General features: G+C 41.5%; 16 protein-coding genes across 30 annotated transcripts in view; 10 read left to right on the top strand and 6 right to left on the bottom strand.

The window, feature by feature from the left end:
- Positions 1 to 264: 264 nt before the first annotated feature.
- Positions 265 to 8,084, top strand: mrpl45 (mitochondrial ribosomal protein L45). Its single transcript, XM_047577805.1, has 8 exons — positions 265 to 365; positions 1,367 to 1,562; positions 2,538 to 2,655; positions 2,838 to 2,936; positions 3,815 to 3,863; positions 3,960 to 4,109; positions 4,701 to 4,874; positions 7,478 to 8,084. The coding sequence occupies exons 1-8, from the start codon at positions 303 to 305 to the stop codon at positions 7,574 to 7,576; spliced, it is 948 nt and encodes a 315-aa protein (XP_047433761.1). The 5' UTR covers positions 265 to 302; the 3' UTR covers positions 7,577 to 8,084.
- On the bottom strand, positions 7,910 to 29,816 carry gpr179 (G protein-coupled receptor 179). Of its 2 annotated transcripts, none has more exons than XM_047577766.1 (11): positions 28,282 to 29,816; positions 27,405 to 27,513; positions 22,114 to 22,213; positions 20,620 to 20,840; positions 18,793 to 18,861; positions 16,585 to 16,694; positions 15,559 to 15,797; positions 14,402 to 14,540; positions 14,205 to 14,307; positions 13,601 to 13,747; positions 7,910 to 13,236 (listed from the first exon to the last, which is right to left on the bottom strand). In XM_047577766.1, exons 1-11 carry the CDS (start codon positions 29,202 to 29,204, stop codon positions 9,775 to 9,777), a joined length of 5,622 nt encoding a protein of 1,873 aa, XP_047433722.1. In that variant the 5' UTR covers positions 29,205 to 29,816; the 3' UTR covers positions 7,910 to 9,774. The 2 variants fall into 2 exon arrangements, with proteins under 2 accessions (XP_047433722.1, XP_047433721.1); XM_047577765.1 differs by having other exon boundaries at positions 20,620 to 20,843.
- A 7,162-nt stretch (positions 29,817 to 36,978) lies between these two features.
- socs7 (suppressor of cytokine signaling 7) lies at positions 36,979 to 53,542 on the top strand. Of its 3 annotated transcripts, XM_047577776.1 has the most exons (10): positions 36,979 to 38,999; positions 39,788 to 39,867; positions 44,429 to 44,533; positions 46,329 to 46,463; positions 46,590 to 46,735; positions 47,654 to 47,822; positions 49,704 to 49,832; positions 51,135 to 51,270; positions 52,240 to 52,383; positions 52,621 to 53,542. In XM_047577776.1, exons 1-9 carry the CDS (start codon positions 37,438 to 37,440, stop codon positions 52,358 to 52,360), a joined length of 2,583 nt encoding a protein of 860 aa, XP_047433732.1. In that variant the 5' UTR covers positions 36,979 to 37,437; the 3' UTR covers positions 52,361 to 52,383; positions 52,621 to 53,542. The 3 variants fall into 3 exon arrangements, with proteins under 3 accessions (XP_047433732.1, XP_047433733.1, XP_047433734.1); XM_047577777.1 differs by lacking the exon at positions 46,329 to 46,463; XM_047577778.1 differs by lacking the exons at positions 44,429 to 44,533; positions 46,329 to 46,463.
- A 5,549-nt stretch (positions 53,543 to 59,091) lies between these two features.
- On the top strand, positions 59,092 to 76,980 carry sp2 (sp2 transcription factor). Of its 2 annotated transcripts, XM_047577785.1 has the most exons (8): positions 59,092 to 59,156; positions 64,346 to 64,422; positions 65,736 to 66,503; positions 67,826 to 68,038; positions 69,793 to 70,117; positions 71,292 to 71,469; positions 71,575 to 71,768; positions 73,321 to 76,980. In XM_047577785.1, the coding sequence occupies exons 1-8, from the start codon at positions 59,150 to 59,152 to the stop codon at positions 73,419 to 73,421; spliced, it is 1,863 nt and encodes a 620-aa protein (XP_047433741.1). In that variant the 5' UTR covers positions 59,092 to 59,149; the 3' UTR covers positions 73,422 to 76,980. The 2 variants fall into 2 exon arrangements, with proteins under 2 accessions (XP_047433741.1, XP_047433740.1); XM_047577784.1 differs by lacking the exon at positions 59,092 to 59,156 and having other exon boundaries at positions 59,163 to 64,422.
- An 826-nt stretch (positions 76,981 to 77,806) lies between these two features.
- abcc10 (ATP-binding cassette, sub-family C (CFTR/MRP), member 10) lies at positions 77,807 to 98,320 on the top strand. The gene is made up of 22 exons (XM_047577768.1): positions 77,807 to 78,075; positions 78,777 to 78,990; positions 79,301 to 80,666; positions 81,148 to 81,375; positions 81,572 to 81,728; positions 82,835 to 82,992; positions 83,902 to 83,981; positions 84,753 to 84,924; positions 85,539 to 85,637; positions 86,435 to 86,624; positions 86,857 to 86,934; positions 87,834 to 88,022; positions 88,281 to 88,419; positions 89,573 to 89,765; positions 91,232 to 91,575; positions 93,119 to 93,288; positions 93,370 to 93,530; positions 94,767 to 95,020; positions 95,109 to 95,254; positions 95,599 to 95,696; positions 96,370 to 96,482; positions 97,492 to 98,320. The coding sequence occupies exons 2-22, from the start codon at positions 78,815 to 78,817 to the stop codon at positions 97,625 to 97,627; spliced, it is 4,647 nt and encodes a 1,548-aa protein (XP_047433724.1). The 5' UTR covers positions 77,807 to 78,075; positions 78,777 to 78,814; the 3' UTR covers positions 97,628 to 98,320.
- A 3,020-nt stretch (positions 98,321 to 101,340) lies between these two features.
- On the top strand, positions 101,341 to 112,309 carry si:ch211-69b7.6 (neuroblast differentiation-associated protein AHNAK). Its single transcript, XM_047577867.1, is given in 6 exon segments — positions 101,341 to 101,630; positions 103,168 to 103,201; positions 103,339 to 103,456; positions 104,046 to 104,215; positions 104,415 to 106,439; positions 106,442 to 112,309. Coding segments are annotated over 5 exon segments (7,548 nt in total). The 5' UTR covers positions 101,341 to 101,630; positions 103,168 to 103,198; the 3' UTR covers positions 111,674 to 112,309.
- Positions 112,310 to 112,759: 450 nt separating this feature from the next.
- Positions 112,760 to 115,866, top strand: mrpl4 (mitochondrial ribosomal protein L4). Its single transcript, XM_047577811.1, has 9 exons — positions 112,760 to 112,958; positions 113,831 to 113,912; positions 114,182 to 114,353; positions 114,445 to 114,496; positions 114,588 to 114,705; positions 114,822 to 114,928; positions 115,023 to 115,132; positions 115,275 to 115,348; positions 115,619 to 115,866. The coding sequence occupies exons 1-9, from the start codon at positions 112,911 to 112,913 to the stop codon at positions 115,762 to 115,764; spliced, it is 909 nt and encodes a 302-aa protein (XP_047433767.1). The 5' UTR covers positions 112,760 to 112,910; the 3' UTR covers positions 115,765 to 115,866.
- Positions 115,790 to 123,912, bottom strand: hyls1 (HYLS1 centriolar and ciliogenesis associated). 5 transcript variants are annotated; one of them, XM_047577795.1, is made up of 12 exons: positions 123,736 to 123,911; positions 122,823 to 122,961; positions 122,481 to 122,600; positions 122,278 to 122,351; positions 121,966 to 122,165; positions 121,072 to 121,127; positions 117,990 to 118,162; positions 117,858 to 117,903; positions 117,707 to 117,761; positions 116,410 to 116,491; positions 116,200 to 116,226; positions 115,790 to 116,044 (listed from the first exon to the last, which is right to left on the bottom strand). In XM_047577795.1, the coding sequence occupies exons 2-12, from the start codon at positions 122,920 to 122,922 to the stop codon at positions 115,910 to 115,912; spliced, it is 1,068 nt and encodes a 355-aa protein (XP_047433751.1). In that variant the 5' UTR covers positions 122,923 to 122,961; positions 123,736 to 123,911; the 3' UTR covers positions 115,790 to 115,909. The 5 variants fall into 5 exon arrangements, with proteins under 5 accessions (XP_047433751.1, XP_047433750.1, XP_047433748.1 ...); XM_047577794.1 differs by having other exon boundaries at positions 122,823 to 122,944; positions 123,735 to 123,910; XM_047577796.1 differs by having other exon boundaries at positions 115,893 to 116,044; positions 117,990 to 118,208; positions 122,823 to 122,944; positions 123,735 to 123,912.
- Positions 123,913 to 124,952: 1,040 nt separating this feature from the next.
- col9a1a (collagen, type IX, alpha 1a) lies at positions 124,953 to 148,753 on the top strand. Its single transcript, XM_047577865.1, has 32 exons — positions 124,953 to 125,154; positions 125,897 to 125,980; positions 126,735 to 126,773; positions 126,896 to 126,958; positions 128,724 to 128,777; positions 128,951 to 128,986; positions 129,083 to 129,106; positions 131,024 to 131,077; positions 131,188 to 131,241; positions 131,463 to 131,495; positions 132,121 to 132,177; positions 132,258 to 132,311; positions 132,397 to 132,450; positions 132,561 to 132,614; positions 133,886 to 133,939; positions 134,035 to 134,088; positions 134,592 to 134,645; positions 135,982 to 136,035; positions 136,176 to 136,229; positions 136,356 to 136,400; positions 136,511 to 136,564; positions 136,678 to 136,731; positions 137,619 to 137,672; positions 140,116 to 140,187; positions 143,831 to 143,866; positions 143,968 to 144,012; positions 144,210 to 144,242; positions 144,353 to 144,499; positions 144,694 to 144,748; positions 145,706 to 145,894; positions 147,329 to 147,406; positions 147,903 to 148,753. The coding sequence occupies exons 1-32, from the start codon at positions 125,080 to 125,082 to the stop codon at positions 148,106 to 148,108; spliced, it is 2,073 nt and encodes a 690-aa protein (XP_047433821.1). The 5' UTR covers positions 124,953 to 125,079; the 3' UTR covers positions 148,109 to 148,753.
- Positions 148,754 to 150,631: 1,878 nt separating this feature from the next.
- ptp4a1 (protein tyrosine phosphatase 4A1) lies at positions 150,632 to 161,208 on the bottom strand. 3 transcript variants are annotated; one of them, XM_047577862.1, is made up of 6 exons: positions 161,040 to 161,208; positions 156,360 to 157,068; positions 156,006 to 156,098; positions 154,321 to 154,451; positions 153,301 to 153,375; positions 150,632 to 151,984 (listed from the first exon to the last, which is right to left on the bottom strand). In XM_047577862.1, the coding sequence occupies exons 2-6, from the start codon at positions 156,462 to 156,464 to the stop codon at positions 151,867 to 151,869; spliced, it is 522 nt and encodes a 173-aa protein (XP_047433818.1). In that variant the 5' UTR covers positions 156,465 to 157,068; positions 161,040 to 161,208; the 3' UTR covers positions 150,632 to 151,866. The 3 variants fall into 3 exon arrangements, with proteins under 3 accessions (XP_047433818.1, XP_047433819.1, XP_047433820.1); XM_047577863.1 differs by having other exon boundaries at positions 161,054 to 161,202; XM_047577864.1 differs by having other exon boundaries at positions 156,360 to 157,065; positions 161,040 to 161,191.
- Positions 161,209 to 165,047: 3,839 nt separating this feature from the next.
- lgsn (lengsin, lens protein with glutamine synthetase domain) lies at positions 165,048 to 169,118 on the top strand. 3 transcript variants are annotated; one of them, XM_047577782.1, is made up of 5 exons: positions 165,048 to 165,276; positions 165,421 to 165,663; positions 165,706 to 166,072; positions 167,429 to 167,595; positions 167,752 to 169,118. In XM_047577782.1, the coding sequence occupies exons 1-5, from the start codon at positions 165,235 to 165,237 to the stop codon at positions 168,943 to 168,945; spliced, it is 2,013 nt and encodes a 670-aa protein (XP_047433738.1). In that variant the 5' UTR covers positions 165,048 to 165,234; the 3' UTR covers positions 168,946 to 169,118. The 3 variants fall into 3 exon arrangements, with proteins under 3 accessions (XP_047433738.1, XP_047433739.1, XP_047433737.1); XM_047577783.1 differs by having other exon boundaries at positions 165,401 to 166,072; XM_047577781.1 differs by having other exon boundaries at positions 165,421 to 166,072.
- A 479-nt stretch (positions 169,119 to 169,597) lies between these two features.
- LOC125003688 (protein FAM83B-like) lies at positions 169,598 to 186,072 on the bottom strand. The gene is made up of 5 exons (XM_047577772.1): positions 185,735 to 186,072; positions 184,606 to 185,087; positions 180,150 to 180,314; positions 174,521 to 174,645; positions 169,598 to 173,896 (listed from the first exon to the last, which is right to left on the bottom strand). The coding sequence occupies exons 2-5, from the start codon at positions 185,041 to 185,043 to the stop codon at positions 171,799 to 171,801; spliced, it is 2,826 nt and encodes a 941-aa protein (XP_047433728.1). The 5' UTR covers positions 185,044 to 185,087; positions 185,735 to 186,072; the 3' UTR covers positions 169,598 to 171,798.
- Positions 186,073 to 186,202: 130 nt separating this feature from the next.
- Positions 186,203 to 221,647, bottom strand: myom2a (myomesin 2a). Its single transcript, XM_047577471.1, has 39 exons — positions 221,533 to 221,647; positions 220,637 to 220,766; positions 218,523 to 218,615; positions 218,002 to 218,137; positions 216,573 to 216,727; positions 216,157 to 216,249; positions 213,916 to 214,004; positions 213,789 to 213,827; positions 211,473 to 211,559; positions 211,168 to 211,329; positions 210,401 to 210,542; positions 209,362 to 209,561; positions 209,213 to 209,266; positions 207,319 to 207,446; positions 205,772 to 205,955; positions 205,228 to 205,245; positions 204,360 to 204,534; positions 202,948 to 203,069; positions 202,814 to 202,831; positions 202,331 to 202,518; positions 202,128 to 202,254; positions 200,434 to 200,612; positions 200,232 to 200,346; positions 198,924 to 199,083; positions 197,898 to 198,004; positions 197,754 to 197,798; positions 197,532 to 197,668; positions 195,232 to 195,376; positions 195,042 to 195,101; positions 194,893 to 194,960; positions 194,681 to 194,794; positions 193,852 to 193,939; positions 193,704 to 193,742; positions 192,569 to 192,674; positions 190,436 to 190,599; positions 190,294 to 190,330; positions 190,187 to 190,209; positions 189,963 to 190,018; positions 186,203 to 187,851 (listed from the first exon to the last, which is right to left on the bottom strand). Exons 2-39 carry the CDS (start codon positions 220,741 to 220,743, stop codon positions 187,297 to 187,299), a joined length of 4,515 nt encoding a protein of 1,504 aa, XP_047433427.1. The 5' UTR covers positions 220,744 to 220,766; positions 221,533 to 221,647; the 3' UTR covers positions 186,203 to 187,296.
- Positions 221,648 to 225,147: 3,500 nt separating this feature from the next.
- LOC125003687 (NACHT, LRR and PYD domains-containing protein 12-like) lies at positions 225,148 to 240,639 on the bottom strand. The gene is made up of 13 exons (XM_047577771.1): positions 240,322 to 240,639; positions 239,738 to 239,771; positions 238,992 to 239,111; positions 237,903 to 238,025; positions 236,372 to 236,565; positions 234,027 to 235,824; positions 232,168 to 232,341; positions 231,111 to 231,287; positions 229,110 to 229,283; positions 227,201 to 227,374; positions 226,796 to 226,969; positions 226,400 to 226,573; positions 225,148 to 225,658 (listed from the first exon to the last, which is right to left on the bottom strand). The coding sequence occupies exons 1-13, from the start codon at positions 240,425 to 240,427 to the stop codon at positions 225,649 to 225,651; spliced, it is 3,432 nt and encodes a 1,143-aa protein (XP_047433727.1). The 5' UTR covers positions 240,428 to 240,639; the 3' UTR covers positions 225,148 to 225,648.
- Positions 240,640 to 252,068: 11,429 nt separating this feature from the next.
- LOC125003690 (hexokinase-1) lies at positions 252,069 to 275,136 on the top strand. 2 transcript variants are annotated; one of them, XM_047577774.1, is made up of 19 exons: positions 252,069 to 252,527; positions 254,286 to 254,448; positions 259,788 to 259,936; positions 261,864 to 261,983; positions 262,360 to 262,455; positions 262,555 to 262,654; positions 263,040 to 263,223; positions 263,412 to 263,567; positions 263,898 to 264,131; positions 264,946 to 265,250; positions 266,240 to 266,388; positions 266,494 to 266,613; positions 267,422 to 267,517; positions 268,795 to 268,806; positions 269,501 to 269,600; positions 270,485 to 270,668; positions 270,826 to 270,981; positions 272,340 to 272,573; positions 273,875 to 275,136. In XM_047577774.1, the coding sequence occupies exons 1-19, from the start codon at positions 252,465 to 252,467 to the stop codon at positions 274,023 to 274,025; spliced, it is 2,772 nt and encodes a 923-aa protein (XP_047433730.1). In that variant the 5' UTR covers positions 252,069 to 252,464; the 3' UTR covers positions 274,026 to 275,136. The 2 variants fall into 2 exon arrangements, with proteins under 2 accessions (XP_047433730.1, XP_047433731.1); XM_047577775.1 differs by lacking the exon at positions 268,795 to 268,806 and having other exon boundaries at positions 252,072 to 252,527.
- Positions 275,137 to 277,929: 2,793 nt separating this feature from the next.
- Positions 277,930 to 285,592, top strand: part of zbtb45 (zinc finger and BTB domain containing 45) — a 20,247-nt gene continuing 12,584 nt past the window's right edge. The window contains exons 1-3 of one of the 2 annotated variants that reach the window (XM_047577780.1): positions 277,930 to 278,048; positions 280,072 to 281,470; positions 281,848 to 281,982. In XM_047577780.1, coding sequence (XP_047433736.1) covers positions 280,376 to 281,470; positions 281,848 to 281,982 — 1,230 coding nt within the window. In that variant the 5' untranslated portion in view covers positions 277,930 to 278,048; positions 280,072 to 280,375. Of the gene's footprint in view, positions 278,049 to 279,057; positions 279,205 to 280,071; positions 281,471 to 281,847; positions 281,983 to 285,592 lie in introns of those variants that run through there. The other variant, XM_047577779.1, reaches the window with a different exon arrangement.

A 285,592-nucleotide genomic window follows, 5' to 3' on the forward strand; every position in this document is an offset into this window, starting at 1 on the left:
TGTTAGTGAGGTCTGGTCGGTTTACAGCTGATAACCAAGTCATTCTGCATCTCTTGGTTATTTCAGAGACCTGAAATCCCTGGCCTTTTTTTCCAAGTGGGAAAGGAGATTGCGGTCCAGTTTCAAGTTATAAATGAATGAAGTATAGAATAACCAAGATTATTTATTTTGGTCTGAGCAAGCAGAGTTTTGATTTAATCGGTTGTATTCAGTTAAATCTGTTTATTTGACTTTTGACAGTTCAATTTTATTTTGAAACCGGAACTCGCAGATTGACACTGGTGGTAGTGAGTGGAGGCAAGATGGCGGCGCCCATGAGGAGGACGCTGGTGGCCCTTCACAGGACAACATGTATAAATTTAAAGGTACTGTGACATGTAATAACACGATATCACACGAAAAGCGTACAGACAATATGAAGCAGATGCTTCGACGTGTTTGTTGTGATCGCGTATCTACGCACAGAGTCCTCACCGGGGCTAGCTTAGCTAACGTTAGCATGCTGCTAGGACATGAAGAGACACATAAGAGACACACCGAAGACTATTTTCTGTAGGAAAACCGAATATGGTTTACGAAAATGTGCAGAGTGAGTCAAATATGGAAGTTAATTAGACTATTTATAGGATGGGATGACACAATTAGTATGCACTGTTAGCTGTAAATATTCGGACTCTCAGTTAAGTTTTTCTTTTAGCAATGTTATTGTTTATATGTGTGCATTTGTAGACACATCATGAGGCAAATAAATAAATAAAAAATGCTTAGAGTTGACCTCCATTATAGCTGATAGTATAATTTTTCCTGGGACACTTGGAAAACAAACACTACTGGAGAGTCTAATTAGTTCAGCTTTAATATGTCACATTTTTCACCTCCCTGCATTTATTTGATCGCTTTAGTAATTATTTCATTTATAGAATTTTACAGACAAGGACACGAAGCAGGATTCTACACATTAAATTCCTTAAGAGAATATAAAATATTTTAAAATCAGCTTCAACTGCACCACAGTCATATCAGACCGGTATTAATTCTATAATAACAATAATAATAATAATAATATAATAATAACTGTGGATGTAGTCTGCTGTCAGTGAGGTATATTTTTTAGTATCTTTAGCTAAATTCAGCAGCTTCAGGGTTTCTCCGGTTACGCTTTGACTTTACTTCCTTGTGCAACACCAAATCCACAACGTGGAGCCCAATGACATAAGATGAAATGACCTTGAACACAACGTACACGAAGTGACGCCCCCACCAACTCCATATTAACCGTCAAGACAAATCAGCTCATTTATGACGGCGTCTCTTAAAGCTGGTCAGTAAACGCCTCGTTAAACTCTTTTTTTGTCCCCTGTGCCAGAACGCTGAGGCGTCGCTAGACGTGCGACATCCCGTCCCGCTTTACCTGCCGGTCCGGACCAAGAAGCGGTACTTCATCCCTCCAGCTGTTGGGGTGAAGGGGAGGGAGGAAGTGAACCCAGAGGCCAAGGCCAGAGCGGCGGGCACCGTCATGAGGCAGCAGTTCTTTGAGCGGCCCATCAACATCTCCTGCACCGGTAAGGACTGGTCAAGCATTAAGGAGACTAATGGTAGTGTGCTTTCAGTTGGTGTGACATTCAGGGAGTGAGTAAAACTCTTGTAGCTCTTGGATATAAAATTGTATACTTTTCTTTTTTTTGCAGAACTGAAAAATGACCCACAAAGCTGTTGTATTAACTTGATTTCCACAGAGTTGACAACTTTCTTGGTTTTATTCTTGTTCACAGGGCAATCAAGACAGAGTTCTGCAAATAGTTTTATATTTAGTCCAAGTCTAAGTTTGTGGTAAAAGGAAGAAAAAAGCAAGGTTTTCTAATCTAATCAAAGATGCCGCATCAACAGGGAGTGTGTCTAAACCGCCTGTTAGTCCGAATGTGTAGAAAACGTTTGTGTGATGAGAGCGAGCTCTGCCGTAAAGATGCATCATGTAAACGGGCGGTTACACCAGATAGTTGTGTCGCACACACTGTGAACGAACGTCTCCGGGGAGCGATTGTGATCAGGCCGAGCCCACCTGCTCTAACGAGGTCTCATCTCGGTTTTGTTTGTGATTGTTGCGTTCGCGCCGGAAACAAACCGACCGACCCGAGACGTTAACGCCTCCTGTTTTTTCGGCCCGTTTGGGTGCGATGGCGCCTTCGCACATCAGGCCGCTCCCACTGAAACAACCTGCACAGACATGTACACGTGGTTATTTATCCCGGAATAAACACGATTACTGAGCAAAAGCACGAATGCAGTGATGAAAAAAGAATTAAAGAATAATCGGAAATGATGGTGAATCATTTAAGGATGAAATTAACAATAAACATAATGTTTATTTCCTAGTCTGTTTATTTTGTATAAGTGTTAATTCATTTAGAGACATTTCAGTTGCAAAACTGTTTTGCTCGGTTATAAAAGTCTTTCTGGATCCATGTAATTGAGCAGTTGTTGATGGATTTATTTTGGACGGCTCTGATTGATGAGTCGTGTCTGTTTGTCCTCACCAGCTGGAGTCTTGGACCCTTACGTCCCCCCAGAGGGCGATGCTCGTCTGTCCACTCTGTCTAAAGAAGGCCTGAAGCAACGAACCGAGCAGATCCGACAGAGCGCCGCCTCACAGCTGGCGTAAGGGAGTTTTTACTCTGTCGCTCGTCCTGGTCGCACATCTGGGTCTTTCATGTTCATATGAATGGGCACTTAAAAAAAAAAAATGCATGATCTGATGTTCTTTAATGTCTCTGTTTCATCAAACGAGGTTCAGTTTGATTTGCATCTCAGGTTCAGGAGCCACTTTCCTGTCATTTTAGGATTCGTAAAATCAAAGAGCACGACGCGACTTTTTCGACCAAGGACTTCGCGGTGCAGGCTCAGGAAATCTTCATCGAGGCCCACAACGCCCTGACGCAGTAAGAAAAATGAACTCCCGCCTCGCCTCACACATCCGGCTCACACCTCTCGGCCTCACAGTCGGGGGGACGGGCTCTGTTTATGACAGTGAGACATTTGTTGCGGACGTGAGAGAAGGAGTCCCGCTGCCTTCAAATAAACAGTCGTGAGCAAAGTGACAAAACTGTGAGACATTAATAACATGTTATATTATAAAATATTATATTTCAGTGAGAAACTGTGACCAGTGAAGCTGTTTTAATGACTTTGCGACTTAAAGGAGTCACACTAGGTCCTGTTCAGACCTTCCTCTAACGTACGTCTGATCACAAGTGACCGGCTCTGGATTTAAAATGTGTCCCGAGCCGTAACTTTAGATCTGATCTCAGTCTGTGTGAGAATAAAAACCAGCAGTATAATTTGAGATACATGTAATATTCTAATTGCTGCTGTGTCTAATGGATCAGAACAATGACTGGCTCTTTATTGTTGTGCGCCATGACTTGGGGAGGCGATGCATATTTTGGAACAAGTCGATTGCCTAAACTGTTCATCTGATCCTTGGATGGAGTTTGTTCAATTTGTGTAATCTAATAAAAACTAAAATAAGGGAAATATTTTGATAAATGTATTATGTTTTTCACGGTCCTGAAGGTATTTAAGCTCTAACTCATGGAGTCTTTGGTTGCTTACCTTTCTTTTCTAACACAAATTTTCATGAGATTTCTTAAAATCAAACTTATTTAGACATAAGATTTTTATTTGGAGCTTATTTTCCAGAGACATTTCTAGATGAGTCACATGTATTTCAAGGCTGCGTTTAATTTGACTAAACTTTGCATAAGGTTTATTAAAGATCTTAGAGAAGAACGCCAACGTCTCCTGTTTTGATTTACAGGTTCAACAAAGAGAAACTTCACTCCCTGGTGACAGAGAGGTGTTACCCCGTAAGAAGTTCCTCCTCCTCTTCCTCTGAGCGTAGCACAGGTTAACTCCGACCCACCACGTCCTCAGTTTGCACGTTTGTCCTTTCGTTTGAGCAGGAGATGACTCGGGGAAACCGCTACAAGACGATCCGCTGGCGGTTCATCGAGTCCCTGGAGCCTCCCAGAGTGGTCCAGACCCGCTGCCCCGACATGCTGACCAAAGGCAACCTGTACGGTCAGGTGACGGTCCGCATGCACTCCAAGCAGGTACGCGGAGCTGAAGGGAGTCTGGTTTTCACGCTGTTCAGAATGAGTGGATTTGCCCCCGAAGGAGCAGCAGGACGTGCTGCTTTTCAAACGACGCACAGTGGCATAAATGAAAGCTTTTCCAAACCGTCCGTAGATAATCTAAACATGCTGAGATCTTCACAGGAGCTACACGGATGGATAAGAAATGATAATAAATAAAACATTTTCATTTGTCATTCGCAGCCGTACAGCACGAGATGGAGTGAAATTATGCGCTCAGGTCCTGGATTATTTCCCATTCGTAACGATAGTATCTATAAAAACAGTGTAGATTATCATCATTAGTTTATTGAATTGGGACGATGCACATTAATCAGTGTAAATGCTAATTTTTGGCCATAGTCCCAAGGCAGGTATGAAGAATAAAAGATAAATAAAAATGGAAATATAAATAAAAATACGAATGATTTTGTGCAAAACAGCATGAGTTTGTGCAACTCTGACGTTTTCGACTTTAATCCTCTCACACCACCGTGATGTTTGCCCTTGAGATCATTCGTTATGTGTGTGGGTGATTTTTATTTTTATTTTTTTAATGTGCTTCCGTAGACTCTGGCCATCTACGACCGCTTCGGGAGGCTGATGCTGGGCAGCGAGGAGCAGCCGAAGGACGTCTTGGAGTACCTGGTCATGGAACGACACCTCATCAACCCCTACGGCCGCTGGAGGTTACACGGGAAGATAGTGCCGTCCTGGGCTCCTGCCAAGGACGCGATTATTAAGGTGAGAGCGTTTATTTTTCATTAAGGAAAAGAGGAGGGAAGAAGTCCAAGTCTCTCTGTGTCAAAAAGAAATTAGGAAACCTTGATTAACTGGCCAGGGCACCAACACGTTAGATGGGATATGAGCAGCCTTTAAAGATTTTATGAATGATTTCCCAGAATGTTACGCTACGTATGCTTCTACGTGGCCTCAGCTCGTTCTCATAAAATAGAAACATCTAGAGAACTAATCCAGTCAGATCAGGTCTGCAGCAGCTTCAGCTTCAGTTTGAGATGTTTGTGGTTTCCTCTCATCAACTGATGCTACAACATTTCTATTGGATTCAGATCAGGACTTTGACTTGTTCCTAAACATTCATCTGGTTCTTCTCTAGAACCACTGATGTTCTTGGGCTCGTTGTCTTCTTCCATCACCCAGTTTCTCTTCACATTCAGCTCATGGACTCATGTCCTGACATTTTCCTCAGAACTGGTCCAAACCAGGACATTAGCGCCCCCATGTGTCATGGAGGAATGAGGATCTGATGCTAAGAATCCAGTGTTGGTTCATCTTCAAACATGACGTTGCCCAAACATTTAAACCAAACTATTCTACTTCGGTCTCATGTGTCCACTAAACATTGTCCCAATAGTCTTGTAGAAATGTTCTTTGTGGACAGAGAGCAGTGTCTTTATGAACCTAAATTCCTCAACGAATGGCGCGGGATGACTCTGTCCACATATGACATTCAGCCAGAGACTCTCAAACCTTTCTGAGAGTTTTTCCTGATCTCTGAGCTGTGGAGGGAGCGGGCGGACTCGCACCGTGCGTTGCCACGTTTCTGTTTTAATCACCCAGCTCATCTCCAGCACGTATAAATATTTGTGGACACAGAAGGAATGTGACACACGCACACACACTCATAACTGATCTCGGTTACTTGGAAGCAGCAGGAGGAGGTTTGCAGATCATTTACTCGAGTGAAAGTGTTTCTATGGCGATAAGGAGCTGGAATATTATAGTTTTTTATCATTTATCATTTTTGAAATAACAAAAATAGAACCTAATTTCGGGCGAACACACGACTGAACGGTTCTGTTCTGAAAAACTGCCCGAGTGAAGAAACTTCCTGCGAATGTCACCAGCAGCGAGTCGCTTGCGTGCACGTAAGCCGGCGACGCATTCAGATTACCTCCGTGAAGCAAGACCGGAATAGAAAGACTCGTGCAAAAACCCAGAACATAATCACCTTAAATCTGTGAGTCAGCCCCCGCGGTGTCTCAGATATTCCCGACAGATGGAGCGGTGATGATGCCCCGCGAGGCCTTTCTCCCTCCTTCCTGGTGGGATTCAGCCGACAGGCGACACCGTCGGACCAATGTGACGCCGGTTCGCGGCCGGCTCAGTTAATCCCTCATCGTGGCTAATTTGTGATCATTTTTGAGACGGGAACCGCTCATTATAGTGTTTTATTGTATATACGCCCATGTCTCGGGACATTTAAATGTGTTTTATTGGACGGATCCAGTGACATATTATCATTCTTTCCCGAAAGCTCTGTCTTACATTAATCGGTCGACGTGGGATATTACAGATAAAATTCAGTGTCTCAGGTTATTTTTGGCTCCGCCGCCTGTCGGTCACAATCTGTCGAGCCGTCTGACTTTAGAGAGCAGCGCCGTGGGCTGTAGTCCTTGAAAATAAACAAGACAGAGTCTGATTGTTCACAGCTCTCAGCCTTAGACTCTTTAAGTGTTTACTGTTACCTTCGAGACTTTTTATCCTAATGTGTCGGGTGTTTTATGTTTCTTTGTCGGCTACCTGAATAGCTCTTTAAATTAAAAACAAACCCCCACCCTCAAGAATACCTGGTAAATGAATGTGGAGAAATTTTAATTTACTTAATATAAGGTTAAGAGTTTTAGATATTTGGGTTTAGTAGGACATAAGTATAAAAAAGAACAGCATCTTCAAACTGGAAGTAGTTTTTATAATATATTATGCAGACACTGGGATTATTTCACTGTATATTACAGTTTAAGTCCAAAATACGAAACTGTTTAATTTACTGCAAAAGTAGAATTGGAAATGATAAAATCCCAATATGTACTTGTGAATTTGTTAAATTTTTATGTCAAATCAAACTAGAAAAGTTAATAAGCACAAATAATCAAGTGTATTGACCCTTCGCTACCAGGACATGACAGATAAAAGTGTCTCCTTATGAGGACGACAGGTCTAAATGAAGCAGAATGAGCTGCAACAAACCTAAAACATAATGTCCACATATGAGGACGAGGGTCTCAGGAGGTTAACAAAGCAAAAAACTATGATGCTAATCATATATTTGGAGATGTTAAAAATTGAATGGTGTCAAATTGACCCAAAGATAAATAATAGGAGGGTTAAAAACAGATTAAATGTATGTACATCTAGATCTAGAAAATCTAGGGAAACTTTATCAATTAAACAAAAAAAAAAAATGCTCTTTTTGCACACGTGTTGTTTTTAAATGCTGATTTTTTTCCCCCCTATTCTTGCTCCTGAAGATGAATTATCTTAGGAACAAACCATTTGTTGTGTTATCGTGTGCTAACTAATAAATGCCCGTCTCCCTTTTCCAGACGGTGGCGATTCCTGGTCCAGAGCTGGAGCCGTGGGAGGAATTCGACGCCCTCAACTATGAAGTTCCCAAACCGGCAGCAGTACAGTGGTATAAATAGACCACCAGGTGGCACTGTTCTTTACACCAAACCACAGCAGGAGACTTTGTTAGCAGTCATGGAGCCAGAGGCTGTAAAATGTTTAGCTAGTGTGGTTGTAGTTTGTTAACAACAAGCTCTTCACTGTTTGAAAAAGAATATTTGCAGCATCTGATGTTTTAGGATGTTGTCACTGCTTCTTTATGAACAGTAAATCCAATAGCAATGGTCCAATATAATAACAGTTCTCTCTTTTTTTTTTTTTTTTGATTTGTTACACATATTTTTATGTTTTTGTCGAGAGACTAATTTAAATGTGTCCATTTGGGGGAAAAAAATAAAACAAACAAGATCTACAGAAATTGAATGGTTTATTATTATTGTTTCTTTGATGAATATACTGCATGTTGACCTCAGGAAATACAAAAATAAAGTGTCCCAGCTGCTTTTTCTTCACACCAGTACATGTCAGTGCAAATCAAGGTTACAGCAACATCATCGTGTTTTTAGGTGTTTTTTTTTTTTTTTTTTTTCTTAACACAACAGCAATTTACATAACGCTAGACACACAAACATGCAATAATGCTCACAAAACTAGGTCACTCCATTGACAAAAAAAAAAAAAAAAACAACAAACAAACTTGGCGTTGTGTTTTAACAATGAATTCTCTCCATGAAAAGAGCCTGAATGACATGATGGGAATCATCACCACAGCGGCTTTCACAGAATAATAATTGCTGGCGTAGATCAGTGATTTAATTACATCAATTTAAAAAAACAAACAAAAAAAACTATTGATATTATAAGTCTATAAAAAAACAACAACGTTCAAACGTAATACGTGCTTTTTCAAAACTGGGCCGTCTTCATCTCAAGAGATATAAGCATCGGATAATAAAGAAATATCGGAAAAAAATATTATTTCTCATGCACATCTTTGCTCTTTAATGATGGCTGCATTCCAATAAGTGTGGACGTCCTTCTCTTTAAATGTATGTCATGATTAACTGGGACACTTAATGGAACCAAGTCATCACTGACACATGTGCTTTCCCTGCTGTGACAAACCATAATGTGTGCTGTGAAATAGGGCTAATAACATCAATTATAAATAAAAATGGCCACCCTGACAAATCATTTGGGGTTCATTAAGTAGTTGTATAAGAAGTTTCAGCATCCAAAGATATGTTATCCATTGAAAAACAGTTAGTATAGGCTACTCTTTGTCTCTTTGTCTCGTTTAGTGCACTCGTCTACATATAAAGCAACGGCACAATTTTTAAAATGCTCACATATAAATGTTTTATGCATAGTTCGCTGCACTTTATGGGGTGAAATTATAAAGGTGCAAATTTATGTTGTTTTATGCATATTTGTTTTCGTTTTTTTTGGACAGCTGTTTACGTTTTCTAAATGTTTCTTAAAGCGAGATGATTTTATTTTTCCCTAATGAGAGAATAGTAATTAAAATAAGTGACGGCTATGCATAGATTTATCAGTACTTTTGAAATGTAACTTCACATCCACTGTAATCCTGACAACACTGCTTGACACTAGTAAACACTTTAGCTTTGAATATACAATACTGATAATAATAACAGTAATAATAATAATAATAAAAATAGTGGACTGGGATTTATCCTGTGTAGGCTGTTCGAGAGTATAGCTCCTGTGTTGCATTTGCAGTTGTGAACACTGGACATCAGATTTTTTTGAAGCCATGGAACATTCTTTAAGTACAGGGTGTCCCAGAAGTGTGGACCCCACATTTAAGGGACATCCTGTACATGGCAAATATATGATGTGTCACATGAAAACATACAAAGACACACACACACACAAAAAAAAAAACATTTTGATTTAAAATAGGTGGTAGAAGCAGGAAGAAAATGGACCTTGTCTAATTACCCTAGATGTCCTGTTCAGAAACGTCTCTATTTCATAGTTGGACCAATGACGACATAATAATGAGCGCTTCAGTCAAAAGTGAACTTACTTTCACTCAGGTGTGCACAACATCCAGCTTATGGAGTCTCTACTATTGACTTCTTAGTTGGACTGGGGCGTTTTGCCCAACTAGAAATGGCCGCCCTTAGTTTTGCCATCATGAATCTGTTGGTAGCTGGAGACCTTGTACTCCACATCCAACCCCTTAGTCCAGGGTACCGCCCAAATGTTTCTACAGAGTTTTAACGTTCCCAATGATGCTAGGTTTAGGTCACAAGTCAGGAGGGAATACAAGAGCCTCAGCAGCACACTCCGCATCGTCCTCTTCATCTTCCTCTGGTATGTTTTCAGGCTCCCACGTAAAAACGTCTGAGACATTGTCTGTGAACGAGCCGGATCTGTTCCTTGACATTTCCCAAGGACACAAGGCGTCGTGCCGGCCGAGGGCTACGCTTTCTTTAGACTCGTCTGTCTGCTCTGTGGCCAGGTCTAGGGGAGTGTTTTCTACACCGACCGGCCTCTGGTCGTCTGTGAATTCATTGTTGTAACTGTCGGGAATGTCAAGTCTCTCTCCCTCTTCCTGGGCACTGTCTTGTGTTTCAAGAGTTTCTGGTCCCTCTGTGTCCCACGGACACACATCGGCCCGAACACTGTCTTGCTTTTTGAGAGTTTTTGGTTCCTCTGTGTCCCACGGACACACATCGGCCCGAACACTGTCCTGCTTTTTGAGAGTTTTTGGTTCCTCCATGTCCCACGGACAAACATCTGCCCGAGGGCTATCTTGCTTTTTGAGAGTTTTTGGTTCCTCCATGTCCCATGGACAAACATCTGCCTTAATGCTGTCTTGTTTTTTAACAACTTTAGGTTCTTCTGTGTCCCACGGACAAACATCTGCCCGAGGGCTATCTTGCTTTTTGAGAATTTTTGGTTCCTCTGTGTCCCATGGACAAACATCTGCCCGAGGGCTATCTTGCTTTTTGAGAATTTTTGGTTCCTCTGTGTCCCATGGACAAACATCTCCCTTAATGCTGTCTTGTTTTTTAACAACTTTAGGTTCATCTGTATCCCATGGACAAACATCTGCCTGAACGCTGTCTTGCTTTTTGAGAGTTTTTGATTCTTCTGTGTCCCACGGACAAACATTTGCGTTAATGCTGTCTTGTTTTTTAACGACTTTAGGCTCTTCAGTGTCCCATGGACAAACATTTGCGTTAATGCTGTCTTGTTTTTTAACGACTTTAGGCTCTTCAGTGTCCCATGGACAAACATTTCCCCTAGTGCTGTCTTGCTTTTTCAGTACTTTTATAGTGTCCGTTTCCCATGGACAAACATTTTCGAGGGGACTGCTTTGTCTTTGTAGCGTCTCTGCTGCTTTTGACACTACAGTATTGACTGCAGCTGCCTCCCCTGTCTCCCAGGGACAGACATTTGTCTGAACTGTGTCTTGGCTCACAAGGCTCGCTGATGCTTTTGGCAGCTCTGTCTTTCCAGATTCAGGTCCCTCGGTTTCCCATGGACAAACATCGGCTGATTTTTTATGTTCCTGAGACGCCATTGCAGTAGCTGCATTTTCTTCTGGGATCTCACTTTCCCAGGGGCATACGTTGACCCTTGGACCCTCTTTTCCTTCATTCTGAACTGAAGCATTTGTTGAAGGAGAGTCTTCTGGTTTCTCTTTACTTTCCCAGGGACAAACCTCTACCTTCACAGTAATTTGCGAAGTTGAGTCTGTGCTTGTTGGGTTTGTGCTCCCCTCCTCCCATGGACAACTTTCCACCGTCCTGCTCACTTGTTTGCCCCAATTCAGAGAAGGTGACTGGACATGGTACTGTTGCTCTGTGCTTAAAGTGTCTTTTGACGCGCGAGGATAGATTGCGGGTTTAATGACTTCTTTGTGAAGGGGCACCTTGAGCGTTCCCGTGTTCTCCAAAGTATTTACATTTTCATACACAACTTCACTCTTGTCTTGAACATCCCAAGGACAAACATTAACATATCCACTGTCATGTTTTACTGAAGTCTGGGGAGTTTCTGTTGTCTCCCAGGGACATACATCTGCTACATGTTTCAAAGATGGTTGTGCCTGTAAATGTTTGGACAAAGTATTATGAGTAATAACAGGAATATCCTTTGATTCACTGCGCACACTTCCTAGTCTCCGCACGTTGTCTTGCTCTTGAGATTCCCAAGGACAGACATTGGGTCGTTCGGGCGCCTGAGCTTCCCATGGGCAGACATCTGCTTTAATGCTCTGCTGCTTCTTTGGTCCCTCTCCTTGCTGGAAAGCACCAGGTCCCTCCCATGGACACACATCTGAGTGAGAAACGTTGCGGACGGGTGTAATACGATTGCTACCTCTTCTGTGAGTTGAAGGAGTTCTGGAGCTGCTGGCGGTCTCCCAAGAACTTATACTGCTACGTTTGCTGTTCTGTCTCGATAAAAACACATTCTCATAGGTGCCATCTTTCTGCATGTCATCCACATCCCAAGGGTAAACGGCAGATTTCATGATCACAAGCCTTCGTGGACTTCTGTCGGAGGAATCCGCAGAAGACATTCTGATTGCGTTCTGCTTCACAAGGCATGGTTTTCCGTCGGTTGTTGACAAACTTCTTTTCCCGAGAGACCTTTTTTCCATGCTTGGACGTCGACTAGATGATGCTGACCTTGGTGTTGTGGAGACACTTTCTTGACTTATTTGTGAAACAGAATCCTCTCTATTTAAGTTTCCATCCTTGCTGGACTTGCTGCCTGCATCCATGGATCCCATAAACGATTTTACCGAGAGCCACTTATTGGTAGAGCCACGGAAAGAGAAGACGCGCTGATCCTTTGCGATATATGGATTCGGGGAGACTGGTGCACTTGCGGACACGACAGCCAGCGGTTTACAGGGCACATTTTCACTTTGTAGGTCTTTGTCCACAGAAGGAGTCTTTTCCACCGGTGCATGGTCCCAGGGGCAGACAAGAGCAAGTGGAGACGATGGTCTTTTTACTTCTTCATCCTCAGAGTCAGCATACGTGACGTGCTTCTGGTTCTTGTCAGCTGATTGCTCTTGTTCCACCTCCCAAGGACAAACCTCCGCCTTGTCAAATGACTCAGACTGGAGAGCACTTCTGGTTTGGTCACCTATGGACAGGCTCTGTCTAGACCGCACCGTGCTCGATCGGTTAACCTTGGCTATGTTTTCGATGGAATGGGTGTTAGTGGAGGTTAAGCTCCAAGATTTATGAAGCCTGGTGTGATCAGGATGCAGGAGGTTGGTGTCAATTGTCAAATTCTGGGCACTTGCTGACTTACAGACCCCCGGAGGAATATCCAAGGAGTCCGTCTCAGATCGCTGGGAGGATCTCTTCACAGAATTGGCTTTTAACGTGGAGTCGCGCAACGAAGCGTCTCTTTCCCTGACATAGTGATGATCACTTTGGGACTTGCGTATAGAGGGTGATGGCGATGGGGATTTCATTGAACTTTTGTAGCTAATACTGACAGAATCTGGGGTCCTCCTAAACGAGTCAGAATGAATCCCGCTTCTGCTGCGGAAAGATCCGTCTCGGTCCTCGCGGCTGCACTGCCGGCTCATGGATTCAGGGATCTCGGCGATGCGTCTAATAATGGACCTCCCCAGTGCACATCTGGAACTTCGCTTCTTTGACAGATGAGGGTTGTTTGCAGTCATCTTCTTCGTCTTGTGGACTTCTAACTGGGCATATAACTTCTTCAGTTCATCCTGATGTACACGAAGAAGGAATAGAGTCGACGATGGGTTTGAGGAGAGGAAAAGACAAGGAGAGTAACAAGTCAGAGGAGAGGTAAAAGACATTCATGTCAGAACAACAGTTTGGGACAAGAAAAGGATAAAAGGGTGGAGAAAGGTCACACAACATAGGTTCATTCTGCTGTTGATTTACTGTTAATTTATGATTTATATTATAACACATTTAAGTTCTGTTTAAGCGAGTCTAATCATAACTGAAATTAAGGGACATTTATTTTCCATGATTAAATGTGACCTTTGGAATTTCGTCCACATTTTGTAAATTAAGCCCCAGTGCAAAGTGATAGCATCTCTCTGAGGGGACAAAAGAGTTTACCCGAAAGTCATCCGGGTCCACACTGGGCTCACTCCAAGCAGAGTGAAAACTGCTGTTGAGGTACGAGCCAGAGCGTCGCAGGTCCACTTCATCTTCATACACTTCTGCTGCTATCTCCTCTCTCCCGGGCTTGGACACGTAGAGGAACTGTGGAACGCACGCACAAATACCGTAAGAGAAATATCTATGGATGTTAACCTCGCAAATTAAAACAGAAGTTTTTTTTTTAAACTTTTAATAAAAATGTATGCAAGATATAGCCCATGGACTCCAAAAGGCCCTCAAATATACATCGACCCAAATGGCTGCATCAGCATAGGCTACATGCGTAGGTTGTGGGATCTATGTCCCAGAGAGGTATAAAAAGCTGGGATTTATTTGCTAATTTTCGAATAGGAATCACTTACGCCGGAATCACTTATTGCATTTAGGACAACAAAGAAATAGTAGATGTATGAATATTTGCACATAATGTTATTAAATAAACCTGGAACAAGGCCAGGAAGATGTCCCATTAAATGATCTCTTTTAGATTAGTGATGAACTTTTTCCTACTCTGCTTATCCTACGGAAAAATTTACTTTGACATAAATAAGTTGAGTACCTTGGGGATGAAGAGCAGAGCGAGTGTCATGGTGATGGTGACGTGAGTGTGCGCAAAGGAGATCAGCAGCATCCAGTCAGGATGAAGAGATGGAAAGGTGAAACTAAGGGAGGCGAAAAAAAAGAAACAAAAACCAGAATCATTGTGTGTCCTGCGTTGTTAAGGTTCAGACATGCTGATCTTGGTTTGCAGTTTACCGGAGCAGGTGGAACATGGAGGATAGAAGAAGCTCGTTGTGGATGGCGATGCCCATGTACCGAGGTTCGTGGAAGGCCGAGGGGACCGGCCTGACAGCGGTCCACAGGGAGCTCCCCCAGCACAGGAACAGAAGCTCAGCTGAAAGGAAAGTAAGGATGGAGACACAGGTGATCACTCACAAGTTCAAAAATAAAGCATATTTACGAGTTAAATATTGACACTATAGACCCCTTCACGGTTTGTAAACAATGTGAGGGTTTTTTAAAGGGCGGGGCTTAACTGGAGGCAAAACATCTCAAACACTATAGCTTGTAAACGCTGATTAGCATATTACAACGGACTGTTGTTGGGGAGGGGTGAATAGTTTGTAGTTGACACTGACTAGGTTGTTGGTCCTACATACTGTAAAAGACAAAGACAAAGGTCTGACTGTTTATAATAACCTGGAACATTTACTTCACGTTCTCAGCATTTTTCCATGCTGACAATACTATTTATTCAAAAATAATATTGATTTTATCTAAGATGTTCGATAGATTGAAGTATTTAATTATGAATAATTGCAAAATATCCTGTTTTAAATGTACCTAGAAAGAATATTTGATACGTTTCTGATATTGCTGCCAAAAACTGTAATAAGGTTTCTGTTTCCTTCTGTCTTCTGCTTCTTTTGGGGATTTTTGGGACTTGTGAAAACCCCTGCAGCGTAAAGCCATTTAGTACCTCCACACTTCAAACTGTGTTGCTTTCCACATTGTTTGCTTTTCACCACTTCCTGATTTCCTAATCCAGCCTCTTAATTCTGAATACAAAAAGCTAAATGCACTTTTAATACTAGCACTTTTAAAGTTTTAAATTGATGTTATGTGTTTTTAAATTACTAATTTGTGTTTTCTTTTTTAATCTGAATGTGCAATTGTGTGGCCTGTTGTGTTGAGTATGTCCTTTAAGCTGAAGTGATTTTTTTAATTGAACTGAATTAAACTATAGTTTGAACTAAGGTCATTACACTAGAATGTTACAAGGACTTTGCATTAATGCGTTATTATTGTTTTTTTTTTTTTTTTCGTGAATACTCAAGTCAAAAATGTGCATATATAATATATTTTATTTCTAACTCTATTATTGGAGTGACTCTTTGTCCGGTGCCACTCACCCACTGCCATCATGTAGTCCCAGCGGTCCAGGTAACACAGGTTGAAGCCCTGTCCATCTGACGTGGTGGTCGTGACAAACACTGGGATGTTCCTGTCACGGTTCTGCAGGACGCCGACCGTCCACGCGCACAGGAACCAACTAACGGTCATCAGCATCACTCCCAGAATCCTCAGCAGGTGGAGGCTGGACATGTAGGGCACTCTCTGGGCCGTACGCGACAGGAACACCTTGAGGACCCTGCGTGGAGGGAAAGAGTCGACCAGTGTTTGGTTAAATTGAAGAGTATGCAACCACTGTGGCTTAAGGTAGTAACTACTCATATACTATCAAAAGTATCCTGAATGAATTACCTGTAACCTGGACAGAAATAATATCTCTGTAAGTTTATGATTCTGGTGGTACTAATGGGTTAGCCTACTGTGCTACGGTACACGCAGCAAACAAAAAACTAAAATGTAAATGACGCCACTACAGCTAAACACCAGCCTGTTAACAGACGCACTGAAAGCGTCCGTCAGCCAAATAACAGCAGCATGTTTAACATGGTATTAGCATGCTAACTTAGCCCCATGGTTAGCTCCACCGTACAGACACTACCACGTTAGCCCTACTAGCACTAGTGTGGTTGTATTCTGTTCTGTAGCTGTGTGTTCGTGTGTGTGTTTATGTGTACGTCGGTGCGGAGCTCCGTCCATAGTAAAACAGATAGCTCCCCACCACACCCCACCGGGCTCCACCTGCTGCATCCTCTGACTTGCTGCTGGTCGTCTTCACCTCATTAACAAAAATTAGGCTCTCAAGAGTTAGTTATAGGCTATGAATACATGAAACCAGATGGTACCAACCCACCTTCCAATTTATTGCAACTGAATCCACCATGTGGACACGATAAGTGCATTAAAAAATTACTTGACGGCAATAAAATGATTACCAGTAATCAAGTAACGTTTTAATTTTTTATGCCACTAACCACAGTGGTCAATATGGTCATTAAACGTTAAACAAAGTTTCAGTGAGAACTGACCTGTACATCTTCAGAGTGACGGTGCCGTAGACGATGGAGAAGCCGAGCATTCGGACCCAACGGAGCAGGATACACCTGAAGGTGCTCGGCCTGAAGTACAAGATAAAGACCTGCAGAGACGGAGGGAGGCGTTAACTGGGAGTAAAACTACAGAGACAGTGAGAACGTCCGTTGGTGAATGTATGAATGAAACGTGGCTGTAGAATGTAGATTTCTGTACTAGCTCAGCTACACATTTTCCACATCTCTGGTTGATCTGCTGCAGACAGCAGTGTTTAAATGTGGGGAGTGACACCAGTCAGATGTCTAAGAGGGAATTTTAAGTCCTGGTTTTGTGATTCGGCTCCAGATTCGACTTGCTGTGACTAAATGATCTAATGCGTTTAGTGACAATTAATGCATTTTTACTGTCTCCTGAAATTAAGCAATTTTAACTAATAATTAACTGCTAGTGGAACAGTTACAACAGTAACTGTGGCTTTCGACACAATATCCTACTCAATCCTCATGAATAGACTCTCGGCCAATGGCGTCAACTACACAAGTCCTATCTCTCCGTCCGCCCTCGTTACATCAAGGTCAACTCCCACTGCTCCCAACCCTTCCCTGTCACATCTGGTGCTCCCCAAGGCTCTGTCCTGGGACCACTCCTCTTCCTTATCTACATCCTTCCTCTTGGCCACATCCTCAGAAAACACAATATGTCTGTTATGTTTGCTATGCCGATGACACCCAACTGTTATTATTATTATTATTATTATTATTACTACTACTACAATCACCGCTACAACCTACAGTCTCTATTTTATCATCATACCACTGCACAGACACAGTCAACAGGAATCATTTCCACATTGTTTCACTTTCACCGACAGGTTGAACCTCTGCTGCGCTAAAGTGCAGGACTGTAATCCAGGAATTAAAGCCCATTCTGCTGCGCCAGTCAGTGTCACTCTGGATAAGAGCATCAGCTAAAGCCTAAAAATGTGAATGCAAATTTACATCACTGTGTCCGAGCCGTTCACTCACTGCAGAGGATAAACAACTGAGGGAATACATATAGAGTCAGGGAGCACGTGTAGGCAGGAAACACACAGAGGACTGTTTTATTAACAACAAATGACTCGAGAAACAAAACCCCGCAGTTTAATAGATTTTGTGACTTATTGTCTGTCCTGTGCACAGGTTTACTTCTCATTTTCCTCAATTTTAAGTTAAATCTGTCAAATGCAAATCTGAGACTACTGCATTTCCGGGTTAAGGTGAATTTTGGAGAGGACAGAGATTGCCCTTTGCTCTCTTTGATTCTTTTCTTTGTAGATGAAATAGAAACCACACCCATGACGCCCCAGTGAGATGAGAGAGCGAACTCTGACCTTTCATCTGGGACTTTCAGAACTACAGTCGGCCGACGTGGGCTGAGGTTCACCTTTGAATTTTACCAAACGAAACTTCTTCTTTATCATACAATCAGAAGTGTATTCCTCATTTCCAGCTCACCTTGTCCTTTTAAATCCTGCAGACCTATGTTCTGTGACTGTGGAGGTTCTCAGAAGAAGAAACACTGGAAACTAGACTTGGAGACTTTGTATGACTTTGCAGATCATCAATGCAAAACTAATAAACCTAATTCTTTACTGTTGCCAATTCTTTATTTCTGTTTTCAGTGGATCAGATGATCAATGTAATGTGTTCCTCTCCCAAGCAACACATTCCAGTTCCTCACTTTATTTCACATTGTTAGAGATTCTATTCTATTCTATTCTATTCTATTCTATTCTACTCCAGCTCTGTGGAGCTGAGTGGAGCAGAGCTGCTCATTAACATGTTTACACACACGTTAAAAACTAAATCAATGATCATTGACATCTGTTCAGGACCAGCAGCTCTGAACAGACTCTGAGTCGCTCACATCCAGCGACGCTTTCACGTGGATAAAAAAGTCACGGTTGACTTAACGGCTCTTTAATTGGTAAAATGAATCTAAAGATTGATTGATAATCTATGACCGGAACAGAGGGACGTTATGAAAACTGTCGACTACGTACCCACCCCATTACACACACACACACACACACACACACACACACAGGCCCTCACCCTAGTCACCCTCCCACAAATGGTCCATTATGATATAATCCAGGGTGCTGTGCTGTGCGGTGATCTGTAAAGAGCTCTAATCTGTGACACTCTCAGTCACAAACTCACCGGGAAGTAGAGGAGGAGGGAGCCAAACAGGATCGTCTCCAGGAGAAGGAGGCCGGACGCCCGGATCCTCTGAGGGAGGAGTGGCAGAGGGACAGAAATTAAACATTCAAGATGTTTATTGTCATATGCACAGTTCATCAATCAATCAAACTTTATTTATAGAGCACTTTTCATACAAAAGGTGCAGCCCAATGTGCTTTACACATTCAAAAAAGTCATACAAAAAAGGTTAAAACAAGAAAATAAGTTAAAATTCAGACTAAAAAATATAAAATGATAAAATAAATAAAATTCAATTAATAACCCCATTAAAAGATAAAAAAACAAGAAAATTAGTAAAATTCTGTTAAAAGTTAGACTTAAAAAATATAAAATATTAGAATAAATAAAATTCAATAAATAACCAGACTAAAAGGTAAAAGAAATTCAGATGAAAGCAAGACAAGACGATCTTTAGTTTGCTTTTAAAGATCTCCGCATTAGTTTGCAAATGAACCAATAGATTTAAACAGGGAGCAAGAGAAATGGGTTCAATTAAAAGCTTAATTATCCTCCAGGTCCAGTCAGTGGGAGGTGAAGGAACTCTTCAGGAGTCTGAGAGTATGAACTCTTTGTGAGTCATCTTCTTGTGCTTCATTTCCCCCACGGCAGGAGGGTGAAGAGTTTATCTTGGGGCTGTGAACTCTCCTGATAGTCCCTTGTTTGTGCATGTGCAATTTGATATAGACGTGCATGTTTAAACTTTAATCTGCACATTCCTGCTGACTGATCTCCGCTGCGTGATACAAATTTTAGATCCCAAACAATCACGGAGGTCCACGGTCCCTCCTCTCTGGCAGGTTCGGTGTATTTACTCTTTGATCGTTCAGAGAGGAGGAAACAGACGCTGGATCTGACCTCAAAATGCACTTGACTCAAACAGAGAGAAAGCACGAGCGCATCAACTCGACCAATTCATCAAAAAAAATAAAAATAAAAAATCACTGTCAATCATTGCATATTTCCTGCACTCTACACTTCACACGCTTTTTCTCCTGTGGTGGCGATGAACTCAATGACCGCGTGGGACCACAAATGCTCTAGTAGTGCATAATCCACCACTTTCCAGAGCAACGGAAGAAAAATAAATTAAACCTTCCCATGAATATTTAGTTGCTTTTCTGTAGATGTAAGCACAAACTCAAAGCTCAATCTGGGCTTAATATTGTTTGCTAAGATTTAACAGCTCCGATTTAACTGTTATTTATTATATGGACCAGTGGTGGGTTATGTAGTCAGCACCTTAACTCAAATAAAAGTACTAATAACACAATGCAAAAGCCCCGTCAGCTACATTTAATTAAAGCGGATGATCAAAACGATTTATAAGAAAATGAACCCCCTAAGACTGATACAATACATTACATTAAATACAGTTTTTAATGTTTAGGCTGTGGTTGGTAAATGTTTTTATTTGTATTCCGCTACAGAAGGAAAAATATAAAACGGTATAATTGTTTTAAGACATAATGCATATGCTGGTTGATGATGTCAGAGGAGCGGCAAAAAAAAAAGCTTAAGCCAGTTCAAATAATGTCAGTTTGGTCATTACAAGGAAGTGGACACGTGTCGTCCATATTTACATACAGTCTATGGTGCATGTCGTCCATATTTATATACAGTCTATGGTGCATGTCGTCCATATTTATATACAGTCTATGGTACGTGTCGTCCATATTTATATACAGTCTATGGTCACTACCGTAGAATAGTTTTGAACAACTCCACCATCCTTCCACCTCATCTCCAACCATAGAGTCACCACCAACGATCCAAGCGCTGACTCACCCGATTCCGGCGATGTCGGTAGGCGGCCAACATGCTGACGAAGATGAGGAGCATGAAGACCCCCTGGAGGGCCAACACGGCGGTCCTGAGAAGCCAGTCCTCCTGCACCATGCAGGGAGCGCCATCTTGACAGCTCTTACAGCCCGGCCAGCATGGGAGACAGATGGGCATGTTGGGGTAACACGTAGCGCCGCCACGGCTCCCGTTCACCGGCCCTCCATCTGCTTCAAACACAGACACATGCGTCGAGGCAACCTACGCAAAAGCCATGTGAAGGCTCATGTAACCCCCCACACAACCTTAAGCTCTGACAGGAGCGAACAAATTCTGGAAACAAGATAGATAGCATTGTTGCTAACAGTGGTATTAGCCTTAGCGTGAGATTTTATTAATCTCTGCCAACATGAGCTTCAAGGTTTCCCTATTTAAATGCATTTTTGCAACCAAAAATATTATCAAGTCTGAAATAAATCATAAAAAACTAAGGATGGACATTTATTTTTACAAAAAGTAAAAAAAAAAGGACGTCTGGTTAGCTAGGTCTTCAACAGGCGGTCCACGACCCCTAGGGGAGGTCCTGCAGGGTGGGCTGCAAATCTTTGGTTGATCAGACATTTTTATATGTTTTTTTTTCATTTCCCCCACAACAAATTTCTTTATATACACATTAACATGACTACAACATATTTTAGTAGAAGGATAAATGGAGGCAGAAAACATGAGACCTGTCAATCTAAGCCACCTGTAGATGGTAGGCCCCGCCCCTATCACCGCTGAGCCAATCAGAGGCCATATATTACACGCTGACTCTGTCTTCAATCTTTCCATTATTTTCTTTATCTGTCAGTTGTGTACACCAGTCAGGTACGTTTATGTTTACGGCAGTTGCACGGCCACCCTACGGCCAAAAAAAATATTAATATTTGAACCTGTGTATTATTTGAATAACTTTATATTATGAATGCAAGATGATAATAATAATTTATATTTCTAAATAGTACTAGGCTGAGTTTAATAAAGAACACATATAGTAGGTAGGGGGTCCCCACTTAATCTCAAAAAGTTGAAGAGCCCTGATCTACAACTTAGAAAATAATGAAAGAAAAAACATAATGAATGAGTAGTTGTCTGCAAACTTTTGACTGGTACTGCTGTACTTTGTCAAAAAAATACTCAAACAGAAGTGTATTTTCAGCCGTAGATAAATAAATGTTTTTATACTCTTACGACTAATTTTGGCTACAGGCAGAGGAGGTGTTATTTGTTCTTTTGGTGTGTTGAGTCTACAACACCTGGGCTCCCTGCTGCAACATTTCAGGTTCACGGCACTGATGAATAAGATCTGTCGGGTGTTGGCTACACAGGGAAGACTTTACCATAGGAAATACAGAATATCACCATACATCTTGATTTCTTCTTGGTCGTAGCGCTATAATTTCTGCAGTAACATCTAGAGGTGTTCAAGCCGCTGTGGTCGGCTGTTAGTTGACTTACCCACGTCCTCCTCAGGAGATATCTCAGGGTTGTAATATCCCTCTTTACAGCGGCAGCAGTACTGACCCAGTCGAAAGCCCCGGCCTGGAATCGGCATGCACTGCAAGAACCCGACAATGTTTAGTTTTCTATTTCTATTTTCTACATTTTGTTTGTTGCCTGTTCTCTGTGGATAATTTATAACGTCTTTAATATGCATTAGTTTCTAAGGCGTAATACGTGTTGTTATTAATCATTAATTAATAACTTACTAATGCTTTACAAATCTGTTAATCTGTTAAAAATTACACAACATTTGTCATGTTTAATCATGTGTTAATTGATTGTCATTAAAAAAAGTACAATATTTTTGAGTATTGTAAATAAACCACCAATCAACAAATCCTCTTTTGCCACTTCTCCTTTTCTGAAAGGTAAAGGAAATAAATATTAACAATACTGGAAGTTTACAGGTATACACACCTGTAAATAACATTTAAACCATGGTGTATTAATTTCATTGTTCTGCTGGGAAACGTTTGGACCTGGCATTCATCATTCGTGTGCATGTAGCCTGACTGGTATAATGATAATTTAAATGAACAAAGCACTAAACGAGAAGCAAACAAACTCTAGTGAACCAAAACTCCTGCCCCAGACTAAAGTAACGTTGAATCGCTTTCTGCTGACAGCCCCTGAATGAATAAAGGTTAAAAACAGGGTCACATTACTTGTTTTCACTCTATTTCCCTCTGATGCTAGCTTCAATTTAGCCAGCCAGAGACAGAGAGGCACACACTCACACACTGTCGGGCGGCCTGTGTGTTAATCTAAGTTAAAAGCTAAATGGATACATAATGCCTCCACTGAGAGAATTATCCTTTTCTAGAGAAATCCTGTTCCCCAACACACGCACAAACACACCGGCCTCACATTTACCAACACACAACCCCCTTATCAGATGCTCAAAGACCTAATGGCACGGGCAGAACATTAATGCGATATGGATTATACACAGCGGCCAACTTAATTCTCTCCACGCTCGTATCTCGGCCCTTGCAGAGGGTTGTAGTAAACCAGCAGATTCGCTCATCTGCCATGTTTAAGTTGAGGTCGTGAGTCAGCTTTGCCGCCTCAAAGCCTCTCGCTTGTGTCAGTGTTTGTAGTCGCAGCCTTACCCTCCAGCTATTATCGTATATTATAGGACAATGGATCAAAAGTATTTATAGACACTGTGAACAGCAGGGCTGGAAGGTGGGAGGGAAACGTTGAGGAGATGCACGACCGACGATCATTTAAAATCCACGAAACTTAATTAATCTCACCTTTAACTGTCTTTAAATTGGTGCATTTTATTTTTGTGTCTCAGATAATAGAGCAGGGTGTCGACTGAGTCCATGTGCGTCAATACAAGTTCAGCCTATTTCAGATTCCGGTTAGCTATTTGTCTGTGGAGCTATTTGTTTGTGCACCTCCCAGTCCTCAGCGTCAGCTATAAGTATGTCTTAAACCTTTCGCTTAAGTCTATTTGACGTTTTTAAAGCACCTTAACAAAAAAAAAAAACTAGGCCCCTTTTTTCTCTGTATCTCAAGCCCCATCATGAAATTCCATGTGGCTACGACTTGCTATGTTGGACAGTGACTGCCCGCATCCAAATTAGTACCATGTAGCAAATAGATAAATAAATATTACATGAGCAATAGGAGACAGGGCCCTCCATTGTCAAGCTCTGGTTTACATCTCTGAACTCATTCCCTCCTATTCCACCAGCTGCTCACTCAGCTCCACAGACCAGCATCTAATGGAGGTTCACGGGACCAGGATTAAGACAAAAGGAGACAGAGTCTTGGAGGTGGAAGCTCCAAGGCTCCGGATCTGAGAACTAACAGTGTTTAAAAACTAAACTGAAAAGCCTCCTTTTCAGGCAGGATTCTGACTGACCTATAGCTGGTCACCTGTTCACCCTTTTATTTATTTGAATCTATTTATTTATTTTAATGTTATTTGTATTGTATTTATTGCAGATTGTTGCTTTTTACTCTATTGAGATGAGATGAGAGGAGAGGAGAGGAGAGGAGAGGAGAGGAGATGAGATGAGAGAGACAAGGGACAGGTCAGTTGAACCAGAAATGAGGAAAGACTGAGAATGAGATGAAAATATGAGTCAGACAGTTGTTAGAGATAAGATGAGATGAGCTCAGATCAGACAAGATGAGATGAAACCAGATGAGATGAGATGAGATGAGATGAAACCAGATGAGATGAGATGAGATGAGATTAGATGAGATGAGATGAAACCAGATGAGATGGGATGAGATGAGACCACATGAGATGAGACCACATGAGATGAGATGAGATGAGATGAGATGAGATGAGATGAGATGAGATGAGATGAGATGAGACGAGATGAGATGAGATGAGATCAGATGAAACCAGGTGAGATGAGATGAGATGAGATGAAATCAGATGAAACCAGATGAGATGAGATGAGATGAGATGAGATGAGATGAGATCAGATAATAGATAGATAGATCAGATGACAGATAGATAGATAGATAGATCAGATGAGATCAGATGAAACCAGATGAGATGAGATGAGATGAGATCAGATGAGATGAGATGAGATCAGATCAGATGAGATCAGATCAGATCAGATCAGATCAGATCAGATCAGATGAAACCAGATGAGATGAGATGAGATGAGATCAGATCAGATGAAACCAGATGAGATGAGATGAGATGAGATCAGATGAGACCAATGGGAGAGTAGTGAGATCCAGATAGTAGATCAGATCAGAGACAGACTAAGAGACTGATGAGACCAATGAGACAGATAAGACGAGACGAGACGAGACCAAGAGAGCATGTGAAGCTCGGTGAGTCAAGGTGATGAGGAGTGACAGGACAACAGTACCTACGTCCACTCAGTATCAGATGAGACATGACAAGAGCATATAGGACAGCCCCTGTCAAGAAACGAGGCGGGACAGAAGACAGTGGTGTCCCAGTACGTCCCCTCAACTCAGCCACATGGAGTCAGGTAAGGCAGGACGGGATTTTGGGATTTTTATTTTTTTTTACTTTATATTTTCTCCAGCTCTCTGTGAGTGTGGCGCATAAAGGGGAAGTATGTCAGCGGGCTGGATTATCGCCATAATCCATCAGATCATCCCACAGCCCGCCACCCAGCACAGCCATCTTTAAATAGACGGCTGAGATGAGAGGTGGAGGATTGGGACTGGACAGACCGGCGGGGAAAAGGGAAACTGAAGCTGGGGTGGATGGGGATGGAGACAGACAGAGAGAGCTTAAACCTGAGAGGTCGCAAACAGTTTAGAGTATACGTCTGTGATGTAACTGACAGTTCTGAGCGGCTACTCTGGTTTTTAGTTTGAGTTGTGGGTGGTTGTTGAGTTTGGAAGCAGCAGTTGGCGTCAGAGGAGAGTTTGTGTTCAAAGTTTAGACGACTTTATGAACTTTACGTTGGACTTTGCCTTTAGAAGTCGAGGTTGAAAGGTGGACTCTCGACACTAACGTAAAGATATATCACAATAACTATGAGCAGTCGGTAAAGTGTTTCGCCAACGTTTTCCAACTACACTGTAAAACGTCACAAAGGAAGTAAATTGAATCACCTCATGTTTGTCAACTAACGCAAAGTTAACGTTAATCCAATTAATTAATAACTTTTGATTTTTATTCTCAGGCCGCTCCAACATTAGTACAACATATTAAACACAAACGACTTATGACATAAACTCATCACTAGCTGCATTTCCATCACACTTTTTACAGTACAATTGCACTTTGTACTTGTTTCAATTTAAATGTATTTTGCGAATGACTCTAGTGACTCTAGTAAAGTCTTGCTGTCCCATAATTCTCTTAAATTCTCAACTTGAGGAAACGGACTTAAAATGAAGTGGTCACATGACCCCCTGTGTCATCTCCAATGACGTGGAAACGAGGAAAAGGTGTTTCCGTCACACTTTTATATCGAAACGTCTGAAAAACCACCCCATGTGAGCGTTAAAGTGGTTTAGCTTTAGAAGTCCGAGAGGTTTTTAGAAATGTAGGCGTTTCCATTACCAGTTTCTTATTGAGATATTTAGGTTTTGCACATTTCTAGTCTAAGTGTTTTACAGTAAAGACACAAGGGGGCTTTTGAGGGGAGGGGCCTCTGTGGATCATCCCACAGATACTTGATCAGTTTGGGACCTAGTGAGTTTGGAGGCCAGGTCAACACCTTGTGCTGTTCTTCATGTTGGTTTGAGTTGTTCCTGAACCGTCTTTGTGTGTGTGTGTGTGTGTGTGTGTGTGTGTGTGTGTGTGTGTGTGTGTGTGTGTGTCTGTGTGTGTGTGTGTGTGTGTGTGTCAGGCTGCATCCTGCTGGCATCAAGGAGTGTCATCGTTACGACTGAATGCCAAGTCTAAACGTTTCCCACCACGAACAGTAAATCATCAGATGATGGTTTAAATATTAGGATTTTTAGTTGGTTATAATGTTGTGGCTGATCGGTGTATGTAGTTTGTTTTGCTCCAAATGTGAGCAACATTCGACACGACTTGAGGAAATAACTTGGGTGAAGAGCTGCTGTTTTTCCTTTCACTGTTCATCATGGATCTACACATGTGTTGTTTCTCAGACAGGTTAACTATCACGGAACATAACACCAGCCCGACAGCATCTGGATCACTGAGGAAAACGTCGCACGGTGACTCTGTGGCGCAACGGAAGCGCGTCTGACACCAGATCAGAAGGTTCATCACATCAGGGCCATTTTCTTCTGCAATTTCCCCATTGTGGGACAAATAAAGGTTTTCTAATTCTGTTAACATGGAAGGGGAGGAAGGAAAATATTCATCAAAGATGCTGCTAAGTCAGTGCGCCAACTATATGTTTAGTCTCATCTGTACAAGCTGCTGTTTTGTTCTACATGAAGTTATTGCCTTCTGACTTTTTGCTGACACATATTTTTAAACACGTACTTTTAAGAGGGTACAGTAGAGTTTAACGGATTAGCATTTAGCATTTAACTAACAGTGCCCATAAAAGTTGTTCCTGGAATGAATTGCCACAACAATGTAGAATCACCAATTAGTAACCACGCTACTGTGACCACGCTACTGTGATGCCCCATTCTTTAACATCTACACCCATTTTCATTGAAGTCCATCCAACAGTAGAAGTTTTAGCCAGGACCAAAGCAACATCTTGAAATTCGTTACTAATTATTGGTTCTTCTCTTATTTGGCTGTTTGATATTTTTTCAGAGAAGTACCAGAAGTTGACCTTTATTACGTTATTTACCTCCATGGTGGTGCGGTTGCACTGGTGAGTGTCGGCAAACCATCCGTCACCTGTCGCACACTGGTCCAGGTCAATGTCCTGAATGTTGACGTCCACGCGGATCACTCCTCTGACACAGGACACATAAAGGAGGAGTCAAAGACGTAAGCGGCTCCGGAAAGATATCGTCAGACTCACTGGGACGATGCACGTTCCCCTCTGATACAAACACATTTTTACTTCTGATTTCTTATCAAATGTTGGATTCGAGATCACAGGGGCTAAGACACAACTAGAAAATAGAAAAGGAGGGTGAAACACAAATGCTGCAGCTGTCGTGTTTTCGGAGAAAACTAAAGGAGTGTTTTTATGAGACGTCTTCCTGCTTCTGGACACGTTTTACTGGCAGTAAAATCAATACACTCTGTACTTTCAGTGAAGGGCAAGAGATGGCTGTCTCACACTGTCTAACAGGAAGGTCGGGTCCTCAAGTGGGACGAGAGCTCGTTTGGTTTCGTGGAATAAAAAGAACTCCAAAGCTTTGGTAAAGAGCCTGTTGCCACTGCCTCTATAATATTCAGCATTTATTCTCATATTTAATATGTTCTTTGTGCAGATAATGTGCACATTCAGGTAACATTTCACGACTGGTTTCTATCATTTTACATCATGCATCACCACTGGTTTGTCTAATCACCAACGACCTCCTGAGGTTCTTGGTTGTGCAAGTTTGTGTCCCTGTATTTATGTTAGTGTTACTTGTATGCATGTGCGTGTCTTTTGGCTGAGGGTCAAAACCTGTAGCTGGTTCTTGGTTTTAGGGTAAAAGATAAAAGCGTGTTAGTTGTGATTGTCAGGTTCAGTATATGAGTGTGGTGAGTACATGGTCAACCCTAACCTGAACTCTGGCGTCAGATCCGGTTTGAGGCCGTAGAAGGAAGTGGACAGGGTGAGCATCCAGCCAGGGACGAAGCGTCCATCCCTGCAGTCCAGGAAGGGGGCGCTAGCCCAGCTCACCCCGCTGCGATTGGTCACGTAGCTGTCGCCCTGCCCCCACTTGGGCGTGTCCAAGGTGTTGAGGTCGTTGAGGAGCACCCGCTTGGACAGGGCTGCCTTCGGCTGGTTGGACTCTGGGAACTTAAACCTTCTGAACCAGCTGTCGTCCGGGGCCGGGGCAGGGGGGTGCAGGCTCTCCCAGGCCTTGGACAGGTCCTGGAGGATGATGGTCTGCACCTTGGCCGCTGGTTTCCGGCTGGCGCGCAGCACCAGCTGCGGCACCGGGGCAGTGGGGTCGGCGTCGAAGGTGAACAGGGCTCGCTGGATGAGCGCGTCGGCCTCCAGGAGGGCCCGGACCATCGCGTGGTACCACTCCATGTCCTCCTCCACTGTACTCTCCCGCAGGTCGCTGGCCTGGAAGATCATGTTGAGGAAGTTGGCAGTGTTGGCCAGGGCGTCCAAAGCTGGGCGGAGGGGGGCGTTGAAGCTGACGGGCAGTGGCCCCGTCTGCCCGGGAGAGCTGTACGCCCGTGAACAACGGCCCACTTCCAGGGTGGAAGGGTCTCCTGTGTAGAGGAAGGTCTCTGCCGGGGACCAGTCATCTTCCTGCACCGTGGGAGCTTCAGAGGGGGTTCCTGTAAAACCGGACGACTCCGTGGGGCCGGAGGAGGAGGAGTTTTCTGAAGTTCTAATGCCGTTTGTCAGGATGTCAGTGCTGTTGCTCGTCTCCCCCATAGCCCCCGACCTCATGTCTGGAGTAACCTGCGCTCTGAGGAAGGATGTGAGCGGGAGGAGAAGAAGAAGAAGAAACCAAGCAGGACACATCCTGGATCCACTCCGGAGAAGAAAAGGACGCGGGAATAGAGGGGGTCGCGCATAGACAGCACTCACTGGCCCCTTGTAAATTCCTTTGAGGATGTAAACACGTTACATGTTGACAATCCTCTGCAGTATCAGCAGCAGCAGCAGCAGGTGTCCAGGAGGAGCGCTACCACTCGGTCTGCGTCGCTCCCGCTCACACTCGGAGCGCACGGCTCCATCCGTGCGCCGCACGCGCCCACGCACACGGAGATGTCGAACCTGCGTGTCCTCGGTGGCGGTGGAGGGGGGAGATGACTGACGAGGGGAGCGCTCCCCTCCTCATTTCTCCGCAGCCCGTCTTCTCCGCCACAGCGAGGCAAGCGCAGTGTGCGCAAGAGGGTCGGAGGCGGAGGAAGGAAGGGGAAGCCTCAAAGTTGGGGGATCCCCCCGTTCCTGTTGGGAGGGGAAAAAAAGGGGGGGGAGGAGAGCAGCGTGTGCTGGAGATGTAAAGATGGACAGAGGGGAGAGTATTCCCTTGGTCTCTCTCCACTTCTCTCCTCTTCTTCTGTCTCCCTCTCTGCTATCTGTTGCTCCGGAGAGCTCCCGGTCCGTCTGACGAAGGCTTGTGATGCTCGTCCGCGCCACCACGCCGCCCCTCCACTCCCTCCCTCCCCCCTCGCTCACCCCGTGACTCCCTCGTCCGTATCGACTGGGACGCTCCCCAGTGCTGAAAGGTGATGAGAGTGGTACATCTGTTGTGCGTTCGCGGAGGATGATGCAGTCAGTCAGAGATGAGGGTTAAGCTCTGCTGCCTTTGGGCATCCATCAAGAGTCTCCCTGCCGGACGCATTGATGGATTGATGGATTAACCCCTCCCATGGAAAGTGGATGGGGAGGAGGATGCTCTTTTACTGACACACACACACTTATAACCACACACTTATACAAAGAGCAGGAGAGCAGAGTGTTGAGATCTTATCTTTTTTTTGCAATGTCAGTGAATTGTCATCTTGCACATGTGTATGTGTATGCGTGTGCGTTCAGAAGTGTTTCACAAGCATGACACTCCTCCACTGACCGGACTGCGTCTGTGCATGCACGACAAAAATGTCCGGACCTGTGAGTGAGAGATGCAGCATGAGACGCGTGAGGAAAAACGAGGAAAGAAAAGGAGACGGAGAGACGCACGCTGGGAGGAGTGATGCAGGCAAGGATCCTTGTTTTGGTGGCCATGGCAACCGGTTTCTGAGAATCACACCCCCCCCCTCCCCGTCCCTCCCCATCCATCTCTCCCTACCCATGCATACACAACACAAAGACACACCAGCACATATAGTGAGGAACACCGCTCCCGCCCTGGGACTTCACTGCAGAGCAGCAAAGGTGCTGCAGTCGAGCCCGAGGAAGACAACAACATGAGTGTGTGTGTGTGTGTGTGTGTGTGTGTGTGTGTGTGTGTGTGTGTGTGTGTGTGTGTGACCTGTTCTTGCATGTAGTGGTGCAGTGTAATGGTGTTCCTGTCTGTTCTCCTGCAGCCATAAAGAAAAACACACATGCTGCTCCTTCAACGCACCATGAGTCACGTTCTGCTCCGATTCAGATTCTTACTTCCCCCCTTTTTTTCTTTCCTCTACTGGTTTAGTTCTGTCATGCACGGAGTTGTTCACGGATCAGAACCGCATTCGACGTCGCAAGCAATATTCTTTCCATTCATTCTTGAGGACCCTGCAGCTGTCTTTGGTGTCCACCCTGGACAGGTCTCCAGTCTCCATTCAGTCAGTCAACCATTTACGCTCACACCTAAAGGAAATTTAGTATTAACCTAACGCGCATGTCTTTAGACGGTGGAAGGAAACCAACATACGTGCTTTCTATCTAGGAAATTATAGGCTTATATTTACCTCCTGAGACCCGACGTCCTCATATGGGGACGTTGGGTTTTAGGTTTGCTGCGGCTTATTCTGCTTCATTTAGACCTGTTGTCCTCATAAGGAGACACTTTTATCTGTCATGTACTGGTAGTGAAGGGCCAATACACTTGTTTGTTTATGCTAATTAACTTTTCTAGTTTGATTTGACATGAAGATTTAACAAGTTCAAAAAGGACTCGTTTGAGGACGTTGAGGATTTCTTCATTTCCAACTCTGCTTTTGCATTAAAATAAATAAACAGTTTTATATTTTGGTTACACACTGGGGACTTAAATTGTGATATACAGTGAAATAATCCAACATAATTTATTGCAAAAACTACTTCCAGTTCAAAGATGATGCTTATTTGTTATACGTCTTACATCGTACTAATCCCAAAAACATAAAGATCTTAATGTTATCTTAAAGAAATTAAGATTCATTCCAAACAAATGCTTCGCTCTCAGGACATTAATAGATTATATTTTACTTAGGACTAAAGGGTCACAGGTTCGCATCCCCCCATGATTTAGGTGCCTTAAACAAGTATCTCACCCCCAAATTGCTCTGGGAGCTAAACAAGTGGCAGCCCACGTTTTCTGCAATTTCCCCATTGTGGGACAAATAAAGGATATTTAAATATGAATTTAAATACACATGAGCATGACCTAGACCTGTCAATCTAAGGCTCCTGTACACAGTAGGCCCCGCCCCTATTTGCTGTCGAGCCAATCACGCTCTGACTCCCCAAGTGAAATCCCAGATGTATATATATACCAATAAACCACTTCTCTGCAGAGGCGCTGGGGTCGCAAAATCTTTGGTTGATTAGACAGGTTTTGTATATTTTTTTCAATTTCCCCCACGAATTTAAATTTCTTTAAATACACATTATCATGAATCCAACATATTTTAGTAAAAAATATGATAAAAATATATAAATTAAGTAGCTTAATATGGTTTCTTTGAAGACTGCACCGTTTTTTGAGCAAAGACCAAAAACAGAACTGGACATGCAGCTCTGAAGTGTCAGAAAGATCAATAAGCATCAGGAGCCTCGTGAAGTGTCCAGATCAGATAACATAGAACTAAGTGTAATGTTAACGTCGCCCGACCTTTGACCTCCAGGCAGCGTCACATCAGCGTTCAGCTCTGCAGGGAAGGTTGTTAGTTTGATTACTCCCCCCCATAAACCTCAGAGACGAGCAAACGCTGCAGCCTCCTCTCTGCAGCTTACATGACAACACACACACACACACACACACACACACACACACACACGCACACACACTGTGGGACTGCGAGGATTAATGGAGCTTCATCCCTTCTCCCATCCTGATCCGCACTCAGCGGCGGCAGCAGCGTCCTCCAGCGGTGCAGGGACGGCCTGCAGCGCCATCTGCCTGACGCACAGAGTTAACGCAGACTGCGCGACGACTGAAATCAAGTTAAGCTGGAGCTCCGAGGCCCCTGCAGCCAACAGAGGAGCCCTTAAACAGGAGAGGAAATGTTAATCTCATCCTGCTTTACTGCCACACAGAGTGCTGGAGATATTACGTAGAATGCTTCATCTGGTTTATTTTAAATAATAATAATAATAATAAAAAGTTTGTTTTCCCATCAAGCATCATTTGTCAAATAAAAGCTGGAGGCTATTTCTACTGTTTCACCTTATCTCGTGTTTAGGAATCAAATAGTCGTGAATTTTCCTTATACGCCGATCAGCCATAACATTATGACCACCTTCCTAATATTGTGTAGGTTTCCCTTGTGTCTCCAAAACAGTTGTGACTGATTAGAGAATGGACATGGACGTCCTGAGGGGCTTCCTGTGGTGTCGGTGGGAGCCTTTGAGGGGAGGGTCCTCTGTGTCATCATCTCACAGATATTAGTGAGTTTGGAGGCCAGGTCAACACCTTGTACCGTTCTTCACGTGGTTGTTTTTGAGCTGTTCCTAAAGCATCCTGCATCCTGCTGCCGTCAAGGAGCGTCATTGCTACTGACTAGCAAGAGTTGACCAGTGAACTAGCTGCCTTTTATAACCTTTTATACCCTCCTCTCTCCTCCAGGTGATCAACAGAGGAGGGAGGAGAATAGAACAGAATAAGCTGAATACAACATATCAATAATATAAACTCTCAGATCATTTATCTTAATCAACACTACATCGGATTTTGTTGCCTCCTCTTCTTTTAACAATGGTTTGAAAACTTTGAATCTTTTACACCAGGTTAAACCAGGAGGAGGTGAATACTGACCCTGCATAACAATTTAAAACTTAAAACAAAGCTGAACTGAACTCAGTCACCTGTGTCCTCATATGGGGACGTTAAGTTTTAGGTTTGTGGCAGCTCATTCTGCCTCATTAAAGTTTTACCCTCTTAACTAGATGCTAGTTAGTGTAAGAACATGACAGCGGGCGTTTCAGCTGATTCATTCTGCAGTCAATCACTTATAAGTACAATAATGTGCAAAGCCTCATCAAATTTTACAGTTAAAACTTCTTATTCTTAGGACATTGTGATTTCATTAATTGCAATTCTGTTTTTGCACAGCAATCTTCATACATGAAAATGATATAATATATACTATAAATATTATATACACACATTAAAACTACAAAACTACTGAACATGTGTCTGTGTAAAATGCCAAAAAATAAATAATAATAATAATTATGCAAGTTTTGACTGCAAATGAAACATGGTGGTTGTAAAAGAAGAAATAATCAACCAATAAAAACAAGTTAACATGTAAATAAATATATAAATCGTCAGGTTTGATGAGGAAGTGAGATCATTTATGACGAGAAGCTTTTTTTTTCTGTCTTCAGGTAGGTTATAACCTCCTGGAGTTTCAAATATTTCCATAAAAAAGAGAACTAAAGATGACACGTCTGCTTGGAAAATACAGAAAATCTTAATTTTGGAACAAGAGTAAAAATGATAAAAACTCCCCTAAAATGGAGCCCAGCTCATAGATCTGCTTGAGGCTTCAGGTGACGCACTCACCTGATTGAAGACAAGAGACGAAGCTGATGCGTGTTACACGAGAGACAATGAGACGAAATTCAAAACGTTAACTGCAGGAATGAGTGTAGGTTGTAGGGAAAGCACAAGGTTTCATCACGTTACAGGTGAGAGCTCGCTGGCGTAATGTGTATGTAGACGGCAGCGACCACAGGAAGATGGAGGAGAGAAGGGAAGGGGAGGTCTCTAAATGCCTCTTCTGTGACTCGAGAAATAAAAAAAGACTTTTTATCATATGACGGACGTTGGGAGACATGAACTCTGGAGCATGAAGCCTCAGAGCTCCTCAGAGAAAAGTGGATATTATTTATGAAATCAAAAGTTTGGTTGAACTTTATGAAAACTGAACTTAATGTGGAGCCTAGTACAAATAATAAAGTGTCCTCACTCAATCAGAAAACAACTGGTGAGAAAAGACGCACACGTATTGAGTTATGAATTATTATTATTGTTATTTATTTGTATGTATTCATACATATTGTGCTTATATATTTCCTTTCATTTTTTCTCTTTATTTCACTAAATTTATTTATTGTTTATTTACTTTTTTTAATTTTATTGAGGGTAAACCCGGGGGGTATGCACTATACAAATGATGTAAATGTAAAATAATTATCTAAACCAAAGTGGAATTAAAAAAAAAGGAAAAGAGACGGACGCAAAAGAAACAGTAGCTCGACTGTAGTAGCACAAGAATGGACGGACAGACGTGTTTGGAGATTTTAAGTTGTTTTTAAAAGTCATGTTTCAGATTAGAATATTCACTACAGGCCAAACGTTTGGAAGCAACATCAAATTTGTACATATATTTGGAAATTTTTACTATAATTATCAGGTATTTGAGTTTTTCTTTCTTTAAAGTAACCTCCTCTGGTTTATTTGCATATATGCACAGCATGATGTATATCAGAGATATTTCTATGCAGACTCTCAAAGACCAAAGAGTTAAAGGGAATAATTCAAACTGTGATTCGTTTATTTACTTCTGCACTGTTGTGACAAGTTGTGACTCTTGCAAATCTTCTCGACCCTAAAACTAAACCCTTCTTTTCTTTTGCTGACATTTATTCAGCAAATACATAGAACTCATGCTGGTCTATAAGAAAGATGTAGTGAACGGAAACTTGAAGTTGCTTCCAAACATTTGGCCTGTAGTGTTCATCTAATCTAAATAAAATATATATGTATCAGTGTTCATGATTCAGATTCTGGGCGAGTCCTTGTTTATGTCCTGAGTCGAGGGCAACGTCATGAATGTGAGAGATGATACAGGGGGAGGCTGAGTGAGACATATACAACCATGCTTAAGAGCATGGGACGAGCAGAGGGACGTAACCAAGACCAGAAATGTTTTCTTTGGGTCTGGATCAACTTTAGTCCCTAATGGAGGTCTGTCTGTCTGTCTGTCTGTCTTTATCTGTCCTGACTCTGCTTTATTTAATTATTTCTGGATTGTTGTGTTGTTGTAGCAGCCCTCTTACCTGTAGGAACATTACATCAATGTCACGACTTTACATAGTCCAAAATTCAACTGCCAGGCTTTGAACCGGACCAGGACCAGGACCAGGACCAGGACCAGGACCAGGACCAGGACCAGGACCAGGACCAGGACCACGACCAGGACCAGGACCAGGAGAAGGGATCAGATCTCTACTGGCTCCCACTAGATCAGATTCAACTTCATTGTCATTACACATGAGCAGGTTCAGAGCAACAAACTGCAGTTTAGCATCTAATCAGAAGTAAGTGCATGTAGCATATGTAGGTCATGGGTCTTCAACAGAGAGCCGGCGACCCCTAGGGGGTACGCAGAGGTACTGCAGGAGGCGGGGTCGCAAAATCTTTGGTTGATTAGACATTTTTATATACATATATATTATTATTATTATTATTGTGTCCCCCACAAATTTAAATTTAGATAAATACGCATTAATCTGACTCCAACATATTTTAGTAAAAGGATAAGGAACAGCTTAATACTAAATGTAAACTAATAATAATAATGTGTATTTATATATAGCACCAGGCTGATGTAGAACACATATAGTAGGGAGGGGGGAAATGTTGAAAACCCCTGGTATGAGGGGTCTGGTACAGGTGGTTTTTATAGCATATATAGCGTATTATACAGGTGGATTTGTGAACCATGTTTCAGAACTAAACCATTAAGATCTTACTGATACTTTTAATGCTCTTCGTGCCCCTTGGTTTATATATCGTTGAACTTTTAGCACCACACAGGCCGGGACATACCTTAAGATCTACTCTCTGTTCCAGGGGCTGAAAACAAAAGGTGACGGGGGCCTTTGGAGTCAGGGGCCCCGGGTGTCTGGTATGATCTGTCTGAGGAAATCAGGTCACTGCTGAGTTCTAAACTAAGATTTTAATTAATTTCTTAACTGCATTTCTGTCCGGTTTATTGTTTTTCTTTTCTATCTTTTAATTGTTTTATATTCCCGTTTTCAACATTTTTTGAATATTTTTTGAAAAGAGCTATATTATTATTATTATTATTATTATTATGAACCTTATTTCTCAGATCAAGCCCAGTCTATGGTGACGTGATCAGGGTTGGACTCTTAGGTTTTACAAAAGCAGCGGATTATAAAATATCCTCCCAGGCTGACAGAAACAGATCTCATAAGAATAAACTGATTGTCTTGTGTCCAAAAAAAAAAAATAAATAATAATAAAAAAAAAAAATCTATGATGTGCAGCTTTAATACAAAACCCAGTTTAACTATGAATTACACTATGATGCAGTGTAAAACAAACAAACAAACATCAGATATGCTTTATTTTATCGTATTTTATTTTACTTTTGTCGTCTCGTGAGTAAAAGCAGCGCAATGTGAGGCAGAATCAGGTAACCCTGTGATATTAAAATGCCACAGACGGATTTATGGTTCTCATCATCGGGGCTCGTAAAGTGGTATTATGGGCTGAGCGGAGGAGGAGGAGCGGGTGGGGCCTGGCTGGGAACACAGAGGCTGAGACTGTGGTCACTGACCGGAGACTCCACGGGCTTTTATTCCACTAAAACCAGACCGCATGTCTGACCCAGGGGTCCGCCTGCTGCCGGGAGCAAACTGCGCACATCTCCCCAGATATCTGACAGATGGATGCGCTCCTGTCTTAGGGGAGGAGGATGAAAACATCGCCTGATAGAAAATTTCCTCCTTTTCTGTGGCATTTTCGCTCTTAGCCTATTTATGGGAGGCTTGGCCCTTTCTTTATAACGGGAACGAGATCTCCGCGGTTAGCTATGTGAAGAGCAGATCGCCCGTAATTCTCGCTTCGTGATCCTGACTAATAATTATGAACAACGCGCAAGATATGTCGCCCGATTTCGTGTTGATGCGCCTGGTTTCCGCGGCCGAGGATGACCGCTTGGACGCAGAAAACGGGAACCTGCCGCCGGGATCGGTGGTGCCGGGGCTGGGGAAGGAGGTCCTGGCTCACAGCGGCGTCAAAGCGGGCTTGGATATCGGTCGAGACCCGGGCCTGGAGCATCCCAGCGGCCACCTGAACAAAGCCCAGCCGAGCGGCGAGCAGGGCTCGGCTGCACCTGACTCCTCCGCGGGGACGGAGAGCCGAGCGCCGCTGTGCGCGCCTCCGCCGCAGCAGAGCTCCATGGAGGCCCAGGGCTTCGACTTCGCTACCAGCCCCGGCCTACGGCCTCAGCTGCTGGTTTTCTCCAACATAATGCGGAACGGAGAGGGGATTCTAGAGCTGGACCGTCTGAACCAGCCCAGGGATGCTCTGGACCAGAGCCCGGGCTCCGGCTTCTCCGGCCCAGCTGCGAATAACAACACTCTGAGTCCCAGGGACGTTCAGCAGCAGCAGCAAAACCTGCTGGACCGGACATGGGGGGCGCATCCGCCAGTCTCCGTGTCTGCGGAGATGCAGGGAGCTGCGGAGCTGTGCCGCGGGCATCCTCTCATCGCCACCCCGCCCGAATGGCCGGCGTTGTCGGAGAGATCCACTGCCCTCACCGTTATCGACTCTAAATGGGGCTGTGCCACCAGGGACCGCGAGGGCGCCGTGTTTGAGCTGGCCCGGCGGTTCGGGAAGCTGGGTGTCGGTGCGGTGCCCAAGATGCTCTTGAAAGCAGGGGAGCTCCCGCAGTGCTCGTGTCAGGGTGCGCACGGCCCGGTCGGAGTGGGAGTGGAGCCCGGCGATGACCCGACGGAGACTAGCGACGCTTTGTTGGTGCTGGAGGGTCTGGGGAGCGGGGACGTCGACGGCCTGGGCATGGACGAGTGCGCGGAGGACGAGGCAGACGACGAGAGCGGGCGCCGCGAGTTTTTACTCAACAGGAAGAAGGAAATAGTGCAAAAAATGTCGGGGTCTTTCTCCATCAGCAGCTTCCAGCTGGAGCTGAGGAGGCCGGTGGAGGAGGTGGCTCCGGCGGCGACCGAAGCGGCGGCGGCGGCGGCGGTGGCGCACCTCGGCGCGCAGGTGTGCAGCCTCCACGGGAACTTGTCCAGCCGGCTCTCGCAGGTAAGCTCTGGGAACCCGGAGGTCGCCACGCACTTTTCAGTCAAGTCACCGTCTCCCACGCCGGTCCAGAACTCACCGTGGGCGACGAGCCCGAACCCGAGCCAGGCGTCGACCCCCAGGAAGCGGCCGGAGCGGTGCACCAGCGCGCCCCGGACTCCCGCGGGCCGGGCCGCCGGTGGGGAGAAGCCGCTAAAAGTTCCAGGGAAGTCCAAAAAGGGCTCTTTAAAAATCCGACTGAGTAAACTATTCCGGACTAAAAGCTGCAGCGGCTCCAGTCACCTCCTGGACAAGAGGCCCTCCGTGACCTACTCAGTGTCTTCTGCAGGGAGTCTGGTGGACATGGCGAGCACAGCTGGTGCTGAGCAGGACGCAGACAGGTGAGGAGGTTCTCCATGTTTGTGGATTAAGTGAAATCAGGGGTGAATCAAGGTCCAAAATCTGGGTAGATGTAGGCCACAGAGAAAGGTTGTTTGTGATGTAAAATAGAACTGATTTCTGATTTCTTTGTCATGATGTGGAGGTCAGAGGTTAAACAAACCAAAGACAGGCCACATCAGAAACCTAGAAAACAGAATGGTCCAACTTTGAAGTCCTGGATGAAAGAAAACCTTAGCATTCCTCAAAATATAGTGTGAACCAGTCACTGGTTCTGTACTCAGGTCAAAGCATTTTTCAAGTTTTATTCTCTAAGAACTTAGAATAACTCTCACCTGGCAGCTTTTCCTCTTTCCAAACTTTTTTTTTTTTTTTTTTTTTGCCGGTATTACACATCATTAGATGGAGATATTTTCCTCTGTGGCTCGTCCTCCTCTGTCCTCCTCACTGCCTAGTCGTCATTATTCGCGGGAGAACACTGAGGGAAGACTGTGATTAAAAAAACATCGCTTCAGAAGCTTTTTGGAGTGCCACAGCCAAAGAGCATCAAACAGAGGAGGAAAGAAATAAGTTTTCAAAAGAGACTGAGCCGCACACGCCCGCACGATTAAAAAAAAAAGTTTCTGAATGTCTGCAGCTGCTTTACTAATGCTCCTTCTGCACACTAACTCTTCTCTGGTGGTTTTGTCTTTCTTTCTTTCCTTCTTTCTTTCTTTCTTTCTTTCTTTCTTTCTTTCTTTCTTTCTTTCTTTCCTTCTTTCTTCTGTCCGTCTTGACGACTGTCCTGCAGCCACAGCCAGCCCAGACTGACCAGGGCCCACAGTGCCTTCTCCCCTGCCTCCCTTTCTGCCTCCCTCTCTGCTTTCACCGGTAAGGGCTAAGTGTCACCCTTCAACGTGCTCTTAATGACTCAGAAAATAGCACCGTGAGACGTTAAAAATATCTCCACCGTCATTTCGCTCGACGGCCAAGTCAAAATATTCATCTTCATCATCACAGGACGTAGAAAAAGGACAAGTTTGAGTCATTGTTTGACACTTTTCCTTGAATTTTATTACATGTGTAGTGAGTTAGGACATTTGGTCAGCGTTTGAAGCAGCAATTTGGTCAAATTTATGTTCACAAATAAACAACGTTTCTCCAGACAGATGTATAAGCTCCCTAGTTTAACTCTGTCCATTGCATATTCACTTCAATACTGCACTTAGATGCAGCTTGATGGTGCTTGTACGTTACTTGAATATTTCCCTCGACCGCGACCCACGCAAAGGTTTCCACGAGTCTTCTCTGATTTCTCTCATTTCTCTCTGGGGTTCGGTGTCGTCACGTAACTTGTAGCACTGCTCCGTTTCACATCCAGGTCTGAAAATGTACGTGCACGGTCAGAGAACGACAAAGATCCTGCAGGATTATATCCTGTTTCATTCAGAGAAAACGTTAATGCCGAGCCACTGAGTCGCTTTGACCTTTATCATCATGCTGTATGTTTTAAAGTATTAAACGTGTTCAAAGCTGCACAGCAACATCGATTCAAGGCAACGTCTCCCAAAAGCCTCTGGACATTTCCACCACTAATACAGCTCCAATATTAATATTACTTTAGTGTATTTGTTGTTGATTCTTCAGTGGAGAAAATGTCAGAAAACTGTGGAAAATGCCGTTCACTGCTTCCTGAACCGCAGCCGAACATAAACTAATGGAAAACAGGAATGTTTACAGATACATACGGATCAGCCACAACATTATGACCACCGACAGGAGACATAAATGACATTTAAACCATCTTGTGATGATTCAGTGTTCTGCTGGGAAACTTTTGGACCTGGCATTCATCCATGTGGATGTTACTTAGACATGTAGCACCCAGACCAGACCATGGACCACTACCCCATAGCAATGACACTCCTTGATAGTAGCTGCCGTCCCGTAGACAGGTAGACACACAAAAACACCTTACGAACAACTAAAAAGAAATTACGAAGAACAGCACTAGATCCCAAACTGATCCAGTATCTGTGGGATGAGCCACAGACGGAGGAACCTCCCCTCAACCCACAGGACCCAGAACTATGCATCATATAACGAAACTGGCAAAGTTCAGCCATGCTTTTAAAAAGATATGGAAATACACAAAATACTCTGCAACATGCACTTAAAAACAGCCCCATTCACAGACAGAACAGGGGCATGAATATTAAATATACCGGACAAGAATTTAAAATATTAAAGTGGGTTTTATTGTTGCTGAGTGTAATGATAAATAATATATTTATTATAATATTGGCGTGACCCGATTAAGCCTTTTTGCTTTGGGGCTTTGAGTTTCACTAAAATGTTGGGAACAGGTATCCACATATCAGGAAGGATGTGTGTTTGATGTCCTACCCAGACAGCCAAGAAGCTCAACATTTATGACAACGAAACCCTACTAAGTTCTCCAATTAACAATCAAGGTGCAACATCTAGATTAAATAATCATGTACATTAGGTGTCAGGTGTCCCGGTCAAACCTCTGGTCTAAACACAGGATCTGTGCTTTGGTCTTATACAGTACTGCTGATCAGTCGACTACAGCAGCCTGGAGGAATTTAAGCCAGTTCCTCACAGACACTTTTAAAACTGTACTGAATATTTAATGACTTTCATGACAGTGGAAGTGGGCAGAACAAAAGAGGTGGAAGTTAATAGTTTTTGAGTAGAACTGAACACAGAGTTGGACGTAAAGTAGATGTAAAAGCAGAGATGTAAATGCTTCAGCTTTCAAGATTTAACTGATCTTAGCAGTTGCTAAGATTAGCAGCTTGTTACATCCTCCACGAGATTAATTGCTCACCTCAAGAACAAGAACAGAGTTCGTTCTGACCAGGTCATTTACACCACACCTCATAGGCCCCTCCCACTGTAGCATACATGCTAAGCATTGTGGGAAATGTGGCAGACGTCGACTTTTCTAATTATTTTCCGATGTCCAGATCACACACAGTCTGATCTTTACCCAGGACACATTAGTGGTCACACTGTGAATATTAGCATCTGGGAGCTCACAGAGTGACTGCTAGCATTTCTGCTTTTGCGCATTAACCACAACCACTTCCAATTTCACAAGACTGGCGTGTTACGTTTGTACTCAGAAGTAGAATTTTCTGAGTTCGCAGTTGGATTTTTCTACTCAGAAAGTCGCAGAATCCTCACTACCCCCGAGCTGAGTTACCAAGATGGCCGCTCCGTATGTAAACAGTAATTAGAAGCTGATTCTGATTAGTTTTTGTTGCATTAAATCGGCCGTACAGACAGAATTTTCACCCATACATGTGTTGAAATGCTGTTACAGTGTAATTTAAGTTTTTCATGTTATATGGAAACTACAAGCCCATGTCTCACTAACAACGGCTAAAAACATTAGCCTGGTAAAACCAAAACAGATCCAAACACCATTGTGGCAAACTGTGATTAGTTGTGTATTTTTATATTATTCTTATAAATTTTTACCTCGTGTGGTCTTGTGTATTTCATCACTGTAAATAATTCTAGTAAAAACTCACGAGTTGGTTCAAGTAATCTGTTCGATTTACAAGTTGTGTAACTTAAATAGCCTAAATTTAGTTTAACAACATTATACCAATAATATTAGCTAATATCAAGATTTTTTTCATGATTTTTTTTAAACTTTAATTTCACTCAAAAATGTAAATGTTGAACAGACCAAGTTTCCACCAAGTTATATTTGGATAACGCAATTGCTTTCATGGAAGCGGCCATCTTGTTTTCAGACTTCCGTGGAAAGTTGATAACTCAGATGTGACGTCATTCCCAGAGTCGACTTCCGCCCTCGGCGATAAATAGAATCCACCATTAATAACCAGACACCACACGAGGAAAAAAAGTTCTGCCGGGTAAAAGCGAGAACAAATGTCTTGCTTCCTGCAGAGTAGCTTATGTAACAGCTGTAACTGTGGTGAGACAGGGATCAGACGTTTATTCTAGTTTGTCACATTATTCACACATTTATATTTAATTGAAGATTTTTTTTCCCCCTCAAACCTCCAGAAACATTTACCTCCTCAGACCTCAGCTTTTATTTGGCATGAATTTTCAATTTCTCCACGATATTTGGGATTAGTAAAACCTAAGACGTATAAAAACTAAGCATCATCATTGAAAGGGAAGTTTTTGGAAAAAATCAATGTCCTCGTATGTGGACACTGGGATTATTTCATTATTTATGTTATAAAAAAGTCACCAGTGTGTGACAGAACTATTTATTTTTAATACCTGAGCAAAGACAGAATTGCGAACAATGACGTCCCGACGTCTTCAAACGAGTACATGCTAATTATACATTATACGATACATGCTAACGCCGCATTGTATCGAACTAGAAGCGTTAATGAGCATAAATAAATAAGTTTTAACCTTTGCTACCATTAGATGGCAGACTGAAGCGTCCACTAATGAGGACGATGGTCTTAAATCATAGGTTTTCAACAGGGGGTCCACAGAGGTACTGCATGGGAGGGGTCGCAAAATCTTTGGTTGATTAGACATTTTTTATATATTTTTTATATTTCCATCACAAATTTAAGTTTCTTTAAATACACATTAACATGAATCCAACATATTTTAGTAACGGGATAAGGGATAGCTTAATGTTGAATGCAAAATCATAATAATGTATATTTATAAATAGCGCTAGGTAGAGTTTAATATAGAACACATTTAGTAGGTGGGTCCCTATTTAACGTCTCCATCAGTTTGTGGATCCTTTGCCTTAAAAACGTTGAAGACCGATGGTTTAAATGAAGCAGATTAAGCTGCGATAAAACCTAAAAGTTGATGTCTCCATATGAGGATGCGTTGTCTCAGGAGGTTCCCACTGTGTTCTCTATAGGAGGCAGGCTGAGCTGCTTGAAATCATGTGTTCACCATCTGATCTGTGATGTTCCACCACTCAAAGGGAGGCGATAGAGATGAGAGGGAGACGCTTCGGTTTAGTGAGTCCGGCCTTTCAGGAGGAGGTCGGCGGGGGATCCGTCCTCTAATGTTTGATTTCGTGTATTTCGCTGCCAGTAACCGACCCCCTCCCCACCCAACCACCCCGTCACCTCCACCCCCCTCCACCCCTCCCTTCTAACTGCAGAATGTGACTTTGGTAAACAGTGAATCTGCAGCATCTCAATTAGCCTAGAGATGGGACGTTGTTCTTTATTGCGGCGATTAGCCCTGATTAGCTCGGTGTAATTTTCCACAAACATCCTGCCTGGAAGCAGCTGTAATGTCACTCTGCAGAAGAGACAAAACAACATTTGCACAAAAAAACAAAAACAAAACACTTTCCCCCTTTTTTTTCCCTTTTCTTAAACTGTCTGCATATTTACTTCCTCCTTTCTCACTTTGTCTCCTCTGTCCTCCCCATCTGCTGCTCTTCCTCCAGGTGAGACTGTTTCTCTGGTGGATGTGGATATTTCGCAGCGAGGGGCGAGCACGCCTCACCCCCCCACACCTCCTCCTCCTCCACGCCGAAGTCTTAGTCTGTTAGGTACTTCTTCTCCTCCTCCTCCTCCTCCTCCTCCTCTGCTTCCTGTCGCTCTCTGCTTCTGTTTCTCTTCTCACTTACTCAAACACAAGCGCATCCATTTCTCCAGCTTCACCGCAGCGAGTGCAGATGAAAAATACTTATTAATTCAGTTTTCTGACGAGCGTCTCTGGAGCCCGTCCACCAGTTTTTTTTTTTTTTTTTTTTTTGTAATCTGCCCTAATCTGATTGGAGGAGCTTTGAAAGGTCAGCAGCAAACTCCAGATTTAATTTGAAATCCGGATGCTATGACTCAATCGATGGCAAGATAGCAAAGAAGAAACTGATTTCTCCGTCTCCTCACGGGCAAATAGTCTGTAACAGGGGAAATGAACATGTTATGTTCTTGTTTGGGCTTCACAGACCTGACTATTTTTACTTCTAATGGTTTTGTTTGTTTTTTTCTGACGCAACCAAACGGCTAAATTTAAAGTTTTTCCACGTTTAGTTCCTATTTTTTTTAAAATTAAATTTCCCTTTTGGTCAACGTAAACTTAGACCAACCTCTCAGTGAGTCTGTCTCTAAGACTGTCTCCTTTAAATATGCACCAGACTTTAGTTAAACACAAGGTTGGCTTCATTTTCTTTTAATATCAATAAGAATATTTAGTTTAGTAGTAGATTTATCCAACTAAAAGGCACCACAGGAGTTTTATAACTCCTCCTGCTGAGTGCTGGTCGCTCTTAAAGAAGTTGAAGATTCATTTGCTACTTGTAAAATACGGTGAACAAATTCAGCTCTGTCCATCACCACATGAAGCTCAAACGATCTGACTGGATGTTTGCTCCAAACCAGCGTTCTGCCACAAAGTATTTTACAGTATGTGGATGACGCTCTGGCTTCCGAGCTACGCTGCAAAAAGAAAGCAAAAAACCCTTTCATCAAAGAAATACGTCTTATGTTTTGTTCGGAGACAAGAACTTTGTGGTTATTTTAAGGATTTTTGACAAGCAAAAAAAATCTTAACTCAGATTTTTTTTTTTTTTTTTTTTAAATACAAGATGATTTGATTGAATATTTTATACTTTGCTTCTTTCTAGTAATGCTGTAAAGATCTATGGTTAGTCTGTTTGCACCAGAAAATCTAGAAAAAAAAAGAAAAAGGAAAAAAATATGAGAAAAACAAAATGCATAAAAGACAAAAAAAAGAAAAAAAAACACAGACAAACTAAAACTTTGCCACAGCTCATTCCTTAGAGTAGAATATGACACTGAATCACTTCATCCTTATGATAAATTTACTACTTAGTTGCCAGATTTTGTAAAATGATTGTCTCTATTTGCCTTAATGAATCTAATAAGTTAATTAAATAAAGTTAGTTAATCTGCAAATAAGTTATTTTTTAATGCAAATTGTGAATACTTCATTTATTTTTTTTTGTTTTTATTTTTATTTATTTTGTTTTTCTGATTAATTTAAATTTATTTTATTTTTATATTGTTCTTTTTATTTATTTTATCCTATTTTTTCACTTAATTATTATTATTTTATTTTCTAGTTTATTTCATGTTTCAGGCAGTGGGATGGGGCACCTGTATATGTGGATGTTCACAGTAGTAAAGGAAGATAAATAGTTGATTTTGCTAGTGGAGCTTGTTTTTTCCTCTGACACACCATTATTGGTAAAGTCTTAAGAGGTAAAGTTTCTTCCTTCCTTCCCTGACTTCACTCCCCCGTCCCCGTCCTCCCCCACCTCCTCTACCTTGTTGTCCTCCTCCTCTGTCCGACTCTCCTTAACCTTCCTCTCCTTCCTCCAGATGACATAGCCGGGCCTCAGCCTGGGCCCTTTCTAGTCAGCGTCATGGGCGCCTCCCTGCAGTCCCTCCCCCTGCCTCTCCCTCCTCCTCCTCCTCCCTCCCACGCCACCATCCAGCACAGTCTCAGCCTGAATGGTAAGACGTGTCTGGGGGTGGGGGCAGGTGGGGGCAGGTGGGCTCTCATCTCGGTAAACTGAGCGCCGTCGGTTTCCTCAACGTGACCACGTGTGCTAAAAGTGATTCATGTCGTCCCTGCTTTAGACACCTTCCTCCGGGCTCTTCCTCACTCCAACCCGTCGCCGGCTGATGCTCCGCCCACCTCCAGACAGGCTCCTCCCCCGATGCTGTGCGCCCTGCGCAGGTCCGAGGCCAGCAACTTCACCGCCAGCCTGAGGGAGCTGGAGAAGGTACGACATTCTGGGGCTGAGAGGAAGTTAACAAACAAAACTACCATCTTTTCTATTATGTATCCGATTTATCAGTAACTACACTAATCAGGCATAACATTATGACCACCCTCCTAATATTGTGTAAGTCTCCAAAACAGTTGTGACTCATCAGTGAAATGAATGGACATGGGCCTTCTGAGGGTGCTGAATGTTGTTGGTGGTGGGGGGTCTTTAAGGGGAGGGGCCACTGTAGATCATCCCACAGATACTTGATCAGTTTGTGATCTAGAGGATTTGGAGGCCAGGTCTTATGCTGTTCTTCATGTTTATTTTAGTTGTTCTTAAAGTGTTTTTGTGTGTCTGTGTCGTTGCTGTGAGGTTGGGGGGGGCATCCGGTCTGGTCTAGGTGGGTGCTACATGTCTAAGGAACATCAAAATGAATGAATGCCAGGTCCTAAAGTTTCCCGGCAGAACTTTGAACTGTCACAAGAGCGTTTAAATCTTATTTAGTCTACTTCTCCTGTCAGTGGTCATAATGTTGTGGCTGATTCCCAGATAAATCAGCCGTCAGCAAAGAATTAATTTACACCAAGCAAATCTCCCTCCAGCTTCTCCTACGTTGTTTCCGGTCTCATTCTTACCTTCGCCCTCTTCTTTACCCTTTTTTTTTATTATTATTATTCTATTATTTACTCCTGTAACCGGTCATAATGTTGTGGCTGATCGGTATATGTGAATGGATCATTTTGTCAGTTGGAAGTTTAAATTGTTGAAATGTCATTTATTTATCAAACGCCACATGAGTTGAGTTCATCTGTGTAAAGGTTGAGCAGGTTATTTCAATGTCACTTCACCTGAATGACTTTTTTATTTTATTTGTTTTGTTTTGGTTGTTATGGTGATGGTGGTGGTGGTGGGGGCGTCTCTGACCTGCAGTGCGGCTGGTACTGGGGTCCCATGAACTGGGAGGACGCAGAGATGAAGCTGAAGGGCAAACCGGACGGATCCTTCCTGGTCCGGGACAGTTCAGACCCTCGATACATCCTGAGCCTCAGCTTCAGGTCGCAGGGCGTCACGCACCACACGCGCATGGAGCACTACAGGGGTGAGACGCGTTTATTTACTCTATCATCATCATCACACTCTGGTGAATACGCTCACCTGCCACTTTATTAGGTACACCCGCTCGACTGAGCTACTCAGCCAATTTACGTGGCTGCAACGCTGACGCATGAGTACGTCACAAAACCACACACATGCACATTTGCACACGGGCGACAAACGTAACACGGTGCGTTCATGAGTCACCGCCATGAGGCCGCGGAGACAAACATTCATTATGCAGACGTGCCACCGCAGCCTCGGTCCCGTGTGCACGAACGCACCGCGGCCCGAGAGGCTTCCACATCGTGGCCCGAGTGACCGACGCGTCACGTGTTTGTGTTTTAGATTCTGATGAGTTCGGTTCAGTAGCAGAGGCTCGTTCCTCGTGTGTGTGGAGGCAGGAGAGACGGAGCGAGGCCACGTTTAGTCCAGCAAAGCGTAAAAAGACCAGAGGACGGAGCTCAGACCTGATCCTGGAATAAAACCCTTTAAACGTTCAGCTGGACTCAGGGGTCAGAGGTCAAAGGTCACATGTGCCTCAGGCCTCATGATCCGCACTAATTAACGAGCACAGACCGGAAACGAGTTCATGAACGAGAAGACAAGAAATCCTTCCTTCCTTCCTTCCTCCCTCCCTTCCTTCCTTCCTTCCTTCCTTCCTTCCTTTTTACTTCCTCCTTCCCTCTCATCCTTCCTTCCTCCCTCCCTCTCGTCCTTCCTTCCTTCCTTCATTTCTTCCTCCTTCTCGTCCTTCCTTCCTTCCTTCCTTCCTTCCTTCCTTCCTTCCTTCCTTCCTTCCTTCCTCTCGTCCTTCCTTCCTTTCTCGCTCCCTCTCGTCCTTCCTTCCTTCCTTCCTTCCTTGCTCCCTCTTGTCCTTCCTTCCTTTTTACTTCCTCCCTCCCTCTCATCCTCCCTTCCTTCCTTCCTTCCTTCCTCCCTCTCGTCCTTCTTTCCGTCTTTAATTTCTTCCTTCTTTCTTTGCTTCTTTTCTTCCTTCCTTTATTTCTTCCTTTTTACTTCCGCCCTCCCTCTCGTCCTTCCTTCCTTCCTTCCTTCCTTCCTTCCTCCCTCTCGTCCTTCCTTCCGTCTTTAATTTCTTCCTTCTTTCTTTGCTTCTTTTCTTCCTTCCTTCATTTCTTCCTTTTTACTTCCGCCCTCCCTCTCGTCCTTCCTTCCTTCCTTCTTCTCGTCCTTCCCTCCTTTCTCACTCCCTCTTGTCCTTCCTTCTTTCCTTCCTTCCGTCCTTCCTTCATTTCTTCCTTCCTTCCGTCCTTCCTTCCTTCCTTCCTTCCTTCCTTCTTTAAAACTTTAATTAGAAAAATCTAAAGACAAAATTATCAGATAATCATTGTTTATACTATGAGATACTTTATTAATTTAATTTACACAATAAAGTAAAAATACAGTAGATGACTTTACTATCTACAGTTCTATTCTAGTTACTGTGATTTAACCATTTGTCTGCTGTGATTTTCACTGTGATTTTGTCTCATGGACAAAGTATAAATTTACAGCAGTGAACCTGTAAAAAAAAAACACAGAGACGTGACTGTGTTTACTGCAGGACATAACTGTAGGTTCCACAGCCATTAGATCCAGTGCAGCCTGTCCATGCAAGTTAATAAAAGAAAGGAAGAAAAGAAAACTGAGGTTTGTTTGTTTTCCAGCACTTGCTTCATGTTGCAGCTTAGAGCGACAAAAAGAAAAAAAGGTGCAGGTCTAATTTTTGCACAGTTATTATTAAAACCATGAAAGAAGAGAAACAATAATACGAGAAGATGAACGTTTGCTCTCAGCCTTCATACCAGTGTAACATCATCCATATATATATATAATAATATATATAATAAACGTACACACTGACGTTTCTTCCTGGTTCCAGGGACGTTCAGTTTGTGGTGTCACCCGAAGTTCGAGGACCGCTGCCACTCTGTGGTGGAGTTCATCGAACGAGCCATCATGCACTCCAAGAACGGAAAATTCCTCTACTTCCTGCGCTCCAGGGTCCCAGGTGAAACAGAAACGTGTACATATATATTTATATATAGGTCAGGCACGCAATCAAAAATGCATGTGAGCTGCCACTTAGCGAGAAGTGCCTGAGAGACGGAGGAGAGGATGTGAATATGTGCGACCGTCTCTGTGACTGTGAATGATTCATGTTTGTGGGAGTTCATCATGTGTCGTTAACCGTGAAGCTTTTATGACTTGTAGTGGATTCAGTCGTGAAGCGTGTGGAGAAATACCTCAATAATCTCCATTATTTAAGTATAAACATTGTTTTTAGTTGTGGGTAGAAGGATTTGTAGCCGAGTGATGGATTCACTGAGCAAATTATAACAACTGTACGAAGAGTTTATCGGTGCACGTGTCCTGTCTTGGCTAAAGTTGGTTGCGTGGTGTGTTTTTGTGTGTGTTTTTGTGTGTGTTTTGTGCTTGCGTGAGAGTTTAAAAAGATTCTAATCTATATTTTTTTTAAAAAAGTGTCAACATCTTCTATAGTGAGTGTTTGGTTTGACTCTCTCTGCTCTCACAGTGTCATTTTTGTGACTTTTTTCAGATTTTCTTTTAAAGGGACAGATATGTCTCTTCAGAGGAGGTGGAGACCAACACTGAGCTAAAAGAGTTGCTTTGAAGTAGTTGTGGTTTTATGGAAATTGCTGCAGGTTTTTAGACAAATTCTAGCCAATAAGCGAGTAGAGTTCAACTGTTTAATGACGTAATAATCAGTTTTCCTTTGAATTAAAAAAGTGTTAAGATCTTCATCACTAGGTTTAGCTTGTCTTGGTTCCACGACTCTCACTGCTACCATCTGAACGTCCACGGAGGAGACAGATATGTCTCTTCAGAGGAGGTGGAGACCAAAACAGAGCTAATAGAGTTTGTAACCATGATGGTTTTTGATCGTGCCAAGGAGTGTTAACGTGTAGGAGAGTAGCCTGTTGTTCTGTTAAGTTCATGCAAATAAGTTATTGTGTCTGAAATAAATCAGCACAAAGAAATAAAAAGAAGCTAAAGAGACTTTTATTTCTCTCCGGTGGAGTCGGTGGAGACCAAAACAGAACTAAAAGAGTTGCTATTTCAGTTTTTATGGAATTTTTTTTAAACAAGTAATAATAATAAAAAAATTAAAAACATTTTTCAGTCCTTAATGGTCTGTGTTTGAAAGTCACAGAGGAGGAGATGAGGTCCATTAGAGGTTTCCAGCTGTGATTAACGTGTGTCTGTAGCCACTAAAGCTAAATATGATACCAAGACCAAAGTGCACAGGGATGGAAAAGTGTCAGAAAATCACGTTTACTCCTCGTTCCAGGGCTTCCTCCGACTCCAGTCCAGCTGCTGTATCCCGTGTCTCGCTTCAGCAACGTGAAATCACTACAACACCTCTGTCGCTTCTGCATCCGACAAATAGTTCGCATCGACCACATCCAGGAGCTTCCACTGCCCAGGTACGCGGCTCCTGTTAGTTCTTAAAGTCTGGACACATTCACACAACATCCTATATGACGGGTGAAGAAGGACACCTGGACATTTTTATAAAGCTGGCATCTCATTTTAATACCACGTCAGATTGAGTTCAATAAGAACCGATCCACCACTTTCTGTGGACTTTGGTGTCTAATGTTGATTGTGTATCTTTTTCTGTAGCTACGCTGCTCATTCATTCAGTCAAATGTTACAGACAGTTACCTTTATATAATATGAGCCAGATTCACCTCCTAGAAAAATATCTGAGTCCTAGTTGAATAACGGTTTTAGATGTAAGAGTCTATGTGTTTAACAAACTGACATATGATTTCATTAACCTCCTGAGACCTGAGCTTTTGTTTGGTATAAATTTTCAGTTTCTCCATTTCATTAAGAGCTATAAAAACTAAGCATCGCCTTTGAAGTGGAAGTGGTTCTTGGGAAAAAATGTCCTCATGTGTGGACACAGGGATTAATTCACTCAATATTATAATAATTAAGGCAATAAAGGCCATATATATATATGTATATATATAGTGATTGCACAAACTTAAAACTTAATGTCCCCATACGAGGACGCAGGGTCTCAGGAGAATAAAAAAAAAAAGATCCAAAAGGGAACTTTAAAAGTATTAAAAGCCTTTATTTAAGAACGGCAAGAAGCTGGTTAAAAGTACATGGGCCTGATGGGCGGCCATATTGGCAGAGGTTTCATTATTTGAGTGAGATCGAAATAATTAATAATTGGATTTTTCACTGGAAAACAAATAGAAATCTGAAAGTGTGAGCTCAGCTAAGCTTCCCAGAGAGAGTCCCTGTACACGATGAGGACGTGTAGTATCTGTCGAAGGTTTTAATCAGTAATAATAATAATATAAACCTTTCGTCTGGTTTCGGCCTTTGACTTGTAACTGTTGTTTCTCGTGTTTCTATTTCTTTTCCCCCCTCAGGCCGCTGATCTCCTACCTGAGTAAATTTTATTACTACGACCCCGAGGAGGAGATGTACCTGTCAATCAAGAGCATCCGGAGGGTGGTGGGAGCTGTGCAGGAGGCCGAGTCGCAGACGTAGCAGCAGAGGTCTCATCGGCTCAAGTGAGCGAGCGTCACAGCGGCCGTGATGATTGTTGCGCTTCTTGATTTCTGCAAGAAATTTCTTTTTTTTGGGGATATTTTTGTATGAGGAATATGAAGCTTGAACCAAATCCGAAATGGGGACGCTGCTCTATATGAAGGAACAGAGAATGTTGATTAATTGATTGATCTTATGCACTAATTATTAAGCATTATTTGGCATCACATTAATCTAGTTCCACTTCACCTTGTCTGCAGGTTTCTTACGGAGGACTTGTCTGTAGCGGCCTGCCAGTCCTGCAGCATCAGCCGATCAGAGTCCCTGGACGCCTGCGTGTCCAGCTGGACTGAGATGGACCTTCCCCTGTGTTAATGTGGACTAATGAGAGGAGGGATGACTGTTTGCAGCTGGATGGACGGCGGGACAGATGTGCAGATACGGAGGAGGAGGAGGAAGAAGGACTGGGTCGCGTCTGAGGAGGGACTGCAGGGAAGGTCTCGCCTGAAAAGCTGCTGGCAGGAAAAACAAAAAGAGAGAAAGAGGCCGTGCGTGGATTATGAACTCAATTCTCCGGTTTCCTGCTGAGCTGGACTTCTGAAACACAATGCACTGGTCGATTTGTACAACTGCTCTTTGCTGCCATTTCTTTGTTTTTTTTCCCTTCCATTCTGTCAAAATGAGGAGTTTTTGGGTTGAAAGTTGCCCCTCGGGGTAGATAGATGTACGCACAGAGGCAGGGCAACAGAGGCACAACCATCAAACTATTTATTGAGTCCAGCAGCAAAAACGAAAATGAAAACACTTGAGTTCAGCTTTTACTGAGGAAACGGTTTCAGTTCTTTGTTTTTGGAGTTGATCCTCTGACACTTTATTTCCACCGATTAAACAGAGACATATACAGCAACAACCAGATCCCTTTTTGCTTTTTGCATCCACTGGTTTACCAAAAAACATTTCTAGCTGCATCACTTGATTAAATCTATGGAGCGGAATGACACTCGCAGATCGTCAGCTGTTTCTTAAATAATTTAGGTGTTTCCCTCACAACTACACCACAGCTGCTGCTCAGTTTTTGGAGAAAACAAATCAACAATAAGAAAAACAAAGATGTTCACATAGATCAGTCATAACATTATGACCACCTTCCTGATATTGTGCCTCCAAAAGTGGCACAAGGGCACAAAAGTGTTTTTGTGTGTGTGTCAGGCTGCATCCTGCTGTCATTGCTATGGGCTGGGGGGGTCTGGCCTGGTCTGGTCTGGTCTAGGTGGGAGCTACATGTCTAAGTAACATCCACTCGAAGAACACCGAATTGTCACAAGATGGTTTTAAATGTTAATTACGTCTCCTGTCAGTGGTCATAATGTTGTGGCTGATCAGCCCCCCTGGTGCAGCATTGCAAAGTGCAAAGTTCAGAGCTTCAATTTTACTTGAAGTCGATGGTCTTCAACAGTTTCAGGTTCCTGTGGTTTCTTTCCAGATGAACCGATGAACTCGTTGCTTTTGAGGATCCAGTCCGGATATAAGGAGCTCCAACAGCTGGACGCCTACGTTTCAACTCAAGGGAGATAAAGGGTGAACTCACCGCTGCTCTGCAGTAGCTGTTAACATCTGAAATGACACCAAAGAAAAGAAGAAAATCCTCCAAAAAAAAAACAACAAAAAAAACAAAAATCCATTTTACATTACAATGACATGTTTTTTTTGTTTTTCCTGATTTAAGGTTTCATTTTCCATGGTACAGATCATTGGGATTTGACAGCATTAGTAAAAAGACTTATGCAAACAAACATAAAAACTAAAGAAGAACTTGAAGAATCCCGGCTGCTGCTGGAGGAAGGTTACAGCCCGGTGCCTCGTTGTTTCCCTGCCTCTCGGTGTCTTTATCTTTTCCGTGGCTGCTCCTAAACTGTCAGTTTTATTTGTTGAAATGCCCCCAAGGTGTATTTTGCTCACTCTGTTTCTCGGTACTCAGAAGCTGGCTACTGGCTCAGCGTTTTCAGTAAAAACAAAAAAAAACAAAAAAAAAAAAAAAAAAAGGAAGAAAAATAAACTTTGGTGTGTCGCATATTTATTTATTTATTTTATTTTTTTGAGTATTTTTATATTACGATTGAAACTAGTGCTATTTATAAATACACATTATTATTTTGCATTCGATTTTAAGTTATTCAAACAATACACAGGTTCATTTCTGCCACCATTTATCCCTTTACTAGGGCGGGATTAAAAAACAAAACAAATATGACAAATGTCCAATCAACCAAAGATTTTATGACCCCCTCTCCTTCTGCAGTACCACCGCGCACACTCTAGGGGGCGTGGACCCACTGTTGAAGACCTATGTCCTAAACGATGAGATACGATGAAGAGCTTTGTAAAAAAACAAAACAAAAAAGCAAAACAAAAAAAAACAACAACAAAACAAGCTCAACTTTGGGCTTTCTGTTACTCTTCTACTAAAAATAGTATTTATTTTTAGTAGAAGAGTAACTAAAGAGCTAATTTGTGAAATGACGGTTCCTATTTGTTGTGGAACCGAGTCCCAGAACAATACTCCTCTATAATCTATTTTTTTTTTTTTTTTTAATTTTTGATGAGTTAAATGAATGAATGAGCTAAATCCAATGATTGACCAAAAAATATAAAAATAAATAAAATAAAAATAAATAAAATAAAAAAAGAACTCAAAATTCATGACATAAGAAGCCAGGACCATATAGAATAATATTGCACCTAAACATTTAACTTATAGTTTCTTATAAAGCAAAGAAAGACAAGAACTTTCCTAATATCAAATAATCTGGAAACAGATATTTTAGTTAATGTATTTTTCAGTGAACTAAAGCATGATTTGACTGATCGTCTCAGCTGTAGTGACAGTAAACTTGTGTTTATTTTCCAGGCAGCAGTTTACGAATGCAACCCTATTAGGCAGCCACCAGGATTGAAATATAGATGTGACAAAAGCCGCTGAGGAGTTAACTCTGTGAGGATGTTTCACAGCTTCTGGCTTCTCGGCGTAGAAAGTGCTTCATATATATATATATATATTTTTTAATGTCAGTTATTCCCTTTGAAATGTTTAAGGCTGAAAAGTCTCCAGCTTTGGCTCGATGAGGAACTCTGCTCAGTAAAAAAAAAAAAAAAAGTGAGAAATCTGAGTTAAATTATGCAGCTCTCTTTTTCCGAGGAGCCTGGGGAGAAGGTGATAGACAGTATCTGGATCCTCCACCGCCAACTAGCAGCACACTTGAGGTGAAGAGGGAGGAAAGTGCTTCAGCTAAAAGCAGTAGTTGCCCCGGCACTTAAAAATAAAAAAATAAAATAAAAGCCATGCTGTTATGCATGGAGAGGATGAGGACGCATCTGGGACAATCAAGAGATGCCTGTGTGTGAATAAGGTCAAGTGCACTCTCTGGGAAAAGGCTCCGTGAAAAAGCCTCTGCATGCGCCGTGGATGTGAACAGAGTCACGAAGAGCGATCCGCTGAGAAAGAGGGACGGCTCATCGTCTTACATGTCGGCTCGCGGCGCCCGGGGGGCCAAACTGGGCTGATGTTGACGACAGATGGGACTGACAGCCACAGTTTTTCCCAACAGGGTGAAAGGCCTGCCGAGGCAGAGCTGCGGTCACGACGGACGTGCTTGTTGGGTTGTAACAGGAAACCAAAACGTCTATTCCCACCGTAGCTGGACGCCAGACAGAGAATAAACATGATCCTCACCCTGTCACTTCAAAATTTATGGTGTCAACTCATTTTATTGCCTTGCGATTAATAACAAATAACACATAATATACTCAAACTGTAACTTGTATTATGCATAATAATAACAGTAAAAATAATAATAACATACTTTAAAGCTATTTTAATCACTTGCTGCAGGGAAAGATTTTTATTTTGCACCAAAAGTTACATAAACAGTTATCAAAACAATATATTTTCTGCAAGTCACCTTTGACCCCCCCATACAGGAGGCTGACGTCAGATCCGTGCGCTACAGACAGTCTAAACGCATGATAGCATGCACCATTATGAACATGTAATACACCAAAATGACGGGGGGAAACTCATCTAAAAGCCTCTATCAGACATCACCACAAATAAAACCCCAAGCAATTGTATGGGAATGGCCCTGACGATTGCAACGATGTCTGTCTCTTCGCTGTGCCACAAAAACTCAGAGAGCTAGAAGCCAAAGAGTCGCAAAAATAACATTGACAAAATCACAAAATGTCTTACCTTTGCTGTTTTGTGATTAAAAGTTATATTCCAGCTCCAAATAACCCTTCGTCAGTTTGAAATGAATCAAGAAGCTGTTTACATGAAAAGGAAGAGGCTTCTAGGTTCGAGTGTAGGGTCACTGACAATACGCGATCTTTGGGTTTACTTTCGCTCTGGATCGTTATTGGTGGTTGCTACGGTAAATACATGGTGTTTGACTCTCTGGCCTGGGTTTGATCGATAGAGGTGTCAGTCATTAAAATTGACCAATCGGTTGTCGAGATATTCTCCTTTGAGTTTCACCGAAACTGTTGTATCTGTATTTAGTGATATATGAGTGAAACTAAATGAGTTTCTCAGACTGAGAAGGTCAAATGGCACATAAAAAGGCATAATTTGTGGTTCCGCCTGGACATAAATGGGCTAAAACATCTCTAAAATTGTTTAGATTCACCTTTTTACGGTCTTCTTTTACACAGTTACTAACCCACATACAGGGGTGGTTTTTTACCCCAACAGAAATTTATATTTTTTACTTTGTTCCAGGCGACTTTTCTCTGACAGAGTAACATATATCTTTATTCTGACACTTTTGTAGCAATCTCACAGGTGTCCGTGACACAGGTGTCCAAAATTATTCACACAGCCCCTATAATAAGATATAACACATTAATTATTATATGTCATTTTCGCACAGGAGGCAGAAAAATAGACATAGGGGCAAAGAGGTTAATAATTGTATTAGAGCTGTGTGAGTCTGCTGTTGGGTTGATTAATCTACAGGTATTGAATACAAAAATACTCAAAGAGCAACTAAAGATGTAAAAAAAAAAAGTTTTTGTGAAGTAAATTATTAAGTGGGATCAAAACAAAACACTCAAGTCACTAACAAGTGCTTCAAATGTTTTTTGAAATCAAGTAACTCCATGAGAGTGTCACAATCAAAGTGACGTTTAAAAGCATGAAAAATTAAGTTGTCCTTGTTATGTGGTTTTATATACCAGACACAAACTATTTACCTACCTGTCCTAAATGCGTAAAGGCACAGGCCTCCAAAGGTACAGGGCTAGCATATAACACGCCATATATCTGGTTGGAGAAGTCTGTGGTGTGTTTACAGCTTTAAATTAAAAGTATAATCTGCTTACTGGAGCTCGGTGCAGTCTGTGCCAGCCTCTAAAGAGAAACTGTATTGTTTTGAAAGTTGTTTGTGTAATTATCCATGCAAACATACTCCATGTCTGCACTGAGTGGCAAAGATTATAAAGTTCACAATTGTAGTTCAATGCATTTCAGACGGAGGCTGCTGCTGTTTTTACTTCACTACAATAGTTTTACATCCCTGGAAGCTCTTTGTTTGTTTTGCATTGAAAAAAAAGATGCTGATGCTACAGTTGGTTGATATGATATGATGACTTTCAGAAAATCGATTGGTTTGGTAATTTGTTTATGTCACTTTCCATGCAAAGATACAATAGTTTTACATCTTTAGCAGCTCTGTGAGTGTTTTGCATTCAAATCCAATCAGGATGCTGTAAACTACCCAACAGCAAACTCGCACAAGATCTGAAACGAGCGGTTGATTTATTACGTTCACTTGCAGAAAATGTATTGTTTTGATCATTGATTATGTCACTTCCTGCAGGTACAGGGACGCTGCTGTTTTTACTTCACCGCAATAGTTTTACATCTTAAGTAGCTCTTTGTTTGTTTTGCATTGAAAAAAAGGAATGTGATGCTACAAGTTGTTGATTTATTAAGATGCCTTGCAGAAAATTTATTGTTTTGATGATTGCAAAAATACTCTATGCTTTCAGGAAGTGGACTAAAGTTCATAATTTTACCAAACTACGTTTCAGAGGGAGGCTGCTGTTTTTACTTCACTGCAATAGTTTTACATCTTTGGTCGTTCTTTATGTATTTTGCATTCAAAAAGGATGCTTACGCTACAATTTGTTGATTTATTTAGATGACTTGCAGAAAATCTATCGTGTTCATAATCGTTTTCGTATTTTTCCCTGCAGAAATACTCCAAGTCTGCAGGAAGATAATAGTTCCGCATGTTTGGCAGCTCTCCGGGTGTTTTGCATCCAAAACTCGTAAAGGTGGCTCTAGCCGGACCTTATGAAAACAGTCCGCTCCTCACCTGATCCACTGGGACCGTTTCAACAGGTCAGGCAGCGGCGGCTCCGAGCTCATTGATCCTCTCTCCTGTCACTCTCGCTGTGACCGCACTGCCCCCCGCGGATCACATTGGCCGGCCGGGACGTCACTTGAAGCCGCCGGGCCCCTCTCTTGTTCCACGGCTTGTCCTCCGGGAGCCTCCCCCCCGTCGAGCGCCATCTCGACACCCGATTGGTCGACGCGTCCGCCATCGACCGACGTGCGCAAAAGGCGCCCGGGGACTGGCCGCGCGGGCCGTCAGTCACGGACACGACTCCGGCGGATTGGTGCGCTCGGCCGCCGCTCGGCGCTCCATTGTGCGTGGATTGGTGCAGCGGCGCGGGCGGGGACTCCTCCACGGGCTCGGTCTGCAAGGATCACGGAGAGCGAATGTCGTCATGAGCGGTGGGTAGGAATTAAAACATTGGTGTTTATATTACATTCTGCTTCGTAAAACATTATATTTGCGTTGAAGGGGGAAACGCCACGCGTCGCGCGGCGTGGATAACCGTGTTTCGGGGCCCACTCAGGCGGCTGCGTGGACCAAAAATAAGCAGTACACTTCCGGAAAAAGGGGGCTGCGTTTTTTTTCTGTAACGTTATCAAAGAGTTTGACTGGCTAGCCGTGTAGCTGGTGCGTTTACTTGCTTCTCCTGCTCTATACGTGGAGTCCCGACACGCACACGCTTCACGCAGCGCCTAATTGCGTGAAAGGTGCAAGTTGCGGCCACACATTATCCCGCATATAATCTGCACGGATATGAAATGAGCTTAAAACCACTCCAGCCTGCTACTGCCACCTAGCCTGCATGCTAACGTTAGCTCTGCAAGCCAAAAGTATGTGTTTGATGGCGGCGCTAGTTTCAGGCCGCGATGTTTTATTGTTGTTGTTGTTGTTGTTTTAGTTTTTTTGGTGTGCATTATTTGCGGGGCTTGGATACACACCTCCGGTTATCCGTAAAATAAATAAATAAATAAAAAAACAGAGCCCGGAGAGATTAGCGACCAACAACAACATATGTGCAACACTCCTTCCTATTCACAACCGCACTGTTTACTGTGTTTACTGGGAACCACGTATACTTAACCAGCACATACATATTTATACCTGCATTACGCACTGTCTGCATCTTCAATTGCTTTTTTTTCTTTTTTGTTAAGATAAGAAAGGGTTTATGTGTCACATGCACAGTTCTACACAGTGCAATGCACAATGGAATGTATCTGCAGCAAGTAGTAGAAAAGTACGACAGTAGAAACAGTGTTTAAGTCCAGTTAAGGCTCAGAGTTGAGCAGACGGATGATATGAGGATAAAAAAAAACAGTAGAAGCACTAGGGAGAAGAGAAAGTGTCCAGAGTGCCTTGGCCCCAGTGTTTTGTATAAATGTCCTGCAGATCGAGGCGAGGGGGGATCTTATTTGTATTTTGCTTGCTGGTGATATCATCATATTTTTTCCCCCATACATAGTCCTCCTACATGTGTTCTGTTTGTGTGAGCGGTGAATGTTTCTGTACGGCTGCTGCTAATCGGGTGAATTTACCCATTGTGGGGCAAATAAAGGCGTATCTTATCTTATCGGCTCAGTTGCAGGCTGAGATATCCCTGTGTGAGTTCAGGGCATCGAGCTTCACAACCGAGTCTCTCAGCGCGTTTACATGCGCGGCGTAATCGAGCTATTTCACTTTCTGAATGAGGTCCTTGTCCCCGGTTTACATGCAACGGAGAAAAATTGAATAACTCATGGGAACGTGTCCTCCTCCTTTCGCACTAGGTGGCGATATGTGTCTTCTCAGCGGGTTAATACGGCCCCTTTCCAGTTGATCTATTACCTCGTATAATTAACAACAGTTGTTCGTGCGTCAGACCGGCATTTTAAACGACAATTAGGTGGATAATAGTGCAGCTTTTATAATCTCGTATGTAATGTGTGCGCTACTTTTGGTGCGGATAAGATGGTGCTATCCCTCAGGTGGTTCTTCTACTGGCTCTGTTTACCTTCTTCTTCTGCGACCGGCTTTCTTGGATGTTTTAGTTGTGCGCAGCAGTTGTGTTGTCTAGTTTAACTCAGATTAAGGCGTATACGTGCCGGAGAAAAACGATTTCCAAACACAGTATCTGTGTCTTAATCGGATAAGGAGTGACGTGTTCACTGCACTTAAGTTGTCCAGTTAAAGTCTTATTAAGGCAGTAGTTCGTTTTTTTTTTTCATGTGCATGTAAACGTACTGTGTGATACTTGTGTTTGTTTTGTTAAATTGATCAAGTTCAGTGTTGGTGGCACAACTAGACCGTGCGTTTTGTAGAAAAAGGCAATTTCCGACTTTAAGCCTTTTCCTCACAATTAGAAACGTTGTAATGAGACCCACGTCTTACTCAGGAGTTTCTGAGAAGGAAGCACGCGCTTTGAAAAGTGTTAAAACAGCTGCTTGAAACACTGACTTTGCAGTTCCTGACTCGCTTTCTAAGCTGAGAATGTGCTTCGTGTAAGATTACCTTGTGTTTAAACATTCGTACATGGGTGGTATTTATCTACACTGACGTGCCACATAATTAGGTACACTAGTGAAAACAAATGCATCCTAATATAACAGATATCGTCCTTTTGATCTGAGCTTCGTGAAGGTTATCAGAATTTCTACAATAATAGTACAGCTTTTTTAAAATCTCGTACGTAATGTGTGCGCAGCTTCTGGTGCAGATAAGACGGCGCTGTCCCTCAGGCGGTTCTTCTACCGGCTCAGTTTAACTTCTTCTTCTTTTGCGACTGACTTTCTTGGATGTTTTTGTTCGGGGTCACACGCATTCGCACACTCGTTATCCTGTTAGTTTCCCGTTTAAGCGTATACATGCCGGACAAAAAAGAATTCCAATCGCATTATCTGGGTGTCTTAATCGGATAATGAGAACTCCGATTTTAGTGGGAGTAACAGTTTTACATGCACTTAAGTTCTCCTGTCATACGCTGATTAAGACAATAACTGTTTTTTTGTCATGTGTATGTAAACGTACGAGTGTTTAATTCAGTCCAGTTCAACACCACCACAAACTACTTCCTCTAAAATGATCATCCAGTTAAATCACCACATTTCTGACACAGTTTCAACATGAGTTGAACCTAATCACATTCACGAAGGAGGATTTAATGCAAGATTCTTATATTAGAATGTCGTCGTTTTCCGTATTCCTGCTTATTTTGCATCATTTCATTTTTTATACGGAACAACATGCACATTTCATTCATGTCTTATGGAAAACAAGCATTTATATCTGTTTACAGTTGCTCTGTGTCGTGCCTGGTTGTCTTCTTTGTGCCGTGCGTTTATCGCCCGGTGTTTGGTTTTTCAGGTGTTTACCATCTGCGAAGCCTTGAGCTCGACCGATGTACCTGCTCCTGAATGTCAGGAGTGGAACCTAAAAATAAGCAGCGCTGTCGCACAGAATCAGAATCAGAATCAGCCGCGGCAAACGTAGACCAACGCACGGTTAAAATGAAGCGCGCTGGACGTCCTTCGGGCTGTAGCGTCTGATGGAAGAGGTCGCTCGGCGTGAGTGGGAAGTGTGCCGCAGCACCCGGAGCGACTCTGTTTGACAACACATCAGCCTCAACCTATTTCAGCCATTAGGAAGCTTTCCCTCGTCGTCCAGATTTGCCCTGCTCTTAAACTCCCGGGCAGTTTGCCCTAAATGTACTTATGTGCGCCGTCCAACCTGAAATATAATACCCTCGATAAATCTGGTGCCTTTTCCTCACGTAGTGTTTTTAAGTGCCGTCCGATAGTGTGTCTGTGAACCTTGTTGAGAGCATCTGAATCAGCGCCAGTAGCTCGTTATTTGTTTGTTCTTGCGCTCTTTCGGGGCCAAACACAGCAGCTCTCATGGCTGATAGTCATGAAAAGCAGCATACATGATGGCTTTAATTAAAGATGGCAGCTACTTTGCACTCTGAAGAAACTTAAAAACGCTGGATCTGAATGTCACACAGATCATTGTCTTGTCTTTGATTTTTGCTAACTGGTACCTATAGGAGTACTTAAGCTCAGTAAATCTGTATACTCTTAAATACTTCGTATAAATGTACAATGTCCCGATTCAGTTAAATATCAGTTTATTTAGAGATGTTTCGGTTTAAGAGCAAGTTATGGAAGAGATTTTCTCAAAACTGTTGCTGTGATTGGTTCCAGATCGGTTCCTTCAGTGCGTTTACATCCACAGTTTAATGGAGCTATGATTGAAATTCGACTTTCTGACTTGTCCCAGTTTACATCCAAAGAAAAACATCGAACAGCGGGAACATGTCCTCCTCCTCCTCACTAGGGCACAATATATGTCTTTTTATTGTGTTAATACGGCCCCTTTCTGGTCGACCTATGACATCATATAATAAACAGCTGGAGTCGTTCATGTGTCAGACCGAGACTTCAAACAACAACAAGATGGACAATATTTTATAGATTTTTTTAAGATAGACAGATAAAGTGGTTCCTCTATCAACTCTGTTTACCTTCTTCTTCTTCTGTGACCGTCTTTCTCGGATGTTTTTGTTCTGGGGTCATACACCAGAGCTGTGGTTGTGGAACATGTGCACATGCGTTGTCCAGTTAAAGTCTGATTAAGTGTATACATGCTGGAGAAAATTGATTTCCAATCACATTATCTGTGTCTTAATCAGATAAAGAGAACTCCAATTTTAGTCGGAGTAACATGTTTACATGCACATAAGTTGTCCAGTTAAAGTTGGACTAAGGCAATAATTCACTTATGGACTTTAATGTGGTTGAAAGTAGGGAAGTGTGCATTATATTTATTTTTTTTAGAATCGATGCCACTAACCTGGAACTGATACATCTAGAAATATAAAGAACAGTGTAGCCTCTACGTATCACGATACGTATCACGATACTTGAGTGTTTATTATGATATTGCGACATAGTGCAATATTCCACATAGTTCACTGAGAAAGTTTAAATGCTGCTTGAAATACACACTGTATATATGTACATCAGATGACAGTGATAAGTCATTGGACAAATTGAGTCAAAAAAACAGTATTAATTCAAATGATCCATTTCCATTTTATTACATTTATCTATAAAAATGGGTCTTATTAGTTCCTTCTGCTTCCATTTAAACGACGAAGTGCCTCCAGTTCTAGTGCTTTAGGTGCAGAAGTCGTTCATGATTGATCCAAAACACGACTTTTTCTTTTAAAATCAGTATTGTGTTAAAAAGTTTCATGATATATTACCATATCAGTATTTCCCCCCCGCCCTATTAGCCTCATTGGGACGTGTATATATGACTTTTCTATGACTAGTAACTGTAAAACTAAAACTCGACTACTAAATGTCACATTGCATTGTCATAATAACTCCCGCTGAGAGCATGTGTGGGACTTTAAGAGGCGTCAGTCACGCTGGTATCTGGTGAAAAGGCGCCTGTCAACATGTAATTTAACCCAGTAATCAGCACAGTTAATGATCCTCTTCATGTAACTGATGATATTTAATAATCACAAGGCGAATGATTGCGAGACGGTTCTGTGCTCTGTGTTCAACCTGCAGCCTGAATGTGACTCTGCTGTGGTGTTTCCTAGATCAACAGGACAGTATGGCCACCACTGTTGCCGTCAGTCCCAGCGAATACCTCCAGCCCTCCACCGCTTCTGCACAAGTGAGTAAGAGCCAGACCCCCCCCCGGCTTCACTGTTCACCCCATTTTTCAGTGGCATTTTCAGTTGTTTTCACCGGTTTCTACAGAATTAAATCTAAATTCATCACATTCTTAAAGCGATCTGGTTTTACAGTAGAAGACTGATAATAAACAAACTCCCTGAACAACCAACATAAAACGTAGATTTATAGATAAATGTAAAAACGATATTGTGATTTATTCTGATTTGAACATAAATAGCTAATACTCATATATGATTTGATAAATTTCCAGGTCTGGAAAAGTATGGAAAATGCAAAGTAGTGTATGGAAAAATATTCATGTTTCCAAGACTGTTCAATTTTCTAAAACACAAAATTATGAATATCTAAAAATAAAAAAAAACTGCACTGAATTTATCTGGGTTTGAGTTTATTTGTTTGAGCTACATTACCGAGCTGTAATTAGTTGGTGACGTAAAAGCATAAATATTCAGAAAACAATGAAAACAAAAGCCATAAATTCGATTTTGATTTTTTTTTACCAGGAAATTTGGAAATTAGGGTCTGGAAAAGTGTGTAATTATTGAAATTTCATATGTGCAGGAGCCCTGTAGGAGTAAATATCAGTTAAAAGCCCTAGAAAGCTTTGAATTTTTGCTTATTTGCGACGTTATTTGGGTTCAATGTAACTTCAGTCAGCGTCTTCCTTCCTCACACAGACCATTAGCTGAGTGGCTGGAGTTTAGTTTAGTTTGAGCCAAATGAACAATCACTCACTACAATGAACGTCTTAGTGATTAAATCCTCTAAGGAACACTTTGCTCAACAAGAACTTTTTTTTGGGAAGCATTTTGATTTATTTTTTTAGCTCTCGTCATGGTTTATATACCTCAGGCACCTTAAGTCATCCAGTCTATGTAACAGTACGTCATTCACGTATCTGACCAAAAAAACAACTGCAGAAGGAGTTGAATAATTGAATAAAATCAACTGGACTTGTAGAATTTTCTTGAAGAAGTTTCATCCGAGTAGCTTCTTCAGTTCTGAGAGACTGGAGGGAAGTTGAGGTTTTAAATAGGAAAACTTAACGACAGGTAAGTACCCGGCCTTTATGGAAATTAGTGGCACCAGTTTCTGGTCTAGGTGCTGGTGAGTTTCCCTATTTAAACCTCAGCTTCCCACCAGCCTCTCGGATGGTGCCAGTTGCCTTTATTCAACACCTCTTGGGTTTGATTTACCTGAAATAGTTTCACCAGAGAGGTGAGATGTTTGTTGAGGATCTGGATCGATAAAGCTTGGTCCTGAATCTGTCTAATCCTTGACTTCCCGTAGGACACCCAGCCCTCTCCTCTGGCCCTCCTGGCCGCCACCTGCAGTAAAATTGGCCCCCCCGCCGCTCAGGCCCCCGTCACGTCTCCGCCAGCGCAGCCTCAGCCTCGCCGCCTCCTTCCCATAAAGCCCGCCCCCATCGCCCCAGCTCCCCCCAAGAACCTGGGCTTCCTCTCCGCCAAGGGGAATGTGATCCAGCTCCCCGCCGGCCTGGGCTCCACGGCCTCCGGCAGCCCCATCGTCCTCACCATCCAGCAGAGCCCCACCCGCACCGGCGCCTCCGCCCCGGCCAACATCCAGTACCAGATGATGCCGCAGATCCAGGGCGCCCAGACCATCCAGGTGATGCCGCAGGGGGGCCAGATCCAGCTCATACCGGGCACCAACCAGGCCATCATCACCACCCCGATGACGGTGCCGGCCCCGGCCGCCGCCGCCGCCGCCGCCGCCGCCCCCATCACTCCCCAGAAGACGGTCGCCATCAAGCCCTCCCTGAAGCTGAGGAAGCCCAACAGCGCAGCCGCGAACATGGTGCAGCTCCCCGGCGGACTCACGCTGCCCCTCAACGTGGCCACGGGGGAGGTGGGCGGGGCTCAGATCGTCACGGAGACCTCGGCCACGACTCCGAATCCCGGGAAGGGACGACGGGGGAGGAAGAAGAAAATCATCCTGGCGGCCGAACCTCAGCCGCCGTCTTCAACTCAGGCCGCCTCCCCGTCCCCAGAGCAGATGGAAACCATCCTGATAGAAGCCGGAGACAACATCATACAGGTACAGAGCTCTGGTTGGATTAGTCTTTACTGTAGTTCACACAGTTACTGGATCTGGTTTCAGGGAAAGTTGTTTGGTTTTAAGGCAAACACAAGGTTCATCGTTGACGTTCAGGACTCGTACTTTGATAGATTTCTTCCTTATAAACCAGCAGGAGTTCTATGTGTTTTGGTTTGTATTTGCTGCATGATCAGACATTGCTTTTATTATTTTATTGCACCATTTTCCTCAGTTTACCTTTAGGTGTAATGTTACCAGAACACTGCTGTGTAAATGTCAGCAAAAGAAAAGAAGTGTTTAGTTTTCGGTTGCAGGAGATTTGCAAGAGTCAAAACTGTGCAAAATTAAAAAAAAAAAAAAAAAATCACAATTTGAATTATTCACTTTAACTCTTTGGTCTTTGAGAGTTTGCATAGAAATATCCGTCATATTTGCTGTGTTAAAGCCAGAGGAGTTTAGTATGAAGAAAGAAAAACTCAAATACCTGATAATTATGGTAAAAATGTCTTTTGATAAGTTACTCTTTAAATAATAATCATGTTTATTCTGATGTAAACCAATGAAACTCTGATCTTTTATGTACAAATTTGAAGTTTCTTCCAAACCTTTAGTGAGAAGTCAAAGCTTATATGATGTTTGGGTCATTGGATTTTCCGTTCAGAAAAAGATATTAAAAAAACAAAAAAATGAGCGGTTATTTCATTTTTATTTTACAATTCAAAAATAAAAATTTAACTTCAAGGCGTTTTTCTTTATCAGGATCGAGAACGGATCAACAAACCTTAAAAAAAAAAAACAGTTCTATTTTCATTTTCTGTTTCTAAAAATAAAAAGTAAAAAAACATCTACTCTATGTCAAAAGTTTCTCAAATTCGTCTCACTTGTTAACGAGGACTCAAGGACGATTGGATCAGAATTTAAGTGGACGAGAATCCACTAAATATTAGAGACGTCCTGAACTGTATCAAGGCATTTTATTTATTTATTTTTTTACAACACTTGCATCGGTATCAGGCTTCAGCCTAATCTTTTGCATTTGTTTTTACTTTGGTTTGTCTGAAAACCAAAACCACATCCATGTTGTGTTAAAATGTCTTATTCCTCTTCGCTTCCTACAAAAAAAACCTGCAAAACAATGAAGAAGAAAAGACGACTTCTGTTTTAGTGTCAAAGCCAGAGGAATCAAAATCACATGACTAAACACAGCTGAAGTCTGAGTTCACCGTATCTGATCCCTGTCCCTCTCTGGACGCGTCTCTGAAAATCTCCGTGCGTCTCGTACGTCCCAGGATTTACTGACTGCGTCTCCGTGTTTTTTGCAGGCGGGGAACAATTTGCTGATCGTGCAGAGTCCCGGGCAGCCGGCGATGGTGCAGCAGGTGCAGCTGGTCCAGCCCAAGCAGGAGCCTCAGGTGGTCCAGATCCCCCAGCAGGCCCTGAAGGTGGTGCAGGCCGCCTCCGCCACGCTGCCGCCCGTCCCTCAGAGACAGTCGTCCAGCCTGCAGGTCACGCCCACGGAGGCGCCACAGGCGCAGGTATCCGCTCAGACCGCGACCTCTCTCGTCCACGTGGTGTGAGGGAGGTGTTCCTGGGGATAAGATCGCGTCTTTATAGTCTAATTATTTTACCGGGGGACGTTTACTAGACGCTCGGCGACGTAACGGCGCCGGTTTTGTTGGAGTTTTATCTGCTCTTGGGAAATCGTGAGGGTGAATAGATTTGAGAGTCGTATCCTTTTTTGTGTTTGGTCTGAGCCTGTAGTTATGATTAGATCATATGATGATCTCCATCATTCTGATCTCAAGAAATAAAGATTTCCAACGGTGTATGATAGGGATGTGAAAACAACACGTCTTCTATGTTTTCACCTCTTCTCGTATTGAATGGACTGATTTAATGTGTTATTGGCTGAGTTTTGTTTTAATCCTTTTATTTATTTAGTGTAAAGTGACCAGATTTCTGAAATGAAATGAAATGTCATCAAGAAGAACTGAAGAAACAATTAGTTTCATTTATTTTAACATATTTATTCATATTTAAGCTGCTATGTCTCTAATGTCAATAGCAGCCTGACCGGCTACCGTAATACTTGTAGTCCGTGCGCAACATTTTTTCTCATTCCAAAAAAGTTGGGTACATTTTCGGGGACAACTTTAGTCGGGGGACAGATCATCCAACACTGGGACACCTGGTACAGGAGGATGTGTCTCCTTTCTTTCTCCAGGCTCATTAAGTGGGTCTTATCGTTCTCCGGCTTGTGGTTGTAGTTCAGGTGGTGGAATAAATTTGTTGCTATGACTATCATTTTTTTTTTATTTTTTATTTTTTTAACTTTTTCTACCCGGCTGGTTTTCGGCTGATGGTTCCTCCATATGAGCTGGGTTCTGCTCAAGGTTTCTTACTGTTAAAAGGGAGTTTTTCCCTCAGGCTTGCTCTGGAGGTTGCAGGCTGGTTTTTGTGAAGCGTCTTGAGACGATTTGTATTGTTATTGGCGCTATATAAATAAAACTGAATTGAATTGAATTGAATTCTTACAAACCTTGCAGATGGGACAAGTTTGTTCCACCTTATCCACCTTCTGATATTTGAACCAGTTCCATATTATATGTATATTTAATATACCAACATACTGGTGTATTTCATTACACAGCATTCACAAGGATGCGCCGCAAGACACAATTAAGCCGCAGAACGAGGACTTGTGCCAAAAAAAGGTGCCATGTCGGTTGTTTGGGGTTTTTTAGGGGGACTAGACATCCTCGATATTGGATGACCTGTCCCCCGGGTAAAGCTGCCCCCTGAAAATGTCCCCAATTTTAGCTTTTTATGATGTTTTTATGATGATGTTGCGCGCAGACTACAGTTATTACGGTAGCCGGTCGTGCTGCTACTGACATTACAGACATAGTAGGAGTTCTTGATAACATTTTTTCAGCAGACAGTGCTAACACGGGGCCATGCAAACCTGTTTTACTACTCGTGTGGGATTATTCTACAATATTTACTCATCATCACAGTGAAATAGTCCATCCTTAGTCAATCTACTGTATTAATTCCTCTCTCAACCAGTAGAAAATGTTGATTATGCATAAAAAAAGCCGTAACATGCCGTCAGAATTTTGAAAAATACTGTGATATACATTTTTGGTCATACTGTCCATCCCTAGTGTATAGAGCTGAAACAAGATACATCATTTTATCTAAATGGTATAAAATGTGAAACTTGTTGGAAATCAGGAAGATGTATTTTTTTTTTTTAAATATATATTTTGACATCTTCTTTCCTCAGATCCTCTTCAAAACAGCTACGGGCGAGTGGCAGTCCGTCCAGATCCAGGACCCCGTCTCCACGGCGACGACCCTCACCACGTCAGTTCCCGCCATCACCACCACCACCAACAACGCCGTCAACACCACCTCCTCGCCAGCGGCCGGCGCCAAGAGGACGCAGGCGGGGGGGCGGAAGGAACGGACTTTGGCAAAAATTGCCCCCGCCGGTGGAATGATGGCGCTGAACACGCCGCAGCTGTCAACGGCGGCGCAAGCCGTGCAGACGATCAGCATCAACGGGGTCCAGGTCCAGGGAGTCCCCGTTACCATCACCAACGCAGGGGGTGAGCTGATAACGTAGGACTGGTTCTCATGGCTTCATTTAAAAGAAGTTTTCGCTAAACTAATCTCCAGTTTTGTGGTATTTTGACCAACTTCTCCCTCTAGTTTCACTTCTTACATGTGTGTTTGCTTTTGTGCGGCTCTTCTCTGTCGTCATACATTTTTAAATCCAATCAGCTTTCAAGTCTGATGTTGCTCTCAGAGCTGGAGCTTCCGTCATGGTTTGGATCCCCCTCACATCTGGACGAATCTGCATTCGCAGTCTTGTGAAGCAGCAGCGAGATTTCTAATGAGAGAATCCAGGAAGTGGCTCGTAATTAAGAATCTAGAGGATTTTATGAGTCAGTGTCAGAGCTTCCAATTTCTTTTATATATATATATATATATTTTAAACAGCCCTAGTTGCATAGTTTTTAAATAATGAATAAAGAATGTGATGGGTAAAAATAGGATAAAGGTGATATTAAAAACAAGAACCATGACACAGATGGAAACATATTTTACTGTGTATGTAATGACTGATTTTAAGCTGCATTTAAAATTTCTCTGTGAACCACGTAGAATAGTGCAATGTATCGTAGTATCATGACGTCGTGACTGAAGTATCGTGATATGTATCGTATCGTGAACTTATTGCCAGTACCCACAATATCCATCAGTTGATTTACTTCTAATATGTTCAGTTTTCTTATTTAAAATAACCAATTGTCACTAGTTAGAAAAAATTAATATTGCAATATATCGAAATATCGCAATAATGTATCGTATCGTGCCTCAAGTATCGTGATATGCACCCACCCTTAATATCCATCAAGGTGATATCTTTCTGATATGTTTAGTTCTCTCATTTAAAATTATCAGTAGTCAGTGGTTAGAAAAATTTGTATTAGTATTAGTATTGCAATATATCTCATATGACTCAAGTATCGCGATATGTATCGTATCGTGAAGTCCTTGCCAGTACCCACCACTAATATCCATCAAGTTGATCACTCTCTGATATGTTTAATTCTCTTAAATCAACAGTTTATTTACGGTAGAAAAGCTAATATCTTTCATCTGATGCATGTATTTTTTTACCATTAATGAGAATTTTCAGATCAGCTCGACTCGTGTCTGATTTCAGAGGATTGTCAGGTCCTGTCTCTTTACTCTGTGTGTCTTTGTGTCCGTCAGGCCAGCAGCACCTAACGGTACAGGCGGTGCAGGGCGGAGGGCTCCAGCTGGCAGCTACACCGGGCCAACCTGCCATCCAGGTGGACCAGGCCCTCACGCTGGAGCTGCCGGGTCAACCAGGAGAGAAGAAACGACGCATGGCCTGCACCTGCCCCAACTGTAAAGACGCAGACAAGAGGTGAGCGTCTCCAGAGATGGACGAGCACAGATGCACTGTCAGATGACAGGACGCAACGACTCTGAATGTGCTTGTGTTTGTGTGTGTGTGTGTGTGTGTGTGCAGGCCCGGGGAGGTGGGGAAGAGGAAACACATCTGCCACGTCCCCGGCTGTGAGAAGACGTTCAGGAAAACGTCGCTGCTCAGAGCTCACGTCCGGTTGCACACCGGCGAGAGGCCCTTCGTCTGCAACTGGGTTTTCTGTGGGAAACGTTTCACACGCAGCGATGAGCTGCAGCGGCACGCGAGGACGCACACAGGTGCTGCAGACACACACAAAACTCAAAATTCACAATGATATACTTTATGTGATGCACATGCTTAGACCAGGATATGAAGGTAAAGCTAAGTGATAGTAAACTACACGGTTTGGCCTGTTTGGCAGACAGGAAACGATGAATGAAACTTCAAAAGTGAAACTAAAAAAAAGACTTTGAATCAAGCAAGTGTGACGAGAGTTTACCCAGAGAGTTTTAAACATACGATCTAAGAGTGTACTAAGAGTATTGTGATAGTCTGAGAGTGTGAGGTTCTCTTTTATTTAGGTGCAATATTTTTGTAAAATGATGACATCCCTGCATCATTGTGGTGCGTTCAGAAATGCTCTTTTGCTTCTCTGGGTTGTAACAAGTGGATATTTAAGGTTTCCAATCTCTGACATCAATAAGATATTTTTCAGACCGTTCTCCGTGTGGTTCAGGGGAGAAACTCTTGTAAATGTTTCTGAAATACTCAAACCAGCCTGTCTGACAACGAGGCCACGTTCAAAGCCGCTTAAATCTCCTTTCATCCCTGTTCTGATGCTTGGTTTGAACTCTTCCATTTAAATGTAAGATTAGATTAGGGCCGCAACAACTTGTCGAAGTCAATTAAATATGTTGCAGTGTTTACTAAAAAAAAAAAGTCTTTATTCAAAAGTGAAAAATGAGCCAGACGTTTCTCGTTGTTAATTCCTTTATCCAGTAGAGGGCAGTAACGAGACCAGTGCTCCAGAGCCGTATCTTAGAGAGAGTCTGGTCAAGTCAAATCATGGCGCCATGTTTGCTACATCAGAGGTTAGATTCTACAGTGTAACTCTATGGGGCGGATGTTGAAATAAATGTCTTATTTTCTCCATTAACGGGCTTATAAATGTTATAACCAACGTCAGTCAGTATGTAAAAGGCCCCCACTTAAATATCCCAGCATCTACTTACTTTAAACATCTTAAATGAGCCTGTAAAATGCTTTGTAGCCCAATCACCTCATCAGTCATGGAGCTGTGTTTACCTTCTCCTCAGTCTCCTGTGTTCATCCATCACCGTTAAAAGTTTGAAATTACTTTATAATTATATTAATATAATATATTATAAATACTCAGAAATAATATAAAAAAAATTAAGCTAGTCTTAGTGTTATTTAATATTATCATTATAGCATTAGCATGCTAGCCATAATAACTTGGTATTAACTGAGGTAAAGTTACGTGTCAGTTAAATTTGTCTGTCTACATGGACATGAATTACATGAAACACATGGGTTTGACAGTATATATGATGGTAGCTGCTATTATTCTAAACATTTATTCTAGATAACTAGCTAGCATAAGGCTAACCTAAAGCTAGGTTAACTTCAAACGAACTACTTCAACTACTTGCTGCATACATTTAAGAAATAATCCCTAGCTGCAGCCCTAGATAAGATATTTTGTTTAATGAGGAACTGTAAACCAAATGTTGAGTTTTGGACAAACAGTGAAAGATTTAAGATTTTTCCTTTTACTGAATTTTGCATTAAAATTTCACTTACGACTTCTTCTCTTTTTCCTCACAGGAGACAAACGCTTTGAGTGCAGTCAGTGTCAGAAACGCTTCATGAGGAGCGACCACCTGACGAAGCATTACAAGACTCACATAAACGCCAAGAACCTGTGAGCCGACTGTGCGACGAGCTCACGCACAAACAAACAAACTCTCAGAGACTGTGTTACAGGAAGGAGCGGCAGAGGAGACGAGACCAAGGGTGTGTGTTTGTGTGACTTATCCCATAATGGGAATACTCCAAAAATATGCCCCTATATTTCCTGTCGCTCTTCTAGGACACCGTGTAGCGTGGTGTACAAAGAAATCCTTCCCTGGTGGACTTCAAACTTATCCAGCAAGTTCATTAATAATAGTTTATTTTTGTTTTTATTTGATCTGCGCGAAGGCCAGAACTGGCTACAACTGAATTTGTAAGATAACGAGACGCGAGGCTTCACCGACACAAGATGCTAAACTCTTAACGCTTGCTTATTTATTGACTTCTCGGGAAGAAGATTATACACAGAATTATGCACAGACGCCAACGCCCAAGCCTCCTGGACCTCAGTCACGGTTTCCATTTATTTTATTTTGGTTTGTTTTGCCCCCCAAAACTTTTTGTTTTTTTTATTTGATTTTTTTTTTTTTTTTTTTTTTGGAGTTCACAGAAAGTACAAGAAAAATGTCAACACGACTATGTTTTGTAAATTCAACGGCAATTTGTGTTCACTAGGAATTTTCATTGAAGATTTTTGTGTTTCAGCAGGAATCTTCTGCTGATTACTCATCGTTTGTCAGATGATTGCAAAAAAAAAAAAAAAAACAATACTTTGGAGAACTTTTAGAAGTTTACATGGGCTTTTTTAAAAGTGTGTAAATGCGTACTATTCTAAATAATATTAATAATGATAATAAACTATTTATAACATTTTTCCATAAAATTTGTTAGTGATTTGCAACGTATGTTTATAAGGTTATCTTGACACACAAATAAGGACTCGGTCTAAATTAAGAGATGAATTAACAAGGGGTGTTGTGTGAAAGTCTGAATGCAACTTTATGAAGATGTGGCCAAATATTATACTTTTTCTAACAATATTCCAACATTTGTTGACTTTATTTCAAAAGAATCAGAAGAAAAATGAAGGATCGAGAACTGATCCCTGTGGAACGCCAGAGTTAAAATGAGTAAAATTTAAGCTGCTCAACCAAATGTTGCAAAAGATCAAGCATTTTTTATGCATGAAGAGGAGGCAGGATGCCACAAGGAAGAGGTAGTTGTCATTATTAACATCTCAGATGACTGAACAACTAATTACAGATCAACTAATGTTCAATAAAAATGTGAAGAAAACAGATAAGTAACTGCCTTGTCAAAAATTAGATTATATATGGATGTTTTTTTGCCTGAAGAGTTTAAACTGATTCACGTTGTTGTGTTTGTCAAGGAAGTTGTGCAAAAGAAAAGCAGAAACATTTCTGGAAAACGTAGCTTTTGAGTAAAATACGGCTAATGTGATAGCCACCCCCCAAAAAAACGTTTCTCAAAAGGTTTTGGCAATAATGTCAAAAAGGATCTGTAGGAGTAAGAGTTGATTCAGTAATTTAGGGTGGATGATCCTGGTGATTAATCTGTGTAGTTGGTAATTCATCGTGGATCCCACGACAGGTACGCTAACGTCTGCGGCTCGCTGTCAGATTTGAATGCTATTTGGTACTGAAACGTGTCCATAGCACAGAATATCACAGCTGTGATTGATGTTCTTTGATCAGGACCAGTGTGTAGGACTTGTTAGCAGCATATACTATTCATAATTATATTTTGTAATGTAATTATGAATTGCAATTTCATTCGTTTAGATAATATCTACATATGGAGTGCTCCATGTTGTGCCACCATGCCAGACCAAAACACTCGAGAAGGACTTTCATGTTTGACCACCGCAAACTTCCTTCTAGATGCTAGAAATGGGTGGTTAAGGTGTGTTGATGTTTACCACCTCACCACTAGGTGTCACTAAATCCTACACACTGATCCTTTAAGCTGAGTTTCAGAACATATTCTTGTTGAACTTTCTTGGCTGCTTCTCGCTACTCATCATTTAACTGAAAAACTTCTGATTCTTTCATCAACATTTTTTTTTTTTTTTTTACCTGCATAGTTTAAATCATCATTATTTAAAAATACTAAAGAAAACTTGGTACCTGCACCAAACGACACCCACCAGTCCTGCTCATTTCTTGTGCACTCATAGATCAGAGCAACAGGTTTCCAGGGTAACACTTGTATTCTGCTCAACTCGCCGACAAGTTCTGATTTGGTGATACGTTGCCTATGCATTGTTGTAAATATGATCGAATTATTATTTTTTTTTAAACATTTTGGCCTGACTTTGACAATCACGTCACAAGATGCAAAAAAAAAAAAAAACAACAAAAAAAGAAAAAGTAAAAGCTTTCTCAGGCCTCCTATGAGTTAACATGAGTTGTTCCAGCTATGTGATAGCTTTAATTCTTCTTTTAACACTTTTCTGTTCATATACAGATGACCAGCATTAGGCCTACTGTACAGTATTCATGTGTTACTCTTCATAACATTTGTTTTACAGGAAAACAAACAAACAAACAAAAAAAAACAACAAAAAATGCTGTTGCTCATATCAGTTTTGATATAAAGAAGATGTACTGACCTTTTTACTAACACATCATAAGTGAGGTTGAAACCTGACGTTGTACTTTTTATTTAAAGAAATACACAATGACAAACAAGACGTTTGGTCCGATCAGCTTGGTGCCAGCGGACACTGGTGTGCAGCATCACAACAACATCTCTGTACACACACACACAAACACACACACACGAAAAGAAAAAAAAAAAAAAAAACAACAACCAAAAAGTTTATTTTTAAAGCACTTTGAAAGAGATTTCCTTTAAGTGCTACGCAGGAGGTGACAAAGCTTGGGAGACCAGTATTTGGTGTTTTTGTTTTTGTTTTTTTGAGAAGGATGGATGGAGTCTGCTCTTGTTTCTGTTTGTATTTCATGTTTGAAAATGTAAATAACAGTGTGTGTCTGTTGAGACACAGTAAATGTAGGATATTAAACAAATTAAGGTTAAGCTCCGTAGTGATGCGGCTGGCGTAGCCAGCCTCGAAGGACATAGACTTTGTACAGTGTGTTAAGGAACAAAATATAATGTGACATTGTATAACTTCATTCCTGCTTTGTATAAGACTTGTAGATCTTTTTTCTATTGAATTAAGAATGCCTTAGACAGCTGCACCCAGTATTTAAAGATGTGTTTTTCTGTCTTATTCCAGGTAACAACATTACATGTACATGTAAAGTTTCTTTTGTGTTTTTAACTTATGTTACATGCTAATATCATGTGCACTGATTTAAAATTCCGGGTTCCAAAATTTGTAAATTTAATGTTGATTGTAATTAAATATAGCGCTTTTTCTTTCTTTTTTTCTTTTTTTTTCTTTTTTTTCAAAATTAAGACATTTCTGTTACTTGGTTTCTGTGAATTAAATTCTTCTCCCTCTCCAAGGCCACATGTCCCATATGATGTTCTACAGCCGATAGTTGTGTATATTTGGAGAACCCAGAGAACCAGCAATTCATTTTATGAGTTGTTTAAAGGTGCTAAAACATAAAGTCCCTCCCCCCAATAAAGAGCTCAAACTATTGTGACGGCTTATTTATTTTTACTTGTAGTTTAAGCCCCGATGATTAATGGAAAACGCACATAGTAATGTAGTAATCGCACAATCAGACTCGATGAAGGATGGACGGTGATCACTAGATATGTTTCATAAAGGAGAAGAAATAAAAATAAGGCGTAGTGTATTGGAAGAAAGTATACTGCAAACACATAATAATAATTTTATTTATAGGCGCATTTCAAAACTCCCAAGGACACCATAGAAAGTAACACAGTTTAAAATGCATAACGGACATCAAAAGCATTAAAAACTACAAGTATAAGATAAAGGAATAAATAAGATAAAAAGGGGATAGAAGATTGTGTTAAAAAGTATAAGAAATCCAGAGAGAATCACACCCAGTCAGGGTGGGAAAGCTGTAGGAGCAGGTGGGTTTTGAGATGGGAATTAAAAATAGTCAATGTGCCAGTTCAGTCAGGCTTTGAATGAATGAACACACACCATGCAGAAAAATAAAAAATAAATCATATTTAATTATTTTCCCGCTCAATCCCAGGATAAATTATGGCATTAAACACTTTAAATGAATAAAATATGTAAAAATCTGTATTCAACCGCGTGACAACATTAAAATAAACAGGTAATAGATTTGTGATTGATAATCCAAACATTTCTGCTTTTCAAATGACTTTTTTTTTTATCAAAAAACAAAAAGCAATTGCATCTTGTATTATTTCCGTTATTACTCTTAATCCATTCAAATACTGTTTACCTATTTTTTTTTAACTTTATTTGCATTTAACACTTATTTTGAAAAGCTCCCTGTACACGTCATCAACAATCGACAGACGTAGTTCGCAGCTTCTAGTGTCTTGATGGGAACCGGTAATATTTGAAGGCTGCCTTTATTAATTGTGTCGTATTAGCGGTGATGTTGCGTTACGTTTACAAAGGTTTTATTACACAAAGTTTTACATTAGCAGCGACGCATAAACAAGGCTAATACGTTGATAATGCTGGAGCTAAGCTAGTTTGGCTAGCCTCAGCCTCATTTGTTTACATTAGTGTCACCAGCTGAAACCTGTCATTCTGCCTCTGCTCCGGGTCTGATAACAAAGGTCAGTGCTGAAACAGATTTATGTCGGAATATTATCACCAAGAAAGTTCATAATTAACCTGTAATACGGTGCGTTTGTTGTAGAAAGTTGTAAACCTCCTTTCTTCTTCCTCCTCTTCTTCTTCTTCTTCTTTACACTTAAAATATTCTACCATGAAAAACACGTCGTTCAGGAAACGTCTGTTTAAATCGGAGACACAGTAAAGAATGACATAAAATATCCAAACCGCACATTTCCTTGTTAGACAGGTGCAAACTGTTCACTAAAGACAGTTTTTGTGTCTTTTCTTTAAGGCAATAAATAAATAAATAAATAACTTGCAGTGGACTTGATTTTTAAGTTGAACAAGATGTGCATGATGTTTTCAATGCATCGCCGTTTAAATTTGGTGCAGCCATAGTGTATCAGAACATGAGTGGGTAGATACTCCAACAGCAGGCTGTTATATGGCGTGTAATGAAAACCCGCCACTGTGCTACATGCAGGTATACATTGATCAGGCATAACATTATGACCACCCTCCTAATACTGTGTAGGTCTCCCTTGTGCTTCTAAAACAGTGGTTTAAATGTCATTTAGTTGTTATTTACATAATGTTATGGCTGATCGGTATATGGTGAATGGACACTGGGGTATCTGTCTGTTTTCTTAATGCAGGTTCGTAATATAACATCCGTCTGATTTTGTCTTTTGTTCTCCAGACGTCCTCTAGAATGACGGCGGTGAAATAGGAGGAGGGATGAGTGACTTCGGGCCGGCTGAGCTGCTCGCGGGCCTCTGTCACACGGACGAGGAGAATCCTCTCCCTCTGTGGCAGAATGGGAACATCAGCCCCTGTTTCAACCAGCTCCTCCTCGGAGCCCTGCCTCACGCTGGGATGGCGGTTTTCAGCGCCTGCTACCTCGGCATGGCGAGGTAGGTCACGCTTAAAAAAAAATTTTCTCATTCACGGCTCGGTCTGCTCGCTGCTTATGAGATGGTACACCGTCCACATTTCCAGTTTTGTGACGTTGCAGCTTGTTATTAGAGAACAAAACACTGGAAATCTGGAAATTTGAAAAAAGTTATTCAGTTGATAAATAATTATTTCCCTTGTGTCTCAAACTTCATCTGCTTTAGACCAAATGCGTATGTGTAATTAGAAAGATTAGACGGCTCCTGTGTCAAACTGAAGTGGCTACATATGAGAAAAGCATATTTTGATTATTATATTTCCGTAACCCAGACTCAGCTTCCTCCAGACGTCTCCTCCATGTGGCTGGACGCTCAGGCTGGTGTCAGCTGTGCTGGCTGTGGTGCTCTCCACTGTTGACCTCATCCTGGTGAGTGTCCTCCATCTTGGGGACATGTACCTGGACATCCTAGCTAACAGCTGTGCGGTCCTGGCCTGGCTGGTCCACCTCAGCGCCATAGCTGTTCTCCAGAAGACCGCTTACAGGAGGACCAGAGGACCTCTCCTGCTGCTTTTCCTCGTCCTTCTCTTAATCCCCAACCTGGTCGTCACCTTGATGATTTACTGTGAAAACAAGGAATATTTAAACCTTACAGAGCCCCTTAAATTTGCACGATTTATACTTGCCTCAGCGCGGACGCTCCCTGTCCTAGTTTACCTCCTGGCTTTTGTTTTTCCCTGCATCAGCGATGATGGTTACACGTTGTATGTCAACGCTGTGGATGGATCGCCGCTCATCCAAGAGGCCGTCCACCCGGACACAGGGGAGATGGTGGCTGAGGACGGGAGTAGCTGCTTCTCTAGACTCTTCTACCTGTGGTTGAACCCTCTCCTCAGGCGAGGGCAGCGAGGGGAGCTGGACAGACCGGCCGACGTGTACCACCTACCCCGGAAACTCAGGACTACTGTGATCTGTCGACACTTCCACCAGTGCTGGGAAGCCTGTCGACGAGGGGCGGTGGTCAGCGACTGTCAGGATCAGTGGCCTCGGCCGGTCAGCAGGAACCTTGTGAATGGTTCCTGGAGTTCACACTACCAGGAGGGACCTCTGGAGCTGGAGAGGGACGTAGGTCTGCTGCGGGTGTTGCACAAAGCGTTTGGGCTGCGTTACTACATGCTAGGTGTGCTCAAGGTGACGATCAACGTGTCCAGCTTTGCCGGTCCCCTTCTCCTCAGCGGTCTTGTGAACTTCATGGAGGACAAGGACGCCCCGGTCAGCAGGGGTCTGTGGTTTGCCTTTGGCCTCTTTGCCACGACCCTTGTTGCTTCTGTCCTCCGAAACATCTTCGAAATCTCCAAGGTGGCGCTGTCGGCACGCTCTGCCCTTGTGTCGGCCATCTACGGCAAAGCCCTGCGGGTCAGCGGCTGCAGCCTGGCTGGCTTCACGCTGGGGGAGGTGGTGAACCTGATGAGCACCGACACCGACCGCGTCGTCAACTTCTTCAACAGCTTCCACGAGCTGTGGAGCCTGCCCTTCAGGTTTTCCATCACCCTCTACTTGCTGTACCTGCAGGTGGGCGTCGCGTTCCTCGGAGGATTGGTCGTGGCTCTGGTGCTCGTGCCGTTCAACAAGTTTGTTGCGTCGCGCATCCTCGCCAACAACAAAGACATGCTGAGGTTTAAAGATGACCGCGTGAAGGTGAGACCGGATTCCTCCTTCTCTTCCCTGCAAATGCTGTGGTAGAAAAAAAGAGTAACAGTCAGTACGTTTACGTGCATGTGAAAAAAACAAATTATTGCCTTAATCCGACTTAAACCGGACAAGTTCGTTTAAATACGTCTAAATACGTTACTCCGACTAAAATTGGAGTTCTCCTTATCCAATTAAGGCAATCAGATAATTGCCGGTCTGCTACATGAATGACTCTTGTTTGTTATGTGATGTAATATATTAACCCACTGTAAAGACACATATCGCCACCTAGTGTGGAGGAGGAGGACATGTGCAGGTTATTCGATTTTCTTTGTTGCATGTAAACTGGGACAAGAACTGTAGTCAGAAAGTCAAATTTTGAGCATTAAATTGTGCATGTAAACGCGCTGAGTATTGCAGCCATTATAGTATTGTGTCTGGAAAACACAGCTTTATTGGGATTCAGGTTTTTCTTCTCTTCTTCCAGTTAATGACAGAGATCCTCTTTGGGATTCGCGTCATCAAGTTCTACAACTGGGAGCCTCATTTCACCCAGAGGGTGGCTGACTGTCGGAAACAGGAACTGTCACACCTCAGGGCCATCAAGTACCTGGACGCCTTGTGCGTGTACACCTGGGCGGCTCTGCCTGTGGTCATCTCCATCCTCACCTTTGTCACGTATGTGCTGCTCGGACACCAGTTGACTGCAGCCAAGGTCCGTACTCCGAACATCAAATACTAAATTTATTAAACTCTTAGCGTCAGAGTTAAGACAACTGCTATTAAATGTGACATTAAACGTGTAAAACTGATCCCTCAAAGTTGGATCATCTCCTGTGAACTAACAAACATACATTTAAATATGGAAAATGCAGATGTGTGCTCCATGTGATGCCCTCCACCCTTTACAGGTGTTCACCACTCTGGCCCTGGTGGGAATGTTGATCATCCCACTCAATGCATTTCCCTGGGTCCTCAATGGCATCTTGGAGGCCAAAGTGTCTCTGGAGAGAATCCAGCGCTTCTTCAAACTGACCAACCAGGACCTGCAGGCGTACTACGCTCTGGGTAGGCCGCTGCTTGGTTGTTGTATGCTGGTGTGTGTCTGTTTTTGTGTTTAATTAGTGGCAAAAAAACAGGTCAAAGTACACATTTAATCTCATTTGTTCAGTTATATTTAGAACTACTGATAACAGCACTCATGTATTTTAGTTTTAAATGTTTTATATATAGATATATGTTACTGTGTCACAGAAAATTCATCGAGAAGAAAGTAGTAAATATAATTTTTGCCCCCCAAAACACCCACATTATTTAGAGTAAAAACTACCCCTGGTCTGTCGTTCAAAAGTCCAATTCAAATGTGAATTAATAATGTAAAATCTGGTGAGTAACTGTGCAAAAGTAGATGATAAAAAGGTGAATCTGAACAATTTTAGAGATGTTTTAGCCCATTTATGTCCAGGTGGAATCATAAATGATGCCTTTTTGTCACATTAAGGCACAATATGTGCCATTTGTCCTTTCTCAGGTACCACTCTGAAAAACTAATTTAGTTTCACTGATATGTCACTAAATACAAATACTCATTTTAAAAATTCACCTAGACCGTGTGTAAAAGGAGACCTTCAGTGAAATTCAACAACCAGTTGGTCAATTTTAATGATTCTAGAGAATCAAACGCCAAATTTACCGTGGCAACCACCAATGACGATCCAGAGTGAAATAAACTGAAAGTTCGAATATGGTCAGTGACTCTACACTCCAAACTAGAAATGTTTTTGAACCTGGAATGTAACTTTTAATTACAAAACAGCAAAAGTAAAACATACATTATGATTTTGCGAATGTTATTTTTGCAGCTCTTTGGCTTCTAGCTCTCTGAGTTTTAGTCGCACAGTGAAGAGACAGACATTGTTGTTATCAGCAGGATTGTGTGGCTATCTTGAAGTGTTGAGGTTAGTAGAAGCCTTAAATGAGACATTTATCATTTTTGGTGTATTACATGTTCAGAATGGTGCATTCTATCATTTATTTATATCGTCTATAACACACATATCTCACTCATCTCACTTGCTCAGGTCGAACTAAGGATGTTAGCCTTGACTTAGCCATAGAAAACAAAATGAAACTTCTGTATCTTCACTTTCTGTGACATCCAAATGTTTCCACAGTGTCTCCTGAAGACAGTCAGACGTCAGTCCTGTTGAACCAGGGGACATTTTCCTGGGAGGCGCCCAACACTAATGAACCGAATAGAGAGGGACGAACTGAGACTGGTGCTGGGAAAGGAAGTCTACAACTGCACAGTCTCAACCTACATGTAGCTAAGGTACACGTACATTTGTTGAAACATACTCTTGAATTAATTTACTGCCCTTGTGCTCTTTAGTTCTTCATTTATTTAGTTCTTTATATAATCAAGAAGATTATATATATATTTTTTTATCAATTTAATCATCCATCCAGTGAGTGTGAGTGACACTCACGGTCTCTGAGAGTAACTTATTTAGTATATTCTCTAAAATATGCGTTTTCCTCGTCCATTCTGCCTAGAACAGTCCATTGAAATACGCTAACCGGCGTTAACCAGGCTATAGTGTTTGAGATGTTTTGCCTCCAGTTAAGCCCCGCCCCTCAAGAAAGGTCACATTGTTTACAAACAGTGAAGGGATCTATACGCCCTGGGTCGCTTTGAAGTTCTCTCCTGTACTCGTTCGGGTTCTGCCTCGTTCATTCATAAAAAGAAATGATCACCTGAAAGGGAAAAAGCAGCGTAAGTCATATCTCGTCATTAGTAATGAGAGCCTTTTAAAATATTCTGTCCTTGTAGCTGTTAGATGAAAGTATTTAGTATGAGTACACGGGTGTGATTCTGTCATTAAATATCAGCTGAGAAGAGGACTGAGAATCTTCACATATTTCTAACTGGTTGGTTCAGAGTTTGAATTCAAGATTTAACTAATGGATTAAAGTCCAGGATAGAACAATTTTATTGTAGAAACCGTGAGTTCACATTTGAATTGAGCATTAAACAATAATATTTTATTTTTCTTTGTCATCTGAAAATATATTTTCAACGTTGAAGCTTTCCACCACTTTGGAGGAGATCGGAGTAGTAATGGTGTGTGTGTGTGTGTGTGTGTGTGTGTGTGTGTGTGTGTGTGTTGTGGTGTGTGTGTGTGTGTGTGTGTGTGTGTGTGTGTGTGTGTGTGTGTGTGTGTGTGTGTGATTGATTCAGGGCTCTCTGGTGGTTGTGGTGGGGAAGGTCGGCTGTGGGAAGAGTTCCTTACTGGCTGCTATAACCGGAGAACTCAACAGGTACGTTGCTTTTTTTTAAAAAAGTTTACTCAAGTTATTCAGACTGTACTAAATTTAAATATATATATCTATATATATATATATATATTAGTCTGTACTAGTGATGTGCGGATCGATAATGAAATACTATCGTATTGTACGATACCAGGTCTTTATGCGCTAAAATCGATTCTCAAATCAAAATATCGATACTTTTGATCCTTTTTCAGTGAAAATTAACTAAACTGAGTCGTGGCAACACAACAAACCTTGTGAAACACCTCAGGTTAAACCACAACACAGAATGTGAGGTATTTATGATGAGGTGGACAGAAGAGGAGAGAACAGAGTCACAATTAAGAAAAAAATTAATTTTTATAGTACTTCTTAATAATTAAACAAAATGTTTTATTTCAAAGGTCTTATCATTTTACTTAGTATTTTTTTGCGAAAAACATATTTTGTTTGTTTTTGTTTTATATACTATAGTACAGTAAAGTATGGTGTAGTATAGTATAGTATAGTATGTAGATACTACATAAAAACTGTATAGATCTAAATAAAAACAGAATAGATGTAAATAAAAACAATATAGACAAGAATAAAAGGTAAATAAATTGGAACTGAAGAACTGAAGTTTGTGCAATTCACACAGCTTTTAGGTTTACCAGACACATAAAGGTATCGGTATCAGATCGGTATCAGCCTGAATTTTACTCAGTATCGGAAAGGAAATCGTTTTTATGGTAAAATCACTAGTCTGCACTGCTTTCTGTCCTCGTGTCCCTGCAGGCTGAGTGGGGTCCTCTACGTCGCGGACAGGGCGGCCGGCTTCGGTCTGGCCTCTCAGGATCCCTGGATCCAGCACGCATCAGTACGGGACAACATCCTGTTTGGCAAAGACTACGACGCCGCCTTCTACCAGGCCGTGATCGAGGCGTGTGCGCTCTCGGATGATCTCAACGTACGACCACAGCTCCCTCTGAATTTATCCTCTCTGTGTGGAAACAGCAGCTGGAGGTCCAGGCAAATCTCTGTGGAGAGAGTTGGATCAGTTTACAACGAACTGGCTCTTTTCTTTTCTCCGTGTCGGTTGAAAGACGCCCTATAAATAAATCATAATATCATGATTTATTTATTTTTAAGAACTGAGTCCGGTTTCACAACGTTCGGGCAGAGATTTATAATACTTGGTTGTTCTTAGAACAAATCTTTCCAGTGCATCATCATCAGATCAACGTTACCCTCAGAACTCATCCACCGTTCCCGGAGGATGCGTCCTTACTAATACGGACAGACTTCCTATCGAGCTTTGAAGCTGATAAATACAAAACCTTTTTTGAAACTTTAGAGAGTTCTCACTGCTTTAAAAGTATTTGAATGAAAGCTTTATTTCAAACATATAATAGAAAACAAAAATCATCATAAAGGAGTAGGAAGAAGCCTCATTTAATATTTAATCCTACCCCCTTCTCCATTTAATTTACTTCCTGTGTGTGTGTTTCTTCCCTGTTTATTAGTTGTGGTCGGTTTGATAATTAACTAGTTTTTCCGTATTTCTCTTTTCTGTGAGTGCAGATTTTACCAAATGGCGACAAGACGGAGGTGGGGGAGAACGGCGTGACTCTGAGTGGAGGACAGAAGGCCCGGCTGGCCCTCGCCAGAGCTGTTTACATGGTCAGTGATCTCAACGTCAGACATGATTCAGTCAGTCAATAAAACTTCATTTACACAGCACCTTTCAGAACAAGGTAATGCACTAATGCACACTGGCTAAGCTAAAATAATAGAATAAATTAAAATAATACAAGATAAATATCAAAATCAAATAAATATCAAAATAAATAAATATAGAAAAACTATTAATGAAATATTAAAACAAAGTAAGACATAAGAACATAGAAAATAGAATGAAATAAATGCATAAAAAATATAAATAAATATAAAAATACAGAATAAAACACAGACTCACTCAAAATTAAGATAGCAAAAAAGCAAATTAGATAAAAAAAAACAAGTAAATAAAAATGGGAGAATATAAAAATATGAAATAGAACAAAATAACTAAGACTATGACAGATTAAAGAGATGTGTTTCAGAGCGTAGCTGCTGAGAGCAGCATCTCCAAATGTTTTTTTGTTTTACTCTGTGGAACAATTAAAAGAGAGCAGCCAGAGGATCTGAGAGGCCTTTAGTGGTTCTTACAATAAAAAAACATCTCTGAGATCTAATCGGCTGCAAGTCCACAGAGCGCTTTAAAAACTAATAACAGAACTTTAAAATCAGTATGAAAACTAACAGGCAGATTTTAAAGTAATGTCTGAGTGACGACTCAGAACAGAATTTTGAATCAGTTGCAGCTTGTTACTCGTGTTGTTGTGTTGACCAGAAAGGAGAAGCGTGGCAGTAGATTTAAAACGAGCCCTTACGCAGCGACCGCATTTAGACCTGCTGCCCGTCCTCACCCCCTCCAGGACAAAGACGTCTACCTCCTGGACGACCCGCTGGCGGCGGTCGACACGGACGTGGCCGAACACCTCATGAAGAAGTGCGTCATGCAGCTCCTCGCGGGAAAGACCAGAATCCTCTGCACGCACCGCATCGAGTTTGTGGACAAGGCTGACGTGGTGGTCCTCATGGACAACGGGACCATCGTCAGGACAGGTGGGAGCAAAAAGACAAACACGTCTTCAACAAGAAAGGTTTAGAATTATGTTAATTCAGAGAGATGTGCAGGAGTAACATGCTGTGCATCAACAGAAGATGTTGCAAAGTTGTTTATATTCCTCTCATTTGTTTAGTTGGTCTTACTGAAGCGCCTGCCGGCTGTAACCAAACCTCCATAAACCTTAAAGCTCAAACCTTTACATCTGTCTTCTCCCCTCGTGTCAAACAGGAACTCCTGCAGAAATCCTTCCTCTGGTGGAGGCAGTGCCCAAACAACGGAAGAACGACCGGAACACCAAAGAGAAAGGTGCATTTCACATCAACCCACTTCATCCTCTGTCATTCACTTTAGTTTCCTTCTCGAGCGCAACATCCACACACGAGCCATTTCTGGTGAAATGCTTGTTTTTTAAGATCCTTTCTCAAGTTATTTATAATATTCATGGGTTTCATTAAGTATTTTGAGCCTCCACCACTTCAGCCTTTCATTAACTGTATTAGTTAGTCAATTATCACAACTTAATACAGCCTGTAAATACTTTATGTAGCTTTTAATATATTCACTAACACCCCCTCTTATATCAGCCTGTAGTTACTTGTCCTTTATTAAAGATTTCCTCATGTGCAGAAGACGAATCTTTGTTTATTCCGCGTCTTTTCCCTTCATTAAAGGTCAAGAGTTGAAATATCTCAACGTCAGTATCAACAAGATGCGTCAGCACGATGTTTCTAAATGCATTTATTCAGTGGACGAAGCAGAAACTAGCAAATGTTTGTTCAGTAGCTCCGTGCAGTCAGAACGAGATTTAGTGATTGTTTCACTGTGGCGCCATCTTCAGGCAAAAATGGATGGATGGACGGATGGATGGATGGATGCCATATATAAAATATAACAGAATATAAAAATTAAAACAAAACATGAAAACAAAAGTCAGTATGAACAACGTTTACAGGAATGATTAAATAAAATAAAATAACATTAAAAATGAAATTGCAGTGAAATTAAGTGAATTCACAACCTGCTGGAAAAATTACAAAGTTCAGTTTAAAGGAACTCATCAGCTTTGGATAAAACCCGTGTGAGAGACTTTGGAGCAGCGACACGTCTTCGTTCTCCTTTGAGACGTTTTGCCTCCGGCTAAGCCCCGCCCCCTCTGTGAAGGGGTCCGTCCTTTAAAGTGTCTAAATAAATAATCTGGTGACCAGACGGCGTGGAGCAGGATGAGGAGGAGCCGGGTCCACCCTCTGACCTGTGCGTGGGCGGCGACGCTGACCCGCTGGGGGCGGAGCAGAAGCAGGTGGGCGGCCTCGCGTGGAGAGTCTACAAAACCTACTGGTCGGCCGTGGGCGGACTGTTGGCCACCTGCATCCTGATGTCTCTGCTTCTCATGCAAGGTTTGAAAACGACCTCTCGGCTTTTCAGTTTGGTCCGTGCAAGTGTAAACTTGCATTGAAATCTGAAAGTTAGAGTTAATTTCTTTGGTCTGTAAGAGACGTGTTCAATGCAATATCTATGGCGGCTTTGAAAAAGTCATTTTTGATTTTTAGGGCCCTTTAATAACTTTATTTATATTTGAGAATCCCAGATTTTATTCAAAACTGCTGCTATTGTGTTTTTTTGTGTGTGTGTGTGTGTTTTTGTGCGTGGTTTAGCCTCTAGGAACGTGTCCGACTGGTGGCTTTCCCACTGGATCTCGGAGCTGAAAAACACCAACGCCTCCACCGGGACTAACGGGTCTTCAGCTGCTCTCACGTCTCCTCACCTGCTGCTCTTCTCACCTGGAGGCCTCGTGTAAGTAAATGAGAGACTGATTGAACTAACTAAAATATACACCAGTTTGAATACATCGATCAGCCACAACATTATGACCACCGACAGTGGAGGTAAATAGCATTTAAATCATCTCGTGACAATGTCAGTGTCCTGTTGGGAAACCTTTGGACCTGGCATTCATCCGTAGACATGTAGCACCCACCAAGACCAGACCAGACCAGACACCCACCCCCACCCCCCCACCCCATATTATCCCCCGCAGGATGCAGCCTGACACACACACACACACAAAAATGCTTTCGAAACAACTAAAAAAAACACAAAGAACATCACAAGGTGTTGACCTGGCCTCAAAATTCACTAGATCCCAAACAGATGAAGTATTTATGTGATGATCCTCAGAGCCCCCACCCCACTAACACACTAACAACATCACCAGACACCACAGGACACCCTCAGAAGACCCAGGTCCATTCAGATCAAGTCAAACTTTATTTATATAACACTTTTCTTAAAAAAAAGTAACCCAAAGTGCTTCACACAAATAAAAACATCACAACAAGAAACAAAATCAAAGAACCCCGACCCCACACATGAAGCCCATGTGAAGTGCAAAACGATGCAGTTCACTCAGTGGCCACTAGAGGCTCCAAAAAGCCCAAATTTACACCATTATTTTTACAGTTTACAGCCTTTGAATTTTTTACTAACTCATTCGTTTATTTTTTTATTTAAAGTTCTGCATAATTAAGGGCGTTCCCGCTTTGAGTTAGCCTGAGCTAACAGGTAGCAGAGAGTTGGGCGGGCGGGTCTCAACGTCTGACACAACCCACCGCGTCCATATTTGGAATATCCGCGGGCTTCATTTTCTACAGACCACAATGTCCATTCTCTGATGACTCACAAGGGAGACCTACACAATATCAGGTCATAATGTTATGCCTGATCGATGTATATTATGATATAATATTTTACTATTAGATATAATAACTATTTAAATTTAAATTTCATGACTAATGTCACAGGATGTGGTTTCAAAACCTCTTAAATTAAAGAGATTCCACCCAGAGTATTTATCAGTCAGTATAATATCATTACAACCATCATCCACTATCTGGTAAAGTTTGGAAACAGTTTATTACTGAAGTAGTAAAACATTCCTCCCACCCAGGTCTCCTCCACCCTCGGAGCAAACCCTCCCCTCCAGCGACGTGAACTCCAGCGTCAGGTTCTATCTGAGCGTCTACGGCTCCATCGCCGCGGCCAACACCGTCTTCACCGCCCTGCGAGCCTTCCTCTTCGCCTACGGAGTCGTCTGCGCCGCCTCCGCCATCCACAACAGGCTTCTGGACCGGGTCCTGAAGGTGAGTCATCCACCTGGCGTCAGCAGCATCGCTCCAAGTAGTAGTAAAGTTAGAGGATCATAACAGAGCTCCACCAAGGCTCTGTGGATCATTTACCCTCAGATTTTTCATTTCTTCCTAACAAATGACACAAAACGTAAGCGGATGTCCTGAAATCAAACAAATAACCAGAGGAAATATAAGAAGCTGAAATATTCTTTTCATATTATTTAGGAAAAGTAGGTGAAGTGTGAAAAGTAAGCACCTCCAGGAGTTCATTTCCTTTATTTATTAGGATTATTCACAGTTTCTTGTGTGCGTTTAAATTCTCCTGTAATTTTGCAATTTTTCTTATTAAAACAAGAAATACAGATAAAGGTCTCAGTTGTAGTAGGTCATGTAAAGATGCTCAAAAAAATAATTATAAATAAATATAATAAAATTAAGTGAAAGTAAAATAAAATGTATAAATAAATATAATAAAATAAAATTAAAGTGAAATAAATGATATAAATAAATATAATAAAATTAAATTAAAGTGAAATAAATTATATAAATAAATTAAATCAAAGTAAAATAAATTTATCAATAAATATAATTAAATTAAATTAAAGTAAAATAAATTATATAAATAAATTAAAGTAAAATTAATTTATATAAATAAATATAATTAAATTAAAGTGAATTAAATTTTATAAATAAATTAAAGTAAAATAAAATATATAAATAAAAATAATAAAATTAAATTAAAGTGAAATAAATTATATAAATAAATTAAATCAAAGTAAAATAAAATTATATCAATAAATATAATTAAATTAAATTAAAGTGAAATAAATTATTTAAATAAATTAAAGTAAAATTAAATTATATAAATAAATATAATTAAATTAAAGTGAATTAAATTATATAAATAAATTAAATTAAAGTAAAATAAAATATATAAATAAAAATAATAAATAAATAAATTGAAATTAAATTCAAGCCCATTTTATTAATAAAAACAACAGGAATTAATATGTTTTCTTTTGTTCTATTTATGTTTGGAATGATCTAAATCTATTATTTGTTCTGTATATATTTGTTTCAGTCTCCTGTAATTTCACCTGAGAAGTAAAAACAAACCACCGTGTGCAAAGAGACTGATCCAAAAACACATAAAGATTAAATTGAAGGGCTAAAGCTCTAAAGCTGAGACACTTTAAGAGCTGAGGAAGGAGCTGCAGGCTCGGATTACCATGGTCTGTTTGCTCATCCCATTTGATCCCTTGTTAAAAGAGGTGTGGAGCGATTCAGGCGCACCTGTTCCAGAAATAAAAAAAAAGTGTTGCGTGACTCATAGTCGGTGCAGCAGCTTTGATCAGGTCTGTAACAAAACACCAGATTAGGAAATTAAATCACCTCCGACCGGCGTCTTCTCTCACTTTTAGCTCGACGCACGTTCGTGTAAATTAAATGAAAACGTGTCTGAACTAATTTCACGCCAGGCCACCGTGACCTTCTTCGACACCACCCCTCTGGGCCGCATCCTCAACCGCTTCTCCTCGGACCTGTACAGCGTGGACGACAGCCTGCCCTTCGTCCTGAACATCCTGCTGGCCAACGTGTTCGGGCTGCTGGGCATGCTGGTGGTGATGAGCTACGGGCTGCCCTGGGTGCTGGTGCCCCTGGTGCCCCTGGCACTGCTCTACCACCGCACGCAGCACTTCTACAGGCACACGTCCCGGGAGCTGAAGCGCCTCTGCAGCCTCACCCTGTCCCCCGTCTACTCCCACTTCTCCGAGACGCTCACCGGCCTGGGGACCATCCGGGCCAGCGGCTCCTCCGCCAGGTCAGAGACACGAGGCCTGTGGACGAGAAGTGGCCAGAATAAACAAACAAATAGACAAATAAATACATGAATAAATAGGAGCCTTATACACCACCGGTCCAAAGCTCTGCAACATGTACTATTACTAGTACTACAGAGTACTTTCTATGTACTATTACTAATACTACAGAGTACTTTATATGTACTATTACTAATACTACAGAGTACTTTATTTACCCTAACACTAATACTTCTTTATTTGCACTATTAATACAACTACAGTGTATTTTAGTTACCCTATTATTAATACTACAGAGTATTTTATTTGTACTATTACTTATACTACAGAGTACTTTATTTATTTGCTTTACTTGCACTATTACTAAGTACTGTATTTTCACTTATACTACAGAGTACTTTATTTACCCTATTATTAATACTACCTAGTACTTTATATGCACATATACTACAAATTACTGTATTTGCACATATACTACAGAGTACTTTATTTACCTATTATTAATACTACAGAGTACTTTATTTACCTATTATTAATACTACAGAGTACTTTATTTACCTATTATTAATACTACAGAGTACTTCATTTACCCTATTGTTAATACTACCTAGTACTTTATTTGCACTTATACTACAGAGTACTTTATTTACCCTATTGTTAATACTACCTAGTAGTTTATTTGCACATATACTACAGAGTACTTTATTTAGCCTATTATTAATACTACAGAGTACTTCATTTACCCTATTATTAATACTACAGAGTACTTCATTTACCCTATTGTTAATACCACTAAGTACTTTATTTGCTCTTATACTACAGAGTACTTCATTTACCCTATTATTAGTACTACAGAGTACTTCATTTACCCTATTGTTAATACTTAGTACTTTATTGCTTTATATACAGAGTACCATACCTATTGTTAATACCACTTAGTACTTTATTTGCTCTTATACTACAGAGTACTTTATTTAGCCTATTATTAATACTACAGAGTACTTCATTTACCCTATTATTAATACCACCTAGTATTTTATTTGCACATATACTACAGAGTACTTCATTTACCCTATTATTAATACTACAGAGTACTTTATTTACCCTATTATTAATACCACTTATTACTTTATTTGCACATATACTGCAGAGTACTTCATTTACCCTATTATTAATACTACTAGTCTTATATCTATACACAGAGTACTCATTACCATGTTAATACCACCTAGTACTTTATTTGCACATATACTACAGAGTACTTCATTTACCCTATTATTAATACTACAGAGTACTTCATTTACCCTATTATTAATACCACTTAGTACTTTATTTGCTCTTATACTACAGAGTACTTTATTTAGCCTATTATTAATACTACAGAGTACTTCATTTACCCTATTATTAATACCAGCTAGTACTTTATTTGCTCTTATACTACAGAGTGGTTTCTGTGTCATCTGTTGCTTTGTCTGTTTCCTGGTCGCTCAGCCAGCCGGTTGCCCTTGACAACAAGAACTTGAAATGTGTGTTTGTTTTGTTCAGGTTTGAGGAGGAGAGCGCCAGGCGTCTGGAGCAGAACCAGCGCTGCGTGTTCCTCAGCAACGCCGCCATGCAGTGGCTGGACATCCGCCTGCAGCTCATCGGCGTTGCCGTGGTGACGGGCCTCGGGCTGATAGCCGTCATCCAGCACCGCTTTAATTCCGTCGATCCAGGTGAGGCGGCGGCCGTGGCCGTTCCATAGATGGTTAGTTGCATCGCGGTGAGTTTGTGGCTGATGGCGTCTCCCTGGTCAGGTCTGGTGGGTTTGTCCCTGTCCTACGCTCTGTCCATCACCTCGCTGCTCTCCGGCCTCATATTCAGCTTCACGCAGACCGAGATGCAGCTGGTGAGCGTGGAGCGAACCGAGGAGTACTCCACCAGTTTGCCCGTCGAGCCGCAGCATCACAACGCACAGGTGAGGCCAGAGAGAGACGCTGATCCAGAGCCACAACCACAACCCGCACGTCTCTAAACACAATACACGATATACATCATCTAAACCTAGATCTGATATCTAGATATAACTGATACTACAGAGTACTGTATTTACACTTATACCACAAAGTACTTTATTTACACTATAACTAATACTTAAGAGTACTTTATTTACACTTATACTAATACTGCAGAGTACTTTATTTACACCATAACTAATACTACAGAGTACTGTATTTATACTATAAATAATACAACAGAGTACTTTATTTACACTATAACTAATACTGCATAGTACTTTGTTCACACTATTGCTACGTGTTTTATTTACAGTATTACTAATACTATAGAGTACTTCATTTGCGCTTATACTACAAAGTACTTTATTTGCACTATTACTAAAACTACAGAGTACTTCATTTGCACTATTACTAATACTATAGAGTACTTCATTTACACTATAACTAATACTACAGAGTACTTTATTTGCACTATTACTAAAACTACACAGTACTTTATTTGCACTAATACTACAGAGTACTGTATTTACACTAATACTACAGAGTACTTTATTTACACCATAACTAATACTACAGAGTACTTTATTTGCACTATAACTAAAACTACAGAGTATTGTATTTATACTATAACTAATAATACATAGTACTTTATTTACACTTATACTAATCCTACAGAGTACTGTATTTACACTATAACTAATACTACAGAGTACTTTGTTTACACTGTAACTAATACTACAGAGTACTGTATTTACACTATAACTAATACTACACAGTACTTTATTTACACTATAACTAATACTGCATAGTACTTTATTTACACTATAACTGATACTGCATAGTACTTTGTTTACACTGTAACTAATACTACAGAGTATTGTATTTGCACTGTAACTAATGCCACATAGTAATTTATTTACATTACTGCCAGTACTGCATGTATCCCTCTTGTGCTGCTGAATTAGATCACTCTAGTTTTATGTAATACTCAGTGTGTCACGCTGTACTCTGCACCCTGCTAAAACAGCTCAGCCACCATTAATCTCCATACCCACTTTTGTACACACTTAGTCTACTGTCGTATATTTTAATACCGTGCTGAGTCAGCGCCATGAACTTCAGTTTCGTGCGACTTGTGTGTGGCGCTTATAACAACAATGAGAGTAAAACCTGACTGATCCTTCCTGTGACACCAGCTGCCCTCCGCTTGGCCCGAGCACGGCTGGCTGGAGTTTCGTGACGTGGCCCTGACCTACAGGGACGGCCTCCCCAACGCCCTGGACGGCGTGAGCCTGGTGGTCCGGCCCGGGGAGAAAATAGGCATCGTGGGACGCACGGGCTCCGGCAAGTCCACCGTGTTCCTGGCCCTGTTCCGCATGGTGGAGCTCAGCCGGGGCCAGATTCTCCTGGATCAGCTGGACATCAGCGGCGTGGGCCTGACTCAGCTCAGGTGGACGAGGCGCTCTGACCCGAGACGATCACAGTAATAATAATAATAAAAGACGGGGGGTTAAAATAATATGAGGTGTACTCTGCAGGTCCCGGCTCGCCATCATTCCTCAGGACCCTTTTCTGTTCAGCGGCACCGTCAGGGAGAATCTGGACCCCTGCGGGCGACACCCGGACGAGCAGCTGCTGGACGTCCTGGACCAGTGTCACCTGAGCGGGGTGGTCGGCAGGATGGGTGAGAGTTAATTATTACAGCGAGACAACGAGCGTGCGAGGGCACAGTCAATTAAGGGCGACAAGGAACAGGGCGTGTTTGTTTTAGAGGCTCCTGACTCACCGTCGACTCCACCCTGTCCCCTGACACGTGACCAACGACTGACTGTCTGACAGAATGTACACAGATTATATCACCTCATTATCCATTTGATAATCACAGTTAAATTATATGTTTCGCTCCTGTTCCTCACGGCCCAATTAAATAGTTCATGCGTTGTTTCTCACTGTGCTAATTCATGCATCAGCACAAGCCGGTGATGATTATTGCTGCTAAGTGTTTGTTTGTTTGTGTGTGGACGTCAGGTGGTTTGGATGCCGAGGTGGGAGAAAGGGGAAAATCCTTCTCGGCGGGACAGAGGCAGCTTCTGTGTCTGGCCAGAGCTCTGTTGACTCAGGCCAAGGTGAGACCGAAGCCGCTTCACTTCAAGTCATAAAGAAATTAAAAAAAAAAAAAAAAAAAAAGAAAAGAAAGAAATGTATTTATGTGCTATTTCTCTGCGGCGACTCCACCCTTGTTGTTAAAAGTGGAAACTTCAATTCAAAGGAGTTCTTTGTGCATCTCAGTGACGCTTTCACCCTGGAAGTACGGTGGCCAGGAGGTCCAATCCAACATTGCAAAAATGTGAAACACTTTTACAAAGCTTGACACAAATTTACACTTTTGAAGAATTTTTTTCCATATCATTAAATAAAATTATATAACCACAGCACATTTACAAGTCCTGAAACAGATAGAGAGAGACTTTTACAAACGTCACCTTCAACCGGAAAGTGAATGTACCAGGAGCAGCGAATGCGAGTTGTTGTTACTGTTGATGGTGACCATGGTGACCAAAAATAGACGGCGATCGAGTGATGTTTTTTTTCTCGTTTTGTTGGCAAAGTATGAGCCGCTAACCTTAGCGGCTACTAACAAAATAAAAAGTTAGTAGCCGCTAACTAATAGCACTAGTTATGCCACAATAACACTTTATCAATTAATCCTGCAGTAAATGCTCGTTATATCTTTTATTCTGTCAAGTGATCGTTTCAGGTTCAGTCACATCCAGTAATGTTCCTCCCTCCGCCCCGTAGGTGCTGTGTATTGACGAGGCCACGGCCAGCGTGGACCAGAAGACAGACAAACTGCTGCAGCAGACCATCAGAGAGAAGTTTCAGAACAAGACTGTACTCACTATTGCCCACAGGTAAAATAAATATGTGAAAAAGTAGATTGTCAGGGTTACATTATAGGTGGTTTAAGACTCTTTTAGACGGCGTATTAACCTTCGCCCGCCCAGTGAAAGACATTTCTGCTTCTGCACTCGTCAGTCTGGTTTGCTCTGTAAAAACTCCACCCAAACACTAGTGGGCGCTGTGTCTTTTCTACCAGTCGGGTGCATTTTTGTTTCTATTTCCTGCTTCACTTTCAAATATGTCGACTGAAACTTTTGCCGGTTTACATGCAACGGAGAAAATTAAGTAACTGACGGGAACATGTCCTCCTCCTCCTCCACACTAGGTGGCGATATGTGTCTTTTCAGCGGGTTAATACGTCCCATTTTCTGGTTGACCTATTACATCATATGATAAACAGCTGGAGTTGTTCATGTGTCAGACCAGCATTTCAAACAATAACAAGATGGATAGTAGTTCAGCTTTTTTACTCTCGTACGCACTACTTCTGGTGCAAACAAGATGGCGCTATCCCTCAGGTGGTTCTTCTACCGGCTCTGTTTACCTTCTTCTTCTTCTTCTGCGACCGACTTTCTTTTTGTTCTGGAATCAAACACCAGCAGTTGTGAGCATGCACACACGCGTTGTCCGGTTAAAGTTGCATTAAGTCGTATACATGCCAGAAAAAATCTATTTCTAATTGAGTTTTTATCATAGTAGCGTTTTTACATGCACTGTCCAGTTAAAGTCGCATTAAGGCAATAATTTTTTTTTTTCACATGCACGTAAACTTACTGAATGAAATCAAAAACTGCGGTGACGCAGAGCACAAGAGCTGTGGTTGGTCCACTCGGTCGCAGATTCTCTTAAGTATTTCCAGCTGCTTCTTCATCTCTGCAAGTTTCGATTTGATTGTGGTGGATCAATAAATGATCTGAAAACTGAACTGAAACTGAAAACTAACCCGAGCCAGACTGACGAGCGCACAAATATAAATGTCTTGCTCGTCCCTCAGCCTTTACAGTCTGTTGTTCCCTGCAGGATCAACACCATCATGGACTGTGACCGGGTTCTGGTGATGCATGCTGGGAAGGTGGTGGAGTTTGACTCTCCTGCTGTTCTCTGCCAGACCGACGACTCCATCTTCCACAGGCTGGTCGGTGGTCAGGGACAGTGAGGTGGACGAAAGACGCCGGGATCTGACGTTTTCCACTTTATCTCCGCGTTATTTTTGTCTTTTAGTGCCTCACATTCTTTACAGACTGATCACATGGTTGAAGCAGAGAAGCTGTGAGTTCCAGTTGAAGGAAGCAGCTGCTTGGACTCAGAGATGATGCGTCTGTGGCTGATCTGAGTTAAAACGACACTTTAATTAGTTTTTTCCTGTTCAATCGGATTTTGGGGCATATTTGTAGCTTCATAGTGTTTATCCAGGTTTTTTTTTTTTTGGAAAGGATCGACTTAATCTCAGCCACGTCATCATAGAGTCAAAATGTCTTATTCCTTCGTTGCATCACCTCATAGTGAAGCTTTTGCTTTGCTTCTTAATGCTTCATGCAGCTTCTGCAAACAACCCTATGATCTTTTTAATCTCATTGTATTTATTTGTGGTATTTTTTTTTTTTAAAAACAGTGCGGGTTTGTGGGTTTAAGAGCTTCACTGTGATTTTCCCTGCATGCACTGGGGGGGGGGGGGTGACCCAGTTGCGGCTCTTATTCACCACATCTCATTTCCGTCCATGTGCTCAGTTCCTCGTCTCTGGTTCCAAAGCACAAAGAACTATGAATTAAACTAATGTACACGAAGAACATGATGTGAAATCCATGAAATATCCTGAGAGCTGAATTAAATGGAGTTATTCTTTTTGCATTTTACTGAGGGAAGTGACTTTTGTTACCTGCGCCTATCAGCCATAACATTACGACCACCCCGTGTGATATTGTGCAGGTTCCCGGTGGACTCCTCTGCAGTTCTGGAGGCTCTGGAGAATGGAAACATACTTTATTCATCAACTGGGGAGAAATTCGAGTGTCCACAAGCTTGTACACAAACATACATCAACATGATATAACATGACAGCAAATTCAACATTAGCTTAGTTTAGTTTAGTTTAGTTTAGTTTAGTTTAGTTTAGTTTAAGATAGTACTTTATTGATCCCCATTGGGGAAATTCAAATGTTACAGCACAACAGTGACCAGAATGAAATGAAAGAATTAAAGAAATGAAATAGGACAACAACATTAAACTTTAAACAGTTTAGTTAAGTTTAACTTAGCATAGCTTAGTTTAGTTTAGTTAAAAAATAAAAAAATAAAGTAAATATTCCATCCTCTACATGTCTGAAAAGGAGTGGGAGGAAGTATAGACTTATTTTATCCCACGCCTCCTTAACAGATCAATAATATATGTATTCTTCACTTCCTATAATAATAATAATAACTTTAAAAAAAAAATTAAATTACATAACATAACACATTTTTTTTTTTTTTTCTGGTATCTGTGCACAAATGACCTCTGGCACCTCTTGCTCTCGCTTCCTGAGGCTCAGGTAATATCTATCTATATCTATATATGAGGGTTTAACTCAGACGTGGGCATTTCCCTGTCTGACCCGCAGTATGTCAGATATAAACACAAAGTAATTATGCTGTGCATGCAATACAACTTGTGTTGCTTTTATTTTAAAAAGCCGTGACGGGATGATTGAAACAGCCTCTTGCCACCTATAAAACATTAATTGAGATTTATTGAGATGCAGAAAATGATTCATGTGGCTACACGGCCCCTCCTTGGTTGAACCGAAGCTTTCCAACATTCCAGTGAGTTATAACCAAACCTACAGATCGACTGTTTTATTTTCCTCTTCAACCTACACCGAAACTCATAAATTTAAATAAAAAATGTTCAGAATATTCTAATACTATATACACAAAATATATAATTTACTGCTTTTTACAATAGGACAAAATTAATATGGAGCAGAACTGTATCGTTGGTCCGGTCCCCATCACAGCTCTTTTCATGTGGCCCCTGTAGAAATGAATTGGCCCTGGTTTAGATGCTTATAGTTAGAACTTCTACAAATCATCACATGGCGTCTTCCTGTTCTTTTTTTTTTTTTTTTTTTAAGTGACAGACACTTCTCTATCTATATCTATGTGATGGAAAACATAAAACATGACTCCACCTTCTTCTGTTGATCTACAGCTGCACAAACACATGCACATAAAAACCACGATCTCTGAACTCTTCACCGCTTTCCGTTTTTAAAACAAAGTGCGTTTCATTTGTGTTTTTAGTGCGTCTCTGCACCGATGCAACAAATGACGGTTTATTTCACTCAGAACCGAAATCACTTTTCATGCTTTGCAGCCACTTTCCGTTGCGAAGACGCTGTATTTTGATAGAGTTTAATGAGCTGGATGTAGTTAAATATAAAAGAAATGGTAAGAAATTCAGAATGAATTCAGTTGCGACGTGTTGTTTTACACTCTGTACGGACATTTTCCTTTACTGTTGTTAGAATGTCTACAGGTTTTTCCTGAAGAAGCACAAACACTATATATATATACTGTATATATCCAAACTTTCCTTCTCTGTTGATTCTTATCTAATCAGTCTGCTATGATGAAGACTGACTCTTAAAGAGTTCATGTGCTTTGTATTTGTTTGCATTCAGATGTGAAATATTTCGTAACAAGTGGATGATTAAACCATGATTAAATTTAGACCGAAACATGGAAAGAGAGGAGAAGCCCTGAGCTGCTCCCATGTGAATGTATAATGAAATATGCTTCCTGGTAATTCAGCCAGAACCTGTTGTGTAAAGGCCGGTGGCTCCTCGGATGATTCTCCCCGTCACGTTTCACCACGTTTCCCTCAGAGCATTGTTGCTCTTCTGTAACGTCAAAGGCCACCTGCAGCTGCACCTGTACCTTTCCAGGTATGCCGGTTATGTAACGATTATGTGAAAGCGCCCGCACTCTCTTCTCTTCTTTTTTTTTTTTTTTTTATTCCACATTCCCACAGACCGGCGCCTTTTGTGGCCGTGGGTGATCGGGAGTGACTCACGCGGTGAACGCCTGCCACTCCCTTGGCTCGGATCAGCGTTTTTTCCCCCCTCATGTTGACACACTTCTCATGTTGTTAGGGTGAAGGTTTTTATTTATTTATTTATTTAGTTTGTTTGTTCCTGGAGGCAGAGAGCTGACTGTACCCCGATCAGCCACAACATTATGACCACTGTCCTAATATTGTCTTGGTGTCTCCCTTGGTGCCTCCACAACAGTTGGGAGTCCTGAGTGAATGGACATGGGGGATTGTTAGTGGGGGGGCCCGTGTGGATCATCCTGCAGATACTTGATCAGTTTAAGTGAATTTATTTATTTATTATTATTATTATTATTATTATTATTATTATTATTATTATTATTATTATTATTATTATTTTATTGTTCCTAAATGTTTTTTTGTGTGTGTGTCTGCGTCAGGCTGTATCCCGCTGGGTGCCATTTCTATGGGGTGGGGGGTTTTGCCTGGTCTGGTCTGGTCTGGTCTGGTCTACTGACCAAGAGTGATTGTTTGTATTTGCTTTTAAATAGTTTTAATGTAAACAGGTCCTACAGTTTCCCGGCAGGACGCCGAATCGTCACAAGGCGGTTTAAACGTTACTAACTTCTCCTGTCGGTGGTCATAATGTTATGGCGGATACGCCGGCGTACATGTGTCATGTGTGTCCGTGTTGTCATTTTAAAGCCCGGGCTTGCGCTGTGTGTGTGTGTCCCTTCTCCTGTCAGTGGTCATAATGTTGTGGCTGATGGGTGTGTGTGTGTGTGCGCGCATACCTTGTAAATCCGGATGCCAGAGAGGAGGATGTGCGGATGTGTGTGTGTGTGTGTGTGGGGAGTGGGGGGAGCCTGTTGTGTTGTGTTTGTGTTTGTATGCATATGGGCCACAGGCATGTGGTCGTCAAGGTGTGTGTGACGCCATGTGTCAGTTAAAGGAGGCGGGGCCTTGAAGGTGGAACCTGTTCGCCTGCTTCATATCCAGTTCTCCTCCAGTGGCCGGCGCTCCTCTCCCTTATTCGCAGCCTGCAGAGCGAACAGCATGGACCGATAAGCCCGGCCGTGACAACCCTGACGACTCCGCTTCACCCGCACAGACTGCATGGACCCTGAGGTCAGTCCTTCATTTATTTCTTTTTTTATTTATTTATTAGTTAGAAGTTATTAGTTGACTCTTCATCCTGTGTGAGCTGCAGTTCAGTTTCAGTTGCCACCATCATGCAAGAAGTTTCTGTCAAGCCAGTATCCACACACACCCTGAGACGTGCAGATGTTCTCCAGAGGTTTCAGTGTCGTGTTTAATTAAATACATTTCTGTTTCTACAGTGTATTCACATCTCTCTGTTAGCAGCAGACTGGTTTTTATTGTGTGTCCTTTTAAATTTGTCTGTCTCTGTGCTGAGTCTGTATTATCTGTTCTGTAGCAGGGGGGTGGAGGGGAGGTTGGGTTTCTCTTTTTATAACTATGTGCATGTGCACTTTGACTTAAACCTGTAAAGTGTTTAATGTGTAACTCGGTGGTAAATCAGCAGCTTCCTTCAGTCAAATGTGTGCACCTGTGGGATTCGTGAAGATGTCTAATTTTTTATTTTTTTATTTTTGCAAAATCTTTTTGAAGCTCACTATCAGAAACTTCCCATCAATACAGATTTCTATACTTAACATAATAGTGATGCAGTGTTGACGGTGTAAAGCCACAGCTTTTTAAATCACGCCTGCTTAAGGTTTAATTTAAATATGAAATTGCTCACACAACATTCTTCATGTGATGTGGGTGACGCTCAGCCTCGTTCATCCAGCTCCTATACGCACCTTATTTCAGCATCAGCCAGGATTTCTCTTAGAAAGAAGCAGGTGTGGTCGCAGAGACTTTGTGTCCTCACGGAAAGGAACAGTCATAACAAAAAAAACAAAAAAAAACAGCACGAGATGTGCCAGCGGCGCTCTCCTGTTAAACCTGTTCCCGGTTTTCCTCAAGGCCATAACTCAAATACCTGAGATATCCACCTGCAGAGCCTCTACCTGTGTGTACAGTACAGTAGTGCGCCAACTACACCCACCTTCCACCTTATGGTTATATATGAGGCTTAATGCAGCATTTTATTTTATCTAAAAAAATATATATATATATATATATTATTTATATCTTGATAAATGTGGAGATGAGATGGAAGCATCGCTTCTATCACTTGTTAGTGACAAAGAACTTTTTGTTCTTGAAATATTTTTTCGTATTTTCTCATTACTCGTGACGTTGCTCTCTAAATGCATTGTTTGTTTATTTCAATAATTAAAGTGATTTCTGCCTGTTATCTTTTTCAGCCTTGTCTGTCTAGACTTTTATCTCTGACGCAGTTTCTCCCTCTGTGCTGTTTCTGTTTGTTATTTTTGACCGGAGCGTACGTGCTATACATTATATAATGTATCATGTATATACACCGATCAGGCATAACATTATGACCGTAATACTGTGCAGGTCTCCAAAACAGTTTTGACTCATCCGAGAATGGACATGGGTCTTCTGAGGGGGTCATGTGGCAGGTCTAAAGATGGCCATTGTTATTCTTCTGTCAGTGGTCATAATGTTGTGGCTGATCGGTATATGTTGCTTTCTTCATTTATTATAATCACTATTTTCTTTTGTCCTGCAGGTTTAGCGAAGAGGGACAGAATACTAGAATCATGGTATGAAACATCAACATATTGTTTAGGTCTTTGTCAAATACTTAAAACAAACAAAGATGCTTAAATTTTACTTTTAATTTGACCTACTTTCTGAAATGTTTATCTGTTTCTTTTTTGTTGTTGTTGTTTGTTTGCAGCCGTCACACCGCAGAGGAAGGAGTCTCTCTGAGGCCCTGACCCTGGAACAGTCAGATGAGGGGGGGGTGGTCATTTCCAGCATCAACAATGTCTCATCCACCCAGGGACTGAGAGAAGGTAAAAACCTCGACGGGTCATTAAATCTTTTTTGCCTTTTTTCTAAATTAGTTTTGACTTCCTGGAAATATGTAACATAGACATAGACAATACTGTCCTAGTGTTTAGAGAATAATAATAATAATAATGATAATAATAATAATAATAATAATAATAATAATAATAATAAACAAAGTATTACAAAATAATACATTCACAAAATATTATTATTATTATTAATAATAATAATAACAACAATAATAATAATAATAATAAACTGGTATAATACTAGTAAAGTAGTAATAAATAAATACATAAATAAATGAATTAAATAAGAAAACTACATCTGCAAAAAGATTTGCCTGTGCATCGTAATTTATTGAGGAGTAATTTTTTTGTTTTTTCTTTTCTTTTTTTTTTAGTGAATGTAAATGGGAATTTCAAGCTTTTACATCGCTCACTGTACTTGTATTTTTACAGGCTGTGGTCAAATTACAGGTTACTTAATCATAAATATAAAAATGTTTTAATTCTAAGGCTACCTTGGTGGATTTGCACACATGTCAGTTTGCAGCAACGTGTCATTGTTCTTTTTTTTTTTCTTTTTCAGGCGATGAAATTCTGGGGGCAACGATCAATTTCGATCAGCTGTCAAAAGAGGAGGTGTTAAAAGTACTGAAGGTGATTGAGCCCTTCAATGACAAGGTCCAGGTCCTTACTCGAAGCAACCTGAGCAAAAGCATGGGGAATTTGGACCAGTGCGCCAAGACTCCCGAGACGGTTGGTGAAATTCAGACTGAATTAATGCATCTTTAGTAAAATGATCTGAGGTGGATGGCAACAATTGTTTAAATATTTTTTTGCAGTTTGCTGTAAAACAAATAATCAAACTAATCTAGTACCCCTCCTTAATCAGGAGGACATGGACACTGATACTGTAATGTCATTCTAATCACCAAGTTGTGGCTTATATTTCTAGATGCTGCAGGATTCCTACAACAAACTCTACAACGACAAAATCAAGAAGTTCATAAAGGCAGACTTGTCTGGTGCTAAGGGGGGCTATGGGAATGGGGAAGTTTCAGCCGCATCCAAGAAACACAACACAGACTTGCCTCGCCTCGGAGTTGACTTTGGACTCAGGAAATCCACACCTTTGAGTGCAGACACTAATGCTAATCCACAATCTGATGTTAGAGATCTAACAGATGGCTGCAATCTGAACCTACCACCGTTGGGCATCGGCTTGAATGGGACTACTCTAAGTGACGCTCAGGTACCAAGACTTAAAGTTGATGCTCGAAGTCCACAGCTTAATGGTCCAGACTGCCACGTGTCTGGGACATTACCAGGAGGTACAAACACTGATCGTCCATCAGTTGGCTTGGCAATGCCAAACAGAACTTGTGAATCTCCAGAAATGGGTATTGACATGGGTTCAGGTGTTACTGGACCTAGAATGGGTATTAACCTTGATGGGGGAAATATTAGTGGTCCATCTTTTAACACTAGTGTTCCCACAGTGAACATTGAGCGAACAGACCAGGAATTCAAAATGCCAAAATTCAAAATACCAGTGATGGATTTCTCAGGACATTCAGATGCACAGACCCCAGATATTCCATCAGGTAAACTCCATGTCAAGTCTTCCAAGAAACTGAAAACCCCAGATCTAACTCTGGATGACCCTTCCAGTTATGTAGGATTACCCAAACCTAGGCTGTCTGGGAGATCAACTGATTTAGACCTAGACATGCCAGATGTGACTGTATCACAACCTGATGTAAATCTACCCAAAGCTCCATCACTTGGCATCAAAGGGCCATCTGGAAAATTCAAGGCCCCTAAGTTCACAATGCCCAAATTTGATTTACCAGACATTAAAGCGCCACATTTAAATGGAAACTTAGAGGGACCAGATCTGGGATTGTCAGGTACAAAGCTGAAGGGGATAGATGCTGAACTGAAAACTCCAAACATTGCTGGCCCACAATTTAAAGGGGTTATCGGTTCTCCAGATTTGAATCTATCTGATATGGATCTTGGTAAACCCAACCTAGATCTTACGAGCCCAGATGCCAACTTACATATGACCTCAAGTACATTCAAAGCACCAGCAATGAAGAATGCAAATATTGACTTGAATGCTCCTGACCTGCATATTGATGCTCCCTCTAGCAAATTTAAAATGCCTAAATTTAACCTTTCAGGTACAGGGGCAAATATGGACCTAAACTCAGACCTAAAATCCCCTGATCTAAGTCTCAAATCTCCAAAGATAAAGGGTAGGATTGATGCCCCTGACATGGACCTACCAAACATGGATCTCAAAGCTCCAAAGTTAGATATTAACACTCCAGATGTCAACATTGGCTCCCCCAAAACACAGTTTAAAATGCCAAAGCTGAAGATGCCGAAATTTAACGGCCCAAACCTGAAAGGACCTGAAATTGATGGTAACTTAGATGGTCCAGACTTTGATGTCAATGCACCCAATTTCAACCTCAAAGGTCCTAAAGCTGATCTAGATGTTGATGTTTCTGGTCCATCTGGAAAATTAAAAAAGCCTAAATTCAGCATGCCTAGTTTTGGGCTGTCTGGTCCAAAATTAGATGGTCCAGACTTGGACCTAAACCCACCTGATTTAGATATATCAGGTCCCAGTCTCAGTGCACCAGACATAAACCTCCCCAAGGCTGACCTCAAAGGCCCAAAGATGGACCTGGATGCCCCAAATCTCAACTTAGACATGCCATCAGGCAAACTGAAAATGCCAGAACTTCATGGTCCAGACTGGGATGTTAATGCGCCTTCAGGCAAACTGAAAATGCCCAAATTTAATCTCTCAGGTACATTACCAAAAGGACCAAATTTGGACCTAAATGCAGACATGAAGTCTCCAGATTGGGATCTGAAGGCTCCAAAACTAAAGGGAGGAATAGATACCCCTGACATGGACCTACCAAACATGGATCTCAAAGCTCCAAAGTTAGATATTAACACCCAGATGTCAACATTGGCTCCCCAAAAACAAAGTTTAAAATGCCAAAGCTGAAGATGCCGAAATTTAACGGCCCAAACCTGAAAGGACCTGAAATTGATGGTAACTTAGATGGTCCAGACTTTGATGTCAATGCACCCAATTTCAACCTCAAAGGTCCTAAAGCTGATCTAGATGTTGATGTTTCTGGTCCATCTGGAAAATTAAAAAAGCCTAAATTCAGCATGCCTAGTTTTGGGCTCTCTGGTCCCAAGGTAGATGGTCCAGACTTGAACTTAAACCCACCTGACCTAGATATATCAGGTCCCAGTCTCAGTGCACCAGACCTAAACCTCCCCAAGGCTGACCTCAAAGGCCCAAAGCTGGACCTGGATGCCCCAAATCTCAACTTAGACATGCCATCAGGCAAACTGAAAATGCCAGAACTTCATGGTCCAGACTGGGATGTTAATGCTCCTTCAGGCAAACTGAAAATGCCCAAATTTAATCTCTCAGGTACATTACCAAAAGGACCAAATTTGGACCTAAATGCAGACATGAAGTCTCCAGATTGGGATCTGAAGGCTCCAAAACTAAAGGGAGGAATAGATACCCCTGACATGGACCTACCAAACATGGATCTCAAAGCTCCAAAGTTAGATATTAACACCCCAGATGTCAACATTGGCTCCCCAAAAACAAAGTTTAAAATGCCAAAACTAAAGATGCCTAAATTTAAGCATCCAAACTTGAAAGGACCTGAGATTAATGGTCCAGACTTTGATGTCAATGCACCCAATTTCAACCTCAAAGGCCCTAAAGCTGATTTAGATGTTGATGTTTCTGGTCCATCTGGAACATTAAAAAAGCCTAAATTCAGCATGCCTAGTTTTGGGCTCTCTGGTCCCAAGGTAGATGGTCCAGACTTGGACCTAAACCCACCTGACCTAGATATATCAGGTCCCAGTCTCAGTGCACCAGACATAAACCTCCCCAAGGCTGACCTCAAAGGTCCAAAGCTGGACCTGGGTGCCCCAAATCTCAACTTAGACATGCCATCAGGCAAACTGAAAATGCCAGAACTTCATGGTCCAGACTGGGATGTTAAAGCACCCTCAAGCAAACTGAAAATGCCCAAATTTAATCTCTCAGGTACATTACCAAAAGGACCAAATTTGGACCTAAATGCAGACATGAAGTCTCCAGATTGGGATCTGAAGGCTCCAAAACTAAAGGGAGGAATAGATACCCCTGACATGGACCTACCAAACATGGATCTCAAAGCTCCAAAGTTAGATATTAACACCCCAGATGTCAACATTGGCTCCCCAAAAACAAAGTTTAAAATGCCAAAGCTGAAGATGCCGAAATTTAACGGCCCAAACCTGAAAGGACCTGAAATTGATGGTAACTTAGATGGTCCAGACTTTGATGTCAATGCACCCAATTTCAACCTCAAAGGCCCTAAAGCTGATCTAGATGTTGATGTTTCTGGTCCATCTGGAAAATTTAAAAAGCCTAAATTCAGCATGCCTAGTTTTGGGCTCTCTGGTCCAAAGTTAGATGGTCCAGACTTGGACCTAAACCCACCTGATCTAGATATATCAGGTCCCAGTCTCAGTGCACCAGACATAAACCTCCCCAAGGCTGACCTCAAAGGCCCAAAGCTGGACCTGGGTGCCCCAAATCTCAACTTAGACATGCCATCAGGCAAACTGAAAATGCCAGAACTTCATGGTCCAGACTGGGATCTTAACGCGCCTTCAGGCAAACTGAAAATGCCCAAATTTAATCTCTCAGGTACATTACCAAAAGGACCAAATTTGGACCTAAATGCAGACATGAAGTCTCCAGATTGGGATCTGAAGGCTCCAAAACTAAAGGGAGGAATAGATACCCCTGACATGGACCTACCAAACATGGATCTCAAAGCTCCAAAGTTAGATATTAACACCCCAGATGTCAACATTGGCTCCCCAAAAACAAAGTTTAAAATGCCAAAGCTGAAGATGCCGAAATTTAACGGCCCAAACCTGAAAGGACCTGAAATTGATGGTAACTTAGATGGTCCAGACTTTGATGTCAATGCACCCAATTTCAACCTCAAAGGCCCTAAAGCTGATCTAGATGTTGATGTTTCTGGTCCATCTGGAAAATTAAAAAAGCCTAAATTCAGCATGCCTAGTTTTGGGCTCTCTGGTCCGAAGTTAGATGGTCCAGACTTGAACCTAAACCCACCTGACCTAGATATATCAGGTCCCAGTCTCAGTGCACCAGACATAAACCTCCCCAAGGCTGACCTCAAAGGCCCAAAGCTGGACCTGGGTGCCCCAAATCTCAACTTAGACATGCCATCAGGCAAACTGAAAATGCCAGAACTTCATGGTCCAGACTGGGATGTTAACGCGCCTTCAGGCAAACTGAAAATGCCCAAATTTAATCTCTCAGGTACATTACCAAAAGGACCAAATTTGGACCTAAATGCAGACATGAAGTCTCCAGATTGGGATCTGAAGGCTCCAAAACTAAAGGGAGGAATCGATACCCCTGACATGGACCTACCAAACGTGGATCTCAAAGCTCCAAAGTTAGATATTAACACTCCAGATGTCAACATTGGCTCCCCAAAAACAAAGTTTAAAATGCCAAAGCTGAAAATGCCGAAATTTAACGGCCCAAACCTGAAAGGACCTGTAATTGATGGTGACTTAGATGGTCCAGACTTTGATGTCAATGCACCCAATTTCAACCTCAAAGGTCCTAAAGCTGATCTAGATGTTGATGTTTCTGGTCCATCTGGAAAATTAAAAAAGCCTAAATTCAGCATGCCTAGTTTTGGGCTCTCTGGTCCGAAGTTAGATGGCCCAGACTTGGACCTAAACCCACCTGATCTAGATATATCAGGTCCCAGTCTCAGTGCACCAGACATAAACCTCCCCAAGGCTGACCTCAAAGGCCCAAAGCTGGACCTGGGTGCCCCAAATCTCAACTTAGACATGCCATCAGGCAAACTGAAAATGCCAGAACTTCATGGTCCAAACTGGGATGTTAATGCTCCTTCAGGCAAACTGAAAATGCCCAAATTTAATCTCTCAGGTACATTACCAAAAGGACCAAATTTGGACCTAAATGCAGACTTGAAGTCTCCAGATTGGGATCTGAAGGCTCCAAAACTAAAGGGAGGAATAGATACCCCTGACATGGACCTACCAAACATGGATCTCAAAGCTCCAAAGTTAGATATTAACACTCCAGATGTCAACATTGGCTCCCCAAAAACAAAGTTTAAAATGCCAAAGCTGAAGATGCCGAAATTTAACGGCCCAAACCTGAAAGGACCTGAAATTGATGGTGACTTAGATGGTCCAGACTTTGATGTCAATGCACCCAATTTCAACCTCAAAGGTCCTAAAGCTGATTTGGATGTTGATGTTTCTGGTCCATCTGGAAAATTAAAAAAGCCTAAATTCAGCATGCCTAGTTTTGGGCTCTCTAGCCCCGAGTTAGATGGCCCAGACATGGACCTCAGTGGCCCAAATGTTGACTTAGACATGCCATCAGGGAGAGTGAAAACTCCAAAGATAAAGGGAGGAATCAGTACTCCTGACTTGCCCAACATGGACCTTAAAGCTCCAAGATTAGATATAAATGCTCCAGATGTCAACTTTGGCTCCCCAAAAACCAAGCTTAAAACACACAAATTGAAAATGCCTAAAGTTGAGCTGGCAGGCCCAAAAGGACCTGAGGTTGATGGCAATTTTAATGGCCCAGACATTGACATGAGTGCACCAAACTTCAATCTCAAAGGTGCGAAAACTGGAATTCCAGATGTTGGTTTTGGCAGCCCATCAGGGAAGCCCAAAAAGTCACGTTTGAACTTTCCTGATGTAGGGTTTTCTCGTCCAAAGTTCGATGGCCCTAACTTTGATGTTAATTCGCCAGATCTAAATGCCAAGGGACCAAATTTGAAATTAAATTCAAACCTTAAATCTCCAAAGCTGAAAGGTGGACTCGACGGCCCAAGGATCGGCTTACCAGATGTTGACCTCAGTTCTCCCAAGTTGGATATGAACTCACCAGATGTCAACCTTGGTTTCCCAGATGCAAAATTCAAAAAGCCCAAAATCAAGACGCCAAAGGGCCCCAATGTTGACATCAGTACGGACCTACATGGGCCAAATATGAATATTCCGGATTTAGATGTTAATGGTCCTAAAGGAAAACTAAAAATGCCAAGTTTACATAAACCAGATCTCAGTCTGTCAGGACCTAACCTGAGCGGTTCAGATTTAGATTTAACTTTACCTGATGCCAGTTTCATGGGTCCTAAGTTAGATCTCAATGGAAAATATCCTGATGCTAGAATAGATGGTAACATTGGACGACCTGACTTAAACTTTGCTGGCCCTCAAGTTAAAGGAAACTTAAGAGGTCCAGACATTGATGGTCCTGATTTTGACTTGGGAGAAAGAAAGTTCAGGCTCCCAACTTTCAAGATGCGCCCATTTGGAAGCCCAGATCTTAACAGGGGAGGTTCTGATATTGACTTCACCACATATCAAAGACCAGCACATCTAGATATTTCTCCCCGAAATGCAAAATACAACATGAACGCAGACATTCTTAAGGGAGATTTTACACGTCCAAACATGGACCTCTACAGCCCTCCAATGGCAATGAGCAGTCCACAGCTACACCTAAGATCTCCAGATCTTAACATTGACGATATTTCATTAAATATGCAAAGACCTCCTCCTAGGAATCGCAAATCAGACATGACAGGTATGAACATGAGAATACCCGATCTGGACATAGATGGAAGACTTCATCACCCAGACAGAAATTCCCCTAGAATGAGACTTAGGTCTGGGCAGCCTCTGCTCAGTGATGTTTTAAGCCGGGGTGTTGATTTCCATCGTTCAGATCTCAACATTGATGATTTCACAGGAAAAGATCATGTGCTCAGAGCCAGAGGTTCAACACCTGACCTCCGTACAATACGTGACAGTGGACAGGACTTCTACCATTCAGGACTAGACATTGACATGGGGCGCAGTAGAAAAATCAGAAGGCCGCCTGACGGTGCAGACGGATACTTTGTCACCGTTTTTCCTTCTCAAACACAAAGCCAAAGAATGCCAAACCGTAAATACAACACACTCGGAGCACCCGACTTTAATTCAGGAAACATAGACCTTGAAGTCCCAAGAAAATATGACCAAAAAGGTTCAACATACCTCTTCTCCAACCTTGTGTAGCCTTGGCCTTTGAGTATACCTTTTGTTTTGGGTTTATTCATAGTCACTTTATATTTTTTATCTTGTATTATTTCTGTAAATTTTTATGATATGCATTACAGTACTTTCTACTTCTGTAATTTTTTTTTTTTTTAGTTTTTGTCTTTCGTAACAAAGCAAACATACATTAAAATGCCGAAATCTTGCACTTGTTTAACAGTTTAACACATTTCGTAACAAAAAGTTTTATACTGTACAATACTTGTTTGAAGAGAAGTTTTTTTTTGTTTTTTTTTGTTTTTTAATTTACATTAAACTTGTTTGATATTGCACTAAATGGTGAAATAGATGCTGTTTATATTTTTTTGAAATGTACATATTTTCTTTTGGGTATTCATTGTTGTGTACGTTGTGGATAAATGTGCAGTATAAATACGCATATGAAGTCTATCAAAAGGTTGTAACCATATTTGCTTCCAGCATATATTGAATAATGAAATTATTTAAAACTGACTTATAACTTACTTCTTAATGTACACGTCTTTTACTACATTGTTATTTAGTTTACAAAATAAACTGTATTTGTATTGTATTTGTTTCAAGTTGTGTATGCTTCATGTAGGAGCTGTTTAAATAAAGTCACATTTTCATAAAGTCCCTACTTGTTTCCTTATAATACAAAATAATTACCTCATAAATACGATAAGTAATATAAAATAGCTCCTTCCTTTTATCATTTTCTTTTCCTTATTGATTCCTTTGAATGATTTCTTTCTACATTGTGCATATTATAACTTTCTAAATAAATGTCCTAAATTATTCCAATGTAAATACATTTTTTTAATAAAAAGCAAAAAGTAAATAAAATGTTGGAAAAATAATAATAATAATAATAATAATAATAAACAATATTTATATATTCACTGTTTTATTAATATATTTTATTATTATATATATACCTGTAAGTATATATATATATATATTATTAAAAGTGGTTAATTTTAAATAAGATAATAAAAGCTTTATTTTAATCGACTAGAGGCGTTTAAAGTAATAAAATTTAAAAAAAGACCTCCAGCCGCCGGATGGCGCCAGAGCATCTCCGTGACGTCATCAAGACGCGCCGCTAACACGCCACACGGAAAACCCTCCACGACCTTTCGCGTTGGGTTTGATTCCTCTCAAAATGTTTATATGAAACGATTTGACGGGACTTTTCTGCGTGTGTGAGTGATCGTGGAAGGAAACAGAGTCAAAGATGCTTCGTTGTTCGCTTTTAATTTGTGGCAGAGGAGTCGCTGCGAGGGTGAGTGACATTAAGCTGCACGATTATAACACAACACAACACTGCAACAACTGCAGCTCCGGACATTACTGCTAATGCCGGTCTTTATTTTAAAGAGGCTACGAACACACTGGTTTAAATAAAGGTTAAGATTTAAAAACTTAAAATAATATTGTAAAGAGTTAAAAAAGAACAAACACGGTGGACAAAATAAACACATGGACGGTTTTTCAAGTTCCTCTGAGACAGATTCAATATTTCTAGATATAATTGAACTATCACATTAAAAATATACGTGGAAGTCATTGTGAATGTTACCATTTATGCCAAAGTTTATTAGTAAACCGCAGTTTAAGGCTGATTTAATCATAATTAGAAACTGAAGCTACACCAACTTTTAATTGTTCCTTGTGACAAAATCAATCTTATATATTTATATCAGACATCAATTTTTATTTTTCCACGTCCAGTATCAAACTTGTTTTCATGCATATCTCCTCGTATGTTTTTTTTTTTTTAATAATAATCTGCTAATCTGGCCACTAGGAGGATGTTTTGTATGTACTGATCAGTCATTTCCTTAAATGTTCATATATGTAAATATTGATGCTACAATCAGTTCATTTGCTTATAACTTCCCGACATTTAATTTCTTTCATCAGTCAAAAAAATGGATAAAAAAAAAAGTCTTCACAACATTTTTAACACAAAGATGAAATGTCAAATTTTGTGTTTAGGACACAAACATCCAGACGATGGTCTTGTGATGGACATTTAATTATTTATTCTGATGTTTGAGGACAGTTAGCCGAGACGATAAGTGTATTTCATGTAGAGCTGTACTCCTCACTCCTCAGTTAACCAGTAAACTCTTTATTCATTATTATTCTCAGTTTGCCTCGTCCTTCTCTGGTGACAGCGCTCTGCCTCCAAACATACTGCTGCCCACCAACCTCGTGGATCCCGCCAGATTAAGTAAGTCTTGAAACTTCAACTTTTCACATCACTGTGAGGTGGTTTTGTAGTTATTTGTTTTAGGTCTGCTATAAAGTAAACCCACAACCCTGTAGCATCAAAACGTCTCATCAGAGCTGCCAGGAAAAGTAGAGAAGACAGTTTTTACTGGATAAGTAAGAAAAGAAAGAAAAAAGCTTGACTGGGCCATTTTTACTGTAAACGAGTAGCGCAAACAGTCTCTGAACTGTCCCTTTGAGCCGTCGCTGTCCTCTCGTGTCCTCCCGCAGAGCGTCCTCCTCCTCCTGCAGACTGCTCCCTGCCTCTGCTGAGGAAGTGCGACGCCGTCGTCCCGGCTCACCTCAGCCCCGTGCAGACGTGGGTGGAGACCCTGGAGGCGGTGGACGCCGAGCCGTTGGGTCTGACTCAGCTCCACCCCGACGTCTTTGCAGTGCCTCCGAGGTAAAGAGATTTTTTTTTTAATCAACACGTTGCTGTGTACGTAGTAAAACGTGAACCCCGGTTTAAACTGTTCTCCGTCCTCTCGTCTCAGGCTCGACATTCTACACAGCGTTGAAATATGGCAGAGAAATTACAAAAGGATTGTGAGTTCCAGGTTTACTGACTCTAACGGGAAACTCTGGTTCTGTAGCGGTTTGATCGTTTGACCTTAGCAACTGTCTTTGGATTTGTCAGAGTCACGCCAACACGAAGGTGAGGTCGGAGGTCAGAGGCGGAGGCAAGAAACCGTGGCAACAGAAAGGAAGCGGAAGAGCTCGCCACGGAAGCATCCGCTCACCGATATGGAGAGGAGGTGACTCTATATACGACACCAACGTATCCCAGATACAAGGGCTGCGTGTAATTCTCCCACTGGCCTCCAGGCGGCGCCTTAGAAAGGCTCTGACAGGTGCTGTGTTTTTCCCTCAGGGGGCGTGGCTCATGGACCCAGGGGGCCGAACAGCTACTACTACATGCTGCCCATGAAAACTAGAGTTCTGGGACTGAAAGTGTCTCTGAGCTCCAAGATGGCTCAGGTGAGTGGAGACGTGTAAACCACAGTTGAAGTTGTGCCACAAATACAGTATGTTGTAGTGTAAATACTAGGTTTTTACTTCTCGTGTCTTTCAGGATTATCTTCACGTCGTGGACTCCCTCAACATCCCCACTCCAGACTCCCGCTACCTGCTGGACCTCATCAAACACAGACACTGGGGGGAGTCGGTGTTAATAGTCGACGTGTGGGTATCTCCAGACTGTCGCTCATTACTGTTCACTCTACGTTAGGTTTAGTGTAACTCCAGCCGGTGCAATTAATAACCAATAATAACCAACTTCATGATGAATGTTAATGTGCTCATGTTCTTCCTTTTTTGCTTTCAGAGGCGAAGAGTTTTCTGAAAACATCCTTCAGGCCACAGCGGACCTGAAGACAGTGAACATCATTCCAGCCATCGGTGAGTTCAGTTGTAGTCGTTACTTAATGAGGCCACGCCCCCGTTTAGGTGATTAACGTCCTGTGATTAAGTGTTTGCTGCACACGTATCAACTATCAGCCCTAAATTTCTTCGGTTTTTGTCCTTTTCTCATAAGAGGAGCCGTCTCCGTTTTACCTTTGAAATAATTAAAGCTTCTTTGTTTCCAGTGACGTAGCGTTACCGTGATCTCTAACGTGTCGGTTTAAGTCTGTTCCCACCAGTGAAAACCTCTCGTCTCGTCCCCGTCAGGTCTGAACGTCCACAGCATGCTGAAACACGAAACGGTCGTCCTCACCCTGGAGACCGTCCGGTTCCTGGAGGAGAAGCTGCTCTGGCACGACCAGCGCTTCACGCCCCTGTACCCATTTAAGCTCCCGTACTCAGACTTCCCCTAGCAGAGACCACCCGTACAACGCTCACTCAAGTGTTTTTCTTTGTGTTTATTATGTAAAAAAAACAACAAGAAGTCATAAATAAATAAGGATTTAAAAAAAAAACATTGCAAAACTTTATTAAAAGGTATCTTAAAATGTGCAGAGGCTAAAACCGGTAGCTGAGTTTGTGCGGAAGGAGGCCGTTGGCTAAGTCGTTCCTGATCTCCCAGCGGAGCGCAGAGCGCTTCTTCTCTGTTGGCACCACGTAAGTGTTGGGCACGTAAACCCTCCGAGGTTTAGGCTGAAAAAAAAAACAAAATGGAATAAGACGTCGTTACTGCGTGCTATTAGAGGGGGCACCAATATTTTGAGTGTGACTGTAACTGTGGTGTCTGTTATTAACTCCCACGGAGCAGCGCGGCGTCTGCAGTTAACATCACAATGTCAAACACTTACAGGTGGAGGCTGGTAGGCGAGTCGTTCCTGAAAACAAATCAGAACACGGACAAACATGAACACCAGCGTGTCATGGTAGATGAACACCTACATTAAATTATACGTCGGTGGAGACTCGTCTAACTCAAACAGGAGGTTCGGTTTATTCAGATCTAAACGGTAAAGACGGTGAATTAAACATCTTCTCCTGCACCGAGGATGTTCTCGTACCTTTATCTCCCAGCGGAGGGATCTCCTGTCCTTCTCTCCGGGGAGTTTGAACATTTCCCAGAGCTGTTTGTACTGGAAATACCTGCAGAGACGAACACACCAACATGAACGTGATGAAGAAGAGTGTTGTGGTTTGAACTTGAAGTCTGTCTAATTCAGCGGCGTCCAACTCATTTTGATCGAGTGTCTGTGGGATGATCCACAGAGGACCCTCCCCTCAAAGACCCCCCCAGCCTTCTGGTTCTGGTTCTGTTTTTTTTTGGATCCTGGACCTCATGCACATTTTTGATCTTCTCTGAGGACTATTTGTTTGTTTGGAACATTAGCTTAACTGCTAAGTGCTAACCTGAACATGGTGGGTGGATGAAGCTTCTGCGGCTTCTTCCTGATTGCACCCAAAAAAGATCTGAAGCTTCGAAGCCTTAAAGACCCTTTCAGTGACATCTAGTGGCCAGCTGCGTTTATAGCAGCCACCGATTCTAAACGATTCACACATCGGTCGATTCGCTCTTAAGCAGCTGTGTCAACAGTTTGAAATGTGACTTGATTTAGATATTTATTATTTTTGCTGTGAAGTGACAAGTAATTCAACATCAGTGTTTGAGACATGACTGGAAACAACGTACAGAGGTAAAGATCAGAAGGACAATGTCTGGATTTGGATGCTAAACATTTTCCTGATTTCCATTAAGATAAAATAGTTTTAATGTAAAACATGGTGTAAAAGATTCAAATTAAACGCTGTAGAGATACTTTTTTGGGAGAATGATTCTGAAGGACTATTTATGAACAAGATCTGCTCCATGGTGTAATTCTCCATTAACACCTGTAACACTATGAAGCAGAGAGGGAACTCAGAGCATTTTGTGTTTCCTTTAAATCAATGAAGAGGCTCCAAAGTTTCCGGTGTTTCTTTGTGACGTACGAAGCTTCAAACGTCATCGGTCATGTGATCACAGAGATGTGACACAAGTCTCAACACGGCGTTTAAAACCAACAGAGTGAAAGAGGCTTCAGAGCCTCGGTGTCAAACATCCCATCTCCCATAGGACCTCTCAATAAAATACAGTAAATTACTCTTGTGAAACAGATGTAGTTAGAGAAAAAAGTCCTGATTCCTCTGTAGTTTAGGTAAATAAGGGTCTTAGTCCTATTTCTATAAATGCCACATGATCTTTTTCAAAGGATATTTCATTTTCATGGAGTCCTTGCAATTACACCACGGACCACTAGGGGGCCCCTGTTTGAGAATCACCGACCTACACAACACTACTTTTAGGAGGTTCGTTGAACTCACTTGGCCACTGGGTCGGTCTTCTTCATGGTTTGTTGGCTCATCACTGGTCGAATGACTGAAACAGGAATTTATAAAAAGAGATTATACAAAGGTTTTTTAAAAACAAAAAAAGAGTGGAAAGCACTGAACGTGAGTTTTGCTGTTGACTTACAGGATTTGGGTTTGGGCCTCAGGTCTCCTTCGCTCTGAGTTTGAGTCTGTCCGCGAGAAAACAAAAGTACAGTACAATTTTATTGAAACGATTCAAAAGGCCTCACATCCAGGTTTTAAAAGCCCGACCCACCATGGCTCTGATGTAGGACTCGAGGGCGCTCAGAGAGATGCCGTCGCCGTCGGCCTCCGAGCTCCGGGTGTCGCTCAGGTCCGTCCGGTCTTCGTTCTCGGAGCTCGAGTCCCGTTGAGCTGACGTGGACACGCGAAGCTCGGCCAGTCGCTCCTCCAGATAACTGGTCGCATCTGAACGCAAACAACCGGAGACATGTGGACATCAGCCAACCTGCGTCTTACAGACCAGACGGGGACATTTACCAACTGCTCTCCTGACTTGGAAGCATTAAAAATGTTAAATGGTCTAATTTGGTGGTTGTTGCTTAAGGCGACTGAATCTCCAAACTAAAATATGAGACATTTTCTCTCCAGAGGTGGAAATTTGGGGTTTTTCATTATTATTATACATCTGGGGGCATTTTCAATTCCCCAGATTAAAGCTAAACTGTGTTTAGTTGATTTATTCCACCTTTAACATGTTGTATAATCATCTTTAACCTCCTGAGACCCAGCGTCCTCATATGGGGACATTAGGTTTTAGGTTTACAGCAGCTTATTCTGCTTCATTTAGACCTGTTGTCCTCATAAGGAGAAACTTTTATCTGTGTCAATACACTTGTTTATTCATGCTTATTAACTTTTCTAGTTTGATTTGACATGAAACTTAAACAAGTTCACAAGGACTCGTTTGAGGACGTTGGGATTTCATGGTTTCCAATTCTGCTTTTGCATTAAAATAAACAGTTTTACATTTTGATACAAATTGGTGACTTAAATTGTAATATACAGTGAAATAATCTCCATGTCCACCTATGGTTTTTTTTTTCAAAAACCTACTTCTAGTTCAAACATGATGCTTATTTTTTTATACATCTTAGGTGATGATTATTTTTCTTCTTCTATGTTGTTCAATTAGCCAATTAACACCAAAATAAAAGAAAAATTTTGAAGCTACAGAGACGTACTTCTGATTTATGGCCGACCTAAAACAAACAACTATACATAACTAGAACAGTGCTTTGATATCAGCCAGTTCAGCTTTATTTTTTACTTTGGTTAATAAATGATATAAAGTAGGGCTGGGTGTTATACCACTTCGTACTGAATACCTGTATTTATTTGTGTTATGATATGAATTTTTAACATACCAGTATACTGGTGTATTTGATTACACATCATTGGGAACGTTTCACTGCGAGACACTGTTTCAGACCGGACCATTTTAAATGTAGCGCTTCTAAACACACGTGATGCGACTGTGTCACTGTGAGAAAAATGGAAAGGTCTGAAAAATTAAGAGGCAGAACGAGAAGACTTGAACCAAAAAAAAAAAAAAGTGCTTTGTCGGTGATTTAGTTTTTTTTTGGGAAAGTAGACGTCCCCAACTTCTGGGGACAGTCCCTGTTTTGGATAAAGCGGCTAAAGCTGTCCCCAAAAATGTCCCCTATTTTAGCCTTTTATGAATGAGAAAAAAAAAACGTGGCGCGCAGACTACAGTCATTACGGTAGTCAGTCAGGCTGCTATTGACATTAGAGACACAGCAGTTTAAATATATTTAAATATATTTAAATGTCAAAATAAATTAATTGTCTCTGGTTCTTCATTTCATCTGATGACATTTTATCTGCTGCATTAATTCCTCTCTCAACCAGTAGAAAACGTGATTACGCAAGAAATAATAAAAGAACCATGATAAACATTTTAGGTCGTACCACCAGCTCTATATAAAAATAACATATTCACGCCTTCATTATCTAATAAAGTTTCAGAGACGTCCATTTACCCTTCCTATGTCTGAGGTTTCCCTCCCAGTCCTCACACATCTTGCTGTACATCGACCACTTCATATCCGCTTTAGAGTCGATGAACTTGACGTCTTTGTTGCTTGAAGACTCGTCCACATCTTCGTCCACTTCGTTCAGCGGAGGAAGGTTTTCCAGCTTCTCTTCCAGACTCGGCTCCTCTTCATCATCCTGGGAACGATTCTCCTCCAGCAGGAACTCGTCTTCAGTCTCAGGAGGTTTCAACTCCGCCGCTGCACTAGTCAGTTTGTTTCCAGACACCGTTTGCTCGTCCTCTAACTCACCCGCTGGAGTCTTGCTGAAGTCTGGCTCGTGCGTAGGTTCGACGTCGGATTCGCCGAAGCTGCCGAGAGAGCGGTCGTCCTCTCCGTCGTCCTCTCCGTCGTCCTCTCCGTCGTCCCTCGCCTCGGACAGATCTCCCCGGCTGTCCTGGTCGAACTCGGTTATGGTGTGGTCGTCTCTGTACTCTCCTCCCTCCTGCTCCTCCGGTCGGTACGTCCCGTAGCCAGAGGTCATCAGACTCGGTGCTGGACTGTCTGAGCTGCTGCTACAACTTCCACCGCCTTCGTCGTCACCATCATCTTCTCCCTCCTCCTTTTCATCGTTGCTCCCTTCTTCCGAGCCCCCGGCAGCGACGCTCCTTTGGTGGCTCAGCTCAGGGTTTTTCTCCTGAAGCGAGTCCTCAGCAGCCGTTCCTTCAACCTCCTCCTCCTCCTTTTCCGGCTTCTCTCCATCAGACCAAAAGGAGGAGTTGAGGGAATTCCTGTCATCGCTGCTGTCTTCGTCCAGCTGAGGGTTATACATTTTGTACATGGTGGTGAAGTGCGCTCCTGTCGAGGTGCGTGGAGTGAGTGATCTGTTGGAGCTTAAGGAAGGAGCTAAGAGGATTAGCTGATATCCAGGAGCTTCACAAACGTCTTGTCGCCGCTGAAACAGCCCCGTCTACTGGAGACCAGAGGGACTACACCTCGGCGTTCATTTATTCTTTTGATTCTTTTTAGATTCTTTTTATTTAAGATTTGAACTGCAGGAGCTTGGATGTTTTTTTAATGTTGTTTTTAATTCATAAAAGTATATGTAATAGTTATTTGCTTAGTCTTCTTGTTAGTTTTACTCACATCACTGGAAGAGGTGATTTTATTCTGGATTCTTGTTGCCTGAAAGTTCCCTATTTGACTAACTTTTAGGATTTGTAGATGATGATTTACTGCTCTGTATATTATGAAATAAAAGCTAAAGCAGGTCATCAAAGCACCTCAGAAGAGATTTTATAAATGCAGTTAAATCTACGTTACCTGAGTCTTCACTGTAGATGGATTCATCACAGACAAGCGACTGCCCTTCATGTTTCCTGAAGAGAGAAACATGAAATTGTTGATATTTAGATATAGAACTGTGATACTGTTGTTTCTAAACCTATTTGTTCGACACAGGAAGCTGCAACTCAAGATTATGGATCCCCAATATGTCCACTGGCATATAAAACAACAATAATATCATAAAAATAAAAAGTGATGAGTTTAATTTTGTTCACATAGGTGGTTTGTACTTCTATGTTAAGTTGATGCAGAAGCTACAACAACTACACAGATTCCTGTGCTGAGCCTTCGCAGGTAAACTGAGGACGTTTGGAGACATTTGTATGACTGACAGCCTGATCTTATCTGATCTGATCTGATCTTATCTGAATTTAAGGAAACATGTAGCGTGGTGCCAGCTTTCTTTAGGTGTTCGGTTACAATATACAAAAGTAGCTTGTAGCGATATTGTTTCAATAAGACTGAACCTAAATTTACAGTATCTCTATCACAATATGTATTGAGCCATGAGCCGTAACTGCTCCATTATATTGTGCTGTTGTTAGCGTTAGCCTAGCTTAGTCATTATGCCATTCCACATCACCCTCTACTGGACGTGCACACGAACTACACTAAATGTAATAAGATCTACTGAGAAGACAAAATCCATATTTCCAGTTATTTTTTTCAAAAGTACAGCAAAAGTAATGTAATGCTTTACAATATTACAGTGTAACTAATTACTAACAAGTACTGCATTACATTTTTGAAGTAACTTGCCCAATACTGCTAATTTCACAACAGGAATGAGAAACGAATGAGAAATGAAGTGGCCACTGGACGGTCTGGTGTGTGTCACTGTATGTGTGTGTCTCTGGGGTCGTAACCCACCTCAGGACCTTCCTCTTGATGAAGCGTTTCTCCTGAGCGTCTGAGGACGACGTGTAGCTGTCAGAAAGCCGTGAGAGCGGGGAAACATCCGGCTCCACCTGCAGCCTCCTCGGAGCACCAGGAGGAAGCTGGAGCTTCGGAGCCACCGAGTGCTGAGCGTACGAGTCACAGCGTCCCTGCTGCCGTCCATAACCTCTGTCCTGTGAGTCACATCACACATCGATTAATGATCTGAGAGTTATCACTGGTGTTTGAGACTAGAACAATTCATGTTGACTACATTTAGCCCATCGTCATGTGGTAAATGCTCACCTCTCTGTCATGGTCTGCTCTGTTTGCATGCAAGAAAAATCCTTCACTGGTGTCTTCGATGTAGCACCGACCAACTGTGGAGACAAATACAGGACTAATCAAATGACATATGAAGCAAATGAAGGTAAAACTTGCTAACCCAACACGCTCGTCGTCATTTAATGGGTTCTGAATAAAGTGAGTGTTTCTCTGCGCGCTCTGACCTTTCTCTTTGGTAAACACCGGAGGACTTGGCTGAGACGTGGTCGTCACGGTTTTATGGTTTAGCCGAGTCGAAGGGGCCAGACTCCTCCACTCTCCGTGTCGAATCAGGTCATCAAGATCTGACAAGAAACAGTCCCTAAAGGTCAGTCTAAAGATTTGGCATTTTCCCTGTTATTTAGTTTTATCTGACCGAATACAAACACGGCGTGATGTTTCTCCGGTATTAAATGAGGAAAACATGACAACAAACCAACATTGTTCTTTTAAATGTCAGTAAATCACTAAACATCCGAACATTAGCAATATCAATGCACAATATAACACTGTAAGTAGAATCTAACCTTGCTTAAACTCAAGCAGTCTGTGTTTTGGTATGTTGTTGTAGCCGAGGATGGCCAGCTGCTCCTGAATCTCCTCTTCTGAGAAATCCAGGTTGTCCATGACGCTTTCCAGCTTTGGGTCACTAGGTAGAAAAATACCGGAATAAATGTAAAAATAAAAAAAATATACTGAAGTAAATTGAATCTGAAACACAACAATAACATTTTAAAATGAAATCTGCTTTTTTTTAAATTTTATTTACCTTGTATGTTATAGAAATGTGTTTATTAATTTCTCTTTATCTTCTAAATAAGCTTCTTCTTACATTTAGTGTATTTACAAGTCCATAAATAGGCACAATCTGTGATTAATATAAATGTGGTGGACGAAATATTAAAAACCAAAAATTAAAGCGAAACTGTTCATGAGCATAACCAGAAAAGTCTCCATAAATAATGTACAGAACTAAGCACTAACCAATACAAGGCTAAAAAAATAATGCTAAATGTTTTATAAAAACGTTTGCTAAAGAAGAAAAAGCAGTATTTTTTATTTTTTGGCTATATCACTCTTTTGTTGAGTAACGTTAGCAACTAACTTACACTCTTCATGCACTCAATGTCTAATATACCTTTAATTTAGCTTTTTAAACCATTACACAAACGAAAGCTCTGCCGCTTCTATGACGAATGTAGTAGACTACTATCAATGTTTTAACAGGGTCACAAAATTCCTCTTATCTATGTCTACTTTTCCCTAATAAGTACGTCAATCTTAAATTGACAGATTTTTGAAAGGGATCTGGCACAAAAGTCTCAAGTCCAGTTTACGGGCGCAAGCTAAGCTAACTGTTAGCAGCCAAACATGTAGCCTAGTAACACAAAGCAGTTGGCTAATGAAACTTTAATTCGCTTTAAGGAATTAGTTCTCACCTGCACATCGACTGTTGTTACCGTGAATCCATCTCGTTGACGCTAACGGCGAACTTTAGCCATTTTGCTGAGGTCGTGTTTTTATTGTTTACAGGCTCGGACCGCAGCACCAAGACAACAGCCGTTAACGAGCTTTGAAAAGGACGCCTGTTTACGTCATCCCCAAACATCCGGTCTCTTTCTTCTTCGTCGTCTTTTAAGCGGATGTCGAAACGACTATCCAACTAGCGCCACCCAATGAAAATATTATGAAGTATAGTACATACCAAACATAGAGCCCGCGGGCCCAAACCGGCCCGACAATTATACTTATGCGTCGTCAGTCTGGACCAAATAAACACTAGTCGGCGCTGAGTCTTTTTTTCTTTATTTTTTGCCAATGGAGTTAATATAGTTTCTACTTCCTTCTTTACTTTCAACAATGGTAGAGTTGTGGTACTTTGAGATTGTCAAAATGTAAAGTGCAATACAAATACAATTTATTATTATTATTATTGCGTGTATCTTTGTGTAGTGTAGTTACGTTTCTGGGGAGGTGCACAAATTGCTGGTAACCCACAAGTAAACAGCAGATGGCAGCAATGTGCCAAAATTGCACTTATTTTTCTTAAGACATTTCAAGTTGTAGATAAAATAAAAAGATAGTTCATTAAACATAAACATTTTCATAATGTGCTTGTCTACATTGAAACAAAGAGAAAAATCTGGTCGTTATTTGTCGTTAACTTCAAAAAAAATTGCAGAGTCGTGTTCAATCGTCCTGCAATATGTTGAAAATGTATTATTTTGATGTTAAATATTCACATTGTTCCTGTTTTCCTGTCCTGTATTACAGCACGGTCTGTTATTTGAGCATGAAGGTTCTGTAATGAGTTTTTAAAGAATGACCAAATTAGATAAAATTTAACTCAAAGTCTGTATTTTATAAATCTGTCCATTCATTTTTGCATCAGCTGTCAAGTTCTAGTCTCCTTGTGCCTGTTTGTAGTATCTTTACAATAGTTTTGGGTTTATATTGTTGCATTTCTTTCTTTCATCATGGAGAGGGTCACCTTTACGACAACTGAGCAAACACCATCCTAATCTGAAGGCATCCCATTTTACTAAAGCATCGGCTGCACTTACAGCTTTAAGCTTTCAAAGTGAAGGGAAGGACGCCCCCCCACCCTGTGTGCAGAGAACCCTCCTCCTCCCTCGGCTTCTCAGGAACAACCAGGACTTTCTAACATCCTCCCCTTCCAGCAGGCGGTGGGTTTTCAGTCGAGGGGGGACGCTGACAGGTGGACCATCCTAGAGCCCCGTTTGATCAGGGACTTTCTGCAGCTTCCTCGGCCGTGGGAAGACCATGGCTCTCTCTAGGATGTGTCGGGAGTCGTTGTTGGTGCTTTTATTGCAAGTCGTGCTGATTTGCTCGGCTCAGGTGAGACAAGGTTTTTGCAGCTTTTTTTCTCCCTCTCTGGCCAAAAACACGCGTTACTACTGGAGCTTTTAGTTTAACTGTAGTTCTCACTGTTGGATTAACAAAATCTACGCTGTACTTTATGCTGCTTATAATACAATGCTTTTTATTTTGGATTTGTTATATATTTTTTGCATTTTCTGTGACTTTACTTGACTTTACTCTTCTTATCTTTATATTATATTGTCCTAATTAAAGCTGTGTGTGCTGCCATAGCTCTATAAGTAATTTTAATACAACTAATATTAAATGTGCATTATGTTTTACCAACTCTAGAAGACTTTAAATTCTGGTGTGATTTTAGCACGGGATAAAATACCAGTAAATCTGCATTAACGGTTAAATGTGCCAAACATATGCAGTAGTTTGAGAGTACTCTACTTTAAAACTTGAAGTATTTTCAACCAAAAATGAAAATATACATTTATTTGATTTCATGTAAAATTCATCCCTGCACACCTGGCACCAATAAGGTCCAGACAGCGGCAGTAATTTGAACATGAGCGCTTACTTAGGCGGTATATGATGAGGAACCAGGTTTGGTTTCACGACCTTTCCCCTCACATCACCCACACAATGGGACTCTGTGTAGAGCCACCACCACCACCACCAGCAGCAGCAGCAGCAGCGCTGGATGATGTTTAAAGATGGATTTCAGTTGGAGAAAAGTGAAAACTGAATTTTTTGTGTGTTTGTTTTACAGAGGGGCCTCGTCGGTCCCTCAGGGCCCTCAGGGCCCCCAGGGCCGCCCGGGATGGCTGGTGTACCCGGCGTGGACGGCATCGATGTGAGTTCTTCTCGGTTTATGAAAGCACGTTTTCAGATGTGGGTCGTACTGCGACTGCGCTCGGGTTTATTTCATGATTAATCGGCTCAGTGAACGGTGAAGGAATTCTATTTCTTTTTTTTTCCTAATGGCTTGAATGTCTTTCAGATGAATTAATCTGTTGTGGTACTGTTAATTCACATATAGATCATCTAAAGGAAGCCAGTCAGAGCATACGTAGTGCATTAAATGTCTTTTATTCTGATAACGCTGAACTATACGGGGAATGGATTAAATGCAGATTCCAGAGTAAAAACTTTAAACCAACGACAATCACTATCTGTTTGCAATACAACACATTTTTTTACAATCCAATTGCCTTTGTTGCAATTCAATATTTTTTGTATATAAGCCAATACTTGTACATTGTTTATTCTATTCTATTTTTCCTTTTATCTTATTATTTATCTTTTACACAGTCCCTTCTTTATTCTTGTTACTTTTGTGCCTCTCTGTATACTGTGCAAACTGCAATTTCTTCATTGTGGGACGAATAAAGCTTTTTCTATTCGATTCTAAATATTAGGGAATAACAGGACATTTACTCTCAGGATGTAACGTCTTAAACATCTTAAACTGCCGGGGATATCTGTTTGTAGGTGCAAAAAAATAAGTTCAGCTTCCCTATTTGATCCCAAAATCTGCATCGTGCTTTCGTGTTTGTTGAATGAAGCTAAGCAACATCTATAACTTTTGGTCGTTCATGTGTCTTCAGGGCGACAGAGGAGTAGACTCCAAGGTGACCGGTGGACCGGTGAGTCAACTTCTTCTTCATTCTACATGCCGAGGCTTTGAATTATTTGACAAATAAACGAATGCTAGCTTTGGGATTCATTAAATAAAACCAGTAATGTTCAGTCTTTTTCCTGATTCCAGGGCCCCGATGGAGAAAACGGCAGAGACGGGGTTCCTGGAGCTCCAGGGCTTCCAGGGGCCGATGTAAGTCTATAACTCCGATGTCTAGTAGACACATTTTACTGCTTGTGCTGCAGGATGGACTCTATTCCAAAAAAAGTGTTTAAAGAAATAACAAAAGACTCTGTTGAGATCTGAATCCACCAGCCGCCTTGATCTGGTAGACGGTTGTTAAACTCCCCAGTAAGAGGATGTATTGGATCTCTGTAAGATCTGAGCTGCATGACTTGAGATATTCAGATCTGCTGCTGTGTGAAAAGTTTGTCTTGGCCTCCGGTGAGAAAAAAAAAAGAAAAAAAATGTTGAGGTGAGGAAAAAAAAAGAAAAAAGAAACAGCCCTTGGATAAATCAATCTGGCTATTTAGGGGAGCGTCTCGAATAGCTTCCTGACAGGAACAGGGGTCTTTTTGTGAACGGACGGAGGGAGCGTGAGGGGGATCGGCTGCCCAGGGGCGGCAGACAGGAGGCCAGAGTGTGAATGGCCACAGTGATGAGAACACATTCAGAGTTTCTGGAGAGAGAATCGTTTGAAACCATTTGAACAAAAACCAAACACATTAATTTTTATACCTACACCGATCAGCCACAACATTAAGACAGGAGACGTGAAGAACATTGACCATTTTGTGACAATTCAGTGTTCTGCTGGAAAACTTTTGGACCTGGAATTAATTTATGTGGATGTTACTTAGACATGTAGCACCCACCTGACCAGACCAGACACCCCCCCACCCCATAGGGATGACACTCCTCGATGGCAGCAAAAACACTTTAGGAACAACTAAAAGCATGAAAAAGCAGCACGAGGTGTTGATCTGGTCTCCAAATTTACTAGATCACAAACTGATCAAGTGTCTGTGGGAAGATCCACAGAAGACCCTCCCCTCAAAGATCCCCCACTAACAACAGGACACCCTGAGAAGGTCCACGTCCATTCTCTGATGAGTCACAACTGATTTGGAGGCACAAGGAAGACCTACGCAATATTAGGAGGGTGGTCATAATGTTATGGCTGATCGGTGTATTGTACAATAGATGCTATCTAACTAGAATCGTTTTGCTCTTTTTCATTAAGATATTTTATAACAGAGGTATGAGAGGTTGTTATTAATGAGGAGGAGGAATGTGAGGGGAGGAGCTACAGAAGAGCCCCGCCCTCCAGGAGAAAAAAAAAGCCTCCATCAGATTATTTCTTTTGAGACAAAATTTGCAGAGAAAGTGAAAGAAGAATCAATCCAAACATGGCGTTGTATGTATTTCTATTTTAACATTAAACAACAACCAACAATATTGAAATATTAAGATATTTGTAGCGCTGTTATCACCGTAGATGGATCCTGCTGCACTACAGGAGTGGATATTACAAAAAATAAAAATAAACTTATGTTCAGAGTCATTGTTATTCATGGTGTTTTTAACATTTCCTTATTAAAACGATGTTGCCGCATGACACGTTGTATTATATTTCCAATATTTAACTTTATACCACTGAGGATATGAACTCTTTAAAAGGGACAAACAGAAGAAAAACTGGTTTCTTTCATTAAGTCAAGATCGTGTTGCAATTAAACTGAAACTGTAAAAACCTAAACTGTTGGATAAAGACTAAGATGTGGCCAGTTCCTGCTTACAGTGAATGCAACGATCAGAAAGAAACAGAACTTGCACAAAAGAAAGCTCAGGATTCACATTGTTTTATTCTGTCTTATACATACATATATATATATATATATATATATTTATTTTTCTTTTTTGCCTGATTTTTGATGGATTTGTGTCGTTTCTACAGGGACCCGTCGGACCTCCAGGTATTTCAGGACCAGTGGGATCAAAAGGGTCAAAAGTGAGTTCTTCATGAGTTCATGTTCACACTCAGATCCTCTAAAACGTCCTACACGAAACAAACGCATCATCTCTCTGATTTTAGGAGACGAGATGTTAGCGCTTTTAGCTGCTGTGAATGTGTGAATGCCTTCAGCTTCACTTGGGTCAGATTATGCTCTTGTTTGGTTTCAGGGGGATCCTGGACCTCGTGGTCCGGCTGGAGAGCCTGTAAGTTCACATATGAACCTCCCACATCAGAATACATGTTTGACCACTTCCTGTTTATGTTATTCTGACCATGTTCATCTCTGATTTCTCTCACAGGGTGTAGGAGTTGATGGGCTTGACGTGAGTGTCATATTTTACCAGTAATACTGTGGTTTCTGGTTCACTTTAATTTGACAATAGCAGACCAGACCAGAACAGAGAAATAGTGGAGCCTGAATAAACATATGCACATGAAATGAGTGGTCTCAGGAAAACCAATATAGAGGGTGTCAGTGACGTCACTGCCGCCTGAGGCCACGCCCCCTGAGTGGTAGAAACATGGTGAATGTATCAGTAAATACAGAGAGACCTGGAAAAATGTGGATTATCAGATCAAATTGAGGACAACTGGACTCCGTACGAACTAGTGTGGATTTGGTAAAGTTGACTAGCCTCAGTTTCAGTTAGTTTAAGTTAGTTTTAGGTCATTTCAGTTAATGATAAAGTGTAGCTAAATAAAAGATGCTAACGCTAAGAGCTTTACTGAGACGTACCATTTTCTTACCAGGTTTCTGTGGCTGGATTCTAGTTGTTTTTTCCGTAATGCAACGATCCATTTACTTCTCTTTTCTTTGGCAGATATCTGTAAAATTATATCTCTGATTGCTTTTCAAATCCTTTGGTTCAGTCAATCACGCAACAGTTCTAAATCTTTTATTTATTTATTTTTTATTAATTTTACAGTTTCGATGCTATAAAATCGTATGATTTAAACTAATGCTGCTAATCTCAATGTTCAACTGACGTTTAGGAAGCGTTTATGTCAAGAATTTTGAGTTGTCTAAAGCTTAACATCCACTAACTCCTTACCTTTAACCTTTTGAGACCCAAGCATTTGTTTGGAAGAAATTTTAATTTCTTTAAAATAAGATTAAGACACATACTTAAGGTATTTGGAATTAGTAGGACCTAAGGAGTATGAAAAATAAGCATCATCTTTGAACTGGAAGTAGTTTTAGGAAGAAATTATATGGACACTGTGATTATTTCACTGTATATTACGATTTAAGTCCTCAATGTGTAACTGAAATATAAAACTGTTTTTAATTTAATGCAAAAGCAGAACTGGAAACGTCCGCGAACGTGTACTTGTGAATTAGTTAAAGCTTCATGTCATATCAAACTAGAAAAGTTAATAAGCATAAACAAACAAGTGTATTGACCCTTTGCTTCCAGTACATGACAGACAAAAGTGTCTCATTATGAGGACAACAGGTCTAAATGAAGCAGAATAACCTTCAACAAACCTAAAACCTAATGTCCACATATGAGGACGAGGGTCTCAGGAGGTTTAGTCCCACTAGTTTCCACTGCAAGTGAAATTTCCTCTTGTAGCAGTGTCTGCTTCTAAAAAACACTGATCTTACTTTTTCTAATTTATTTATATATTTATTTTTGATTGAACGGTAGATCGAATTTAAGATGACTTTGTAGTGGAGATCCATTTTGAGCCACTCAAAGCTTCATTAAAGATCGGAAGAAAGATGGAAGTGCAGTAAATATTGATATTCACAGGCCTCTGTGCAGATTAAACAGGAGTATTTGTGTAAAAACCTACTGTACAAGTGCCTTTATAACCAACCTGATTCAGAGGGAGCTTCAGTCTTCAAAGCAGCGGCGTGGTGCTCGAGTCCAGGCTGGTCCTGTACGTTGGAACTTCCCATCTTTCTTGACTGATAGATCCACAAAATCCCCCCAAAAAACATAAAAAATGTTTTTAAAGAAACATACTGTACATGATAGACATAGCTGAACGGCATCGCTTCTAAATCACTGCAGCAAAGTGAGACTCTGCTGGTCTCCACTCTCTCCACAAGGGGAATTGCTCGGTAACAGCAGCTTAGTTGCTAATAAAATAAATAAACACTCTTAAAAAACACAAGTAGTAAGAAAGATAAAATCACTAAATGCAGTTCTAAATGTACAGAGTTCATACGTTTTTTTTTAATGCTTTCAGTGGATCATTTTACACCATATGTGATGTGACTTGTTTAACAGGGTATTCCTGGTACAGACGGGCTTCCAGGTGAACTGGGGAAAGCTGGACCTCCTGTGAGTATCACTCACAGCTCAGACCCACTTCACGTTTGTCACGTTGACATTCAAGCGGTTTCTAACGTAACTTTTGTGAATTAAATCTATTTCTATTCCACGTGTCACAGGGAGCGAGAGGCAGAAGAGGACAAGTTGGTCTTCCTGGTCCCGTTGGCCCTCGGGTAAATATTTCTGTTGATAAATGTGATCAGAGAGAAGTTCTTTACATTCAAGAGGAACGGGTAGAAAAATGTTAACTGAAAAGTGTTCGGTGTCAGGCTGTAAAGCCTCTAGAAAATGCTGTCACCACAAATAAACGACTCAGAGGACGGGATTATTTTGTATGAGTCAATAAAATCTGTGTTTACATTTCAACTTAAGCTCATACACTGTCATTCTCTAGGGACCTCCAGCTGTTTATCAAGGCGAGGACCCGGTAAGTAGCTACGATAAATTACACCCACTCACATATTAATAAACTCAAGAAAGCAAGAAAAAATTACTTCATTACATCTGAGTCGCATAAAGGGAGGTAATTAGGAAAACTTCCGAAAGATAGAAAAAAAATATAAATATACTATTACTATGCACCAATCAGCCATAACATTATGACCAATGACGGGAGAATAGAATAACAGGCCTACACAATATTCGGAATGTGGTCATAATTATATGCCTGATTGCTGTACATGGCTAGCTTCAAAAAAAATTAGCAGCAGTTTTAATTGAAATGTTCTGTAAAGATGAAGCACGTCTTTAAAGTTCAATCTAGTCTAGTCATCGTTCCTAAATGGTGCGCTTGATTTCCCAAGACTTTCCAGTCTGGTAACCTACATGTGGTGGTGGGAAGTAGCAGAGTCTCAGAAATTAAAATAAACAGCAAGCTAAAAAAAAAAAAAAAAAAAAAACTTAGCCATGTGATTCTTGTGCATGTTTGTAGAAAATGAGTGAAGCAGAAAGACTCCTCTGTTTGTTTGAGTTTGCTCACTGGGTCGCTGTCAGTGGAGCCCCCTGGTGGCAGGGCTTTTCCATGACCTCAAATAGGCTGTTGTGTTTTGCAGTGCCCCAACGCCTGCCCCTCAGGCCTGACTGGATACTCTGGTCTCCCTGGAATGAAAGTAAGTCAACTTTTGATGCAGATCCCACGGCGATGATGACCAGGATGAAGATTCTTGACATTTAATTTTTTTGCCTCTAGGGCCACAAAGGGGCGAAGGGTGAATCGGGGGAGCCCGGACGACAAGGACACAAGGTAACCTCGTGTTAAAGAGGAACGTTTTAACAGAATTAAACCCAGACACGTAATCCTGACATGATGGGGCTACGTTCTCTTTCAGGGAGAGGAGGGTGAACAAGGACTTCCTGGTGATGTTGGAGCTCAAGGACTACCAGTAAAATATTTTAATATGCTCTTTACCGACTGTTATAGTGAAATACTCAATTCACACAGAATCCACACAGACAACTAACGTTCCTCTGCTCCTCCGCTGAGTAAATTTAGGGCTCAGGTGGACCAAGAGGCCTCCCAGGAATCATGGGCTCCAAAGGTGACAGGGTAAGAGGTTGCACACTACGCAAGAAAGATAAAACATGATATGAAACCCACTGTCCTCCCAAAAAAACAACAACAAAAAAAGATTAGCATGACCCAAGTTACCTTTGAGTCACTCCCTGTAGTCATATGAGATAACAGCAATAGTTACAGCAAACAACATGTGATAGCCCCTCTAGTGGTTGTAGGTATTATGACAGGGAGGAGGTTGGGGTGAATGGATGGGTCAGCAGAATGTAGATCTGATCAGTCACATCTATTTTATTGTGTTAATATTGTCTATTTGTCTTAACTAAGTTGTTCTGAATGTGTAAGCTTAATTAAACCTTTACTATAGGACTGTTATATTATCACAATGTATATGGTGATGCTGCTGTCTTCTTACAGTGCAATGAAAACTGACACATAACAATTTTAATTAAAATTAAATTATCAAATATTTATTGGAGCAAGAGGCAGAACAAAAACAAAAACATGATAATTATATAACTTTTAGTCAGAAATGACAGAAACCTGAAACACAGACAGAACACTACGCAATAAGTGTGACCGTATTCTAGTAACAACAACAACAACAAAAATATCTGGGAACCTATGATCCTAAATGTTACTCGTTTTTTTCACAATCTTGGAAGTAACACTCACAGTGTTTTGTCCATTTGACTCTTTTTAAAATGTTAAACAGAATAATATCTTAATGAGAGTTGAATGGACTTAACACTGAGTCTTGATTAGGAAGATACTCCCAGAATAATCTTGATTATTAACTCATCCTAACAGTGTTCCTCACTAACACATTGTGGTAAAACATGTACAGTAAAATTACTTCTTAGAAATTTGTGTTATTTTTTTTTACTCAACCAACAACAATTAAAAATGTCTAAATGATAATTTACTAGAAAAACAACGGAATAAAAGCATCAAATCTCTGAGGTTTGTTTACTTAAACAACTGTTTCTTGTGTTTATGATGCATTTTCACATATAGTATAATAGTTAATGTAAAATTATTTAATTCCTCATTGATTCCTTTTGTTAAAAAAAAACTCTTAGTTATCCATAACAGACTCATTAAATATGAGTTTAAATGACTGCACCTTGTGTGCACTGGAATAGTAACCACATATACCGTTAATTAAAATAAAAATTCAATATATTAATTAATAATAATAATAAAAATATAATAATAATAAACATACTCTGTTATTCTTCCAAAAAATGATATTATATTATTTCACCTTTTTTTAAAAAATATTGTGTTGTTCTTCCAAACAGGGACCTCGTGGAAAGCCTGGTGATTTGGGTCCACGTGGAATCCAGGGAGCCCCAGTGAGTGGAAACTTAATCACAACCAGCGTTGTTTATAATATGGACAAAACGCTGATGAAAACTGACATTTTTATGTATTTAATTATTTATTTTAGGGTGATCCAGGACAAAGAGGAGCCATAGGTGAGATCGGGCCAGCGGGAGTAGCGGTAAGAAGACAAACCACTGGAAATGAGACGTTGTGTTTGTTTAACCTGCCATCTGGGCCTTAACTGTGTAGCATCACAAATCACACACCAGCATATGGCAAACAAGCCATAAAATACAGACATTAGATCTTTAAAACAAGCTGATAAACACTGACAGATTGTTCAGAAGGCTGAATATTGTAGATTAAGGTGAGTAGAAAACATTTTTCTAGAGATGACTTGTCTTATAATGTGTTGTTTGTTTCCTCAATGCCACAAGATAAAAAGAATTAAAACTGTAAAAGTAAAACTGATTGGAGCAGGAAGCTCAAAAATCCAGTCCTTAATTCTGTTTCATGGACGTCTCCAGTATTTTACCATCACTTATTATATTAAATCTTGTTTAAATATAACACATACAGACTTTGTTTTGAAAATCACCTCTCGTTGTGTAATCTTGAACTTATTTTGCCATTATTTTATTTATTTTATTATATTTATTTATCTTGTTTGTTATTCTACAGGGCGACAGAGGACCTCCAGGAATCAGAGGAGTACCGGGACCCAAAGGAGAGCCTGTGAGCAGCACTTCTCATCTCATTATTTATGCTTTCACAACACTTTGTCCCTCTCAATTCATCCATCATCCATCATCTGCCTGCAGATATCATACTAGCGTTTTTTCCCTTTCCAACTTGTTCCTTTGTTTCATTCTTGTCTATCCTCTTCTACCATCACAGAGCAGAATCGATCACATGACCGCTGCTCATATTTTACCATTTCACTAACAGAGACCACGACTTAACTGATGCAGATAAGCTTATTGGTAAACATGGGTGGAGGGATGAGAAGGGTCAAGGGGATGGGATGAAAAGGGTTCGAAAGGTATGCGATGAAAAGGAATAGAAGGGATGGGATGAAAAGGGATAAAAAAAAGAGTCAAGGGGATGGGATGAGAAGGATTCGAGGATGTGGGATGCAAAGGAGTCGAAAGGGTGTGGGATGAAAATGGGACGGGGGTTAGGATAAACATAGGTCAAGGGGATGGGATGAAAAGGGGTTGAAAGGTATGCAATGAAAAGGAGCAGAAGGGGATGAAAAGGGATTAAAAAAAGGGTCAAGGGGATGAGAAGGGTTTGAGGACGTGGGATGCAAAGGAGTCGAAAGGTATGGGATGAAAAGGAGTAGAAGGGATTGGATGGGACAGGGTGTTAGGATAAACATAGGTCAAGGGGATGGGATGAAAAGGGGTTGAAGGGGGTGTATGAAAGTGGGACGAGGGGTTAGGACAAAAATGGGTCAAGAGGACAGGATGAAAAGTTGTCAAAAGGTATGGGATGAAAAGGGACTAAAGATATAAGATTTAAAAGGGGTGAATTGTGTAGACAGATGATGGTAGAGGAACCCAGGGATTGAGACTCGGGGTGAGGTCACTCCTCAGCATCCTTGTCCCCTGGTTCCTTTAATGAAACGTGGAAGAGAAAGACAAAAAAGAGAGGGAGAGGGGTAGGACACATCTTTATATATCTCTTTATATTGTTATTAGTTTGTCCCATATGGGGCACAGACTTTACAGCGTGGCTTATACATAGTCTTTATTATCAGAGACTACACTCTGTGTCACTTTGTTTTAAATGTGCTCTCTGTAAAAAATGGAAGAAATGTTTAAACAACCTACTGATACATGAACTGCAAGTTACCTGATCTGTGAACAGCCTTCTACAACAATGGACTCTGAACTGTGGCTGCACATGTTTACTTTTGCTTCCTTTTTTTTTTTTTAATTTTATCCACAGGAGAACGCTTTGGATTTGTACTTTGCTCTAAGAGAAAAAAATATGAACACTAAAGTATAAAAAAAGGAAATAAATGTGCATGTTGTGAGCTTTGTAATAAGCATCTTATGGTCAACAGGGACTTCCTGGTCCAGATGCTCGCGAGGGAATCCCTGGGCTGCCAGGGTCCAAGGTGACTAATGCATCTTTTTATTCGTATTTCACAACAGTATCTAAAAAATATACAAAAAAAAAAAAATTGTTATTTAATCCTGAATGTGTCTGCAAACTGATCCCTCTGTCTGAATGTATTGTTGTTTCTGTTACTTTTAGGGTCTTCCTGGAAAAAGTGGGGCTCCAGGTGATGCTGGCCTACAGGGGCTTCCTGTAAGTCCCGACCTCTGACCCCCCCCACCCCCCTCCCCCCCAGGCTCACCATTAACAATTAAACATTTCCACAAACATTTCTTCACTCACATGTTCCTGTTTGGTGCTTTTTTCATCTTCTTGTAGGGTTTGCCGGGAGCTTATGGACAGAAAGGACACAGTGGCGAGAAGGTATGGTCGTAGCTCGAGCTATAATTCCTCCACCATACAGATGACGCTGTCTACAGAAAGTCACGTTTAGACTGTAGCTTCTTAGTCACATAAATCAATTCTGTCCCCAGGGTATCACAGGAGTTCCAGGAGTCGTAGGGCTGATGGGGTCTTCAGGGAAACAAGTAAGTTTGAAGCAGAAGTGAAACCAAAGTCTTCCACTTTGACCACAATATAAAAGGAAAATGTCACATGGAGCTCGAACTATTTTCTGATCCGACCTGTGATTTGCTTCCAGGGCGAACGTGGCGATCAGGGAGAGGTGGGACCTGTCGGACCCAGAGGAGGACCAGTGAGTCTCTAAAGTCCTCATTGCTTTTCACATAAGATCTAAGAAACTATTTAACCTCTTTGACACATAAACACAGTTCCAGCTATGACAGTCTAAAAAAGTTAACTGCTACATAAAAATGCTAACTATTGCTAGTCTTTCAGTTTGTAAGAGACACAAATTGGCCCATATGTGAACACATTATCTACACAAATATCTAAGCTGTAGCTGTTGTGAGATATGAACAGATGACCATAGCTCAGAAATATAGATCATACAGCTTCAGTATTTATATATATATGAATCAGTACAAACGTGTGAAAATATGTCAAAATACTCAGTTTGCAGTGCACGCTATTAGACTTAGACTTAGAATGATATTATGATGATTTAATCGAGATTAATCGTATTTCTTAGTGTGGAAGTTAAAGGGTTAAGACCTAAACATCCTCCTGCACATAAAAAAAAAAGATTCTACATTACTATTAAACATTTCTGCACCATATTTACAGTCAGTGCAATATTTACTTGATGCACATTATGGCTGTCACGGTATTGATGATAATCGTGGTGTTAAAAAATTAAATTTCAATATCGTGTTAAAAATGCAGAGATAGTACTGTTGTGTTAATGAACCACTTGAACACAGTGTGTTTTACATCTGTTTTCTTCATTCTACTGTTATTTTGGGTGTAATTCACGACATAAACAAAGATAAAGATCCTTTTCCATTTATTATTTATATGTTTGTTGATATCATGACATTTTTTGTCCACGATAATCGTGAAGTGAAAATCTGATATCGTGACAGCTCTAATGCACATACCCTCAAACCACAACGCCACCTCGGGTTCTCTGTCTTTCTTTCGCTTCTGTTTTCGTTTGTACTTAAGTTCTTTCTGTTTTAGGGTGAACGAGGTGAGAGAGGACCCGACGGGCCCCTAGGATTACCAGGAGCCAGGGTAAGACCCAAGAGAAAGTCTGTTTTATGAAAAAAGGAGGTAAACTCATGACCAACTACAAGTAGAGTAGGAGGAGGAAATCACCTGAGGCGACACTGAACCACATCCACAATGTGGTGAAGTGAAAATATAAGATCTGAGTAAAACAGTCTTAAACTTAAACTAACAATATTATGTTGTGTGGTGAATAAACAGTGTTTAAGGTTTGACTTCATCGAAAAATATAGCATAAATTAATATAACCTGACACTAAACGTGAACCACAACACCAGGTTTCTGTGTCTGGATTCCAGTTGTTTCTTCATAATGCAGTGATCCATTTACTTCTCTTTTTCTAAAAATCTAATATAATATATCTCTAATATATCTCTGACTGCTTTTCGAGTCTGTTGGTTCAGTCAATCACACAACAGCTTTTTTAAATTAATTCTACAACTTAGATGTTATTAAAGTCTATGATTCAAGCTAATGCTGCTAATCTCTATGTTCAACTGTCACTTTTTACCGCTCAGTGGCCGTAACCATGGAGACATCACTTACTGTGACATCACATACACAGCCTATACATACTCAATATATTGTACAAACATCTTCCGAGGATCATGGATCAAATGTCTCCCTATGAATATATTGTCATCAAATGGTAAAAAGTATTGAGGTCACAAATGATTTTTTAAGGAATGAAGTCGTTGCATGGTGTAAGTGATCACAAGACACGGCTTTGTAGATAACGTAGAGATATAACACTGATTACTGACCTATAGATGTTAAACAGGGAAACCCAGTGATATTAATGGGCGACAGTTGTGCAAAAAATGTGCAAAACTGTTTTAACAGGTAGAAATCTCCAGCAGATTCAGAGTCAAACTGGGCATCTATTACCATGAAGTGCTGGAGTGAGAAGAGAGAGAAAAGATGAGCACTGAGATACTACAATAAACACTCAGCAGGTTGATGGGACTGAGCCTGGACTAAGTTACAGGGTGAAAAGAGGACAAACGGGAGGAAAAAAATACAGAAAAATAGGTTTGAAAACAAAAGGAAAGTTAAAAATATATATCCAATAAAGCACAAAATGCATGGAGAGGGAAAGAGAAAAGTCCTCAGTGGCCTCAGATCACTACTGCAGCCTAGGCCCTTTATGAAACATTTTACAAATAGTGTTTCTAAAGTTCCTCATTAATGTGTAGGGGCTGCAGACTCAAGGTGTGAATGATGGAGTGGCAGGTAAGTTGTGTCTCAGAGAAGTTTTTGGCTAAAAAACGACTCAAGATTTAAGCGCATTTTCACACGAGTCCTAAAAGTCCCCAGTCAGAATCCAATCAAACAACAATTAAACTGAACTACTATACTTGTGCATTTTTTGTTTGTTCAAAAAATGAATCATTTGTACGTATCCCTTCAGAAAAATTAGCCAGTATTACCCATCAGTGAGGTGAACCCTTGTTTTGCCGGTAACTGCTGTGACCTACTAAATGTTTCCGGTAACTGCTGATCTGTTTGGAGGAATTTTCTGAGATGTTGGTGGGTTTCCTCACATGAACTGATGCTTCTGGTCCTTCCACAACATTTCTATTGGATTAAGTTCAGGACTTTGGCTTGTTCCTAAGCATTCATCTGGTTCTTCCTGGTCTTCCTCCATGACCCAGTTTCTCTTCACATTGTATTGTATTGTATGATATCAATTAATTGTGACATTACATTTGTTTGATTGGTTTCCATTTGTCTACTTTCAAAACTTGTTGGTATTTTGAGTATTTCCTTATGCGTACTCTGTAGATTTTGGGGACAGATTGGGACACAGGCAGAAAATATTGCTGTTTATCTCTGGAAAAACATAATTTCAAACGCTATCTCTGGCCTATACTTCCATCAGTGAAGCTCAAGGGCTGCAGAATTAGCGATAATAAAAACTTTTCTTATCATCTATCCTGAACCTATTATTCAACAAGAGCATAATTCACCGAGATAAACCTCATATCTTGCTCAGACATCCATCGCAGGGAATCGGAGTCATTTTGTGCTTTCATTAGAGAGAGTTGAAGGTCTTGTGTGAACTTTGTACCTACAGTTAAATCTCTAATCCAATGGCGAGCGGGTATGAAAGGCCTCTTGTTACAGGGTGTTTTTTCTGCAGCTCAGGGGGGATTCAGGGCAAGAGAAAAAAAAAAAAAAGAACCTGAGAAGCCCTGAAAGAAATCTCTGTTCTACAGGAATGCCCATGTACCCGCATACACCCTGACACATCTGAGGGAGGGCTGTGGGATGTCAAGCTGGAAATGTTTTTATTTTTTCCTGTAGATGTATAACGTTAAAGGTGGGGGCGGTGGCTTTCCCTTCACACAGTCGACTCTGTGTTGCAATTCTGAATGTGCACGTATTCGATGTGTCTAACAGTTTATATTATCTGTGTGTGTGTTTTTTTTGTTTTTTTTTTCTCTAGGGAAGCAAAGGGAATCCGGGCCTTCCAGGACTTCCCGGCCCCGCAGGTTATCGTGGCCAGAAGGGAGACAGGGTAGGAAACACAAACACATCACCGAATTAAAAACAATCAGATCAGGTGAAACCACCTGAATGCGACAGTCAGTAATCACGTGTGTTCTGTCACAGGTCATTAAAAAATGTTCCATTGCTTAAACTCCCATATTGATGGATGAATATTATAATTGTTGATGTAAACAGTATGTCATCAGGCTCGCAGAGAGAAGGTTAAATCAGCCAATCAGCTGCACGGATGTGCAATCAACAGGGCTGTTTCAAGACATTCTGGGGGCTCTAGACAAGAGGCACCTTGGGGGCCCCCATTAGTGTCGTCGTTTCAGCGTCTAAGGGGATATTACCGACCAAATATCAGCAGTCCACAGGAGGCCCCCTCTAGCCACTAGCAAGCAGCCACTAGAAGGGGGGCCATTAGTGTTTATAGGGGTTTGTTGATATGGACCAATATCAGCTGTCTCTGGGGGCCCCCATCCAGCTCAGGGTCCTAGGCAGTTGCCTAGTTTGGTTGTCTACTTGCGGCAGCCCTGTCAATGGATACACAGTGTACCTTACTGCACACAATACACTGTGTAAACCAGACTCGTCAACTAGTGCTGTTACTGGAGGCTTTCAGTGTAACTGGCACAAAGCGGCCGGACTGAATCGAGGGGCAAATGTGTCACGTGAGTCTAAAACGTCCTGAGAAAAACCTGATGCAGGAACTTGCTCTTTAATCAGATTAACACAAGGGCGAGGTGTCTCTGGTAGCCGTGAACCCAGACAGAATCATCACCTGATCAGGCTTAACGAGGCTTTATGGTGAATTTTCAGCGCATTATATAGCAGTCTGTTAGTCTGGGTCACTCTCACTGCGCTCAGAGAGTCATTTTCAGATTGATTTGGTGAGAAAATAGAGAGAGAGGGAAAAAAAAGGAAAAATGTGATTGTGAAGTCTGCATTTAAAAGTTAGTGTTGCGTTCAACGGCTTGTGTTGCCTCCAAGTGACTAGAAAATAAGTTATTTAAATCCAAATGGGGGCTATTTAAAATTTTTATTATTTATTTATTTATTTATTTATATATAAGGAGCTGTGCCCTAGATCACTGCTAATCTTCCTCCGGTCCACATTAAATTGCAATGTAATGACAACCCCCTTAAACCAATGAAAGTCCAACAGTTTATTGTTAGTTCTCCACAACCTCCCCTTGGTCCACTTTTCTATCGACCCTATAGCAGAACTCGCTGGTTTAGACTTGGGGGATAGTTCCCCCAGGACCAAGGATTGCATTCAATGCATTAAAGTTCACACAGTGCAGATTAAGCTGATCAACAGCAGGAGACTTTCTCTATATTCTGTAAAGTACCAGAGATAGCAGCTGAGTAGCCAACTATGATAACTATGATTACTGGCTCACACTATTACGGTGCATTCACAGCGGAGGCGACTTCCCCTCTTTGTTGCTCCTCTGACACAGTGACGTGAAACCAATCACCAACACTTGAGTGTCAGTGGCAACGCTGTCTGAGTTGCAGCTTTTATCGCTTGTAGTATGAGCTAGAGGTTGTCGAGTTCAGATTTTTCAGCTGTTATGTGATGAAAGTCAAGTCGACACAGACTAGTATCTGATGACATCACTAATAAAAGGCTGTAGAAAGTATCTGAATACATATGCTGAGAACACTCATACTGTGAGCTGCAGATATGTATAGTCTGTATAAAAACAGGCTGCGCCTCAGCGCCATCGGTAGCATTTAATAGAATCCACAGAGTGTTGTTAGCTGGGATAGAGTAGCTGTAGCTTCTCTGAAGTTTTCTCTGTGTACTAAACATGTGACGTGGTTGTTAATTGACGGCTGTCCAGAGGATTTGGACCGTCCCTCGCCTGTCTTTCTGGGCGGCGTCCATGTTGTTATTGTCACTGATCAGTGACTAGTCGACATGATGCTTAAGGCGTCCCAACACAGCAGTCGACCGTTAGTCTACATTCCCCAACCTGCTACCTGATAACGAGGCTTTCATTTATGACAACCTTTGCAAAATTACGTTTTGCGCCGTGCATCCTTTAAAGTCTTCCTCACAAGGAGATTTCTGTGGAGGTTGGTCTGGACTCCAAACTGTTTTGGGAGGATTTTGTGCAGGAATGGACAGAAGAGTAACACTATTCTTGCAACAAAATGGCTCTGACTGGTTGTAGGACTATCCGGTTGCATGCTGGGGTGTTTGTTATTTCCATGATCAGTGTTGGCACAGTTACCTTGAACTTTACCAATTACTTGATTTTAAAAGTAACTAAGTTAGGTCAAAAATTACTTTATTAGCTACGTTCAATAGGTGGCCCCCTTCTGACCCTTTGGCCTCCAAGCTGCACCTCTAACCACTACTACCGTGGTAATACTTCCATCATCTCTCTCCTCCCTCCATTGTTGTTTATGTTTGTGTCTCTGTGTGGTATTACACGTGGGTTGTCCTCATGCTGAAAACGTCACTCCCCGAGACGCAAGAATAAAACAAAAATATATATATAAAAAAAAAGAGTATAGGGAAAAGAGTAACGCACAGTAACTTGGACAAGTAACTTTAATCTGATTACTGGTTTGGAAATAGTAAAGTAAGTAAGTAAACTTTGTTTCTATAGCACCTTTCACAGGTTAATAAACCACAAAGTGCTTCACAATAAAATAGTAAAAAGACAGAATGTTGCACAAAAGTAAAAACAAAGTACGTTCAATGCAGTTAGGAGAAAAAAACATAAAAAAGAATGAAACCCGATTAAAAACAGTCATAAAATTAGAATTTACCGAAGGCCTGTTTCAGTAAAATAGTTTTAATAATAATAATAATAATAATAATAATTTAATTTGCCAGGCTGTTACTGTGGTGGAAAACAGCCTCATTAACACATAGGAAGACTTGAAAAGAAGTTTACCTGCAGGTGTTTGTCATACTGAGAGCATGCAGGGTTTGTGTAATTACTCCCACTGTGTGACAGCAGGTTTAAGAAACTAATTACACAGACTTTAACTCAAAATATTAACCTTTATAATACAGTGTGGACTCAGTTAGACTGAGATAAAAAAAAAAATAAAATCAGATCTATAAAGCTGGAACTAGGGCTGGGCGTATCGATCCAAATATTGATAGTATTGATACCAAGTCCTGTATCCGTATTGGATTGATACTAGCGTGACTAGATCGATATTTTTGTTCCAGTTTCTCTTCTATACGTCCAGTAAATTACTCCTCACAGAGTTGATGAAGCATCAGAAGCTTCTCCATCTCCACCTGTAGTAAAAGTTGTTTCTAAAACAATGTGAATTATTTAAATTTTACGCTGTTAAATTGTTTCATATTGTCATTATTTAAGAAAATAAAAAAACGGTTTATTTGCCCAAAATATTTCTCCTGTATTTTACCAGAATCATAATCAACTAGTTAAAAGGGAAAATTAGGCAGTTATTTAATGATCATGACATTTCAAGAAAAAGTATCAGTATCAGTATCGGTATGTATTTACTTGGATCGATACCAAAATTCCAAGTATCGCCCTGCCCTAGTGGAAACACCCTCAACAAATGCAGTTATTACTGCAGGTATCGATGCTGGAAATTTTAGTATTGTCTGTGAAACACTTTCACCTTGTGAGAATAATTGTGTTATTTATTTATTTTTTATCTCTTAGGGTGCAGTTGGTCTCAACGGTCCAAAGGGAGAACAGGTATTTCTCAGCCAGCTGTTATATTAAGGTTTACACAGATTAGATGGTGTTGAGCTGAATCGGATCACGTGCCAAGAATCTGTCCTTCGTCTTTATTTCAGGGACCGTCCGGAGCTGAAGGAACACCAGGAGACAGAGGAGACATTGTGAGTTATTCATGCAGACACCACTTACTGTCTAAATTTAGAAAGTGATTCAAGCTTTCCACATTAGTTAAAAGCTTTGCTGACAAACCAATGTGACCTATCAAAGTATTAACTCCCTATAAATAACCTGGTATGAGGATGTTTGGATGTTCTGTTTGATCAATCGTGTAAATAATTACAAATCTTTTCCATTTCAGGGTGATGAAGGAGAACCCGGAGAGAAAGGATCGGTACGTTCACCTAAACGTTCTTTGACTTTGACGATGTCCACGTTCCACTTCTCACGACAGGTCGATGATATTCGGGTTTGGTTCCACCTGTCTCGCTGTGTTGTTTGCAGTCAGGTCCACCAGGAGAGACAGGAAGCAAAGGACCTGAGGGAGGCAGGGGACAGCAGGGCAAAGAGGGCAAAGATGGCCAACCAGGACCACGAGGCATGCAGGGTGACATGGGGGTCCCAGGTCTGCCTGGACCACAGGGACCAGCGGTGAGAAGTGTTTTTGGTCTATATTACAACCCACATGACTGAGAACATTCTCAGATGCGTTGCGTGATTGGTGATTGAAAAGGAGGTTTAATATGTGAAATGAAATACATGTATGTGTGAGTTTCTTTTTGTTGCACGATGTTCAACAAAAATCATCTGAGGCTCATCACTGTGAACCGTCTTTGTTTGTGCAGGGAAAATCACCAAGTGATACACACATTAAACAGGTCTGCATGAGGGTAATGCAAGGTAAGTGTTGGTCATTTTCATCCTCCTTAAGATATTAATAATATAAGATGAGATGAGATAAGGTTTTTATTTGTCACATGCACAGTTATACATCCAGTCCTAGGTCTTCAGGCCCCTAGGGGGCCGCTGGGGTACTGCAGTGGGATCGCAAAGTCTTTGGTTGATTAGACATTTTTCATATATGTATTTTTTTAAATTTCCCCCCAAATTTTAAATTTGTTTAAATGCCGTTAACATATTACTAACATATATATCCATTAGTAAAGGTATAAATCGAGGTTATCTTTAAGTCAACACTTATTCATTCATTCAGCGATACAGGAGCGACACACTAGCCTGAGACCTGTCAATCTAAGCCTCCTGTACACAGTAAGCCCCACCCCTATCGCTGCTGAGCCAATCAAAAGGCCGAATTTTACACCTTGACTCTGTCAGGTTCCCCGCAATTGGACGAGAGCCTATTCAGTCCCCAGGGAAAATCCCGATGCACTACAATGTTAGCAGAAAAGAAGATAACAGTGCAGCTAGCTCCCATCAGCCAACTACTGAGGCCCCTATAGATCAGCGATTCACTGTCCCAATACATTTAAATATGTTTAAAGGTAAAGGTATGCATGTTTATGGCAGTTGCACAGCCACCCCTGTTGCACATGTTTGAAATTTGAACCTGTGTAATATTTAAAAAGTTTAACATTGGATGCAAAATGTTAATAATAATGTATAAAAGGTAAAAAATGTAGATGTATAATTGAGAAAAATAAAATGTAAACTGTAGACCTGTAGAAGTGTAAATTTAAAGGCGGATAACTTGTTTATACATGCTGATTATTTACAGCATTAAGTGCAGGTTAAGACTTTGAGTTTGTGAACGTCCCCTGAAGGCCACTCATACAGGTCACTCTGACACCGTTTAACGACCAAAAACACAAATGTAAACCACATCCTCCCGTGTCACAGAGCAGCTGGCCCAGCTAGCAGCCAGCCTGAGCCGGCCTGAGTCGGGCATCTCTGGACTCCCCGGTCCCCCCGGCCCGCCTGGACCTCCAGGTCCCACCGGAGAGAACGGTTTCCCTGGCCACACCGGATCTCGAGGTCTGCCTGGTCTGAAGGGTCCACCTGGGCTCATGGGTCTCAAGGGGCCCAAAGGTGAGGATTCAAGTTGTCAGTTCTGTGACCACAGGCACATATACTCTATGAATAGTAGGTAGAGTAGTAGAATACGAAACAAAGCTCTGAGGTTACTGAGATCTTTATAGTCTGATAGGGCTGATGAATAATGATGAATAACGATCACCATGGTCTTTAGAGTCACAAAGTATAAACTACGAGGGGTTGAGGTGAAATGGGCACCCAACACCGGAAACTAGTTCATGATCAATATAAAATCTAGTAAAAATGCTGATATTTACCATTGAGTGAACTAGTTTCGTTGTGTTGACTGAGCCAGCCACAACATTATGACCACTGACGGGAGAAGTAATTAGCATTTAAACCATCTTGTGACAATTCAGTGTTCTGCTGGGAACATTCATTCATGTGGATGTTACTTGGACATGTAGCACCCACCCAGACCAGACCAGACACCCCCACCCTGTAGCAATGATGCTCCTTGATGGCAGCAGCCATCCCCAGCAGGATATAGCAATATTTTTTGGTAATTGTTGGAGCAGATACTGGCATATCGGCTATAGGGTACAACATATCATGTTGTTATAATGTTGCATCATAAATGAACAACATTTTTCAAATTTGCAATCCAAGACAAAAGAGGTGAGTTTTGTTTGTTTTTTTTTGATACGGAAGTTCTGGTTTGGAGGAGACAGACTCTGAAGAATCAGAAGAGACTTTATTGCTGTTTTATTATCTTGAAAACAACCAACGTTTCTATTTAGATTCAGGGTTTTCTCACCAAAACCTCTTTTACACAGACTCGAGGTCTGACAAACATGTGCCATGTACTGTATGTCCAACACATTTAAAGATTCAGATGCAGGATAAGGTTTCTAGAAAACAGTCTTTCATAATAAGGTTCAGGTACAAAAAACAACTCAAAAAGCAGCCTCAGAAACCTCTTCCAGAAGAAAAACAAAACTAAACTAACTGGCTCTGCAAGAAGAGGAAAAATACTCAAAGGACCGAAGTCAAAAACAAAGGAAAAATATACGAGAGAGCTTACAAACAAAAGAGCTCTCTTAGAAAATAACAGGGCGCAATCCAAATAGCGATCTTAAACAAGGCTGGGGTGAGCACGCAAAGACAGAGACAAACACTCTGGGAGAAGACAAAGCGATACGCAGACTATTTGAACACATGGAGGTAATGGGGAACAGGTGGAAGTAATCGAGAATCAGGGAAGACAATCAGACCGGTGACACACGAGGAAGGGCGAGTGACCTGAAACGAGAGGAGAGTTACTTTTCAAAATAAAACAGGAAGTGATGGGACAAAACATGGAGAGAGGACAAAAACCCAACATGACCTCACCGCGGTGAGACAATGGGGTGTGAAGTCTGAGCTTGAACTAAATGCTGAATGTATATCTAGATACGGCGACTTTAACCACATGTTTCCTCTTCACAGGCGACCATGGAGACAGAGGGGACAGAGGACTCACAACCAGAGGTCCCAAAGGGGAACCAGGAGTTCCTGGTCTACCAGGTAAACGTCCTGAACTTCTGACTATTTATTTTTTGCATGGGTTAGTCCAAAAACTTTATTCAGTAAAGGAGTTATTAAGGCCCAGTTCGTAAATTAAACCATGTCTAAATAATGAAAGAATAAAAAATCTATCTATCTATCTATCTATCTATCTATCTATCTATCTATCTATCTATCTATCTATCTATCTATATGATATCTGATATCGTAACAGTAAGTCAAAAAATGCTATTATTGCAACTGCTATTAAGCTAAAGATATATTTTATATTATAATTAATTACCTTTTATTATATTTTATTAACTTGCACTGAAATTTTGCACATTGCACATGTACCAGTTCTCTACACCAACGTGATTTGTGTATATGGTTGTTGGTTTGTTGACCCCGTGTGCATGAACTTGAGTTATGCTGTAAGTTAATTATATTGAAACAAAAAAACAAAACAGAACATTTAGATAAGCTCTATTTTCTTTCGGTTCTCTTCTATTTGCAGGAAACCCCGGTCGATCGGCTTACGGCAAAGACGGCCGCGACGGAGAGAGGGGACCCCGCGGCACTTCCGGTATCCCCGGTATTCCCGGGCCCCCAGGCACTCCTGGTCTGAACGGGTACTGTGAGTCGTCGCAGTGTGTCCTGCCCATGGTGGCCTCACCGGTTTCAGCGAAGGACTCTGGGATGAAGGGCCCTTCTGAGATGTGAGGAGGGTCCTGAGCTGAGCAGGAGGAAAACTGATAAGACTGGAATCCCAAGATTGAAGATTTGGGTTTTTGTCATTTGGTTTGTATGTTTCTTTAGTTTTTTTTTTATTCCGTCAACTCATTTGCTTGGAACTACATTACTTTTTTTTTTTTTTAACCTTCGACCCCATGATGGTGGTTAGAAACTGAAATTAAAGGCGGACACTGAACAACACTCATGAGCTTTTGAAACTCCTTTTACCTAAAAAGTTTCAATTTACCTCAACGTTTGCCATCTCTGTACTGTAATTAAGAAGCAATTAAGACCTTCCAGCCCCGTACGTGTCCAAACAGCAAGGCCAGTTTGTCTGTATGTTTATGTAAATGTGTCAATATGCAAATTATACTGCTGGATAACGTACTTTTGTTTGTGAGTATCTGTTGTTTTTCCCACTTAAAAAAAAAATACCCTCCTGTGCTTTTTTCCCCACCCCTCCTCTAAATGTAGGATATGTTTCATCGTCGTTTCTGTTGTTATTGTGACTGGAGGGTGGCAATGTGTGAAAACCTCTCTGGCAGTTTTATATGACTTCTTATTTATTATACCAAGGTTGGACGCGACATCTTCAAGTTGTACAAAAGAGGAAATAAACACATTTTGATAACCTCTGGCATGTTTTCTATGGACGAGGTCAGTCAGAGACAAACTTTTAGATCATGGCTGCTTCTAAATTTGAATCGTCCCCTGGTTCATTTTAAATATTGCATTCATATCGCATTTGAAAAGTTTCCAGGGTAGAAAATATTTATAAAAGACATCTGTCAAGTTTTACAGCCAAAGACTTTAGTTAAATAACTTCTGACCCGTCTCCCTGAAACTACTCTGATTAATTGAGGAGGCTCCGCCCATATAAGTGTACCTCCTGAAGGAGGGAGGGGCTTAACAATTAGAGTACACGCCTCCTAGTGCAGGATGAGTCACCAATAGTTTTCAAGGAAATAAATTCCAAAATACAATACTAGTTCAAAGGTTAGGGTCAAATAAACATCAAATTCAATTTAATGAGGACATTTAATGCTTAAGATTCGATGTGAAGTCAATTTTATTTACTATTTTTTTTATTTATTATTTTATACAATTATTTTACAATTATACTGACAGATACACTTAGACTATAAAAAGAGAAGCGGATGTGTCTACGTCAAAGTTTCTACAACAGAGGACACTGTTTTTTTTTATTATTGAGATGTTTTCATATTAGACGAGCTGCATTCATGTTTTCACATATCTCCTGTTTTCACAAAGGAGCTTTTATCTAACGATCACATTTGATTTTAACCAAAGAGACACACACAGTATATACCTGGTATATACCATTTGATCACAACTAGACATGAACAACATGGACAACGTGGCCTCCTAGAACACAGGTGAGGTCCCAGTGGGTCGATGCATCAAGCTAGAAACGATTCAAGTCTGTGGAAATACTTCACTAAACATGAAGCCCATACTACTGTAACATGTCAGTCCTGAAAAACGATAATCCTTTGGAAAGATTAACGCTAGCAGAGGAACGGTTTAAATCCTCAGCAACAACTTCATCAAACGTCCTGCGGTAACAAAGAAATGGAGCCTGCGCATCAGCTATTTGATAAAGTTATTAGACTTTTAGCTTCAGAGCTAAATACCTGTTACACTATCCCATCTAGCTAGTAAATGCTACGGATGGTGCTGAGGTGCAGAGCCTCAAAAATGAAGCCCGAAGTGGACGGAGCCCGCGGTCGCCATGTTGGATGAGCCGTACTCCGCCCCATGCTCCACCCACAGTTGGATACGCGGGGCTCGTGTAGGGGCGGAGCTAAAGCAGCTCGGCCGTTAAGACCCGCCCACTCAACTCTCCGCTACCTGTTAGCTCAGGCTACCACCTGTCACTCAAAGCGGAAACGACCTTAATTTTGCAGAATTTTTGAACCTCAATAAAAAATTAATAAATTAGTTAGAAACTCCCCCAACAGTTGTCATGAATAGAAAAGTAAACTATTCTATTGTTTTTTTTTTTGTAAACTATTTTTGTACCAGGCTGTAAACATGTTTAATAATGCTGTAAAGTTGGTCTTTTTAACATGGGGGTCTATGAGGATTTGCTCCATTTTGGAGCCTCAAGTGGCCACTCGATGAACTGCAACTTTTTGCACAATTTTGTTTGTGTGAATCCACAGAATTAAAGTATGACTGACTTCCAAACCACGATGTAGATCAGACAAATCAGACCAAATTCGTACTTCTTACATCTTTACACTTAATTTAATTTTGCTTGCATTTAGAAAAGGAGATGACACAGCTTTTTTCCCCGGCTTTTATTCACCAAAAAGAAATTAAACGTCAATTGTTTTTTCTTATCCGTTTCTTTTGCCGATAAAAAAACGCAAAATCGTATTAAATCAAAACTGTAAATATACATTTAGGAGATAGTTTGACACCTAAACAATATTCATAAACCTAAGAGAAAATGAACCAGGAAATAACCACTCGTCAACAACCATGTTTGTTGGTTTTCAGTGTATCATTTAATGAACTCTCACAAGTTGGTGAACAGGTACAACTTTGTCGCTCACTGTACTAAATCACACATCCATTGATAGTATAAATAGCCAACCTAATAATAATAATAATAATAATAATAATAGTACACATTTCAAATACATAAAATCATCAAGTATCCAAGTCTTAAGTTACAGACATCAAATAAAAAGGCATACAAAATATCGCAGACGCTGGAAATCCAGTTTGAAGCAAAACAAAATAAAAATAAAAATAAAATAAAATAAAATAAACTGGAAAAGAAGACAGAAGATCACATTTTGGACATGGCAGTTAATTAGTAAACAGAAGGAAAAGAAAAAAGTATGAGTTCCTAGACTTTCAATTGACAAATATTGCAACAATTAAGCATTTATATTAAAAATAGTTACTGAAAGGGCATAAGTGTGTGTAAGACTTCCTGCACAAGACAAAGGCAACAGTTTCTTTTTTTTTTTTCCATCTCTCTCTTCTCTCTTTACTTTGTTCCAAGTAGAAAAATGAAACCTTTTTCCAAATGCCAGCGGGAGACAACTCCCACCTCGATTGCCTTTGTTCCACTTCGATTGTAAGGCATTTATGGATGATCCATCTGATTTGAAGGAAGGCATAACCCTTTTCTATTCAGTACTGAAACGGAGAGCCCTACAATTGAACAGGGTATATAATTGCTCACATGAACTTAAACAAAAAAACAAAAACAAAACAAGAAATAAAATAAAATAAAATAAAAACCTACTACTTTTTAAACACATTCTCAGGTAAGGTAAATGCACTGGCCAATCCAATTCTTTGGGCTGCACTTGCAGAAAACAGTAAATCCAACATCTTACAATAATACACAACTCAACGCTGCCCTTCCTAATTATTATTATCATTTTTTTTTTTAAATTATTTTATTTTGTTTTGGGCACATCAAGAGAAAGCTGGGTTCACATGATTCTTCTTCTTTTTATTTATTTATTTTTATTTTTTTGACACTTGATTTTTTTGGACCTGGACAGGGAAGGGGGACATTACGGAGCATGGTTATTCAAAGAAAAATACTTCAACACAATGAAGAAAATAAAAACAAGAAAACAAGCCTGCCAGGTGATAAGCTAGCGAGGTTAAGTTGAACTCTTCTGTTGTTGTTGTTGTTGTTGTTGTTGTTGTTGTGGGTGGTGGGGGGTTGGCGTGGCGTGGCTCAGGGTTTGGCTCTACTGGATGCAGCAGTTATTGCGATGGCCGTTGGAATCTTTGAAGCGCAGGCGCATCTTTGGACGATATTTCTCCAGGTAGAAGAGCTGCTTGCTGTTGAACGCTCCTCGACGCTTCCTGGAAGAATAAAGGTAAAGGTTCACAAGCGAAACGAGACCACGGGGTTATTTCATCAATTATGACTCCACCTCCGCTCATTCAGTCATACAGGAACTGTCTCGTTTCACACAGAGCGAGCGCCGCACTGGACCTGTCAATCTAAGCCTCCTGTGCACAGTAGGCCCCGCCCCCTATCGCTGCTGAGCCAATCACGAGGCCTGAGTGCAGCTCGCTCCCATCAGCCAAATACTGAGGCCAAAGCAGATCAGTGATTCACCGTCACTTCTACATTTAGCTCCGTTTAAAGTTAAAACTTGAATCTGACAACTACTTTCTTCATCTCTCACATGACTATTGCACATGTTTGAAATAGAAACATGAATATTTGAACCTGTGTGTTAGTTGAATAGCTTAATATTGAATGCAAAATGATGATAATAAAGTATATGGGGGGGTCCCTACTACTGCTATAGACTGTACTAACATACTGAACTGAGTTATATTCCTTTATAGTGATTGTACACAGCAACGAAATTAAGATGGAACACACTTGACACATCAATTTAAAACAAAATTAAGAAAAGTAATATATAATAACCACTGTCAAAACGGAGAAGCACATTTAAACTAAAATAAACACAATAAATCATGTATCTATTCAGTTTCTGTTATTTTGTATTGAAAAAGAAGTGAAAGCAAAGAAGAAATGTAAGGAAATGAGTATAAAGATGAAAGTATAGAGGATTTACATCTATGTGGATGTCATGGGGGGGGGTGAATAAAGGGCATTGTGGGCTCTGCATGTCTCTCCTTTTTTATTCTTTTTTTGTAATGAAATAAACTCTTATTCTGTAACCGTCATGTGTCTCTACTTTGCGTCGGGTCGAGACACAAATCACATTATCAGTCAGACGAAGACTTTCCCCACGTCGCTCCCACATGCGACCGTTCTGCACCGAATGTCAAATCACTGGCGCTTTCTGTGAGAATCAGATCGTCTGGAAGCCAAACATGTGGGCCCCGGAGAAACCTTCGGAGTGATGACACACGAGGGACTGGAGCTGCCTCCGCTCCTCCTGCTGAATCACTCTGATCTCAGCCGCTGATTCCTCAACTATTTACAGCTGTGACTCATCCTCCCTCTGCTTCATCTACCGCCACGTTATCCTGCTTCTGACTCACTAACACGCAGGGTAATCTCAAGGCTAGAGGCAAAAAAAATAAACACAGGGACTGATTTCACTTTTTAAATTAAAGCAGTAAAGGCCCTAACGAAATAACTAACTAACTAAATAAATAAACGAAAGACTTTTATTATAAAGTAATGAACTTACTGTCGAATGAACTGGACAGCATCTTCATATTTCATCCCACATTCAATCAAGGCGAGTGCCACCAGAACAGGAGCTCTGCAGGAGAAACACGACAATTCATTCATGCATCGTTCTTTATTTAAAGCCCCTCTTTGTAAAAACCTTCCTCAGAATAGTTAAAAAAAACAAAGAAAAGATTTTAAATCGATCTCGATTTGATCGCCTGCAGCCACATTTCCTGCGTTCTCTTCTCGGGAGGTTGGAAATATCAGCGTGAATCCCGTGACTCACAAGACCAAGCAATGAGATTAGTCCGCGTGAGCGAGATCTACACCACGACCTGAAACGCTCCGACTCTGCACCAGACCAGAAAGACGGATGACTAGATAACTAGACAAAAAACAACTGGAGGTAAAATGTTGTTTGGAAAGAAAAGTATCTGTAAATGAAACAACTGCGTGAACTGAGCAGCGACTCCACGTCCTCGTTTAAAACAAAATGAGAGGGAAGCACAGACTCACTTTGCTTCACGTTCTTATTCTTTAGTAGTTTAACTTCAAACCTGCCTCAACAACATGTTTAACTCTTTTAACCTCCAACGTGGTCTGAGTAGTAGGATAAAACACCTGCAAGACCTTCACAAGCAAAACACATAACAGGGCTAATTAATAACTAATTAACTAAGCTAATTAAGGCATTGAGTAATTATTCAATTTAACCTTCTAATTCAGTTTCAGTTAATACGGATGATGCCTTCACGAAAACCCGGAAATGTCAGACTTCTGATATCACAGCATTCACGACACAGAGGTGAAAGAAATAAGTTTGGTAAATTGTCACAACTGAACATCACAATATGTGTAGCAGCTTTATGTAAAACACATATTTAACAGTAAACCACTAAGAACATCTCGTCTCTGTGCACACGACACATAAAGAAATAAAAAGTCTGAGGCGTCTCTATTAAATCTTGTGCGACCCGAGGCCACGTTTGTGGGTCCAGGTCCCTCAGAGGTTTGTGCGTTCGCAGCGAGCGCTCACCTCCCCAGCCCGGCCACACAGTGGACAGCGACGCAGCAGCCGGGCTCCTCCCTGAACTTCAGCTTCAGGAGGTTCAGCCAATCGTCCACGATCTGGTTGGAGGGAGGGGCCCCGTCGTCGAACGGCCAATCCTGGAGCGGGGAGGAAGAGGGAAATGAGGTCACGGGCCCCAGTTTCTTGGAAACCAAAACAAAAGACGTGTGAGGGCTGAACCGGCGGCGAGGGAAGAAAAATGTTGTTGTAGGGGGAGGAACACCTGTGGAGCTCCTCTTTCCTCTACGTCTACGTTTGACGCGCGTGTTCGCGCTGTTACCGTGTAAATGTTTCTGTTTAGAGAACGAAAAAGCTAAAACACGGCTCGTGATGAGTCGTGCATTTGTTCCACTGCCGTGACTTGATGATGCATTACTTTGTTAATGTAGGAATCATGAATTAATCAGTAAATAGAGAAATTAACATCTGCTGCATTAGTCTGTCCCTGATTTTAATTTAAGTCTAAAGAAAGAAAACTGTAAGTTTGGGACATAAACCTCCTGCTAGACATGAAACAGCCTCAGGTTACATGTACGTCTGGGTATTTTTTTTCATTGTGATCACACTGTTTCAGACCGGATCATTTTAAATGTAGCTTCTAAACTCACATGGTGTCACTGTGAAGGTGTGATGAAGGTGGAAATGTCTGAAAAATGAAGCGGCAGAAAGAGAAAAAATGGGGGCGCCATGTTGGTTGTTTTATTTGCTTTTTTGTTTTTTTTTAGGGTGACCAGACGTCTCTGATTTCTGGGGACAGTCCCCGTTTTGAATGACCTGTCCCCCGGCTAAAGCTGTCCCTGAAAATGTCCCCAATTTTACCTTTTTATGAATGACAAAAAAAAACAAAAAAAACATTGCACGCAGACTACAGTTATTACGGTAGCCAGTCACGTTACTATTAACATCACAAACATAACGTTTAAATATGTTTAAATATGAATAAATATGTCAAAATAAATGAAACTGTAACTGTTTCTTCATTTCATCTTGATAACATTTATTTCAATTTACTTTTTTTTTTATAATATCCGAGCTGTGAATGTGGGAGTCATCATGGCGTCCACTTTTTTTCTCCAGTCCGTAACTGGTGGCACCCTGGATTCATTTTTGAAAACTATAAAAACATTTCACCTAATCGTCCCTAACAGTCACTAGCGCATCCATCAGCGAGGAAAACCTCCGGGCCAGCAGGTGGCGATAACTGTAATTACTGGTGGTCGATCGCCAACAGACAAAACCACAAGTTTCTCATTAAGAGAGAAACTTTCCTCACTAAGACTCACTATGAGTGAGGCTCTGCAGAAAAAACACTCATCTTCAAATTGTAAAAACGGGATCTTGCAGTTTATGTTGGTTTCCTGTGCATCAGTTTCCATCTTCGAATAGTCATGTTTATTTATGAAAGGCCTTTGCACTTGGAGAAAACATTTAAGTATGAGGTTATTATTAAGTATATAGGTTAAACCCTATTTTTCGTTTACTTGTTCAAACCCCTTCGTTTTCATTTGAGCATGAATGTTTGTTGGTCCAGTAAAAATGTCCATATTTGGGTCTTATTCAAAACAGCACTGTTGTCATACGTGATGTGGTTAAAGGTTCTTTGAGTTGCCCGTCCCTGCTCCAGTTTACGGTCTAGACTTCGAAGAACTCACCAGAACCTGGATGCCCTCCTTCACCACCAGAGTGGCGTCATATGTGGCCTCACAAACCCTCACGACGGTGGTGACTCCGTATTTCTTCAGCTCCTGGAAAAGTCGCAGGATTAACAAGAACGACCACCACAACAGGAAAACACACACACACACAGAGAGCGACTAGACTGATATTTGATTTGAACGCAAACACGTTTCATGAAGGAATCACCTCTTTCACGGATGTCGTTCGTTCATTCTCTGTAACCGTTTGTCCTCTGACCCAGCTGCCATTTTCAAAAGTATTTCTCAGGCTGCTCGTAATCGTCACGTGAGGACACACGGTTCCAGAGACCACGCGCTGAAAACACTCACCTCGATGAACTTGTTCAGGGTGGCGTTGGTGGGATTGTGGGTGATGAGGAACCTCATGTTTTTGTAGGTGATCTCTACGGGGGCCGGTCTGTTCATACGAGCCATCGTGACGACGCGAAACGAAACGAGAAACGAGAAACGAAAACCCAAATGTCTTCCACAGAGTGAATGTAAACACTTAGTTAAACTCGGAGGGAATGTCAAACACAAATGTCCAACGGGATCTGAGGAACCCAGGAAGAGAGAAAAAAAAAAAGAGAAAATCCTCCGGTCTTCTTCGAGGTCGGCGAGGTTAGAAAAACAAAGGAAAAAAACGGGGAAATTTGGGGAGTTGGCAGCCGAATGGAGGCGGACAGGTGGAAAGGAAGTAACTCAAAACCCTCTCTTTTGGAGCAAAAGAAAAGGAGGAGGAGGAGGAAAAAACAAAACAAAAACAAGGCTGGTTCCACCTTAATTCTGGCCAGGCGGAAGCCGACGGGGGCAGTGTGCAGCGGGTGGAGTTACCCCATCCAGGCCGACTTATCGCTGGTTCTGGGAGGCGTCCCGGTCCTGCCAACTTCCCGGGGTCCCTCCTGTGGCTCAAGTGCGTCGGATCGATGGCGAGTTTGGCCGTTCACTCGTCTGCATAGGCAGCGTGCTGAGCCTGGCAGTAGTCCCCACTGCCCTTCAGAAACTCCATAAATGTGTGACCCAGAACACCACAGAACTGCTGCAGGACACAGAACAACCGGCTTTTAGATACATTCTTACCTTTCGCTTTGTTAAACACATCAAAGGGTTGATCTATGTGGAGGTCACGGTTTAGAAACAGTGAAAAATTTCTCTGGTATTTCTATTCTCGGACGGTGGACTTTAGTTTGATGGTGGAAGACGTTCTAATAATCTCCAACACTAACCTTGGAATTAAATATATATATATATATATATATATATATGACAGAAAGATATCAATGTAACGCATTAATGTTATATATTTAGCTTTTGTTGGCTATGCATTTTTAATTTCTCCAAGGCATTTGTGATTATTAGGATCAAAGACGTGTAAAAACTAAGATAAAAACATCTTAGAACAGGAAATAAATAAATAAATAAATGAAAAACATGGGGATTATTTTATGGTATTATAATAAAATCACTAACGTGTAACAAAAGAGTAAACCGTTTATTTCAATACCTGTGCAAAAGCAAAAATTACAAAAAATAAAGTCCCGACGTCCTCAAATGAGTACTTTAGCTAACTAACGAGCTAATTAGCTGTAGCTCATTACCATGGACACAATTTGTTCAATTTGTGTCAAACTACAAAAGTTAGTAAGCCTAAATAAATGAGGTTCAATTGTAAAATTTGATGAGATTTTTATCCACTTTTGTCCTGTGGATCTGCTGAAATGTCCCCATGCGTGGACGCAGGGTCTCAGGAGGATAAAAAAATGAAGATACAAACTAGGGCTGAACGATATATCGTTAACGTATCTGTATCGAGATATTATTATTGAAAAAGCAACGATACAGATTTCCCCTCCACACACTCGCCCTGCATGTACAGCTCTGGCAGTCACAACAAACATCATTTTTACGATTGCCCTTGAAAGCAACGCTGAGGCCAGCCAACCACAAACCGTACTTCATGCTTGCGGTGGATCGACAGCTGAAGCCAACCAATGACAAAACATATGAAGGACGGAAAGACACACACCACAGACACAGCAGGGAAATTAAAAAGACAGAAAGAAAATGAGTGCGGAAGATGATGCGGCTGGTGGCGGTGGAGAATTATGGATTCAAAAAGGACGACGTTAACCGGAGTGAGGTGTTGTGCAGGTCGTGATTAGCAAAAATTGCGACGAAGCGAAGTAGCACAACAAACACGTTTCACCACCTGAAACAACACCATCGCGTAATACGTGTGTACGTAAGTTATTTATTCGTAATTTATGTTAATGATGATGACTGGTAGTGAGTTTTTAAAAATAAAACTGCACTTTCCACATTTTGTTTGTATTATGATGTTTTTATTTTTCTGAAGAATTCCTGGTTTTCACTGAACCCGTAGTCATATGGTATCGTATCGATATCGAGATATCTGGCATGAATATCGAGATATGAAATTTTGTCCATATCGTTCGGCCCTAATACAAACTAAAGAATAATTAAAAATAGAGAGTGTTTACGTTTTCCTACTCGTTTATGAACAAATGAGCTGCGTTTTTGTTATTTTTTATCGTTGTTGTGGTTTATTGTCATTACTTCTTTGTTTTATATGTACAGACGGTTACATATTTTTATACTTTCAATCAAAATGATCGGTATCGGTAGCTTCATTCATCCCGATCTTTTGTAGTTTTTGAATATAGGTCAGCCATAAACCATAACCATGCCCCTTCTTCTTATGTTTTAATGCATAGTTTTCCGATGGCAGATTAAGTAGGGACTCCTTATATGTTCTATATTAAAGTGCTACTAGTGTTTTTTTTATAAATATACATTATTATTATCATTTTTTATTCAATGTTTAGCTAGCCCTTATTCCTTTACTACTCCTCGCTACATTAACGACGACAGTCCCATAAGATTAATTAAGATAATAAAAGCCTGTGTGTGTTGCCATGGGAGGTAATTTTCTTGATTTAAGACCAGACTGGGACCGTATTGAATCGATTCAGGAACTCAGTGACGCCTCGCACTATTAATTAATTAACATTAATTGATACAACTTTAACCCAATTAAGGTCTTAAGGCAGTTAACAGCCGTTATAGATTTTAACCTTCTGAGACCTGAGGTCCTCATATGGGGACAGGTTTGTGGCAGCTTATTCTGCCTCATTTAGACCTGTCGTCCTCATAAGTGGACACCTTTTGTCTTTTGTGGTACAAACACGTCAGGATTCATTCTACAGCCAAGCACAGGACAAACGTGGACAAGGTTCAAAATCTCATCAAGTTTTTACAGTTGAAACTTATTTATTTGTGTCGTTTATTTATTAACGTTTCTAGTAACGAGCTACAACGACGCTAATTAGCAAATACAAGTTGAGGTTGAAGATATTAGGATTTCATTGTTTATATTTCTGTCTTTGCGAAGCCACGTTCAGGTATTGAAATAAATAGTTTTATACTTACGCACGATGGTGACTTTATTGTATTAACAAAAATAATGAAATAATCCCAGCGTCCACACAGAAGGACGTCGTTCTTTTCAAAAAAAACTACTTCCTGTTCAGAGACGGCGCTTTGTTTTTTACGCTCCGTACTAATCCCAAAATACATTGGAAAAAAAACGCACAGCAAACTAAAGCTGTGGTCTCAGGAGGTTCAGGGTGTGATCTCTTGCGTGTTTCCCGTCATTACACACCGACATGTTGCCTCAGAGATTAGTCAACCCACTAAAACATCGGTTGTATCTGTTGGTGTATTTAGTCCTGATACAGATCCACGTTCCAGTTTCAACATTTGACACCGACTTTACAAATCACCTGAAAGGGAAACCGACCACAGCGGAAGCTCAGGGAGAACATACAGGATTGAATCACGTGAAGCTAAAACGTTTTAACGCGTGCATCGGTCACGTCCACGGCTGTAGATGTAATAGATGGAGTGCAATAAATAAAAACCTCCACCTGGTCCAGTGTTATATAAAGTCACACTGCAGTGCTGTGTAACATCTTACCTAATGGCTGCCGGTGTACAAAAGAAAGGATGTGTCATTTCTGACATCTAGGTCATATCAGAGAAGGATGAGGGCCTTCAGCTGGGATTTAACATCCACCCTCCTCTTTATTATTATTAGTATTATTATTTATCTGACGCTAACATTAAGGTTTCTACTAGTTCTGTTTTTTTTTTATTTTTTTTTATACATTATAGAGGGAAGTGTCACCTCATTTATTTAAAGGGTTGATTTCCTTCCTGCTTAAACAACATAAGCTCTTCAAGTATTAATCCGCTATTTTCCGGCTGGATAAGAAAAAAAAACAAAAAAAAAACAATTAAATCGCAGCTAAAATATATCCGGTTCCTGTTAAACGACTAAAGAGGAGGTGGAGATCGAGGAGATTGACATGATTGAGCGTGATGGGATGGAAGGAGCGGCGTGAACACGTGAAAGTTTCTCCGTTTCCAGGCTCCGTGAGTGTCCTTTGTGTTGCGGATGATGCTGAAACACCGGGCGCCATCATTTCACACCAGCGGCCTGTCAGGAGCCGCGCCACGGAGCGCGCTCCACGCCGCCTTCAGGTGCCAAACACGACGCTCCCTTTACGCCTCCGCGCAGGTAGCCAGCGTGGGACATTAAATCAAAAAATGATTATTACTTTTTTACCTTATTCTAGATAAGAAAAGAAAAAAATGCGTCGCTGTTAACCGACTTCCGAGTGCTTAGCCGGAACCAAGACCGAGCAGATGCGCATCTTAACCACCTACCTACGAACATCTCACCTCTCATTCCGCTCGAGTAAAAAGGCCAAACGCGAGCGAGTTTAGTGTTTTTTCACGTTAAATTATGTGGGTGAGAGACGAGAGGCACCGTCGCGGGGGGGTGTTAGCCCCGGTTTGGGGCGAGCAGGCCGTGATTTCGCCCGAAGAAAGCGGTGGTCCTGATTTTTACAGCACGAGCCGAGGAAATGGAAAACGAAGACACAAAATGGCAGCCGCTGCAAAACATGAAAATAGCATGCCACTTACTGGGATATGCTTACTCATTGAAGATTGTAGCTTAATCATACAGCCGGTCCCCAGAAAAAGGTAAAAATGGTAAAATGATTCTCCACCATACAGTGCGGTGCTGTTTCTCCGAGCGGAGCCGAAGTCTCCTGATCAGATCCGGACGACGCCGACGCACAGAGGAGGAGAACGAGGGGGTCCTTCCGGACGGGACTTTCACAATAAAACACCAAGCTCAGTGCTCACAACAACTAATATTATATTATATTATATTATATTATATTATATTATATTATATTATATTATATTATATTATATTATATTATATGCCCTTGTACATTTGTTCGTAACATGGGAATTCTTTACATTTTTTTTTTTGCTTTACACTATTTTTCAAGGTTTTTTACTCAGTTTCCACGAGTTTCTGCATACAGAAAAATACAAAAAAATCTAAAAACCATGTCTCTCTCAAAAGAATAAAACAAGATAAAAAAACCGACACAAAAACAAACATTCTGGATTGAGGAAAAAATAAAGTTAAATTTAGAAATTAAATTAAATAACAATATTATATTATATTATATTATATTATATTATATTATATTATATTATATTATATTATATTATAACCCCCGCCACTGTAGTGAGGATAAGCAGTAGTAGAAAATGAGGTGAGATATTATGTTATATTATACATCAATGCATATTCTTATTGATGCACCAAGTGCACATAGTGTAGTAGTATGTGCATGAACAGGTGGGTCAAATGCAGTGAAAGGATTTCAGTTTTATTTTATTTTGTCTTCGTAAATAAGAATAATTTCACTATGCACAGTGGAGATCTTGCACGTTATTGCACATGAAGAACCCTTAATAATTATAGTAGAATTTTAATATGTATTGCAATAGATTATATATTTTTTCCATGCTTAGTTTTTGTTGAATTGAATTCAAAAACAAATTTTATTTTGTGTTTAACTCACAGCAATTAAATAACAATCTCCACTTTTAATTGCACTTTTTTTGTTACTTGCAAACCATCGGCACAGCCTCCGCTTTTATTCTGAAGGCAGGACCCAGGGATCCTCGGGTTGTTCCGGTGCGCTCTTCTCCTCTGACTTGACGCTTCCCTTTAAATGAAACCCCACCCTGAAAACGTGCGGTGTTGTGTCCAGACATATCTCCTCCTCCGGGCTGCTCTGGTCAGGTGGTGGTGGCTGAGGCCGAGGCCGAGCTGCCCACTCACCTCCAGAGAGTGCGCCGCACGTGGGATGAGGACTCTGGTAATCACCCAGAATTCTCCACACGTCAACAGTATTGTCCCATGCGGGCTTCCTTATTAACATCATTAATGAACCTGAAGAACACTTGACAAACTGGGTGATGAAGTTAATTGTAATTAACAGACGCTACAGTCTGTGGGCTGTGTTTAAAGGTTAGTGCGGCCACCACAAAATAACATTAGATTTAAAATAAAATCGTAAAAACTACACCTAGTGGTGCGTAGTGGTGCATGCAGCTTGTTTTTTGTTTTTATTTTTTCGGGCATTTTTTTCAGTGGACTCTATGGACTCAGATAAGATATATTTAACTTAATTTAGCCTCATTGTCCACGAGTCTTTGCTGTTGATCCGATAGAATTTGTGAAAACCCTCTATCATGCAAAAACATTTCAATCAGATCTAGGTTTTTACCAGATAAATACACATTCTTCATTTCGTCTTGGTGGACATGTTTTTTTTGTTTGTTTGTTTTTAAAAAAGTGCTCAGGATCATTATCCTGCTGAAACTTTAGCTTCTGATTTGATTTGAAGACAGAAAACATTAAAATGGTATAAAAATGGTTAATTATTGTGCAGGAGAGATGGAAGTCGGGAAAGGCTTATGAAATACCTCTATCTATATAAAGCAAAAATATAAAGTCTCCAAATGTAAAGTTAAATTAAACTTTAAAGAAGAGAGAAAGAAAAAGAAATACAAAAAAAAAATAGAAACAAAAAATATAAAGGTACAAATCGTTGTCCACAAATTTAAAAGAAATTAAAATTCCATGATATACAATATAGTAAATGCAATATAAAGGTGTTAACAGATGATTTAAAAACTCCAAATCTTGGCTGGACATGATATTTTGAATTACTTTTTTTAAACGATGACAGCGAAGATACAGCTTCATTTTTATCTTTCAGACTCGCGTCATTGTGCAGGTCTCTTTATGTTTATTTCATAGTTTACGGTCAATGACTCCAAAATGTCTGCAGTTTCTAATGCAGATCAGCAGTTGTTGGACAACATTACTAAATGCAGAGTCTCTAGATGTTGATGTGATGACACCCAAGACGTCAGAGGCTCCAGAAGAGGCTCCAAATAGTCTCTAATCTAATTTCCATGAATCTAATTTACACATTTTCCTTTTCCCCGAAGGACTGGTGTGTTAAAATAATCCAATCGTAACTTATTTATAAGTATATTAGTATCCCTGTCTCCTATCCCGGCCGGGGTAACAGGAAAACAACCATTCATGCTCACATGTGCACCTACACCCAGCTGAGAATCACCGCATGTGTTTGTCCTGTGGGACGAAGCAGGAGACGGGGACACATGGAGACTCTGCACAGGACGGCGCTCTGCAGACACGGAGCCAGAACCCTTCATGAAAATGACCACGACATGTTGTTCTTTTGTTCAGTTTTGATCTTTTCTTCAAGTCTAGCACCTTCAGTTATTTATTTGTTTATTTTTTCACACTCGTATTTCACACTGTGATCATGAAAAAGATTGATCTAAAATATGTTTAAAGGGAGGAGGGTTATTGATTGTCACCTCGTATTCACTGTTTACATATATTTATTTTTTTTCTCTTTAGCTAATTATCAGTTATTTGCATATTATTTATATATAAAACATATATGTGTGTATTTAAGTTTACTTGTATGTTTGAATGTGTATATATGTATGTGGCACCGGTATGTACGTGTATAAGAATATATCTATCTATCTATAGTCTATATATGTCTATATAAATACCACTGCTTTTTTGATTTGATTTTTTAAGATTGTGTTAACATTGACTTTTTTTTTTATCATTTCTGTTTATTTGCTCATATGTAGGCCACATATCATTTGCATGTTTGGAATAAATCACTAAATCACATAAAATATGCTGGAAAATTTACCAGTGGTAAAATATTCCACATATGGCAACGTCTCTATTATACTGTCACACAAGCAGTGGGATTGAAATCTCAGCAAAAACAAACAAACAAACAAGTAAATAAAAATTCTAGAGCAATACAGTATGTATGGAAATAAACCACAAGGGGCATTTTGTCTAGTGAAGATGCGTTTGTGAACCAGTCTGATGAACCTGACTTACAACTGAGTGAATGAGTAGAAGAATGCTGCAGAGGAAATGCTGCATATGTTTATGATATAAAAACAATAAAGTCCTCAGTTCCTAGCTGTGCATAAACGATTACATAAACGTTGAGGAAAATATGGTCCTAGTTTCTAGAAACATTCCAGAAAGATTGATATGCCAAGTAAAAATAATTTTCCAGCAGCTTATGGACAGAGTTGAAAATCAGTGAAGCTCCAGAACCAACCGGCACTATAATGGATTTTGTCAACCATTCACACTCACTGGCCGGTTTATTAGGTACATGTGTAACCGAGAGGTCATTCAGTCCAGAACACCTGCATCCTCCTAAATGATCATGAGGTTAAAACTGAACATTAGAACAATCCTTTAAGGTTTAGTTTAGTTTCCGTGTTGACTGTAGGACCTGATGAGCTGCTGTTGTCAACACCAACATCTGTAGTGAGACCACCACCCTCAGCAGCCATTGTCCGCTCTCCACACAGTTTCCATCTCTCTGGAATAAATACTTTTGCTCCGATATCTTTTTCTGGAAGCCCCGAGCTCGGCTGCTGACCTCCGCAGTTTCAGTTTGCACTGGAACACAAAGGCGTCAGCTCTGAATTGTCCTGGCCGGCGGCCGACGAGCCAATGAGCTCAAAGCTGCAGCGGCTCAGTGTCGAACCAGCGGCCGGCCGGTGCCAGATTCCAGCCGGACTCCCGCGGGTGTTAGCGGAGGGGCGGGGGGGAGGCGAAGAAAGAATTTTCTAATCCATTGTTACCAATTGTCTATAAAAATTAATGTGCGAGTGAGGCTCTGTCTTCACATGGGGGCTATCAAATTCCAAATCACAGTTCATGAGTACAAACAAAGACATGAATGACTCTGAAGATTTCAAGGTAACAACTCCACATATGGCTTTATTTACTACATCGCTGTTTTTTTTTTTGTTTTTTTGTTTTTTTGTTCACTATCATTCCATGTGTTCTTTACATTGACCATCTCTTACCATTCTTGTGACAGACCCATTGTGTGTTTTCCAGGAGGCCCCGAGTAGAAGCAAAGACCAAATAGATGGCACAGGGATGAGCCTCGCCAGCAACAACAAGAAGGGAGTGAGAGTAAGTGGGAAATGTGTGAATCCGGTGGACTGGAGCGGCAGAAGAGGAGGGCCATGCATCGTCCACTCTCCCACCGACATCCCCACTCCTCCAAATGCACCCGCCGTCATCTCCATCGGCCCCCTGCCTCCGAGGACCCCGGAGAGGGCCGACGATCCCGGCGTGGACGAGTCAGGGTGGCCGGGTGAGGCCTCATCCCCAACCCGCGACGAGATGAGGGTCCCCAGGCAGACCATGGAGGAGCTGAAGAGCATCCTGAGGGACAGTCCTCTGCTGAACGTCCGGGGCAGAGATGACGGAAAGCCGGGACGTCCCTACACGTATCTGCATGGCAGCAGCACCGGACGGCAGGGCGACGGAAACCCTCCCGGGGCCTTCAGCACCTTCAAACCTCCCTCTGATGCTTCCAGAAGGGGGGCCCGGTCCAGAGAGAGCGCACCTATTCAGCTGTCTTCCACCGTGGATTCATCCAGCTCATTCAAGCCTGACGCAAACACAAATAGGCAGCCTGGGGTCAGGACACAACCATATGCCAGCGGCGGCTCCTGGGGAGAGACTGGGGCGTCTCATACAGGTAGGTGAGACTTTATTCTTGCCAGGGATTGAGGAATATTATCACTTTAATAGATAAATTTGGACATTTGTTATAAATTACAGGAAGCTCTCAGCTACTGACTCATGTTCAGGACTCATACCCTGAATATGAAAAACGGGAAGTTATTGTATTTATTTTCTTGTCAACATTTCAAAGAATTTGTATAATATTTGTTTGACTTCAGTAACTGTTTGATGGGATGATTAGTAGTAAACTAACCAAAGAAAATCCTGAGTCATGAATTCTATATTTAGAACAATCTGGAACAACAACTTATTGTAATTTTTGAAAAAGGTTTTCCGGTGGAAGTTAATTATGTCTTAATTCAGTCTTACTCTAAGAGCAAGGACGTCAAACATAGGGTCCGCAGGCCAAAATTGGCCCATTAAATTGTCCAGTCTGGGTCGTGGGATAAATTTGCGAAAATGCGAAAATTACATGGAAGACATTAACTGCAATTAATAAATATTATTCCTAATTTATACAGAGTTCCACTCTTCTAGTAAGAGTTGCGAACATAACACAACACAACACAGAGACACAGAGTTTCATTCCCCACTGTGGGATAAATTAAAGGATTATTTTAACTTATTTTAGACAGCAGGGGGCAGCAATGCACAGAAATTACTTTATTTTTCTTGTTCACAAAATGTTTTGTTATACATTTCATTAAATGTAAATATTGTCTAATGTACATTTTGGAACTAAAATAAAGGGAACACATTGGCGTTGTCTTTATTTATAGGTCACTGTGCTATTATGTTTGATGGACTGTATGTGGACACCTGAACTAAAATAGATAGATATTTATTTCCTTTTATTACTGGACAGAATCCTGAGTTTTAACTGAATTGGCTAAATCTATCGCCAAAAAATATATCAATATATTAATTCAATTATCAATTATTATATATTACAACAACAAACTAAAAAAAAAAAACAGTCACTTTAAACCCGTTTGCCTCTCAACAGTGAAATAAATATAGAAATTATGTTAATTTACCAAAAAAAGAATGCTCAACCAAACTTATCAGCTCCTTCTACAGAAAAAAAAACAATACAGCAAAGGATCCTGGGACATGAAGTCAACAAAACTCCACTTTATTAATAATACAATTAATAACATTGTCTGTTTTTATATATTTTATCAAAATTACAACCGTTAAACTGTAATAAATTGCATTGCCATTTCGTGATACCTTGGTACTGGTTGATATTGCCGATACTGAACTGTTATTACTATATCTACAATAAGTTACAACACTGACTTGACTAAAGTGGCTTTTATTCTGAGACTACTTGTAATCAAAGGTTGTTTCAAATTATTTTCCTCAGATAGCGAACACGAGACCTTAGAGATCTCTGGGAACCAGAGGTTTACAGCAGCCATGGAGCAGATCAAGCAGCAGATCGCTCGAGAAAACATCAACTTTGTCCGGTTCGAGGCCACCGACCTCCACGGGGTGTCAAGGTCCAAGACAGTGCCTGTCCGCTTCTTCCATGTAATAAACTCTAACAGTCTCTTCATCTCCACCACTCTCTCTGTTTATCTAGATGTAGAAATATGAGTTAAGAGATAAGGTCAGAACTGTAATCAGTGAGTTGCAAAGTGGTTCCAAAAAGAAAGTGAAAACCTTTGCCTAATTGTGAATTCACAGGAGAAAGCGGTCTATGGGGTACCGATGCCGAGAAGCTACTTGGAGCTGACTCTGAGCCCTAAGAGCAATGAAGTGGACCATGCTAACACCGCTAACTTCAGCAGCGATGTCCTTCTGATCCCTGACCTATCAACCTTCAAGGTCCTACCCTGGGCTGAGCAGACAGCGCGGGTCATCTGCGACCCATGCACCGTGGCGGGAAACCCACTTCGCACCTCGCCTCGCCTCATTGCCAAGCAGATGCTCGGCCAACTCCAAAGCCTGGGCTTCTCCCTGCACTCGTCCTTCACCTACGAATGCTGCGTGCTCGGAGCGCCAGACCGGATCGGACCCAAGACCCTCCTGTTCCCCGCCACCACCCTGCTCAGCAACCACGACCTGCCGTTCTTCCAGCAGCTGGTGGATAGCATGTACTGCATGGGCGCCGACATAGACAGCATCGCCTCCGCAAGCGGCCCCGGCCAGATGGAGATCAACCTGCGGCCAGAGTTTGGCATCTCGGCCGCCGATAGCGCCTTCACCTTCCGCACTGGCATCAAGGAAATGGCTCGTAAACACAGCTACATCGCCAGCTTTTTCACCGACGACGGCCTTTACAATGCCGGGGTGCTCTCTCACAGCCTGTGGGACGCCAATGGGCGACGGAGCCTCTTCCACAGCGGAGAAAGGCCAGGCGAGATGTCTGAGATTGGCAGGAAATGGCTGGCCGGCCTCCTCACCCACTCCGCCGCCCTGAGCTGCCTGATGTCTCCCGGCCTGGGCTGCCGCAGCCACATTGCCAAGACGGTCAAAGACCCAAAGCGGACGCTGTACGCCACCTGCGGCTGCAACGACAACAGCAGCTCCTTCAACATCAAGTCTCACGGCGGGAGGGAGACGCACATCGACAACAAGCTGGGCTCGGCCATGGCCAACCCTTACATCGTACTGGCCGCTACGGTGGCCGCAGGTCTGGACGGTATTAGGCGAAGCCTGAACGTTGAGAGCAGTCCGGACAAATCCCCCAATCAGCAGAAGGAGTTCGCCATTCCCGTGAAGCTAGACGACGCTCTGGAGAGTTTGGGGGAAGATCACGTGATTCGCAGTGCCCTCGGAGAGCCATTCGTTCAGTATTTCATTGCCTTGAAAAAGTTTGAGATTGAGACCCAGGAACTGGATGATGAAAGGAATAAATGCCTGGAGTATTTCATCTAGATAGCCTCATGTCACGCTGTATGAAACACACTTGCTTTTGCTGCTCAAATAAAAGCATGAGAAACAGTTTCTTCAACATAAGAGTTTTTATTTTATTTTATACAAACGCAGTATTATATACAGATTGTAGATATTTATCCAAGGCATTTAAATAAAGGTATATCCACCCCCAATGCTGGTTCCTATTGGTCCTTGTGCTGGTCTTCTTGATTTTTTAGGTTGTTCCTAAACTGTTTTTGTGCCTATGTCAGGAAAGCCGATTATCTCACAAATAGTGGGTCACAATTCTGGATCTGCATTGTGCTAACTACTGTGTATCTATCCACTGGATCCACCTAGAACCACTCAAGTTGAAGTTTACATCCACATCTGCAGCGAAGGCGAAGGAATTTAACGTTATTAAATGTAATTTGGGGTGAAATGGAGATTCCTGTGAATAACTTCCAGAGAGAAACACACTGTCTTCACTTAGAGGCTGTTTACACAGAGGAGTACAAAAGGCTGATAGAGAGTTTCATCACATGGTTACCTTATGAGGCAGACGCGTGAGATCACAGAATCACAGGACGACCCATCTCGCCAGGCTTAGATGCCACAGGAGTGCTGAGCAGCCACAATCCTGAGAGAAAAACTACTGGCAGCTATGGACATGTTTTAGGTGTAACAAAGGCCTTTTTATTTTTCTTACAAAGATTACAGATACACCAAGTGCCTGCTTGCTTTCCGCTCAGGCTGCAGATCGCTGTGTTTTCCTCTTTACACTGTACACAATATGACTTGATCTGATTTGTTGAAGTTGGTCCTTGATTAGACATCTGCCAAGTGTCTGCCCTTTTCTAAATGTTTCCATGGATGACCTCCCAAATGGTTCTCTGTTAAAGCAACAAAAGAAAATCTGGGACACCATCCAGCGTGTACCAGAGTAGCGGGAGACCCTTTATTGTGTTTGTTATCCAGGGATCCATTATCATCCAGTGACTCCAATCTCAAGGTACAAAAGGTGGTGAAACTTCTTGAGGACAGACTGTGTTTAAGATTGATAGCAGATTATATCTCAGTCCACCTTGATGACTTTACTTTCAAACTTCTTTTCTGGCTAAAACTTGTTGTTCTCAAAAGAGTCTTCCTTGTCTTTCAAGTGTAGTTGGACGGATGAATCTCGGACTGACTCTCCTGTGTGTAGCCATGAGTTTGTGGATGAGTTGTTTTGTTGCTCCAAGTCTGTAATGACACATCTTCAAGAAAGTCCAAAGTCCTTGTTTAAGTTTTTTAGGGGGAATATACCATGATCTGAATTAATCTCCACAGACACAATTCTTGAGTTATGGCCTGAAGCACTAAAGCTGGGGGGTTGCTGTGTCCTTTACCAAAGTGTAATAGTTCATCCTTCAGTCCCCTCGAGGTGTTCCTGCATGCCCAAACACAGAGAGAGGCGTAATACAAACTATGTGCAGTTAGTGGTAACGTTCTTGTGATTCCCCGTTGGTCCCAAAGAAATCTAGGTTTCAGGGCTGCATTTCCCTTTAGTCACTGTACCGTCCATCGTGCCATCGTGTTAAATGTCTGGATTTTGCTGTATTACAGCCATACCTTTCAAACATCTTCCCCGAGGAAGGGTGCACCATAACGATCAAACTCATCACAGCACAACAGGGCAAAATGTACAACATCATTCTTGTTAGGTAAAACTATACACATTATGAAAACAAGACTAAGTTAAAGGATAAGGCTGGTGATATGCTTCCATAAGAAAAAAAAAAAAAAACGCCATTACCTGACTTCCTACTTGTACTTTGCCATTTCTTGTTTTAATATTTTTGAATGTTTCCATTGTTTTCCATTGATTAGGGTTAGGGTCAGGGAAAATGTTACCCAAAACTGTGGGAAATACATTGTAACATTAAATCATTGGTGCGTTTCATTAACAGGAGAATAAATGGACAATCATCCTTGAACTAAACGTCCAAAAAAGCCAAAACCAAAAACCAATATTTAACAATTATTTCTACAAGTCAACTCACATGATGAGATGTTTTTCAGTGCTACTGCCATACTCACTTTAATCTTGACTCAGTAATATTTTAACAATAACCTGGTTGGTTCCAGCTCAGTCTAATGTATACACAGAGATTAACCTCCTGAGGTCCTGCGTCCTCATATGGGGACGTTAAGTTTTAGGTTTTATTGCAGATTATTCTGCTTCATTTAAACTGTTGTCCTCATTAGTGGATGCTTTAGTCTGCCATCTAGTGGTAGCAAAGGTTAAAACTTATTTATTTATGCTTATTAACGTTTGTAGTTTGATATGAAGTGCAAATTTAACTCGAAAGCACCAACTACTGGCAGTTAGGCTAATTGTTTGGTGCTCTCGAGTGTTTCGGTTCCGTGGCTAGGCTAATTGTATCTCGTCCTGGTCTGAGTGTAGTTGCATTCCCACCATCTCTATTACCTACTGCTGGTGTCTAGGCTAATTAGCTGGTGTTTTTCATTTCTGCTTTTTACAAAAACTACTACTTCCTGTTCAAAGATGATGCTTTTTATACTACTTAGGTCCCAAATACCTCAGAGGAATTAAAAATGCATACCAAATTAAAGCTCAGGTCTCAGGAGGTTAAGTAGCACATACCTGATTATCTTATGTTTTGGCATAAGTGATAAATATCTTAAGCCATCATAAGGAAGCTGCTTCATATTACAGTAGTGTAAACATACAGCCTGTGTGCGTGAGCCAAAGTAAATCAATGCACGAAAAAGGATTACGTACCAACGTTGCCTTCATTTCTGCTGAAGATGTATCATCTTACAACTCCTCGGAGGGGATTAATAAAGTTACCTAACACTCTAGCTGCAGCCCTACTTGTTTTTGGTGATCAGATTTCCCATTCGCTGCATGAATTTCCCCAGTTTGTTGTCGGGACTTTGCGCCTGATAACCCGGGTAGCCAGATCCCTGCCTGTTCAGCGGGGAGCTTCTGTCTTTGTCGGGGGAAAACATGCCCGCCGTCCTCATTGACTTGTCCATGCGTATCTTTTCAGTGCTCAGCAGATACTCGTATCGACTGTAGGCCTTTTCTCTGGTGGCCTGATAGATGGTCGCTCCTTCGCCATCCAGAGCATTCGTCGAGCCTCGGTCCTGGTCTGCTGGGAGGTTCGTCTTTCTTTTGCTTGATCGCTGAGGGGACAATCTCGGGAAGGAGGATTTTTGCGACTCTGATGGTCCACTGAGGGAGTTCTGTGACTTGGAGATGCTTTGTGATTGGCTTTTCTGTGTTGTTTGCTCAGCAGCAGCTGCCTGCGGATGGTACGTCCTGAGCGGTTGGTTTGATCCTGAGTTGTTCGACGACCTCAAAGAGGGCCTCCTTTGGAGTGACTTATCTTTTTTAGCTTTCTTTTCATCCGACAGCAGAGGTGAATGTCCTTTCTTTGTCAATGAATTCCTCCTCTGAAGTGCTGCTTCCTCATGCTCTGTTTGCCCTCCATCTGTGTCAGGAGTTTCCACTGCATGCTGAGATCCTGTAGATGCATTTGAAACCTTCGGATTAGTTTCAGCTCTGTCAGAAACGGATTTCTTTCTTCCTCTTGGAGTAGTTGAGCCCGTGCTGTTGGCTTTCTTATATGCAGAAGCATGGGTTCCACCAGCTTGATCTTCTGCAGGTACCCTCGAGTCCTCCTTCGGTACAGTTTTCCGGTCTTTGTAAATCTCTTCAGTTCTGTCTTTGAGAGCTGCAGCAGCCAAACTGTTAACTTGGGGGTTCGAACTGTCTTTTTCTTCGGGGATGTCCATCAAAGACTCCATCGCCCTTGGGTGCTGGATATTATGACTGCTTGATGGCAAATGAGCGAGTTTCAGCGATGCGTCGTTCAGTTTCACATCTAAATCAGCAGCGGATGTCGTTCTGGAAATAGGCTCGTGCCAGTCGTACGCCTGCATTGTTTTTCGATCTGACGTCGTTTTGATGTCATAGTGAGAAGCAGAGCGCTGAGCATCAGTGAGAACTGGCTCTCTTTTATCACTGGCTTTTGTGGGCTCACGGTTTTCCAGGTTGAGGATATCTTGTGTATGTGTCTCTAATTCTGCCACGCTCTGTCTTATGTCTAGACCTCTCAAGGAAGACTTAAATTTAGCTCTCTCTAGAGGCTGATACAAGGACCTCAAGGACTCTTGGCTTTGCCTTAGATTGGAATATTCCTGCAGACTGAGCCTCTTTTGCCTCATTTCTTCCATTCTTTGCTTAATGTCCCTCGACCTGTAGTGGATCAGATTGGACTGGTGCTCATTCAAGCCCGTGTGGCTGCTATGTGGAGATATCGCATCACAGGAGGCGTCTGGATGCATATCTCTGTCATTGAGGTACGAGTCAATCTTCCACCTGTGCAGGGATGTTTCAGAGCTGAACGGTATCAGATTCTGGTCATTACCGTAGCGAGTCTGGTGCTTGTGGTGCTGCTGAGATGACCTGTTGTTCCGCACAAAATCCCCTCCGCCCCTCATATTAGGTCCTCTCATCTCTTGGGGAACAGGGAGTCCAGCACCGTCCCGGGGACCCATCCTCTGTCGGGTCATGGAGTTTAACTTCTGCAGTTCATCCCCGTAACTGTGTCCCCTCACCAGGTTCCCCATTTCTTGATAGTGAGACTGATGGAGCCTCTCTTGCATGCTCAGGCCCCTGGTCATCATGCCATTGTTGTATCTATCATCCTGTGCACTTCTCATGCCTTGCATCGCTCTGGATCTCATGTGGAGCTGATTTAGAGAAAGTTGGCTGGAGTTCGGACTCTGCAGGTGCACAGGGTCTGCCAGGTATGGGAGAGACTGCATTCCCCTGGACAGGATCGCAGGAACTGTGGAGCGAGCGTAGAGTCTCCTGAACTCCTCGTCATAAGAGCAAACCAGCTGCCCTGTGACAACCAAGACCATGCTCACGTTGATCTTCTCAAACGACCATGAGTAGCTGAAGAAGAAAACGAAGATTCAGTCATCAGAGATGAAACAGTACAATAGATGAAGCCCTGCAGATCAAGCCTAGACTGTATATAAATATGACACAATAACACTTCCCCACTTCCTCACATTGACCAAATTGATGCTATTTTTCTGGGGACGCAGGCAGCACCATCTTGCAACTTTGGACCTAGAGTTTGATCGTTCTGAGGGGGGAGCCACAATATTGATGCCCCGTCCACACTTCTTCACTCGCACCCACTGCTCTACCTTCACCAGTTACAAGGAAATGTTGGATTATACACTTCGCTTATTTATATGTTCATTAATTTTTTCCAACTATCATGGTCCTATGGGACCACTTCACGGCCAGTTGGAATGGCAATTTGTATTGACCATGATGTCACATCCTGTTTATATAGAGTCAAATAACTAAAACAAAAGTTCTCTGAAAAATGGACACTTGCATCAGTGTTATATTAACTACATAAAATCCTTGATCCTTCCTTTAATTTCCCATCCACTAACAGAGAGGGGGTGGAGCTTATGACCTATACTGCAGCCACCAGGGGGAGAACTACGTGCTTTGGCTTTATTTTCCACCCTCCATCTTTATACATATTATTTAACTCACCTGTATGTCCCGTACAGAACCGTCCGGCCGTCCAACAGAATGAACTTCTGCTCTAAACCTCCATGAAACTTCATCCCGGACCGGCAGTGATACTGTTGCCCCTGAACCGTCCGAACACGGAGATTCTGGTAGAGAAATTAAAAAGACATGAACTCAAGTTAACAACAAAAAATAAATAATCTGTACATTTTATTTCGCATAAAAGCAAATAGCAGAATTTGCAACAACAATCTGCATTCATAGTCTGTATTGTCATAAACCAGACCAACTTCCCTGCCAGCAATATTTTTACTGGCAAAGATCTGCAGAGCCAATGACATCATTTCGGGTTGGGCTTTACGTGGTGATGGACAAAAGACTAACAGCAACCACTATTTTTCTTCAAAATGCAAAAGAGTGATGGAACAACATGCTCTTTAGAGTCCACTGTCGTATCAAAACATATTACCTGTGATTAAAACTTCATCTATTAATGTCTCAGTTGCTTTGATTGGTTAGGGGACTACCCAGTTGTGTGCAGAGGTGTTTCTTTCTCTGTATTGGTTGAAACATGTCCCATAATGAAATATGTTCTGATACGAATTGAGTCTGGCTACACCAGCAAAAGGTTGACTGTGGACAACAATGTATGCCTTTAACTGTAAGACGTTTAGAATAAATAAGAAATGCTCAGAGAAACATAAAGCTTACAAAAAAAACTGTCACTGTCAATGCCAGTGCCAAGCTCCTGTTGTTTTTGCTTCCACATTTTTTGGTCACATTTTCAACAGAAAAACATTGCATCACGAGCTGGAATGTGACATTACCTGCTTGAAAATCACTCAGGTGTGCACGCTTCAGCTTCATTACATACTTACAGGGGTATAATTCGGTCATAGTATCATAACTACTTTTCTTCGGAAGGGTTTGGTTTGACTAGTCCGGTAACTTTGGTAACACTGTCCACATGATAATGCCTCACTGTTATGTATGATTCATTCTCTTGAAAAAGAAACACAAAGCACAAGATTTCTGTTTCATTTGTTGGACTTGGTTCTCTATCTACTGTCAGGACTGTTACGAAAATCCATCATTTTTATGCAGAAATGTAGAAAATTCTGAGGGATACAAATACTTTTACGATGCCCTGATGTGTTCTGCATGACTTATTTAAGTGTGAGTTTCACAAATTTACATAATGTGGCCTTCAAATTGTAGAGAGGTGTATTCTTGTTATCACTTGTTGTGTGGTTGACTATTCATTTAAACATATAAAATTTGTGCTGAGATATTTCTGGACCTGGTATTCATATGTGTGGATGTTACTTAGACATGTAGCACCCACCTAGATCAGGTACCCCTGTGTTGACCTGGCCTCCAAATTCACTAGATGCCAAACTGATCAAGTATCTGTGGGATGATCCACAGAGGCTCCTCCCCACAACCCATAGGACCCACAAGACACTAACAGCACTTTGAGAAACATGGCGTCACAGCCAAGTGAAAATGCCAAGAAATGACTATGGTGAAGGTATCTAAGAAATGAAGCCCAAAAACAAACACTGGATGAGTTATTTCTAAAGCCCCACCAGACAGATCATCACCACCAGAACATCAATACGCAGCTTAAATCGACTCCACCCACGGCCGAGGATAAGTGGAACTGTATTCTTTAGAGATATGATCCCCCATGTAGGGTGGATCTTTGTGGAAAATGATTCACACTGCATGGGGGATAATGAGCACAAACACGCCCGAGTTAAAGAAAAAGTGCAGTGTCATGCAGATGTTTAACCACCCATCTAAGTAGCTTCTTCAGTTCTGAAAGACAGGCAGGGAGTTGCCCATCTGAACGGGGCGCCAACCCATTAAGAGCCAAATTAAAGCTAGGTTAAAGCTAGGGCTACAAGGCCAAACGTATTTACACCTAAAATGCTAGAGTTCACTCAGTGCTTCATGCAACGACGAATGGAACTGAGCAAAAAAAATAATAAGTGTGGATCATCATTAATTTTCAGTTCTGCAGCACCCAATGTAGAGAAGGAGTAGATTTTAGGTTGACTGAAAAAGAGAGAACTTTCTCAACCGGACGAGTCGCCGAGACACGTGAACAAGGAAATGCATTTTAGACCAATGAGAGTAGCTGTGGTCTTTGTTGCCAGTGGCCTGTAGGTACATTTCTGGGGAGGCGCATGACACTTTACGGCGTAGAGCTTAAGTTTCACCCCTGTTCACACTTAGACTGTAGTCTAAGGACGATGATGGGCTGTTAGAGGATTGTTCAATGCAGGAATAAGACAGGATAAACCCTTTGAAGCCTGAACGGATTGCTGGCGATTGAATGGTTTGCCGCACTGAGAATATTCATGGTGTGGCTGAACACTGGGAAGTTGTGCTTTTGTCTGGAAGGCCTTCATGATATCTGAAGGATATAACTAACTTGGTGTGGCAGCTTTGTTCAGCCACACTTTGAATTTTGTCCATTGGAGAGTTACGATAACTCAAATATCGGAATCTATTTCTATGCCCAGGTGGATGCTCAGGTCTTAAAAGGTTAAGACTGTAATCTGTGGATGACGATTTGCTGTTAGAGGACCATTCATTGAGGAAATTAGACAGGATTAAAACAGATTGCTCCAAACTACAGGTGAGTATCTGGTTGTTAATAGACTCTAGACGAGTGAGTTTCTGATGGTTAACACCAACAGATGTTCCCATTTAAACCTCAGTTCCTCCTGCAGTCCTTTAGAACTGGAGAAGCTAGTGGGATAAAAAAATCTTCAACAAACTCTAAAAGTTGAGTTAAACTTGCTTCAACATCACACTGTAAAAATGTCTACATCAAGTTGACTCTTTTCATTTGTCACTTTTTCTTCTAAACTTCTGTATTTTCGTCATTTTAACTCCTGATGATGAAAACGTTATACAGACTAACCCTAAACTCTAACCCTAGGGTCACACAGATAACCTTAACTGTAACCCTAGGGTCACACAGATAACTCTGACCCCAACGTTTGACTGAGCGAAACAAAGCCATTCAGAAAAATTAACAAATTAGCTAAAGGAGCCCACACACGCTGGCGACGTGATCGTACCTGCAAGTGTTCATTTTTTCCAAGGGTGTTATATTTTAATGTGGCTACCGGCGCAGCACTTTGCACGGAGATAACAAAGGTGTCACTGTGTTGGCTCTGGTGACTCGTTGTTTGAATTGTTGAAACATCACCCCGGTGCTGTTAAACAGGAAAATCCAGCCGCGCTAACAGATCGGCTGCTGGAGGTGTCTCTTGTATGTTAATGATAGGTAGAATGGCGGTGGGGGAATTGGAGGTAAATGACAGCGTGTCCAAGAGGGCGTAGAGCAAATTCCAGATTAAATCCATTCTAACAGATGAAAGGTCATGCCGCAGGCTAAACATCGAAAACCGGAGGACATCCCGACACGAAGCCCTTTAATATATCTCGATATCAATGTGAAGTGTACGTGGAGGCAGTGAACTCTATACAGCACCTTTACGCAGACACAAAATCATCAGACAAAATGTATCTTGACAAGATAAACACGGTCCTAAAATGTTAACATGTCTGCTGTGTAAGTGAATAGGGAGATTTTCCGCGGCTCAGAAACACAAAGTAGTTTGACATTGAAGGTGTGGAGTGGAAAGTAATGGGTGGGAGCCATGATGGTGTAGACACGCAGTGTTAGAGCTAGAACTGCTGACTGGTGTTCACCAAACCACACTGATAGATGATTTCCTGTTGCTTTTAATAACATTACAGTACATACACTGATCAGGCATAACATTATGACCGCCTCCAAAACAGTCATGACTCATCAGAGAATGGACATGGGCCTTCTGAGGGTGTCCTGTGATGTCTGGCAATACAATCAGTGCGTTTACATGCATGTGAAAAAACTGAATTATTGCCTTAATCGGACTATAACAGGAGAACTTAAGTACATGTAAACATGTTATTGCGATTAAACTTGGAGTTGTCATTATCCGATTGAGACACCCAGATAATGCGAATGGAATCGGAGTTTTCATTGAATGATGCGTGTGCGCATGCTCCACCACCACTGCGCTGGTGTGTGACCCCAGAACAAAAACATCCAAGAAAGCCGATCGCAGAAGAAGAAGAAGAGAAATGGAGCCGCTAGAAGAACCCTCTGAGGGATAGCGCAGATCTTACCTGCACCAGAAGTAGCGCGAACATTACGTAAGAGATTAAAAAATGTACTATTATCCGTCTGGTTGTTGTTTGAAATCCCGGTCTGCAGCATGAATGACTCTTGTTTATTATATCACGTAATAGGTCAACCGGAAATCGGGCTGTATTAACGTGGTATTATCCCGCTTAAAAGACACGTATCGCCACCTAGTGTGGAGGAGGAGAACAGTTATTTGATTTTCTTGCGCTGCATGTAAACTGGGACAAGGACTGTAGTCAGAAAGTTGAATTTTGAGCATAGCTCAATTAAGCTCTGCATGTAAACGTACTGACTGTTGTTAGTGGGGGTCTTTGAGGGGAGGGTCCTCTGTGGATCGTCCCACAGATACTTGATCAGTTTAGGATCTGGTGAATTTGGAGGCCAGGTCAACACCTTGTGCTGTTTATCATGTTTTTGTAGTTGTTCCTAAAGTATGGGGTGGGGGTGTCTGATCTGGTCTTGTCTTGGTGGGTGGCGCATGTCTAAGTAACATCCACATGAATTAATGTCCAGGTCCAAAATTTTACCAGCAGAACCTTGTGAATTGTCACAAGATGTTTAAAATGTTATTTACGTCTCCTGGTGTCATAATGTTGTGGCTGATGGGTGTATATATAGCGAAGCGTTTGAGCTTAATAAAAGAGTTTAAAGTTTAGTTGACCATACAAAAACAGCTCATCATCACAACGACTAAATAATTGTTTGTCAAATCGGGAGGAATCAGCCACCACATTAAAACTCCACCAGCTTGACACACACACACACAAAAAGGCTTTAGGAACAACTCAAAATATTATAATATTACAAACATTTTATATAAATGTGCTCTGCTGCAATGAATTCAGCAAAGTTCAGCCACAACATTATGACCACTGACTGGAGAAGTGAATAACACTGAGCATCTTGTCACAATTCAATGTTCTGCTGGGAAACTTTTTTGGATCTGGTATTCATTCGTGTGGATGTTACTTAGACATGTAGCACCAACCTAGACTAGACCAGACACCCCCACCCCATATCAACGACACCACCCGCAGTAGGATCCAGCCTGACACACACACACACACACACACACACACACACACAAAAACGCTTTAGGAACAACTAAAAACAAAAAACATGACGAACAGCACAAGGTGTTGACCTGGCCTCTAAATTCACCAGATCATAAACTCATCAAGTATCTGTGGGATGATCCCCAGAGGCCCCTCCCCTCAAAGACCCCCACAGTAACAACATTGTGTTCCCAGACACCACAGGACACCCTCAGAAGGTCCATGTCTGTGATGAGTCTGATGAGTCACAACAGTTCTGGAGGCACAAGGGAGACCTCAGGGAGGTGGTCATAATGTTACGCCTGATCGGTGTCGTCATCTACAGTCAACTTTTTCACTTCGGTCCCTTTAAGTCTTTATTTTACGGTGCAGTGTTTCTCACCTTGAGGTCCTGGATGTTGACGCCCACCCTGTGCGACATGGTGAGGAAGCTCCCGAAGTTGGAGTCGTCCAGGAGGATGTAGACCACCACCCCCCTCAGCGTCGCGCTGATGATCTCCTTGAAGATGTCGATGTCGGTGAACACATCCATTGCTATGGCGATGACCTGCAGACGAAATCAAACAGCTGCCGTCAGTTCAGGGCAACAACGACATTTACTTTTCTGACAAAGACGTCAGGGGAGGAAACAGTAGGAAGTGTAATGTCCACATGTAGGACACAGATTCTGAGTGTAAATGAATTGGTTCATAGGAATAAGGAAAGGAAGGAGGAAGAAAACAAAAAGGAAGAGAGGGGTAGAAGAAGGAGGAGGACGAGTAGTAGAGGTAGGAGAAGACCAAAAGGAGGAGGAAGAGGATTGAAAATCAGAAAGAAGGAATAAAAAGGAGGGGATGAGAAGGAAGGAGGAGGAGAAGAACAAGGTGAAAGAGGAGGGAGATTTTAAAAAAAATTAATTAGGAAGAAGGAGGAGAAGGAAGAGGGAGGAGAACAAGAAATATAAAATGAGAAAGTAAGAGAAAGAAAAAAAGGAGGGGGAGAAGGATAAGAGGAAGATGAAGGAGGAGGAGGAAAAGAAGAAGTAGATGGAAAAGGATGAAGAGACAAAGGAGGAGAAAGAGGACTGAAAATCAGAGAGACAGAAGAAAAAGAAGGGGTGAGGAAGAAGAAAGAGGAAGGTGAAAAAGGAGGAGGACAAGGAAGATCAAATGAGAGAAGGAAGAAGAAGAAGAAGGAGGGAGAGAAGGAGGAGGAGGGGAAGAAAAAGGAGAAGAAGAGGAATAATAAGGGTAGAAAAGGAGGAGGAGAAAAAGGTGAAGGAGGAGGAGGTAGATATAGACCCTCCAGGAGGTGACTCATTAATATGTTATTTTATGTGAGTGATTCTCAGGTCTGATGAAATCTGAACGTGTCTGATTTTTTTTTTGTCTGTTTGTTTGTTTCCTGCCAGGAACTAGTTTTACCTGCTCCGGTCACATCTACTACAAACACATCGCTGCACTGAGGAGGTCCCACCGTGAGCACATCCATCAAATCATTATCAGGCGGAGGATGTGTGTGCGGAGTGAAAGTCCAGTTCTGGCGCAGTCACAGACAAAGAAACACACGCTCGCACTCAAACCGAAAACACGCGCACACCCTCCTGCAAATTATGAATCAGCTCAGGTGGTTTTGTCGCAACACGCGGACGTCAACAGCGAAGCACATCACGCTGAGACATGCCGCCCGTTTAAAGGGAGACAGGTTAAACTTTGCCAGGGAGAGTTAATTTCACATCGGCAAGAACATGACTTTTGTTTCTGTGCAGCTGAGCAGCAAAAGTGCAAACGTGGCCGAACAAAGTCATGTCGGAGGGTACATCGTATGCCCGCGTGCTGTAGCACGACTTGTAACGATGAGCTCTCCTAAAAGAAATAATGAGGAATAATTTGCCTCGGGTGCTAAGTTTCTCCTGCTGCAAAACTCTAAACATTATTAGCTGCTGGGTGCGTGTCGTCGTTACAGGAAACATTTCCTTCACAAAACTATTGTTTGATGAAGTTTTCTGCCTTTGTTTCATTTATTTTTATCGCAAGCCTCCATATATACGGTTTCCCTAATGCACATTTAGCTGCAGCTCTTTACACGCTGTCAAGATTCCTTCAGCTGCAAAAGTCTAAACGCTATTAGCTGCTGGGTGCATGTCGTCGTTACAGGAAACATCTCCTTCATAAAACTATTGTTTGATAAAGTTTTCTGCTTTTTTTTTAATTATCTCAAGCATCCTCTAATGCACATTTAGCAGCAGCTCTTTACACGTTTATTTTTCTACTATTATCCATTAAAACAACCCAACACACAGTATGATGCATTTCTGAATTTCACCACTTAACCTACATTTATCAGAGCCCAGGCGCAACCTGCTCTGCAGCGCCGTCCCATGAAGGATGGACCTTCTCTAACCCTTAGGATTGGGAGGATTGCTCTAAAAGGAGGATGGAATGGGGGGAGGGCAGCTAGAAAAAGATCCACTGATACTTTTAGTTTGTCTCCTGAGACCTCGAGTTACAACGAATGACAAACAATTCAGTCTTAAAATATGAATTTAATATAATTAACACAATTAATTCAACATTGTAGCCTTCTTTAACCCCCTAGAATCAGTGCGTCCGAATCACGTGACCAATTTAAGACGTCGTGCCAGCATGACGCCGTGTCGCTGAATGTCCGTTTCAACATTTGTAGACAGTGCTAACTTCAAACTATACATCAGTTTTTAATTGTGTTGATAGACCAAGTGAAACTAGACTTATTGCTGCACGTCTGGGGCACGGGAGAAACGGAAAAGCAAGATGCTAGCAAGCGGAGATCACTAGTTAGCTTCAAATGGTCGAAATACAACAAATAATAATAATAAAACAAGGGACTTTTAGATATTATTATTTATTCTTACACCTGATAGTTTTATAAATGGTTGTAAATAGTTGTACAAAGAATGCGTCATGCATTTCCTGCATATTAATGGAAACAGTTATAAATAGCTTTGTTGTTTGCTAAATTTGTTCATAAGCTTTTGAAATTTACAAGTTGGATTTGCATTCTAAGTTATAAGAATGGTTCATTAAACATGGGAAATCTAACATTTTCCTACTCGGATTGTGTGGTTTTACTGTGGTTTTACGTCCAATGTGTTAATGCAATTTGTCAAAACGAAAACATGTTTGTTTAAAGACACGTGAGGTTGTGCTGAAAAGAATGAAACCAAACAAGGCAACAATGTAACCTGTGTTTAAGATGAAATACAAAGATAAACTCTGGACTCCAGAGGTAACATCACGTCTGCATCCTATCTCTGAGGTTTACGGCAAAAATTATTTGCCATATTTCTTTAAATACAGTTTGTTTTTTTGTTTTTTATTACTTTTTTGTGAAGAAGCAAAGAAGACAATTGATTAAAGAGGTGTAGTAATGTAGTAAAGTCACAGTTGATATAAACCGCCTAGTACAGTCAGTGCAGCACTAGATGATTAAAAGTGTTTTTTTGTTCTTATAGGAGGAGATCTGAGGCACTTAAGAGCATGATGATAGAAAAATCTTTATTAGTGCATGGCTAGTCTAATGAGAAGTTTGGTCCCTGAGCTGAAGAGCACCAGAGTGTCACCCTTTTCTACACCCAGGTAGCACTCCATGCATTTTGTTTTTTTGACTTTTGTGTTTTTACTCGAGTTGTGACGTTCACGAACGAATCGCATCTATTGACCGGCTCTTTAAAACGGCCCATGGGAACTGAATCGTTGACGGAGATGGTGTGGAGGGTGTGTATGTGACATCACAGCAAGCAAAGTCTCCATGGTTACGGCCACTGAGTGTAAAAAAAGTGATGGTTGAATATGGAGATTAGAAGCATTAGTTTGAATCATAGGCTTTAATAGCATCTAAGATGCAAAATGAAAGAAAAAAAGGTGAGGAGCTGTTGTGCGATTGGCTGAACCAACAGATTTGAAAGAGAACTAAATGGATCACTGCATTACGAAGAAACAACTGGAATCCAGACACAGAAACCTGGTGTTGTGGTTCACATTTAGTAAGTTTAAGTTTGTGGATGTTGTTGTTTTGGCGTAGTTTAAGTACAAATTTAATTAAAAATAAGTAACAATAAAACAGTAAACAGAATATTTGTGGTCAATCCTCTTCATCCCTTTATCGTCCAGTCTGATGCTACAGTGTTGTATGGCTAACGTTACTTCTCAGTAAAGCTCTTAGCGTTAGCATCTTTTATTTAGTTACGTTTATCGTGACTGAAATGACCTGAAACTAACTGAAACTGAGGTTAATCCACTTTTACAAATCCACACTAGTTCGTATGGATCATTGTCGAGTCCCATTGTTCGTAATTTGATCTGATAATCCACATTTTTCCAGGTCTCTCTGTATTTACTGATACATTCGCCATGTGGGGGCGTGGCCAAGCATCTGTCTATTTAGAATCTATATCTTAGATATCAATAAGACTCAGATAACCTGTCCAAGAGAATATGTACTGGCAGGATGTCTAAGTTTCTTTACCCTATCGCAGAGCTAATTTATAGGTTAGAAAATGTGAACCCCCAGGCTGATTCCACAAAGATCCAGCTCCCTTCAAAGAGCCATAACTCTCATCTGCAGTTCTTACGTTACGACTGGTAAGGTCAAGCCAAGCATCACATTCTACTGTGTGTGTGTTTGTTTCTGTGCAATCTCCTACGTAAAGCAACGCCTTTCATTGTGCGTTACTGATAAATGTCTGTTGTCTTGTCATAGTGCAGGGTGAACTATCTGCACACCAACGACAGGAATGCCGACATATTTCTCTCCTCTACGGACTGTCTCTCTTGGCTTCATCCCTTCAGAGCATTTACTTATTTTTTTTAAAAGTGTACCTGCCACGCCTCCTGGATCTGCTTGCGAACCACCTCCTTGATGGTCGGCGTGTTCTGCCTGGGCGGGTGGAACAGGAGGCTGATGCTGGTGTCCGTGGTCTCCAGCCCGACGTCGGTCCAGCCCAGGTCCAGCTCCGGCACCACCTCGTCGGACTCGGTGGGGAAGTAGGTGGAGGGGCCGAGGTCGTCCGTGACCCGTCTCCCCTCGGGGCTGTCGTCCACGAGCGGCTGCTCTGCATTTTCCAGGATGAAGAAGATCTCGTCCTCCGACAGGAAGTGGCTGATCTTCTCGGCTTGGAGGAACTCCTCGTAGGCCTCTTTGCCCCCGCAGAGCAGGGCGTAAATGGCCAGGCGGTAGGACTCCCTGTAGTGTGGCTGGATGTACGGCGCATTGTCTTCTTCTTTCAGTGAAGACAGGCAGGACAGTTTGGACTCCATGGAGGACGAATCCCCTCCAAGCCTCTGTGAGACTTCTCCCTTAGCTTCCGTGTGACATGTAATAAGACGACCGGTGAATTATTTACCAAGTGCATGAACGTATTAACATAAAACTTTCGTGCAGCAGAACATAGATGCATGAACTCAACATCTAAGTATCTAAACTGTGGTTTAAGTCACAGGTGTCAAACATACGGACCGCAACATGAATTTGCAAAGTGGCAAAATTACATAGAAAACAGGGCATTTTTTAAATGAAAAATATCTTTTTTTTTGAAGGATAGTTTAGTAAATGTAAACATTCTTCTAATTTACATGTTATTCTTTGCACTAAACCAAATAGAAAGAAATCTATAGTTGCTGTCTTACTGGTCTGGCCCACTTGAGATCAAATTGAATGTGGCCCCTGAACTACAATCGGTTTGACCCCCCCGGTAAAGTAAAACTGCTGCAGTCTACAAAAAAACTTTTCCAGGACTTGCAAATACCATTAGTTAAACCGACCTTTCCTGTAATGAAGCAACCGATACTGGGAATCTCACCGGGAGAAAAGAGAGAAGGCTCTTTTCTCATGCAAAGGTAAAAAAAAAAAGTAGATTCACCACAAGCTGGTAAACAGTGAGACCTGTGGTGACTTCTTTAGTTACTTAAAGAAAATATTCAGTGAAAGACAGACTTAAAACAGACTTACTTCATAATTGGGGGGTGGAAAAAGAAATTGATTCTTTTTTCCCCCGTGTAATCCCAGTCCTGACGGTCCTGGAACCTTTAAAGAACAAGCAGCTCAGCAAATACAGAGTTAAACCCTTGTGCCGGCCTCGGTGTGCGAAACTAATACTAACACGAACCAGCAGCTCTGAAGGTGTGGATCTGAAGTCTGTGTAAACGAACAGCCTGTTGTACCTGCCCCGTTCACACCACTGACAGCCACTGTAACAGGCCCCGCCCACCGCTCGGCTCACCTGGCTCTGAGGAGCAGGTTTGGCTGCCTGTGCGTCTGTCTGGATACGCCACACGCGCTGCACACACACTCTTTTTTTCTTTCCTTTTTTTAAACTCTCTTACACTCCACATTCATTCAGCTACAGGGGTTGGTGTTACCTCCTGGGGTGAGGAGGGTGAGGCAGGAGAGATTACTCACAAAGAGGCCAAAGCAGAGGAGGTTGTTATGTAAAGTTTATTGCCATCACAAAGCACTGGGGTGGGGAAAAAAACAACATGTTACACACAGAGGGACCTCTCTGGCAGAGACGCGGTGACATTATTAGGACTTGCAACTGATAAAAGCCGCCCGGGAGAAAAAAAAAAAATAACAAGAAGTAGAGATCCCACCCAGTGACTGACGACATAAACTCCAGACAACTCCCAGATCATCCAGTTTGAAGGATCGTTCAGTTTGTTTTTGTTTGTTTTTCACTACTTGGGTTACTTACTTCTTTTACTACTTTTAGAGATGGTTTCCTGTTGCTTTTAATAACATTGCACTACACACACCGGTCAGGCATAACATTACGACCACCTTCTGAGTGTTGGTCTAGGTCCTCATTGTGCCTTCAAAACAGATGGGACTCATCAGAGAGTGGACCTTCTGAGGGCGTCCTGCGGTGGCCGGTAACACAATGTTGGTATCGGGGGCCTTGGAGGGGAGGGGGCGGGGTCTAGGCGGGTGCTACATGTCTAAGCAACATCCACGTAAACGTGAGGTCCGAAAATTTCCCAGCAGAACACTGAATTGTCACAAGATGGTTTAAATGTTTTTCACTTCTCCTGTCGGTGGTCATAATGTTGTGGCTGATCGGTGTATACTTTAACGCTGGCGTCGGACAACCAGGTAAATCCACTTAAGCTGTAGGTGAAAGTCAAGATTAGCAAACCTGAAATGCCTGAATTTCCATTTTTGGTGCAGAAGGTTTGAACTATGGCTTATTAAAGTTTATGTGGGTGTTTGGTTCCTTTCATGGAAACTGTGGTGAAAACCATCTAAATAAGATCCTCGCTGTAATGAACCCTACCTCTTCTTTGGCGTTCCACTAACATCACATAGTGGAAGGTGCAGCTTTTACATACATTTCGAACATAAATCTACCACAGCCTTTCTTTCTTCACCATCTGAATGAGTAGCTGACGCGTTGTTACGCAGCGGTTCAGACGATAGGACGTTAACGACATCTAACTCTAAAGGAACAGCTCACGGTTTCACACTCATGCTATGAATCGGCGTCGCGATCTTCGAGCCCCTTCGGATATTGGCGTTTACTTCCTCGGTGGGGTGGGGGACTTCATGAATCTGGGCGGGGTTGGAGACTTGACGCCGCGTTGCGGGGTTGGAGACTTGGGAGTCGGGGTGGGGGACTTGGGCACGGGGGTGGAAGCCGGGGTGGAGGCTGCGCTCTTCATGGAAGGCGCCGGGGTCTGGGACTTGGAGGGGACGGGGGTCGGGGTCTTGGAAGGGGCGGGGGTCGGGGCTTTGGAGGACGGAGCTGGGGACTTGGGCGGCACGGGCGTGGCTGTGGGCGTGGCTGCGGGAGTGGCCATCTTGGGGTGCCCGATTTTAGGCTCGGGGATGGGCTCCCCGTGCTTGTAGACGCTGACGGTGATCTCCACGAACTCGCCGCCGTACTTGTTCCGCACGTTGATGCTGTACTTGCCGGAGTCTTCGGGCGTGACCTTGTTGATGACGAGGCTGGCGAACTTGCCGCCGTCGAACGTGACCTTGGTGTGCTCGGTGGAGGCCACTTCCTGCTCGTTCTTAAACCAGGTGACCTCGGGGGTCGGCTCGCCCCACACGGTGCAGGTCAGACTCAGGGACTGGAGAGAGATTCAGCTCAAGTCAACACGTATTCAGATAATGCGTTAATGTGTCCCAGGTTGTGGGTTTGCCACATTAAACCAAAAACAATCTGCATTTTGTGACCTCCTGAGACCTCATGTCCTCATATGGGGACATTACTCTGATGCCAAGTAAATACACGGCTAGTATCGCTGATACTTTAGTTAGTTGATTATGATTATGGTAAAATACAGGAAAATTATTTAGGCAACCAATTACAATATAAAACAACTAAACAGTATAAATAATAAATATTAATTCCCCTTTTACTACACATAAAAAGTGCAAAATAAGAGATAACGTTACAAAAATACAAATAACAGTAATCAGTTGAGCAAAATGAGTAAAATAAATATAAAAATCGCTCAGAGAGGGAAATGTTGGCTCATTAGTTTTCCACCACAGATGTGAGTCTGCGTCCCGTGTAGTTGTCTTCTCTTCTGAGTACCGACGCATTTCAGTAACGGCATCAGTTCCAGTTGTGCGATGCTGCTGTGATGCTTGGATTCGAGTATCGAACTCCACCTTTTGCTACAGGTGTGGATGGAGAAGCTCCTGACGCGCACAGACTTGGAGAGAAGCTCCAAGCACTCGTATGAACTCTGTGACGAGTGATTTACTGGACGTATGGAAGAGAAACTGTGACAAAATTATCGATGTCATCACACTAGTATCAATCCGATACCGATGCTGGCATTGGTATCGATACTATCGATATTTAGACCGATACGCCCAGCTCTAGTGGGGACATTAAGTTCTAGGTTTTATTGCAGCTTATTCTGCTTCATTTAAACCCGGTGTCCTCATTAGTGGACACTCCATCTAGTGCCATCTAGTGGTAGCGAAGGGTCAACACACTAGTAGGTGTAGAATCTTGACAGCGGACATTATCCTACGGACAATCACGGGCAAAAGTGGATGTGGAATTTTAAGAAATTTTATCAATAGCAACGAGCTTAGCAAGTCCTCGTTTGAGGACATTGGGACTCCATTGTTCTGTCTTTGCTCAGTCATGTCAACAGTTTCATATATTATCACACATTGGTGACTTTGTTATAATAAAAATAATGAAATAATCCCAGTGTCCACATATGAGGACACACATATATAAACTACTACTTCCTGTTCGAAGTGGATGCTTAGTTTTTATACATCCTACAGATCCCAAATACCTTAGAGAAATTTAAAAATCCAGGCCAAATAAAAGGAGGTTAAACACCACCGAGATAAGCTGAGAAAACACATTAAGTGCAATTTGCGCGTTATCAACATCCATCCTGGGGAATCTGATCGCAGGTGATGAAAAGCTCAGGTGTGAACTAATGCAGGAGTTTAAACTACACAGAGGTACATTTACTAGGTGGAGGTGGTGTCGTGACTCATTCGACCTCATTCCTCTGGTGGCGTGAAAACACACAATGATCAATATGCAGCTTAACAAGTCTTTTCTACTATGTACAGTTATTTACGCCGCTGTCTTCTGTTTACATCCCGTATGGACGGTTTTATAGCACAGTTGTTCTGTACATACTGTCTATTTACTACATATTTTTTTTTGTTCTTTGAACGTGTCTTGTCTTTGCACATGTGCCATATATGAACTTAAATTAAATTTTACCTCATTCATTTAAAAATAAAAACACATGCACCAGTTAGTTGACTTAGCTGTACAACATTAATATTGATGCACGTTATTATTGCACCTCTCTGTGTATACGACTTTACAGCTTGTTCCAAAACACACACTAAATGATGTCGGTGTTTGTTTGCATTGATCAGATTTCTCAGGACAGATGTTATTAACGCAAAGTCTCGATCATCTCGACATATCTTCACTCTCCTCCGGGACACTTTCTACCCTCGTCAGCTGTCTTGTTTATCAAAGTAAGGGCAACTAACAGCCCTTCTACTTCTTCCTCGTCTTCTTTTTATGTTTTGCTGCACCAGTCGTTCCACAGGAATGCAGCCGGGGCAGCTCTGACCCTTTACGTGCCTTCTCAGCGCGTGGCTCACGGAAAGATGCAAAACAGTAAGAGAGAGAGAGAGAAAATAAATAAATCAGCACACGCAGTTTTAAATGCATCCTCACCTTCTGCTCCATGATGGTGACCACATCAGGCAAACCACCAACCACTCTGCCACGGTCTGATTAAGAGACAGAAACACATTTCAGTCAACTGTGGACAACTTTAAAAGAACAAACAAAAAATAAACTGTGAAGACTCGAAAATATCCAAGATGTTTCTAGATTTCCTCAATGATAAACAATGATAAACCCATAAAAGACTAAAGGAGCAACAGATCTGTACTCACTCTTCTCAGCAAATGCAGCTGCCCTAAAAGACAGAAAAACATCGACAAGGTTACGATATGATTCGGACACGCGTTCACAAAACTGCTGTAGGATCAAAGCTACTTACTTAAGTCTCAGGTACTCCTCATAGGCGTCGGTGTAAGCTGAAAGAAATAAACACAACAACTGACTTTCAGCTCAAACTGGAGAAGAAATAAACAAATGCCTACAGGGATGATAATAATAAATAATAAGGGGGTTTGTTTCACCTTGTCCAGAGAGGTCGAATGTCCTGGTGTGGGTCTTCACGCCGTCTGAGATCTCGATGGAGTAGTGACCCTTCTCCTTGTCGGACGGATCGCAGATCTGCATCCAGGCCATCTCGGCCGTGCCACCGATCCTCATCTTCTCAGAGGAGGCGATCTTACTGTCCCTGCAGGGTCACATCACGCACCGCTCACCTTAGATTCAAACTCACGCATTTAAATTCTCTCAGCTGCTTCCTCTCGACCGACTGTTCTAACTTCTCACCACATCTACACCGACGAGGCAGAACATTACGACCATTAAGGAGTGTCTTTGCTATGGGGTGCGGGTGCATGGTCTGGTCTGGTCTGGTCTAGGTGCTACATGTCTAAGTTTCTCAGCAGAACATTGTATAGAGGGTTTGAACGTAACATCACAGCTAGTGAAGTCTCCATGGTTACGACCGCCGAGTGGTAAAAAGTGACGGTTGATCATGGAGATTAGCAGCATTAGCTTGAATCATAAACTTTAATAGGGTCTAAAGTGTAAAATTAATTAAAATAAAAAGGTGAAGAGGTGACTGAACCAACAGATTTGAAAAGCAGTCAGATGTGTTTTTACAGGCTCCCAAAAGCCAAAGAAGAAACAACTGGAATCCAGACACAGAAACCTGGTGTTGTGGTTCACGTTTGGTGTCAGGTAATATTAATTTATGCTGTATTTTTTAATTAAGTCATACCTTTAAGTTACTTCTTAAGTTACGTCCTGGAGGCTGTCAGATAAGTTTGTGGATGTTGTTGTTTTGTCGTAGTTACTGCCGACAGTAACTATTTCAGTTCCAACAATAAATAACAACAAAACAATAAACTGAATATTTGTGGTCACTCCTCGTCATCCTTGTAATGCTACGTTATTGTATGGCTAACGATACTTCTCAGTAAAGCTCTTAGTGTTAGCATCTTTTATTTAGCGACATTTATGATAACTGAAATGAACTTAAACTAACTGAAACTGATGCTAATCCACTTTTTCAAATCCATACTAGCTCGTATGGATCATCGTCGAGTCCAATTCTCCTTAATTTGATCTGATAATTGACATTTTTCCAGGCCTCTCTGTATTTACTGATACATTCACCATGTTTTTGCCACTCAGGGGGCGTGGCCTAAGGTGGCAGTGATGATACCCTCTAATGGCACAAGATGGTCAATGTTATTTACTTCTCCTGTCTGTGAGGTTTTAATGTTATGGCTGATTGTATATAAACATATAAATACCAAATATTCACTGTATATTAGTTTTTTTTTACCGTCATAATGTGTTTCATAAGAGGGTTAAAATACAAAAGATCTAGATCTAAAGATCTAGATAACTAAACCTTTACTCACATGGAATTCACACCATTTTCATTGAGGCCTAATGAGGACGTAGCAGCATCATTTAATAGTTGAAGTTTAAATCATTACTTCACTCTAACGCAGAAATCTCCACTTTTATCTCAATTATCTTTTTTTACCAGATATCTTAAGCTCAATATAATAAGTTCCTGAGGTGGGGACAAGTTGTGGCGCTGACATAAACCATTTTATTTGTGATCTTATGAAGTTGTGGGATTGAAAACAACTGATGCGACTACCCGGAACGCCAACAAACATGGCCATGGTTTTATTGTCTTGGTCTTGTGTCCGTGGCCGTGTGCTTTGACATTACCGGTGGTTACTTTGCTGTTGGATAAGCTTTTAAACAAGCACGAAGTCAAGTCTACAAATAAAACCTTTTGTGAACTTTAAAAAGCTCTTGTCGTGGTGTTTTCTTCTCTGTGGCGCCTGTTTGATCGCCAACATTTAATATTAAATAAAGAGTTAAAGTCGAATGTTCCTGACCCGTGCGTATCGACTGAAATCATCCGACAGAAACACTAACAGAGTCTGTCACTAAAAGTGTCTCTGCTTCCATTTCCTTTCACGATAAGAACACGATCAAATAGTCTCTGCTTTTACATATATAAAAAAACAAACAAGTCGTATGGGTGAGGGGGGCCCCAGGCAAGTACGCAAACTCAAGTAACAGGAAGCTCTGTTCCATGTCAGAAGCTCGAGTCAATATTTGAAGCGTTATGTACTCGGTGCCGTCAAATAAAGCATCTCAGCCTGTACCTGTGCTTCCAGACGGTCTTCATCTCCTCCGTGTAGTAGCTCATGTAGCACTGCAGCCTGATGCCCTCCGGGGTACACTGCAACACCAGGTCAGAGGCAGACTCACCTGAAGGGAACAAACGAGAGAGAGAAGACAATCAGATGAAAATTTGCACATTTAGCGTCTTCCCAATTGTGTCCAATTCACAGGTCCAGATGTTCTTTCACTCACAACAACCTCAAACCAGCTGGACAACAACAACTCACCTTTCTGCAACAGATAACTCCATGTTACTAATGATAATGCACATTATTTCCTTTTTTCCCCTTTCTACCAGTTTTAGTTGTGGATATACTGCACATAACTGTGGTTCTGTAGAGCAACGGTTCTCAAACTGGAGTCCCCGAGCCATAGCTTGGAGGCCCGCAAAAGTAATTTGTAATATATTCTTCAAGTTATGTCGTCTCATTAAAAAAAAAGTACATAATTAAATGCGGGGACCACCGCGCCAATAAAACAATCACATTAAACCAATGACTCCCTCCTACATTAGCTTTGGGTCAATACAAAGTCTGATATGATCGTGACGCCACGTAAATCAGCATTTCTTGCTTGCAACAAGGGACAAATATTTCAGTACGTCCACTTCAACTGATGCTAAATCCAAACCAGCTAAACTGAGAAAAGACGACGACAGTTATATCGGTTTATTGAGAAGAGTGAGGGAAGACCAGATGCTAGCGAATGAAGCCCTGAAGCTAGCCAAGCTAAAACGAGTGTTGGAGACAAAACTAAAGATTTTTATTCCTCATGAAAGGGTGAGGAACGTTGTTCAATGTTTTGACCAATAAATTATGTTAAAGCTGGAGCACTAAAGTATGCTTTAGAATAGTTTTGAAATGAACTCATTCACTTTGACTGTGCCAGTTTGATACTGTTCACTTTCTGAAACCTTCAAGATCTATAACTTGAAAATGATAAATGTTGTAAAATGACATTTTTTGTTTTATTTCTATGAAACAGGTGTTTTAGGTTCGTATTTAGTATTTACACAAATGGCAGTAAACATATGTTTAATTGGTCCTTGAAAGTTTTCGGCTCCTTCCATAGAGTCTCTAGTGAAAGACACTCAGACGTCCCGCTGACCCGACCTACCAGCGATCTTGGCGACGGCATTGATGATGTCCTCAAACACTGCAAAAGAAAGAAGAAGGAAACGCACAATAAATGCAGTGAAACGCGTCCAATATAACCACAGTTATGAAGTTATAAAAGTTGAGCGCTCTGAACAACGAGGACAAACCTTGGCCTGAAATGTCAAAGACAGATGTGTCCTTTCCTCTGTCATCACTGAGCACGGCCTTGAAAACACCCTGATCCTTTCTGGAGAACTGAATGAACAGGTGGACGTCGTGTCAACAAGAGCACGCGACATGTGACTTTAAACACATTCAAACTGTTGGAGAATATGAACGAGCTAAATTACAGTGTAACAGTAAAACAACACACATGCAAACACAACATATATTAATTTATTCACCTCCTAAATACATATATTTATTTTATACCTTGCACTGTGTTAATATATATATATATATATATATATCAATAAAGCATACTTTTTTCCATATTTTCTTACTTGGACACTGCCTTGTTTGGTTGTGATACAGCTTTTTTATATTTTTTATATTTTTATATTTGATTTTTTATGAGATTTCCCCAATGTGGGATGAATAAAGGCTTATCTTATCTTATCTTATCTTATCTTATGTGTGCACCTATTTATCATTTTCTTCTTATATATTGATTTATTTTGTAACGACACCTAGATTATCATACAAATAAAAGTCTAAAATGATGAATTATATTATAAATCATAAATTCTGGCTACTCTGAAACATCAGTTTATAACAAATTCGGTTATTTTTCAATGTGAGGGGACACAAAAACATTTACAGCACGTAAAGCTACATATATATACATATATATTTAGTTGTATATAATGTTATCTCAGTTTCTGATCAATATTTTCCTACGTCCTATCCAAAAACAACCAGGTGAAGCTCTTATTTATTTAGTCTTTGTTTGCTGTGGTCAGACTGTGTGGTCGATGCTGCCGCCGGTGACGTTACCAGGGGGATGGGAAGGGCGCAGGCTCCGGACATGACATTAGGAGGAGTATCAGGAACTATCTCTTCATCCTCTTTGTACCAGTGGAAGGTCGTCTCCTTCTTCACGTTGGCCACCTGACGATCACACACGGAGGTTTATTTACTTCAGGGTTTCGTTTGACGGTGATATCACCAGGAAATAACATTTCGCCATGTGGTGTGGTGTTTGTTACCTTGCAGGCCAGCATGACGGTACAGTCCTCAGTGACGGTGAAGTAGAGGTACTCAGAGAAGTGTGGACCTGAAAGAAAAGAGTGGAAATGACATGAAGGTCATCACAGACGAATCTTTAAATACACAACACATGTGCACGCGTCGATACCTTGCTTCCTGATGTGCTCTTTCCTCTGGAACTCAGCCTCCTTCAGGGCTGCCTTGAACACTGCAACGGAAAAAAAGAAAACAGCCGACACTTAAAAATCCAATTAATTCATCCAAAACTTTAATAAAGCACGAGCGTGCATCATTTAAATGGTCCCTCGTCTTATCCAGGGACCGACGGTAAGACTCACCGTCGCCCACCAGGACCAGGGAGCTCTGGGCTTTGGCTTTGCCGTCGTTAATCTGGACGGTGTACGTGCCCTCGTCGGCTCTGGTGAAATGATCCACCGTCATCTGGATGATTCCTGAAGCCACGTCGTGACTGATCTTATGGCCCTGCAATGACAGGACAACAGGAAAGTGAGATTTACTCGCTTTACTGGAGTTACCATTAGTGATGTTCGATACCACCGATACCGAGTAACATTAGTGGCGATACCGGTCCGATACTTTGTGTGAATACTCCCTAATGTGTCTGGTGAACCTAAATAAAGTAGAGCATTTCAAATCATAGCTTCATAAAGAATACAAGACCTAAGAGTAATTTATTTATTTACTTTAAACTCTGAAGTATATTGAGGTAGTGGCCTCATTTACTATATAGACAACAGAAAAAACAGAGATACAATCATACAAAATATATGAAAATGCTGCTTCAAACACTAAAAACTAATTAATTACATTTTATTTATTGAATTTATAATTATTTTATCAATTTATGTTCTTAAGTCTGTCTTTCACCTACATTTTTTTTATTTATTTTGTCTTTTTGGTCAAGTGGTTTTTGATTTTTATAATTTTATTTTTTAAGTCTGGTTTTTAACTAATTTTAATATTATTCTTACCTTTTTAGTGGCTTTTAATTGAATTTTATTTATTTTCATCCTTTAAGTAATTATAATTATAATTTATACAATTTTATTTTCATCTTTCTAGTGTTTCCTTAACCTCAAAGCAGTGAGCGTGGGATAGTGTTTCCTCACTGTTCTTGATTCCTCAGTGTTTTTATATCTGCATGTGTGTGCATCTGTGTTGCGTCTATTGTTTTGTTTTTGTTTTTATGTAAAGCACTTTGGGCTGCATCTTTTGTATGAAAAGTGCCCTTTAACCTCTTGAGACCCTGCGTCCTCATATGGGGACATTAAGGTTTAGGTTTGTTGCAGCTTCTTCTGCTTCATTTAAACTTTTATCCTCATAACTAGACACTAGTTGGTGTGAAAACATGACAGCGAGCGATTCGGCTGATTCATTCTACAGCCCATCACGTGACAAAAGTTAAAACAGTTAAAACTTGTTTGTTCATGCTTATCAACTTTTCTAGTTTAATGTGACACGCAAACGTAACAAGTTCTATCAGTAGTAATGAGCTATGACTTCTCTACTTAGCAAATACTCATTTGAGGATGTTGGGACTTCATTATTTGCAACTATATATATTATAATATACGGTGAAATAATCTTTGTGTCCATATATGAGGACATCATTTTGTTTCCAAAAACTACTTCCTGTTCAAATATGATGCTTAGTTTTCAGGTCGTACTGATCCCAAATACCGTGGAGAAATTAAAAATGCGTGGAAAACAAAAGCTCAGGATGAATAAATCTTGACTGAGTACTGGTGTGACTTTTAGGAAAATATAATTCTTGACTTTCTAAATGAGGCAAAAAACGAGAGAGAAGAGGAGGAGGAACAAGACGATACGAGACGTACGACGATAAAACTGTCTGTGAAAACAGTGGTTCTATTTACAGGGTGAGTTAGTTGCTATTGTGATTGAATATAAGCGGTGTCATAGGCTGGAGATTTAACTATGAGCCATGACGACAGGAAGGTTAATGAGGCCGACACCACACATGCAGCTATTGTTTAGACTTTAACAAGGATTAGTTTGATAGTTGGCGCCGGCTCAGGTGACACTGAACCATTCCTTAGCTGTGCTGCTCCAGGACCAGGCTGCTCTTTGTGCATTTGTGTGCCACTACTGTATGGCATGTTACAATCATGTAGCCTGGAGTTGTGTGTTTGTAACCTGCGGAGTTCCATACTACTACCCATCTGTTGTTCCAGTCTTCAAGGCCTCCTGCAGTTATCCTCCAGTTAACCTGAATGCATCATTCTCCTCTTATATTCAACCATTACAGCAGCTAACTCACCTGTGATAGAGTTAGAACCACTTCATTTACCTCTAATGTAACATGCATCAGCTACATCTGTGTATCAGTATCACGAATGGACTCGACAAACACGCTGCACGGTTTGTATTGTTACCGGGTGTTGTTATTTGATCATAATCAGGCGTTTTAAGACGACACTTGGCGATTGAAGTGACACTAGAGCTGACTGTCCGACCGGGGCGGCGAGTCCGTCCGGTTTGTTTGCCAGCAACCTAACCTATGGTTGTAATATGGAGTTCATCGGAGATGAAATAAACCTCAGGGCACAGAAAACAGGAAATGCAGCAATTTTGCCGGGTGACGCTGGCATCGTACCTCCCCGCTGGTGACTTCTTTGTCGTTAACGATGAACCTGTAGGACACGGACGGGGACAGCTTGACGGCCTGCAGCCAGAAACGCACGTGGCCCTTCTCCAAAACCTCGTAGTTCAGGCCGTGCTTCAGAGGAATGACTGCACAGACAGAGACGCGCAACGGTGAGGGAAGCAGTTAGCTAATGATTAAATGACAGCGGACGGGTCTGCTGCTGAGGCTCACCTGGGTTTCTGATGGCATGGCTGAGCTCCAGCATGGTGTTCAAGGCTGCAGAGCCGATTAAAAAACAACAACAACAAACAAAACATGGTCAGTTATGAAATCTGCTTCATATGTATTCAGCAGTTTGTAAAGTTCATAACCCACCATCCTCAGTCAGAGTGTGGCTGCTGGAGACTCCATCGGTGTCGGTGACGACCACAGAGTATCGGCCCAAATCGTCCTTATCAGGGTTGGTGAAAGTGAGTCTGGAGCTGTGACACAAGACACGAGAATTAACTTTGGCAATTCAAATATGAACTTCAAAATAAAGGCAAATTTCAACAAAACGGATGCAGTTATGTCTGGAAAAGAACCATCACCTCTGGACTATTTAAATGTATCTACTGATTCAAAGAGACGCTTGTTCTGGCTGGTGATGTGCATCATCAAATCACACATCTGGATAACCAGAGAAATATCTCAGCAGATCTCAGGTGCTATATATAAAGTGCTATATATATAAAGTTGAGCTGAGCCAAAAATTTGCCCTAGATTTGTAGTATTTTATTTTATTATAGTACAATAGTACAACTCTCAGATAAATAATAATTAATAAGCTTGATTTTATTAAAATAAATTAAAATTAAATTAAGCTTCTAGTGTTTTTTAATATTGTTTTTATCAATTTTGCTGCTTTAATTGTTTTATTATTTTTTTAATTGATTTGTTTTATTTTATTTTATTTTATAAAATTAAGCTTTTATTTCATTACCATTAGTATCATTTGTTAAACTATCTTACACCTATTTCTCTTGTGGATCACTGAAGTCTCAATAAAGACTTTAAACCTCGTTCTGTTGTGGTTTTATCGAAAAAAAAATACTTGTAACTTCACATGTTAAATGTGATTTCACAGCAAACAATGTGTCCTGGTTTATGACTTTTTCTCATTTTTATCAACGTGCACTCTCCTGAATAGCGATCGTGTTTGATAAAAACAAGTAATCATAGTAAACAGGAAACTGAATGATCCGGTTCTGCAGCATGACGTCACGGGGAGCTCAGCACACTGTTTGCTCTGCCGTATTTACTCACTGATCGCGCGGCAGATTATTTGATCGTTTTTAGATAATCGTTGCTGCCGAGAACAAGGAAGAAACCGAGCGAATGAAAAGCCTCTGAGCCCCTTACGTTCTGCCCTTGGCGCTGACGGAGACTCTGGGGCAGTCGCCGATGGGTTTGTAGTTCTTCGACCACACGAACTTGGACGTATCACAGATCTCGCAGGCCTCAAGAGACAGGAAGATGTCTCCGGTCTCACCGTCCACACCGACCTCAATCTCCTTAGTGCCTGTGAATATGAACAACATGTAAAGACTTCATTCACAGGGGACGAGCAGAAACAAATGTGTATCCTCAGTTTGTTTCTCGGCTCAAGAGACTGAGCTGCAGGACAATCTGTGTGTTTTTTCACTGCACAACATTCTTGCTATTCACTCATAATAATGATAAGCTGAGGCTTATCTAAGGTTCCTGCCCTTGTAAATAATAAATTAGTAATTGAAGGGAGAAATAACCAATGAGTAACAATGAACAGCCGGTTTTCAAAGACAGGGTTAAGGAAGTTTTAAAAATAAACTAAATAATAGTGTAAGCTCTTAGGTTAGTCTTGGCTCAGATAGGTTTTTTTTTCTTTATTTACGATATTTATCGTTTTACATAAAGGCTTTAAACCAGGAGTCTTCAATGTTTTTCTGGCCAAGGACCCTCAGACACTATCTGCATAAATGTTTATGTGTTTTATCTATGCTTTTAGTTTTTAAGATTAAAAACACAAATAAAAAAATCTGTGACATTTAAACTTTGCATTGCATCGGTCTGTATTTCCTTGTTTGGTTTCTTTTATTGTTTAGGCTTTTATTTGTTCTGCATTTTTAATTTCTCCACAGTATTTACAACCAGTAGGGCTTGAGATGCACGAAAACTAAGCATCATCTTTGGACAGGAAGTAGTAGAAAAATAAAAACAATGTCCTCATATGTGGACACTGGGATTATTTCGTTATTTATATCATAATAAAGTCCCCAATGTATGACAAAATGTTAAACTTATTTATTTTAATACCTGAACATGGCTGAGCAAAGACAGAATTACGAACAACGAAGCCCCAACTTGTACTTGCTAATTAGCGACGTGATAAAATGTGTTAAGTTTGTGAGTCATATGAAACTGGAAACGTAAATAAGTGTAAGTAAATACATTTTTACCTTTGCTACCACTAGACCAAAGCGTCCACTAATGACGACAAGCGGTTTAAATGAAGCAGAATAAGCTGCAATAAAAGATAAAACCTAGCGTCCCCGTATGAGGACGGAGGGGCCCAGCAGGAACTTTTAGAAGAGTTGGGGTCTTGTCAGTCTATGATGCTGTGTGTGATGCAGAATGAATCCTCCACAACAGTTGACAGTGTAGACGTCAGCTATGATAAGTCTCTGATACCTGGAAGAGCTCTGGCACAGACCGGGTCAGACAGCTGCGAGGGTCTTCCGACGCCGTTCGCGTTGACGGCACGAACTCTGAACACGTAGGTTTCGCCCTCTTCCAGTCCAGTCACCTGCAGGAAAACGATCAAAATACCATGAGGTTTCGGAGGCGCTGGGTCGTTCCTAAGACGTCACACGTGGTGCATCAGGAGTTGTACCTGCAGGTAACGGTGGCTCAGAGCTTCCTCATTCCGGGTCACAAACTCTGTCGAGCCCTTCTTGGCCATATCCACGAAGTATCCAGTCACGGCACTTGCTCCGGTGTAAACTGGAGCCTTCCACAGGAGGACCAGAGAGTGACTCCTGACCTCACTGAAGCTCAGGTCATAGGCTGGACCTGAGCAGTTATTTACATATATAAAAAAAATAAATCATCATCAGCACCAAACAGAGAAGACGGTCTCTGCCTCTATAACGCCACGAGTTTAAGATATTTTTCAACTAAAATCCCTGGGATTGATCTAAAGGAAGAGTTTAAGTGACAGAACAGATGTTTAGGGACATAATCTTGAACACGCTTCAGCTTCGTGCTTCTGTAGAGTTCTGATACTAGGGATGGTCCGATCCGATGGATCAGTGTCTAGTCCAGTCATTTTGGCCTGGATTGTGTGTCAGATGTTTTTGATTAGAACCCGTCCGATCTGATCCACAAGCCCAAACTATCTCATATATCCTCAACTTCACTTTGCGTAACACTGTCGTCGAGCTGTTGCAATGGCTGGACATGGTTGGACATGGTTGGACAGGGTTGGACAGGGTTGGACATGGTTGGACAGGGTTGGATAGGGTTGGACAGGGTTGGACATGGTTGGACATGGCTGGACGGGGTTGGACATGGTTGGACATGGTTGGACGGGGTTGGACAGGGTTGGACAGGGTTGCCACGAATGAGTGTCTCAAGGGGTTGTTCTGGTTTTTTTTTTGTTGTTTTTTTTGGTGCAGCAAATCAGGTTTATATATATTTTTTTGTATTGATTGTGTGTCTTAAGAAGTTATGTGTAACTTCTACCTACATTAATCTAGATGCTATTATTTTATGTTAATTCTTACAATTATTTATTGCAGCTTTGCAATGTCATTGAGGTGTAATGTGACTTTTCTGTTTATACACTGAAAGTATTTCATTTAATTTAAACATTTGCACTAAGTTGCACTTTTATTTTATGTCAAACATTGAATGGTGCAGCTGGTGCAGTGTTTGCAAATGCTGTTAAAAGCTATGTGAGCTTTAAGGTTTAATAAAGTCCCAGTAAAACTTCAGCTGTGGTCACATATTTTCCTTCTTTCTTTAGGGGATCAGAACAGCTGTTGTACTGTGATGCTTTTAGACGACAGTATCAAGCAAATTACATCCACGTATTATTAACAACTTTTCAATCGGGTCGGTATCGGACCAGTATCGGCCGATCCTCGAGGCTGCCGTATCAGTATCGGATATGAGAAAGTGTTATCGAGCTAATCACTGTCTAATACGACAGAGGTTTGATTTTAAAACAAGAAGTCACATTTCAGAATTTACAGCAAGTTACTAAAGAAGGTTCTGGGTTCGAGTCCTCTGGTCTGAGTAGCTTCTCCCCAGCTTCTTCCCACCGTCCAGAGACGCTCGTTAGGTCAATTCCACCGTACCCCATCACTCCACGAGTTTTTTGGAGGAATTTGTTGGTAAAAACTAAATTAGCTACACCCTTGAGATGTCACGAAGGTCTTCAAGACGAAAGCACAACTTCCCAGTGTTCGGCCACACTTTGAATTTTGTCAATAGAGCAAACCACTGTGAGATGTGGTAATTCTAATACAGCGTTTGGTCTTAAATGGGCTCTGAAAACTAGAGTCCCGGAGGACGCTCCTGTACCTGGCTCGTCCATGGTCCAGGCTTCACACTTCATGGGGTCGCTGGGAGCCGACGGGACGCCGACACCGGCCATGTTACCGGCCTGGACCCTGAACTCGTAGAAGGTCCCGTCCTTCAGGTTGTCCACCTGACGAGACAGAGGGCGTTACCGTCGGACTAAAACGTAAAGGAATGCGACGGATGCTCCCGTCGGCGCCACTCACGGTGCAGATCCTCTCTGTGACGGCGCTCAGGTTGACCTCCTTCCAGATCAAACTGTCGGCGTCGCGCTTGTCGACGTAGTACGCGTTGACCTTGGAGCCGCCGCAGTGCTTGGGGCTCCTCCAGGCCACGGTCATGGAGGAGCCGTCACAGGCCAGCATGGTGATGCCGTAGGGAGCGCTGGGAGTAGCTGGACAAACACAAAGTTTTATGTTCAATAAAAACCAAAAAAAAAAAAAAAAAACACTATTTACACAAAGTCATAAGATTTATTTTAATTATGGGGATTTTTCATGCTTTTTTGTCTAATTTATTCATCTAAAGGACAGGTAATAGATGTGTTTATAAGGCAGAGTGGTGCAGGGTGGAACGGGAAATATGGCTTCCTGTGATTAAACTGCATAACGCAAAGTGAAGGTGGACAAAGAAGAAGGAGGAGTGAGTGAGTAAAGTCGGAGGAAATGACACACCTTTTTAATACGTACCATATTCAAAACCCTTGCCTGGACAGAATAACGAGACGACTGAGGATCAGCTAGGTCGGACTTTAAATCCATTTATGTTTTAAAGTTTTTAATGTGCATCTGCTTCGTTAATGACTTATTTGTGTGTTTCTTACCGAGGGCGGGCTCCACAGAGATGGGGGAGGACTCCTGGGACTCCTCGCTGAGGCCGAACACGTTGACGGCCTGGACGCGGAACACGTAGCTCTCCCCTGGGATCAGGCCGTGCACGACAAACCTGAGACACACACGTTCACAGCTTGTAGTTTAACTGAGATACAGTGAACAGTCGTCTCTGTTCACCCAGAGCAGGAGGGGGCGTCAAAGTCGTTTTAGTTCAGGGGCCACATTCAGCACGGTTTGACCTCAAAGGGGCCGGACCAGTAACACAACAGCATCATAACATATAAAGATAACGACAACAACGAGCGACGCTACGAAAATTTTAAGTCGAGGAGCTCCTTCTCCTTCTTTCTGATTTTTATCTTCCTCCTTCTGCTTCTCATTCCCCATCTACATTCCTTATTCTTTCCTTCTCTTCCTACTAATCCACTTCTTCTTCTTACTTTAATGGGATCTATGAAACTGTCTATGACAGTGATTCTCAACCAGGAGGGGGGTCTGTGGTGTAATTGCACGGGGGTCCTTGAAAATAAAATGTGATAAAATAAGATCACATGTACGGAAGAGTATTAGGGCCAAAAAATTTGAGGAGGTAGAGTAAGGGGGTTTTTCATCATGTGAGAGAAAAGTCAAAATTTTGACCAAAAAGTTGAAACTAGAAAGTTGACCTGCAAACCGGCAGTACCGTATGTGTATGGTGCCGCCGAAAATTGTATTGTGATTATTTTTTTATTTTCAGTTATACTGGACTGTTGCATGTCAATGGTGGCCTGGATATTGTCACACACTGTTTGCCTTGTCGAATTTTGACTTTTTTTCTCAAAATTTTGACTTTTTTTCTCGAAATTTTGACTTTTTTCTCAAAATTTTGACTTTTTTTCTCAAAATTTTGACTTTTTTCTCGAAATTTCGACTTTTTTCTTAAATTTTTCTTAATGATGACAAAAAAATTCTATCTCCTCTAATTTTTTTTCCAAATGAGTGGCACTCATACTCTTCCATACGTATGACATTTATAGAAATATGATTGTTTTACTCAAATGTGACAGAGACCGTCATCTAGGAATTGTGAAACTTCCCAGTTTGGGATGAATGAAGCTAAATCCATCTATTTACCTAAACTACAGAGGGTAACGGGACTTCTCTAATTACATCTGTTTTACAAGAGTAATTTACTGTGTTTTATTAAGGGATCTCACTGCCAGTTGCGTTGTTCAAAGTTACTGCATGACACTGTAAATAACTTAACACAATCTGCATCCGTTTCAAATTATGAGGCCTCTAGTCTTTCAGTGATTTCTTAATAATGCTCGTATTGTGAAACATCTGCAAGGAGGGGGTTGTTGCAAACAAACAAAGATGATAACCCCCCCACCACTCTGCTAATTATTTCAAACACACTCACCTGGTGTGTTTGAAAGGTTTGTGGTTGCAGGCGAACCACTCCTTGGATCCGACCATGCGGCCGTCGATGTAATATCCCATCAGGTTTTTCAGATGTTTGGGAGCCTCCCACTGTACGAAGACGGAGGACTTGGAGTTCCTGGTGGCGATGACCTGACCGGGAGCGGAGGGGACGCCTGTCCAGGACAGAAAAGATCATCACTGACCCGGTGAACACAGACGGATTCACTCAAAACACAGTTCCAAGAATCGACATCCGAAGAGAGGAGATCAGAAACTGTTTCACGAGGAAGATTAACATGTTGTTTTAAGAATGACAGTTGCTTTTTATTTCATACAAATCTATAATTTATATTAAATGATCGAATATTAAGTAGCAAATGACACAATGGATGCAGAAACAAAACAATGCTATGATATTCAATTTCTTTGCTGTTTTTTTTTTTTTTACGCATCTATTAAAATCACATGCCCCGAAAAAAATCTAAATACAAGTGTCTGCAGGTCTGACCCACTCTGATCTGCAGCGACAGGCAACTGTAAAAACACGCAGCAGCGAAACGTGTGTCATCACGGTGGTTTTCTTTGTGTACAACACGGAGTGATTTTAGTGAACCTGGTAGATTAAACACAGCGTCTTTTTGAAAGGTCATGGGAAATTGCTCTGGCACGTTTCTGCAGAACAAACAGACCTTTAGGGCAGAATATGAGGTCAGAAGGTTGAGGGTATAATTGTGTGTATGTGTGTGTGTGAGGACTGAAAGCACACACACACACACACAGAGACAGACACACAAACGGGGGAACATGTGAAGTTACAGCAGAGTGAACGGTGTCTTTAAAAAGCGCCTGCGTTAATTCGTACGTACCGACCGGCAGCTCCAAACCTGCAACACACAATCACCCGCTTTCAATGAAGAGTTCAACGTGAGCCGTTAATCATGTGTAACGTGTCTGAGCTACAGAGGATCTACTCCAGTGGTAAAGACCAGTTTTAATATGATACAGCTCTTCTGCCCAAATCTCCAAAGTTCCCTCCAGAGTCACAACTTATTTCTGGAGACAAGTTTAGTTTGGAAGAGGGTCAAATATGAAGAAGAACAAAAAGCTTCACCTCGTCTTAAAATAAACTTTGAATGACTTTTCTCTGTTTATCTTTATCTGCATGAATGAAACAAACCACTGACACTTGAAAAGAAGCTTTAAAAGAGCAAAGACACGTCCGTCCTCACGTCCTTCATAGTCACTGTCATTATTACATGTGTTTAACTGTTTGTGTGTAATGTCCACGTAGCTTCTCTCATATTCAGTGTTTTTAATGTCTTGTTTTTGTTTAGTCTCATCTCGTCTTGTAAATGTATTTGTGCGTCCGTGTCGTGCGTCCGCCGTCCTCTCCCTGCAGACATGTCTTACCATCTTGGTCAACCTTGTGGATGGGCTCAGAGGGCTCGGAGGCCTCGCTGGAGCCGTACATGTTCACCGAATACACTCGGAACTGGTACTTTTGCCCGTCTTGCAAATCAAAAACTGGGTAACGAGGGGAGTGCAGTTTGACTGCCGTGTTGATCCTCTGCCACGCTCCAGTGCCTGCTAAGCACTGTGGGAGAATCAGGGAGGGGAGGGGGGAGGAGTGGAGGGAGGAGGAGGGGGTGAGAAGGTAAGACTGTCTGCACCAACGACGTTGATGTTGCACAAACCCATGGAGGAACTTTAGAACGTGTTCTGGTTAGTTTGGGTTCACTTTGATTTAGATTTTTGTCGTTATTTATACTTAAGTGTGTATTTGTGTATGTGACAGAAATAATACATTGAAAAACAAAATTGCTATTTAAAGATTTTAAAGATCTACTTCATTTCTCAATACTATTAATAAAGATTTTGCAGCCTGTAAAATAGGTTAAAGGGAGCGTGAGCATGTGTAACATGAACACAAAGATAAATGTAACTTTTAAAGTTAAATCATTATAAAATAACTTTAAATAATTACAAATATAAACTGTGACAATTAAGGATCAATAATGAAGAGTGATTATTCAATGTCACTGTAGAAATTTACCACATATGGATTTATTGTCTGTGCGTCCAAAAATAATATAATTATTATTATTTTTATTTTTTTCCATATGTGGATTTTGCATTGACTGTAAACTAGTGAAGCCCCGACAATGCAAGTGTTACAGGGTGACGATCACGATCATGTGCATGGAATATTTCATCAGCATAAAAAAAAAAAAAACACGTGACCTCTTGAACTCTGACGGGTACAGTAAATCCTAAGAATTCTGGGAAAATTTGTTTGTACAACAATTCCCAAGACATGTGTAATATCTTACTTTAAAATGACATCTTGTTTAGATGTAGTGGTGCATCCCAAAGATAAAAATGTGAAAGATTTATTGAACATACACGTATCAGCCATAACATTATGACCTAATATTGTGTAGGTCGACCTTGTGCCTCCAAAACAGCTGTGACTCATCAGAGAATGGACATGGGTCTTTTGAGGATGTATTTTTTTGTATATTTTAGCGTGTATATGTTTACGATTTATTTTATTTTATCTTATTCTGTATTTTTTGTGCAACAAACCCCAAACCATGTGCTGTTCTTCATGTTTTTTTTTTGTTTGTTTTTAGTTGTTCCTAAAGCATTATTCGAGGAGTGTCATTGCTGTCGGGGGTCTGGTCTAAGTAGGCGCTACATGTCTAAGTAACATCCACATGAATGAAAACCAGGTCTAAAAGTCGCCCAGCAAAACATTAAATTGTCACAATTTGGTTTAAATGTTATTTACTTCTCCTGTCAGTGGTCATAATGTTGTGGCAGATGTGTGTGTTTTTGGAGCTGGAACTAGAAAAAAAAAAAAAAAAAGAGTTGAAGAGGTCAGTGTATTGTTTATACTTCTTCACTACACGTTAACACTGATGGAAGTGGACGACCAAAGGTGAAGAGGCACACACCTTCTCGATGACGTACCACAGCGGAGCTCGTCCGCGGGGGCTGGGAGGCTTCCAGCTCAGCACGACATACGATTTGAAAACCTCTGATGCATGCACGTCTGTGGGCTCGCCCGGAATAGTTACATATCCTAGATTGGGAGTGAACCGGGTTGAGGCACAGGTAAAGTTCATCCAGCAGCAGGTGCTGCACAAGTCCCACATTAAGCACCAGTTTGTGGTTAATGGTGTCGAGTGGATTAAAAATGAGGAACTGAATGAATTTAAAGGCATAGAAGAAACTATGCACCCTCTTAAAGCTGGTTCCACTTCTACAGATATTTGTACAAACAGTGTCTTCAAATGCGTCTGCTCAAAGGCTCAGCCGGCAGGAGGGTAATATTTGTTCTTAACAAAGACAAAACTATTCATTTGGAAAATTAAAAAAAAAAAAAAAGATGAGAAGTCGTTTGACATTAAGTTTTAGCAGCCGGTAGAGCAACAGATACTTGTTCAGACTCAGAATATAGACAAGAATTAAAGTATAATGTGTTTTTTTTAAAAAAAAACAAAAAAACAATGAAAAACAAGTGATCAGTGAAATGTGGGACTTCTACAAACACCTCCGTCTGTTGCATCACACCAACGTGTGTTATTTTAGGTGACGTTTTTAATTTTAGTGTTAAACTTGAGAAGGTGATACTCGGCACACTTTGGAGAAACTTTTAATAGTGGGTGAATTAAAGAAAAAAACAGCAACGGCGTAAACAAAAATAACCCAACGTTTTAGTTTATTAAAGTGTGATAGAAGAGCTGGAGTTAGAGCAAAGATCGCACCACAAAAGTTAGAATGTGAAAACGTTGGGAAGAATAGTTTGGGCTGTGTCGCTTAAATGTTTGTTGCTCAGCTGTTTGGTCGATTTTTAGCGTCATAAAAACTGAAAGATTCATTTTAAAATGTCTTTTTTTGTTGTTGTTTTGTTGATAAGTGGTAAAAACCTACTATTCTGTATCTGTATTTATGGAATATTGACATAAATTTCATGTTGTTCTGTTGTTTTTTTTCTCTTTTATTTATGTTTTTCTCTGAATTCATATTCTGAATGTGACCGAAATAAACTAAACTAAAAAACTAAAGAACATTTTTTCATTTGCAGAATCTCCAGAGAAAACTCATTGATCTCCACTAAATAACACAAAGAACTGATGATGTTTCATTTTTACATTTATAGTGCTGCACTGCCTTTATATTTACAGTACGCTTCTCTTTCAACCCTCCATGGGGCGATGAACCATATTTGGTAACTTCCACATCCATTTTAAATAGCGAACCTGAGCCTCTCAGTGAGGTTTAGAAGCATGTGGCTTTCATTCAGAAAATCAGAGGAGATCAAGGAAATGTTCTTAGGTCTAATGTGGTCTACAAGGTTCCACCTCTGCATGAACTCTAACTGATTTACTAGGTACCAAGAAGAAGAAGAAATGTTCTAATGTTGTTCATTATTATTATCATTTTGCATTCAGTATTAAGCTATCCCTCATCCCTTTACTAAAATATGATGGATTAATGTGAATGTGTATTTAACAAAATTTAAATTTGTGGAGGGAAATTTAAAAAATATACAGAAAATGCCTAATCAACCAAAGATTTCGGGCATGCAGTACCTCTATGGAACCCCTAGGGGTCTCAGACTCTCTGCTGAAGACCTGCACTCTAAATACATGTTTAAATGATCTTAACACTGCGTTTTCCACAAACTTTTAAAAAGCATTTCAATGAGTGGCCTAATGTGTTATCATGACGGCAGAAAGGGGGACAAAGTATTAGTATTCTGTGAGGTTACGATAAAGTGGTTTAAAGGAAGTTGTAGGAAACAAAAACTCTGAACGCCGGTGGGTGTTTTCCACTCTACTGTACCTTCCAGGTCATCGTCCTTGATCACTATGTCATATTTTCCTTCGATTTTAATCACTGTCGCAGGAGATGACAACAACAACAACAACACAGCCGTTAAGAGACGCTGGTGTCCTGCCGCCCGTCATTTCTGTATTTACCTTCTTCTGTACCTTGCAGCCTCTCGCTCTCGGCGGCGTCCAGGGCCGTCACTTTTTCTGATTTGCGGGACGGCCTGCTGATGCCGGCGCTGTTCACGGCCCGGACGCGGAAGTGGTAGGAGTGGCCCAAGCTGAGGCCGTGCACCGGGTATTTACAGACCTTCACCGGGGAGTCGTTGCACTGGACCCAGGTGTCACTGCCAGCTTCACACCTGAATTAATTATGTAATATATGTATGTTAATTACAGGAGTTAAACTAGAATTAGAAATGAAAACATGTAACACACTAAACAGATTTAAAAGCGTATTTTTTTGTGTTGTAAATTATACTTTAACATAAAAAAAGAAAGAAATTAATCACTGTTTTACCTGTGTATTTGACTGAAATAAACCCAAAATAATAATAATAATACTTATTATATACTTTATTTAATTACATTATTATTATTATGCAGACACATCTCATTTTCATTTCTTTGTTTGATAAATAGAGTGAGTGTATTCCAACTGGTCCTTTGTGGCTGACTGGTCGTAAGTAATAATTCATGTCTATATGTTTCCATGTAGTGTCAGTTTAATATGTTGCATATACGTATGTTGTAACAGATCTGAAAGGCAAGACTTTAATAATTACATGAAATATTTAGGTCAAATTATTATTTTATTTTTAGTTATACTGTAAAAAAAAAACAATAACTACGGTAGTTATAATATTAATTATATCATTTAGTTTGATTATTAATTGATGTGTTGATAATATTGGTTCAGCCTATAAAACAATACAAATTGAGTCCAAAACCGCAAAATATTTAATTTAACTTAAAGTACGAACAACAGTAGACACTAATACTCAAACCTTCGTCCCATTCTTGGGTGAAAAGATACATTTTCTAATTAAAATGTGGTAATTAAATCTACCAAAGGCTTCAGCTCCAACTCCTTCCCTTCCTTGGCAGCGAGACAGGTGTAATCCCACTGTATTCATGTTAGTGTGCCAGCTCTGGTCTATTTACAGAAAGCCTGAAGGAGTTTTTCAGGGTGCAGACTGACCTATCCACAAAGTATCCAGTGATTGGCGCCTCGTTGACGGTGTTTGGGGGTTTCCAGGCAACCAGGACGTAGTCCGAGTTGATGTCGTATGCCTTGACGCTCATCGGTGCGCCGGGGGCCCCGGCTGCAGAGGCAGGGGCGTCTGGGAAGGGAAGAGTTTTATTAATTACAAAAGTCTGACTTGTTTATGATGAGGAGGACAAAGAGGAGAGAACAGGGTCAGAAATAAGATGGAAGTTTTCATTTTATAGTAGTTCTTAATAGTTAAACAATAATTTATTTTAATGCTTGTACTATTTTACTTATTCCTTTTTTTACTATTTGAAACATTTTCACGTTTTGTATGACTGTGTTTGGTTTTTCTGTTGTTGTATTAGCTCGTCTATATAGTAAATAAGACCACTACCTCAATATACTTCCAAGTTTAAAATAAATAAAAAATTACTCTGATGTCTTGTATTCTTTATGAAGCTATGATTTTAAATACATTACTCTTTTAGGTTTATCAGACACATTAGGCTGAATTTTACTCAGTATCGGATCTGAAGGGAGTGGAAAAATAGTTCTTCTGCAAATTGCGTCTGCCGTATCGTGTGATAAAACGCCCGCCTGTCTCATTACCAGGATCATATTCTGATAACAATCATTGTTCACTTTCTACTTATTGTTAAAAAACCTGATCCTGGTTTGTGCCTTAAATGCCACTGTGGCGATAAAGACATCCAGCAGGTTTATATAATCAGTGTTGTTGACGTGTTGTGTCCTACCTGAGACAAACAGGTAGGCGCTATGCTCGGCGGTGCCGTCCTTTGTAAAGATACGGAGGGTGTAGAGGCCCTCGTCGTCCTTGGCCAGGTGAGGCAGCGTCAGGCGGGCAGCGCTTCCACACACTGACATCTCCACCAGTTTGCTTGGTTTCAGTAGTTTATCTTTCAGAAGACAAGTGGAAAATAAACCAAAATACACAGTTGACCAAAAACAGCTGCTGGTTTGATAAGATAAAAATAGTAACAATGCTGGCCTATCGCTGCAAAATCTGAACGAATGAAAAAAATGAAGGACTGCCCTGTACCATCTCTGTACCACTGGGCCAGGGGTGGTACGTTGGATGGGGAGTCCGGGAAGGCGACCCACCATACGTCCACACAGCGATGGAATCCTCCAGATCCAAAGGACAGGGAGAACAAGAGCGTGATCACAGCTAATGGATATCTGATAGATGTGTGACAGAAGGAGAAAAGGAGATCATCAGTAAATACATGGAATGCCCTGCGGTGTGGTGCGGTGTGATGCTGTGCAGTGAAATATAGTATAGTATAGTATGGTATGGTATAGTATATGGTATGGTATGGTATGGTGCGGTGCGGTGCGGTGCGGTGTGATGCAGTGTGATTCTGTGCAGTGCGGTGCAGTCCAGTCCAGTATAGTATAGTATAGTATAGTATAGTATAGTATAGTATGGTATGGTATGCGGTGCGGTGTGGTGCGGTGTGATGCTGTGCAGTGCGGTGCAGTCCAGTCCAGTCCAGTATAGTATAGTATAGTATAGTATAGTATGGTATGGTATGCGGTGCGGTGCGGTGCGGTGCGGTGCAGTGCGGTGCGGTGCGGTGTGATGCTGTGCAGTGCGGTGCAGTCCAGTCCAGTATAGTATAGTATAGTATAGTATAGTATGGTATGCGGTGCGGTGTGATGCGGTGTGATTCTGTGCAGTGCGGTGCAGTCCAGTCCAGTATAGTATAGTATAGTATGGTACGGTATGCGATGCGGTGCGGTGCGGTGTGGTGCGGTGCGGTGCGGTGTGATGCTGTGCAGTGCGGTGCAGTCCAGTCCAGTATAGTATAGTATAGTATAGTATAGTATAGTATAGTATAGTATAGTATGGTATGCGGTGCGGTGCGGTGCGGTGCGGTGTAGTGTTGTATAGTATAGTATAGTACAGTATAGCATACTATATGGTACAGCATGGTATGGTGCGGTGCGGTGAGGTCAGGTGCAGTGCAGTGCAGTCCAGTATAGTATAGTATGGAACAATAGTCAGCTTAAATCAGACATACACTAATCAGGCATAACATTATGACCACCTTGCTAACATTTGCTAAGATGTTCAATATTTGAAAAAAGAGAAAGCAAGTACAACTTAAAAAGACCAGAGATCTTTAAAGATTCAGGACTTAACGTATAGAACATTGAGTTTCTGTAAAAGGAATCAGTTTATGGAACAGTCTGAACAAAGAAACCAAAGAATCCAAATTGAAACTTATATTTAAAAGAACAAGTAAAGCCAGTATGTTAAGGAAATATAGTGAGGCATGTTGGTTTGATTGTTACACCCTTTGCGTAGTCATGAAAGGAACTCTTTCCAAAGAGAAACATTTTCGATTTGCATGCTCAAGGCAACTTCTTTCCCTGGCCTTAATGAGGAATGTGATTTCTTCCCTTTTCTATGAAGTATGGATATTTAACTGTGCTTCCTCCTTTTAATCAACACATTTTTTGTTGTAGCTTTTCTTACTCTTCAATGCTATGTCATTTTGTCAGTGTGTTTTTAATTAATTGGAAACCTACTAGCTGTTAGTCACATGGTGCGTGACTATTGGGAAGGCTCCATCCACTAAGTGCCTGCTGGTGCCCTTTTAAAGCTTTGTCCTACTTCCTGTTGCTATGCCCTGATGAAGGCCAATATGACCGCAACGTGTGTGCCCATGTGCTTTCAACCATTTTCGCCATGCTAAAATAAAACCTTTTCATACCACAGAGTGCCTGTGCAATCTTTTCTCTTTTATGGTTTCAGTTGTTTGTTTCCTTGTGTAGGACAGAATTGTATCTTGGGAACTAAAATGGAACGTGACTATCAGTGTTGGCCAACAGCTATTTTATTATTATCAGTATTTTTTGATAGTTGATTGTGGGGGTAAAGGGGCGGATCATAAAAGATTCTTCTTCTTTCTGCTCCCTTTCATTCATTTGGAAACGTTTTTGTGTTTCTATTGAATTGTTTTGTGTTATTCAGTGAACGAAAAGAAAAAGTTATTGACTTCTCCTGTGATATAATAATGTTGTCATAATGTTGTGGCTGATCAGTGTAAATCAGGCTCTAAATTGTGTCTGTACTTCGGTTCAACACAAGGACGTTTGACTAAATGATGTTTATCAATCAGCGCTCAAGTGTTTCCTCAGAATAGATGCTTGTCCTTTGTTTACTCAGTGCTCTTCAGCCAACAGAGGGCGGAGCTTATTGCAATAGTTTCCACTTCTTATCAGGCCTCTGGCGGCACTCTCTGAAGTCAAATGATTTCACGTGGTCGGACTGGTTGTGTCTTAGCCACGGACACTCCCACTGTCTAACCCCCCCTTAGATTCCAGGTTACTTCCTGCTAACTCTCACCCATGCCAAGCTGGCAGGAGTGGGCTCCTCCGGATGGCCCTGTGAAGAAAGGAAAGTCATGTTTTACAAGGAGAAAACACGGCGGGTGAATAATGTGTCACCGAGTCAGAGATAGAGAGAGGCTTACTCTTCACAGTGACTGTAGCCTTGCTGGTAGCGGTGCCATACTGGTTGGTGGCCACAGCACTGTACTCAGCAGTATCACTCACAACACACCTGCAATACCAGACACAACAGAGACGTATTTGTGGACACAGGGATTATTTCACTCAATATTGCAACAAAGTCACCGATATGTAACAAAATATAACAAGCACTTGCTAATTAGCGAAGTTAGAATTAACGTGTCATATTAAACTAGAAAAGTTAATTAATATAAATAAACAAGTTTCAACTGTAAAATCTGATGAGGTATTGCATTGTCCACTTTTGTCCGGTGATCGGCCTCAGAATGAATCTGCTGAAACGACACCAACTAGTTTCTAGACGACAAGTTTAAACCAAGCACAATAAGAAGCTGCCTCAAACCTAAAATAAAATGTCCCCGTATGAGGACGCAGGGTCACAGGGGGATAATATTAACTCTGACATGTAGGGAAGGAGAAGCAGAAAGTAGCAGCAAATTTCAGTTTGCTTTTTCCGTGTGAACGTGCCACAAGAAACACTGAGGTACAGGGTGTAATTTCCAAATCGCAATCCTCAGGTAAAACTAAACCTGTGTGTTTAAGGACGATCACAACTTAATGAACTTTACATCTTGTCTTTCTGGCTTCATCCTGTCTTATTCTTCAGATACGCCTATAAACAGTAAGTCTTAGAGTCATGCCCGGTAGTTTGTAGCACTGCACTTTTTTAAACTTCTCTTTTAAAAGTCAATATTTGAGAACAGTGGAAGACATCACACACGGCTCCTTTGGGAAACTGATCTCACAGCTTAAGCTCACTGAAAATGGAGGTAGCCTATACGAGGACGGCAACAGCCTTGTGACGGAGACTTGAACCGGAGTCCGAGGGTGAGAATAGAAGGAAGAAATGTGACCTTCACCCTGAACTGAACTATTTTGGAAGAAGATCCATATTCTCAGCTGTTGAGCTGGACACATAAAGTCCTTCTTCTAAAAGAGCCCATCGCTGCTTGCTTTTTTTTTTTTTTTTTTAATTTTGAAGAGATTTAGGCACTTAACATAAAGTTTCCTCAGTGATCCAGTAATGTAATGACAGACTTGAGATTTCCAGCACCTCAGAAAGAGCGAGAGGGAGGGGAACGGAAGGAGGGAGGGAGGGAGCAGTGGGAGGAATTCATAGCTCAAATGCTGCAAAGGTCAGCTCTTTGACACCAACAGCTGAGGGGCCTTGAAGATGACGAAAAAAAGCAGCCTGGGCTGCCCCCCAGCAATCTAAACTGTCCTTCATTCAACCGTCTTGACTTTAGAAATGCAAGTATTTTAAGTGTAAGTTTTAATTTTCTGGGAAACATTCCTCGTCAGCTTTCTTTTCTTTTGATTTCCACTATTTTTAACCATCAATTTTTAATCATTTCCATAATTTTTATCTACTATAAAGGTAAACGCCAATTTGGTTCCTTAGCCCAAAGCAAAACAAATAAAGAAAACCCTGTTGGCTTGAGTCACCTGAGGATTTATCGCCACTTTAAGCAATAAATCTTAGTTTAGGCCTCTCACTTGAGAAGTAGTTGAAAGTATGAGTTTCATACTACATGAAGACTATATAAAGATAGATGTGCAACTGCCTCTCAAAAGTGAAGCTAAAGCAAGTAGAGCGCCCCCTGGTGGCTGGCTCCAGTACAAGTCATGATCTCCACCTCCTCCATGTTAGTGAAAGAGTGGACTTGTACCGATAGTTTAGGAGAGTTTCAGTCATTTTAGGTAGTTAATATAATATTGATGCATGTTCAAGTTTTTTCTTTTAATTACTTGATGCCATAGAAACAGGATGTGACACGTTACCATGCCAACTGCTCCATGAAGGACCATGAGAGTCGGAAAAAAGTAAGTACAGTGTATAATCCAACATTTATTTGTTACTGGCGCAGGTAGAGCAGATTGTAGAATTAAAGCATTAAATCAAAACGCGAGTGAGTCAGGAGGAAGTGTGGTTGGGTCATCAATATCAAGGCTCCGCATGGAGCCTTGGATACATGCAAGGAAGTGGCGACATGTTGTCCATATTTATATACAATCTATGTATAATGCATAATACATTAACCCTGCCCATAGTCTTGTGCAGACATTGTGCAGACCATTGAAAATCAATGGTACCCTTCAGTTCATGCTTCAGAAACTTCCTATCAAAAAATGGTGATTTCAGAAAGGTGTGATCTTGCTCTGAGTTTGTCGACGTTACGTACCTGCTAATAATCAAACCGTGGACTCCATACTTGTTTTCAATCTTGTACTTTCCTGGAGCGCTCAGTGGGTCAACTGGCACTCCTCCTTTATACCTGCAAAGAAGCCAAATCAGTAGTCAGAGAGTTTCTCTAAACCAATGTTTTAAAATGGTGAAACATATGTATGTGTCAAAATGTGTTGTATAGTTGAAAGGCAGCAGGTATTTTCAACTTGGTAGAAGATGAATTGTAGATCAGTCATAAAGGGATGAGAATCCTGCCAACAAATCTTTTTCAGGTAGTATTTTTGCCATGCATAATGGCTAAGTAATAAAATATGTATTATAAAGCATGCAGCATTCAACTACAATTACACTTGACATGAGCAAAAGCACAAAAATAGTTGTATCAGCCTCAATCAATAGTTTGAAATCTACCACTTGACGATGGGCCTTGGGTTTCCCTGCACCGTGCAGAACAGTTTGACAGGAGTCTTCTCCCACACAGTGTGGGGCCGCAGGGCCACCAGGAAGTCCGGCATCTTAGGGGTTTCCTCCAACGAATCCCCTCTCCTTGCCATCATGTCCTTAACCTGGTCAGGAGTAAATAGCACAGAGTCACTACAGCTCCAAACATGATATAATAACTATATAATAACTACAACTGACTAGAATTGACTTTGTGCATCTGCAAGTCAGTCATATACAGTATTTCGCACTAGCCTGGTGCAGCTAGCTAATTAGAATATGACTCTGGCAATATGGCATTTGATTTTCATTATGGGGCATTTCAGCCGGTAGAAAAAAAATACCATTGCATTAAATTGCATAGTTCTACAAACTGGAGCTATTTCACTGTAAACAAACTCAACTACATCACTATCAGTACTTTATATGATGATGGACAGTACCACCATCTACTGTCCATCAACATATTAAGCCCCGGCCAAATGATTTGATTGGGCCAGCAGATCTTTGCAGGAGCCAACTTGCACACAAATTTGTGATGGGAAGTTGGTTTTGCTTCTTATCTAATTCATTACTATTTAAAGTTGAGATATCCAAAGCAAAATGGAACATGTTGGTTTTAATGTTTTATAAATGTAATGTTGGAGGATTGATAATTTAAGGACTTTAATGTCATTACAAACAAGTTACAATGGAATTTAGTTTGGCAGCAATCTCCAGTAGCAGGTTGATGTCAGGTGTTTAAAGGTAATACATTTATTAAATATAAATATATATAACAGCAGTCATCAATGCACAATAATTTTTCTGTATGTGTTTTGACACCTTTTTTTATATACTGTAGGGAGATTCTGTCTTTATGGTTTGCGGAGTGTCACTTTTCCAAACTCATACGAGTTTGTATGGATCATTGTTGAGTCCAATTGTCCTTAATTTGATCTGATAATCCACATTTTTCCTGGTCTCTCTGTATTTATTGATACATTTCAACGTGTTTTTGCGGAAGCGATGTCACAATGCACACTCGCTATTGCGACTTTCAGCCACTCTTAAGGTGCCTTGCGCCCAACAACTATGACAAAGCAAGAAAGGAAAGACATAGAAATGATCTAAAAGCCGCGAAATTATTCACACAATATTGTCAACATCCGTACCTCGGCTGTAAGACTTTGTAATTATCTGAGGACATTAATTTAAACTTAATCTAACTCCAATAATTAACTTGCATATAATGTATAAGTGTATATATATTCATTATTCATGTTACTCATATTAAGTGAAAGATACAGTTGAGTATCATCTGCATATTGGCGAAATTCACAACCGTTAATGATTTGATCTTTATTGAACCCACTGACAAAGTAGAAACAATTAACAATGTGAATTGTTGTCCACTTACCTCGCTCTTGATAGCAAGATTATCCACTTGGGCTTTAGTGGCCATCCTTATCCTGTGGAGCTCCTCCTGAATAACAGCCAGTCCTTTCCCAACATTTTTGGTCACCCTCTGGTACTCCTCAGTTTCCTCAGTAGTCCTAACACCACAAAACATAAATCAAATTAATTTACTGTTAAACTTGACTTTACTGAACCATCACTGCGTGTTAAGACAGTATTTTGGAATCTTCACATCACATTCGATTGTGAAACAAACCACTTTTGTAGCACAATTTTCCAATGAGGAGATTTTTAAATGTTGCGTTATGCACATCGAAGTGGAGGCAGAACTTTGGAGTAGTACAGTATACCTGCACATTTTCAGAACCAACCGAAAACTACACATCACCTGAAAAATGACCAACTAGTACGACGGGAGAAATGTGCTGCCTGGACTGTGGTGAGCTAATCAGAGACCGTAGTTCTGTATTACCTTACACCCAAAATAACCTGACATATGACAGCAGTCAGTGGGGAACCCACCTCTGCCGGAAAACCGGAACAGTATAGGCTGGTTCCGCCATAGCCTCTGTGGCCTGGGCCTGCACCTGGTTCACCGATTTAGAGCTTGATTTCCTGTTGAGGGAGAATGTGTTAATATGAAACGGTCAAAGCAGAATCCAGACTCTTACAGCTTTAGCTTTGCAGAAGCGTGCTTAAAGATCCCAAAATCCACCTGAGGTTTTCCTTGAGTTTGAAGTAGTAGCGCAAAATGGTGCCACACTCTCACAGGTGAAGGTCTCCTTTCCTGTAATCTAGATTATACTGGAGGCTTCTCCTCCGTACCTGGAATGGTAAACCCTCGTCTCTCCTGTGCATTGCCTGATACTTACAAGACAACTATTCTTACCCTATCAAGAACTTTGCTTTACAAACACATTGCATAATATCATCCTAAAAGTACATTTTACATTTAACTGCATCCAAATGTCGCATGTCACATGTATATTTGACCAAAACTTATCTGGAACATGGACTAAAATGTCTTCCAAAACCTCTATTTAGCTGATAAATGTATGCAAAATCCTCCAAGAGAAAAGCCTGCAATCTTTTTTGAGTGTGATTACTTTCATGGAAAACTTCATGAGAAGCTTGGTCAGTACTGATACCACTATGTATAGCCCTAAGAACTGGCCTCAGAAGTAGGTCAGGTTCAAGTGGTGGCGCTAGGCAGCTGCTACATGACGACAGGGTTCTAGCATTCGCTGCACAGCAAACTGCAACTTCTATGCATCTCTATCAGCTTTTCAAAAGAAGACTATGGCAAAGCAGCGAAATAAAGTAAAGTTCGTCGGTAGCAGTTGCAGAGCAGCATCAGTAGCAATAGCACCTCCCGAAGCCCCGCCCTGGGACTGACTTCTGGACCCCACAATGACGAGAAGCTACAGACTCACTGGTGACTCACACTGGTGACTATTTTAAACTCTTCCAGGACTGCAGATGCAGATGTTCTGCAGCTGCAGTGTGTCTTTTCATCTGTCTTTATTTCTTCAGATTTGTCATACCTGCATTATCTCGTGTTTTCAGATGCTCTCCTGAGTGGGTTGACCATGTGTCATCATCCTTTCACATCATACTACATTAAAGGTAGACAGAGGAGAAACTATAGGAGCATCTCACTGATGGATAAAAATGTAGTTCTGCTCAGTACCTTGAAGTGAGATGCTCCAAATCAGATCAGCCTCTTGAAAATTTAAACCCTCCTATTACCTTTTACAGTTTCTATTAGCATTTTTTACCCTTGGGGTCAATTTGAAACTCCAGAAAATGATTATAATTCTCAAGTTTATGTGTCGGGTTTCTTTGCTGAGCTACCTAAATAGCTCTAACCCTCACCCCACACCACATATACATCCAGAATACCATAAAATCTCAGAAGAAACATATATAACTCTATAACTATATTACTATTATCACATGCATTGCCAAGAATAATAACATATATTTTGTCGCTCACACTTAGTGTCCCTATTAAATTAGCAAAGACCTTAATCTCTGAATGGAGTCAAACTGAACCCAAAGATAACAGGAGGGTTAAAGTAAATATTTCTGCCATGAAATAAATTGTCGTCTGCAGAAAAAAAAAACACTGATCACGTCAGGAGGCGGCAATATTCATCTATACTTTTGAATTATTAAATATGCAACTACAGTGTCAGTGATTAGCAGTCAACAGTGAAAAACTACAGCAACCAACATTCGATGTAGGAGATTTGGGAAAGGGTGTGACTGGATTTAATATAGCGAACAAATGAGCTATTTCTCAGTGGATAGAGAGTTTGGACTTGAGGTTTGATACATTTCTAATCCAACCCCATGAATCAATCTGAATCTGAACCAGCGTAGCCTCAATAATTCATGGCACAGCTGCAGCAGCGACGGGGCTTGTTCATTAAAACGTGGCTCTGCACGTTTTTTTTTATATCCCACATCACAAAGACAAACTAACATCCAGGTAGGAAGCAGGAGCAGGAACACCCACCGCCAGCTCTGCCCCTCAGCAACGTCTCAACGCGTTCATTAATTTATTTTTTACTCGGCCTGGCAAAGCAGCAGCTTTTTTTATAAGGCAGCACATAGGCTTCACACCCTCATACCTTTCCGACTGCTGCTTGACAACATGTTTAGTGTGATGATAAGCATAATCAGTTTTGACTTGGCTCACATGCTTCTTCTTATACCAAGGTATGACTTTGGAAGCCATGACTGGAACACTTCAAGGAGAACCTGGCCGAGAGCACCAGGGGAAGAGGAGAAGGGAAGAAGGGAGGAAGGGAGGGAGGAAGGGAGGGGGTGAGAGGGTGGGGGTGGGGGGGGGACCAAACATGTGTTAGCTGTGTTAGACATGTCAATACAAGTCTATTCTTTCATCCGTTACTGCTGCTGCTTCTGTAATAAATATATTAACCTATTCCTCTCACTTGGAGACTCCACATTAAGTAGGTGTCAAGGCAGATACTGAGCTCAGCAATTTCCCCTTACGGCCTTTACAGAGCTCAGCTATGAATAGCTCGCGGCAGGCTGTTAATTCCATGATTGGAAAAATGAAAAGAAACGCCGTCATTACCTGAAGCACAGTCCTCAAGCTATTTAATTAAAAACAGTTCTGTGACTATTACTCATCGAACTTCACAGTAAAGCAGCTGTCACACCACACCCAGGCTAATCTTTGTACCATTTTGTGTAAATTATTCTTTAAGCGCCGTTACCATTTTTACCTCAAACCCTTAGGCTCACGTGTGAATTAGTAATAAAAAATAAATAAAAGTGTCAGCAACCTGATAACGCTTTAACGGTATGTAAGGAAGTACAGCTCAGGGAGATTACACACTGCCACACTAAGTTTTACCACACAAGACACTTATTATCTACAGCCGTTTATCACAGCAACACATTTCCACCTGCGGATTCCTGCTCTAACATTTCTTTTGCCAACGTTATTTATCAATTAAATGAACACAGCGGCGAGCAAATATTGACAAAAGTGACTTACCCCAAGAGATTAAAACAGCGCAAAGCGGTGGCAGACCAGCCTGATGCCGCTTGGGAAGCACTTGCTGATGGCAACAAAAATATTACCCTCTCACTGGAGGAATGCTGTTCCCCTTCCACCCCATGTATGGACGCACTTAAGACTATATATAGCATTTACCCCCAAATTTCATCCTCATTCTGCACCTTGGAGGTGAAGAGCATGCATCTGAACCTGCAGGTGTAATGAATTATTTGAAGGTATGTTTCATCCGCTGCCTTTTACCTGAATCTGAACTCAGTATTTTAATATTTTATTTTATTTTAGTCAAAGGTTAAAGAAAGAAACTGTCCGTGTGACAAACAGTGGGAGTTTCTAAAATAAAACTATTGTTTCACCCGAACAATATTTCACTTTGGAAACTGTAAAATGATCTTTAAAAGGGTTGACTCTAACTATTTTTCTCAGGAAGACTAGTGTCCCTCTACAGAAAAAAAAAAAAAAAAAAAAAAATCCTAAGGAGTATCTCACATTCACATTATCTCACACACATAACAGCAATAAACAAGTTTTGAGTTCATTGTCTGGCAGATCCCTGCACTCGAAGCCCTACGAGACCTTTTTAGGTTTCTGGAGACAGCCTGTCCTCCTTGGCTCAACCCTTGCAGGCAGCAGTCAAGACTATTTTTAACGACGAGTCCTTTAGTTACAGTGATACTCCCACTTCTTACTGTACAAGAGCCTCTGCAGCTATTTTTATTCACACATGCCTATTTAAAAAAAAAAAAAAAAAAAAGAAAAATGAAAAGGAAACGAAATGACTGTCAATTCTTGTAAATACATGAGTCTATGACAGGAAACGTCCTGGTGAGGTAACCTGCAGCTGTTACCATGTAGGAAAACCTTCAACCTGAAACATTTCCAACTTTTACTGTTGAGTATATATGTTTTAATAAAATACACAAACCCATTAAGCCTTAATAACCTGCGTTAAGTGTCCTCGTTAGAGCTAAGAAATGGAGTAGTATTTGAAAAATACATCGATTTGGCGCCACCCAGTGGTGGAGTTAAGAATGACACTGTGGCTGTGATATCTCCACGTCACAATAAAACTAATTTTCTTCAGAGCAGAGCATAAGAAAGAAAGAAATAAGGAAAGGAAATATGAAAGAAAGAAATATTTCACACAATTTAAACGTGAAACCATGAGGGAGATTTACCTGAGCTACGACGATGAGTTCATGTACAGTCCTCCATACACATAGAAGAAAAGAGAGTTAATACATCCTTCTTAATGTAGTCAGCTGCACAGAGATCTGTTCATCCAATGCAAGAGGGACATCTAGAGTCTAATATACTCCAATACAACAAGACTGCATTATTCATTGATTATTCATCATCATTTTGACTCATATAGCGTCAACAACAAGACAAACTGTCTCCAGATGTTTTATAAAACCCTGCCTCAAACCCCCAGAGCAGCAGGAAGAAAAGCTTTGAACAGGAAGAACCCTTGAACAGAATCAGAACCAGAAGCAGTTCATATGGAGGGAGCCATCTGCTTGAGGCTGGTAGAGACAGAAAAAGAGATAAACATCCATGTGACTAAAGCGTATAGAGAATAAATGAGATCAGAAAGTAGAGGACTGGAGCTTGGTCCTCCAGCAGCCTAGGCCTATAGCAGCAGAACTAAGGGATGGTTCAGTCCAGCTCTAACTATCAGCTTTATCAAAGAGGAATCTTTTGATCTTAACCTTAAAAGCAAAGAGGGTGTCTGCCTCCTGAACCCAAACTGGGATCTGGTTCCAGCGGAGAGGGTCCTGATAGCTGAAGGCTCTACCTCCCATTCTACTTTAGAAACTCTAGGAACCAGCAGGAAGATAGAACTTTCCTGGGCTGATATGGTTCTATGAGGTCTCTGAGATCAGATGGAGCGATGCCTTTAAGGACCTTGGATGGAAGGAGAAAGATTTAAAATCTATTCTGGATTTTACAGGGAGTCAAAGAAGACACGTTGAAAGTGGAGTAATATGATCTCTCTGGCTGATTCCCATCAATGCTCTCGCATTTTGAATCAGCTGGAGGCTTTTTACAGAGCTATTTGGGTCAAGCTGATAATAATGAATGACAGTTATCCAGCCTGGAAGAAACTAATGAAACAAACAGTGACAGGAAACCTAGAGTGGGAACAAAAACACCAGCTGACACACTGACAAGCTGCTGGAATCCTTTTTATCTCCACTAGAGGGCGACATTATCAAGTAGGCGGTGCACTACTTGTGCACTGGGTTCAACCATTGTGTCAGTAATAACTGCTGGTGTGAAGAGAACAATTGTCAGACTGAATGTAGAACATCAGCTAGTTTCTCCTGTTGTTTTAAACCTTGTTGTACAGATGGAACATTGGCTGTGGATTATTCTTGCTGCTCTTTTCTTTGGTAAGATAGAAAGCTCAACATGTTTCCTCTTCACACACTTGAACACATTTAAAGCTGCTGATTGTTGTCCTTGAATCAATCATCTTTATTGATTCATCTCTTCCTCTGCAAGTTCTGTTCATCCCCAGAGTGTAAAGGGGAAGACAAAGTGATGCAGACACCAGGAGATGTCATTGCTACTGAAGGAGACACTCTCACACTCAGCTGCACTTTTAAGGCCAGTGGAGGAACCGACTATTTGTTCTGGTACAAACAAGAGATGAATGGTTTTCCAAAGTACATGCTACAACGATACACTGGAGCAAAAGATAATCCTTCAACTGGAGAGATATTTGATGCTAAAATCGTCCAGAACTCAGTTCCTCTGAAGATCCAGAAGCTTCATGTGTCTGACTCTGCTGTGTACTACTGTGCTCTGAGGCCCACAGTGACAGGAAACACCAAAAGTCTGAACAAAAACCTTTGGAGCAAAGACAACACAATACTCCACAACATCCACTAGAGGGAGTCACACTCTGTTCTACCACTGATTTCTGAGGTCAAGGACAACAGAGAAATGAAGCAGTTGACATCTGAGACAGAGCTGCTGTTGAAGAATTTGATTGGTTGAGTTGAAGTCAAGCTGTAACTGGCCCCGTCCACTCAACATCATCAGCTCATCCAATGACATTATTTCTTCCTCATTCTACTCTGGTGGAAGAACATTGTTGATGTGCTGTCTGTCTGGCTTTAATAACTCCAAAGACATATTGCTTTACCTCTTTTTGCTTCTATCTCACATTATAGGTGAGTTGAAGAACAGGGATTCAAGTTTTGTTGAAGCTGCTGCATTAACCAGATATACAGACTGCACTTCACAACTCTTCTTTCTTTTCCACACAGGGCCATGTAGGGTTGGATTTATTTCCTTTGATAATAAAAACCTCCATTTAAAAACTGCATCTTGTGTTTCCTTGTGTTCTTTGTCTCATATTTAAATTTGTTGAATGATCTGAAACATTTAGGTGACAAACAGTAAAACTAATAAATCCTGAAGGGTCCAAAGCCTTTTTCACACCACAGTATCTGAGTCGGTGGAACTGAACACTGGCTGCATCACTGGGAGAATAATGTGTGAGTTTAAGCTCATGTTTGTGACTGTCAGGTTCAACAACCTAAAACATTCATAAACATTGCACAAAGAAGAGAAAGACAAGAGTTACTTTTTACTCGCGAGGAGAACGGACAGAGATACGTTCAGTTACATTCTCCTACAGCTCTGAAGAGTACCTTGCCGTACCCTCTCTTTATTTCCTTAGGGAGGTCCCTGGTTACAACAGAAGTTGCAGCGCTAATGTGGAGGGGGAGCACATAGCTGCAACTTCTCAAACGACACAAGCAATATCTTCTTCTTGGTACATGTTTAATCGCTTTGACCTTGTCCACAGGACTGTATGCTCCGTCTTCAGCTGTATTTCTGCGGCGGAGACACACTTCCTGCATGTCACTGATAGCTCTGGGATGACTCAGCAGAAATCGCGGCTATGGGATGACTCAGCAGAAATCGCATCCCCCTACTTCTCCTTCCTGCAGAGCAACTCTACAGACATATACCGTTGCACATTGGCATACTAGGAGGTTATATGGGAGTAGATGAGTAAATATGGGATAACGTTTGTACAATAATTCCAACAGTGACTGAGCTGCTCACTTCTGTTTATCACTTCCACCTGTAGAGAGGAGGAGAAAGAAGAGAGGAGGTGAAGGAGTGTTTCCCTTCATCATCACATCCGGTAGAAAGAGCAGCAGGGACTTGAGTCCTGTTCAGAGCAGCAGTGGAGCAGCTGTGGAGCTCAGCCAGCTTCCTTTCAGCTTCATGTTAACGTGTTGGAGTGAACACACACAGACCTGCAGAGACTTTTAGCATCAAGTCTGTTTCCTCTGCAGATTTCACTAAGAAACTGCTGAGAGTCCTGAACGCTTCATTACTGCACCAACACTTTAGTGATGGATTTGCTGCTGCTCCACGGAAACAAAGATCAGCTGACTAAGAAACTCATGGTTACTAAATGTAACGCTGCTTCTGTGATGTGCAGGCTTCAGTCAGACTGATCTCAGAGCTGTGATCAGTTGTTGATCAGATGTGATGAATGACCACCACTGTCTCTATACATCTTGGAAGGCTGTCAGCTGGAATCCAGCTTTATTTCCTGGACACATCAACACAACAACAACAGTCGTCTTCACATCAACTCAAACACATGATCACAACAAGCGTCTGGCTCATCTGATTGGCTGACTGTTGTCTCTCTCTCTGTCTTTTTGTCCAATCCTGAAGCCTCTCTCCATTCTCCTCTCACAGCTTCACTGAGAAGCTGCAGGTTTAGAGGAAACACTGGATCTTTGATACTAACTGTGTTTAGGACGATACTGATGAAAGCAGCATGGACTGACTGGAACCCTCTACTCACCTCAGAGTCTCCAGTTTATAGTCTGGACTCTCCACAAGATCAAGAAGCTGCTTCACATCTGAACCCTTCAGGTTGTTGTCTCTCAGGTCCAGATGTTTCAGATGGGAGGGGTTGGACTTCAGAGCTGAGACCAGATAATAACAGCTGATCTCTGACAACCTGCATTTATTCAACCTGAATAAAGAATAAAAGATGTAGATTAAATCATTAATGATTCAGTCAGAAAGTTGAGGAGCTGGAACAGTGACTCTACAGGGACAAGAACAAAAACTAAAGAGTTATTTAAATGTGTTTGTCTTTAGTTTGAGGATCAATAAAGTTATAAATGAAGATGAATTAGATTCAGTTGGTGATTAAACATATCAAATCTACAACAGTAACAGACAGTGAACTGACCTCAGAGTCTCCAGTCTACAGTCTGGACTCTCCAGAAAACCACACAGCTGCTTCACTCCTGAATCCTTCAGGTTGTTGTCACTCAGCTCTAGATGTTTGAGATGGGAGGGGTTGGACTTCAGAGCTGAGACCAGAGAATAACAGCTGATCTCTAACAACTTGCAGCAACTCAATCTGAATAAAGAATAAAAGATGTAGATTAAATCATTAATAATTCAGTCTGATCAGTCAGAAAGTTGAGGAGCTGGAACAGTGACTCTACAAGGACATGAACAAAAACTAAAGAGTTATTTAAATGTGTTTGTCTTTAGTTTGAGGATCAATAAAGTTATAAATGAAGATGAATTAGATTCAGTTGGTGATTAAACATATCAAATCTACAACAGTGACAGACAGTGAACTGACCTCAGAGTCTCCAGTCTACAGTCTGGACTCTCCAGAAAACCACACAGCTGCTTCACTCCTGAATCCTTCAGGTTGTTGTCACTCAGCTCTAGATGTTTGAGATGGGAGGGGTTGGACTTCAGAGCTGAGACCAGATAATAACAGCTGATCTCTGACAAACTGCAGCTCATCAACCTGAATAAAGAATAAAAGATGTAGATTAAATCCTGAATGACTCAGTCTGATGTGTCAAGGAGCTTTTCTCTAAAATAAACAGACTGACTTTCTCCTCCTTGTTGTAAGGGGCCTAAAATGACCCCCCAAGAACAAGATGGACCCAACACTTCAAAGAAACAGGAACACACACTGTGGCGGCCCCAGCAGTCATCCACCATCAGCGTCAGTGTTCTGTTTACTATTTTCTTCACTAACGCTTATAATGACACTGCACAGTCTTTGGGTTTCAGATACATTTTCTTCCATCAGCAGTTTGGTGATTTGTGTGCACACAATTCAGCTTTGTGTTCATGGGTTTTTCCTTCCACAAACACTCACCTTTTGTCTTTGTTTGAGCTCCTCTGGCAAAAGGCCTGAAGCCTGACAAAGAGGACCTTTTGAAGGAGGTCCAGGGGAAGAGGAAGAGGGGGAACAGGACTGCAGGAGCCTTGAAGGTTCCTTTGGATAGGATTTGTTGGGTTGGAAGAATTGCTTCTTTGTGCGGAGGTTGTCTCTTTGTTCCCTTAGTCTATGTTTAGTTTAGCTGTGTTATCTGTGTTAATAGTTAATTGTTAAATCGTTAGTCAAGTTTCCCCTTGTTTCTGTTTTGGACTAGTCCTGAGAGTATATAACCCGTGTGTGACTCATGTGTGGTGGGTCACTTTGATTAGGTTCAGTTGAAACCTGAGTTGCCTTATTGTTTAATTGACCTCAGTTTGAGGTTTGGGCTCCATTTTATCCTTTTATCAGGTCTCTGTATGTATGCCTCATTATTTTTGGAATTTTCCTACATTTTGGGGACTTTATTATTATTATTATTTATTTAGTTTTTCCCTGTTTTTCAGGTCATTCCTGAACACACACACACACACACACACACACACACACACACACACACACACACACACACACACACACACACTTTCATGCATCGACCTACAATGAGTAAATGGTTGAATCTGATCAAATTCAGTAAAAATGTCAAATATCACTACTTTCTTCTACATGAAAAACTAGTAACATCACAGAGTCATGGTTTTATACTGGAATAGCAACAAGATTAATAAATGTAGTTATAATGGAAGTCAATGGGGCATTTTTGACACATCCAAGACTCTCATTACCACCAAAGTCTCATCCACCGACTGTTTATTTTATCGAAAATGATTCATGTTTTGTCTTTTTAAAAAAAAAAAAAAAAAAAAAAAACATTTAAAACTTGGTATTTTTAGACTGGCATTTAAAGAGTTAAAATCCTGAAAGCGCTTGAAATGTTGGTAGTTTTGAGCATGTGTGAAGTTGTTTAAGTGATTCATAAAAGAAAAGTAGAAAAGAATATTGAAGTATGAGGATTTTATGGCAGTTTCTTTATGTGTGTGCATTTTTTTCCACAAAAGTGTCCAGAGGGGACAAAATTCATCACCAGAGAATAAATGACATGTGAGAGGAAAAGACACTGGATTTCAACAAACTGGTTAAAGAGAAGAGTTCCTGCAGAAATTCAAGCCACAAGCTGTAACACAGATCACACAATGAAAACAAAAATATAAAAACATATGTATATATACAAGAATGCCAGAAGAGGACTTAGGGGTTGAATGGGTTTGGATTTGTCTTCAGTTTGAGGATCAATAAAGTTATAAATGAAGATGAATTAGATTCAGTTGGTGATTAAACATATCAGATCTACAACAGTGACAGACAGTGAACTGACCTCAGAGTCTCCAGTCTACAGTCTGGACTCTCCAGAAAACCACACAGCTGCTTCACTCCTGAATCCTTGAGGTTGTTCTCACTCAGGTCCAGATGTTTCAGATGGGAGGGGTTGGACTTCAGAGCTGAGACCAGATAATAACAGCTGATCTCTGACAACCTGCAGCTCATCAACCTGAATAAAGAATAAAAGATGGAGATTAAATCCTGATTGACTCAGTCTGATGTGTCAAGGAGCTTTTCTCTAAAATAAACAGACTGACTTTCTCCTCCTGTTGTAAGGGGCCTAAAAATGACCCCCCAAGAACAAGATGGACCCAACACTTCAAAGAAACAGGAACACACACTGTGGCGGCCCCAGCAGTCATCCACCATCAGCGTCAGTGTTCTGTTTACTATTTTCTTCACTCACAGGGGGAGATGTATGAGGATTTTATGGCAGTTTCTTTATGTGTGTACATTTTTTCCACAAACGTGTCCAGAGGGGACAAATTTCAACACCAGAGTATAAATGAGAGCTTGGCGGGTGATGTGGGTACAGCGAAAAAGATGGTGGCTGCCTGGGGGCTCTCTGCTCCCCAACAACAGTGGACGCAATGTGGCTGCGCATTCAAGCTATGTGTCTTGAAATATTAATGGAAGTGGTTCACGCAGTGGGGAAATGATTCTGGTCAATAGAAACACACATTTTGTGTTTCTTAAAGAGGTTAAAGTCGCAGAGGGATGAATGATATGTGTAGAGGCGTTAATAGAAGGTTTACAGGTGATCCTGTAAACTATGTACCAAATCAGAGGGACCCGCACTTTATTTACGAGGTGAATAAGGTTCTAGGAGAAACAGATGGGCAAATAATACTGGCAGGAGATTTTAATCAAGTAATGGACCCTATCTTACACAAAAGTCAGTTTAGAGGCCTCCTGATGGAGTTAGTTGTAGTATAGGATCTATTGCCATTACAGATCATGCAGTGGTGGAGTTATGTATGACTACAGGATCAGATATGGGTAAGAGCACTAGATGGAGAATGAATACGTCCTTACTACAGAACAGATGCTTTAAGACAGTGGTAGGTAAAGATTTGAAGTCTTTCTTTGAACTAAACACAGGCAGTACGGAGGATATTAGAACAGTCTGGGAAGACTCGATAAAAAAATAAAGAAAATTAGAGAATTGGAAGATGAAATTAAATTAAATGAAAAGGATTTGTCACAAATGTTTTTAGAATCTAAATATCAGGAACTTTGTAATCTTACGTTTCATCTGCCTGAAATCTATAATAAAAAAGTAGAATATTCCTTATGTAGATTAAAAACTAGTGTCTATGAGGGTAAGGGAACAAACATGGAAGATATTAGCTCGACAAGTGGAAGGAAAAGATTCCTCAAGCATAATTTCAGCTATTAAGCAAGGTGATAAATTGGTAACCTCAGGTATAGACAGTTCAACGGTGTTATGAGAAACTACACACATCAGCAGTATCTTCTAATGAAAACCAAAGGGAGCAAGAACTGAGTTTTTCAAACACTGATATGACTAAACTGGGCATTGACCAAGCAAGGAAGTTAGACTGAGTCATAACAGAAGGGAAATGAGGAAAGCTGTATTATTAATGAATACTGGGAAGTCACCAGGTAATGATGGACTTCCTGCAGAGTATCATAAAGAATATATAGACATGTTGGCCCCAGTATTAGTGAAGGTACCAGGAGGCTTTCGAGAAAGGACACATAGCACCAACATTTAATGGAGCCTTAACATCTCTGATTCTGAAAAGAGATAAAGACATAACGGACCCATCTAATTTTACACCAATCAGTCTGCTCAATGTGGACTGTAAGATATTGACCAAAGTGTTGGCTCTACGTCTTCAACAGGTTTTACACATTATTATACATTAAACCAAGCAGGCTTCATGAAGAACAGATCTTCCACAGATAACATGATGTGCCAGATGGTGATTAAACATATCAGATCTACAACAGTAACAGACAGTGAACTGACCTCAGAGTCTCCAGTCTACAGTCTGGACTCTCCAGAAAACCACACAGCTGCTTCACTCCTGGATCCTTCAGGTTGCTGTTCTCACTCAGGCTCAGATGTTTCAAATGGGATGGGTTGGACTTCAGAGCTGGTCCCAGATAATAACAGCTGATCTCTGACAAACTGCATCTCATCAACCTGAATGAAGCATAAAAGATGTAGATTAAACCTCCTCAGACATGTTTGTCTGACTCTGTCCTTGTGTTATTGTGGATCTTCATGCCTTCCACGACATCATCACTTACTGACTAAACCCAGTAACATGTGACACCAGCTGTAGCATCCCTTCACTGCTTCTATTTTAGAACAGATGTTAAAGTTTCCATGATGACTTTCAGTCTGGTGTGATGTTGGTCCCTGGTTGTGTCTCTGACATGTTAACCCTCCTCCAGTAGAGCTCTGTTACTAATTCCTGGGTGGAGACTAAAAACCAGAGGAGACTGAGCCTTTGTAGCTTTGTTGGGATGTTTGGGCCTGTGTTTGGCTGCTGTTTAGGACTCTGCTTTAACACACACCTCACCACAGCAGCAGTGTGGCTTGTCTCTGTAGCAGCCATGTCAGCTTCTGATCCACCAACATCATCACAGCTCCTAACTTCACCTTCATCCAGTTTTCCATTCATGTCTTTCTCTTCTTTCTCTGACCTGTCTCTCTCTCAGACTTTTATCTGCTATCAACAGATCTTCATCAGGCTCATTCACATCCTCACACACTCTACAGCCTCATCAGTCCTGACTTCATCTTCACTGACTGATGGAGCACAACATGAACCCGTGGAGGCTCACATCATCTCCCCGTCATGACTCCACTTCTGTCACCTGTAAATGAACCCGGCTCAAGTCTTTCACTTCTATTTGGAGCCTCAAGGAAAAACTATTGTTCAGACATTTGGAAAAACACGACATTTGAGAAAAAGCAGAAACTTCTTCAGATTTACTGAACATTTATCAACTAAAGAACATTTGACAATAATGAGTGAATAAATAAAGAAAACCTCCCACAGCTACAGTGAACTGACCTCAGAGTCTCCAGTCTACAGTTTGGACTCTCCAGTCCAGCAGACAGATGCTTCACTCCTGAATCCTCCAGCTCATTATCACTCAGGTCCAGCTCTGTCAGATAGGAAGGGTTGGACTTCAGAACTGAGGACACAATTTCATAGTGAGTCACTGAGAGCCCACATCCAGTTAATCTGTGAATAGAAAACAAATAATATCTGTTGTTAGATCATTTTGATTGTAGATCTAGACTGAATGAGTATGAACCAGGGTGAGGTGAGAGTCAGTCAGAATGAAGACGTCTGGTTGATGAAAACATGTCTTCAGTTTGACTCCAGAACATTTAGAATGAGTTGAACTCAGTGAACAGTTGTGGAGATGATCTCTGTTAGTGACCTACTACTGTCTCGTCCATACGCAGGAAAAACCTGACGACTGAAATCAAACTAAACGCGTGACAGGAAGGAATCACTTGATCTGATCGTTGGCTTTATTTAAATAGATGCAGTTCTGCTTTCATGCTGCAGTTTCTGCAGAGCTCCAAACTTTCTGAGCAACGTCACGTGGTTTAAAAAGAGCTCATTGATTGGACGATGTAGGAGGGGAAGCCCCTCCCTCCCTCCAAACCTGGAAAAACAAACGGTCGGTGGAAGGAAAGTGGAGAGTCAGCGGCGTTCAGTCAATTAAATCAGTTAACGCACGCTGCCTGCAAACCACACCAGAGTTTGGCTGAGCTTTCACAGCCTATTTTTATCTTGTTTTATTCATTTATTAACTTTTAAATCTCTTTTACTTGCTGTGTTTCCTTTTTAAATGAACTTAATTTTGATTGTACTTATTTATTTATCTCATCTCATGTTCTCAGGTCTACATATTATTTTTAGACGAGGTGACGGCTCAGTCAGGGTCTGGGCTTGTGTTCATGATGGAGGAAAACCTTTGGTGGTAATGAATGGACCAGGACATCCTGGAGAACTATTGCCTCCCACATGTAAGAAGAGTCTATGGGAACAACGTCAGGCTGAAAGACTACAACAGAGCACATTTGTTGAAACAAAGATCCCACTGTTCAATGTCGTCTAAGCCTGAAACACATTACCAAGAATAACCTGTGTTTAATTCTGTGACATGTTTGGAGGGGATTGATCAATAAAGTTTTCACAAATTATACTTTCTATTGGGAATAAATCAAATTATCACTTTCACTTTCCATGAGAATAGTTAAAATGTTTTATTCCAACTTAATGGTCAAGTATACATATATTTATATGATGATGGAACTTAAATATCTTTCACATCTGTTTTAATGTGATGATTCTACTGGACACTGATTTTCCCTCAAGACAAATAAATCTATCGTCTCTCCATCTATATCTATACGTGTATATTTTTGTTTGTTTACTGCTTTTATTCACTTTTGTATATTTGATAAACACTGGATGAATTTTCTTTTCCTTTAGGACAAATGAAAGGATTATCTGATCTTATCTTGTCTGTCTCTTCTAAATTATATCCCTTATAAAGTGGCACTTTCAGTCTGAATGAAACATCCTATACACTGACTTCAGTAGTTGATCTTTCCTCTGATGTCTTTCATTAGTTTTACCGGGTTTACTTGAAGCTTTCATCACTTAAAAATAAAGAAACAGTTCATTAAAACATGAAGGATTAAACACAAAATTCTTTAACATAAAAGCAAAAATCACAACCAACAAAAACATTTTATACTTTCAGCATTTGAAGCAGTTTCAGAAAAAAAAAGTCAACGGATGTAAATTCTTTCAGGTAAAACTAAGAACAATAATATTAAAGTAATCCTGAGTAAATCTAAAGAACTAAACTACTAATCTGACTGATTCTGTTAATGATCAGGACTCACTGAGCCTTTCTGCAGTTCCTCACAGCTGGGATCAGTCTCCGTCGTCCCTCCACCGATGTGTTGTACAGATCCATGTCCAACTCATCCAGAACCTCCTCTGACATCTGCAGCATGTAGGCCAGAGCTGAGCACTGGATCACAGAGAGTTTCTTCTCTGATCTGTTCTCTGACTTCAGGAACTCTTGGATCTCCTGATGAACTGAGAGGTCGTTCATCTCCATCAGACAGTGGAAGATGTTGATGCTTCTGTCAGGAGACATTTTATCAGTGTTCATCCCCTTCAGCTTGTTGATGGTTCTCTGGATGATTTCTGGACTGTTCTCTGTTTGTCCCAGAAGGCCTCCTAAGAGTCTCTGGTTGGACTCCAGTGAAAGGCCATGAAGGAAGCGAACAAACAGGTCCAGATTACCATTTTTACTGAGCAGAGATTTCTTCATGGCTCCATACAGGAAGTCCTCCAGATACACTGTGGAGACCCAGTAGTCTCTCCCCAGGAAGTTCTTCAGTACCTCTGTCTTCTTGCTGGTGTAACAGTGGAACATGTAGACTGCAGCCAGAAACTCCTGAACACTTAGATGAACAAAGCAGTAAACTGATTTCTGGAAGATCACACTCTCTCTTTTCAAGATCTCTGTACAAACTCCTGAGTACACTGAGGCCTCTGTCACATCCAGACCACAACGCTCCAGGTCTTCTTCATAGAACATGATGTTTCCTTTCTCCAGATGTTCAAACGCCAGCCTCCCCAGCTTCAGAAGAACTTCCCTGTCAGCCTCTATCAGCTCCTGTGGACTTGTCTCATGTCCCTCATGGTACTTGTCCTTCTTCCTCTTTGTCTGAACCATCACAAAGTGTGAGTACATATCAGTCAGGGTCTTGGGCAGCTCTTTTCTCTGCCCTGTAGTCAACATGTGCTCTAGAACTGTAGCAGTGATCCAACAGAAGACTGGGACTCCACACAGGATGTGGAGGCTCCTGGAGGTCTTGATGTGGGAGATGACTCTGCTGGACAGCTCTTCATCTCTGAACCTCCTACTGAAGTACTCCTCCTTCTGGGCATCAGTGAAGCCTCGTACATCTGTTACCCTGTCAACACATGTAGGAGGGATCTGATTGGCTGCTGCAGGTCTGGAAGTGATCCAGACCAGAGCCGAGGGAAGCAGCTTCCCCTTGATGAGGTTTGTCAGCAGGACGTTGACTGATGCCTTCTGTGTGACATCAGACACAACCTCACTGTTGTTGAAGTCCAGTGAAAGTCTGCTTTCATCCAGACCGTCAAAGATGAACAAAAGTTTCCAGACAGCCAGCTGCTCTGCTGTGACCTTCTGTAACGTTGGATGGAAGACATGGAGCAGCCTGAGAAGACTGTACTGCTCATCTTTGATCAAGTTCAGCTCCCTGAACGAAAGCACAATCACCACACTGACATCCTGGTTTTCCAAACCCTCTGCCCAGTCCAGAGTGAACTTCTGCACTGAGAAGGTTTTTCCAATGCCAGCGATGCCATAGGTCAGAACCAGTCTGATGTGTCTCTGTTGGTCATGTGAGGCTTTAAAGATGTCCTGGCACCTGATTGGAGCGTCATTGGGGGCCTTCCTCTTGGAAGCTGTTTCAAGCTGCTTCACCTCATGTTGGGTATTAACCTCTTCACTCTGTCCCTCTGTGATATAGAGCTCAGTGTAGATCCTGTTGAGGAGGGTTCCTCTTCCTGTTACATCAGTTCCTTCAGTCACATGTTCACATCTCCTCCTCAGACTGATCTTATGTTCATCTAAAACCTCCTGCAGACCAACATCAGCTGGAAAGAAGAACAAACCAGAGACAGAAATTTGACTTCACATCATAAAGATATTGTTTTGTCCTCACAATAAAACATTTTAGAAATAAACATGTTCATTGTTCTTTCAGCTTGTCAGTGTTTGACTGACAGCAGAGGCAGCTCTTCATCTAACAGATCACTGTGGTTGTTCCTTATGCGCTATGCTTATATATGAGTAAAGTCACCGGAAACAAGAAAATAACTGACACTACAGGAACCTAAATGAATGATAGTGAAATACGTCAAGTGTTTAATCTGTTCAATGTGCTGCAACTCATCAGCTACTCAGTTTCTACTGTTGCCTACAAACTGATGTCAGCAGAGCAGATTCTTTTGTGTTATTTTTCATCAAGTCTGTCTTAAGGACAAGATGTGTGTCTGTGTCATGACATTTCACTGGGAGTTCATTTAAAATGATATTTATAATGATCTTAAACCCCCCATGCTGTGAAACCCTCAGTGTGTCTGGATCAAACCAACAGGTTTCCAGTAAAGAGTCCATCAGAAGACAGATGGACAGTCTCACTTGTTCTGGGTCTTTGTCCACACTGAGGACAGGAGGAGTGTCCTGATGAAGCAGACTGGTCCCAGTATGAGGTGATGCACTGTCTACAGAACCAGTGTCCACAGCTGCTAGAGACTGGATCCTTCAGGACGTCCTGACACAAAGCACAGCAGGACAGCTGCTCTTCCACAGAAACAGGACTCCTCTTCCTCTCTCTGCCAACACATTTCTTCATCAATAAAATCATTTACAGATTGTTGATGAAACATATCAACATTTGACTTCACTGTCCAGAAGCTCAGACGCTCACAGAGAACAGGATAAGTTTGAATTGACTTCCTTTGATTTCATCTCTCCTGCTTTCATCAACACCAGTGAACTTCTTTTCCTATCTGTCTGTCTTATTAAACACTGAGTGATCTACCTGAAGTTCACTGATAATACAAACTCAACACTTCCTGCAGAGACTTGACAGTAAAAGCCTTCCATCAAAGAGAGCTGGTTCTGTCCTTCACTGTTTCATCTTGAGTTAGTTCAGTCTGAACTGAGCTTAGAAGAGTCTAACAAGTGTTACTGATAGTGAACTGGATTGATAGGGAGGACTGATCAGATACAGATCACACTCTAACTACACTGGCTGGTTGCTACACACTGACTATGGGAGGAGGAGAAAACTGCAGTTCAGTCCATCCACTAGTAGCCAGCTGGAAATCTGTACACACTTCAACATTAGGATAAATATATCTGAACATTGATGAGTGGACGTTCTGAAATGCAGGTTCTCAGGTGTTTTACTACACAAATACCATCAGTACTTCTTGGTTCTGAAACCCAGACTAGGATCTTACCTACATGCACTAACACATATGGAAGTTTTTCTGTTCCATCAGAGTTTGAATATAAATTGCTAGGTAAATGTAGTTTACATAAGAAAATCAACATAAAAAAAATCAACCACAAACCTTCAACCTTCAATAACGCCACATGATCACATTTTCAGTGTAGATACTGTTTAACACTTTCCGTCAATGTTCAACTGATGGAATAATATCTATTACACAATTTCACGAAGGCAGATAGTACTCTCTGAAGCTCCATCAGTCGTGTTGGTGGCCATGGCTGATCTGTCCTATGTGCCGGTGTCGCCTCATGACCAGTGGAGCGTAACCTGATTGGCTAGACGTTGGATGAATAGAGACGGGGATCGATTGCTTCTCCCTGCTCACCCGGAAGTTAAATCCAGCTTTTTCAGAGGTTGAAAGTTGGAGGTTGAAGCTGAGAGGTTAAACTCTTGAGGTTGATTTTCTTTATGTTAAATCTTATTAGGTAGATTTTTTATTGTTGAATTTTATGAGGTTGGACTTTTTTTGATGTTGATTTTTTTATGTAAACTACATTTACCGAGCAATTTATATTCAAACTCTGATGGAACAGAAAAACTTCCATAAAAACATCTCCATCATGAGTATAAATCTTTCAGCAGAACGTTTCTGCTTCATCCTAAAATCATCATCTTCCATCAGGTCAGTTTACATTAGAAACAGTCTCTTACTTTGTGTCTGAGGGTCCAGGTTCTTTACTGAAGCCTGGAGGATGTTCTTTGGACCTGTCGCTCTTCATAGACAGACTGTAGACGGAGACTGTAGACTCTGGTCTCTCTCTGTGGTGCAGACATCTGTAACAACAAGTATATTTTATTCACATCAATCACTGGTAAAGTCTGAAATAAAGTGATTTCAGTTGCTCTTCAGTTCATTTTATTCTTTCAGGTCACTTTTTGTTTGACAGTTCAGATGAACAATGAGCCAAAACAGTGAATGGATTCCAAGTGTTTCTGAGGGTAAAGAAGTTGTATTTCACCTGAAGACAAAACTAAAGGAACAACCATCGACTGGAGACATCTGCAGTAAAGACCTGGCAAAGCAGCACGAAGGAGGAAACACATTCTGGGATGATCTCCATATGTTCTAGACCTCAGACATTCATCGTATACACAGACCAAGATCTGTATAAGATCATTATACAAGGGAGTATGATGTTGATCCAGTTGATGTAGTTAGTCAACTATATTTCAACAACTATCAGTCACATTTTCATAGACGTTTGTTTTTAATTATGTATTATCTTGACTAATAACAAATTCACAAATTGTCTGAAAATACTCAGGGTACTGCAGTTACTCGTAGCCCGGGGGCTCACAAAAGGAAACCCATTCTTTGGTGACTTCCACTGGTTCAGACTTCAGTCAGTTATTGTCTACAAAGGATTCTGAATCAACTATTAAAATAGTTTATTTATGGTTAGGTTAATTAGCCCCTAAAAATAGAGGATGATGTAATTCCTGCACTTTGAATATTCTCAAATTAACTGTCTGACCTCGAAGATCGTGTTGGTTATGTAATTTAGGTTTTTGTTACAAAAGGATAAAAAATAAATGTGTGAGTGTTGATCTAAGAATCTTTCCAGTTTCTCAGCAACTCATCTTCAAACAGTAGGTTTTTAGAAACAGCCAAATGATAATACTTATCCAAAGAGATATGGCTTAAATGTACTTGAGTAGAAATCAATTAATCGTCAGGGACAGAAAACACAGCGTTATTCAAAGTGAGACATATGAATGAGATGGTAGCAGTTCTCTTACTTTGTGTCTGAGGGTCCAGGTTCTCTACTGAAGTCTGGAGGTTTTAATTCTTTGGACCAGTCATTCTTCATAGACTCTGCTCCGTTCTCCTCTTCCTTCATCCTCTGGACTTCCATCAGTCTGCGATGTAAACCATTAACACTCAGTTACAGTCAGTCCTCTCCAATCAGATGATTTCATAACTGTCATTAAATCAGAAATCTGGTTACCATAAAACAAGAAGGACTCAGAGAAACATGATTTCAGACTCCAGTCCATACTAGGACTGGCTGTATTGATCTAAATATCGATAGACACTAGTGTGATGAGGTCAATAATTTTACTTTATTTGCACTGATCACTTTATTTTTTTACAAATATCAGTGTACAATGAAAGGTATATTCTGTTGTGTTAATACTACATTGTTGCTTTTGTGTACGTACTGTATTTTACATAACTGACTACTGTTACAGACTTAGGGACATTTTTCTTATTTTGCACTAGTGACTTTTTCTTTCCTGAGAGTCGCCCCTGGTACTGGAACACCTGGACTCACTGGTTAGGATGGAGGGAGGAGACTTTAGGTAGAGTAGATTTTAGACTATGTAGAATAAATGAATCAGCATAGAAGGTGTGGATGTAAATAAAAACATGGGATCAGTTTATTTAAGAAGATCTGAGGTCTGTATCAGGAAGCAGGATCACAGACTTATGGAGGTAACTTCAGGGTTAATTCTTATGGAGCTACGTTACCATGGTAACTTACTCTGAACAGCTAATCTGCTGCTCAGATATGGAACCTGCATTAAAAATATAAGAAGACAACATAAACTTAAATAGGCTTAAATATGCAATAAAAAAGAAAATAAACAGCCTAAAATATAAAAACAAAACAAATATCTAAATAACTTTCTGAACAAAAAACAAACAAACAAACACTACCCCCCCCCCCCCCCCCCCCCCCCCCCGTTCGCACTGCACACACGCACCGTCCCCCTGCGTTATCTGTCGGCTAACTGCGTCATTGGCCGAATTTTCACGAAGAGTCACGGGTATCAGTTATCAGTTCATAAAGTGAAACGATACAGTTCGAGGTACAGACCCAATACTATAACCAACGTAGTGATACCGTTCATTCAGGTTATCACTGTTCTGGATGGGTTGGAGTAAAACCTGATACAGGCCTCTGGTTCAGAGTCAGTCTGGGAGGGAACAACAAGTCACTCACTCACACTTTAATAAAAGTTCAACCGATCACTCACAAGTTTGTGTGAATAGTTGAATAAAACTGACTCTGACTCTTCTACAGTCAACACAGAGAAGAAGAAGAATTTAAATATCAACACTCACCCTGCTTCAACCACTTCTCTTCTTTCTGCTCTGTCGCCTGAAAATGGATAATCTGAAAAAAACTCAGACTGAACACTATCACTTTCGTTGCTCCTCCTCTCTCCATTTCCAAGAAATCGGGTTTAACGGGAGGATGTTTCTGTTCCAAGTTTTATCTCTTTCTCTTCACATTAAAATCATTAGAACATCAAGTGAACAGATCTGACATGAACACGGGGGACGTTTATTAAATATTAAGACGACTTGAAGAAACAGCCAATATTATGGTCTCATATTCATTCATATTTAAACTGTCATGTCAACAGCGTCACTTCCTTCTGCGCAACATGTTCACAGTCTGTGGTCACAGGCGCTTCCTGTCCGCTGTTCTAGTCCACGCGCAAAATAAATAAATAAATAACCGTGTCAGTGTGCAGACATTTAATAGGGGGATTGTTTGTAACAATGTGGATAAATGCAAAAACCATTCTGAGCTTGGCTACAAAGAGACATCACTGTATTTGGGAGGGTTTTACTGTCTAAAATGGAAAGTTTGTCAAGTTATTTATCCTCATTTCTCACTGGAAATTTCATATAAAATGACTAAACTTATCAATAATATAAACTTTAAGGGCTGTCCGATAATATCGGCCGATATTAGTCTATTTTTGTAATATCGGCTTATATTGTTATCGGTTTTACCACCGTTATCGGTTTCACCAGAGGGAATTAATTCATTAGTCATTCATTGGGGAATTTCATGAAAATTTCATACAATTTTTGTGCTTTAATTGTAGCTATGAGTTTCAAAGAATTAATATACATTTTAAATTCAGTCATAAATACTGTAAATTTGGGTGATGATTTAATTGTTTTACTTTTGTGGATAAAAAAATTTGCTAAATAGGAGGATGTAGTATATGTAGTATATCATTTTTGTTTTGTCTTCCAGGGAATAATATTTCAGTAAGGCCGTTTCTTATTCATTTATTATCACATTTTTTTGTCCAGGATTAAAATACGTTGTAATGACAATGGGGCAGTTGTGGCATTATACGTTGATGTGCCAAAATATTTTTTTGTTAAAAATACGAATTCATGAGGAAGTGCTTTCTGTTGTTTAATAAAGTCTGATTCGGAAGGCTTGAATTTATGTTTCGTGCAAAATTGTTGATAATATAAGAGATTACCCCTGGCATCCATTAGATAAACTACAGACCATATTCCTCTCAATCCATATAAAATAAAGAATTATTTCTGTTCAATACATATCTGTTATTCCAAAGCACAGTGGTGTGGGGTGAGAAATTATGCACATAAAGCATTTTCCAATCCAATAAGATTTGTTTGTGGAACTCTGATAGTGATATGGGTAATTTATCAACATTGAAGTCTGCCACAAGGAGAGAGACAGTAGTAAACACCTTATTTGCACTGATGACTTTATATCAATCCTACAATTTTATTGAATAGGGAATTTGGAATACGGTTCCAAAATGAGTTGCCATGTTTGATCCAAGAAGCCAGTTTATTTTTAAGGTTCCATTAAGGCAATTAAAATCAATAAGTTTTAAACCACATCTTTAAGACTTTGACGATATTGCTTTTTTTCATACAGTGTGGCTTGTTTCTCCAAATAAAATTTAGATTAATTTGGTTAATAGATTTTATTAGTTTATTTGAGATAGCATTAGAGTAGGCAGGGTAGATACATCTTGATAAACATCCCATTTTAGTTAGATAAATTCGGCCGAGTATTAAAAGGTCTCTCTGGAGCCATGAATTTAATTTGGCATTACTTTCTTTAATTTTTTTTTCTACATTCAAGTACTGACTTCGTTTCTGGTCTATTGTAAGATATACTCCTAGGTACTTGACTTCTGACTTGATAGGTATATTATAGATGTCTTTTAGTGTTGTATCATGAATTGCAAATAGCTCACATTTGTTTAAGTTTAAAGTTAATCCTGAAGCTTTGGAGAATTTTTTAAAAAAAAATTTCAATAGTAGTTGGAATTTGGTGTCTGTCTTGTACAAATATTGTCATGTTGTCCGCCAGTTGGCTGATGACACTATGAGTACCTAAGACATTTAAGTGTTTCATTTCATTACAGTTTAAAATGTAAACTGCTAGCATTTCTGTGGCTAAAATGAATAAATATGGTGAGATGGGAATTCCTACATTAACATTAAAGCTCGGGGTGGTGACATGTGACAGCACGACACAGCTGTTGATATTCTGATATAATCCACTAACTAATTTCTTAAATTTGATTCCAAAAAGTGTTCAAGAACATGGAAGAGAAATGGGTGTTTTACAGAATCAAATGCTTTATAGAAGTCTAAAAAGAAAAGGAAGCCATCATCCCCAATTTGATTTCTATATTCAATAATATCCACTACCAGTCTTATATTATTGTGAATTGATCTTCGTTTTAAAAAGCCAGATTGTGTTTCTGCAATAAGTTTTCAAATTCCTGTATTAAGACGAGTGGAGAAAATATAGGCGAGTAGTTTATAATCAGTTTCTGAGTGTAATAGGTCTTCTGTTTTCTATGAATCTGATCTAGCTCCCTTTTCTTAAAATCTTTTTTAATTTTTTTACTTAATGAAATGGTGAATTGGCGTATTTTATATTTAAAAAATTCCCATTTTTTGACAGGTGTCATTTGTTCTTCTGAGTATACAATTTCTGTAATTAGTGATTTTATTTGGTGGCAGTACTCGTCATTCTTTGTTAGACTAGAGTTAACTTCCAATGTTTATTTGATCTAATTCTCCTGTTGTTCGGGTTAACATACAGATAGATAACACTGTGATCAGTTAGAGGAGCAGCAGAAATATCAGAGTTGAGCTCATAACTTAGCAAGTGGTTTGCAATTAGCCAGTGGTCGATTCTGGATTTATAATTGGAATTGAACCATGAGAATTTAAATATTCCTGGATTTAAGTGTCTCCAAACATCAGTTCAGCCTTGATCATTGCAGAAGTTAGTAAAGGTGTTGTTTGGATGACTTGCAGAGAATCTAGTAGGATATTTGTCAAGGATCCCCACCTATAATAACGTTGATTTAATATTATCTAATTGTAAGCTAATGTGTTCTAATAGGTTTTTATTTTCAGTGCTCCCGTTGTAGCCATAAATGTTAATCAAAATGAATCTGACATCTTCGTAAGTAAGTATAAGTATCAGCCAATGACCATTAGCATCTGCCACCTGAGAGATAACCCGACCCTTTAAGTTTTTCATAAGGATGGCAACACCTGCTGATCTTGAAGTGCCATGGCTGAAAAACATTTCATCTCCCCATTGTTTTGACCAGAAAGTGATATCTTCAACCTTAGAGTGTGTTTCTTGTAGAAAAATAATATTAACAACTTTTTCTTTTAGTCATGTCCCTTACACCCCTGGCATTAACAGATATCAAAGAAATGTCATTTTTTAACTGGAACATGATATAAACAAACAGAAACAAAAATTAATGAATGAAATAATTAACTGTAGGGTGTTATCTAGCTTGACCCTGAATGGTAGCAAAAACCTTAAGCATGTCCTTTGCTTATTAAATCTCACCTGTTTATATGATTCCACTAAGGTGTAATTCTCTGTCCATTGATAAAGGCGTGGGGGCCTCGGAACATAGTCTTAAATCCTGCCTTCCTTGCTTGCTCAATTTTTGGCCATACAGCCTGTCGTGCCTCCCTGTCTTCTTTGGTGAGGTCTTCTGCAAAGCGGATGTTAAGCTCCCTGCAGACGGCGTGATGTTTGGTGGTACGCCAGAGTTCATCCCTGAAGTGTCGAACTGCATGAAGATCTGGTGACGGTTGGACCGGGTTCTTGTCTCTGACTCATATCTGCCTGTTCCATTCTGACTAGAGGCCAGACAGACTGGATCATTGTAGAAACTCCAGCTCAAAAACAAGTTTTGATCTTCTCCCATAAAGACTGATCTCTGAAGGGCACAGATTGTTGTTCCTTTATTTTCGATCAAACTAATCAAATGTGTTGTTACACGATGGTTAATGAAGCTCATAGATGAACAGTGACTGTGTTTCTATCCAGCTCGTATAGTGATCTCCCACTTTAACCATCATGGCAGCCCTCTGCATCCGAGGGAAGGGGGATTTATCGGGCTCTGTGCAGGACACAGTGATTTATTCCAATATCAGCAGCCTTTAGAAAGAGCAGGGGTTCTTAGTCGATGCCGCGGTAAGAAAAGAGGCCGAGGCCGGTGTTTATTAATAGTTTATTTATTATTATTGCTAAATGTGGCGTCAACCAGGGCGGGCTGGGATAAGGAGACCAGGTAAAAATAATTAAATGTTATCAAGATGAAATGAAGGAACCGGGTCAATTAAAGTTCCATTTATTTTGACGTATATATTCATATTTAAACGCATTAAAACTGCGGTCTGTAATGTCGAGCTCGACTGGCTACCGTAGTAACTATAGTCTGTGCGCAACATGCTGAATGGCGATTCCTATCCGGGCTACCGTAATAACCGTTGTTGGAGCAACATATTTTCCCTCATTCTTAAAGCTCTAAAATCAGGGGGAGGTCATCCATCCATCCAGTAATTAGTAGTTGAATACATAATGACCCACTAATGAACCCAGAATTCGGCCCTCAGACTGTGTTCATGTTGGTCAGCGGTGGCTTTACAGTTAAACCTAGGATTATTGTGCTCTGTTGTAAAGACACACAGCTGTACTGGAAAAACAGGCGAAATTATATCATTTTTAAAAGTGTGATCTATCTATCATTTCTACTACATTTTGTCCTGGGCCAAAAAGAAGCTTCGCCTTGGACTAGCCCACCACTGAGCCCTCATACAACAATAGACTAATAATATAATCTTTATTGCCACTGTATTAAAAACAATGGACTTGGACATTGTAATGGAGGCCACAGACTAACGACAGAACTCCTCATGATGCACAATAACCAGTACTCAAACCCTCAGTGCGCACGCTCACGAACACGAAGACCGAGTCAATGTAAGTGGCTTCAAACCCTCGATGATGATGATGATCAGTGAGTCGGTGGTTGATTGACAGGAGGTTGATGACCGAGGCTCCAGAGCCTCTGGAAGGCGTTTCATTGGAGTCTCTGGTTCAGTTCTAAGGGACTGGGGGAAGTTTGAGGTGTAAATAGAAACTCTGTGAAACTGAAAACGACCAGGACCTCCGAGACCTGAAGGATCGTCTCCAGTTTCCTTTTTAAACTCTGGCCTTGATGAGCCCCCAGACGTCCAGGAGCTTGTCCTCCAGTGTTCAGATTGTTGCTGACGTTGTCATTTATGTTTTCAGCCCAAAGCCGTGAAGAAGAGCAGCTTGTCCTTGGAGGGGGTGGAGGAGGAGGAGGCTCTGCTGAAGGAGAACCCTCGTCGCTTCGTCATCTTCCCCATCCAGTACCACGACATCTGGCAGATGTACAAGAAGGCCGAGGCGTCCTTCTGGATGGCAGAGGAGGTAAGACACGTCCCGACGGAGACCGCACAGTCCCCGGGGGCCTCTCCGAGCTCCGCCGTGTGATGTTCAGGGTCCTGTTTGTCCAGGTGGACCTGTTCAAGGACCTGCAGCACTGGGAGGCTCTGAAGGAGGACGAGAGGTTCTTCATCTCCCACGTGTTGGCGTTCTTCGCCGCCAGCGACGGCATCGTCAACGAGAACCTGGTGAGGGGCCTCTGGCTGGAGGGTGGGGGGTTGGGGGACCTGTCCCGTCCTGGGGTTAACCGCCGTGTCCTCGGTGTTGTCTCCGTCCTCCAGGTGGAGCGCTTCACTAGATCCCAAACTGATCAAGTATCTGTGGGATGATCCACAGAGGCCCCTCCCCTCAATCCATAGGACCCCCACTAACAACACCCTGTTGATAGTCACCACAGGACACCCTCCCAAGGTCCATGTTCATTCTCTGATGAGTCACAACTGTTTTTGGAGGCACTAGGGAAACCTACACAATGTCAGGAAGGTGGTCATAATGTTATGCCTGATCGGTGTGATGTATGTTATAGAGCTGAGGTAGAGTCAGGTGTTTCCAACACTATGTCTTCTGCCTCATGTATTGGATGTAAACCTCTCACACATATATGAAAATAATTTAAGTCAGCATTTACCTCGTCAAGTTTACCTTCAAGTGGTATTATCATGCTTATTTACCCAAACTTTAGTATTTTTATATTATGTTAAATGTTTTTGTGTAGGATTTTTTGCTGCTTGTTTGTTGTTGTTGTTTGTCTATCTTGATTGTTATGACGTGTGCTGCTGCCTTTCTTGGCCACGTCACGCTTATGAAAGAGATGTTAAGAGACAAACTGATATGATCTCTTAAACCTTATTATGACAATAATAAGCAACTCCATAAGACTTTAAGGTTTTAACTTCAGGTGCACAAAAGACAGTATAAATAATTTTATCTAGTTCTCAAGTATTTCTTATATATTTGCTACGGTCTATTACAGATGCTATATATTTTTTTTTAATCTTTAATCTTGTAACTCTGCTTTATTATTGTAATTCATAAATAAAGTATTATTATTAATATTATTGTTTCAAGTGTATTTATTCACATCTTATAATCTGTTTGATTATTTTCTGTTAAATGCTGCCACCTCCTGGCAGAATACGTAATTACAGCCACAACTTTTACTTCTATTACCAATAAAAAATAAATTCAATAATAATGATAATATTTATTATTATATTATATTATTAATAATGAAACATTTACTATTTATTCTGATTTCAAGGATAAAATTCAGTTAAATTATGAAACATTTCAGGAATTTTATCTTTTCTTTATGTTTTCTGTTTAACATTTTATCAGAGCCACTTTAACTGTGCTGTTGTGTAATCAGGGAACGGTGTCTCCATGCATCATTTCATCTTTTTGTTGTTTTAAATTGGAGATCACATGCACAGAAAATGCTCAGAAACGACTCTGAATGTGAAAGCCTCAATAAGACCAACAGAAAAAAAAAGAAAGAAAAAGACACTTAATTCAGTAGATGTTTGACATAATGACTATTCATTAAAAACCTGAATGAATACCTCTGACTTTTCCTAAGTTTTCGTGGCTGCTTCGTCTGTCTGTGTTTGAGCGTTTGTGTGAGTGCAGATCTCCCGCTGGATTCCAGTCTCCTTCCTCTCTCTGGCCCCAGCATGTTTGCAGTGGGAATAAAAGAGATTATTGGAGCATGCTAATGTGATGAGCAGGAGGTTCCCAAGTTTGAGGTGCCTCATCGCAGCAAATAAAGATCCTCACTGTCAGACTGAGCTTTAACAGATGCAACGACGGAGAAACTTTTTCATCATGAACTGGACCCAAGAAAGTTTATTATATTGCAAATGTGTGTAAAGAAGAATAAATCTAATGATCTACATGAAATATTTCTATGGTATCTTATGACCCTTTATGTGATGACTGCAGATAAATTAGGTGACACTAAGAACTTTTTTATTTGGAACAAGGAAGCGAATGTTTGGTTTCCAGAGAAAAACAATATTTAATATTAATATTTGTATCGAAATTTCCTGTATGATCAAATTTAATAGACACAATAATAACAACTTGTACCTTCTTCTTGGCATGAAAGAGTCAAGCTAGTTTTTTCCTAAGGAAAATAGTGAATTTGCACATACACTGATCAGGCATAACATTATGACCACCTTCCTAATATTCTGTAGGTTTCCCTTGTGCCTCCAAAACAGTTGTGACTCATCAGAGAATGAATGGACATGGGTCTTCTGAGGCTTTAGATTAGTTAAGAGTTCTATATCAATCAATCATGGTATTCAATTAATTAGCAAGGAAGGCAGAGAACAATTGCAAATATTCAAATTTTAGAAGTTAGCACAGGTTGATTTTTCTTTGAGTATAAATAAAATATCCAGAAAAAACAAAAAAACAACAACACCTTGTGCGGTTCCTCATGATTTGTTGAGTTGTTCTTTCTTGTATGTGTGTCTGTGTCAGGCTGCATCCTGCTGGGGATGTCAGCTGCCATCAAGGAGTGTCATTGCTATGGGGTGGGGGTTTCTGGTCTGGTCTAGGTGGGTGCTACGTGTCTAAGTAACATCCACATGAATGAATACCAGGTCCAAAAGTTTCCCATCAGAACACTGAATTGTTACAAGATGGTTTAAATGTTATTTACTTCTCCCGTCAGTGGTCATAATGTTGTGGCTGATCGGTGTGGCGCCTCATTCTTCTACTGTCAGATTCTAACAATTCAGATCTGAAATGTCTGTGAAGAGGAAATCAAGCATTGATGGATGTGGAAAAAAAGGTAACAAATGGATTTTTTTTTTTTACCAAACCTCTAAAATACATAATAAAAAGGTTTATGAAGAAAAGAACTCATTTTAATTGTAGAAAAAGCAGATGTGCATTATTTTCTCATGCCAAATCAACCTTTACTGGCTGTCAGCATAAAAGCTGTTTCATCTCTGATGAAAAAAAGTAATCTTTAAAACCCTGCTGGAGCATCAGATGATTAATTGTGTTAAAATGATTTTTCTAAGTCAGCAGTAGCTTGTCAGTACAGGGGCAACGCTGCAACACACACACAGGTCAGTGGGGAAGGTCACCCTGAAGCAGCCATGACACCCGGCCTGACATTCTCCCTCAGAGGGGAGTGAGTGAACGTTAAGCCCTCCCTCCTCTCCCCTCTCCCCTCTCCCCTCTTTGAGCTGCTCTTTGGCGAGGGGAAGACAACAGGGAAGCCATTCTTCTCATACTCGCACTCACGAACTTGTGCCAGCAGCCTGTTGAAGATGAGGGAGGGACAGAGGGAGGGAGGGAGGGACAGAGGGAGGGATGGAGGGATGGAGGGGGAGGCAGGACAAATCAAATAGGGGAATCCTTCATCGCAGTGGTTTAGAGGGAGAAAAGAGGGACGTGTCAGAGGCTCCGCACGTCATCGAGTCAGCAGACGAGATTTACGGCGAACGTGGTGACGTGACCGAGCTGAGAGGAGGAGGAGGAGGAGGAGGAGGAGGAGAGGAATCATCTGTGACCGCATAAAGCAACAGTGAGATTTGTTGCGTCAGGCCTCATCAGCTATTAAAACCACGTTTCCTGTGACATGTTAATGCACGTTACGCACTAAATAAGCATCCGACGTCACCAAATTTGGCTGCAATGACTAGACCACAGAATGCAGCAGAGGCTGAGACCTGAGGTTAAGTGGAAATAAAAAGATTTAGCTAATTAAAAAAAAAAAAAATGCAGCGTCTCTTCTTTTTCTGCAGGATTCTCATTCAGCTACAAAAGACAAGAAGCTCTGTTGATTTAATTCTGCATTTGCAACTGAAGGTAACTAAGTAGCAGCAGAGAAAATTAGCTTTACACTAGTCTCTAAAGACGAGTACTTGCTCATATGTTACTACTGTAAACAACTCTGTGCACACATAGTCATTATTGTGCATTGTTGTGCCTGCTACAATAATCCGAGTTTTCTTTTTTATCATCTCGGGCGTATAGACCCCTTCGTGGCCTACGTCACTGTGACGTCACAACATTAGCTGGAGGCAAAACAGAGTGAAGCTGGAGGCGAACGCCGTCACTTTAAACCATGAAAATGTCGTCTTTCTGTATTTTCTGGTGCCAAAACTGAAAAATCAAAACCACTAACTTGAAGTTTTATCACAAACCAGTCACTGACAGTCGTAGACAGTCATTAATGCTAATGCTAACCGCTAGCTAACTCAACATTAGTTGCGTGTTTCGGGGCTGTCCGAGCAGAAGTTGCATTTACTATGTTTCCCTCCACAATGGTTCCACTTACTTCTTGTAACTTCTTTGTTGGAGAGTCTTCACTTGATAAAGACAGGCCTGACTTTGTCCCCTCTGTGTCCTCCTTTGGTCAAATCGTCCATATAGTGAGTGAGAGTGTAGGGGTCGGTGAATATAGTCCCATCAATCAGAGTCAGTGTTTTAATATATTCTCTAAAATATGTGTTTCCCTTGTCCATTCTTGCCAAAACAGTCCATTGAAATGTGCTAACTGATGTTTACACTCTACAGTGTTTGAGATGTTAAGCCCCGCCCCGTGAAAAACGCCACATGGTTTACAAACTGTGAAGGGATCTGTAGTTTCATTACTTTCTGGTTATGAATATATTATGAATATATAAGTAAATGCATATGATTTTCAAACCCATGAACAAAAATAATCAACTATTACTCAATCCCAAGAAGAGGTGAGAAAAAATATCGATATGGCAATATATCGCAATATTTTTTATCATGATACAATATCAGTTCTAAATGTGTTTATATTGATTTTAAAAGAAAAAGAAAAAATAATTTTCTGGGCCGATCGTGCACAACTTCTGCCCCTCCACCACCACTTTTTTAGTACAAGTGCTGTATGTATGTAGAATATTGCAATATATTGCAATATCATGATATTGCAATAATGTATCGTATCGTGACTCAAGTATCGTGATACGTATCGTGGAGTCCAATACTCACCACTAATCTCAAGGAGGAACTGGGGATATTTTTGTCTTTTTTTTTTAAATTTATTTATCATTTATTTATTTTACTTTATTAACTATTAAATTTATTGTACTTTTTTAACTATCTTCACCTGTTTATCTTTGTACTAGTGATTCTTGAGAATGTTTTTTTTATATGCAACTGAGCTACTGTGACCAAACAATCTGACTGAACTCTCTAGGCCCTTTTCATTTCATTTTTGTTTCTACTTCCTGCTTCCCTTTCAACAATGGGCGACTGGAGCTGTACAAATATTTGTATCTATGAACCTCCTTAGATCGCCTGTCCTCGTTGTGCCCCATCTTTATTGATCGAAAACAATGAAATCAAAAATTGAGGAGATGGAGAAGCAGCCGTAAATAATAAAGCGGAAACGCACTATTAGAAAGACCGACCACAGCTATTTCTGGGGAGGTGCATGTCAGGCTACAGCGCTAATCCTAACCCTAACCCTAAATCTAAAGAGACTAGAGTTTGTATTTTTTCTGTATATACTTGTTTATTAATCCTCGTTAAAAAGCTTAAAGGAAGTTTCTATCCTATCCTGCATGTCAAGTCCACGTTCCTCTACAGTGAGCTCTCATCTGGGATTAAAATTAAAACTAACACATTAGAATAAAGAGGCTGAGCTCATACTGAGCACAGTTTATTATCATTATCATTATTATGGGTTGTCTGGTGTGACCGAAACGTCTAAGCACCAGCGAGCAAATTACATTTGGAGATATCTTTCCAAATTCAGTTACTAAACCCATTTCCAGTCGTCTCGTCTGCGGACGCCTCGATGCTTTAGGCGGGGCGGTGTGTTGCAGGAGATAAGAGGCGATGCCTCTAACTTGTGGCTGCGTGATGTTGCAGCTAGTCTGGGATGATCCGTTCAGTCTGCAGCTAATGAAGAGCCGACGAAGAGCTGATGAGGAGCTGATGAGGAGCACGCCGCAGCAATGGGAGGAATTATGACATCACCCCGTGGTCGCCCTGCCCCTCCGCACGTCCTCCCCTGGCTACCGTGGCAACGTGAGGGACGTGCCGGACTCGGGGAGGGAGGTCTCTGAAAGACTAGGTTATCGTGCAGATGCGGCTCCCTCCTTCGTGCTCGTGCTCTCCCCCTCCTGCCTGCCTGCCTCCCTCCCTCCCTCCCTCCCTTCCTCACCCGCCCTCCCCCTCCTCCGCTGCCCCTCTTCCTCTCGTCTGCTCCTCCCCTCCTTCCTCTCCTTCACAGCCCCGGCCCCCGGCCAATCAGAGAGCCGCACGGGGGCAGGGCGCAGCAAGAACCACCATTCCTGTGCAGAGCTGTTACATCTCCCCAGTGCTAACAGGGAGCTAGCAGCTCAGAGGGAGGAGGCTCGGCCCCCCGTGTGTGCGCGTCTGTGTGTTTAAGTGTGTGTGTGTGTGTGTGTGTGTGGCTGTGACTGCTGCCCGTCGCAGAAGAGCAGGCACGGCCGCCGCTGCTGCACTCCACTTTCAACCAGACTTTGTTTCCCTTTAACCTTGCCTCGACCACGGCGCTCAGCCCCCGGGCCTGCTTTCTCCTTCCACTTCAGGATAAAGAGGGATCGGCGGTGTGGGGGGACCAGGAGAGACCAGACGTCAGGCTTCCTTCTCTACTCTAGAACCAGCTCGTAGTGGCTGACAGGTCCAGGGCGGACGTGCAGGCAGGATGATAGCGGCTCAGCTTCTGGCCTACTACTTCACCGAGCTGAAGGATGATCAGCTCAAAAAGGTGAGCTCGGAAACCGTGGAAGAGGTTTTTTATTTATTTATTTTTTTTTATGTTGCACTGCGGGGGGGTTCGTGATGTAACAAGCAGCCCGGTCATTTTTTTAGGATTGAGCCTGTGGGGCGTATCGGGCTGGGAGAGAGGAGGATGCAGCATTTGGGAATTACAGGAGGAGGAAGAGGAGGAGGAGTAGGAGGAAGTCTGATTTAGATGGTTTTTGAGTTTGTTTCAGAGTCAGCGGGGTTTGACTTGGATGTCCTTGAACAGGGGCCGTGGTCAGTGATGGTGGTGGTGGTGGTGATGGTGCTGCAGGCATGACTCTCACCGCCGAGTGTTTCCGGAGCATTTGGTTGCTATGGTGTCTGAAGCAGACAGGTGTCTGTGACGGGGCCGGTGGGAGAAGTCATGATCTCCTCCCTCCTTTCTCCCGTCACTCATTTTCACCGTCACGCTTCTTCTGTCCTGTATTTCTTTGAATACCTGAAAGACGACAATAACTCGCAATTGGTGAAGACTTTCCTTTTAAATTCCCCGTTTCAGTTTCAAAACTGTCCTTTCGTTCAGTGCAAATTTGCAACTGAATGAAATACAGACCGGGGGGGTGGGGGTGAGGGGGGCTTGGATTCAGGAGACACGGAGCGGGATGGAAGATCCATGATGTCACTAGTGATCTCAGAGTGCAGCCGCTGCACGTGCCTCCGCCGAAGTAGGTTACTAGAACTAATTATGTCTCCAATTAGGGGAAGGAAAACACTCGCCGAAAGGATAAAAGTTCCTGGATGGGACCCCGCCACCAAATTTACACGTGACGTTCGAACTCAGCGGCGGCCAAAACATCTGTTTTGTCACGGGAGAGGACGGCGGCCGATGGAAACCTATCGACGCCTGACGTTCTCACCGGAGGTTTATAAATAAAAAGCCAGGCACCGTTGGAGCATGGCACTTGGCGTGAATATTTAACGCAGTGAATAGATTAAGACGCTTTAAATAGACATATAGATTCAGATATATCCAGTATCATACATTTAAGGACACGTCAATGGTAACTCTACGCTAAAATATGGATTATACAGTTTATGTAAATACTTTGGGTTAGTTCACTCGCCAGGATGCTGAAGACCTCGACTCCTTATCTCTAGTAACGTTGTTCAGGTTCGTTGGGCCTTGTTCTCTAATAATATTAATATCACACAGAGCAGCTGTGGCACGAGCAGCCGAGGCCTCCCATGGCATGAACTGTGCGATTATATAACAGTGACTAAGAATGCCCTGTGTGCAAAGCCTTCCTAACAGACATTTAATTAATTAGACGCACTAACAGTCATATATTTTAAACCAACAGATTCAAAAGTTGCAAATAAAACTGTGTTTAATTCCAGAAAGTGGTCCATGGGGTTGAGTTGACCTGGTTTGGCCTCATTTCCATGAATGAGAGCTACTACTGCTGCTGCTGCCTCTGTGTTTAGTGAAAACATCTATTGATTTTTTTTTTTTTTTTGTGTGTGTGTGCGCGTCCTATCTCGCAACATGGCTGCCACATAATTAAGGCCCCGGGTTATGAGAATAACAGCCGAGCTGAAACCAAACAGCATGAAGCCAATGTTATTTTTAATTATAACGGCACACCTAAACGTGCGTTATTGTGTTTATGTCAAGATAACGTAACACAGAAACTCAAGTCAGCGATTTATAACTTCCTCCTTTGAGTTTTAGCTCAGTCTAGATTCACGTCTTTATTTTGTCTCGCTACTTATTCTCCAGATTGACAAGTACCTGTTCTCCATGCGCTTCTCGGACGAGACGCTGAAGGACATCATGAACCGGTTCCGCCGGGAGATGGAGAACGGGCTCGGCAACGACACCAACCCCACCGCCACCGTCAAGATGCTGCCCACCTTCGTCAGGTCCATCCCCGACGGATCGGGTAGGCTGTGAACGAGAGACTGACAAAAATCTGTCAGTGGAAGTCATGTGTCTCAATAAAACATATTCTCTTTGGGTTTTTTTAAGCATCCGTACCAAAACTCCTCCACTAGTCAAGAATAATAATATATAAGCTCAGTTAAAAAAGTCTGCAAGAGGCAAGAACATTATGCACAATGATAATTTTACTATTCTGCAAAAGTAGCATCATCCCTATATATAAGTACATCCACAAGAGAAATTGCTTATGTCACTCAGTTGCACATAAATTAAATTAAATTAAATTAATAAAATGATGAAATAAATTCAAATAAAATAAAATTAAGCACAAAAATTTACACGCTACACTATATTTGCAGGAGGTTTGCTGCCTGCCTCCTGCAGAGTGTTGTGTCTTATGCAGACTGTACGCAAACACACTGTAAGCGTGTTTAAGGACAGCCTCATGCGTCCCGTTCCTATCTGGCTATGAAAAATGTGCTGATGTGTTAAAGTCGTCGGGCCTGCCCCGTTCTGTGCCGTAAGCCTCTTTGTGTCCGTGCTCTGGTTTTGGACTCACAACTGTTTTAGCTAAAGGGGCCAAAACAGCCTCATCACACACCGCACTGTATTCGCCTCATACACTACCTTAACGTTATGACCAGGATTGTTGCAGAGAAGGTATGTGGCTATATTTTTATGAATGAAAATAATTAAATTGCCGCCATATATTTCCATCTATAATAATCCCAGTAATCCTGGAGAGTTTAGATAGAAAACAAAAATATTAGAGAATATAATAGCCTGTTTATTACAGGCTGTCGTAAAAAAAAAAAAGAAAAAAAAGAATTTAATTGATGGCCAAATAAATTTAGATGGTCGTTGACAAGGCAGGATGTGTTTTAATTCTTTTGATATGGAAAACATCTTCTGAGAAATCAGGCCCCACCTCGTTATAAAACAGTCACAGAAATACCAAGTGCCAGAGCGAGGCCACTTCACGCCGGCCTGACTCTGGCCTCCTCTCTCACGTTATAAATAGCCTCAGGTTTCAACAACGACATTGGGTCAGAGGGATCATGCAAAGGGCAAAGTTGAAGCCATGACGAGGGTTCGAACTGATAAGCGCCTTTAAAGCCAGATCAGCGATGACACGGCACAGGCGGCAGAAATAAAGGATAACTCGCCCTCCTTTGCCACCTGGAAACTTTTCTGTAGCTCGAAGCAGAATGAGCAAATGACTTATGGGTAATGGTGTCAAAAAGATTCCACAATTTCCTTCTATAGCTTCACAAACCCAACCTAAATCTCATGAATTCAGATCTTGCTTGAAATAAAAGTCCAAAACACTTCACAGAAACACAATTTACCCTATTTCTTTTTTTTTTTTAAACATAGAGCCCTTCATGACGTCACAGTGTTAACTGGAGGCAAAATAGAGACTGAGGCATTACTTTCAACCATGAAAATGTCATCTTGTCATAGATAGATAGATAGTTAGATTTATTTATTTTTTGCCAAAAAGCACTAACTTGGAGTTTTATCACATACCAGCCACTGCCAGTTGTACACAAGTTTGTTTTGGCTTTGGCGATAATGATTGACACAAGCAACAGGTCAGACTTCTTATCAGACTAATAAGAAGTAATATGTAATGATTAATATGTAATGCATCATCAGTTTCTGCCTGGATAACAATGTAGGTCAGAATAAATCGTGACTGAAATGACCTCAAGCTTTTTATAAGAGGATCCTTGTTACACTTAATGCTAATGCTAACCGCTAGCTAACGCAACGTTTGTTGCTGGTTTCACAGGTCTCCAAGCAGAAGTTGCATTTACTACGCTACCCTCCACTTACTTCTCGTAATATTTTTGTAGGAGAGGCTTCACTTGATAAAGACAGACCAGACTTTGTCCCCTCCGTGTCCTCCTTTGGTCAAATCGTCCATGTAGTGAGTGAGAGTGTAGGGGTCGGTGAATATCGTCCCATCAGTCAGAGTCAACTTTTTAAAATAACACTCACGGCCTCCGGGAGTGAATGTAGATGTACATTCTCTAAAATATGCATTTCCCTCGTCCATTCTTGCCAAAACAGTCCATTTAAACACGCTAACAGCCGTTTACAAGCTGTAGTGTTTGAGATGTTTGGCCTCCAGTTAAGCCCCGCCCCTCAAGAAACGTCACAGTGTTTACGTGAATGTATATGTACACGATCACATATACACACATAAAAATAAAAATAACCAAAAAACAAAAAAAAGAGTGTAGAAGAAACTAATAAAATTAAATTACAGAGTAACCTGTAAAAAAATAAGCCACGTCCCCACCCAGCTCATCATGACCAACCCACATATTACTGGACAACAGTCACAGGTACACATTCAATTGGGTACTACCTACTGAAGTTTGACTGTACATCCCGTCAAATTTTATTCAATTTAAAAAAAGCATCACCTTTGAGCTACCTTTGAGGGACATAGAGGGATCTGTCAGACTTCTAACGTAACAATAAGGAATGTCTTGCTATAAGGATGTGAAAGCTATAATGTCCTTTTGTGTCAGGTTAAGTGCAAGTGAGGGGTCAGGAATTAAATATAGCAATCAGAGGGCAAGGTTGGAGATTTACAGGGGACATAAAGTCTGAAACACCTAAACTGAGGCTTCATTTCCTATATATATATACATATATATATATATATACACATGTGTTCCTGTGAATCCATTGAAGGGGGATGGGAAATTTAAACCCTGTATGAGGAAGACTGTGCACAGTGAATGACTATCCTTGAAAAATCCAGTAATATATTGTAGAAAAAAAGGGGAGTTATCTCATCAAGGTTCATGTCCGAGCCCTTTCCAGAAGCTTTCAGCCATTTTGCAGATGGTGTTTGTTCACAGAATCTCGTCGTCTGTCTTCATGCGACCTCTCCTCGTGCCAACAGCTAAAAGGCATCGAACGATTCTGACAGATCAAACAAAAGCCAGTAGCAGGACCTTGAGTTCAGATCAAGAATGAACTTTCAGGGTCGACTTTACGGACAAACACGTCCGTAAAATCTAAAATCAAGCAGTTTTTAGTATATGTGTAAGAAATAAATACTTGTTTATTGTATATTTCTGTGTAGGTGAAGGCCATTTTGAGGTATTTTAATAACAGTTTAGTAAAGTTGATCTATCCGTATGTGTCTTGATCATTTAAAAAGCTAATTTGGATTCATGCCCACTGACCATTTGTCTCATCCGTGCATAAAAAGCATAATCTCTGGCTACATTCACTGGATTAGTTCAACTTCAACAGTGAAAGAAACCCGGTCAAAATGCTACTTAGTTGTGCAACTAAGTTCACCTCAGTTGCCACGGCGAATGAGGTAATGGCATTATGCCAAAGATGCGTAGCCTTCAAAGTCCAACATTAAGTCAGGTGCAATCAATACTGTGTCCACAGCTAATTATAGCAGCGCAAACACCGCTATGTGTACCAATGCATTTTTGATTGTTTAGCGTGAACTCTGATAAACTGTGAAAAGATAAAAAAAAAAATTCTTTTTAAAGCCAAAAACATGAAATGTCATCCCACCTCCGGCTGCTCCCGCTCTGACTGGCTCAGATTTATTTTTTATATATTAATTTATTTATTCAGATTAAATGCCTTTGAACCTGCAAATCCCATCCACATTAGAAAGCCGGTAACAACTTTTATCTCTCTCAGTCTCTTGTGATTTTATTTCCTTTTGTGACAGACACTCAAAGTACAACAAGTACCAGGATGCTAGCACAATGCAGCGGGACAACGGCCGTGAGCCGCACACATGCTCTGCAGCAAATCAACAACACTTGGTCACATATCTCATTCCAGACAGGTCAGGGGGATAAATAGCCCCAGGCAGCCAACCCTATAGTCATGGCCGCTCTAAATGAAGAACATTGTGTGGGTTTTGGAGGCAGTAAATTCACATCCACACACCATCATGTGCTACTTTCCGTTCTCTCTGCTTTAATTGTAAGTGAAAAAGTGAATTGTTCTTTTAGAACCTTTAATAAAATTGTATGTGCAACATTAGGGGTAAAACACAGGCGTGTGTGTTTTGCAATAAACTAAAATAAAATGACTATATTCAGAGGCTGCTGCTCTTTCTCTCTGTCTCTCTCTGTCTCTCTCTCTCTGGGGGATCGATTTACATTTTGGCTTTTTTCCCGGAGAGACATTTTACCTCAGCATCTGGCTGGCGGCCCTGCTCACATAAAAGGATTGCTAAAGTGCAACCTGAAGTTAGGGTGAAATTGTTGGTGTGTCTTTATTTTCTCAGTGTGCTGTTTCGAATGTCAAGTCTTTAGCTGGTCATAAAGTAGCCTTAAACGACAAGTCTGCAGTTTCTGCGTTTTGTCACACACCAGTAATGCGGGTCTGGACTTGACGAGACGAGACAGGCTGCCATGATCTGGATCCGAACCAAAGTATTTCAAGAGTCGGGGAAATAAACGTGATGAAACACTGAGACGGTGAACGCGTTGCTCCCGCTAGTGATGAGCCGTTTGCAAACGAGCCAATTCTTTGTAGTGAATGAAAAGAGAGAGAGAGAGAGCCGAAGCTTCGGGACAGACTAGGATCATACCACTGTGTTAAAAAGGGAAGAGAGGTGCCGGGGCACACAGTCAAATTACATTTAAATGCAAAGGCGTCGAGAAAAAGTGAAGAAATTAGCAAAAACTGGACGTCCAAGCTGAGGCCTCTGGTATTTCTGAAGCTGCACTAAAGGCTTTTATCTAAAGTGTCATAATGTTAAGACTTGCATTTGTTTGATTTGATTGCTTTGGTTCACTTTGATTAAATGTTAAACGATAGCAACTGTTTTCTAGAAGAAAATGCATAAAAATAAGGCTTTTATGAATGGAACTTCTTATTTTATTCTTCTAAGTGTACTGAGCCAAAAAAGACAAATCTTTCAAAAGAGCTGTACTTCCCATCACTAGCTCCCACCAGTGGCCGTTAAAGGCAAGCACGTAGATCTGGTCTGGGAAGTTCATTTCCTTTTCCAGGAGCATAACAAAGTTGGCCTCAGGTAGACCTAGCAACAGTAACTATGGTGTTAGCTTTAATGGTCCTCACACCAGAACTGCTCTGAACATTTCAAATAAATGAAAATGTCCTGCTCCAATTTTAGTAATTCTGTAAATACATTCCAGACTCCTCTATATGGAGACATTCATCACTACTTACTGCTACTAATGGAAGCATGTATATTCATTTTAGAAGTTCGTCCTCACACTGAGGTAGTAAATCTGTGACAATGATACATATCAGAGACACAAAGCACTTTGTTTTCTCTAACGTTTGCTGCCGTCATTCTCATTCTGACAGAAAAGGGAGACTTCATAGCTCTGGATCTCGGGGGGTCGAACTTCCGGATCCTCCGGGTCAAAGTGACACAGGACAAGAAGCAGCCGGTTCAGATGGAGAGCCAGGTCTACGACACCCCTGACGACATCATCCACGGGAGCGGGACACAGGTTAAAACACAGTTTGTCTTTTTTTAACTTTAAAATCACTCCACATTGAGCCTGGTTCATAGTTCCGAGTGTCCCTATGTTGTAATGCTTGTCATCAGCAAATACTGCCAGTGTCCGCCCTCAACACAGAGCTCTGTTGTATTTAAGGTCAAGTCGAGGATCAGTTTGTGTAAAACGACCTCTTGAGTAACTGAGAGTAACGGGGGCCGACGTCAGAAGCCACGCAGACCCACGCTCTGAACTTGTGGGGAACAGCTGGCGGTCGTATTGTAACCCGATGACCAAAACATGAGCGGCCGCCCGGAGGCGCGTGATTGGTCGAGGGCATGACTTACACGGGACAGAACAAGACAGATGCCGTTTAATGAAATGATGAAGCGACAGCTGGCTAGGAAACGTAACGGGATACGCCAGCAGGTTTGTTAACAAAGACGCGTATTCGAGGGTGATTTAGTAAAATGTAACATCCTGAGGTCGTTCCAGTGAAGGGAGAATGCTACTGGACGATTATGCAAGTCTCCCCCCACCATAATAAAAGCAAGAAGAGATGCATTTAAAAAGTGTGTTCAGAAATGAATCAAAAAACAGTGATCTTTCTCTATGAATAAGAAAGGTTATTACTAGTAACCTGCCACAGACTTCCTTATATTGCGTAGAAAGGTAATGGCCTAAGTGGGCGTGGCCTGTTTCATCAGTTCAGAGTGTCTGGAGGGTCAGAACTTTAGGGGGTTCTTTAATGTCAAACTACTGTGTCACAAAGCTACCATTTGGTTTTAAAAATAAAGACAATAAATTGTACTGAAATGAGAAGATGAAGCAGGAACAATGCAACTGCAAAACAAACTTAAAGATATGAGTTTGATATGAACATGTTTGATATGAATATCAATCTATCCTGCAGACTCTAAGCAGCCCCAGGACCTGTTCCTGTCCTCATAACAAATTAGAAAGTACTCGCACAGCAAAGCACAGCAAAGTTCAGTGTTAAAATAAAGTTTTATATTCCGTCACACATTGTTGACTTTAGTCCCCATTTCCACATGTGAGGACATATATTTTTTATACTTCTTAGGACTTACTTATCCCAAATAACTTAAGAAGAAAGAATTTTTAAGAAATTAAAAATGAATGCCAAACTTAAGCTCAGCAACAACCAGGCTAAACACGCCTACGCGTCAGATGCATCTGAATTACCTTTACAAGAAATCCAATCAAATGCGTCTACGGTTACTGTAGCACCACCTGTTGGTTGACGTGTGTAAAAGGCCGTACTTCCTACGGGTAAAGCCTCAACTTTGTTGTTCTTTCTCCAGTCAAGAAAGTTTTGACGTGATAAAAATAAAAATACACAAATAAATAATAGGATTCCATCCCATTTTCAGTGCTTGGACGCGTTATAAATAAAAGGAAATAAAATGTACTGTTACACATAAACTTCGTGTCCAGTAAATCTGAAACTTTGTGAAATACTATGTTAATGTTTTTTTTTTCTGTTATTTCCCCTTTTATTAGTATTAAAAAATGCAAATAACAAATATACAAACACAGAATATCTAAGAAGAAGAAGATGTAATCTTTTCTAAATGTACCATATTTCCTACTTCCCTCAGCCATAATGTCCTGGCTAACATTGTTGACAAGGAAACATTCAACAACCCCAAATAAAACAGTTAAAGGGACACGAGGAATCTTTCAAACACTTTCAAACACTTTACATACAGAGGAGAGGGGTCTTTATATATATATCTCTTTTGCAGTTTAGTAGGAGGAAGACGCAATCTATGCACCGCGATGAATTGGATCAAAGTGTGCCGAGCATTAATCGAGCTTCTGTGGATATTTAGACGTTTAATGCTTGGGAAAATATATCTGTTGGCCCACGTTTTGTGTGTCAGTGTGTTAAAAAAAACCTCCCCTCTGTCTGCAGCTCTTTGACCACGTCGCAGATTGCCTGGGCGACTTCATGGAGAAGCAAAAAATCAAGGATAAAAAGCTTCCTGTGGGATTTACGTTCTCCTTCCCCTGTGCCCAAACCAAACTGGATGAGGTAAACACCCAGACTGTGTTCTCTGCTTTGGACTTTAAAGAGACGCAACTTCTGCAAAAAATCAAGCTGCTTGTTAGTGTTAAAACATAATGTACTGTCCCTTTTTTTTTTCATAGCCTTAGATGCTTAATTAATCATCAGATAACATCCGTGTTATGTGGCGTCAGTTACACTATCTCTTTCAGCTTGGATTTCTGTTCCTAGAAGTTGAATGAAAATCCGCCCGTGTCGTGGTTACAGTGAAGGCTAAATGTGTTTTCTGCGATGCTGTGACTGGACTAGTAATGCAGAGACACTCCAGACTTTCCAAGCCTGCCTGCCTGCCTGGGATTGATTTGTAAAGTGCAGCCTCCTTATAAAAGTGTTTGTTTTACAGGCTGTCTTGGTGACATGGACAAAGAAGTTCAAAGCCAGTGGTGTGGAGGGCGTGGACGTTGTGAAGCTTCTGAACAAAGCGATCAAGAAACGAGGGGTGAGTGTTTTTCTTTTCTCCTTTTCTGTAAGTAGCTCATGACTGATAGTTCTTGTTTTTAAATTTAGTTTTGAGTTAAGCTTAATCTCGTTTTCTCAGGACTACGAGGCGGACATCATGGCGGTGGTGAATGACACGGTCGGCACCATGATGACTTGTGGATTCGACGACCAGCGCTGTGAAGTGGGAATCATTATAGGTGAAAACTCAGACTGATTTCTATTATTATTATTATTATAACTCATTTTATCATGTATAAAATGATAAATTCTCGGCTTGTACAAGTTTACAGCTTCAAAAAGCAAAAGTAGCCCTCCAATAGGCTGCTGAATTTTATTATTTTACATTTTATAATGATTATAAGCAAAAAAAAATTCTGAAATTATCTATTTTGGTAAATACTGTTTGGAAAAATCAGGGTAAAAACTACAGCAGGGCCAAAGCACCTTAAAGTACAATGAACACAGTTGTACATGTGGGGGCGCCAAAGGCCTAACAACCTGGTCCAGCCACCATCAGGACAACTCACACAGATCAAAGTCATGTACAGGAGTCGGGAGTCATGCAGGTTTTCACCCTTTCAGGAACGGGAACTAACGCCTGCTACATGGAGGAACTGCGCCACATTGACCTGGTGGAAGGAGACGAAGGACGGATGTGCATCAACACTGAGTGGGGGGCCTTCGGGGACGACGGGTCCCTGGAGGACATCCGCACAGAGTTTGACCGTGAGATTGATAGAGGCTCCATCAACCCTGGAAAACAGCTGTAAGACCTGATTCTTCCTTTTCTACTTTAATTGTCCTTCTACCCATTGCATAGACTGTATATAAATATGGAATTACTTGCATTGGCCAAACTGACATTTGCAGAGGACGCAGCGCACAAGCAGTAAATCATTTCTGCAGAGCATCTATAAATGTCCAAAAATGCGGCTGTGTTTTGTCTCTGACCAGGTTTGAAAAGATGGCCAGTGGGATGTACATGGGAGAACTGGTTCGACTCATCCTGGTGAAGATGGCCAAAGAGGGGCTGCTATTCGAGGGCCGAATCACCCCCGAGCTCCTGACGAAAGGAAAGATCGAGACAAAGCACGTTTCTGCAATTGAAAAGTGAGTGGCTTTCAATTTTGAGCACACGAATATCTGAAAGTCTTCAGAAGAAGCTAACCGTGTAGCTAGCTCCCATCCACATCCATTCATCCAAGGTTAGATAAGTTGTGTGCTTCTCCTCAGGGTCAGAAATCTCACTAATCTTGGAGTGAATTACATGGCTTGGTGATTCACTGTCCCTATTACATTTAGCTATGTTTAAAATTAAAACTAAGTTAACAGGTTAACATGTCCCTACTTAATCTCTTTGTCAGTTTGGGGATCTTTGGTCTGAAAAACGTTGAAAACGTTTGACGTTCAATGGCCAAATATATATTTTTTACGCTTTAGGACAAAAGAAGGGCTGAAAAAATGCATGGAAATCCTGACGAGGCTCGGGGTGGAGCCTTCGGATGAAGACTGTCTGGCCGTGCAGCACGTGTGCACCATCGTATCCTTCCGCTCAGCAAACCTAATTGCTTCGACTCTGGGAGGGATCCTGTCTCGCCTGAAGGAAAACAAAGGAGTCGGCCGTCTCCGCACCACCGTCGGCATTGATGGCTCTCTGTACAAGATGCACCCACAGTGAGTACTCCACAAGACAAGGAGTTTGGTAAAGACTGAACGCTACGACGGGGTTTCTCAATGTGTACAACAATCAGCCACAACATTAAAACCACTGACAGTAGAAGTACAATTGTGATGAGTTATGCCAATTCAATGTTCTGCTTTGAAGCTTTTGGACCTTTTATTGATTCATGTGGATGTCACTTAGACATGTAGCACCCACCTAGACCAGACCAGGTACCCCCACCCCATAGCAACGACACAGAAACACAAAAAACAGTTTAGGAACTACGAAAAAGAAAACATAAAGAACAGCACAGGGTGTTGACGTAGCCTCCAAATTCACTAGATCCCATCAAGTGTCTGTGGGGTGATCCACAGAGGCCCCTCCCCTCAATCCATAGGACCCATAGGACCCCCACTAACAACATCCAGACAGACACCACAGGACACCCTCAGAAGGCCCATGTCTAATGATTCACAACTGTTTTGGAGGCACAAGGGAGACCTAGACAAAACCCAAAGACAACCACTAAAATAAATCCTACGACATCCTCTGAGGAATACAGAGGATGTGCACCAGACGTTCTCTTCTGCAGTTTCCCATAAATCAGACTAAATAAAATCACCTCGACAGTTTTGAGACGTCTTCAGTTGGTGATAACGTAGGGGGAGCTATGAAATGTCTGACAGCAACAAGGAAGGAGCCACTTAACGTGTGCGTCAGTGCAGCTTCTACCCCCATGTTCACATAAGGACACATTAGAATTTATAATGTGTCTTCACGAGAGCAAGCGTTCCTCACGAGAATAACCGTCTGCTCTCTGAACAGATACGCTCGCCGTCTGCACAAGACAGTGCGCCGCCTGGTCCCCGACTCAGACGTCCGCTTCCTGCTGTCCGAGAGCGGCAGTGCGAAGGGCGCGGCCATGGTGACGGCGGTGGCGTACCGTCTAACGGAGCAGGCCCGCCAGATTCAGCAGACGATGGCGGAGTTCCGGCTGAGCAAAGCCCAGCTGCTGGAAGTGAAGAAACGGATGAGGGTGGAGATTGAAAGAGGCCTGAGGAAGGACTCCCACAAGGAAGCGACGGTCAAAATGTTGCCCACCTTTGTCCGGAGTACACCCGATGGAACAGGTGAGTTTAAGAAAGAGGGAACAAAACCCTGCAAACCCATAAATGTAGTGTGCGATTTAGAGAAAGCGTCAAGCAACAATTTTGAATCATAAACTGTATAAAAATTAAACTGCGACTCCTCAAAAGTGAAGCCAAAGCAAGTAGAGCTCCCCCTGGTGGCTGGAGGCTGTAGTATAGGTCATAAGCTCCACCTCCTCCATGTTAGTGGGCGGGACTTGGGCCTAAAACTAAAACACTAATAAGGATGTTTTTTGTCCTTAATATTATTCTGATGAATATTAAAGTTTCATTTGAGTTAGTAATTTGACGCTAGTTGTCATGCCAACCAGTCCATGAAGCTGTCCTGTAAGACTGTGAGAGCTGGAAAAAAGTAAATATATAAATAAATAAATATGAAGTACAGTGTATAATCCAAAATGTAATTGTAACTGGTGGAGGTAGAGCAGAGTGTAGTTTTAATTAAGTGAAAATGCGAGTGAGTCATCGATATCGCGGCATGGTACAAATGGATGTAATGAACAGATTTCCTCATGGAGGATTAATTAAGAATAACAGCAAAACAAAAGAGAGTCAGGATATTATTATTCTCAGTCCAGCAGGTGACAAGTTATTAATTAAGCGCTTTTGTGACCGACTCAGAGTATTGTTCTGTTAATTGCTCTAAAAACATTGATGAAAAAGTCATTTCACAAGAATGTTGAAGTTGGTTTAACAACTAAAACCTGGACATGTTCAGCATCTTTACCTTAGTTTGATCATTAAGAGTTATACTTGTATTTTCCACCAATTTCCTGGAATGCTAATACAACAGAATGGCACCATCAGTAATTAGATTGGGGCCTAATAAGCCCTCCTTTCACTTTGCACCCCAGCGGAAGATACACACAGATATATATGACACCTCCTGCAGAAAGGAAGGCTTGATTTTCTAATGGGACCGAGTTGTAGAGATGGTTTCTCGGGTTAAAAAAAAAACACTTTTCTTACAGAAAACGGGGATTTCCTTGCTCTGGATCTTGGAGGGACAAACTTCCGCGTGCTCCTGGTTAAGATCCGCAGTGGGAAGAGGCGGTCGGTGGAGATGCACAACAAAATCTACGCCATTCCTATCGAAGTCATGCAGGGCACGGGAGAAGAGGTAGCACTCAGCTTTTTACGACTTTGCCGCCACCCCTCCCACCCAAGAGAAGTTCCTACTTACTTTAAAAGCCTTTCAAAGTAACTCTCGTGACTCTCTTTCCAGCTTTTTGACCACATTGTGCACTGCATCTCTGATTTCCTGGACTACATGGGAATGAAAAGTGCTCGACTGCCACTGGGTTTCACCTTCTCCTTCCCCTGCTACCAGACCAGCCTGGATGCAGTACGTTCTCTACCAGTTACCTCCAAAACAGACGCAATTATATGTTGGTAAAAGTGAACCAAAAATAAAACTAGATCCTGGTCCATAACAGGTAATGACTAGTGGAGCTAGTGGTAGAGCTCCCCCTGGTGGCTGTCTGCAGTATCGCTCCACCTCCTCCATGTTAGTACATGGAATTTGGGCCAAACTAACACATTAAAAAAATACATCATATAATTTTTCAAGGATGTTTTCTGTAATTTTAGGGAATTGATATATAATTCTATATTTAGTATACAGTTAGTTATTTAATGCTGTAGAAATAGGATGTGACATCATTATAACTACGAGTTGCCATGACAACCACTGCTGTTGGAGCATTAGTGTTGGGGAAAAATAATAATAATAATAAAAAAAAAAATAATAAGTACAGTGTAAAATCCAACGTTTCCTTGCAACTGGTGGAAGTAGAGTAGGGTACAGTATTAATGAAACTAAAATGTGAGTGAGTCTGGAGGAAGTTTGGTTGGGGCGTTTATATTGGGGCTACACTTTTGGACCGTACTGAGCAGTCTCCAAAATTGTAATATGGTGCAGTATCTCCGGGAAAATAATGTCAGGTTGGCCAATGCAAGGGGGTTGTTGTCCATATTTATATACAGTCTATGCAAAGGGTAGAAGGACAAATGTAATAGATAGTGTAAGAGTATCTGGAAATAAGAGCAGGGTATACCAACACAATGCCTCCATCTACGTTTTAGCTTTGGGGCTTTAGTGCTTCAGTGTTATTGGTGCAAATACAAATGAGATTGTGTTGTGTACTCCACAGGGGATCCTTGTAACCTGGACCAAAGGCTTCAAGGCCACAGACTGCGAGGGTGAGGATGTAGTGGAGCTTCTTCGGGATGCAATCAAGAGGAAAGAGGTAACCTGAGACAAGAACTACGGCTGTTTCAATCACAACAGCTCAGCGGCGTAGCTGTGCGTTTGTGACAACACAGACGACAAAACACAGAGTTTTTGCATTGCATTTGACAAATTGTTATATAATTTGTATATAACGGGCTAAGAATGCGACAGTAAGACCAGCTTTGTTTAAGTGACCTTAGACTGTCATCAAAAACAAGAAGAACTTTCACAAGTGTCTCACGATCTATATTTTATATACAATACATCAATTTCTCTGCTGGTTAACATGAAAGTCTGACTGCCACTTTGCTGTGGGATTGCATAGTTTGTCCCCTTCAAAATCAAATTGCTTTGAAATTTCTGTTATTATAGTGATAATTGGAAAACCTCTTTACTGGCCAGTAAACGCTGTTAAATGCACTCAAGAAAACATTGAATGTTTTCTCCGCTGAAGGAGGACAAAGAGGGAAAGAACGTGGAGACTGGCAGACTACCTCATTAAAAAGAAAAAAAAAATCAATGTTATGTATGAGTAATGACCATCATATAGCAGTAACAGTCAACCGCATGCACATATCAGCCAGAACATTATGACCACTGACAGGAGACGTAAATAAATTTAAAACATCTTGTGACAATTCAATGTTCTGATGGGAAACTTTTAAACCTTTTATTCATTCATGCGGACGTTACTTAGACATGAACCACCTACCTAGACCAGACCAGACCCCACCCACCTTATAACAATAATGCTCCTTAATGGCAGCAGGATGCAGCCCGACATAGACACACACACACACAAAAACGCTTTAGGAACAACAACAACAAAAAAAAAAAGGTGTTGACCTGACCTCCAAATTCACTAGATCACAAACCGATCAAAGTATCTGTGGGATGATCCTCCCCTCAAAGACCCCCACTAACAACATCATGTTACCAGACACCACAGGACGCCCTCAGAAGGTCCATGTCCATCCTCTGATGACTCACAACTGTTCTGGAGACACAAGTTAGACCTACACAACATTAGGAAGGTGGTCATAATGTTATGCCTGATGGGTGTATGTACTAAACCTGCCATATGGACACCTTTGGACTCTGCAGATCTGCAGTTTCAGCATAAACACACATAACCACACCCTTACCATGTGAAGCTACAGCTGTAACAGACAAGTTGTTTGACAACAACACAAACCCCTAGAACTCAGTCGAACACATTTTCACCATCATTGCTGATTGACACGATATTTGTTGCCACTTTTGGGTTTTTATATATTGATTTCACTCTTCTAGATGGAGGACCCAGTAAGTATAAAATGAAAGTAAATCCTTAACTGACAGGTAAAGCTGTGCGGAGACCCGGAGCTGTGTGTGGGTATTGTTGTAATGGCATGTAAATAACACACATTAAAAAAAAAAAAACCTACAGCGACGACGAGGATGGCAGCCTGTATTTTTCTATTTTATTGTTTTATGTGTTTGGCAGAGCTTCCTGAACTTTGTAGCTCTCTGAAAAAAAAAGAAGCTTGTGTATTCTTACTGTGCGGTCTGTCTAGGAATGTGAGTGAAGTGCGTTATGCTCAGTGTGGCATTTGAGAAGTTGCCAGGCTATTAATCCTTCTGCCAACATGTGCATTCAGCATTGTTTGTTGTAGAATTACGGACTTAATGCCGCTTTAATACTGAGTGAACAGCTGGAACGTGATGTTTTAACAGCGCCTTTGATAAGGACTGATCTTCGCGAGCGCAGAGAAACCTGCTACTCCGTAGAGAAAGAAACGCAGACGTCGCTAAGACCTTCTAATAACTTTAAATTAACCTGATTCAAACAGAGATGGAAGACGGTGGTGACATTATTTAAGTTGAAATGCATCGAGCAAAACACTGAATCTGTTCCGTGCATTGATTTACTGGGCTGCAACACAGTGCATGATTATTGAACTGTCATTGCAAAAAAAATGTGCTCGTGACCAAATTTTATGGTGTTGTTTGTTTGTAGGAGTTTGAGCTGGATGTGGTTGCCATAGTGAACGACACAGTGGGGACGATGATGACCTGCGCGTACGAGGAACCCTCCTGTGAGGTGGGGCTGATTGCAGGTGAGTTTGGAAAAGGTTCCTGTAAATTGTTCATTTAAGAATTTGCTCTGTTCGCTCAACAATAAGATATACACAACCGATCAAAAGTTTTGTACTAGTATGCAGTATCTGGTATAGTTGGTCAGGGCTTCATCCAACAGCAACATAATGACCCAAAACTTTAGTCCAATATCTGGTTGACGAGACATTTTTCATATATTTTTGATTTTTGTCCAAAAAAAAAATAATAATTAGGTTAAATGCACATCAACACAAATCCAACACATTTTAGTAAAGGGATAATTGTGGGTATTTTTCAGTCAGCACTTCACTCATTCAGCGATACTGGACACACTAGCCAAGACCTGTCAATCTAAGCCTCCTGTAGGCCCCGCCCCTATCTGATTCACTGTCTCTACTACATTTAGTTATGTTTAAAGGTAAACGTACGTATGTTTATGTCTGTTCCACCCTATTGTTGCACATGTTTGAAATTTGAACCTGTGTATTATATGAATGATAATAATAATGTAAATGTATAAATAGCACTAGGCTAAGTTTAATATAGAACACATACAGTAGGTAGGGGGTCGATACTTAATCTCGTCATCAGTTTGGGGTCCTTAGTCTGAAAACCGTTGAAGACCCTGGTTTAGAATGTATTTCAGATTATATATTGATTCAATTATTTTTATTTATTTTAACTTCAGTTGTTTATTTGGTCTGTGCTTTCATTTCACAGTAAAATGAGACATTAACTGCATACATTTCAATAAAAAAAAGAAAGAAATGTTCTAGAAGTGTTCCTAAATGGTAGTGTATATATTTCATACTTTGCAGAAGCACCAGTAGTAAACGACTCTATTTTTTGAGAGTCTGGATGCATTTGTGTGTGTTCCCCTCAGGAACGGGCAGTAATGCCTGCTACATGGAGGAGATGAGGAACATCGAGATGGTGGAGGGAAACGAGGGCCGTATGTGTGTTAATATGGAGTGGGGAGCATTCGGAGACAACGGCTGTTTGGATGACATCAGGACGAATTATGACCAGGCTGTGGATGAGAACTCTCTCAACGAAGGCAAACAAAGGTGAAGAGGAGACTCCCAGCATCAAAACCACATCTTAAATTGTGTATTTGTGAATCACAGAGCAGATAGAAAACAGACTCGTTGAGAATCGAGTGTTTGTTACTGAGAAGATTATGAGCATTTCTTCTAAAAACGGCCTCTTTCCCGCGCGTCTCAGATACGAGAAGATGTGCAGCGGGATGTACCTGGGCGAGATCGTCAGGCAGATTCTGATCGACCTGACGAAGCGCGGCTTCCTCTTCCGGGGACAAATCTCGGAGACGCTCAAGACCAGAGGCATTTTTGAGACAAAGTTCCTCTCACAGATAGAGAGGTGAGCGAGTCATTTCACAACTATCATCACACACTGCTGTGACTGCTGAAGAGTCACATTTGAAGGTGAAATCCTCCCTAACTATATGTTCTTATTGGACCAAATGTTCAACTGTGACATGAAATTGTGAAACATGAAAAGAAAATACAGACACTGTCTGCTTTCACTGATATTCAATATTAAACAAGGACTAATCAGCTCATAAACAGAAAAGAGAAGGGCTTCTCCTCTGACAGTGTCCATGCTAATGCTAACCGCTAGCTAAGGCAACATTAGTATATTCTCTAAAATATGCGTTTCCCTCGTTCATTCTAGCTGAAACAGTCCATTGAAACATGCTAACAAACGTTTACAGGCTATAGTGTTTGAGGTGTTTTGCCTCCAGTTAAGCCCCGCCCCTAAAAAAAAAAAAAACTCTACACTGTTTACAAACTGTGAAGGTGTCTATTAGCAGCCACCTGCTATGTTTCTAGATAATGATACTATGACTTGGATATAATGGGACATGTATGGAATCTAATTATAGTATGGTAGTCATAAAACTGACAACTGAACGATGAAATATATCCTAAAACAAAACAGCCCCGTTAAGTTATGGGAACGTTTTTCTTCTCTTTACTTTAACTCCAACACAAGAGAGTGAATGAGGACTGTATTACAACGTCAGAAAAAAAAAAAAAAGGATAATGTAGCCCAATCAGTTGTTTTAACTCATAGTATCAGGTTGAAACAATAAATGATCGTTATTCATAACTTTTTGAGTTGAAACAAACGTTTTCTTGAGGTTGAGTTCGCTCATATTATTCAAGGCTGCAGGTGAACTTTGGTTTCTAAACTTTATTGACTTGACATGTTTTACAGTGCACACAGTAAAACATACATACAGTGTACGAGGTATTGCAGGGTGGACGCCAAACTCTTTGGTTGATTAGACATTCTTACATGTATTTTTTATTTTATTTCCCCCAGTGCAGCTATAATTGAACCCGTGTATTATTTGAATAGCTTATTATCGAATGCAAAATGATGATAATAATATATTTCTAAAAAGCACACACATATAGTAGGTAGGGGGGGTCCCTACTTATTCTGCTGCGCTCTCCATTCTGTATCTGTTCATATTCTAACACGTGGCTGCTATTGTTACTACTTGAAAGCATGTGTTTAAGTGTCACGTAGTGAGAGAACACACCTATGAATGAGAGCGGGGAGAGGAGGGGGGTGTTATGTGATCACTTGGTTTATACACTGTTTAAGCCTACCTTGGCCTCTGGGAACAGCTGTAAGGTATTGGGTGACTGTCTCGCTGTCGGGTGACCTCTGACTCCCCCCCTCTCCCCGTCTCCCCCCCTCCACAGCGATCGTCTGGCGCTGCTGCAGGTCAGGGCGATCCTGCAGCAGCTGGGGCTCGACAGCACCTGTGATGACAGTATTATCGTCAAGGAGGTGTGCGGCACGGTGTCCCGCCGCGCGGCTCAGATATGCGGAGCCGGGATGGCTGCCGTGGTGGACAAGATCCGTGAGAACAGACGGCTGGACCACCTGGACGTCACCGTGGGCGTGGACGGCACGCTCTACAAGCTGCACCCACAGTAAGATCCACAGCCATGTGACACACAGCGAGATTCAGTCATCAACGCTTTATTTTATCAGGCTGCAAAATGCTTCTGTCTCTTTTATTTTTATGAAGATTATGACTTTACAGGACTGGCTCCAGCTCATTACACACTGGGATTTTCTACTTCGTTCTGTTTAATATCACAGCAGCAACTTCAGTTCTTCAGCACGTCAGTCTCTAACCAGACATTAAAATGAGATTCTTATGTTTTTATAGCATTTCATTTTTTACAGCAGTGCTCGGCATCTCAATGCAGATGCAGAGCTGTGATTGGTCCGCTCCGTAGAAACCTGTTTTCTCTTAAGTACGTCCAGCTGCCTCTCTATCTCTGCAATTTCCAAACAGATTGTTTTGGGTCGGAAAAGCCGGGCCACATCGAGGAAAGGCACAAACAGGCTTCACACCGGCGTAGGCTGCATACGCAGGTTATGCTGTCTGTGTCCCGCAGCACCTTAAATGAGCCTTTAGTTAACCCTACCTGCACCAGAGGAACTTTTACCTATAGATTTATAATCCCTTTTCATGAGACAGATCCTAAACTGTTCTTCCTTTGATTTGACTCTGATGCTTCTCCGCTTTGACTGGTTGATTGGGCTTTATTAATTGTGAACACATTCAAAAGAAAAGGATAACAATAAGAATATATTCAAAAAGGAGTGGGAGGATCTAGTCCCAGACCGTCTTCATCAGTTATTTAATGTAAATTCTTCCAGTTCCTGCAACTAGTGATCCAACAAAAATCAAAACAATAATAACAACCAATAAGGCAAGGTAGTAATTTTTTATCTAGTGGGATACTTCCTGTTTATTTCCTTTTTTATTATTATTATTATTATATATACAGAAAAATACAAATATGCACTAAATGAAAAGATACAGGATGAAATCTTTGCTTATTGGGCCTATCCTTCTTAATATAATACAGTTTTGTCAACTGCCTTTCATAAGAAAGGAACTTATAATATTTTTTATACATATATATTTTTTTTTAATTTTTTAAAGTTGTTCCATAAATTTACACCTTTTACTGTTACACATCTTTGTTTTGCACCGATTCTTGTCTTTGTTTTGAACACGCCAACCCCTCTCATCTGATATTGACCCACTCTGACCTGAAACATCTCTCCCGAAGCATATTATTTTTTTTTTTACTTTGTACATAATCTGCACAGTTTTAAAGTTTTGGCTCGTAAGGTGGCGATGAATTATTTTTGGCATCAATGTCCACGAGTAACTACAGCCCCCCCCCCCCGTGGTTCTCTTCCCCCTCCCCAGCTTCTCCCGGATCTTCCAGCAGACGGTGAAGGAACTCGCCCCCAAATGCGACGTCAACTTCCTGCTGTCCGAGGACGGCAGCGGAAAGGGGGCGGCGCTCATCACCGCCGTGGGCGTCCGTCAGCGGGAGCTGGAGGCCCAGCAGCACTGAGGAGCCCTGTCCCGTTCGTTTCCCTCAACAACTACCTGCTGCTCCACCGTGACCTTCATCCACCGCACAGCCCAAAGCCATCTCCCTGGCAGCCGTGACTCCACCTCCGCCCCGCCTGTTCCACCGACAGCCAGAGAGACACGCTGCACGCGCAGAGAATTCAAACTGAATATTTATTTATACCGCGCCGGAAGGTTTATTATTTCCATGTTTGTACATTTTCCTCGATAGCTTGTAATCTGATAAATCTAAACTCCTTAGCTGTGCAATATTTGTGTATTGCTGATTTTATTTTTATATGGAGGCAAATATATAATTGTATTTATATAGCTGAGGCCACTTTGAACCCCAGAGGTCACTAGGATTTTGCACCATAGACACAAGCAAGCGTCTGCACTTTTTATACGAGAGTTACGGCCGCAGCATTTCGGCGTAACTTTCCCGAAGCGAAGGCTGTCCTTCCGACTAAAACGCGAAGCTGGTTTTCACAGGCTCCGCTGGTTCAGAAAGCCAGCTCCATAAGGGCTCGCTGCACAGGGTTGAACGCAAAAGAGTCACGGCTATTGGCATCATCCTCATTTTTATGTGCAAACGTGCTCACATGAATAATGTACTCGTCTACTAACCCCTCCTCTTCCGCGCAACTGTCAGTGTGACTCACATATTCAAATATTCCTGCAGCACCATGCCATTTATTCCTCGAGAGTGGGGGAAGTAGAAAAAGCCCCGGCGGAAGTGTTCGTGTAATCTTATTGCTATTTGTGAACTACTATACTTTTGGTGTTGTGATAGATCCCACTTCTACTCACTGTACGTGCAAAGAATAAATGTTTATCGGGCCCCGAGAACAGAGTGGATACCACGAGCGCTTTTTGTGTGTATTTGTGGCTGACTGTTTGTGCGTGTCCTACTGTAATGACCTGTAGCTTTCAATGTCCAAAGCTCTGTGGAGACTGCATGCCTTACACCAAGACAAAGGAGAGTACTGGATCATTTTCTTCTTCTTCTTCTTCTTCCTCTGCTACTTTCTTTCTTTTTTTACATCTCCATAGATTTGTGGTCAGCACAGTAAAACGTGAATTCATTAAATTATATTTTGTTGTGGAGAGAATCCTTTGTGTCTTTCTTAAAGTCACGCGGCGGCAGAGGTTCGTCGAAACTTGTAATTCCAGATGGGGAACTTGGTAAGGAGGCTTCAGTGGAGGTGTTGTTGTGTGCTGTCATATATGCAGGCGGCTAAGATTTGTGTTAACGTGGAGGACAGTTAAAACAGGACAACAGTTCCTCGTGGTTCTACTATTTCTCCATCGGAGTTTAGATTTTGTTTATTTTAACGGACAGCTAGTCTGATAAGTTTGATTAAACCTTAATAACTGAATAACATTGGAGTGTTGTTTAATATCGTGAGTGCATCAGTTTGATTTAATCGAACGACCAGAACCAAAAGAAAAATGTCTAAATGTTGGGTTTTACTCCAAACATCTGCGCACTGAATTTCACTCCATCAGCTCCAGAGATGAGAAGCAAAGACATTTTCCAGCTGACTGAAGATAAGTCTGTCAACTTCAAACTGATAAATCTTCTTTTTGGGCAGCATTTAAATGTCATGACGGCAACTTTATTTTCCCTCTTGAATCCGTTCTGCCTGTTATTACGTCCATCATATGTGGTTACTTTAAAGGATTTCAGGAATGCTGATAATGTTGTTAGCTTATTTCACAGTTCTTTGGAATAGTTTGGAAACACCTGTTTAGTTGCTTGTTAACAAAAATAGATAATCAGCCAATCGCATGGCAACGCATTTATTCATGTAGAGGTGACCAAGACAAACTGCTGAAGTTCAAACCGAGCATCAGAACGGAGAAGAAAAGGGATTTAAGTGACTTTGAACGTGGTCTGGTTGTTGGTGCCAGACGGGCTGATGGTCTGAGTATTTCAGAAACTGCTGATCTACTGGGATTTTCATACACAACCAACTCTAGGGTTTACAGAGAACGGTCCAAAAAAGAGAAAATATCCCGTGAGTGACAGACTGGTTGGAGATGATAGAAAGGCAACAGTAACTCAAATAACCACTGGTTCCAACCAAGGAATGTAGAATACCATCTCTGAACGCACAACCTTGAAGAAGATGGACTACAGCAGCAGAAGACCACACCAGGGGCCTGTCAGCTAAGAACAGGAAACTGAGACTACAGTTCACACAGACTCACCAACACTGGACAATAGAAGATTGGAAAAAGAAGATTGTTGTCTGGTCTGATGAGTCTTGATTTCAGCTGTGACATTCAAATGGCAGGGACAGAATTCAAACACCATGAAAGCATGGATCCATCCTGCCTTGTATCAACGGTTCAGGCTGGTGGTGGTGGTGTGATGGTGTGGGGGGATATTTTCTCCTTAGTACAAACTGAGCATGGTTTAAATGCCACAGTCTACCTGAGTATTGTTGCTGACCATGTTCATCCCTTTATGACCACAGTGGACCATCTTCTGACGGCTACTTCCAGCAGGATAATGCACCATGTCACAAAGCTCATATCATCTCAAACTGGTTTCTGGAACATGTCAATGAGTTCACTGTTCACCAACGACCTCCACAGTCACCAGATCTCAATCCAATAGACCAGCACCTTTGGGAGATTTGAATCATAGATGTGCAGCCGACAAATCTGCAGCAACTGTGTGATGCTGTCATGTCATTTTCTGTATATGTGCTGTGGTGTTATTTAACTGTATTAAATTTAAGTGGACAGAAACTGTTCCTGTTATTTAGCATTTAAAGCCTGGCATTGCTACATGCACATAAATTATACTCACATCAAGGAGAGTTCAAGCTGTTCCAGGCATCTTGCTGTGCTGACCTGACCAGGCCTGCTGCCACTGTCACTGGAGTTAATTCATCCGTAACAAGGCTGGAGAACACAAGAGGATAATTCACTGTACAAATGCTCTTTAAGTCCTTAAACACACATTCACGCATCGATTTAAGTGAGCTTTACATATCAACATTTACCAACAGGCGCCAGACTGTAATTCTGTCAAGTGTTCATTGCATATGTGTGAATGTTTGCCTTCATTGTTGTAATTGTACGGAGGCCCTGAAGGTTAAAACACAACAGCATTTCAGAAAAAACACTGGTTTCTGTAATGTCATTGTGTTTTCTGAAATGTTGTTTTCTGAAATGTCGTGTTCTCCGTAATGTTGTTGTGTTTTCTGTAAGGTCGCTGTGTTTTCTGAAATTTCGTTGCTGTCTGAAATGTTGTGCTTTCTGTAATTTCGTTGTGTTTTCTGAACTGTCATTGTGTTTTCTTAACTGTCATGTGTTTTCCGTAATGTTGTTGTGTTTCGACCTTCAGGGCCACGGTATAATTGTCTAAAAACACATTTTAGCGTTAATTAATTCCCATTAAAAAAAAGGTAAAACTAAGGGAAATGAACTTCTACGACTTCTACCCAAGTTCTGGTGAAGAAAACTCAAACAAATACCTTCGATACCATGACCTGGATAACCGAGTATGCCTGGCTTGCAAAAGTATTCATAAGTTTTCCACATTTTGTCACGTAGATCGAACCACAAACATAAATATATACCACAGCAAAGTGGCCCACAACTGTGAAGTATAAAGAAAATGACGCTTTATTTTTTTTTATACAGGTGTGTACAAGTGTGTTTACGTGCACTCACGTTTCTGCGGTGGTATTCGAGTTTGTCAGTACATATTTGCCCTACTTATTGGAGGGTGGACGGGCTGGCGTCATGCACGCAGGAGGAAAACTCCTCGTCGCTTTCCGTGACTCTCGCTGCACGGTCTGTCTGTCTGTGCGTGCACCGACACGGTGTGTATCTGCGTGCATGTGTGTGTGTGTGTGTGTGTGTGTGTGTGTGTGTGTGTGTGTGTGTGTGTCTGTTTCCAGCTTTCTCAACAGGCTGGGTGTGCGCTATGCGAGAGGGCTTCCTGCCTGCTGCATGCATCTGACTCAACCCGACGAGCGCCGAGCTGTCACCGCACACTTTCTTCGTAAGTAGCCGCGGTTAAAACGACACGCGACGGCACCGTGTCCGCAAACTAGTTGGTTTGCGGCGTTGACGCGCCCCGCACAAAACAGGGTGGCAGCCCGCTAGCTGCTAACTAGCATGCTAACTTTACTAGTTGTGTGTTAGGCTGACGCTAACTAGCCTTGTAGCAGGGATGTGCGATACCACTACTTTTCCTTTCGATCCGATACCAAGTGATACCAAGGCTAATATCCCGATAGCGACACTGATATCGATACATCTAGATGTCTGCTTCGGTAAATGGAAATGGTGACTTACAATTAACGTTTGTGAATTTAATTATGAAAAAAATATTTTATTCCTCTGTTTAACATTTAATCAGGCTTTGATTTATCAGACTTCTCTTTAATCAGAGCGATCAGAATCGGCTTGATTGGCCAAGTATGTGTGCGCATGCAAGGACGTGTAAAAAAATAGAAGAGTAAAAAATAGAAAAATGTACAACATAAATAAGACTTTAAGAATAAAAAAAATTAGGAAAAATAAAGGTTAGGAGCAGATTTGTACAATGGACTTGAACGTATATATAAAGACACAATCTGTGCAGATCAACAAGTTACCTACAAATCTGAGCAAATCTGATTTAGAAACTCGCTCTGACTATGATATGATTATTTTTGGACTAGACAGTGGGGTCTTCAGGTTAGGACTTGACAGAGCTTGAGATCTGACAACAAAGGTCACGTTTTACATATATATGTTTGTGTTTTTGTAAAGACAGAACAGCACATTGATCTACGTTCATATGCCTGTGATGTGCACTGTGATGTATTTTCACTGTATACCCGGTGATCACCCGCCTCTCTGAATCATAGAGGTCTGTCCTCCCGTGCTTTGTTCTCTTTTACCATTCGTCACATATTCGGTTTCATAAAAGTATTAATATTTCTTACGAAAGCGGACCTGGTATCGATATTTTGATCGCGAAGATCGATTTTTTAAAAAAGCACACGTCTATATCGGAAGTATCGACGCCTCTGGATCGACACGCACATCCCTACCTTGTAGCTGGGTTAGCAGGTTAGCATTGCAGCGGAGCGTGGGGGGCGAGCTCCGATAGCAGCTTTTATATGATACCGAGCACGCTGCCAGTCGCTGTTAAACGCGTAGCTTTTGAGGTTTGTATCTAAATCTACCCCGAACCTCGGTTTGCATGCGTAAACCTGCGCATTTCGTGCACATTTCCGTGCGGGGACTTAAGCGGCTAATGTCAACAGCTAACGCTATCTCGTCGCTTGTAGCAAACGCTGTTTTGGTTTCGTGTAATCTATTTGATTAGTCTAGCGGTTGCGTTTTTTTTTTTTAGTTAGCGTTTTTGTTTTCGGTTTAAACTGCGCACACGCACTCCCTTCGCCTCCAGTTCAGTGCGAATAAATAAAGAGTGTGAAAAATGTCTGTGGTGCGTTGGCCACCCGCTGCGCACAGGACGAGCCGAATAAACTGAGCCGAGGAGCCGCTGCTCGGTTCACACCTGTGCCTTAATGCCACAGCTGCACGAAGAGGCTGGAAAATCCAAAATGTTGTGAGACAAAAATGCACAAATGTTACATTTGTGGTTTTATTAATTGAACATATCACTTCCCCAGCCCGCACTCGTGTTGTCATCTCATTTCCCATCACTATTGTACGAACCAGGAAGATGAAGCCAAAAGAATAAGTTGTGCACTTTCAACATGTGCTAATGCCTTGAGTAGTGGTGGCCGTGGCAAGAAGGTTCTGGATGTTCTCCCTGTGTGTGTGCGCGTGGGTTCTCTGCAGGTACCCCGGCTTCCTCCCAAAGTCCGTCCTCGTTAGGTCCATTGGAGACTCTAAATTGGCCACAGGTGTGAGCAAAGAAGCGGTTACAGAAGATGAATGAGCAGCCTCGAGTGATTTTATTTAATAAGTTGGTCGGAACGATGCCGATCCGTTCCTTGAGCTCAGAGGTGAGGTTTTCGCGCGAGTTCCTCGCGTTAAAATGTCTCGGTTGTTGTCCGTCTCAACAGGTTTTCAACAGGGACGGTGAAGCGGGTTGCCGGCGTCGTCCCCCTCTCAGGACAAGCGAGCGAGCGGGTCCGCCCGGAACAGCCCACAGCAGCAGAGCAGCAGTTCGGACGCTTCCCCTAGACTCATGACTGTTTGACGGGACGCGGCCCAACCGTGGCCCATGCACTGTATCCGTTTCCCTCCCTGTCCTCCTTATCCCTCAAGCTGACGCAGAACCCCAGGCACCTCCCCCCCCTCCCCCACCCCCACCCCCACCCCCACTCCCACTCCCACCCTGTCCCCAGCGACTCGCCCCCTCCCGCCATGGCGTCCGGCACGGAGACCGTGCACTACATCCACCTCCACAACTCCAGCCAGTCGGTGCTGGAGGCGCTGCGCACCCAGCGGCGCGAGGGCCTCTTCTGCGACGTGACCGTGCGGATCCACGACGCCTCGCTGCGCGCCCACGCCTGCGTCCTGGCGGCCGGCAGCCCCTTCTTCCAGGACAAGCTGCTGCTGGGCCACTCGGAGATCTCGGTGCCGCCGCTGGTGCCCGCCGAGACGGTGAAGCAGCTGGTGGACTTCATGTACAGCGGCTCGCTGGTGGTGCTGCAGTCGCAGGCCCTCTGCATCCTCACCGCCGCCAGCATCCTGCAGATCAAGACGGTGATCGACGAGTGCACCCAGATCATCTCTCAGAGGAAGGCGGCGGCGGGGGCGGCGGCGGCTGCGGCGGCGGCGGCGGCGGCGGGCGGGGGGATGCTCGGAGCCGTCCTCCCCAAGCAGGAGGAGCGCGGCGGGGGGAAGGGGAGGGAGAGCGGGGGCGGCGGGAGCTGCTCCGTCGGGGCCGGGGGAGGAGGAGGAGGAGGAGGAGGAGGGGGCGGAGGCTACGCGAACTTCTCCAACTTCATGGCCGAATGCGCGGCCAGCAACATGGGCGGAGGGCTGGGGGGCGCCGGCGTTAGCGTCACCGAGAGCGGGCCAGGCCCGATGGATCAAGCTAACACCGTGAGCCTGATGGCGCTCGGCGACATGGGCCCCGGCGCCATGTGCGGCGGCGGCGGCGGCGGCGGCGGCGGAGACGGGATGGGCCCCGGCGCGATCCTCATGAAGCAGAGCCCCAGCTGCACTCAGGACGTCAGGTACAAGCTCCGAGACCTGCTGGCGCAGACGGCCAACGGGGCCAGCACAAGTAGCACAGGGAACCTCTCGGCGGGCTGCAGCTCCGGCGTGGGCAGCGTGGACAGCATCGGCAGGGACAGCCTCCGCGGCAACACAACCGACCTCTCCGACGACCTTGTGGGCATAGACAGATACAGCGAGGAGGAGGACTTGGACGGGAGAGAGCGGGGAAGAGACGGAGACAGAGACAGGGGGGCGAGCCACAGCCGCAAGCAGAGGCAGCCGCTAAGACTCCAGGTAGGGGGATAAGGGGAAGGGTTGCTATGGTTACAGCTTTCAGGCATGCAGAGCTGCAACATTTTCCTTTTCTTTCTTTTTATGCTTTTCCCTCTCCTCACACTGCATTGGCGTATATCAGCGAGATGTTTCTACAGTTTGCACAATTGAACCGCTCGCCTCAACTTCGGCAGTAATTGCCCCGTTGATAATCTATGGACTTCTGCATATTTACTGTAGGTCAATTCAGCTCATCAGAGCCTGCTGTAGCCAGGGTCATTGCAGTGTTCTCACAGACCCTCTTCTGCTTCCAAACGCTGTTGTGAATGTTATTTCTTTACTACTCAGAACTGACGTGGACCCTTTTTTTTTTTTTTTTTTTTTTCTCCTGTGTGTAGGTGCTGGGAGGAGAGGGAGTGGTGGTGAAAGATGAAGGGGTCCAGGACACGGACGGGAACGTTTACGCCTTGCAGGACGGGAGAAGGGCTCAAGAGCAGGACGGCTCCCAGGAATCCATGGCGAGCTTCGGACAGGTACGTCGACTCAAAAGCGGATCCGGCTGCGCTCAGCCAAATACGGCACCGCCTCAGATATGCGAAACTCACTTTTATCGAACATTTCGCTCATTTATCGACCGCTGCCCGGAGAAAGGGCGGATTTTTAACGTTGAGCTTTGACTTCGGGGACGTATTTTGGTGGAGGGTGTCAGATTCTGCGTTTAAAAGGACCTCACTGTGTTCAGTTTATACTGAGTCTCGAAGTAAGTAGGCAGCGAAACACGGCGGAGCAGAGTTATGCCGCAGCCTGCTGTACCCTGCAGACTGCACGAGGAACATCTGCCACACAGTCAAAAGGATTCAGTTTTGCCTGTCAGTTTCCTCAAAAGCGCTGCAGATTGAGTCACGGCTGGAAATAGAAAGAGCGTCTTAATTTAGGAGGTTAAGACGTCATGTTTTTCTTCGCAAAGCACAGCAGGTGATCATCAGTTAACCCGGCGCTGCTCGAATAATCCCGTCTTCTGTCTTTGAACAGTTTTTTTATTTATTTATTTCCTGCTCTTTGCTCTTAACAACATGGGGCGAAGCATTCTCTCACTTCTGCGTCTAAGCACAGGCTGTTCTCGTGCACTTCCTAAATTACGCTCGTGTCTTAAACGCGCCTTAAATGCGTCTCGGGCGACTTCGGCTCCCGATCGGGTCGCCGGTTCCGCGTGAGAGATAAACACGGAGCGACCGTGGGATATCGAAACAACAGCTGCTGTCTGCTTGTTGTGTGCATGAGCCGCAGAGCAGGAGATAAAAAAAAAAAACAAGTGGACGTCTGCGTGTTTGAAAGGGTTGGACCACGTAATGAGCATTGAAGTCCGTCTCGCGCAAAGCTTTTATTTATTTATTTGTTGCGGCCTCTGACAATAATTTTAGAGACTTCGCAGATTTAACGGTGAGACTGAAATGGATAAAGTCTTGTTGTACATAAAGGCTTTAGTCACGTCTTGTCGAGGAAATGGGCGCAACTTCACATGGCTACTGTGCACGTATTAACAGAAACTAATTAACAAATTACATGCAAATATTTACCTTTATTTAGATTAGAGATGCATGGAAATTCATTATCACGATTATTATGAGCCGTTATTATTGAAATGGGCTCAAAATGTTCAAAAAGGACTTATACACACACTGAAATCATTTAACCAAATTTTATTTTGAAAAAACAAATGAGGGGAAACAGCACAATGAAGTTGAGTACGTAGTAGCCGTAGCATCACTGGGTTCACCTGCTGCACGCCCACTCTGTAAATAATGGAAAAGCTGATTTATTATTACTGTTATCTGACTGAGACACGTACACGCTAACGTTCCTCCCGTTGAAACACAACACGTTTCAATGTTTCCTGCGGGATTTGTTTTTAAAACGGAACGTTTTCTTCTCAGAATTCGCTGGATCCGTGTCGGACTTCCTGTTTCAGTATTGTTTACGTTAAAGATGCGTATTTGAATAAGCAGAAGCAGAAACAGACCAAACATTCATAATTACGTTGCGGCGTTCGTGCACAACAGGACCACGTGTCGCTCCTGTTTTGCAGGAGTAATGGCCGGTAGTTCAGATTCCTCTATTGACCAACTATAGGAAAGACTTTTTTATTCCACAGTCCCCACGTCATGCATTCATGTACCTTCCGCCATGTTTTCAGAGCGAACTGAAGACGCGGCGCCGGCGTCTGAGGGAGCGAGAGCTGCTGCCTCTCCAGGAATGACCTGCATCACTGTGAATTATTTCATATGCTAATCAGAGACGGTTTTAAAGATGAGAAACATCTCTGGTTTAGATGAAATTAGTTCAGTTATTCACACGTTTCGGGGACAAACGATATCAGAAAGCTCCGTTGTTAATTAGCCCCAACCAGTGCTTTTGCAGCTGTTTGATAACCAATCATGGTAAGCACTGTTAAATGATACCGATAGGAATAAATTACTCTAATGTTTGCAGGAATTAACCTGGATTGTTTATGCAAAGCAGTACAGCGAAGGGGTTGAACCACTTTGGAGTTTTTTAAAAAGTGGAGTCGACATAAAAACACAGTAGAAAGTAATGTTTTGTGACAGTGAAATCTATGTTCATATTCTTGGGTGAAAGAAGCTATGGAGGCTTTTCTGCGAAGTAACTGAAGCCTGAACACGGGCTACTAAGTACGACACTTCTAATATGCAACTCTTACTCTGCAAAAAAAAGAAAAATAAAAGCAACTAGTCAACTAATAGAACTGAATGTCAACACATGGGCTTATCAGTGCTGTGTGCTGCAGCGTGTTATAAGATAATATCAAGCAGCCAAGATAAAAAAAAAAGCAGAATGTCTCAGAATCCTTTTCTGCTAAATTAAATTCCCCAACAAATAGTTGATGTGCAGCCTCCTCCTTCCCTCCGTTACCACAGGATGTTTGGTGGAGTTGTTACTGACGGACGTCCAGAGGATTTGGACCGTAGCTCTGCTAGCGTTAGCGATGTCTTTTCAGATGCGTTGCAGTCGTACTTTCATTGTGCGTCAGGGCTGACGTGTCCAACGTAGAATGGGCTTCATCTTTAGTTAAGAATTTAACCCCATTGTAAGCGTCCATGTTGTTACTGTCATGTGATCAGCGTCTAGTCGACTTCCTGCTTATAGCATCATGACAAGTCAGCTGGTCAGTACAACCTCTACTACGGCGTAGATAAGAACAAAGATAGACCTGTTATAAACAAAAAAAAAGTCAAATGTCTAATTTCCAAAGCTGCAAAAATGAACTACAGTACGCAAATATGAAAGGGACCAAACACAGTCTCGTCAGTAGGTCGTCTTTTTGTGTAGGACCTGCGGAGCTGAGAAGTTTCTCACTATCTACACTTGGGTCAAAACTGTGGAATCGGTCCTTTTGTTTTCCTGCTAAGAAACAACTGTCCGCGTTGACTGACGACCGGCTGCGATTCCTGGATGTTGGTCCGTGACGATGCCGGTGGCTCCTGACTGACACGCAGCATACGCAGCATTCAAGGAGGCAGTTTGCGGTTCGCATTTTGTCGCCTCTGGTCCAGGACATCGCAAGTGGGACCACGCATCTCGGGCTTGAGTCCATTTTGGCCGCGCGCCCGGAAATGATCTCGCAGTTCTCGCCACATCTGACTTCCTTGTAAAGGAGGCCAAACAAACAATTTAAGCAGCTGATAGTTATCAATGGCTGATTAATCTGAGCACTGTTACCCCCCAAGAGATGACGCTTTGTTGTGTTGTGGAGCAAAATGAAGAAAGCAACCCCCCCCCCCCCCCCCCCCCCCTTAGGCAGTGGCCTACATTTAAGACACCATTTCTGATCCTTTCCGATCTGGCAACATTTAGAGGATGGCGTATGTTTAAGGCTCCAAGATCACTTTAGAATAAAAGTCGACTTGTGTTTTGCAAATTGAGTAACTTTCACATGAAGCTGCAGCAACAACATTGCCTGGAAACCAGAACGACTTTCTGGCTGCTCGTGGGAGGGAAAGTTGTTCTGGTTTGTGTTAGTTGTTTCTGGACGTCTCTCCGTCGGGAACCGATTGTGCTCACGCAAAGATGTACCAGTCCGATCAAATTATTCGGCTTTAACGAAGCGACAGCGGCGCAGTCACA

This window comes from Mugil cephalus, chromosome 2, assembly GCF_022458985.1.
Source record: "Mugil cephalus isolate CIBA_MC_2020 chromosome 2, CIBA_Mcephalus_1.1, whole genome shotgun sequence".
In the NCBI taxonomy this organism is placed as follows: domain Eukaryota; kingdom Metazoa; phylum Chordata; class Actinopteri; order Mugiliformes; family Mugilidae; genus Mugil; species Mugil cephalus.

Excerpts from the sequence above, each read along its gene's own strand:
- col9a1a (XM_047577865.1), top strand. The coding sequence starts at position 125,080 with ATGGCTCTCTCTAGGATGTGTCGGGAGTCGTTGTTGGTGCTTTTATTG. Across the intron at positions 131,496-132,120 it reads TTTATCAAGGCGAGGACCCG|TGCCCCAACGCCTGCCCCTC; the intron begins GTAAGTAGCTAC and ends TGTGTTTTGCAG. Across the intron at positions 137,673-140,115 it reads TAGGATTACCAGGAGCCAGG|GGAAGCAAAGGGAATCCGGG; the intron begins GTAAGACCCAAG and ends TTTTTTCTCTAG.
- LOC125003690 (XM_047577774.1), top strand. The coding sequence starts at position 252,465 with ATGATAGCGGCTCAGCTTCTGGCCTACTACTTCACCGAGCTGAAGGAT. Across the intron at positions 261,984-262,359 it reads CCCAAACCAAACTGGATGAG|GCTGTCTTGGTGACATGGAC; the intron begins GTAAACACCCAG and ends TTTGTTTTACAG. Across the intron at positions 262,655-263,039 it reads TGAAGTGGGAATCATTATAG|GAACGGGAACTAACGCCTGC; the intron begins GTGAAAACTCAG and ends TCACCCTTTCAG.
- ptp4a1 (XM_047577862.1), bottom strand. The coding sequence starts at position 156,464 with ATGGCTCGTATGAACAGACCGGCCCCCGTAGAGATCACCTACAAAAAC. Across the intron at positions 153,376-154,320 it reads TGTGTGGCCGGGCTGGGGAG|AGCTCCTGTTCTGGTGGCAC; the intron begins GTGAGCGCTCGC and ends TTTCTCCTGCAG. Across the intron at positions 151,985-153,300 it reads GCTGTCCAGTTCATTCGACA|GAAGCGTCGAGGAGCGTTCA; the intron begins GTAAGTTCATTA and ends TTATTCTTCCAG.
- sp2 (XM_047577784.1), top strand. The coding sequence starts at position 64,273 with ATGATTGCGAGACGGTTCTGTGCTCTGTGTTCAACCTGCAGCCTGAAT. Across the intron at positions 66,504-67,825 it reads CCGGAGACAACATCATACAG|GCGGGGAACAATTTGCTGAT; the intron begins GTACAGAGCTCT and ends TGTTTTTTGCAG. Across the intron at positions 68,039-69,792 it reads CGGAGGCGCCACAGGCGCAG|ATCCTCTTCAAAACAGCTAC; the intron begins GTATCCGCTCAG and ends TTCTTTCCTCAG.
- LOC125003687 (XM_047577771.1), bottom strand. The coding sequence starts at position 240,427 with ATGGAGAGAGGAGGAGCAACGAAAGTGATAGTGTTCAGTCTGAGTTTT. Across the intron at positions 235,825-236,371 it reads TGGACAAAGACCCAGAACAA|CTGATGTTGGTCTGCAGGAG; the intron begins GTGAGACTGTCC and ends TCTTCTTTCCAG. Across the intron at positions 227,375-229,109 it reads TGTAGACTGGAGACTCTGAG|GTTGATGAGCTGCAGTTTGT; the intron begins GTCAGTTCACTG and ends TTCTTTATTCAG.
- LOC125003688 (XM_047577772.1), bottom strand. The coding sequence starts at position 185,043 with ATGGAGTCCAAACTGTCCTGCCTGTCTTCACTGAAAGAAGAAGACAAT. Across the intron at positions 180,315-184,605 it reads AGATCCAGGAGGCGTGGCAG|GTCATCGCCATAGCAATGGA; the intron begins GTACACTTTTAA and ends TTTCGTCTGCAG. Across the intron at positions 173,897-174,520 it reads GTTCTGTACGGGACATACAG|CTACTCATGGTCGTTTGAGA; the intron begins GTGAGTTAAATA and ends TTTCTTCTTCAG.
- mrpl4 (XM_047577811.1), top strand. The coding sequence starts at position 112,911 with ATGCTTCGTTGTTCGCTTTTAATTTGTGGCAGAGGAGTCGCTGCGAGG. Across the intron at positions 114,497-114,587 it reads AGAGAAATTACAAAAGGATT|AGTCACGCCAACACGAAGGT; the intron begins GTGAGTTCCAGG and ends TGGATTTGTCAG. Across the intron at positions 115,349-115,618 it reads GAACATCATTCCAGCCATCG|GTCTGAACGTCCACAGCATG; the intron begins GTGAGTTCAGTT and ends CGTCCCCGTCAG.
- abcc10 (XM_047577768.1), top strand. The coding sequence starts at position 78,815 with ATGAGTGACTTCGGGCCGGCTGAGCTGCTCGCGGGCCTCTGTCACACG. Across the intron at positions 93,531-94,766 it reads CGCAGCATCACAACGCACAG|CTGCCCTCCGCTTGGCCCGA; the intron begins GTGAGGCCAGAG and ends CTGTGACACCAG. Across the intron at positions 95,697-96,369 it reads CTCTGTTGACTCAGGCCAAG|GTGCTGTGTATTGACGAGGC; the intron begins GTGAGACCGAAG and ends TCCGCCCCGTAG.
- hyls1 (XM_047577792.1), bottom strand. The coding sequence starts at position 120,589 with ATGTACAAAATGTATAACCCTCAGCTGGACGAAGACAGCAGCGATGAC. Across the intron at positions 117,762-117,857 it reads GAGGCCCAAACCCAAATCCT|TCATTCGACCAGTGATGAGC; the intron begins GTAAGTCAACAG and ends TTCCTGTTTCAG. Across the intron at positions 116,045-116,199 it reads TCGCCTACCAGCCTCCACCT|CCTAAACCTCGGAGGGTTTA; the intron begins GTAAGTGTTTGA and ends TTTTTTTTTCAG.
- lgsn (XM_047577781.1), top strand. The coding sequence starts at position 165,235 with ATGAGTACAAACAAAGACATGAATGACTCTGAAGATTTCAAG. Across the intron at positions 166,073-167,428 it reads GACTGGGGCGTCTCATACAG|ATAGCGAACACGAGACCTTA; the intron begins GTAGGTGAGACT and ends TATTTTCCTCAG. Across the intron at positions 167,596-167,751 it reads TGCCTGTCCGCTTCTTCCAT|GAGAAAGCGGTCTATGGGGT; the intron begins GTAATAAACTCT and ends GTGAATTCACAG.
- gpr179 (XM_047577765.1), bottom strand. The coding sequence starts at position 29,204 with ATGTGTCCTGCTTGGTTTCTTCTTCTTCTTCTCCTCCCGCTCACATCC. Across the intron at positions 20,844-22,113 it reads ATCTCCTGAGGAGGACGTGG|CAGATGGAGGGCCGGTGAAC; the intron begins GTAAGTCAACTA and ends CTGTGTTTGAAG. Across the intron at positions 13,237-13,600 it reads TGGACCCGGATGACTTTCGG|GATGAACTGAAGAAGTTATA; the intron begins GTAAACTCTTTT and ends CGTGTACATCAG.
- myom2a (XM_047577471.1), bottom strand. The coding sequence starts at position 220,743 with ATGGCTTCCAAAGTCATACCTTGGTATAAGAAGAAGCATGTGAGCCAA. Across the intron at positions 193,940-194,680 it reads GCGCCCTTCCCATCCCCCTG|TTCTCCAGAAAGGATCAGGG; the intron begins GTAACGTCACCG and ends CTGTTCATTCAG. Across the intron at positions 193,743-193,851 it reads CTTTGACATTTCAGGCCAAG|TGTTTGAGGACATCATCAAT; the intron begins GTTTGTCCTCGT and ends TTTCTTTTGCAG.
- socs7 (XM_047577776.1), top strand. The coding sequence starts at position 37,438 with ATGAACAACGCGCAAGATATGTCGCCCGATTTCGTGTTGATGCGCCTG. Across the intron at positions 47,823-49,703 it reads GCGCATGGAGCACTACAGGG|GGACGTTCAGTTTGTGGTGT; the intron begins GTGAGACGCGTT and ends TCCTGGTTCCAG. Across the intron at positions 49,833-51,134 it reads CCTGCGCTCCAGGGTCCCAG|GGCTTCCTCCGACTCCAGTC; the intron begins GTGAAACAGAAA and ends TCCTCGTTCCAG.
- mrpl45 (XM_047577805.1), top strand. The coding sequence starts at position 303 with ATGGCGGCGCCCATGAGGAGGACGCTGGTGGCCCTTCACAGGACAACA. Across the intron at positions 3,864-3,959 it reads TGACAGAGAGGTGTTACCCC|GAGATGACTCGGGGAAACCG; the intron begins GTAAGAAGTTCC and ends TCGTTTGAGCAG. Across the intron at positions 4,110-4,700 it reads TCCGCATGCACTCCAAGCAG|ACTCTGGCCATCTACGACCG; the intron begins GTACGCGGAGCT and ends GTGCTTCCGTAG.